General features: G+C 35.4%; 1 protein-coding gene and 2 pseudogenes across 1 annotated transcript; 1 reads left to right on the forward strand and 2 right to left on the reverse strand.

The window, feature by feature from the left end:
- The window catches only part of LOC139855081 (uncharacterized), a 4,461-nt pseudogene extending 3,958 nt beyond the window's left edge, over nt 1-503 (forward strand).
- A 90,869-nt stretch (nt 504-91,372) lies between these two features.
- Nucleotides 91,373-209,903, reverse strand: LOC139855082 (BOI-related E3 ubiquitin-protein ligase 1-like; annotated as a pseudogene).
- Nucleotides 209,904-283,915: 74,012 nt separating this feature from the next.
- On the reverse strand, nt 283,916-287,868 carry LOC139855362 (uncharacterized). Its single transcript, XM_071844585.1, has 5 exons — nt 287,478-287,868; nt 286,624-286,685; nt 286,423-286,513; nt 284,745-284,847; nt 283,916-284,654 (listed from the first exon to the last, which is right to left on the reverse strand). Exons 1-5 carry the CDS (start codon nt 287,687-287,689, stop codon nt 284,031-284,033), a joined length of 1,092 nt encoding a protein of 363 aa, XP_071700686.1. The 5' UTR covers nt 287,690-287,868; the 3' UTR covers nt 283,916-284,030.
- Between the last annotated feature and the right edge of the window lie 490 nt (nt 287,869-288,358).

A 288,358-nucleotide genomic window follows, 5' to 3' on the forward strand; every position in this document is an offset into this window, starting at 1 on the left:
CTGTTGAAATCGAGCATCGTGCAGAATGGGCTATTAAACAGGTGAACATGAGCATGGATGAGGCAGGAAAAGCAAGAAAGTTAGACCTATCGGTGCTGGATGAGTTGAGACGCGATGCTTATGAAAGTTCAAAAATTTACAAAGAGAAAACGAAAGCGTTTCATGATAAGCAAATTCTAAGGCAGATGTTTGAAGTGGGGCAAAGTGTGTGGTTGTTTAATTCAAGGCTAAAGTTATTTGCGGGTAAGTTGAGAAGTAAGTGGAACGGTCCCTATGTGGTTACTAAGGTTACTCCGTATGGGGCAATTGAAATAAAAGATCCGAAAGGTGGGGAGCCGTTCTTAGTTAATGGGCAACGATTGAAAATTGCTTCTGGTTTGTCGCTTGGTGATGCTAGGGTAGTTGAAACAATTCGGTTTGAACCCATGAAAGTTCATCAACTTAGAACAATTCGGGTGAACGAATCAAAGAATTATGTTAGTAAAGAGAACATTGATGCGTGACTTGATCAAAATGTTACTATTAGTCGGATGCCCAATTGTGACGTTTGGGATGATGATGGGCGATTTGATGATGCGCCAGAGGACGCGGTTTCTGAGGTTATTTCAGATGAATGTTTTGATGAGTTTGATGAAAAGTTGTCATTGGAAGAAGATGTTAAGGGAAGGCCGGAGTTCCGTCGTCAAGAAGAAGACCTAGGGGAAGTATTGTTCGAATTGAGTTTCGTTAGGGTCTTACCCCATTTTGCTAATGATCATCGTGAATTCAAGGTGATTGCCGATAAGGGGTCAACAATTAATATCATGTCATACATGACGTACAAGCGATTATTTCATGATAAATGTTCTCTATGTTCGTTGACTAAATCCGATGCGGTCATCACACTTGGAAACAATACTAAGTCTCAGGCACTTGATGTACTTTGTGATGTAATGGTTAGTGTGAAAGGTGTCTTCCTTGAAGTACCATTCACCATTTTTGATATGCCTACGGATGAAGATGTTCCATTGTTAGTCGGGCGTGGATTCATTGTAACCGCGGATTGTAAAATCGACCCAGGTGCAGGTTCTATCACTTTTGAAGGAGGAAACGGAACTTTTAGATTTTGTAATTCGGAAAATATGCGTTTTCCTTCGGCATATATAGTGGAGAGAGAATTTGATGAGGGATATTGTATGATGCTTGGGATACAAGATGTTAACACAAATAAAGTAGTTAGTGAAGAAATGGTAGCGGATACCATAGACATGGATGAAATCTATCAAAGTGTTGAGTGTAGGGGTATTAGCCTCAATCAACGCTTAGGTTCTAAGTCAAGCAACGATGAAACCATTTGTGTTAACACGGTTACAGAAACACCCGAAGTAGAACAAGAACTGGATGTGGATGTAGAGGAGATTCGTGAGACACTTGAAAGTATGTGGGGAAAAGAAAACATGGAAAGATTCATGAACAACACCAAAACATCGTTTGTTGATGATGAGGGGTGGACAATTGAAGTTGAATACGTTGAGTCCAAACCAAAAAGTGAGTCCAAACCAAAATGCGAATTTAAACCTCGCATTAAGTATAGAGATCCGGGCGATTTTTGAGTTATGTGTCAATTCAAAAAGAAGAAGATTTACCGGGCGTTGCTAGATTCGGGTGCGAGTGTTAACATGATGCCAACAAAAATTGCAAAATCAATAGGCATCCGAGAATTGGTTCGAACTAATACGAGTATTCGATTTGAAAACCAAACCGTCGATGACCCAATCGGGATTGCAGAAGATGTTCTTTTCATTATTCACGGTATTGGTTATAAGGAAGATTTCTTCATTATGGATTGTGAACCGGATGCGAATACTCCAATTGTATTGGGACGAGGATTTTTAGCTACCGCCAGGATGTCACTAGATTTTGATACGGGGACTTTGACAATTAAAGATGAAGATAACATGATCACGCTCCGTATGGAAGATGTATTCGGCTCTCAAAAAAACGGGGCCGTTGATCCGGACGAATGCTAATCCGAAAGAGGAGTCGAGTGCACGACTCCATCAAAAATTCGCACACATTTGTAAAGTTTTAAAGTTTTTATTTGTTTTGTACATACGGGTGGGGAAAGTACCATTTTTCAAGTTTAAAATGGGATCGGTTTGAATGACTATCTCTAACTTTTTGCATTGAGGACAATGCAATGCTTAAAGTGTGGGAGGGGGTCAAGGTTTTTAGTCCCAAAAATGTTTTGTGCAAAGAGAATGAGAAAAATGGAAGTTTTGTGCGAAATTAAGGCGAAAAATGAAAAATTAAAAATTTTTCTGTACCTGAGTGTTGGCGTAATTTACGCCAATATTGGCGTATTTTACGCCTATGTAAAGTGAAAATTCAGAAAAATTTTGCATGTTAGGCGTAATTTTACGCCAAGTTTTTATGCCCAAAAATGTATTGGCGTATTTTACGCCAAAACTGGCGTAATTTACGCCTTTTTTATTTTTCAGGTGCCGGTTTTTGGGGTTTAAAATGGGTAAAAAAAATTATTTATTTATTTATAACACATAAGCAGCCATAACCCACAAACACCATCACTCTAAACCGTAATTTTTCATCATCTAAACACCAAATCGAAACTCAAAATATTATCAATTCGTCATAACACTTCACAAGAACACCTAAATTCTTACAAAATCATACAAATTGGGTGTTAATTCGTGTTCTTGGCTAGAACTTAAGTTTGGGGGTATTGATTTGTGGGTTTAATTCTTCAAGTATTCTTTCAATTCGAGTGTTTTAACATCAAGGTAATCATCATTCTTGTGTTTTTCATTGTTCTTGATTTTCAATTTAGGGGTTTTGTTATTTTCATGTTCTTGTGCTAGGGTTAGTGCGAATTAATTATGTTTAAGCATTGCTTTTGTTCTAACTATTGTTAATTGTGTTTAGATATGTCAATGGAGTATGTGTATTGCTTCTAAGTAGTTGACTAGGGTTGACTTTGACTGGAAAATTGATAATGTTTGTGTCTTGAATGTGTGTTTCCAGTGTTTAATGTTTAAATTGATGTTTGTTAAGTGACAATGCAATAATGTTAGGTAGTAAAGTTTATAGTTTGTGTGAAATAATGATTACAATGTTTATGTGATGTTCACTTGAGAAAAGGGTTGTCTAGTAGTGATGATAATGTGTAACATGTCAACTTAAGTGTCTTGTGGTTAAATGAGGTATGCAAGATTGGTGTGTTGATTTGGTGCATAAGGTTAGGATTTGCATGTATTGCTAAAAGGTTATAATGAAATATATTGAGCAATGACATGTAAGGTGTGTTGTTAAGTACTAACGAGCTTGTTGAGTTGTGTGATTACAGAAAATGTTGAGCAGGGCAAAAAGGAGTCGTGGCAATCCAGGAGGAGCTCCAAATTGGCAGGATAAAAAGTGGTTGAGTGAGTTACCATATGAATGGCAAGTCCGACTGTATACCGAGAAGAAAGACCAACTTTTGAGAAACGCTTTTTGTGAAAGGTATATAACTCCAAATGTGTGGAGAAAGTATGGGGTGTTTCAGGTGTTTGTAGACTGGGGTTGGGAAGCTGTCCTTCAGCCAGTTCAAATGGGATTTGAAAGTACACAGTTGGGTTGTTCTTGAGAGATGACGTATCCCACGCAGGTGTTTAATTGGATGTCAACTTTGAAATGGATTCCAGGAGATAATTTCCCACGAACGTTAATTCTGGAGGGAAAAGTGGGGAATTCAGTGATTCCAATGCGGATGGAGACTTTTAATCAATTAACCCATCCCGACCTTCCATATGATTCGGGGATAAGAATTGCGGGAAAGGATGGGTATGATTATTCGTCTGCCAAAGAGTTGTTTGAGGTTCCAGCTGATAGATATATTCATGTGGTGAGAACGTTGTTTCATGTCGACCGACCTGATATTAAGAATTTTGATCTAGAGAGGAGTAAGCTGAAAATCATTCCGAGGATATTGTCAATAGTGATGAATTACAACATCTATCAAAGAAAGAGTGATCTTACGCTAGTTCAGACGTACGAGTTACCTCTGTTGTATGCCATGGTAACTAATTCAATGGTGCCTTCGTTGCGTTTGGTTATGATGACATGGATTTGGGAGTGCCGGGAGCAATTAAAGCAAAGGGCGGTGATCCCTTATATGCGGTTCTTGTCGTTCTTTTTGTGGAGGAATGGAGGGATTTTGAATAATCCCAAAGGAAAAAGAGAAGAAATTAAGAAAGTGAAAGAAAAGGTTCCCGGGTTAGAGTTTATGCGACAAGGGGATGGTTTTGTAATTGAGAACCCAACTTATTTGGAGCGGTATACTTTTGGGGTAGAGGATGATAATCTTCCTGAGGAGGAAGAAGATTATAATTCTGCGGATTCATTTGAGCAAGTTGCATGAGGATTGGATGATATCTATGATAGGGCTGATCCAGATTTTAACCCTCAAGGTGAGGGATCGAGTAGAGGTAGGCGGTATATTCCGGTAGATGAACAAAGGTGGGCTCGGATGGAGGAGCAACAGAGTACCCTTCTTGATGCAGCTAGGGCTCGGATTTACTTGACTGAGCGATATCAACAAGATGTGTTTGAGAGGGATAACCGAAGACGTCAGTATGAGGATATGTTGCAGAATCGGCCAGTTACACCGTATTATGAGCTGATTGACTATACGACTTATGCTTCGGGGTTTGCACCAGGGGTGGAATATGTGAATCCACCCGCACCATCTGTCGCACCACCGTTGTTTTATCAGCAACCCACACCACTACCACCGAATATGGCAGAAAGTCGGTATTCGACATGGCACCGTTATCGAGAAGCTTATTTGATAGTATTTTTGGTCCTGATCCCCGAATGGGATGAGCCTCTCTGATTTTAATCAGGTCCTGTGCTCCGTCTGTAATAACATATACACTTTTCTTTTCTTTTCTTTTTCTTTTATTTTATTTTTCTTATTTTATTTTAAGTAGTTAAATGAACTTTGTGGGTATGTTCACTGCAAGCCCTCACGAGACAAAACTCGTCCACCCGAGGGAATCGGGTGGTTTAAAGCGGGATCCCTCCGAAAATGGGCTAGTTAGTTTTTATGTTTTCTTTTGTTTTTGTTTTGTAAGAATAAAGTTGGATGGAAGGAACATGTGTGTGATGAAATGGGAGTTGGTGTACGTGTCACAATGATATTGGGAAGTTGCTTTTAATCCCGGGTAATATTGTTCTTTTTCTTCTTTCTCTTTGTTTAATTTCCTCACTTTGGTCTAACATAACTTTTAAACATGCATACGAGGACGTAGCATGACTTAAGTGTGGGGGGGGGGGGGGGAGGAAGGAAATTTGCACATTTGGCTTAGCTTGAAAATGCTTGTTGTTTAAAGGTTTTATGACATAAATGGTTTTAATGGCCTAGGTGGTAAAAATTTGAAAGAACTTTAAATTTGACAGAATTTTAATTTCAATATCAAGATGTTGACCCATGAGAGTAACTATAGTCACTAATAATTAACTTGGAAGTTTTTGACTTGGCCGGTGAGGAATGATAGTGTTAGGCATTTGACTTTGTTAACCTTGGCTAGTTAATTTTAACGAAATATACTCTTGTGGAGAAAAGAAAGGTTGAGAAAAAAGGGGATCCCATGGTTGTATGTTAGGTAACATGAATGATAAAGAAACACTTTAGGATTTTCTTTTAAACCAATTTTTTTTATTTTCGCAGCCAGTCTACCCAGGTCGCTAGTACCCAATTGTGTACTAGAATCAATTAGTAACCATTAGCAGCCTAAACCTTTAGAAGAAAAAAAAGAAAACCAACTTCCCATTCCTACCCTTTTGTGTGGTTATTGATGTCGAATTTAATGTCACTTTATCTTGTTTAGATTTAGTAACGCTAGGTGACAATGCAACTCATTTTTGCTAAGACATAATTGGTTTAAATTAGAATTTCAATTATAACTGGCTATCATGTTATAGTGTTTGTGGCTTTTTAATTAGTTTGACTCAGAGTGATTTCCGAGTTTTCACAATGGATTCCACGATTTACTCACTAGTATGAAAGTGCATAATAATGATGATAGTCACCAATGTAACACTTGTGGAGTTTACTCTTCCCTAGGCAAAGGTCGAAAGGGGATGCTTTATATCACAAGCTATGACAATGATATTCACCACACCCAACACCCATTATCTACATTCCATACATATATCTATATATCATTGTCACCATCACCACATATTCACCGTTACATCCTAAATGTTCTTATTATGATAAATACTGTGTGCTATCATGAAAAAAGGGGGGAGGAAGTGAAAGAGACGAATTTGAAAATTATATATGCCAAAAAATTGTGAAACGATTGCTTTAAAAAGCATGGACCACTGAGGCATAGAAAGAATTGAATAATGAAAAAAGAGAGTAGAAGAAGAGTATGCCAAAAATTGTGAAACGATTGCTTTAAAAAGCATGAATCACTGAGGCATAAAATTCGTTCTCGTTGAAATGTTAAGGCAAGAATGCAAAACTCCTTATAACCTTACAAAGTACCTACATCTTTCATGCAATGCCTCGTATAAATGGGCAATGTAACCAAAATCCACTTCACCGAGCTTGTGGTATGGGGTATTTCTAATTAGACTTAGGGGTTCATTGGTGTCGGGACTTAAAAGATATGCACTTAGTACTAGTGTAGACAAGAGCATGAGTTTGGCTAATTGAAAAGTTAAGAAGGACAAAAACACAAACATATGCACGATTCTAGTTATAGTTGACATTCCGATTTAAGTTAATTTATCTTTGTGCGAATGAGGGTCACGTTAAAATCTCTAAACCTTATAAGGTTTGATTGGTTCGACATTCGTAACCGTTTTATACCATTTTAATTGAGTCATGACTAACCCTTATGCAATTGTCCCGGATAAACCCGTTTTGTGTTTCTTTTGACATGTTACTTAGATGCATTTATATTGTTGATTAAAAAGTAAGTGTGGATCATAAAAGCTATGAAATATAATTGTTCAACTTAGTCTAAGTATTGATCCATTTGATGATTCGGGAAAATGCATGAGGTTTATGATTAGCGGAGGAATTGTTGAATTAAGGAAATGTTTTGTAAAGAGGAGTTTATGATTGAAGGTATTAGAGGATAAAAGTTGTTTGAGGTTTTGAGTGATTGGCCCATGACGTCCTTACATCTTGATTAATAGTTAATTTTGCTTGCGAAAAATTATTTGAGTTAATACCACCTAGGTATTGTTGTCTTGTAGTGAAAAACAGATTTGCTTGAGGACAAGCAAAAGCCAAGTGTGGGGGGGGGGGGGGGGGGGTTGATCGTTCCTTAATTGTCACGATTATTTACGATTAAATACGCAAAATTAACTATGTGTGAGTGAAAAAGGAGATACTTTGATGAGGTTTTATGTTTTACAGGTAAGAAAGATGTTGGTGCAAAATGTGGTACAAAATGGCGAGTTAAAGTGGAGTTTTGACAAGATTTGGGAGCCTGAAAAATGATCAGAAAATTTACAAAGGCGTAAATTACGCCATACCTGGCGTAAATTACGCCAGGTCTCAGATACGTCCAGTACAGAAGTCAATTTCAGGCGTAAAAATACGCCAGGAGATTTTACAAAGGCGTAAATTACGCCATATCTGGCGTAAATTACGCCAGGCCAAATTTCAGCATTCTGGGAAATACGAAAATTAGCTTTTGGATGAAGTTTCCTAACCCCTATTTAAGGAGAGCTTTAGGGTTACGAAAATATACTTTTTCTCCATCAGTTTTGCAGCAGGAAACCTTCCCAATCACATAAAAACACCATCTAATCACCATTCTTCGAGGATTCAAGTCAAGATCAAGGTGCCATTCATCATGCAATCATCAAGAAATTCAATGATTATCATCACCACCATGCTTGGCTAGTTTTCTAATCTTTATTCCTTCCATGAACAATTGATACATGTATTCTTTCATTCAAGTTTATGTGGTTTGTAGTGTTATGAAACTTATGTCTTTTGAATTGTGATGTTATAAACCTATTGCTTATTGATCAATGCAAGTATTATTGATTGTGATTATTGCAAGTTGAGTCATAGTGATTTAACATTGTGTTCTTAATCCACTTAGTGTTAATTAGATTAAGGATAAAGACAAAGTGTCTAGGTTACATGACTCAATCCCAAGATAGTTAGAATTAATAGACCTAAGAAATCTTGTCTATGAGGTTTGATCAATATTTGATAAGCATAATGCTTGTTTGAAGGAGTGCATGTTAGATTGGGATTGTGAAGGGATAAAGGCTCTTAATCAACTGATTACAACCTTTTCATTTAGCTCACTATTTATGCTTTTAAATATTCAAAACTACATTTGCTTGATAGTTGTTACTCTAGTATTTACTTTAGTTAATCTTAGTTAATCACAAACAACTCAATCCTGAAATTGCTTGCTAGTTAACCATAACTTCCCGTGGAACGAATCCTGCTTACTCTAGCTAAGTTAGAGTAATTAGGCTATTTTTGATTGACCCTTCGACATCGATCAGTTAACTAAAACGTTTAAGATAAACAAGTAAAACACTAATTTACTACAGTATTTTCGAATTGCTACAGTACCCGAAAAGCTACAGTGTTTTCGAAAATCACTATTTGCTACAGTAAAAATCATTTTGCTACAGTGTTTTCGAAAATCACTATTTGCTACAGTGAAAACAACTTTGCTACAGTAAAACACTATTTGCTACAGTGAAAACGACTTGCTACAGTAAATACTATTTGCTACAGTGAAAAAATATGTCGACGAACAAGAAAACAAAACGAAGTGGGTGCGTACCAGCTGGCCATGCGATCGCATGGAAAATGGGCATGGAACCCATGCGATCGCATGGGGTTCAGTTCCAGGCCACATCTATAAAGCTCACAGTTTTTGCTCCGAATTCATTCACTTCTCTTCTCATTTCTTCTTCTGCTCTATAATATATATATATATATATATAATAATAATAATAATTATTATTATTATTATTATTAAGATTAATAATATTATTAATCTTATTATTATTATCAGTAGTATTAATATTATTTTAATTAGTATTATACATAAAATACTACGACGAGGTCATGTTCAAACGATTTCAAAAATGGTTTTCGAGTGAGTCAAAGTCATGGAAATTATAGGTTATAGCTAAGGAGGTGATGGGTATGGTTCGGGGGTATTGCTCATGAGATCAAACTAATGTTTAGCATCTACGTTGCGTCTACGTACTTTCCTACAACATTGAATCACAATATTGATACGTGAGCATTCATATCTTATCTTTTATATATTAATAGTGTATCCATGTCTAGTGCTCGAGTATATATGTTTATACATGCTTGTATGCTTTAACTTTGTCGTTAGATAGTTCATGATGAATCACGAATTTGATACATATGCTACTGATATAAAGTATATGATATGCATGTTTTTGGAAAGCTGGCGAAAAATTATTAACTTTTCATTTAGAAATCGCGTGATTTCGATAAACGGATTAAAAGATATGGTCAACTGAATTATGGTTAATGTTAATTGAAATTGTGTTTAAAACTGTAAATTAATATTTAAACAACTTGTCTATGAGATTGATAAATTGGATTTTCAAATATTACTAATCGAGTAAATGAATTTCTATATAAGGCACGTCTCGTCTTGTTGAGCAATTGTCAAAGTTGACTGTCTTATCATGTTTTAAAGCTTTATAAACACTATAATCTGATTTTACAAGTATTGAAAAACTATGTGAAATAATAAAATATTTTCGATTGTCATGATAATTCAAATATAATATAGCTCCTGAAATAAATAATATTTTAAGTTTGATAAACTAGAAATTCGTTCAATTATCAAGACTTATACTACGATAATAAACATGTATAGATTTAAAGATCATATTGGGTCAGGTTGACTTTTGAGATGACTTTTGTTAACTTTTGCATGTCGGTCTCGAGCATTAGGATTGTGATACACTATGACCCGACCTAGCCTGTTAGACATATATTGACCAACATATGTTCTCTAGGTTGAAATCTATGATTGCTTTGCATTTCGAGTTTCGGTCACATTTCGATGAATGACCTTATGTGCTGCTAAGGTGAGTTTCATTTGCTCCCTTTTTAATTGCTTTTGCAATCTATATTTTTGGGCTGAGAATACATGCACTTTATTTTAAACGTAATGGATACAAGTACATACTAAATTCTACATCGAGTTTGAACCGAAAATCACTTAGCTTTGGTAACTAGTAACTGCCAGTTATAAGAACTGGTGGGCGCGAGTAGTTGTATATAGATCCACAGGGCTTGACATCCCCGTCTGTTCCAGGTATAGAAACCCTAGCCTGAACTATAAAGCGGACGTATGCTATTTGAGTTAATACACGTTGAATTGCGTGTATTGTACATGTTGGTTGCATGTATGTTAAAACAGGGGTACTTGTTATAAAGTTAAAGTTTAGTTACCAGGGTGCTCAATTTCGTAGAATATTTTGATAAACGTTTCGGATGAAACAACTGAAATCTTGTGATCCACCTTTATATACAGAATATGTGCAACATTAAAACTATGAACTCACCAACCTTTGTGTTGACACTTTTAAGCATGTTTATTCTCAAGTTCCTAGAAGTCTTCCGCTGTTTGCTTATACGTTATACAAGATATGTGCATGGAGTCATACATGCTTTATTCGAGAAAACTTTGCATTCACAAAATCATCACCATGTATCTTATTTTGACTACATTGTCAACGGATGTATTATGGTAAACTATTATATACAGTGATTGTCTATACGTAGAAATCATCAGACGTCGAAAACCTTGGATTTATATATTCATTTATGGTGTGCCTTTTTAAAAGAATGCAATGTTTACAAAACGTATCATATAGAGGTCAAAACATCACTATGAAATCAATGAATGATGATTCGTCCAAGTGGATTTGGACGGGTCATCACAGTTGGTATCAGAGTTTGAGGTCATATGGAACCAAAATTTGCATTAGTGTGTTTAACTGGTAATTGTTAGGATGCATTAGTGAGTCTGGACTATGACCGTATCTGTTTTTATCGAGTTTTGCTTACCATTTATTGTCGAAAATTACTTGCTTATCATTCCTAAGTCTAGACATGTCTTACTGCATTTACTGCATAGATAGTGTATCGACAAAATTCATATCTTAGCGTATCTGTTACTTTAAACTTTTCCTGACATCTTCGGAAAATTTCTCCGTAATTTATGGGATTTTGGTATTATATATACATATGTAAATTATGTATTGAAGAATACCAAATCTAAGTCCTATAATCTATTTCACATCAAAAATCATTTCCCTGATTACACAAAATGGATCCTGTATCTAGTTCAAATTCCTTAAACTCCGACAGCTATTTCGATATGGATATTCACCTGAACTCCGAAGACAGTGTAACCGGAATTGATCAACCAATTATCCATCACCTATTATGGATGAATTGGGGATGGGTTCGTAGCCTACTTAGTCATTGGAGACAAGAAGAAGGTGATCCCTTCCATCCACCACATTCCCCTCTTGGCGAAGAACCTGAAGCACTTACCGGCGAACCTGTTCGTAATACCATTTTCTCTCTCATCTCCAGAGTATCTCATCATGATTATATACTATCTCAAATTCAGGATCTTATTCATCCGCTCGTCCGAACCGCCAATCATCCCGGTATAGTAGAAGAAGTCAACGAGCTTCGCGCTCGGGTAGTGACTTTGGAGAATACGGTGCAAAGATTACAAGCACCAGTAGCATCACCGGCATCAACAGTACCATCATCATCAACACCAACAGTATCATTACCACTACCAACAACAACATCCGCATCCCACACCTCAACATCACAATCTGTACCTCGAACATCAACGTCATACGCACCATATATACCAAGGAATATCAACAACAACAAACGATGAAGTATTGATTCATAACTTCATCGAAGAAATATTCTGCAGAGAATATGTAGTTTCTAAAAGTTTTAGAGATTACTTATTCTAGTTCTAATTGTAAACCAAATAAGTGAGCGAATAGAAATGATGAAATAAAACCCTGATCGGAATGGTGCACGATTTACAAGCTAAATCTGTTTTATCACCAGCACCGTCAGTACCGTCAGCATCGTCAGCATCAGCAGCATCTACAACATCACAAGCTCAGCCAGATCCATAACCACCGCAAACATCATCACTAATCAACAATGCGTATATCATATCAACGAGTTATGAAGTATTAACTCATTCCCTCTAAAGAAATTATATGTATATTTTATATATATATGAATTTTGAGATCAAAATAAATCTTTTCGTACTAAGCTATTACGTGTGAATCTTAACTACTCGGTTAGTTCATGTTATTAATATGCTATGATGTACATCCTTCTTTAATAACTTAACAATCGTTAACTATAATCTCTGCTTCGACTTAATAGATTCCATTTAGTGTATTATTCAAATACATGTTTGATTTTACACTTTCATTTTCGATATACTTGAAACTTTTCAGAAAACATCATTCGTACCTTGCAAAGTTAGCAAGAGTTCCATAAGCACCAACATGATTCACTGAGGAAATATCAATAAAACTGAATAACGAAGTATTGATTACATTAGTGAAATACTCCGCGAAGATTATGAAATCTTTAATGTTTTAGAGATTATTCATTTCTAATCCAGCCGAAAATCAAATGAGCTTAATATGATATTAACTCATTAAATCTGTATTACATCTGAAGAAAATATACATACATATATTTTCATAAAGACTGTGATAAAATTCTCTGGTATAAAATATTACTTGTGAAACTTTTAACGGGTAGGTAATACCCGCGAGATATATATAAATTCACAATTAATATGTTACATTCTTCGATTCTGATTCAGCAAATCATCAACTATACTCACCACTTTCACAACGATATACATTCTTTCATAGAAATCAAAACATCCATTCGCATCCAAATTTGATTACATATTCTATTTTGAAAAATCAGAATCCAAGCCAAGATTTAACAGAATACATCACTCTTAGATTCTTACATCTTTCAAATGCCATACTTTGAATTCAAAACTGTACTAGAACATCATATGTATACATATAACATTCATCTCCTAGAATTATGAGCTTTCATTTTGAAATTCTGAAAAGCAACCAGTCTACAATTCAATACTCTGAATGTTGAAAAAGCTGATGAAGCAGCAAAAACTGTAAACGACTTTAATTGTGGAAAGTTTGATGATAAAGAACAGTGTGTTGGCAAAGCTCAGAAAAGTTGGAACTGGAAAACGGATTGAACAAACCATGAAGGAGGCTGTGGACAAATCACAAAGACTAAACCTGCTGATGTGTGCGAGGTGAAGTACGAAATAGATTATATTTTACTACGAAATACTATTAAATACGATACAATTTTACACAAGTTATTTATTTATTTATAGAATGGATATATATATATATATATATATATATATATATATATATATATATATATATATATATATATATATATATATATATATATATATATATATATATATATATATATATATAGATAAGTAATATTATTATTATTATAAAAGGGGGTTTTTACCGTTTAGTGACCGGTTTGTCGATTTTATGTCTTAAGTCACAATTAAAACCTAATGTAAAAATACTAAATATAAATATAACTTAATTTAAAGAGTAAAGTAAATGACGATAAATAAAAATGCGATAATTAAAAGTACGATAATTAAAAGTGCAATAAATAAAATGACAGTAAATGAAAGTGCGATGAGATATAAATTAAAGGAATAATGCTTATTTAAACTTCCGTAATCATGATGTTCGACGTGTTGATTTTAAATTATTACCATGGGTTAATTGTCCTTTGTCCTGGATTATTTGATATGTCCATCTGGTTTTTGTCCATAACAGTCCATCAGTCATAAATATAAAGTGCGAGTGTCCTCGTCAAATTATCCTTATACCTGAAGTCAAATATTCCAACTAATTGGGGACTTAAACTGTAATAAGGTTTTAATACATTGTTAATGATTACACCAGGTTATCGACTGTGTGCAATCCAATGTTTTAATACTTTATTAACAATTACACCAAGTGTCCTTGTATGTAATCCACCCCTGTTTTAATGAGTCCATTGATTATTAATCCATCCCCGTGTACGGTTAAATGAACGATTATTAGTATTTATAAATATCCCGCCCATCGTGTCCGATCGAGTGTATGTGGTTATTTATAATTACCTCAAATTGTAAATCTCTATATTAAATTAACGAACTATCATTCAGTTAAACAAATATAAAGCCCATTAATAGCCCATAGTCCAATTTCCACAAGTGTCGGTCTTTTGTCCAAACCCCAATTATGGTCCAAAACCCAATAACCCCGTCTTTAATATTTAGTCCAACATCACGATTACTTCAGCTTAAATAAGCATAATAATAATTTAGCTACGAGACATTAATTTAAAAAGGTTGAACATAACTTACAATGAGTATTAATCGCGTAGTGTTACACGGACAGAATTTCGACTTACAAACTTAAAACATTCGCCACTATAACCTTATTATTATTAACTTAATATTAAAATTGAACCACTTTTTAGCGTTTTGGTCATTTGCGTCTTCAAATCGTCGAATATGTCTTTTGTCTTCACCTTTTATTATTTAAACGAATATCACTTGTAAATAGAACAATTGCAACTAAAAGCTTGTCTTTCTTGAAGGATAATGCTATGAAATATATGTTCGTTTTTAGCATTATCAAATATTCCCACACTTGAGCGTTGCTTGTCCTCAAGCAATATAGAACTTGAATATAACTTTACTAGAATCACTTCTTTATTCTTCACACTTTGTACATCAGTGATTTTAATATGGCGGTATGAACAATGATAGTAACGATGTGGTTTATAGTCCCACATGACTATAAAAATTTAGATCCTTTAAGAAATTGGATCTTTATAAAAACATTTGATCTTTTGAAAATACATGCTAGATTTTAACCTAGACAAGTTTTTCGGAATAACCCTTCACCGGTATTTGCAAATTGTTTTTGTGGGTTTCGTGGGTTTCAGATTTGAAAATTTTAGCTCAAAACTTATGGTTTTGTGTCACCCACTTGCTAACCTTGTATTAGGAAAGCAACACGTCCAGTATACTTGCTCCGTATATTACCTTTCGGTAAACTACCGTCCGGTTGTAAAGGAAAGCGTTGAACAAGCAACTGTTAAGGCAATGTGTAATGACATGCTTTTGATTATGGTCTATATCTTGTTGGATGCAATTACTATCCTTTGTAGGAGCAATAGTAAAGATCACCCTATAGGTTTTTGGTCTGGCACAAGGTCCTGTCTTCGACCACGCTATGCAACCACCGTTCTTACGGTTGACACCCGATTTGGTTCAGGTGACCTAATGAATTCCGGTGAATTCTCAGGATTTTACGTTCAATGGTAATGAACGCATTGAAAATGGGTTTTCAGAAAACAAATCGGTTTGTAATTTTGATCAAAATATTTTCTCGTTCAAGCTCGAGTTTAGATATCATCGAATTCCATGAGTTTGTAATTCTCAATCTTCAAGGTCAATCTCAAGGATTGAGTAATATCAGGCTTAAATGCTGATTTTTGATCTTTAAGGAGATTATCCTTTCTGGGGATCTGATTCATTAGTCTTATAAGTTAATTTGCACGGTGCCCCCATTGTACGAGACAGATCCTCTCATGGTTAGGATAAGTCTGACCACATGGCGACCCTATTTGATGCTGAGGTCCGTGGATGATATCGGCTAAAAAGTCACGTTTTCACCCCGGTGTTAAGGCCCAAAAACAAGAAAGATTCGAACTTTATCAGCAAAATACCTGCTTCGTCAGTTAGAATTGAAGAACAAGTAATTACGAAGGCGGTGCAAAAAGAATCAAGAGAATCAGAGCTAAAACGAAGATTCTAGACCGAAAACGGTGAAAGACAAGAAATCAAGTTACGATCCAGGGAATTAAGGCTGACCAGCACACCATACGGCTTGCCATACGGCCTGCCATACAGCCTGCCTCTATGGATACGGCCTGCCAGATACGCCCCACCAAGTGCCTTCACCATACGGCCAGCCAGCCATACGGCCTGCCAAATATGCCTCACCATACGGCCTGCCATGCGGCCTTCCAGGCGTATTTTGGCATTTTCCTAGTCTATTTAATGGGTCTTTGTCATTCATTCCAACACACACTTCAATTCACTTCTTTCTCTCTCTTGTAAAATATTAGTCATACTCTCAAGGCCTTTGACTCCGTGCGGGAAACCTAGTACCCGGAGAAGAACGCTGAAGATTGTATTAGGAGCGGTCTGGAGTCTTGAAGTTGTCACTTTTGTATTCGGAACTCATTTAATCTACTAGTACCACTATCCTTTATCTTATATAATGTTTTATTATATTGTTGCCATGATTTTCGAGTAGTTATCTTTAGTGTATGCTATGATGTAAGCAGTTATAATGCCGAAATAATATTATGGTTTATGTATGCTGTCGAAATGCTTTCCGATTATGCTTTAAACTCAATCGCTTTTCCAACTAATAGAATGTAGTTATAGAATCTGTTATTGGGAAGTCGCGAACCCTGATTCAGAGTACACTATCTGTGTCACCCCTTGGTAAGAGAAGTCTATCGGATACAACGTAAGATCGAGTGAGGCACACCGGTTGTAGTAAGTCTATCAAGCTTTGGACTCCGACTGAGGACTCTTTCGTAGTGAAACATCTGACTAGACCCTTAGTACATTGTCGGTCCCAGAACATGCTAGTGTAGTCACCAAGCATATAAACTTCGTACGTGCACGCTGAAGTACAGCGGTTGTTGTAAGCTGTACCTCTGCTAAGTAAGGCCATGGAACACGATTAGTGTTGACCAGTACACTGCACCATAACGTGGTCTCAAGCATTGCACCCCGCTTGAGGGATTCTTAGTTAATTAAGGAACTCTTTGTTTAGACACATAAAGGATTGGACCGTTAGGATAACCGAACGTGTTCATGGAAGTCATCTTGACTTGGCCATGGTGTTCTTTATGGTTGAACTCTTTTTAAGGGCCTAACTATCTTTTACCAATCATTAACGAAAGCATTGAAGCACATCACGTCTCTCGGATATGGTAAACCATGTATTCTATTATGCTTAAGAAAGTTTAGACCATTTTGGAATGTTAATACGTCACCCAACTGAGTCGCTCAATTGGATTAGCCGTCTGAACGTGTATGCCTGTAGTCAGACTGCACGGGCGTCGGGGGTAAGGGAAGTTGCTGTCTATTCAGAATCTTCAAGCCTAACGCAGTACCCAGTGACATGTCTTATGACAGGGGCGTTTAGGACCAGTGTAATGAGTACAAGGCCTCTGCCTATTCATGAGCCAGCATTCCATAATCTCGGCAGAATAACTGATGAAATCATAGTATGCGCTTACTTTAACCTTATCTGAATTGCAAATTTTATCACATTTACTTTATCTATCTTATAAATTAGAAAATCCCAAAATAAATATTCACTACTCCCTAACTATCTTAGGCTAAAATATAGGTTCGATGTTACTGATATCTCAAAAATACGACTCTAGGTCATACTTCCCTTACTCATAAGGAGTAGTAAGATTTAGGCCCCGCTAAATATAAATTTAAAACTGTACCCTCTCCCACGAGTGGCTGATCCTGGCGAGCCGCGGCCTAACGACACCGCGCAAATAAAAATCGTCCATTTCGGCCATATCAGGAGAGAACCTAGTTTTTGGTGTCGCTGCCAGGGAACTGGTATCAGGCAATACTGCTCTCTATCAAACTTATTTACAAGCATTTAGTGGTGTCTAAGAAAGACAATTATACACGGACTTGGTTATTGGATTTTCCGAACAGTCGCCAATTATATTGGGACCAAAAGGATCCTGCCTCTCCGTAGTCAGCCTGGCCACTTAGTTTGTTGAATAGTTTATGCGAAGCTCTGTTACCGAAATACCAGGGAATTAGTAGCCAGAACCAAAAATATATTCCACCATAGGATAGTTAGTTAATTAGCTAGAGAACTTTAGATTACCTTAGACTACCTTAGATTAGATTACCTTAGACTACCTTAGATTAGATTACCTTAGATTAGATTAGATTACCTTAGAATTAGATTAACTAAGTTTAGTTTAGCTTATTATAATTTAGCTTATTTGCGAAAATTAAAAACAAAAAGGCATACCTAGTGTATGACCCAAACCCGATCTAGACCAGGGCCGTTGTTATTCGTACCTGATCCAGATGCAATAATCTCTAAAGCACGCAAGGAAGCAAGAATCAGAAACCAAATGGCGTTACGCGTTACTTTAGCAGAAAATACCAAACCCTCGATTGAAGGTCGAGGAGGACCAATCAGATTTCCAGAGATTCAAGGACACTCGTTCGAGTTAAAACCTCACATCATCCAGCTCATTCAGAATAGCTGTCAATTTCACGGATTACTGAATGACGATCCTAATTCTCACCTTGATAAATTCATATCTCTTTCGAACTCCTACAAATAGCCAGGGATAGGACAAGATATTGTCCGGCTATACTTGTTCCCCTATTCTCTCACTCATCATGCTCAAACTTGGTTTGAAGGATTGGAAAATGATTCCATCGCGTCATGGACAGAGATGGCTACTAAATTCCTAACCAAATAATTCCCTCCTTCTAAACAAACAAACTGAAGAATGACATCATTAACTTCAAGCAAAGTTATGATGAATCTCTTTACACCGCATGGGAGCGTTTCAAAACCCTGCTGAAGAAATGCCCTAACCACCAGCTAGAACGGTCAGCCCAAATCTGCACCTTCTACAATTGTCTTATGGTAAATCATAGGACGACGATCGATGCAGCAGCTCAAGGGAATCTGATGAACCAAACCGCAGACGAAGCATGGGAATTGCTCGGAGACATGACGATGCATCATCATGACTGGAACAGTGGTGAAACAACTTCATCATCTGCACTACTCTTCGCACTTAATAATCAAACGGAGGCCATCAAATCCCTCACAGATAAGATGGAATCTCTTGCCAAACAACTCAGAGAATTGAAGATGCAGCCGCAGTAGGTTAACCAAGCTCAGGCTTGTGTTCATTGTACCAACCCGCAGCCTACTAAAGATTATCAAGTTGAGTACGAAAACCCTGACGGTTTAATCTGTTACGTCCAATACGCAGCTCGTCCACCAAATCCCGGATTCAATCAACCACCTAGGGTTAATCAATTTCAGCGAAGCAATCAACCTTTTCGCTATCGCTATCCACCTTACCCAACCCAACAATCCCAATTGACCTACGATCAACCACTTCCACTCACTGGTCCCCCAGTTGAGGAAAATTCCCCTACCACCCAGATTACAAAAGCAACTAACCCCACTCTCGGAGCTGATGATCAGTTAACTCAGTTCATCCAAGGACAACAACAGCTAAATCAGAGAACTGTAACCAGACAAGATCAAACAGAGATACTAATGTGAAATCAATTGGCTCTGCTCAAAAGTTTGGAAACGCAGCTCGGACAGTTATCACAACGGCTTGAAACCCGACCGCAAGGAAGATTGCTAAGTAATACTATCCAAAATCCCTACATAGAAGAAGCAAAGCAAATGGATTCCGTAATCCCAGAGGAAGAACCAAGGAGAAGGTCAACTAGGCTCTAGAACAAATCGACATATACTCAGAAGCTGACTCCTGAAACTCCAGTTCGCGTGCCTTATCTTGGAAGGCTACAAGAAGAACCATCCAAGCTTGATTCCTTCAAACTTGATGGAAGATTCTTGGACACCATGTCCAAAGTTCCCAACCAGAAGAGATACATCCGAAGGCTTCTTTCTACAAAGGAGAGGATACTAGACTCTAACAAAATTCCACTAAATGAAGAATGCTCTGCATTACTCAGAAACTCTCTACCACCAAAGCTAGGAGATACGGGCCAATTCGTTTTCCGGTGTTCAATCTACCAATCTGGAACCATTCATGCACTAGCAGATTTAGGAGCAAGTATCAACCTAATCCCCTACTCTCTCTACAAGAGATTAGAGTTAGGAGACTTGTCACCAACGAAAATGACAATCCAACTTGCCAATCATACAATTCGATATCCTAAGGGCATAGTTGAGAACGTCTTGGTGAAAGTTGACAAATTCTTGTATTCTACGGATTTCGTAGTGATGGATATCAAGGAAGACCTACACACCCAAGTAGTGTTAGGAAGACCTTTCATGAATACGGCTAGGACTGTCATTGATGTGCACAATCAAACCATGATCTTACGATCACATGGGGAGAGCGTTACCTTCAAAATTGACTGACCAACCGATCTTTCTGGGCGGGCAGAGATGTTTGCTATTTCCACTAGACGGATCACTTCCGATGACAAGTCACCACCAGCCGATGATATCGAAATGGGTGTCGAATCACAGTCTGTAAATGACCCAGAAATGGAAGAAGAGGATCCCAGCGAAGAAATAGAGGAAGAGGAAGAATCTGAGGAGGAAGAGGAAATGGAAGACGTAAAAGAAACTGCGACAACACCCGTTCCAAGCACTAAGCGTCATGAAGAAATAATGAGGCTTGAGACGGCAGATCACAGTTTAATTATTCGCTTCAAGAAGAAGACCGACAAGGCTGAGGTTAAGGATATAGAAATTGATCCTGTAAGTATCAAAGTGGAGAATTAGAATACTGAAGAAACCCGTTCATCAGATGCATCCTCAGAGAAGCAAGATACCGATGATGATGAGGAAGAGCATCATGAAGACATTCTGACTAACTCACACTCTCTAACCGAACTAGATCAAGGGGAGCCGGACTCTTCTTCAGATCGAATTCCTGTTATATCCACACATGCAGACATGATCACCTTCATCAATGATACCGATGAATTTGAAGACATTCTCGAAGCCATCCGGAAGTCAACCATTGACTTTTCGCTACGCTTAACAGAACGAATTATGGCTATCAGAGAAGAGCACCACCTCTATCTCTGAAGAGAAGACAATGATGTTGAAATCCTAGAAGAACGCATTCAAGACTTTATCAATTCTCTTCACGATCATATCTATCACGAAGAAAGGCAACGAGAGCATAACTCAGTAGTTTACACTATTCTCGAAATAAGATTCTGTCGAGATCAGAAGATCATTTACTCTAGGGTTTATAACGCCTTAGCCGGATCTGCACTTCCGTTCTCGCGAAACCAACAAGCACTACTGACTCTCATCCGGAAGCATATGGATCTTTCCACCGGCCGCCCGACTTATCACTCTGATTTGCAAATGATCGAGGATATTCACAGTCTTTTCGCTCTTCTGGATAGAGATAATTTTGAAAGCACACCAGACAGACTAGTGATTTACGTAACAATTGATCACCACGCTGATCTGATTATCAAAGAGTTACAAGACGCTGTTATGGAGGAAGCAAGGCGAAACAATCCATTCTCTCATCTTGAACCAGATCGAGTCAATATTGCCACCTATGTTACGAAGCAACTATCACGTATCTTCTACGAGTCCACGGATCCTAGTTTCACATTTAAAGCTGGATGTCGGGAGATATACTCAAAGACGGTGAAACTAATACTCGGATCAGGATTGCTGTTCACTTCTTTCCAGCTTCGTCTCTTAACTAATCTGTGCAAAGCTACAGACTCCTACTATGGAGATCACCGTTCCGAAGACTTCAAAATTCTAAAAATACAGTTTCTTACATTGTTTGAAGACCTCCGAAATGAGCATCCCGTCAGAGAAATCATCAACACCAGCACTGCTTCTATGATTGACATTCATGGGTCAACCAGCAGAGCTGTGGATCATATTCTCATCGGACTTCAAGACTTATCAAGAGCCGAAACTGCACACTACTTATCTTTCAGAAGATCTTCAAGAGAAGTACCGGATCTATTACCACTGTTGGTCCGACACTTTCTCAGGACTTATCCACCAAGACTCACATTCCCTCAAGAAGACCAAGATCACAACCATCAGTGAGGAATGTTCGCTTTTTGAAGCATCACTACGGTCGAGCCAACGACCTTAAAGAAAAGCGCTTCTCGAGAGGCAACCCGTGCAATAAAGTAGAGTAGAAGAATAAAGGATGATAAATGAACTGATAAAGAAGCAAGGAAACCAGCCGCATCTGCTAGGGGTATTTCTTTCTTTTCGCTACTAGCTCAAGATTCAAAATATACCACATCTTAGCTTTTCACTAAGTGTGGGATAACACCCAATAAAAACACTAGACAAATACTCCCAAATCTTCAACTTCAACTCCTAAGTGTGGTACACTAGGAACATTGAGGACAATGTTCGTCTAAGTGTGGGATGTTGGTATCTTTTTATGCTGTATTATAATAAACCATTACAAAGATTCCAAGTCCTTAAGCCAAATTTCAAAATTTTTGCAAAAGAAACCCTTTTCGAAAGAGTATTTTTGAAAACCTAAAACGTTTGTCAATAAAAATAAGGCTTAAGTAAGATGGAATTCTTGTTAGATTGAAATCTCTAATAGAGCATTGCATGACTAAGGCATTATTGACCTAAATATATTATGGTGAGGCACCCCAAATAAGACCAGCATTCATCTTTAATGTTTCACTATTTTCCGTTGAGAGTGCCGATGTCTGTGCTCAGAATCAGAACTTGCTTTAGATCTACATCTCCAAGCAGTGAAACGAGATTCGGTTGTACTCAAATAGCTACCCATTTATCAAACATAAACCTTCCGCACCTCCACTGCTTCTACTCCACCACCACATCCATATCACCTTTACTATTTACTCGAAAAACCCAGAAAATGAGATTCCTTCCGAAAACCCGATGTTATAAACCTCTCAAGTATCATGGCAAAGGTCTTGAAAAAGTTTACCGGCAAAAATTTTCTCGAGATGAAGTCTCCAAAAAAAAAATGATGATATTTGCAAGTTCTGAAAAGAGGAGCAGAACTAAATTAGAGAAATGCCGAAGAGAACTCGGCCAAAAATGAATATCAAATGAAGAAAAAGTTCAAAAGTGCATCTCAAAATACTTCAGCACTCCTATCTATCTGAATAAAAGTCTGTATAAAGACTACATTACCCGTTATCTCAAAACAACTTCACTACCACTCCAAAATTCCTTTCCCATCATTGACAAATGACCTATAAAGCTGAGATTACTACCGTTCTCGCATTAGCAGCAAGGATTTGAGTCTTTATCAAGCCTATGACGATGGGTGCAGCATGACTGGCTATGAGCGTACTTCATTTCTTAGATCCATAGGGAACTCTAAACACTTGAGTGATTTGAATGACCTGTGAAAGCTAGCCTATGTCATGTAACCTCCTCGTATGCTTGCAGAGATAATTTCAAAATCCTAACATAGATGACTCACCTTATCTTTTTGCGCTTATAATAAAAGCAAACCACTTAGGCTATTAGAATAGAAACCCCAAAAAGATTCTTAAACAATGAGAGTTTGCTTGAGGACAAGCAAAGTCTAAGTGTGGGATATTTGATATCGGCTAAAAAGTCACGTTTTCACCCCGGTATTAAGGCCCAAAAACAAGAAAGATTCGAACTTTATTGGCAAAATACCCGCTCATCAGTTAGAATTGAAGAACAAGTAATTACGAAGGTGGTGCAAAAAGAATCAAGAGAATCGGAGCTAAAACGAAGATTCTAGAGCGAAAACGGTGAAAGACAAGAAATCAAGTTACGATCCAGGGAATCAAGACTGACCAGCACACCATACGGCTTGCCATACGGCCTGCCATACGGCCTACCATACGGCCTGCCTCTATGGAAACGGCCTGCCAGATACGCCCCACCAAGTGCCTTCACCATACGGCCTGCCAGCCATACGGCCTGCTAAATACGCCCCACCATACGGCCTACCAATCGGCCTGCCAGGCGTATTTTGGCATTTTCCTAGTTTATTTAATGGGTCTTTGTCATTCATTCCAACACACACTTCAATTCACTTCTTTCTCTCTCTTGTACAATATTAGTCATACTCTCAAGGCCTTCGACTCCGTGCGGGAAACCTAGTACCCGGAGAAGAACGCTGAAGATTGTATTAGGAGCGGTCTGGAGTCTTGAAGTTGTCACTTTTGTATTCGGAACTCATTTAATCTACTGGTACCTCTATCCTTTATCTTATATAATGTTTTATTATATTGTTGCCATGATTAGCGAGTAGTTATCTTTAGTGTATGCTATGATGTAAGCAGTTATAATGCCGAAATAATATTATGGTTTGTGTATGCTGTCGAAATGCTTTTCGATTATGCTTTAAACTCAATCGCTTTTCCAACTAATAGAACGTAGTTATAGGCTCTGTTATTGGGAAGTCGCGAACCCCGATTCAGAGTACACTATCTGTGTCACCCTTTGGTAAGAGAAGTCTATCGGATACAACGTAAGATCGACTGAGGCACACCGATTGTAGTAAGTCTATCAAGCTTTGGACTTCGACTGAGGAATCTTTCGTAGTGAAACATCTGACTAGACCCTTAGTACATTGTCGGTCCCAGACCATGCTAGTTTAGTCACCAAGCATATAAACTTCGTACGTGCACGCTGAAGCACAGCGGTTGTTGTAAGTTATACTCTACTAAGTAAGGCCATGGAACACGGTTAGTGTTGACCAGTACACTGCACCATAACGCGGTCTCAAGTATTGCACCCCGCTTGAGGGATTCTTAGTTAATTTAGGAACTGTTTGTTTAGATACATAAAGGATTGGACCGTTAGGATAACCGAACGTGTTCATGGAAGTCATCTTGACTTAGCCATGGTGTTCTTTATGGTTGAACTCTTTTTAAGGGCCTAACTATCTTTTACCAATCATTAACGAAAGCATTGAAGCACATCACATCTCTCAGATATGGTAAACCATGTATTCTATTATGCTTAAGAAAGTTTAGACCATTTTGGAATGTTAATACGTCACCCAACCGAGTCGCTCAATTGGATGAGCCGTCTGAACGTGTATGCCTGTAGTCAGACTGCACGAGTGTCGGGTTTAAGGGACGTTGCTGTCTATTCAGAATCTTCAAGCCTAACGTAGTACCCAGTGACATGTCTTATGACAGGGGCATTTAGGACCAGTGTAATGAATACAAGGCCTCTGCCTATTCATGAGCTAGCATTCTATAATCTCGGCAGAATAACTGATGAAATCATAGTATACGCTTACTTTAACCTTATCTGAATTGCAAATTTTATCGCATTTACTTTATCTATCTTATAAATTAGAAAATCCCAAAAATAAATATTCACTACTCCCTAAGTATCTTAGGCTAAAATATAGGTTCGATGTTACTGATATCTCAAAAATACGACTCTAGGTCATACTTCCCTTACTCATAAGGAGTAGTAAGATTTAGGCCCCGCTAAATATAAATTTAAAACTGTACCCTCTCCCACGAGTGGCTGATCCTGGCGAGCCGCGGCCTAACGACACCGCGCAAATAAAAACCGTCCGTTTCGGCCATATCAGGAGAGAACCTAGTTTTTGGCGCCGCTGCCGGGGAACTGGTATCAGGCAATACTGCTCTCTATAAAACTTATTTACAAGCATTTAGTGGTGTCTAAGAAAGACAATTATACACGGACTTGGTTATTGGATTTTCCGAACAGTCGCCAATTATATTGGGACCAAAAGGATCCTGCCTCTCCGTAGTCGGCCTGGCCAATTGGTTTGCTGAATAGTTTGTGCGAAGCTCTGTTATCGAAATACCAGGGAATCAGTAGCCAGAACCAAAAACATATTCCACCATAGGATAGTTAGTTAATTAGCTAGAGAAATTTAGATTTCCTTAGACTACCTTAGATTAGATTACCTTAGACTACCTTAGATTAGATTATCTTAGATTACCTTAGATTAGATTAGATTACCTTAGAATTAGATTAACTTAGTTTAGTTTAGCTTATTATAATTTAGCTTATTTGCGAAAATTAAAAACAAAAAGGCATACCTAGTGTATGACCCAAACCCGATCTAGACCAGGGCCGTTGTTATTCTTACATGATCCAGACGCAATAATCTCTAAAGCACGCAAGAAAGCAAGAATCAGAAACCAAATGGCGTTACGCGTTACTTTAGCAGAAAATACCAAACCCTCGATTGAAGGACGAGGAGGACCAATCAGATTTCCAGATATTCAAGGACACTCGTTCGAGTTAAAACCTCACATCATCCAGCTCATTCAGAATAGCTGTCAGTTTCACGGATTACCGAATGACGATCCTAATTCTCACCTTGATAAATTCATATCTCTTTCGAACTCCTACAAACATCCAGGGATAGGACAAGATATAGTCCAACTATACTTGTTCCCCTATTCTCTCACTCATCATGCTCAAACTTGGTTTGAAGGATTGGAAAAGGATTCCATCGCGTCATGGACGGAGATAGCTACTAAATTCCTAACCAAATAATTCCCTCCTTCTAAACAAACCAAACTGAAGAATGACATCATTAACTTCATGCGAAGTTATGATGAATCTCTTTACACCGCATGGGAGCGTTTCAAAACCCTGCTGAAGAAATGCCCTAACCACCAGCTAGAACGGTCAGCCAAAATCTGCACCTTCTACAATGGTCTTACGGTAAATCATAGGATGACGATCGATGCAGCAGCTCAAGGGAATCTAATGAACCAAACCGCAGACGAAGCATGGGAATTGCTCGAGAACATGACGATGCATCATCATGACTGGAACAGTGGTGAAACAACTTCATCATCTGCACCACTCTCCGCACTTAATAATCAAACGGAGGCCATCAAATCCCTCACAGATAAGATGAAATCTCTTGCCAAACAACTCGAAGAATTGAAGACGCAGCCGCAGCAGGTTAACCAAGCTCAGGTTAACCAACTCGGAGAATTAAATGAACTCAAGAATTTTGGGTTGTTTCTCAATTTATGTCCTTTCTGAGGTAACAATAATTTCGGTGTTAACACCTAGTTTTATCGTTCATAAATATGTATAAACATGATTTTGAGTTCATTTAGTTAAAATTTTTTAAAAATTTTACTAGAAGTGGGTAGTCAGTATATAAGACTAGGGTTGTTCTTTATTATCAGAGAGCACTAGATTCTAATACAACTACTGCGTTACTAGTAAAGTTTAACGGTGGCTATTAAGCCAAGTGTATAAGTAAAAAAATTTTAAAACCGAAATAATTTAATCCCTTTCCACACTTAAGATCTTGAAATGCCCTCATTTGCAAGAAGTCAGTAACAATTTAAATTATTGAGGGTGATTAGCGTAGAAAAATGATTAAATTTTACCAAAGTTTCCAAACATATTGTTGTTTGTGTGAATGATAAATGGTGCACATCATTTTTTCATTCCTGCAGTTGTTATATCACATTTATTTTGCATCTTGTCTTCAAAATTAGTTGCTTTTGCTGAACTTAATGCCAGTCTTTGAAAATGCGTTGTTTTACCCTGTTGTGTACATGAGATAAAGTACATCAATACAAATATAAACATGCATGGTAATTTGAAATGGGACTTAATATCCCACTTTCAAATTACAAAAATGAAATATTAGTACACAATAATAAAAATGTTAAACATTACATAAAAGTATCAAAATGTTTCATGTTTAGCATAAATAGATAAAAATAATAAAAGATAAGAAATCACCAATGGAACACTATTGATTTGGATAGGGATTCCAGTTCATATCATCGCTCGGGTTCCATGGTTGGTGATCGGTGTTCTGGTAGGCTTGGTTGGGGTCGTACAGGTCAAAGGGTGGTCGCATGTCGGGCTGATGTGGTGGATAGAAAGCAGGCCGAGTCGGGATGTAGTTATGTGGTACCTAATATGATAGCTGGCTCATGATTTGGTGCTGATGAACTTTCCAACTATCGTGTTGGCATCTCCTGGAAGTCTCATACTCATTCGCAGTTTGCCACTGCTCATACTGAAGATGCCTATCCTCATTACTCATTTCCACCTCATCTATACGCTGGAAAACGTCAGTAAAACTATCCCTAATGACATCCCTGATGTCATTTGCTTCCTCCATCTCCTCATCCGAACCCCTCTCTACCTGTGGATGGGTGCCCTGATATGGTATTGGCATATTATGCCTCCGTTTTAGTACCTTTGCACCCTGATAAACTTGTAAACCTATAGTATCAGTTTGTTCCTCAACTACCATCATTGGACCCCCTTGTTCCCTATCTACACCTAAGTACTCTCCAAAGAGAGTAATAAAAATACCTCCTCCTATTATTCCCCCGTCCTGTATACCTTCCACAACTTTGGACAAATAATACCCAACACAGTAGGGAATATTAACAAAGCCTCTAGTGTCTCGAATGCACTTAAGGTAAAATAAATCGTTTAGAGTCATTTTCTCCTTGTTTTTACCTCTTTGTGTAATCGACTTAGCTAAAAATCTATGTATTATACGAAGCTCTGCTTTGTTAATATCTAAATAGGAGTGTCTTCCTGCCCGTGTAAACACATTAAAATTTGACATACGCCTCCATACGGCGTTAGCGTCAAAATCTCTATCTACCCTCTCACTGTGATAAATTAAAGATGTACAATCAGGTGATAATAATTCAGTGGGGGTGTAAATCTGTAAAGCTCTAGCCATGTCTATCATAGACATCCTGTACATCCTACCTCCAAGTAAAAACCTAAGAAAACTCGTATCGTCTAACCTATCTACATCCTTATTTAAGGCTATAGTACTCATTAGCTCAACACACCACTCCTTATATACCGGCCTACAAGTGGTAAATAAACGTTCCCAATCGGGAAAAGAAGAGCTGCCATACCTTTGGATTAGATGCTGCCTAGCTGAGTTAGCTAGGTTGACCCTTTCCAAAGGCTCCCAATCTATTACCCTTGGTACTTCCACATTTTTGGTCCAAAGCTTAAATTTGTTACTTTGGTACGTCGGGTAATCTCTCCAACTTCTATCAAACCTTAGATTGGGGTGTAACTCCTCTTCATGAATTCTCGAGTGTTCTATTACATGGTGAACGAGAAATACTACGTAGGCAATAAAAATTTGTGGTTCTGGTTCATAGTATGGCACGTGTTGATCATAATGTTGTTGTTGTTGTTCCTGTTGTTGCTCCGGTTCATGATATTGCATCTCTGGCTGTGGTTCCGGATCCGGTTGCCTAGACGATGATGATGCACCATCAGTATCGGTATTTCTCTACAAAAACACATTAAACACAAAATTTGTGCATCCAAATATGCATTAGTGTTAGCAAATAACAAATTAAAACAATTACAATAACATGTTTAATCCATATTAAACTTATACTCATTTTCATATTTTTATCAATTCTACAATTTTTCAAATAAGCATATATGAAAATGTGTACAAAGTTCATAAGCATTCAACTCAAATAACATGTCAAAATAATCAATACTAGCAATTAAACAAGTTTCAAATGGCATTTATATCAAACTAATCAAGTTCATGATTTTTAGACTTAAAAGTCCACTTTGATGCTCAGAAATCATGTTTAGGATCAAAGTTTGGATCATTTAGCTACCTAAACATGTTACACTACTTAATTTAGCAATAATCCATAACAAAAATTAGCCATAACCTGTTTATATCAAAAAGCCCCAAATTGCGAACACAAACCCTAGATTTTTAAAAAATTTGAAGTTTAAGGCTTCAAATCATGACAAATAGCATCAATCTAGGCTATACAAGCATAATATATTAACAATTTAACTCTAATTACACTAGAAATTATCAAAATCAAATTAGGTAAAAATTTGCTCATGAACACTATAATTATCACTAAAATTAGGAATTTTAAGAGTTTTAGGGGTGAAATTGTTACCTTTTTTCTTCTAAATCCAAGAAAAGGCATGATTGTAACGGATTGTAGTAAGAGATTTCGTGAATTTTAGTAGAAAATTGGTGATTTTTGGGTTTTTTATGGGTGTTTGCTCGTGGATATGTGTGTGTGGAGTGAGGAGCAGAGAGCAGCTCGATGGCCTTTTGTTCCTGACCAGATATTCAGCTCCATGCGATCGCATGGTTGTGAAGTGTAAATCCCATGCGATCGCATGCGGTCCAGTTTTTTTTTTTTTTTTTTATAAAAACTTTTTACTTATAAAACAAAAAACTGATTAAATTTTAAAAATTTATTTCTTTTTATATTGAGGGCGTTTCGGTACGTTGATCTAGTTCGTCCCTCGAAAAAATTTTAAAAATTTGTCTTTTTAAAGCGTTGTTTTAAAAGCTAAGATTTTTAAATTTTTTTAATGTTTTTGGCATACTTTAGATCAATAAAATTAAAAATAATGATAATAAAATTTCTCGTCCCGCCCTTGGGTAAAGCAATTTCGGTTCAACGACCTAGTTTTCAACTTACGACGAATTTTAAATATCAACTTTTTTAACTTAATGAAATAAAGTAAATTTTTGTTTTTTTTTAAATTCACACCAAACTTAAATTTAAAATGCATAAAATAAAATTTCATTAAAATACTAATATTTTTACAATCTTAGATTTGAAAAAAAAATAGTTATATATTAATTTTTTTTAAACAAGAAAAAAATAAAAATAAAAATCTTTTTGGTCTTTTATCCCACTTTAATCAATCAAATATTAACAAAAATATACGTCCCTCTTTTTGGGTAAAGTAATTTCGACTATATTACCTAGTTTTACTCCTGACGAATTTCTGAAATATTTTGAATTGATTGATTAAAGATATTTATACCTTATGAATAAACGGTAAATTTCGCAGTGATATAATAAATTTTTGTATGATATCAATAATTTCGATTTCGCATACCTAATTTTACTGAATATCAATTTAATACTTTATAGCGAATGATTCAGCGTTTATTATCAAAAGATTAAAAGCAATAAAATAAAATAAAAAAAATAAAAACTGTACATACCTACCTGTGAGATAGAATTCTCAGATACCTGCTTTAGTCGACTCATAGGAGAGTCGTGTGATTTGGTTTTCCATAGCTACATAAGCGTAACCTCGATTTTTCAATAACTTTTCTTCTAAACATATGAACGGTCCTTCTCTGCATAGACTAACAAATTTGGTATTTGAATATGTTTGATTGTTCGAACATTTATCTTCGTGTGACCATTTTCCGCATTTATGACATCTTTCAAGGTGCCGTGCTCTTCTTTTTGTTGCGGATTTTGATTTTCCTTTGCCAAAATGTGTCTTATGATGATTTTTCTTGAGTTCTTTCCTCACTTCGTCTATTTTGCCTCTTATGAATGATACCAGTTCACTCGGGAAGATGTTATTATTACGTTTAGTAATCATAGCGTGTAGTAGTAGACCATGGTTCAGATCAAAGGAATTCTTCATCTCGTAAAACCTAAAAGAAATAAAAATTCAGAATGGAGGGAGAAGAATAGTTCTTTAGGGTCTGCTAGGGAAAGACCATTCGGATTCCATTTTCGAAAACTACACGAAAACAGAACATCTAACTCTAACAGAAATTCATATTACCCTTAAAAGATTCGAATCTTCCCACACTTAGTTAGCTGTGGTGTCAAAATTGTGATTAACTTCATCTTCAACTTCCATTGGATTATCTATGTAATGTTTAACTCTGTGACCATTAACCTTAAATTCAATCCCATTTGCATTTATTGACTCTACTGTTCCGTATGGGAAAACTATTTTGACTATGAATGGTCCAGACCATCTTGATTTCAATTTTTCAGGAAATAGCTTGAATCGTGAATTGAAAAGAACAACTATGTCTCCTTCCTTAAATTCTTTTGAACTTCGAATTCTTTTATCATGCCATTTCTTCGTTCTTTCCTTATATATTAACGAATTTTCATATGCCTCATGTCTTAATTCTTCTAATTCGTTTAGTTGACTTAACCGTAGACGTCCAGCTTCATGCAAATCAAGATTACATGTCTTCAAAGCCCAAAATGCTTTGTGCTCAATTTCTACTGAAAGGTGACATGCTTTTTCGTAAATGAGTTTAAAAGGTGTGGTGCCAATTGGAGTTTTGTAGGCTGTTCTAAAAGCCCAGAGTGCATCTTCCAATTTCATGGACCATTCCTTTGGATTCGATCCTACGGTTTTCTCTAGAATACATTTTAATGCTCAGTTGGTATTTTCAACTTGTCCACTTGTTTGTGGATGATAAGCGGTTGAGATTTTATAAGTTACTCCATATCTTTTGAGAACTTTCTCAAGTTGATTATTACAAAAATGAGTACCCCGATCACTTATTAAAGCTTTCGGTGTTCCGAAGCTTGCAAAAAGACGTTTTAAGAAGTTGACTACAACTCGTGCATCGTTAGTTGGGAGAGCTTGTTCTTCCGCCCATTTAGATACATAATCAATGACTACGAGAATATAGAGATTATTATGAGATTTTGGAAATGGATCCATAAAGTCAATACCCCAAACGTCAAATACTTCACATACTTGAATAACATTTTGTGACATTTCATCACGTTGACTTATTTTTCCGGCCCTTTGACATGCATCACAAGATTTATAAAGAAGGTGTGCGTCTTTGAAAATTGTAGGCCAATAGAATCCAGCATCGTAGACTTTTCTTGCTGTGAGTTGAGGCCCATAATGCCCTCATGTTGGTCCTGTGTGACAATGGTTTAAGATTTGACTAGCTTCATCTCCGAATACGCATCGGCGTATTATTCCATCGGGACAACTTTGAAACAAATGTGGATCTTCCCAAAAATATTATTTTATATCACTAAAGAATTTCTTTCGTTTTTGGTACGACAACCCTTTTTCAAGGAATCCACATACTAAGTAGTTTGCATAGTTTACTAACCATGGAATTTCATTATAATCGATCTTCAATAGATATTCATCAGGAAAGTTATCTTGTATGGCTGATTCATTTAGAACCTCTAATTCAGGATTTTCAAGACGAGAAAGATGATCAGCGGCGAGATTTTCTGCTCCCTTTTTGTCTCGGATTTCAAAATCGAATTCTTGTAAGAGTAAGATCCAACGGATTAATCTTGGTTTGGCATCTTGTTTTAAAAATAGATATCTAAGAGCAGAATGGTCGGTATAGACCACCGTTTTAGCTAGAACGAGATATGAACTAAATTTGTCAAAAGCAAAGACGATAGCAAGGAGTTCTTTTTCAGTAGTTGTATAATTTGTTTTTGCTCCTTGTAACATCTTACTAGCGTAATAGATAGGTTGAAATCGTTTTTCAATCCTTTGTCCTAAAACGGCTCCCATTGCAAAATCACTTGCATCGCACATGAGTTCAAATGGTAGATTCCAATTTGGAGTTATCATGATTGGCGCATTAGTGAGTTTTTCTTTAAGAATATGAAAAGATTTTATGCATTCATCCAAAAAGATGAATGGAGCATCTTTTTCTAGGAGTTTATTCATAGGAGTGGCAATTTTAGAAAAGTCTTTTATGAAACGTCGGTAAAAACCAGCATGCCCTAGAAAACTCCTAACTCCTCTAAAATTGGTGGGATGTAGAAGTTTAGCAATTACATCTACTTTAGCTCTATCCACTTCAATTCCTTCCTTTGAAATTTTATGACCAAGAACGATGCCTTCTCTAACCATGATATGGCATTTCTCCCAATTAAGAACTAGATTTGATTGCTCGCATCTAATAAGCATTCGTTCAAGATTAACTAGACATATTTCAAAAGTATCACCGAAGACTGAAAAGTCATCCATGAAAACTTCCATTCATTCTTCTATCATGTCGTGAAAAATCGCCATCATGCACCTTTGAAAGGTTGCAGGGGCATTGCAAAGTCCAAATGGCATGCGTTTGTAAGCAAAAGTACAATAAGGGCACGTGAAGGTGGTTTTCTCTTGATCCTCGGGTGCTATTGGAATTTGAAAGTATCCGGAAAAACCGTCAAGAAAACATTAGTAACTATTTCCAGCTAATCTTTCCAACATTTGATCAATGAAAGGTAAGGGAAAGTGATCTTTTCTGGTGGCATCATTTAATTTTCTATAATCAATACAGACACGCCATCCTGTTACAGTCCTAGTAGGAATAAGTTCATCTTTTTCATTTGTAATGACAGTCATGCCACCCTTCTTAGGTACGCATTGAACTGGGCTTACCCATGGACTATCAGAGATTGGATAAATTAAACCTGCATTGAGCAGTTTAATAATTTCTTTCTTAACAACATCTTGCATATTTGGATTTAGTCTTCGTTGGCGTTACACATATGTTTTATGACCTTCTTCTATAAGGATTTTATGTGTGCAATACGAAGGACTTATGCCTTTAATGTCATGAATCTTCCATGCAATAGCTGGTTTATGAGCTTTTAGCATAGAAATGAGTTGAGATTTTTCATTTTCCGTAAGAGAAGACGATATTATTACAGGTAATGCAGATTCACCATGTAAATAAGCGTATTCCGAATGGGCTGGAAGTGACTTTAACTCTAATATCGGTGGTTCTTCTATCGATGATTTGTATCGATATCTGTCTTCCTCTTTTAGCATTTGAAGTTCTTCTGTTGTTGGTTCGTATTCATTAGCCATGAGTGCGGCTAACATTTCAGCTTCATCAATTGGTTCAGTTCCTTCTCCTAAATAACATTCTCCTGTTCCTTGTAATTCTGGAAATTCTTCTAACAATTCAGCATGTGAATCTATAGTTTGAATATAATAACATGTATCATCTGCAGATTGCGGTTGTTGCATGGCTCTATCAACAGAAAAGGTAACACTCTCGTCCTCTATACTTAGGGTCAGTTTCTTACCAAACACGTCTATTATTGCTTTAGGCGTGTTTAGGAATGGTCTTCCTAATATAAGAGGAACTCGAGAATCTTCTTCCATGTCTAGAATAACAAAGTCTACTGGAAATACTAAGGTACCAACTTTAACTAGCATGTTCTCCATTATCCCTCTAGGATATTTTACTGATCGATCGGCTAGTTGTATGCTTATTCATGTTAGTTTTAATTCTCCAAGGTCTAGTTTAGCTTATAGTGAATACGGCATTAAATTTATACTAGCACCTAAGTCTGCCAATTCTTCTATTGAACTAAGACTACCCAGAAAACATGGAATTGTGAAACTTCCTGGATCAGAGAGTTTTTCTGGTAGTTTATTGAACAGTACTGCAGAACAATTAACATTCATAGTAACAGCCGAGAGTTCTTCCATTTTCTTTCTATTTGTGATTAGATCTTTCAGGAATTTGGCATATCTTGGCATTCTTGAAATCACATCAATGAAAGGAAGATTGACATTTATTTGTTTAAACATATCCAAGAATTTAGATTGCTCGGCTTCAAGTCTTTCTTTTCTTATTTTACTCGGGTAAGGAAGTGGTGGTTGGTATGGTTTAACATAAGGTTTAGCCTTAACTGTGTTATCTTCATTAACCTTTTCAACTACCGGTTCTGTTTCCTTCTCTTGCTCAGGCTGTGGTGCCTGTGTAGTAGGAATAGAGTCATCAAAAATTACAGGTATTTCAGGTGGTTTAAGTGTAATACCACTTCTTGTGGTAATGGCTTTAGCTGTTTCATTCCGGGGGTTAGCATTTGTATCGCTAGGTAGACTCCCCGGTTTTCTTTCACCTATCAACCTTGCTAGGTTGCTCACTTCTTGTTCCAGATTTTGGATAGAAGCTTGTTGATTTCTAAATGCTTGAGCATTTTGTTCATTAGTTTGTTTCTGAGATGTGAAAAATTGAGTTTGAGATTCAACTAGCTTCGACATTAATATCTTCTAAATTTGGCTTTTTATCATCGGTTTGTGGTGGTTTATTTGGAAAAATAGGTCTTTGCTGATTGTAAGTATTATTAGATACTTGTTGATTGCTAGGACCATGTTGGTTGTTGTATGGAACATTTCAGTTATAATTCTGATTTTGATTGTAGTTTGGTCTTGGCAGTTGATAATTATTCTGATAATTATTTTCAGGCCTTTGGTTCATGTATAAAACATTCTCTCTTTATTCCATTGTTTGTTCAATACTGAGACAATCTTTTGTCAAATGTGGTCCTCCACACTGCTCACAACTAATTCGTATTGCGTGAATATCTTTAGTCATCTTTTCCATTCGTCTCTCAAAAGCATCTAACTTTGCGGAAATGGAATCAAAGTCATAGCTAGAATCGGCTCTAGCCGCTTTAGATGATCTAACGATGTCTTTTTCTTGATGCCATTCATGTGAGTGGGAGGCTGTATTATCAATAATTTTATAGGCTTCAGTTGCGGTTTTCTTTATAATGGAACCACCAGCTGCTATATCGATGTCTTTTCGTGTAGTAATATCGCATCCTTGGTAGAATATTTGTACTATTTGATAAGTGTCTAAACCATGTTGAGGACATTCTCTCAACAACTTTCCAAATCTTGTCCACGCCTCATATAGAGTTTCATTTGGCTTTTGCGTGAACGTAACAATTTCTCCTTAAAGTCTCATATCTTTAGATGCCGGAAAGAATTGTTTAAGAAATTTTTCAATTAAGACATCCCATGTATCAATCGCTCCTTCAGGTAACGATTCTAACCAATCTTTGGCTTCTCCCTTTAAAGTCCACGAAAATAACATGAGATAGATCTGTTCATCCTCAACTTCTCTTATTTTGAATAGAGTACAGATCCTATTAAAGGTTCGAAGATGTTCGTTTGGATCTTCCTTCAGCGTACCACTAAATTGGCATTGATTAGTTACCATGTGTAGGATTTGTCCTTTGATTTCATAATCTGGCGCATTAATGTCTAGTTGAGTAATTGCATGACCTTGGCCAGTGCGTTTAGCTCTCATTCGGTCTTCCATACTTAGAGGTTCCGGATTTTCCATGATTGAATTTTTTGAATCTGAATCACTAGGGGATTCTGATTTAATGGTTTCTTCCTCGACAATCTCTGGTTGAATGATTAGTGGTTCAGGAGGAATGATTAGTGGTTCAGGATCTTTGAATTGTCCCTGAATATCCTCCTGATTCTCAATTGTGAGGTCGGGTTCAAAAAATGGATTATCGAAAATTTGAATTGGAGTACTTGGTTGACTAGATGACGATTCTAAAGAAAAATCAACGGCGACAATATTGGCTAGATGTCTTGATCGAGTTACAGGATGTGAACGTATGAAAGGTGGTGAACGTTTTGCTCGGTGCATTCACTGAATATCCTATTAGTTATAAAGATAAAAATTATATAAGTTATCTAATTAATAGACTTTTCTTCTTTTGCCCACGTTTCGAATGGCCAAAAGATGCAGCAGGGAGCCAGGATCCTTTAAGTCGAAAAATCCACAACTCAGCCACTAACAAATCCAACTATTACTACGAAGCAGAAAATTTTGGATGTCTATCAATTTAACCGGTTAAAATAATTTTTCATCGAAGTTTAAAGAAAATAAAGAAAATTCTATGTCCTAAAAACTAGAGCGTCGAGAAATAAGAGAAAGAAAAAGAGTGCGTCGAAAAACATCGAAAAATAAAAGGTCAAAAAATAAAAATAAGAAAGTAAAGCGTCGAAACTTAAAAGTCTAAAAACTAAATATTAAAAATTTACGTCTAAAGGTATTAAAGCTTAAAGGAATTCTATATCTAAAACGGCAATAACTTAATAGGCACTAAAATCTATTAAATATTAAAGCAATAAGCGACGTCGTAAAATTCTAAAGCACCTAAATCTTAGTCTAAAGAAAAAGTACTTAAGGGATTTTACGGCAAAGCCTAAAAATCTAGAAATATAAAATACTACGACAAAAACTAAGTTTAAACTAATTACGAACAATAAATATACAAATTACGAATTAAATGATTAAAATATACAATTTATAAAAAGATACAAAAAATGATAAAATTACTTATTTTTATAAAAATATTATTTTTTATAAAAGTATTAATTTTAAATAATTAATAAAAACTGAATATTACAAGTTATAAATTAAAACTTAAAATTAAAAACTAATTAAATAACTAAAACCTAATTAGGGTTAATAATAATAATAATAAATTTAAAAGCTAATCGTCATTAATGTTGTACAAGGTCTGGCGTGACAGAGTTTACCATGCGGTCGCATGGGATTAAAGGGCTGCATCCATGCGATCGCATGGATTGCAGGTTCAGAAATGATGCAGGCCAAAATTCGACAGGTTCAGTTTGTTTTTTTTTTTTTACTTTGATTTTTTTACTTTATAATCTTTACCAAATTAATATAAGTAATATTTTTAATCTTATATTTTTAAGAACTAAAAAAATACTTTTATTCTTTATAAAAAAATTATATTTTCTTTTTATTTAAACACTTAAATAGATATATATATATATATATATATAGATATATAGATATATATATATATATATATATATATATATATATATATACTTACTTTTTTATATTTTTGTATTTTAATGTTTAAAACTTCTTATATTTTTACAAAAATAGATTAAAAACTAAATATTTTTTTATAGCGTTTCGCTTTCGGCGTTGTTGAGTTCCCCGGCAGCGCCGCCAAAAATACTTGATGTGTGCGAGGTGTAGTACGAAATAGATTATATTTTACTACGAAATACTATTAAATACGATACAATTTTACACAAGTTATTTATTTATTTATATAATGGATATACCTAAACCTTGTTACAACACTTATAGGCAGTGTACCTAATCGTAGAGTAGTGTAGTTTTTAGTAAGTCCGGTTCGTTCCACAGGGAGCTAGCTGAGTCTAACGCTATATTTATTTTAAACTATATTTGTGTATATATATAAGTAATATTATTATTATTATAAAAGAGGTTTTTTCCGTTTAGTGACCGGTTTGTCGATTTTATGTCTTAAGTCACAATTAAAACCTAATGTAAAAACACTAAATATAAATATAACTTAATTTAAAGCGTAAAGTAAATGACGATAAATAAAAATGCGATAATTAAAAGTACGATTATTAAAAGTTCAATAAATAAAATGACAATAAATAAAAGTGCGATGAGATATAAATTAAAGGAATTATGCTTATTTAAACTTCCATAATCATGATGTTCGACGTGTTGATTTTAAATTATTACCATGGGTTAATTGTCCTTTATCCTGGATTATTCGATATGTCCATCTGGTTTTTGTCCATAACAGTCCATCAGTCATAAATATAAAGTGCGAGTGTCCTCGTCAAATTATCCTTATACCCGAAGTCAAATATTCTAACTAATTGGGGACTTAAACTGTAATAAGGTGTTAATACATTGTTAATGATTACACCAGGTTATCGACTGTGTTCAATCTAAGGTTTTAATACTTTATTAACAATTACACCAAGTGTCCTTGTATGTAATCCACCCCTGTTTTAATGAGTCCATTGACTATTAATCCATCCCCGTGTTCGGTTAAATGAACGATTATTAGTATTTATAAATATCCAGCCCATCGTGTCCGATCGAGTGTATGTGGTTATTTATAATTACCTCAAATTGTAAATCTCTATATTAAATTAACGAACTATCATTCAGTTAAACAAATATAAAGCCCATTAATAGCCCATAGTCCAATTTCCACAAGTATCGGTCTTTTGTCCAAACTCCAATTATGGTCCAAAACCCAATAACCCCGTCTTTAATATTTAGTCCAACATCACGATTACTTTAGCTTAAATAATCATAATAATAATTTAACTACGAGACATTAATTTAAAAAGGTTGAACATAACTTACAATGAGTATTAATCGCGTAGTGTTACACGGACAGAATTTCAACTTACAAACTTAAAACATTCGCCACTATAACCTTATTATTATTAACTTAATATTAAAATTATAAATATAAAATAATTATAAATATATATTGAGAGATAGAGAGTAATTGAGAAATATGGTGTACCCAAACTCGCAGAAAACGTTTCAATTTATAGGACTTGGGCAGCTACAGTGTTCCATGCAGAAATATGAATATTTTGAAGTAGTGTTGGGAATTGAAGCATGAGTTAGTATAATATAATGACACTTGATCAATGTGATTATATTACATTAAGTCATGCTGAGTTTCTAATGGAACGTGATAAAGGTTCACAGATAATATCCTCATCATAAACCATGTTACATAACTCTTTCATTCTATTTAACCTCTAAACATATCAAGAAAATATTTTTCTTGATGATTCGGTCTTTTTCGGATATTCTGGTAATTTGACAAATCAAATCGTGCTATTATATTTCCTTTCTGCTTTGTATATTATGATCATTCGAAACTCCATACCTACGAATTCTGGACCATTATTCGCCTGACTTGAAGTCAGGAAGAAGAAAACAAAAGCATGAAGCTCCGAAATAGAAATGGGAGTATAAATCGCAGCAAATAGGAGAGAGCATTAACTGTGGATGTCGATGATTATAGAAAGACAGAAGCAGGGACTCTGAAAAATAAGGAAAGATATAAAGCCCGACGACAACACATAAATTACAAACCGTGTATATCAATAAGTATTGTAACGTAAAGACACAGGAGAACTAAAAACACTATAAAGCCAAGAGTATAGTAAAAGTGAATAGATTCCTCCGGCGGCAGATGAAAAAGAAGAATGATAGATATGAAAGTTAGGAGTATATCAAGAACCAGAACTGGATGGAGCATATTGACGAATACTTTAAAGTATGAGTTTAGGGAGGAAGAATAGAAGGTGAGCTATGGAAATAAAGAAACGAAGGGAGTGGATTTATAGCGGAAAATCTGATAAAGCAATCGTGACAGGTTATCGCATTTAATCAAAGAAGATCCTAATTTTCTTAATTATCGAAGAATCAAATCTTATTACGAAGATTTTCTCTAAATCCCTTGAACTCCAGAAATCAATCCTATCTACGTCAAAAGATATGACGAATCTACATTAATTCATTTCACTCTTTTGTGATAACTACACTCGTACTCTTCACAAAATCGAATTGTTTTATCTATATTACTCAATGATGATAAAACTCTAATTTTCAGCTCGTATGCGTCATGAAAACATATTTATTGTCAGCCATGACCATCCCAATCAAATTTCGGGACGAAATTTCTTTAACGGGTAGGTACTGTGACAACCCGGAAATTTTCGACCAAATTTAAACTTAATCTTTATATGTTTCCGACACGATAAGCAAAGTCTATAATATTGATTCTCAAACTTTTTGAACTAATGTTATATATTCAGTTAACCTTTGACTATTGACCGACGATTCACGAACATCTATTTGTATATATATATATATATATATATATATATATATATATATATATACAATAAGTTGGAATATTAATTATTCATAAATAATTTGCAATGTGTATTTAAAAAATTATTTATGTATATTAAATAAAGATATATACATATATATAATTTTAAGTTATTTAGTAAACGATAGTAACATTCGTTTATTGATTCGATTGACATTTAAATAGGTTAACTAAAACGTTTAAGATGAACAAGTAAAACACTAATTTACTACAGTATTTTTGAATTGCTACAGTACCCGAAAAGCTACATTGTTTTCGAAAATCACTATTTGCTACAGTAAAAATCATTTTGCTACAGTGTTTTCGAAAATCACTATTTGCTACAGTAAAATGACTTTGCTACAGTGAATACTATTTGCTACAGTAACACTATTTGTTACAGTAAACACTATTTGCTACAGTAAAACACTATTTGCTACAGTGAAAATATGTCGGCAAAACAAGAAAACAAAACGAAGTGGGTGTGTACCAGCTGGCCATGCGATCACATGGAAAATGTAGCGACCCGACCAAAACCGTTATTGACGGCGCCGACTACTTAGGTCCCGTTACGTGGTCGTAGTCCCTATATGAGACTCGTTTGACCAAAATTATGTCGCATTCATTTGAAAAGTACAAGACTTACAAGTTTAGTTTACAAAACCGTTCGACAACAAGTCTAAGTTTACAAAAGTCATAAAGTATAAATGAAATAACTTGCGACATAATTAGTTTAAAAACACAGTTGCTATAAATAGCGTAAGTATGTAAACAAAAGTTTGAATCCAAAGGTGCTATCACTAGCGTATGTATGTATGTATCTTGACTCCAAGCAAATAATCAGAGTGTATGCATGTATGCTTGACCCCAAGCAAGTATGAGTGTACGCGGAAGCATGTATCAAATAGCCAAGTATGAACCTGAGAAACATATAGAAAACTGTCAACGAAAAACGTTGGTGAAATCATAGGTGTATTTGTAAACGTTATATTTTGAACCACAATAGTTTGTATAGATGATTATCCAAATCGTATTTATTCCGAAGAATGTAGTTTGTATTGCGAGCACCCAATTACCAAAGCTTAACTGAATCTTCCCTCTGAATTTTGAATATAGTGTTAGAACATACGCTATGCACGTTGAAATTATATTTCATCCACTAACGGTAGCGAACCGTCTGAATGAGGGTTCGTTAAACCCGTATGGCCACACAACATAATCACTCGCTTACACTTACACCCTGCAAGTGGAACTAATGATAATTGGATTGAGGACTTTTGTTCTAACTCGCCTGTATCTTTGTATTCGTATTTGTGTTCAAAGTATAAAAGTATGAAAAGTATATATACATGTGAAATGTATATAAGTATGTAATGTATATGTTTCTCAGCCCACGATTTAAAAGAATAAAAATATTTGCAAAGGTGGGACTATGATCTCACCTCGAGTGCACGAGTATAAATGTACTTCACAAAGTAAACGTGTGCATGAAAGTTGCTTAGCCTTGACCTAAACAAGTAAGTTGTATCAATTAACCAGTTACGACACAAGGTCGGGTGAAATGTGTTCAATTAGTCCTATGGCTCGTTACGACTCGATTAAGTATAGCATGTGAATCACGTTGTCAAGTTTCATACAAGAAACAAGTATAAAAACATGTTAGAATGATTGTATAAAAGTTTGAGTTGATATTTAAAAACCTTACCATTAGAAAGGAAATCTTATTACGTTTCCAACGATATTTGATTCATTTAAAACGGAGTTACGGTCAAAAAGTTATGGCCAAAACAAGTTTGCTGAAGTTCGGATGAAACAGGCAATTGTCACGGCGCGACAAATTGCTCCGCGGCGCGACAAATGCCTATGTTGAAGGTCAGAAAGCCTGAAAAACATGTTCTAAAATCACCCTTTGGGCCACGGCGCGACAAATTGCTCCGCGGCGCGACAAATGCCGTGGCCTGGTACCAGGTCAGTTTCAAATGTTCAAGTCTTGGTCAAAACTTCAAACAACCATAAAACGCAAACCGTAAACAACTAGAAGACGTATCTTATACCGTTGGAAAGCTCTTTTGACAAGGAACACAACTAAGCACTTATCATCAAACAAAAACAACATTTTCCATAACCGATTTCTCGTCAAGTGATCGTTTAAAAGTCCATTTTCAAAGTTTCAAGTTCATCAATTGCATTTTAAGTTTCGGGAATCCAATTCACACATATGATATGCCGTTTTGAAGGTAATGAAGCATACATTACTACTAAACACTAACAATTAACATTCCATGGCATTTAAACATCCAAATGTTCATGTCAAGAACTATCAAACCCTAGTCAAACATCACAAAATCATTAATCGGGTTTTTGAAGTTTTCTTAATAAACCTACACATCCAAACGAAGCTAGTGATACTAGTAACACAATTAAAACATGCACTTTAACAATCTAACAACATTAACTCATCCAAAATCAAGGATTAAGCAAACCCATTTCAAGTTCATGCTAGTTACTCCAAAAACAACAAATCGAGCAAACCAAACATATATTCATGTTAGACTTGAGCCATAGACACTAACTAACACCATTTCAAATCAAAAACACGAATTTAGAGAAATCTAGAGTTTTAGAAATGTTACCCAAACGAGATGAAGTTGGTATCAAATTGTAGAGGATGAAGAGAGGATTCCAAATATGTAATTTGTTTTGAAGTTTGCTTCCCGATCCGAATTTAGATGATGATTTATGTTTGTGTTCTTGAGAGAAAAAAAAGAAGAAAGAAAGAAGAAGAAATGGATGAATGAGGGGTGGAGGTGGTGAGTGGTTGACTAGTCAACTACTAGCCACCTCTTTGGTCAAGTGGCGGAACTAGTCCCTCAAGTTTCAGAGCGGGTGCGGGAATTAACCAAACGAATATTTTTAAAACGCAAGTTAACGAGAGATGTTATAATTAAATGACGGAATTATTATGAACGTTAGTCAACGGAAACTACGAATTTAAATACGAAAGATTATTATTAAAAAAAAAAAGACGGTGTTAAAAATAAATTTAACGGAAAAACGCGGGATGTTACATTATCCACACCTCAAAAGAAATTTCGTCCCGAAATTTAGTTGGAAGTAGTAGTTGTTGAATCTTCCTCGAGATCTTGCGTTGCCAATTCTACGAGTGAGGGAGAAGTACGTCCTAGGGTATTTCAACGAATTTTGACGGTCGGGATCATATGTTGTTTTAAGGTTTGGCTTCACGATTTATGGTTTCAACCGGTCCTCCTAGGAAGTGAGGGTTATCGTCGATAGTGAGTTCATCAAAGGAGATAACAAGTTCTCGTTTCGCAAAACACGTCTTTGAGTTGATACATCGAATGTAGGATAAACGGAGACTCAAAATGAGTCGGAAAATCTAAACGGCTAGCGACGGGTCCAAAACACCCCAAGAATTTAAAGGATCAAAATATCGCGGATTTAGCTTCCTACGTTTTCCCGAAACGGATTGCACCTTTCCAAGGTGCGACTCTTAACGTGACGTGGTTTCCCACGTGAAATTTGAAATGTTTACGTCTAACATCGGCGTAGCTCTTGGTGATTACGAGTCGCGTAGGGTTTTACCTGAATATGAATAAATTTTCTCGGTTGCTCATGAATAACCTCGGCCCCGGTGAATTGATCATCGTTTACTTGGTTCGACAAAGGAGAATGACGTTTCCGGTCACATGTGGTTTCAAAAGGAGTGACGTTAAAACTTGAATGAAAATCATTGTAGTACGAGGATTCGGTTAAAGGAAAATACTTTTCTCAAGTAAATTTGAAGTTGGTAATACAAATTCGTATTATGGTTTCCAAGGTTTAAATCGCATGTTTGTTCGGTCCGTCGGGTTGTGGATGGTACGCGGTACTCATGTCTAAACGCGGTCCCGAGGCTTTTTGTAAGGCACTCCAAAATCTAGAAGTGAAACGAGGATCTCGATCCGAAACGGGGTACATTTCCCTAAGGCATATTGAACACGTTTGCTAGGAATTGAAAACGTTAGCTAGGACAAGTTTCTCAAGAAAATTCGCGTCGCGGAAGATTTATCGGTTTTCAAATACGTTCGTCGAGACTATTCACCCTCGAGGCGAATACTAGTATAACGTGGAGAGTCCCTCCCTCCATTGGGAGTTTAGAATAAAGATTTCCTGAACCGGAAGTACGAGTGTGGTGAGAGAGAAGTTTCCGCCTCAGTGCGAGCATAACGAGTAAATTGTAATTAGTCAATAAGACTGTGCGAGGACGAGCTAGTATACACGTGTAACATACGGTTGAAGCCGAGAGGAATCGGTAATTCATTCGGAAGCATAAATATAATTTGACAATAATTGAAGGTGTGTCCCCGGTATGGTTGTTATAAATATTCTCGGAGTTTTCGGATGTCCAAACCTGAAAAGATGAAGTCATGTACATGGCACATGGTGGTGTTTAGGTTGATCGAGTCTAACCACCATCACGCGTCACTAGAACTTTGGTATGTCTTACTGTAATATAACCACGTTGATCGAGTGTCGTTATATTACGCTAACTCATACCTCCATTCCCACATCACTCTATAGATTCAAGTTCGTATAATCGTGAAGTTTAAAATAAACAAAGTGTAACGACGTCTCTAACGTGACTCGTATTGAATCGAAAGAATTAGTGCAACTATAAAGAAGCGTTCCCTGAGGGAAGTGTATAAATGATTGTTCACGTCAATGTGGTTCGAGTCAGACAATAAGGTATTCAGGTATGAAAAGAGTAACGAGTCATGATAACGAGTAGCACGCAACCGTAGTGATAAATGTTGATGACGATACTCACCTAGAGTAGTGATGGTAGTAACACCAAAAAGTAGATAGTAAGAAACACCAGTGGGAAACCGATAGTAAGTTGAAACGGTGGCAAATAACAATCCGGGAGACAGAGTTCCCGAACAAGTGTGACTAATGAAGTCGTCGTCATCCATACGTGTATGAATCATGAATTTACGTGTGTTACCAAAAAGTGGCGGAATACGAGTTCGTATGATGAAGGTTGGGTACCATTAAAAAGTTTGCCTAAGAATGATTCAAGTATAATGCACAAGTAGTCAAGTAAGTGCTATCTATAGCAAATGTATGTCAGAATGCAAATGCTAACTATCCGGTTGTAGTCTAGACTCACTAATGCGTCCTAACGACTCTGTTAGACACACTAATGCACGTCCTAGTTCCCTACAACCAACGCTCTGATACCATCTGTAGCGACCCGACCAAAACCGTTATTGACGGCGCCGACTACTTAGGTCCCGTTACGTGGTCGTAGTCCCTATATGAGACTCGTTTGACCAAAATTATGTCGCATTCATTTGAAAAGTACAAGAGTTACAAGTTTAGTTTACAAAACCGTTCGACAACAAGTCTAAGTTTACAAAAGTCATAAAGTATAAATGAAATAACTTGCGACATAATTAGTTTAAAAACACAGTTGCTATAAATAGCGTAAGTATGTAAACAAAAGTTTGAATCCAAAGGTGCTATCACTAGCGTATGTATGTATGTATCTTGACTCCAAGCAAATAATCAGAGTGTATGCATGTATGCTTGACCCCAAGCAAGTATGAGTGTACGCGGAAGCATGTATCAAATAGCCAAGTATGAACCTGAGAAACATATAGAAAACTGTCAACGAAAAACGTTGGTGAAATCATAGGTGTATTTGTAAACGTTATATTTTGAACCACAATAGTTTGTATAGATGATTATCCAAATCGTATTTATTCCGAAGAATGTAGTTTGTATTGCGAGCACCCAATTACCAAAGCTTAACTGAATCTTCCCTCTGAATTTTGAATATAGTGTTAGAACATACGCTATGCACGTTGAAATTATATTTCATCCACTAACGGTAGCGAACCGTCTGAATGAGGGTTCGTTAAACCCGTATGGCCACACAACATAATCACTCGCTTACACTTACACCCTGCAAGTGGAACTAATGATAATTGGATTGAGGACTTTTGTTCTAACTCGCCTGTATCTTTGTATTCGTATTTGTGTTCAAAGTATAAAAGTATGAAAAGTATATATACATGTGAAATGTATATAAGTATGTAATGTATATGTTTCTCAGCCCACGATTTAAAAGAATAAAAATATTTGCAAAGGTGGGACTATGATCTCACCTCGAGTGCACGAGTATAAATGTACTTCACAAAGTAAACGTGTGCATGAAAGTTGCTTAGCCTTGACCTAAACAAGTAAGTTGTATCAATTAACCGGTTACGACACAAGGTCGGGTGAAATGTGTTCAATTAGTCCTATGGCTCGTTACGACTCGATTAAGTATAGCATGTGAATCACGTTGTCAAGTTTCATACAAGAAACAAGTATAAAAACATGTTAGAATGATTTTATAAAAGTTTGAGTTGATATTTAAAAACCTTACCATTAGAAAGGAAATCTTATTACGTTTCCAACGATATTTGATTCATCGAAAACGGAGTTACGGTCAAAAAGTTATGGCCAAAACAAGTTTGCTGAAGTTCGGATGAAACAGGCAATTGTCACGGCGCGACAAATTGCTCCGCGGCGCGACAAATGCCTATGTTGAAGGTCAGAAAGCCTGAAAAACATGTTCTAAAATCACCCTTTGGGCCACGGCGCGACAAATTGCTCCGCGGCGCGACAAATGCCGTGGCCTGGTACCAGGTCAGTTTCAAATGTTCAAGTCTTGGTCAAAACTTCAAACAACCATAAAACGCAAACCGTAAACAACTAGAAGACGTATCTTATACCGTTGGAAAGCTCTTTTGACAAGGAACACAACTAAGCACTTATCATCAAACAAAAACAACATTTTCCATAACCGATTTCTCGTCAAGTGATCGTTTAAAAGTCCATTTTCAAAGTTTCAAGTTCATCAATTGCATTTTAAGTTTCGGGAATCCAATTCACACATATGATATGCCGTTTTGAAGGTAATGAAGCATACATTACTACTAAACACTAACAATTAACATTCCATGGCATTTAAACATCCAAATGTTCATGTCAAGAACTATCAAACCCTAGTCAAACATCACAAAATCATTAATCGGGTTTTTGAAGTTTTCTTAATAAACCTACACATCCAAACGAAGCTAGTGATACTAGTAACACAATTAAAACATGCACTTTAACAATCTAACAACATTAACTCATCCAAAATCAAGGATTAAGCAAACCCATTTCAAGTTCATGCTAGTTACTCCAAAAACAACAAATCGAGCAAACCAAACATATATTCATGTTAGACTTGAGCCATAGACACTAACTAACACCATTTCAAATCAAAAACACGAATTTAGAGAAATCTAGAGTTTTAGAAATGTTACCCAAACGAGATGAAGTTGGTATCAAATTGTAGAGGATGAAGAGAGGATTCCAAATATGTAATTTGTTTTGAAGTTTGCTTCCCGATCCGAATTTAGATGATGATTTATGTTTGTGTTCTTGAGAGAAAAAAAAGAAGAAAGAAAGAAGAAGAAATGGATGAATGAGGGGTGGAGGTGGTGAGTGGTTGACTAGTCAACTACTAGCCACCTCTTTGGTCAAGTGGCGGAACTAGTCCCTCAAGTTTCAGAGCGGGTGCGGGAATTAACCAAACGAATATTTTTAAAACGCAAGTTAACGAGAGATGTTATAATTAAATGACGGAATTATTATGAACGTTAGTCAACGGAAACTACGAATTTAAATACGAAAGATTATTATTAAAAAAAAAAGACGGTGTTAAAAATAAATTTAACGGAAAAACGCGGGATGTTACAGAAAATGGGCATGGAACCCATGCGATCGCATGGGGTTCAGTTCCAGGCCACATCTATAAAGCTTACAGTTTTTACTCCGAATTCATTCACTTCTCTTCTCATTTCTTCGTCTGCTCTATAATATATATATATATATATATATATATATATATATATATATATATATATATATATATATATATATATATATATATATATATATATATATATATATATATATATATATATATATATATATATATATATATATATATATATATATATATAAATAAATATATAATTATTATTATTATTAAGATTAATAATATTATTAATCTTATTATTATTATTATCAGTAGTATTAATATTATTTTAATTAGTATTATACATAAAATACTACGACGAGGTCATGTTCAAACGATTTCAAAAATGGTTTTCGAGTGAGTCAAAGCTAAGGAAATTATGGGTTATAGCTAAGGAGGTGATGGGTATGGTTCGGGGGTATTGCTTGTGAGATCAAACTAATGTTTATCATCTTCGTTGCGTCTACGTACTTTCCTACAATATTGAATCACAATATTGATACGCGAGCATTCATATCTTATCTTTTATATATTAATAGTGTATCCATGTCTAGTGTTCGAGTATATATGTTTATGCATGGTTGTATGCTTTAATTTTGTCGTTATATAGTTTATGATGAATCACGAATTTGATACATATGCTACTGATATAAAGTGAAAGGACCCGTTCATATACATTATAAACGATTCACAATAGTTGATTACATCGCGAGGTATTTGACCTCTATATGATACATTTTACAAACATTGCATTCGTTTTTAAAAGACAAACTTTCTTTACAACGAAAGTTGACGGCATGCACACCATTTCATAATACATCCAACTATAATTGGCTTAATAATAATCTTGATGAACTCAATGACTTGAATGCAACGTCTTTCAAAATATGCCATGAATGACTCCAAGTAATATCCTTAAAATGAGCTAATGCACAGCGGAAGATTTCTTTAATACCTGAGAATAAACATGCTTTAAAGTGTCAACCAAAAGGTTGGTGAGTTCATAGGTTTATCATAACAATCATTTCAATATATTAATAGACCACAAGATTTCCGTTTATAAATATATGTACACTCGCAAGTGTATAAAAGTATTCTATAAGTTGTAGGCACTCGGTAACAAGCCTTAACGTTCATGTTTTACCCTCTGAAGTACACCAGATCAGGTGTGTTTAAAATAACCTCGAAGTACTAAAGCATCCCATAGTCAGGATGGGGTTTGTCAGGCCCAATAGATCTATCTTTAGGATTTCTCGCCTACCGTACATAGACAAGTAGTTTAATGTTACCAAGCTAAGGGTATATTTCTGGTTTAAACCCACATAGAATTAGTTTTAGTACTTGTGCCTATTTCGTAAAACATTTATAAAACAGCGCATGTATTCTCAGCCCAAAAATATATATTACAAAAGCAATTAAAAAGGGAGCAAATGAAACTCACAATACTGTATTTTATAGTAAAAATACATATGACGTCATTGAACAAGTGCAATGTTGGCCTTGGATTCACGAACGTATCAATATTGAGATTCAATATTGCAGAAAAAGTACATAGACACAACAGAGATGATAAACACTAGTTTGACTCACGAGCAATACTCCCGAACCATACCCATAACCTCCATAGCTTTAACCCATAATTTCCTTAGCTCTATCCCGCTCGAAAAAAACAATTTCGAAATCACTCGGACAGCACTCCTGAAATGTCCCGTTCTTATTGATTAAAAACGTTCCATATTAATTGATTTCGTTGCGAGGTTTTGACCTCTATATGAGACGTTTTTCAAAGACTGCATTCATTTTTAAAACAAACCATAACCTTTATTTCATAAATAAAGTTTTAAAAAGCTTTACGTAGATTATCAAATAATGATAATCTAAAATATCCTGTTTACACACGACCATTACATAATGGTTTACATCGAAATCAGTTTCTTGAATGCAGTTTTTACACAATATCATACAAACATGGACTCCAAATCTTGTCCTTATTTTAGTATGCAACAGCGGAAGCTCTTAGTATTCACCTGAGAATAAACATGCTTTAAATGTCAACAAAAATGTTGGTGAGTTATAGGTTTAACCTATATATATCAAATCATAACAATAGACCACAAGATTTCATATTTCAATACACATCCCATACATAGAGATAAAAATCATTCATATGGTGAACACCTGGTAACTGACATTAACAAGATGCATATATATAAGAATATCCCCATCATTCCGGGACACCCTTCGGATATGATATAAATTTCGAAGTACTAAAGCATCCGGTACTTTGGATGGGGTTTGTTAGGCCCAATAGATCTATCTTTAGGATTCGTGTCAATTAGGGTGTCTGTTCCCTAATTCTTAGATTACCAGACTTAATAAAAAGGGGCATATTCGATTTCGATAATTCAACCATAGAATGTAGTTTAACGTACTTGTGTCTATTTTGTAAATCATTTATAAAACCTGCATGTATTCTCATCCCAAAAATATTAGATTTTAAAAGTGGGACTATAACTCACTTTCACAGATTTTTACTTCGCCGAGAAGTAAGACTTGGCCACTGGTTGATTCACGAACCTATAACAATATATACATATATATCAAAGTATGTTTAAAATATATTTACAACACTTTTAATATATTTTGATGTTTTAAGTTTATTAAGTCAGCTGTCCTCGTTAGTAACCTACAACTAGTTGTCCACAGTTAGATGTACAGAAATAAATCGATAAATATTATCTTGAATCAATCCACGACCCAGTGTATACGTATCTCAGTATTGATCATAACTCAAACTATATATATTTTGGAATCAACCTCAACCCTGTATAGCTAACTCCAACATTCACATATAGAGTGTCTATGGTTGTTCCAAAATATATATAGATGTGTCGACATGATAGGTCGAAACATTGCATACGTGTCTATGGTATCTCAAGATTACATAATATACAATACAAGTTGATTAAGTTATGGTTGGAATAGATTTGTTACCAATTTTCACGTAGCTAAAATGAAAAAAATTATCCAATCTTGTTTTACCCATAACTTCTTCATTTTAAATCCGTTTTGAGTGAATCAAATTGCTATGGTTTCATATTGAACTCTATTTTATGAATCTAAACAGAAAAGTAAAGGTTTATAGTCAGAAAAATAAGTTACAAGTCGTTTTTGTAAAGGTAGTCATTTCAGTCGAAAGAACGACGTCTAGATGACTATTTTAGAAAACATACTTCCACTTTGAGTTTAACCATAATTTTTGGATATAGTTTCATGTTCATAATAAAAATCATTTTCTCAGAATAACAACTTTTAAATCAAAGTTTATCATAGTTTTTAATTAACTAACCCAAAACAGCCCGCGGTGTTACTACGACGGCGTAAATCCGGTTTTACGGTGTTTTTCGTGTTTCCAGGTTTTAAATCATTAAGTTAGCATATCATATAGATATAGAACATGTGTGTAGTTAATTTTAAAAGTCAAGTTAGAAGTATTAAGTTTTGTTTGCGAACAAGTTTAGAATTAACTAAACTATGTTCTAGTGATTACGAGTTTAAACCTTCGAATAAGATAGTTTTATATATATGAATCGAATGATGTTATGAACATCATTACTACCTCAAGTTTAGTAGGTAAACTTACTGGAAGTGACAAGAAATGATCTAGCTTCAAAGGATCTTGGATGGCTTGAAAGTTCTTGAAGTAGGATCATGACACAAAAACAAGTTCAAGTAAGATTTTTACTCGAATTAAGATAGTTTATAGTTATAGAAATTGAATCAAAGTTTGAATATGAATATTACCTTGAATAAGAAAGATAACCTACTGTATATAACAAAGGTTTCTTGATCTTAGATGATTACTTGGAATGGATTAGAAAGCTTGGAAGTAAATTAGTAAACTTGAAGGGATTTTTGAAGTGTTCTTCCTATGATGATTATAGCTTGATTCTTGAAGTGATTTTTGATGAAGATGATGATTAACTACTGGAAAAATACGTTCATAATAGTGTGTGTGTGTGTGTTGAGAGAGAATTAGAAAGAGAATTGGAAGTGAAATGGAGTGAATGATGAGTGATAATTGGTGAGTGGTGAGTGGGGTTAAAAGGAGTTCTAGTTAGTTGACTAGCTCATGGTAGAAGTTAAAATTGATTAGTCATACATGACATAATCAAGAGTGGAATCCCATGCTAGTTCCTATTGGTATATACTCATAGTAAGTACGTTTTGAAGCTGTGTATAATACGGGTAAGAATACGACTAGAATTCTTGATGAAAGAAAAGAATGGAAAAGTAACTGTAACCATTTTCGTTAAGTATGAGTGTTTTGATATATGTCTTGAAGTCTTCCAAAAGTATTTTAATACATCTAAATACACTACTTGTATATACATTTTAACTGAGTCGTTAAGTCATCGTTAGTCGTTACATGTAAGTGTTGTTTTGAAACCTTTAAGTTAACGATCTCAATTAATGTTATTAACCCATTGTTTATTATATCTAATGAGATGTTAAATTATTATATTATCATGATATTATGATATATTAATATATCTTAATATGATATATATACATTTAAATGTCGTTACAACGATAATCGTTACATATATGTCTCGTTTCGAAATCCTTAAGTTAGTAGTCTTGTTTATATGTATATAACTCATTGTTAATATACTTATGGAGATACTTACTTATCATAATCTCATGTTAACCATATGTATATCCATATATATATCGTCATGTCATTTTTACAAGTTTTAACGTTCGTGAATCGCCGGTCAACTTGGGTGGTCAATTGTCTATATGAAACATATTTCAATTAATCAAGTCTTAACAAGTTTGATTGCTTAACATGTTGGACACATTTAATCATGTAAATATCAATCTCAATTAATATATATAAACATGGAAAAGTTCGGGTCACTACAGTACCTACCCGTTAAATAAATTTCGTCCCGAAATTTTAAGCTGTTGAAGGTGTTGACGAATCTTCTGGAAATAGATGCGGGTATTTCTTCTTCATCTGATCTTCACGCTCCCAGGTGAACTCAGGTCCTCTACGAGCATTCCATCGAACCTTAACAATTGGTATCTTGTTTTGCTTAAGTCTTTTAACCTCACGATCCATTATTTCGACGAGTTCTTCGATGAATTGGAGTTTTTCGTTGATTTGGATTTCATATAACGGAATAGTGAGATCTTCTTTAGCAAAACATTTCTTCAAATTTGAGACGTGGAAAGTGTTATGTACAGCCGCGAGTTGTTGAGGTAACTCAAGTCGGTAAGCTACTGGTCCGACACGATCAATAATCTTGAATGGTCCAATATACCTTGGATTTAATTTCCCTCGTTTACCAAATCGAACAACGCCTTTCCAAGGTGCAACTTTAAGCATGACCATCTCTCCAATTTCAAATTCTATATCTTTTCTTTTAATGTCAGCGTAGCTCTTTTGTCGACTTTGGGCGGTTTTCAACCGTTGTTGAATTTGGATGATCTTCTCGGTAGTTTCTTGTATAATCTCCGGACCCGTAATCTGTCTATCCCCCACTTCACTCCAACAAATCGGAGACCTGCACTTTCTACCATAAAGTGCTTCAAACGGCGCCATCTCAATGCTTGAATGGTAGCTGTTGTTGTAGGAAAATTCTGCTAATGGTAGATGTCGATCTCAACTGTTTCCGAAATCAATAACACATGCTCGTAGCATGTCTTCAAGCGTTTGTATCGTCCTTTCGCTCTGCCAATCAGTTTGTGGATGATAGGCAGTACTCATGTCTAGACGAGTTCCTAATGCTTGCTGTAATGTCTGCCAGAATCTTGAAATAAATCTGCCATCCCTATCAGAGATAATAGAGATTGGTATTCCATGTCTGGAGACGACTTCCTTCAAATACAGTCGTGCTAACTTATCCATCTTGTCATCTTCTCTTATTGGCAGGAAATGTGCTGATTTGGTGAGACGATCAACTATTACCCAAATAGTATCAAAACCACTTGCAGTCCTTGGCAATTTAGTGATGAAATCCATGGTAATGTTTTCCCATTTCCATTCCGGGATTTCGGGTTGTTGAAGTAGACCTGATGGTTTCTGATGCTCAGCTTTGACCTTAGAACACGTCAAACATTCTCCTACGTATTTAGCAACATCGGCTTTCATACCCGGCCACCAAAAATATTTCCTGAGATCCTTGTACATCTTCCCGTTCCAGGATGTATTGAGTATCTGGTTTTATGAGCTTCTCTAAGTACCATTTCTCTCATATCTCCAAATTTTGGTACCCAAATCCTTTCAGCCCTATATCGGGTTCCGTCTTCTCGAATATTAAGATGTTTCTCCGATCCTTTGGGTATTTCATCCTTTAAATTTCCCTCTTTTAAAACTCCTTGTTGCGCCTCCTTTATTTGAGTAGTAAGGTTATTATGAATCATTATATTCATAGATTTTACTCGAATGGGTTCTCTGTCCTTCCTGCTCAAGGCATCGGCTACCACATTTGCCTTCCCCGGGTGGTAACGAATCTCAAAGTCGTAATCATTCAATAATTCAATCCACCTACGCTGCCTCATATTCAGTTGTTTCTGATTAAATATGTGTTGAAGACTTTTGTGGTCGGTATATATAATACTTTTGACCCCATATAAGTAGTGCCTCCAAGTCTTTAATGCAAAAACAACCGCGCCTAATTCCAAATCATGCGTCGTATAATTTTGTTCGTTAATCTTCAATTGTCTAGACGCATAAGCAATCACCTTCGTTCGTTGCATTAATACACAACCGAGACCTTGCTTTGATGCGTCACAATAAATCACAAAATCATCATTCCCTTCAAGCAATGACAATATAGGTGCCGTAGTTAGCTTTTTCTTCAATAACTGAAACGCTTTCTCTTGTTCATCATTCCATTCAAATTTCTTCCCTTTATGCGTTAATGCAGTCAAGGGTTTTGCTATTCTGGAAAAGTCTTGGATGAACCTTCTGTAGTAACCAGCTAGTCCTAAAAACTGGCGTATGTGTTTCGGAGTTTTCGGGGTTTCCCACTTTTCAACAGTTTCTATCTTTGCCGGATCCACCTTAATACCTTCTTTGTTCACTATGTGACCGAGGAATTGAACTTCTTCCAACCAAAATGCACACTTTGAAAACTTAGCGTACAATTCTTCCTTCCTCAATACTTCTAACACCTTTCTCAAATGTTCACCGTGTTCTTGGTCATTCTTTGAGTAAATAAGTATGTCATCAATGAAAACAATGACAAACTTGTCAAGGTATGGTCCACACACTCGGTTCATAAGGTCCATGAACACAGCTGGTGCATTAGTTAAACCAAACGGCATGACCATAAACTCGTAATGATCGTAACGTGTTCTGAAAGCAGTCTTTGGAATATCAGCTTCTTTCACCCGCATTTGATGATACCCGGAACGTAAGTCAATCTTTGAATAAACAGACGAGCCTTGTAGTTGATCAAATAAGTCGTTGATTCTCGGTAGTGGGTAGCGGTTCTTGATGGTAAGTTTGTTCAACTCTCGGTAGTCGATACACAACCTGAATGTACCATCTTTCTTCTTGACAAACAAAACAGGAGCTCCCCACGGTGATGTGCTTGGTCGAATGAAACCACGCTCTAAAAGTTCTTGTAATTGGCTTTGCAGTTCTTTCATCTCGCTGGGTGCGAGTCTGTAAGGAGCACGAGCTATTGGTGCAGCTCCTGGTACAAGATATATTTGAAATTCAACGGATCGCTGTGGGAGTAATCCCGGTAATTCTTTCAGAAATACATCGGGAAATTCTTTTGCCATGGGAACATCATTGATGCTGTTTTCTTCAGTTTGTACTTTCTCGACGTGTGCTAGAACAGCATAGCAACCTTTTCTTATTAGTTTTTGTGCCTTCAAATTACTAATAAGATGTAGCTTCGTGTTGCCCTTTTCTCCGTACACCATTAAAGGTTTTCCTTTTTCTCGTATAATGCAAATTGCATTTTTGTAACAAACGATCTCTGCTTTCACTTCTTTCAACCAGTCCATACCGATTATCACATCAAAACTCCCTAACTCTACTGGTATCAAATCAATCTTAAATGTTTCGCTAACCAGTTTAATTTCTCGATTCCGACATATATTATCTGCTGAAATTAATTTACCATTTGCTAATTCGAGTAAAAATTTACTATCCAAAGGCGTCAATGGACAACTTAATTTAGCACAAAAATCTCTACTCATATAGCTTCTATCCGCACCCGAATCAAATAAAACGTAAGAAGATTTATTGTCAATAAGAAACATACCCGTAACAAGCTCCGGGTCTTCCTGTGCCTCTGCCGCATTAATATTGAAAACTCTTCCGCGGCCTTGTCCATTCGTGTTCTCCTGGTTCGGGCAATTTCTAATAATGTGGCACGGTTTTCCACATTTATAACAAACTACATTGGCATAACTTGCTCCGACACTACTTGCTCCGCCATTACTCGTTTCGACACCATTTGTTCCTTTCGTTCTATTAACCCCTGGTCCGTAGACCTCACACTTCGCCGCGCTATGACCATTTCTTTTACACTTGTTGCAAAATTTGGTGCAGAACCCCGAGTGATACTTTTCACACCTTTGGCATAGCTGCTTCTGATTGTTGTTGTTGATGCGGTTATTATTGTTGTTGGGATGATTGTTGTAGTTGCTGTTGTTGTTATTGTTGTTGTTGTTGTTGGGCCGTTTGTTGTAGTTGCGATTGATGTTGCGATTGTTGGGATAATTGTTGCGATTATTGTTGTAATTGCTGTTGTTATTGTATTGGTGATTCTTATCACCGTTTTCCTCCCACTTTCTTTTAACTTGCTTCACATTGGCCTCTTCAGCAGTCTGTTCTTTAATTCTTTCTTCAATCTGGTTCACTAGTTTGTGAGCCATTCTACATGCCTGTTGTATGGAGGCGGGCTCGTGTGAACTTATATCTTCTTGGATTCTTTCCGGTAATCCTTTCACAAACGCGTCGATCTTCTCTTCCTCATCTTCGAATGCTCCCGGACACAATAGGCACAATTCTGTGAATCGTCTTTCGTACGTGGTAATATCAAATCCTTGGGTTCGTAACGCTCTAAGTTCTGTCTTGAGCTTATTGACCTCGGTTCTGGGACGGTACTTCTCGTTCATCAAGTGCTTGAATGCTGACCACGGTAGTGCGTACGCATCGTCTTGTCCCACTTACTCTAGATAGGTATTCCACCATGTTAACGCAGAACCTGTGAAGGTATGTGTAGCGTACTTCACTTTGTCCTCTTCAGTACACTTACTTATGGCAAACACCAATTCGACCTTCTCGGTCCACCGTTTCAATCCGATCGGTCCTTCGGTTCCATCAAATTCCAAAGGTTTACAGGCAGTGAATTCTTTGTAGGTGCATCCTACACGATTTCCTGTACTGCCAGATCCAAGGTTATTGTTGGTATGTAGCGCAGCCTGTACTGCGGCTATGTTTGAAGGTAGAAAAGTACGGAATTCCTCTTCATTCATATTCACGGTGTGTCGAGTAGTCGGTGCCATTTCCTTCAAAATAGTCAAATGGAACAAGTTAATCATACAGAATATTAAGAGTAGTTAATAGTATTTCGTAGCATAATATGAACTCATTTATAAAAGCTTTTTCTTCATATTAGCGTTTTATAAGTTTAAATTCGGGTTGTACCTACCCGTTAAGTTCATACTTAGTAGCTAATATACAATTCAACTACTACAATTCTATATGAAAAACTGACTGTAATAATATTTCGCGTTCAAACTTTTATACAATATTTTACAAACTTACAATACCGCTTATTTTACATAAAGCATGAAATATAGCACACAATAACTTTGATACAAGATAGTTGTGAAGATAATTCTAGCTAGTACACAAGTCGTTTAGCAAAGGCAATAAAGACACGTAATTCATACGTCTAGAAACAAGTCATGCATTCTGGTTTTACTAGGACTACTTCCCATCCTTGGTATTGTGGAACATAACCGTTATGGCCGTTGATAAGACAGCGTGTTGTAACGTCGTCAAAGGGACGAGGGTTACGTAATGACCAACAGTCTCGTAATAACCTAAAAACCTCATTTCTTACCCCAATTACCGACTCCGTCACTTGTGGGAACGTTTTGTTTAATAGTTGTAGCCCGATGTTCTTGTTCTCACTTTGGTGAGAAGCGAACATTACTAACCCGTAAGCATAACATGCTTCTTTATGTTGCATGTTAGCCGCTTTTTCTAAATCACGAAGTCCTATATTCGGATATACTGAGTCAAAATAATTTCTTAACCCGTTGTGTAAAATAGCATTTGGGTTCCCCGCAATATATGCGTCAAAGTAAACACATCGTAACTTATGGATTTCCCAATGTGATATCCCCCATCTTTCGAACGAAAGCCTTTTATAAACCAAGGCATTCTTGGAACGTTCTTCGAATGTCTTACAAACTGATCTCGCCTTAAATAGTTGTGCCGAGGAATTCTGACCGACTCTAGACAAGATTTCATCAATCATGTCTCTGGGTAGGTCTCTTAAAATATTGGATTGTCTATCCATTTTGTGTTTTTATACTGTAAAATAGACAAGAGTTAGATTCATAAAAAAATACTTATTAATACAAGCAATTTTTACATATATCATAAAACATAAGCACACTATATTACATATATTACACCACACGAATACAACTATCTTATTCCGACTCGCTCGTTTCTTCTTGTTCGGTTTTGGTTCGTTTTGCCAAGTTTCTAGGGATATATGATGTTCCCCTAATACGAGCCATCGTTGTCCACATTGGTTTAGAAAAACCTGGTGGTTTAGAGGTTCGCGGGTCATTGTTACAACTTAAGGACTTCGGGGGTTGACGATACATATAAAGTTCATCGGGGTTGGAATTAGATTTCTCTATTTTATGCCCTTTCCCTTATTATTTTCTTTTGCCTTTTTAAATTCAGTTGGGGTAATTTCTATATCATCATCGGAATTCTCGTCGGAATCCGATTCATCGGAGAATTGGTAATCCTCCCAATATTTTGCTTCCTTGGCGGAAACACCATTGACCATAATTAACCTTGGTCGGTTGGTTGAGGATTCTCTTTTACTTAACCGTTTTATTATTTCCCCCACCGGTTCTATTTCTTCTTCCGGTTCCGATTTTTCTTCCGGTTCCGATTCTTCTTCCGGTTCCGACTCTTCTTCCGGTTCCTCTTCGGGAACTTGTGAATCAGTCCACGAATCATTCCAATTTACATTTGATTCTTCATTATTATTAGGTGAGTTAATGGGACTTGTTCTAGAGGTAGACATCTATCACATAATATCAAAAACGTTAAGAGATTAATATATCACATAATATTCATATGTTAAAAATATATAGTTTCCAACAAAAATGTTAAGCAATCATTTTTAAAGAAAACACGGTCGAAGTCCAGACTCACTAATGCATCCTAACAAACTCGATAAGACACACTAATGCAAATTTTCTGGTTCTCTAAGACCAACGCTCTGATACCAACTGAAATGTCCCGTTCTTATTGATTAAAAACGTTCCATATTAATTGATTTCGTTGCGAGGTTTTGACCTCTATATGAGACGTTTTTCAAAGACTGCATTCATTTTTAAAACAAACCATAACCTTTATTTCATAAATAAAGGTTTAAAAAGCTTTACGTAGATTATCAAATAATGATAATCTAAAATATCCTATTTACACACGACCATTACATAATGGTTTACATCGAAATCAGTTTCTTGAATGCAGTTTTTACACAATATCATACAAACATGGACTCCAAATCTTGTCCTTATTTTAGTATGCAACAGCGGAAGCTCTTAGTATTCACCTGAGAATAAACATGCTTTAAATGTCAACAAAAATGTTGGTGAGTTATAGGTTTAACCTATATATATCAAATCGTAACAATAGACCACAAGATTTCATATTTCAATACACATCCCATACATAGAGATAAAAATCATTCATATGGTGAACACCTGGTAACCGACATTAACAAGATGCATATATATAAGAATATCCCCATCATTCCGGGACACCCTTCGGATATGATATAAATTTCGAAGTACTAAAGCATCTGGTACTTTGGATGGGGTTTGTTAGGCCCAATAGGTCTATCTTTAGGATTCGCGTCAATTAGGGTGTCTGTTCCCTAATTCTTAGATTACCAGACTTAATAAAAAGGGGCATATTCGATTTTGACAATTCAACCATAGAATGTAGTTTCACGTACTTGTGTCTATTTTGTAAATCATTTATAAAACCTACATGTATTCTCATCCCAAAAATATTAGATTTTAAAAGTGGGACTATAACTCACTTTCACAGATTTTTACTTCGTCGGGAAGTAAGACTTGGCCACTGGTTGATTCACGAACCTATAATAATATATACATATATATCAAAGTATGTTTAAAATATATTTACAACACTTTTAATATATTTTGATGTTTTAAGTTTATTAAGTCAGCTGTCCTCGTTAGTAACCTACAACTAGTTGTCCACAGTTAGATGTACAGAAATAAATCGATAAATATTATCTTGAATCAATCCACGACCCAGTGTATACGTATCTCAGTATTGATCACAACTCAAACTATATATATTTTGGAATCAACCTCAACCCTGTATAGCTAACTCCAACATTCACATATAGAGTGTCTATGGTTGTTCCGAAATATATATAGATGTGTCGACATGATAGGTCGAAACATTGTATACGTGTCTATGGTATCTCAAGATTACATAATATACAATACAAGTTGATTAAGTTATGGTTGGAATAGATTTGTTACCAATTTTCACGTAGCTAAAATGAAAAAAATTATCCAATCTTGTTTTACCCATAACTTCTTCATTTTAAATCCGTTTTGAGTGAATCAAATTGCTATGGTTTCATATTGAACTCTATTTTATGAATCTAAACAGAAAAGTATAGGTTTATAGTCGGAAAAATAAGTTACAAGTCATTTTTGTAAAGGTAGTCATTTCAGTCGAAAGAACGACGTCTAGATGACTATTTTAGAAAACATACTTCCACTTTGAGTTTAACCATAATTTTTGGATATAGTTTCATGTTCATAATAAAAATCATTTTCTCAGAATAACAACTTTTAAATCAAAGTTTATCATAGTTTTTAATTAACTAACCCAAAACAGCCCGCGGTGTTACTACGACGGCGTAAATCCGGTTTTACGGTGTTTTTCTTGTTTCCAGGTTTTAAATCATTAAGTTAGCATATCATATAGATATAGAACATGTGTTTAGTTGATTTTAAAAGTCAAGTTAGAAGGATTAACTTTTGTTTGCGAACAAGTTTAGAATTAACTAAACTATGTTCTAGTGAGATGTTAACCCATTGTTTATTATATCTAATGAGATGTTAAATTATTATATTATCATGATATTATGATATATTAATATATCTTAATATGATATATATACATTTAAATGTCGTTACAAAGATAATCGTTACATATATGTCTCGTTTCGAAATCCTTAAGTTAGTAGTCTTGTTTATATGTATATAACTCATTGTTAATATACTTATGGAGATAATTACTTATCATAATCTCATGTTAACCATATGTATATCCATATATATATCGTCATGTCGTTTTTACAAGTTTTAACGTTCGTGAATCACCGGTCAACTTGGGTGGTCAATTGTCTATATGAAACACATTTCAATTAATCAAGTCTTAACAAGTTTGATTGCTTAACATGTTGGAAACATTTAATCATGTAAATATCAATCTCAATTAATATATATAAACATGGAAAAGTTCGGGTCACTAGAACTCCGTCGTAATATTTTATGTATACTGATAATATCTTGAAATAATACGAAGTAAATATATATATGTAAATCGATTGAGAGAGTTTAGAGAAAATATTTTCATGTTACTATCAAATAATGAAACCTATTGAATTCTATTTATAATAGATTTTTGAATTATTAAAGTGAATTATTAAAGTATGAATTATTAAATTGAATTATTAAAGTATGAATTATTAAAGTGAATTATTAAAGTATGAATTATTAAAGTGAATTATTAAAGTATAAATTATTAAAGTATGAATTATTAATGTGAATTATTAAAGTATGAATTGTTAAAGTGAATTATTAAAGTATGAATTATTAAAGTTAAAGTAAAGTAAAAGTAAAGTTAAAGAATAGTAAAATTATATAAAACTATATACGTATAATACGCGTATAAATATATATAATATTAATTTAAATTGTTATATATATTTAATAAAATAAAATATAAATATCGTTATATTTATTTTACTGGTTAAGTAATGAGTTGTCAAAAGTGATTCTAGATATTTATAAAAGTTATATACGTTTTAATAATAAAGTTCTTTTTAAACTGAAAACGTCTTTGTACGTTTGAAAATAGATTAATAGAATATTATGGAAACCAATTCTCCACTAACTTTTGTCTAACTTTCGTAAATGACACTTTTTGTTTTTATTTATAAATAGCTTTACAAATTATTCTGAATATCGTTAAGAGGAATAGATTTTCTCAAATCATAGTGGACCTCTCAACAGAGACTTGTAATCATAATTCAATGTTTCTGATAATTCAATCATTTAATATATATTTTTTTAATTTCGTCAAAAATCATATTGAAACAAATACGTTCGTGTAAAGTATTATACGTTTAATACTTTATTAATATTCTCAAGTTATAATATATATATACATATACATATCTATTTATATAACGGTTCGTGAATCGTCGGAATTTGGTCGAGGTTATAATGAATGTATGAACACAGTTTAAAATTCTTGAGATTTAACTTAACAAACTTTGCTTATCGTGTCGGAATAATATAAAGATTAAAGTTTAAATTTGGTCGAAAATTTCCGGATCCTCACAGTACCTACCCGTTAAAGAAATTTCGTCCCCAAAATTTGATAGAGGTCGTCATGACTAACAATGAGAATGTTATTATAACGATTATAGCGTTTTATCATGTTCAAGAAGAATGGATAAAATAATTCGATTACTCGAAGCTTGTGAGTGAAGTTATCATAAATGAATGAAATAAGATAATAGTGATTCGTCGTATCTTTTGACGTCATCACGATTGATCTCCGAAATGAAAATCTTTGTAATCTATATTGGATTTGATTATTCGGCGATTAAGGAAATTATGATCCTCTTCGAATTAATGCGATAATCCATTTTGATTTCTCTGTCGGATATTTCACTATAAATCCACCTCATTTGTTTTCTTACAACTCACACCTTCTCAACTCATATTTTAAAGTATTTGTCAATATGCTTCATCCAGTGCTGATTCTTGATATACTCCTCACTTTCATATCTGTCGCTCTTCTTTTTCATCTGCCTCCGGAAGAATCTATTTACTTCTACTATACTCTTGGTTTTATAGTGTTTTTAGTTCTCCTGTGTCTTTATATTGCTATATGCATTGATATATACGGTTTGTGATTTCTGGGTTGTTGTTGGGTTTTATATCTTCCCTTATATTTCAAAGTCCTTGCTTCTTCTATAATCATTGTCATCCACAGTTAATGCTCTCTTCTATTTGCTATGATTTATACTCCCATTTCTAGTTCGGAGCTTTGTCCTTTCGTTTCTTCTTCTTGCGATTAAGCACCGCTTGTAATGGTCCAGAATTCGCAGATATAAATTTCGGAATGAACATTGTTAATGTTCTAGGAAGGAAATTGTAATGGCACGATCTTGACTTGTCAAATTACCAGAATACCTCGGAAAAGGCCGAATCATCAAGAAATATTTTTTTGATATTTAGAGATCAAAGAGAATACAAGAGTCGTGTAACATAGCACATGATGACGTTATGATCTGTGAATCATCATGTTCCATTTAGAAACTCAGCATGAATTACTGTAATATAATCACGTTGATCAAGTGTCATTATATTATACTAACTCATGCTTCAGCTCCTAACACTTCTTCAAGAGTATTCCTATTTTAAACTCGAATGTTTCAGAATTTAGAAACTAAAATAGTTTCTTTTATGATATAATACAGATAGCGCGATGAGGTAAATGATTTCAGATAAGAATAATTATGGAAATATCTTCAGAAATATGGAGGATATTTATAATGAAAGATACGATGATATCTTAAAGTTTCTAATATTAGAGGAAGATGAAGAATATTGTCCGTAAGGGTTTAGAGTCAGGAGCAAGGTATTCGATAATGACTTCAGCAGACACGGAATCATTTGGATTCTTTGAAGGTAGATTTCGTCCTTGTGAGCTATCCACAGCCTTCTTCATGGTTTGCTCAATCCGTATTTTTCAGTACCAAATCTTCTCTTTTTCTGAGCTTTGCCAACACACTACTCTTTATCATCAAACTTTTTACTATTAAGGTCGTTTATAGTTTGTGCTGCTTCATCAATATTTCGAGAACTAGTTCGCAGTTTAGGGTGTTTTTCAGAAACTTCACATTCAAAGTATATAAGTCCAGAAGATAGACACATATAATTGTTGGCGTAGACATGCTGCGAGATTTCAAAATACTGATTGCTAATTTCAGATGATTCGTATGGCAATTCTCGTTACAAGATGCAGATGAGTAAATGATGGGGTTTTGATAAATATAAAGACTTTTCGGAAAGTCAAAGATCAATGAAGTTGTTAATAAGTTTACTGCTAATGTGGCGAGATATGAAAGGTTCCCCGGTAATAATGATGAAGGGGTAATCATTATATTAAGGCTTATTCAAATGAACAATTGAAGTTATTTTGCTGGAGCTGTGACAAAACCGTCTATTTTTAGAAGGGATTGAAAAGTTATTTTAGCTAGTAAATGCCAAAAGGTCTGACATGGATACATGTTAAATTATGACTTTGGTTTTAAGAGTTTTTCAGGTACGTAACTGTGGATAACATGTGGTTGGATCATCATCTCGATTGTTCATTATTTGAAGTGTCTTCAGGTATTTCGAAGGGCTTGAACACAGATTATAATCGTTAATATACATACGATGTTCTAACACAGTTTTGAAGTTAAAGTATAGCTTTGAAAGATATAGGAATCTAAGAGTGATGATACTGGTAATATTTCGAATTGAATTATGTGATTTCAAAATCAGAATATGTAATTGAATTTGAATGAGTATGATTGTTTTGATTTATATGAAAGAATGGATATTGTTGTGAAAGTAGGGAGTATAGTTGATGATTGCTGAATCAGTTTCGAAAAATGTAATATATTAATTGTGAATTTATATATCTCTCGGGTATTACCTACCCGTTAAAATTTTTTTCACAATTAATATTTTGTACAAAAGAAGTTTATTACAGTCTTTATGAAAATATATGTGTATATTTTCTTTAGATGTAATATAGATTTAATGAGTTAATATTAAATTAAACTCATTTGTTTTATGGTTGGAACTAGAATTGAGTAATCCCTAAAACTTTATAAATTGCATAAGTATTTCTTCAATAATATTGAAATTATGAATCATTACTTTGTTATTTGATAGTTTTCGTGAAATTCTTGTGAACTTCGCAAGGTACGAATGATGTTATTTGAAAAGTTTCGAGTACATCGATGATGAAAGTGTAAAATCAAACATATATTCGAATAATACACTTGATTTATTATGAATTGGATTTTTATTGAATTGAGACAGAGATTGTAATTAACGATGGTTAAGTTACGGACGAAGGACGTACATCATTGTATATTTGTAATATGAATTAACTGAGTAGTTAAGATTCACACATAATAGCTTAGTACGGGAAGATTTATTATGGTTTAAAAATTTATACATATAAAATATACATATAAATCTTTCGATTGGAAATGAGTTAATAATTCATAACTCGTTGATACAATATATTTGTTGTTGATTCGTAATGATGTCCACAATGATTCTTGAACTGACAGAGTTTGTGATGTTACAGGTGCTATTGATTCTGACAATATTGACGGCACTGACTGTGTTGATGATGCTACGGTCATGTTGATGCTGTTGGTAAAACAATTCTAGCTTGTAAATCGTACACCATTTTCGATCAAAGTTTCTACTCTACCATCTCCGTTCACTCATCCGATTTACGGTCAGAATTAAATAATCTCTAAGATTTTGGAGATTACATAACTGCCGCAGAGATATCTCTTCAATGAAGTTTATGAATTAATACTTCATCGTTTGTTGTTGTTGATATTCCTGGATATTTACAGGGCGTATGACGTTGATGTTTGAGATACAGATTGTGATGTTGCGGTGTGGGATGTGGATGTTGTTGTTGTTGGTGGTGATGGTACTGTTGGTGTTGCTGATGGTGGTACTGTTTATGCTGCTGGTGCTGCTGCTGGTGTTTGTAACCTTTGCACCATATTCTCCAAAGCCACTACCCGAGCGCGAAGCTCGTTGACTTCTTCTATTACACCGGGGTGATTGTCGGTTCGGACGAGCGGATAAATAAAATCTAGAATTTGGTGTAGTATGTAATCGTGACGAGATACTCTAGAAATAAGAGAGAAAATGGTGTTTCGGATAGGTTCGCCGGTAAGTGCTTCAGGTTCTTTGCCAAGAGGGCAATGTGGTGGATGAAAAGGATCACCTTCTTCTTGTCTCCAATGATTAAGGAGGCTACGAACCCATCCTCAATTCATCCAGAATAGATGATGACTAATTGGTTGATCCATTCCGGTCACACTGCTTTCGGAACTTGAGTGGGATTCCATTTCAGAATCCGAGGAACTTGAACTGATGACGAATTCCATTTCGTACGATTTGATAAAGGATTTTTCGATACGAAATGATTTTCCGACTATCGGGTGGTATTCTAACTACATAGAATATATATATATAAATCAAAAGATTTCATAGATTACAGAGGAATTTACGGAATATGTCAGACAAAGTTTACGGTAATAGATACGATAAGATATGATTTAGCAGATACGCTAAGATATAAATTTTGTCTATACACTATTCATGCAATCAATGCAGCAAGACGTGTCTACACTAAGAATGATAAGCAAGTAATTTCCTAAGGATGGTAAGTAGATGATTTCCGACTAAAAATGATAAACAAAACTTTTGACATGCAGACACGGTCGAAGTCCAGACTCACTAATGCATCTTAACAACTATCAGTTAGACACACTAATGCAAGACCTGGTTCGCTAAGACCACCGCCCTGATACCAACTGAAAGTTGGGGACGCATCCCACTCAGTGCCTTCTCAGCTAACCGCCTGTGACCACTGAGCGTACCTCAGACACTGATTTTACGGCCCGCCTCTCGACAGTACAGCCAACCCTAATAGGGACCGCGAGGAGTAAGAGCCAATGCTTCGTCACAGGTAACACTATGAGAACACCCTCTACGATTAACCCGCTAATAAATGGCATTAAACCAGCTCTGATACCAACTGAAAGGACCCGTTCATATACATTATAAACGATTCACAATAGTTAATTACATCGCGAGGTATTTGACCTCTATATGATACATTTTACAAACATTGCATTCGTTTTTAAAAGACAAACTTTCTTTACAACGAAAGTTGACGGCATGCACACCATTTCATAATACATCCAACTATAATTGGCTTAATAATAATCTTGATGAACTCAATGACTCGAATGCAACGTCTTTCAAAATATGCCATGAATGACTCCAAGTAATATCCTTAAAATGAGCTAATGCACAGCGGAAGATTTCTTTAATACCTGAGAATAAACATGCTTTAAAGTGTCAACCAAAAGGTTGGTGAGTTCATAGGTTTATCATAACAATCATTTCAATATATTAATAGACCACAAGATTTCCGTTTATAAATATATGTACACTCGCAAGTGTATAAAAGTATTCTATAAGTTGTAGGCACTCGGTAACAAGCCTTAACGTTCATGTTTTACCCTCTGAAGTACACCAGATCAGGTGTGCTTAAAATAACCTCGAAGCACTAAAGCATCCCATAGTCAGGATGGGGTTTGTCAGGCCCAATAGATCTATCTTTAGGATTCGCGCCTACCGTACATAGACAAGTAGTTTAATGTTACCAAGCTAAGGGTATATTTCTGGTTTAAACCCACATAGAATTAGTTTTTGTACTTGTGCCTATTTCGTAAAACATTTATAAAACAGCGCATGTATTCTCAGCCCAAAAATATATATTGCAAAAGCAATTAAAAAGAGAGCAAATGAAACTCACAATACTGTATTTTATAGTAAAAATACATATGATGTCATTGAACAAGTGCAATGTTGGCCTTGGATTCACGAACGTATCAATATTGAGATTCAATATTGCAGGAAAAGTACGTAGACATAACAGAGATGATAAACACTAGTTTGACTCACGAGCAATACTCCCAAACCATACCCATAACCTCCATAGCTTTAACTCATAATTTCCTTAGCTCTATCCCACTCTAAAAAAACAATTTCGAAATCACTCGGACAACACTCCGTCGTAATATTTTATGTATACTGATAATATCTTGAAATAATATGAAGTAAATATATATATCTAAATCGATTGAGAGAGTTTAGAGAAAATATTTTCAAGTTTCTATCAAATAATGAAACCTATTGAATTCTATTTATAATAGATTTTTGAATTATTAAAGTGAATTATTAAATTAAATTATTAAAGTATGAATTATTAAAGTGAATTATTAAAGTATAAATTATTAAAGTGAATTATTAAAGTATGAATTACTAAAGTGAATTATTAAAGTATGAATTATTAAAGTGAATTATTAAAGTATGAATTATTAAAGTTAAAGTAAAGTAAAAGTAAAGTTAAAGTATAGTAAAATTATATAAAATTATATACGTATAATACGCGTATAAATATATATAATATTAATTTAAATCGTTATATATATTTAATAAAATAAAATATAAATATCGTTATATTTATTATACTGGTTAATTAATGAGTTGTCAAAAGTGATTCTAGATATTTATAAAACTTATATACGTTTTAATAATAAAGTTCTTTTTAAACTGAAAACGTCTTTGTACGTTTGAAAATAGATTAATATAATATTATGGAAATCAATTCTTCACTAACTTTTGTCTAACTTTCGTAAATGACACTTTTTGTTTTTATTTATAAATAGCTTTACAAATTATTCTGAATATCGTTAAGAGGAATAGATTTTCTCAAATCATAGTGGACCTCTCAACAGAGACTTGTAATCATAATTCAATGTTTCTGATAATTCAATCATTTAATATATATTTTTTTAATTTCGTCGAAAATCATATTGAAACAAATACGTTCGTGTAAAGTATTATACGTTTAATACTTTATTAATATTCTCAAGTTATAATATATATATACATATACATATCTATTTATATAACGGTTCGTGAATCGTCAGAATTTGGTCGAGGTTATAATGAATGTATGAACACAGTTTAAAATTCTTGAGATTTAACTTAACAAACTTTGCTTATCGTGTCGGAATAATATAAAGATTAAAGTTTAAATTTGGTCGGAAATTTCCGGATCGTCACATAAAGTATATGATATGCATGTTTTTGGAAAGCTGGCGAAAAATTATTAACTTTTCATTTAAAAATCGCGTGATTTCGATGAACGGATTAAAAGATATGGTCAACTGAATTATGGTTAATGTTAATTGAAATTGTGTTTGAAACTGTAAATTAATATTTAAACAACTTGTCTATGAGATTGATAAATTAGATTTTCAAATATTACTAATCGAGTAAATGAATTTCTATATAAGGCACGTCTCGTCTTGTTGAACAATTGTCAAAGTTGACTATCTTATCATGTTTTAAAGCTTTATAAACACTATAATCTGATTTTACAAGTATTGGAAAACTATGTGAAATAATAAAATATTTTCGATTGCCATGATAATTCAAATATAATATAGCTCCTGAAATAAATAATATTTTAAGTTTGATAAACTATAAATTCGTTCAATTATCAAGACTTATACTATGATAATAAACATGTATAGATTTAAAGATCATATTGGGTCAGGTTGACTTTTGAGATGACTTTTGTTAACTTTTGCATGTCGGTCTCGAGCATTAGGATTGTGATACACTATGACCCGACCTAGCCTGTTAGACATTTATTGACCAACATATGTTCTCTAGGTTGAAATCTATGATTACTTGGCATTCCGAGTTTTGGTCACATTTCGATGAATGACCTTATGTGCTGCTAAGGTGAGCTTCATTTGCTCCATTTTTAATTGCTTTTGTAATCTATATTTTGGGCTGATAATACATGCACTTTATTTTAAACGTAATGGATACAAGTACATACTAAATTCTACACCGAGTTTAAACCGAAAATCCCTTAGCTTTGGTAACTAGTAACTGCCAGTTATAAGAACTGGTGGGCGCGAGTAGTTGTATATGGATCCATAGGGCTTGATATCCCCGTCTGTTCCAGGTATAGAAACCCCAGCCTGAACTATAAAGCAGACGTATGCTATTTGAGTTAATACACGTTGAATTGCGTGTATTGTACATGTTGGTTGCATGTATGTTAAAACAGGGGTACTTATTATAACGTTAAAGTTTAGTTACCAGGGTGCTCAATTTTGTAGAATATTTTGATAAACGTTTCGGATGAAACAGAAATGTCCCGTTCTTATTGATTAAAAACGTTCCATATTAATTGATTTCGTTGCGAGGTTTTGACCTCTATATGAGACGTTTTTCAAATGTATTGTACATGTTGGTTGCATGTATGTTAAAACAGGGGTACTTATTATAACGTTAAAGTTTAGTTACCAGGGTGCTCAATTTTGTAGAATATTTTGATAAACGTTTCGGATGAAACAGAAATGTCCCGTTCTTATTGATTAAAAACGTTCCATATTAATTGATTTCGTTGCGAGGTTTTGACCTCTATATGAGACGTTTTTCAAAGACTACATTCATTTTAAAACAAACCATAACCTTTATTTCATCAATAAAGGTTTAAAAAGCTTTACGTAGATTATCAAATAATGATAATCTAAAATATCTTGTTTACACACAACCATTACATAATGGTTTACAATACAAATATGTTACAACAAAATAAGTTTCTTGAATGCAGTTTTTACACAATATCATACAAGCATGGACTCCAAATCTCGTCCTTATTTAAGTATGCGACAGCGGAAGCTCTTAATAATCACCTGAGAATAAACATGCTTAAAACGTCAACAAAAATGTTGGTGAGTTATAGGTTTAACCTATATATATCAAATCATAATAATAGACCACAAGATTTCATATTTCAATACACATCCCATACATAGAGATAAAAATCATTCATATGGTGAACACCTGGTAACCGACATTAACAAGATGCATATATAAGAATATCCCCATCATTCCGGGACACCCTTCGGATATGATATAAATTTCGAAGTACTAAAGCATCCGGTACTTTGGATGGGGTTTGTTAGGCCCAATAGATCTATCTTTAGGATTCGCGTCAATTAGGGTGTCTGTTCACTAATTCTTAGATTACCAGACTTAATAAAAAGGGGCATATTCGATTTCAATAATTCAACCATAGAATGTAGTTTCACGTACTTGTGTCTATTTTGTAAATCATTTATAAAACCTGCATGTATTCTCATCCCAAAAATATTAGATTTTAAAAGTGGGACTATAACTCACTTTCACAGATTTTTACTTCGTCGAGAAGTAAGACTTGGCCACTTGTTGATTCACGAACCTATAACAATATATACATATATATCAAAGTATGTTCAAAATATATTTACAACACTTTTAATATATTTTGATGTTTTAAGTTTATTAAGTCAGCTGTCCTCGTTAGTAACCTACAACTAGTTGTCCACAGTTAGATGTACAGAAATAAATCGATAAATATTATCTTGAATCAATTCACGACCCAGTGTATACGTATCTCAGTATTGATCACAACTCAAACTATATATATTTTGGAATCAACCTCAACCCTGTATAGCTAACTCCAACATTCACATATAGAGTGTCTATGGTTGTTCCGAAATATATATAGATGTGTCGACATGATAGGTCGAAACATTGTATACGTGTCTATGGTATCTCAAGATTACATAATATACAATACAAGTTGATTAAGTCATGGTTGGAATAGATTTGTTACCAATTTTCACGTAGCTAAAATGAGAAAAATTATCCAATCTTGTTTTACCCATAACTTCTTCATTTTAAATCCGTTTTGAGTGAATCAAATTGCTATGGTTTCATATTGAACTCTATTTTATGAATCTAAACATAAAAAGTATAGGTTTATAGTCGGAAAAATAAGTTACAAGTCGTTTTTGTAAAGGTAGTCATTTCAGTCGAAAGAACGACGTCTAGATGACCATTTTAGAAAACATACTTCCACTTTGAGTTTAACCATAATTTTTGGATATAGTTTCATGTTCATAATAAAAATAATTTTCTCAGAATAACAACTTTTAAATCAAAGTTTATCATAGTTTTTAATTAACTAACCCAAAACAGCCCGCGGTGTTACTACGACGGCGTAAATCCGGTTTTACGGTGTTTTTCGTGTTTCCAAGTTTTAAATCATTAAGTTAGCATATCATATAGATATAGAACATGTGTTTAGTTGATTTTAAAAGTCAAGTTAGAAGGATTAACTTTTATTTGCGAACAAGTTTAGAATTAACTAAACTATGTTCTAGTGATTACAAGTTTAAACCTTCGAATAAGATAGCTTTATATGTATGAATCGAATGATGTTATGAACATCATTACTACCTTAAGTTCCTTGGATAAACCTACTGGAAAAGAGAAAAATGGATCTAGCTTCAACGGATCCTTGGATGGCTCGAAGTTCTTGAAGCAGAATCATGACACGAAAACAAGTTCAAGTAAGATCATCACTTGAAATAAGATTGTTATAGTTGTTGAAATTGAACCAAAGTTTGAATATGATTATTACCTTGTATTAGAATGATAACCTACTGTAAGAAACAAAGATTTCTTGAGGTTGGATGATCACCTTACAAGATTGGAAGTGAGCTAGCAAACTTGAAAGTATTCTTGATTTTATGTAACTAGAACTTGTAGAATTTATGAAGAACACTTAGAACTTGAAGATAGAACTTGAGAGAGATCAATTAGATGAAGAAAATTGAAGAATGAAAGTGTTTGTAGGTGTTTTTGGTCGTTGGTGTATGGATTAGATATAAAGGATATGTAATTTTGTTTTCATGTAAATAAGTCATGAATGATTAGTCATATTTTTGTAATTTTATGAGATATTTCATGCTAGTTGCCAAATGATGGTTCCCTCATGTGTTAGGTGACTCACATGGGCTGCTAAGAACTGATCATTGGAGTGTATATACCAATAGTACATACATCTAAAAGCTGTGTATTGTACGAGTACGAATACGGGTGCATACGAGTAGAATTGTTGATGAAACTGAACGAGGATGTAATTGTAAGCATTTTTGTTAAGTAGAAGTATTTTGATAAGTGTATTGAAGTCTTTCAAAAGTGTATAAATACATATTAAAACACTACATGTATATACATTTTAACTGAGTCGTTAAGTCATCGTTAGTCGTTACATGTAAGTGTTGTTTTGAAACCTTTAGGTTAACGATCTTGTTAAATGTTGTTAACCCAATGTTTATAATATCAAATGAGATTTTAAATTATTATATTATCATGATATTATCATGTATGAATATCTCTTAATATGATATATATACATTAAATTTCTTTACAACGATAATCGTTACATATATGTCTCGTTTAAAAATCATTAAGTTAGTAGTCTTGTTTTTACATATGTAGTTCATTGTTAATATACTTAATGATATGTTTACTTATCATAGTATCATGTTAACTATATATATATATCCATATATATGTCATCATATAGTTTTTACAAGTTTTAACGTTCGTGAATCACCGGTCAACTTGGGTGGTCAATTGTCTATATGAAACATATTTCAATTAATCAAGTCTTAACAAGTTTGATTGCTTTACATGTTGGAAACATTTAATCATGTAAATATCAATCTCAATTAATATATATAAACATGGAAAAGTTCGGGTCACTACAGTACCTACCCGTTAAATAAATTTCGTCCCGAAATTTTAAGCTGTTGAAGGTGTTGACGAATCTTCTGGAAATAGATGCGGGTATTTCTTCTTCATCTGATCTTCATGCTCCCAAGTGAACTCGGGTCCTCTACGAGCATTCCATCGAACCTTAACAATTGGTATCTTGTTTTGCTTAAGTCTTTTAACCTCACGATCCATTATTTCGACGGGTTCTTCAATGAATTGAAGTTTTTCATTGATTTAGATTTCGTCCAACGGAATAGTGAGATCTTCTTTAGCAAAACATTTCTTCAAATTTGAGACGTGGAAAGTGTTATGTACAGCCGCGAGTTGTTGAGGTAGCTCCAGTTGGTAAGCTACTGGTCCGACACGATCTATAATCTTGAATGGTTCAATGTACCTTGGATTTAGTTTCCCCCGTTTACCAAATCGAACAACGCCTTTCCAAGGTGAAACCTTAAGCATGACCATTTCTCCAATTTCAAACTCTATATCTTTTCTTTTACTGTCCGCGTAGCTCTTTTGTCGACTCTGGGCGGTTTTCAATCTTTGTTGAATTTGGATGATTTTCTCGGTAGTTTCTTGTATTATCTCCGGACCTGTAATCTGTCTATCCCCCACTTCACTCCAACAAATTGGAGACCTGCACTTTCTACCATAAAGTGCTTCAAATGGTGCCATCTCAATGCTTGAATGGTAGCTGTTGTTGTAGAAAAATTCTGCTAACGGTAGATGTCGATCCCAACTGTTTCCGAAATCAATAACACATGCTCGTAGCATGTCTTCAAGCGTTTGTATCGTCCTTTCGCTCTGTCCATCAGTTTGTGGATGATAGGCAGTATTCATGTCTAGACGAGTTCCTAATGCTTGCTGTAATGTCTGCCAGAATCTTGAAATAAATCTGCCATCCCTATCAGAGATAATAGAGATCGGTATTCCATGTCTGGAGACGACTTTCTTCAAATACAGTCGTGCTAACTTCTCCATCTTGTCATCTTCTCTTAATGGCAGGAAGTGTGCTAATTTGGTGAGACGATCAACTATTACCCAAATAGTATCAAAACCACTTGCAGTCCTTGGCAATTTAGTGATGAAATCCATGGTAATGTTTTCCCATTTCCATTCCGGGATTTCGGGTTGTTGAAATAGACCTGATGGTTTCTGATGCTCAGCTTTGACCTTAGAACACGTCAAACATTCTCCTACGTATTTAGCAACATCGACTTTCATACCCGGCCACCAAAAATGTTTCTTGAGATCCTTGTACATCTTCCCCGTTCCAGGATGTATTGAGTATCTGGTTTTATGAGCTTCTCTAAGTACCATTTCTCTCATATCTCCAAATTTTGGTACCCAAATCCTTTCAGCCCTATACCGGGTTCCGTCTTCCCGAATATTAAGATGCTTCTCCGATCCTTTGGGTATTTCATCCTTTAAATTTCCCTCTTTTAAAACTCCTTGTTGCGCCTCCTTTATTTGAGTAGTAAGGTTATTATGAATCATTATATTCATAGATTTTACTCGAATGGGTTCCCTGTCCTTCCTGCTCAAGGCATCGGCTACCACATTTGCCTTCCCTGGGTGGTAACGAATCTCAAAGTTGTAATCATTCAATAATTCAATCCACCTACGCTGCCTCATATTCAGTTGTTTCTGATTAAATATGTGTTGAAGACTTTTGTGGTCGGTATATATAATACTTTTGACCCCATATAAGTAGTGCCTCCAAGTCTTTAATGCAAAAACAACCGCGCCTAATTCCAAATCATGCGTCGTATAATTTTGTTCATGAATCTTCAATTGTCTAGACGCATAAGCAATCACCTTCGTTCGTTGCATTAATACACAACCGAGACCTTGCTTTGATGCGTCACAATAAATCACAAAATCATCATTCCCTTCAGGCAATGACAATATAGGTGCCGTAGTTAGCTTTTTCTTCAATAACTGAAACGCTTTCTCTTGTTCATCATTCCATTCAAATTTCTTCCCTTTATGCGTTTATGCAGTCAAGGGTTTTGCTATTCTGGAAAAGTCTTGGATGAACCTTCTGTAGTAACCAGCTAGTCCTAAAAACTGGCATATGTGTTTCGGAGTTTTCAGGGTTTCCCACTTTTCAACAGTTTCTATCTTTGCCGGATCCACCTTAATACCTTCTTTGTTCACTATGTGATCGAGGAATTGAACTTTTTCCAACCAAAATGCACACTTTGAAAACATAGCGTACAATTCTTCCTTCCTCAATACTTCTAACACCTTTCTCAAATGTTCACCGTGTTCTTGGTCATTCTTTGAGTAAATAAGTATGTCATCAATGAAAACAATGACAAACTTGTCAAGGTATGGTCCACACACTCAGTTCATAAGGTCCATGAACACAGCTGGTGCATTAGTTAAACCAAACGGCATGACCATAAACTCGTAATGACCGTAACGTGTTCTGAAAGCAGTCTTTAGAATATCATCTTCTTTCAACCGCATTTGATGATACCCGGAACGTAAGTCAATCTTTGAATAAACAGACGAGCCTTGTGGTTGATCAAATAAGTCGTCGATTCTCGGTAGTGGGTAGCGGTTCTTGATGGTAAGTTTGTTCAACTCTCGGTAGTCGATACACAACCTGAATGTACCATCTTTCTTCTTGATAAACAAAACAGGAGCTCCCCACGGTGATGTGCTTGGTCGAATGAAACCACGCTCTAAAAGTTCTTGTAATTGGCTTTGCAGTTCTTTCATCTCGCTGGGTGCGAGTCTGTAAGGAGCACGAGCTATTGGTGCAGCTCCTGGTACAAGATCTATTTGAAATTCAACGGATCGATGTGGGGGTAATCCCGGTAATTCTTTCGGAAATACATCGGGAAATTCTTTTGCAATGGGAACGTCATTGATGCTCTTTTCTTTAGTTTATACTTTCTCGACGTGTGCTAGAACAGCATAGCAACCTTTTCTTATTTGTTTTTGTGCCTTCAAATTACTAATAAGATGTAGCTTCGTGTTGCCCTTTTCTCCGTACACCATTAAGGGTTTTCCTTTTTCTCGTATAATGCGAATTGCATTTTTGTAACAAACGATCTCTGCTTTCACTTCTTTCAACCAGTCCATACCGATTATCACATCAAAACTCCCTAACTCTACTGGTATCAAATCAATCTTAAATGTTTCGCTAACCAGTTTAATTTCTCAATTCTGACATATATTATCTGCTGAAATTAATTTACCATTTGCTAATTCGAGTAAAAATTTACTATCCAAAGGCGTCAAAGGATAACTTAATTTAGCACAAAAATCTCTACTCATATAGCTTCTATCCGCACCCGAATCAAATAAAACGTAAGCAGATTTATTGTCAATAAGAAACGTACCCGTAACAAGCTCCGGGTCTTCCTGTGCCTCTGCCGCATTAATATTGAAAACTCTTCCGCGGCCTTGTCCATTCGTGTTCTCCTGGTTCGGGCAATTTCTAATAATGTGGCCCGGTTTTCCACATTTATAATAAACTACATTGGCATAACTTGCTCCGACACTACTTGCTCCGCCATTACTCGTTCCGACACCATTTGTTCCTTTCGTTCTATTAACCCCTGGTCCGTAGACCTCACACTTCGCCGCTCTATGACCATTTCTTTTACACTTGTTGCAAAATTTGGTGCAGAACCCCGAGTGATACTTTTCACACCTTTGGCATAGCTGCTTCTGATTGTTGTTGTTGTTGCAGTTATTATTGTTGTTGGGATGATTGTTGTAGTTGCTGTTGTTGTTGTTGTTTTTGTTGTTGTTGGGCCATTTGTTGTAGTTGCGATTGATGTTGCGATTGTTGGGATAATTGTTGCGATTATTATTGTAATTGCTGTTGTTGTTGTATTGGTGATTCTTATCACCGTTTTCCTCCCACTTTCTTTTGACTTGCTTCACATTGACCTCTTCAGCCGTCTGTTCTTTAATTCTTTCCTCAATCTGGTTCACTAGTTTGTGAGCCATTCTACATGCCTGTTGTATGGAGGCGGGCTCGTGTGAACTTATATCTTCTTGGATTCTTTCCGGTAATCCTTTCACAAACGCGTCGATCTTCTCTTCCTCCCGGACACAATAGGCACAATTCTGTGAATCGTCTTTCGTACGTGGTAATATCAAATCCTTGGGTTCGTAACTCTCTAAGTTCTGTCTTGAGCTTATTGACCTCGGTTCTGGGACGGTACTTCTCGTTCATCAAGTGCTTGAATGCTGACCACGGTAGTGCATAAGCATCATCTTGTCCCACTTGCTCTAGATAGGTATTCCACCATGTTAACGCAGAACCTGTGAAGGTATGCGTAGCGTACTTCACTTTGTCCTCTTCAGTACACTTACTTATGGCAAACACCGATTCGACCTTCTCGGTCCACCGTTTCAATCCGATCGGTCCTTCGGTTCCATCAAATTCTAAAGGTTTGCAGGCAGTGAATTCTTTGTAGGTGCATCCTACACGATTTCCTGTACTGCTAGATCCAAGGTTATTGTTGGTATGTAGCGCAGCCTGTACTGCGGCTATGTTTGAAGCTAGAAAAGTACAGAATTCCTCTTCATTCATATTCACGTTGTGTCGAGTAGTCGGTGCCATTTCCTTCAAAATAGTCAAATGGAACAAGTTAATCATACAGAATATTAAGAGTAGTTAATAGTATTTCGTAGCATAATATGAACTCATTTATAAAAGCTTTTTCTTCATATTAGCGTTTTATAAGTTTAAATTCGGGTAGTACCTACCCGTTAAGTTCATACTTAGTAGCTAATATACAATTCAACTACTACAATTCTATATGAAAAACTGATTATAATAATATTTCTCGTTCAAACTTTTACACAATATTTTACAAACTTACAATACCGCTTATTTTACATATAGCATGAAATATAGCACACAATAAATTTGATACAAGATGGTTGTGAAGATAATTCTAGCTAGTACACAAGTCGTTCAGCAAAGGCAATAAAGACACGTAATTCATACGTCCAGAAACAAGTCATGCATTCTGGTTTTACTAGGACTACTTCCCATCCTTGGTTTTGTGGAACATAACCGTTATGGCCGTTGATAAGACAGCGTGTTGTAACGTCGTCAAAGGGACGAGGGTTACGTAATGTCCAACAGTCCCGTAACAATCTAAAAACCCCATTTCTTACCCCAATTACCGACTCCTTCACTTGTGGGAACGTTTTGTTTAATAGTTGTAGCCCGATGTTCTTGTTCTCACTTTGGTGAGAAGCGAACATTACTAATCCGTAAGCATAACATGCTTCTTTATGTTGCATGTTAGCCGCTTTTTCTAAATCACGAAGTCCAATATTCGGATATATTGAGTCAAAATAATTTCTTAACCCATTGCGTAAAATAGCATTTGGGTTCCCCGCAATATATGCGTCAAAGTAAACACATCGTAACTTATGGATTTCCCAATGTGATATCCCCCATCTTTCGAACGAAAGCCTTTTATAAACCAAGGCATTCTTGGAACGTTCTTCGAATGTCTTACAAACTGATCTCGCCTTAAATAGTTGTGCCGAAGAATTCTGACCGACTCTAGACAAGATTTCATCAATCATGTCTCCGGGTAGGTCTCTTAAAATATTGGGTTGTCTATCCATTTTGTGTTTTTATACTGTTAAATAGACAAGAGTTAGATTTATAAAAAAATACTTATTAATACAAGCAATTTTTACATATATCATAAAGCATAAGCACACTATATTACATATATTACACCACACGAATACAACTATCTTATTCCGACTCGCTTGTTTCTTCTTCTTCGGTTTTGGTTCGTTTTGCCAAGTTTCTAGGGATATATGATGTTCCCCTAATACGAGCCGTCGTTTTCCACATTGGTTTAGAAAAACCTGGTGGTTTCGAGGTTCCCGGGTCATTGTTACAACTTAAGGGCTTCGGGGGTTGACGATACATATAAAGTTCATAGGGGTTGGAATTAGATTTCTCTATTTTTGTGCCCTTTCCCTTATTATTTTTTTTTTGCCTTTTTAAATTCAGTTGGGGTAATTTCTATAACATCATCGGAATTCTCGTCGGAATCCGATTCATCGGAGAATTGGTATTCCTCCCAATATTTTGCTTCCTTGGTCGGTTGGTTGAGGATTTTCTTTTACTTAACCGTTTTATTATTTCCCCCACCGGTTCTATTTCCTCCTCCGGTTCCTCCTCTTCCGGTTCTGATTCTTCTTCCGGTTCCGACTCTTCTTCCGGTTCCTCTTCGGGAACTTGTGAATCAGTCCACGAATCATTCCAATTTACATTTGACTCTTCATTATTATTAGGTTAGTCAATGGGACTTGTTCTAGAGGTAGACATCTATCACATAATATCGAACGCGTTAAGAGATTAATATATCACATAATATTCACATGTTAAAAATATATAGTTTCCAACAAAATTTGTTAAGCAATCATTTTTCAAGTAAACACGGTCGAAGTCCAGACTCACTAATGCATCCTAACAAACTCGATAAGACACACTAATGTAAAATTCTGGTTCTCTAAGACCAACGCTCTGATACAAACTGAAATGTCCCGTTCTTATTGATTAAAAACGTTCCATATTAATTGATTTTGTTGCGAGGTTTTGACCTCTATATGAGACGTTTTTCAAAGACTGCATTCATTTTAAAACAAACCATAACCTTTATTTCATCAATAAAGGTTTAAAAAGCTTTACGTAGATTATCAAATAATGATAATCTAAAATATCTTGTTTACACACAACCATTACATAATGGTTTACAATACAAATATGTTACAACAAAATAAGTTTCTTGAATGCAGTTTTTACACAATATCATACAAGCATGGACTCCAAATCTCGTCCTTATTTAAGTATGCGACAGCGGAAGCTCTTAATAATCACCTGAGAATAAACATGCTTAAAACGTCAACAAAAATGTTGGTGAGTTATAGGTTTAACCTATATATATCAAATCATAATAATAGACCACAAGATTTCATATTTCAATACACATCCCATACATAGAGATAAAAATCATTCATATGGTGAACACCTGGTAACCGACATTAACAAGATGCATATATAAGAATATCCCCATCATTCCGGAACACCCTTCGGATATGATATAAATTTCGAAGTACTAAAGCATCCGGTACTTTGGATGGGGTTTGTTAGGCCCAATAGATCTATCTTTAGGATTCGCGTCAATTAGGGTGTATGTTCCCTAATTCATAGATTACCAGACTTAATAAAAAGGGGCATATTCGATTTCAATAATTCAACCATAGAATGTAGTTTCACGTACTTGTGTCTATTTTGTAAATCATTTATAAAACCTGCATGTATTCTCATCCCAAAAATATTAGATTTTAAAAGTGGGACTATAACTCACTTTCACAAATTTTTACTTCGTCGAGAAGTAAGACTTGGCCACTGGTTGATTCACGAACCTATAACAATATATACATATATATCAAAGTATGTTCAAAATATATTTACAACACTTTTAATATATTTTGATGTTTTAAGTTTATTAAGTCAGCTGTCCTCGTTAGTAACCTACAACTAGTTGTCCACAGTTAGATGTACAGAAATAAATCGATAAATATTATCTTGAATCAATCCACGACCCAGTGTATACGTATCTCAGTATTGATCACAACTCAAACTATATATATTTTGGAATCAACCTCAACCCTGTATAGCTAACTCCAACATTCACATATAGAGTGTCTATGGTTGTTCCGAAATATATATAGATGTGTCGACATGATAGGTCGAAACATTGTATACGTGTCTATGGTATCTCAAGATTACATAATATACAATACAAGTTGATTAAGTCATGGTTGGAATAGATTTGTTACCAATTTTCACGTAGCTAAAATGGGAAAAATTATCCAATCTTGTTTTACCCATAACTTCTTCATTTTAAATCCGTTTTGAGTGAATCAAATTGCTATGATTTCATATTGAACTCTATTTTATGAATCTAAACAGAAAAAGTATAGGTTTATAGTCAGAAAAATAAGTTACAAGTCTTTTTTGTAAAGGTAGTCATTTCAGTCGAAAGAACGACGTCTAGATGACCATTTTAGAAAACATACTTCCACTTTGAGTTTAACCATAATTTTTGGATATAGTTTCATGTTCATAATAAAAATCATTTTCTCAGAATAACAACTTTTAAATCAAAGTTTATCATAGTTTTTAATTAACTAACCCAAAACAGCCCGCGGTGTTACTACGACGGCGTAAATCCGGTTTTACGGTGTTTTTCTTGTTTCCAGGTTTTAAATCATTAAGTTAGCATATCATATAGATATAGAACATGTGTTTAGTTGATTTTAAAAGTCAAGTTAGAAGGATTAACTTTTGTTTGCGAACAAGTTTAGAATTAACTAAACTATGTTCTAGTGATTACAAGTTTAAACCTTCGAATAAGATAGCTTTATATGTATTAATCGAATGATGTTATGAACATCATTACTACCTTAAGTTCCTTGGATAAACCTACTGGCAAAGAGAAAAATGGATCTAGCTTCAACGGATCCTTGGATGGCTCGAAGTTCTTGAAGCAGAATCATGACACGAAAACAAGTTCAAGTAAGATCATCACTTGAAATAAGATTGTTATAGTTGTTGAAATTGAACCAAAGTTTGAATATGATTATTACCTTGTATTAGAATGATAACCTACTGTAAGAAACAAAGATTTCTTTAGGTTGGATGATCACCTTACAAGATTGGAAGTGAGCTAGCAAACTTGAAAGTATTCTTGATTTTATGTAACTAGAACTTGTAGAATTTATGAAGAACACTTAGAACTTGAAGATAGAACTTGAGAGAGATTAATTAGATGAAGAAAATTGAAGAATGAAAGTGTTTGTAGGTGTTTTTGGTCGTTGGTGTATGGATTAGATATAAAGGATATGAAATTTTGTTTTCATGTAAATAAGTCATGAATGATTACTCATATTTTTGTAATTTTATGAGATATTTCATGCTAGTTGCCAAATGATGGTTCTCACATGTGTTAGGTGACTCACATGGGCTGCTAAGAGCTGATCATTGGAGTGTATATACCAATAGTACATACGTCTAAAAGCTGTGTATTGTACGAGTACGAATACGGGTGCATACGAGTAGAATTGTTGATGAAACTGAACGAGGATGTAATTGTAAGCATTTTTGTTAAGTAGAAGTATTTTGATAAGTGTATTGAAGTCTTTCAAAAGTGTATAAATACATATTAAAACACTACATGTATATACATTTTAACTGAGTCGTTAAGTCATCGTTAGTCGTTACATGTAAGTGTTGTTTTGAAACCTTTAGGTTAACGATCTTGTTAAATGTTGTTAACCCAATGTTTATAATATCAAATGAGATTTTAAATTATTATATTATCATGATATTATCATGTATGAATATCTCTTAATATGATATATATACATTAAATTTCTTTACAACGATAATCGTTACATATATGTCTCGTTTAAAAATCATTAAGTTAGTAGTCATGTTTTTACATATGTAGTTCATTGTTAATATACTTAATGATATGTTTACTTATCATAGTATCATGTTAACTATATATATATATATCCATATATATGTCATCATATAGTTTTTACAAGTTTTAACGTTCGTGAATCACCGGTCAACTTGGGTGGTCAATTGTCTATATGAAACATATTTCAATTAATCAAGTCTTAACAAGTTTGATTGCTTAACATGTTGGAAACATTTAATCATGTAAATATCAATCTCAATTAATATATATAAACATGGAAAAGTTCGGGTCACTACAGTACCTACCCGTTAAATAAATTTCGTCCCGAAATTTTAAGCTGTTGAAGGTGTTGACGAATCTTCTGGAAATAGATGCGGGTATTTCTTCTTCATCTGATCTTCATGCTCCCAGGTGAACTCGGGTCCTCTACGAGCATTCCATCGAACCTTAACAATTGGTATCTTGTTTTGCTTAAGTCTTTTAACCTCACGATCCATTATTTCGACGGGTTCTTCAATGAATTGAAGTTTTTCATTGATTTGGATTTCGTCCACCGGAATAGTGAGATCTTCTTTAGCAAAACATTTCTTCAAATTTGAGACGTGGAAAGTGTTATGTACAGCCGCGAGTTGTTGAGGTAGCTCCAGTTGGTAAGCTACTGGTCCGACACGATCTATAATCTTGAATGGTTCAATGTACCTTGGATTTAGTTTCCCCCGTTTACCAAATCGAACAACGCTTTTCCAAGGTGAAACCTTAAGCATGACCATTTCTCCAATTTCAAACTCTATATCTTTTCTTTTACTGTCCGCGTAGCTCTTTTGTCGACTCTGGGCGGTTTTCAATCTTTGTTGAATTTGGATGATTTTCTCGGTAGTTTCTTGTATTATCTCCGGACCTGTAATCTGTCTATCCCCCACTTCACTCCAACAAATTGGAGACCTGCACTTTCTACCATAAAGTGCTTCAAATGGCGCCATCTCAATGCTTGAATGGTAGCTGTTGTTGTAGGAAAATTCTGCTAACGGTAGATGTCGATCCCAACTGTTTCCGAAATCAATAACACAACTGTTTCCGAAATCAATAACGATAGATTTATTATGGTAAACTATTATATACGGTGATTGTCTATACGTAGAAATCATCAGACGTCGAAAACCTTGGATTTATATATTCATTTATGGTGTGCCTTTTCAAAAGAATGCAATGTTTACAAAACGTATCATATTGAGGTCAAAACCTCACTATGAGATCAATGAATGATGTATTCGTCCAAGTGGATTTGGACGGGTCATCACAACCACCCCGTAAAACTTCCATCTCTCTTTCTTCATAATCTAGTTTTCTAGAATTTATCTTTGTTCTACGTGATCCGAATCTATATATCATATGTAGTCGGAAAAACACTATCAAAAAGGTACGGTTTTTTAGTTCTTGATTTTTAAGAAAACCATGAAACACTATCAACTGCAAATCAAGACTTTCACTCTCTTTGAAGAAAATTCTTCACGGTCCTAAATCTCTTTTGAGATCCGAAGATAAGAAAACAACAACCACTTTCTATGTTTTTTTATTCAATCACTTGTCAAACAATAATCGAAGTGGGGCTGAGTAGCCTAGCTTGACTATGTTCCAAACCTAGGGATTGCATTGGGTCGGGTTTCGTCCGGGTTTAGGTAATCCCATACCCGAACCCGATTAGGAAACTTTGTCCAAAACCCTGTCCCATACCCATCGGGTCCTCATTTACTTACCAACCATTCGGTTATCGGAGACATTATCTTTTTGGAAATCACTTTGTGATTTTGACTGATCATAAGAGCCTTCAGCGGCAAGAATTAATGAAGGATTACGATTGTGAGATTTGTTATCATCCAGGTAAAGCAAACATGGTTGCTGATGCTTTGAGTATAAAGGAATCCACAGACAGTTTGAGATTCATGCGAATTGAGATTGTATCAGAATTCGTTGATCGCTTGAAAATAACTCAAATGAAAGACCTAAACTTCCAAATATTAATGAAACGGAAAGAAAAATTAATCAACGATTCACATGGATTAAAGACTTTTAATAATAGAATTTGGGTTTCGTTACTTGGAGGTTTGAACGAATTAATCTTGATTGAAACGCACAAATCGAGATCATCTATCCATCCTGGAAGCAGAAATACATATCATGGCTTGAAACAGCTGTATTGGTGGCCAACCATGAAGAAAGACAATGCACATTTCGTGGAAAAGTGTCATATATGCGCTCAGGTAAAAGCAAAACACCAAAAATCCTACTGATCGTTACTTCAACTCGAGATTCATGGATGGAATTGGGAGTACAAAACGATGGATTTTGTAAGAAAATTACCACGAACTCAGAAGGAACACGACATGATCTGGGTGACAGTTGATAGATTGACCAAAAGCGTGCATTTTCTAGTCTGCAAATGAGACATCTTCACTTAGTAAACTAGCGCAATTGTATGTGAATGAGATTGTAGTTCAACATCAGATACCATTATCTATAGTATCAGACGGAGACTCGAGGTTTGTGTCCTACTTTTGGCAGAGTCTACAACAGAATTTGGATGCTCGTGTTAATCTTAGCACAACATATCATCCTCAGACAGACGGTCAAACTGAGCGTACTATTCAGACTTTAAAAGATATGCTAAGAGCCTCTGTGTTAGAATATGGTGGATCGTGGAATTTTCATTTACCTCTAATTGAGTTCGCCTACAATAACTCATACCACTACAGTATAGGCATACCACCGTATGAAATGTTGTAAGGTCGCCGATGTACAACTTTGACTTGTTGGTTAGAGTTCGAGGAGAAAAAATTTGCGGGTCCTGAAATAGTACAACAGACTGCAGAAAAAGTAGCAATAGCACGTGAGAAATTGAAAGCTGCAAGAGATAGGCAGAACATGTACGCAGATCCATGCAGACGACCGATTACCTTCGCGGTAGGTGAACACGTATACTTGAAAGTGTCGCCTTGGAAAGGTTTTATTCGTTTCGGTAAAATAGGAAAATTAGCATGAAGGTACATTTGACCTTTTAATATTCAACAAGTGTTGAATGATTAAACACTAGTTTTAGATCTTCATGTAGAGTTGGCTGGTAATCACAATACATTCAACGTATGTTACTTCCATAAGTGCAAAGTGGACGATGAAAATTAAATTTTACCACTACAAGATTTTAAAGTTAATATGAGTAAAAAGTTAGTGGAAGGACATGTTAACATTGTAGACAGGAAGATTACAAAGTTATGTCATAAACATATACCAATGGTATTAATCGAGTGGAAACACAGTTTAGGTGTCAACCTAACTTGGGAAACAAAATTAATTGATGAGAACTCGATACCCTTACTTGTTTCACCATGACCAGATTTCGAGGACGAAATCTCATTAAAGGGGTAGAGTTGTACCAACCTCACATTGGGCCTAACAGTAAATGATCATTTTACCCTTGTTTTTATAATAATTTATTAATATCAGCAATTTTATAATTATATGCTTATAATTATTTGAATGGTCAGTTAAGTGTGGTTTGTGACAAGAGTCACACAACATATTTGTCTATTGGAATTGAACCTCGTTGGGGTGTTTAGATTTTAGATAACTGGTAAATACTCGTGTGTGCACGCAATAGGTTTCCTTTACCTAAAGAAACCCATGTAGCCTTTTATTATTCTGCTTCCTTCATTTTCCATTTTTGGAAAGTTTAGTCACACACACATACGCTCTTAAATTTCTTGAAACCCTAATTCTCAAATCTTTTATTTTGATCTTGTTTCAAAACTGAAATTCGTAGCATGTGATTTTAGAGATTCCATAAGGTATTTTAGAGCTGATTTTATGTCCATATCTGATTAAAATATGAGATTATGTCCATATCTGATTAAAATATGAGATTATGATAGGTTTTGTACAAAAATGGGTTTTGAATCAAAACTAGCACTTGAAGGTGTTGTAAACACCAATTTATCTTAGGAAACGTTTATATATAGTATTATGTGTTTTCTGTACAAGTTTTAGTGTCAAAATGGTGCAAAAAAGAGATTTAGAGTGATTTAGCTCGAAAACTTGTTGCTGCTGCAGATGGACTGCATCCGTACGTATGAAGATTGTATCCGTACGGACGAGTCTTGAAACCGTACGGATAAGTGTGGAACTGTACATATGGAATTTAAGGGAACGGTATGGACGAGGTCCAATCCATACGGATGGGACTTGGATCCGTACAGATGGGCATCACCAGAGTGCATTATTTTGTTGTTTTTAAGCCGTTATGCTGTCCGTGTTCTAATTTATATTTAGAACACTAAAATCACTGTTTGTGTCCTCGGGTGATAAGGACAGAGAGAAGGCTCAGTAACATTAGACTTCTGAGTTCGTGCTGTTTATCAGGTGAGTGGGACTATCTTAACTATTATATGTATGTAGTAGCGGGTTATGCTACTGTTGTCTTGACATGTTTGACCTGATTTGATAGTATATGATGTACTATGTTGTTTGTGGTGATTATGTGCACGTGAGTATTGTTGACTATGATTTGTGTAGCTCGACAACGACTATGATTTGTGTAGTTGGGCAAGAGGTCAACTATGATTTGTGTGGTTGGGTTTAGATGTTACCATTCGTGTAGTATATAGTTTGAATGGCGCATCCCTTGCGTCCGGATTACTATAGGAAGGAGACGGTAACAGGAACTATCGGTAAACTCTAGCCCGATCAGCTAGTAGTTGTAGGCCCGTATAAGTCATCGGTCCTTTTATTACCGTATTGGTTGTTTAATTGATGTGTTATGAAATTGTACTTAGCTTAATGCAATATGCGTATAATTGTTAGGATGTTTCCATTCATTTAGCCTTGTGCTAACCCCACACCTCCTCCCTTGCAGGTTAAGCTATGTAATGCTGGGATTTTGGGAGAAGCTGGTTTGATGAAAATGTTTGACATAGCTAACTCTAACGGCTGTATTTTGATACTATCTTACATACTAAGATTTTTGTGTAATAACGTAACACGTGTACTATTGTAATAATTGTGCTTTAAGTTTATGACTTAATTATGGTTTGTTAATATAATATATATTTTCGCTGTGATTAAAAAAAATGACTGGTGTTACGCACGATATCTTGGTTGAATGAGTAACCTCGATGCTATTAAGTTAATGACCCTTTGGTAGAGGTATCACCAATATACGAATAAACTTATTCAAGATGAGTAGCACATGTCTACTCGAACACTCTTGATGTAGACAGGGGCGAAAATATTTGAGGGCAGAGAGGGCGCCCGCCCCCAGTGAGTTTGTAACTTTTAGTGCAAAAATTTTGAGTTTTACGATTTTGCCCTCAGTGGACATTTTTTTTTTTTAATTTTTTGCTAAAAGTTTCTATATTTTGCCCCAAAAACCTCCGTATTTTGCTTAAAAGCCTTCATATTTTGCTCACAAATTTCCATATTTTGCCCAAAAAAATTGCTACAATTTTAAAAATACTTTTGCCCCCGGTGAAAAAGATTTCTGCTTCCGTCACAGGATATAGACATATCAAGACGTTGACCGTTATTGAAAATTGATCCAGTTTACTATGGCTGACGTAAGCTCATTAGAGTGTTTAATGCAATTTGTACTTATAATATGGTTGAAGGAATTGTATATCCTTCCCGAGCTCACTCATGACGCAAATGCGGCAAACAATATGAGTCATGAACACATGACGGCAAAACGAAACTGTAGCTCAGAATAAGCTCGCAATCATGAGAGTTGTCGTTGAGTAAAAGTGAGCTACGAGGTTGTCATTGTGTCGTAGAGAGGTAACCAAGATGGGCTATGAGTACTGAGTGATGCGAAAATGTCTTCTCCAAATGAACTCACAATGATGAGAGGTATTGGTTGACAATAGTGAGTTCCGAACTCGTGATGTAAGTTGCCTGATGGAAACAACTTGATGTTATGCACATAATTAGATAATATGGCAACATACGTGATAAGGTAAGTGCCTATTATCTTCAAAACATTTGTTTTTAGTAACACACGTATTTATCAATAATAGACAAAATTTGTCTTATTTGTTATGAATAGTACTATTCAGTTTTTCACTTTTCACAAACCTAATCCCCTAACTTCCATTAAAATACAAATCGAACCCCCCACTTTATACCTATATTCTAAATTATTATTTATCCCATCATTAACACTAAAAATACTGAATAATAACACCCACCACGCTTTACCGACTTGTACAATGCGCTCAAACAGTAGGACCCACATAGGCCACTACTGTGCTACATTTTTTTTCTTCCTCCAACGATAAAAGAAACAACTTTCTTAAAAGGAACAACCCTTCAATGCTACCAAAAGATGTCGAAAAACATTCTTTTTTACAAATTAGATCAACTAACTTTAACGCTAAAAGAAGCAACTTTCACAAAAGGAACAACCATTCAATGTTAGATGTCGAATTTTTTTTTTTTTACAAATTAGAGCAAGACTTTTTTTTTTTAACTCGCATTCAAAAGCCCCCGGCGCGAAGCGAGGGCTCCACAACTAGTTACTAACATTTAACATTAACATATATAAAAAGAGTTTGCAAAAATTCAGTTTTACTCTATTGTTACATTAGGCTTGTCAAAAACTCATTTGTCCACGTCATGACATGTAAACTTCGATACTAGAGCTTCTCAAAGAAACACACAACGGACAAGTCAAAACGACATCGTCGCACTCACTACAAACACAAAGATGTCTACACGGTAACAACACAACCGATGCAACTCGGTTCCCACACGATTTACATCCGGGTCCACTCGCTACCACAACTCTCTACGGGTCAATATATGCCGACCTGGCATCCTCCGTACCACCATTGGCGCATGTTAGCCCACCCACATCCCCTTCTGTTATCATACGTTTCCTACCTCCGCTCATAGTAGTCTGTTGCAACTGAGCCTGTAGCGACGCGGTCTCAACCTCCTGCGCCGCCACTCTCTCCCGCCATATCTCAGCCTCCATGCTTATTTGCGCCATCCGTGCCTCCAGCTCAGCTTTCCGCCACGTGGTTTTCACCAACTCTGAATCTTTTTCCTTTAACCACCGTAACACCGTCACCTGATGTAGGATCGTGTAAACAGGATTAAACGATCTTAGATTCAATAACGAGTGCGGAAAATCTCGTTATTGGGTTTTATACTCAAAATCCAATGTAAACCTTTGATCTTAATGATAAAATCGACTTAAATATGTTAAAGATCGACTAATATGAATGCTAAAACACCAGGGTATAGAATTGTACGTGTAGGATAGGTTAGGATTCGTAACCTAACAATGAACCCATAATACCCAATATATACTCGCATCACGTGCAATCATGCGGTTGCATCTTGAAACCGTGCGGTTGCCTGTCTAACAGTACGGTTGCATTCTTGCAACCGTGCGGTTGCAAACCAACAGAGAAAGTTTAAACGATAAAACATTTTAACATGACCATAATGAACTCGGGGACTAAATATGCACCAACAAACTCCCCCTAGGACCCCAGTTCATTATCTTAGAACACAAAATGTACTTTCCCTGCAAAACAACTAATCACACAATCAAACATGTTCAATAACATGAGAATTAAGACGTTTTAGAGCAAGTTATTACAATCAAATCGAAATAAACCAGAAAATAAAACGTTCAAGTTCAAGTTCACAGTTCATGAAAACAAAACATAAGATAGACATTAAGCATGAATATCATAAGCATGACAAGTACGAACAGCACGATTAAACTGAATTGCCTGATCAGTATTCGGCAACTCATGAAAAATTGGGTGTTTCCTTAACACCTTGATATCATTCTTGCACAAATTTCGAATCCACCTTGGATCAATAATCTTGATCTGATCCAAACTACCATTAGCATTATCCAACACAATCACCGCTTCTTCTGTTCTTCCATCATAATACCACCATCGAAAACGATCAAAATTGTGTGGCATTTTAGGAACCGGTTCAAACCTCGTAGTCTTTGCACGTTTATACCTAACTACTCTAACTATGTTCCCAGTTGATTGATCAGTACGATAAGAAACTTTTGGGAACTGCGGCTCTAACACAGACCAGCCGTACTTGAATTCTTTTCTTATCTTAAACTGCATCCACTGCCCCCATCCATCGGATTCATGATAAAGCAGTGTCAATCTCGCAAGTTCCATCATCTCTAAATATGGAAGTGTTTTTATATCAACAGCATGCTTGAAATAATCCACCCCATTCTCTCTACGTACTGCAAAGCAATTCAAATCTTTCAAATACGCCCAACTGAGAATCTTTCCTCCTGTAACCTTTTGTGACGACCCGAAAATTTCTGACCAAATTTAAACTTAATCTGTGAATGAATTCGACACGATAAGCAAAGCTTGTAAAGTTGAGATTCAAAAAAAAATTCTTGAATGTTTATATGGATTTAGTTAACCATTGACTACCTCGACGATTCACGAACTATTGTCTGTAAATAACAATAAATAAAAGAATATATTAATATTTTAAATTAATAAAATACACATTAATTAGTTCGAAATTTAAAATGTAAAATGATAAATAAAATAATTAAACTACTATTAAAATGAATATATATATATATATATATATATATATATATATATATATATATATATATATATATATATATATATATATATATATATATAAAACTATATTTATGATTTATATTACTAACTATTTGTAATATATATATATATATATATATATATATATATATATATATATATATATATTACAAATAGTTAGTAATATAAATCATAAATATAGTTTTATATATATATATATATATATATATATATATATATATATATATATATATATATAGTGGTAGGATCAAGAGATAAGTAACCATTCGAGGAGAAGTGGGGGGAAGCAAAAACTTTTTTTTTCATTTTTTGAAAAAAACTTTGTTCACGAACATTATAGATGAGATGAAAATATGAACATTTAGTAGAGACACTTTGTGATAAATGTTTTTATTTTGGCGGAAAAATGCCGAAGAAGTAATATATAACAATTATCGTGTTTTTCGAGCGTATTTTGAGGTTTTAGCTATTGGGGTTTAGATATTAGGGTTTAGATATTAGGGTTTATAGGGTATAGATATTAGGGTTTAGAAATTTAGGGTTTAGGGTTTAGATTTAGGGTTTAGATTTAGGATTTAGATTGAGTTTTTAACACGAACGGTTTAGGGTTTAGGGTTTGGTGTTTTGGGTTTATGGAATAAACCCAAAACACCAAACCCTAAACCCTAAACTCTAAATCGGGCTAAATTTTACTTCACAAAACATGAAAGAAAAAAAAAACGTTCATATTCTTCACGAACGATATTATCTTGAATGTTATTTTTGTCGATCGTTTTCCCGCCTAAATAATAACATTCATCACCAAGTGTCTCTTCTAAATGTTCATATTTTCAAGTGATCTTGATGCCGGAAAAAAAAAATTTCAAAAAAAGCGAAAAAAAAATTTTGCTTCCCCCCCTCTTCCCCCCGATTGGTTACTTCTCCATTGATCCTGCCCCTATATATATATATATATATATATATATATATATATATATATATATATATATATATATATATATATATATATATATATATATATATATATATATATATATATATATATATATATATATATATATATATATGTATATATATATATAATATAAACTTTAAATAAATGTTATCGTATTATATAATTGTAATATTAATATATTAAATGTATTTACATGTTTAATTATAGTTGTTATATTAATATTATTACTACTTTCATTATTATTATAAACATTAATATTAATATTAACGTCAATATTATTAGTATTACTATATATAATCTATGGATATGAGATTTGATACAATTAAGTTGTTATAATTACTAATATGATTGTTATCAATATCATTATTATTGTACTTAGTAGTAAAAATTATGAATATTATTATTATGAATATTATTATTATTATTATTATTATTATTATTATTATTATTATTATTATTATTATTATTATTATTATTATTATTATTATTATTATTATTATTATTATTATTATTATTATTATTATTATTTTTATAACTACTAATACCATATTCATTAAAAATCAATATTATTGTGATACCGTAAAAAATATATAAAAATAAAAAAAATAAAAACAATTTAAATTTTATTATCAGTAATAATATTATTAATATTTTTTATTGTTATTTACTATTATTAATAGTATTATTACATATATATATTTATTTAAATCCTATTAATATTAGAAACGTGGGATTCAAAACAGTTAAACATCCCTATCGAATTTTTTTGTCGATCTGGTCACAAGCAGAATCAAATCACAATAAAAACCAAAATCTGTTAGCAATCAACATCCAGCTTTATTTTTTTTTTTTATTTCTGTAAGTAACTAGAGGGGGGGTGAATAGTTACTTAATACGTTTTTAACATTTTTTTTTCCGATTGATCTCCAAATTCGATTTTACTTTGATCAACCAACTCAACTCAAACTTGATGTGTCTAGTGTATATGTTCAAAATGATAAATGAAGTAATGTAAAGAACATAGACACAAGGATTTATAGTGGTTCGGGTAGATGTTAAATAATCCACCTTAATCCACTCCCCGATCACACTAATCGAGATTTGTTACTTCACTAAGCACTTTTCTCCAAACCCGATGGAGATCCGATTTACAAGTCTTCAATCTTCTTTAGTAGACAACAAACCTAATCTTTCTATCCCTTTGAAAGATCAACTCTAACCTAGATCAATTGAATAATGTCTCTATAAGATAATCATGAAGTGTGTAGAGACATTAAGGTTAAGTTATTCTTGATCAAGCAATCATACTTAGTTACTTAGACTAGACCAAATAGACAATTGACTATAGTTTCATTGTGAACCATTTTACACTTAATCTATTGGAGTAGGTTAGTTACTTGAATCCTAACTAATGAGCACATGGCAAACATATTAATTAAGTTAACAAGTTTATGAGTATTAAGCATATTAGCAAGTAGTAAGTAATACTCACATAGCAAGAGATAGTTATTCTAAGATCAATCATGTAGATACTTGTACAACTTATAATTCAAGTACTTAAAAAGTATAATGTGCAATATAACACATTACATGATTAATGTGTAAGCACACATTAATGTCCAACACATGCACAAGGGAAGAGCAATCTCTAGTTGGGACTTGGTGACCATCCTAAATGTATCTAAGTGTGTTTTAGGATTACAAGTCATTTCTAGTTTAACCTTGAGATCATTGTTCTTCATTTAGCCTTAATTAATCACTAAGTCATTTCTAATAGCGATCATTGTTCTAGTGACATTGGCTTAAGTGTGTTGGCACTTGATGATCGTACTAAATATATCTAGATAAGAATTAAGATCACAAGTTGTTGATTAACACTTATGTGTTATGCCTAATCTTGATTAATTTGTCATTAAGATGTCATTAGGCGTAATTAATCATAATTAGTGTTTTTATGACCAAAACTCAATTGAGTATGGAGAGGGCATCTATTCTAAGCATGTTTAGAAAGTTTTCATGAATTATAGATTTCGGGAACTAGTCAAACTTTATTTGGTCAAAATTGGAGACAAAAGAAACTGTGGTCGCACTGCGGTTGACCGTGGTGGCAACCGTGCAACTTGTTTTTAGAAAACTACGTTGCAATTCAGTTTGGGGTTTCACGGTTGACTATGCGGTCGACCGTACCTTGACCTTGTGTTTACCTGAACTTTTAATTTCATTCTTAATCCTATGTTTGACTTGGTCGTTTGCAAGATAAAGTATGGATTAGTGACCTTGCGTGTTTTATGTTAAGATGTCAGTCATCACTTATGCGTATGTGTGTGTGTCATCATCAAAACATATTCTTTGGTTAATCATACTTAAGTTTATCGTTTAGTGTATTAACCCACATTCAACCAACATTCTCCCCCTTTTTGATGATGACAAACATACAAGTGATGAGGGACATTTTGCTATAAACACGCAAGTGTTAACAATTACTTGTATCCATCTTTCTCCCCCTTTTGTCGAAGCAAAAAGGTTAGCTCCCCCTAGAACTAAGCTCGCCCTTAGAACAAAACTCCCCCTTAAATTGTGCACGTTGGAAGAACATATATTAAAACATAATAACCACACATTTTATTCAAAGCAATCATTAAACATAGTAATGCATATATGAAAATATGCATGAAGGGTACAACAATTGAAAGCAGCTCTATTAAGCATGGGTGATGATGCATTTGGTTCCTGAGGGAAATGTGAGGTTCAGTACGTTGAGATGCTTAAACAGAATCGTCAAGCGACGGCCATAAGGATAGGATTGTGAAGGATCTTGTTTAAGATCTTGCATCCTGGAAGCCATTATGTAGGCAAGATTTACTTGTATGGACTTGGTTAAGCACCACATGAGTCCAAGTTCAGTCATGGAAACTTTATCATCATCTTCTTTTCTGAAGAAGATGTTGTGACTTATGATCATTTTGCATGTTCCATACTCTGGTCGAATGTCATTGTCAAAAACTCCTTCTTGACAGAGAGTACTTAGTTTTAGTTCTGGATCAAGGAAGAGTGAGGTTAGTGCTCTTCTTGGAATGAACTTTGGAAGGAGTTGTATATGATTTTTCGTATCATAGAACTCAGCACCTTTTGTGGGCACTCTAAGGATGTAGCCAAATCGCTTAAGTGTCATCACATGGTCTTGATCAAGCAGAGTGAATTTTACCCTTCGGTCAGAGGTAAATTCAAACTTTGAATAGAATTGCTTGACAAGTGAAGGAAATGTGTAGGTTTTGAGTGAAAGAAATGATCCCCATCCAATTTTACCAAACTCACTTTGATGATTAGGATAGTCATAGAACACTTCATGTTCTTCTTGGATGTGTCTTGAATCATCTTGATAGTTCTTCTTTTCATCACATGGAAGTTTGTTGTAAACTTTTATCATTTTGAGATTTGAGTGATGTTTGGAGTTTGAGAAGATAAAGGGTTTTGGAGAGCTCATTGTTTTGAGGTGCAAGAAGTTCTTTGATAATTCTCAATTTAAAGAATCTTGAGAAGAGGATTTTCATCCATTTTGAGTAATTGTTTTTTCAAGAATTTTAAAGAAGAAGTTAAGTTTGATTGCTTTTGGATATTGTTTGTAAGTTAGTGGTGTTGATTTGCTATTGTTGTGTATTTAATGAACCTTGAATGTATTGCAGTCAATCTGTGGTCACTGTCATGATCAATCGTGTCTGCGACCGCATGTTATCTGAAATACATTTTAGCTTTTTAATCTTTCATATTTTTGAATACGATTAAGGCATTACAATATTCAAATGAGTTATGTCTACATTCAACCATAGCATAATTGTTTCACACATTCCTTACCACAAGAAATTCTTAGAGTTATTCACTTGAAATCTCATTCTCGGTGTTGCTTGCCTTGCAGGTCAACTTCTTTATTACCCCTTTCATCATCTTCACAATTTTTGACTCCTTTTTGAGATTCTTAATTTGCTCCTTTTTGTCTTCACTGTCAGGTATCACAGTATTTTCTCTACTGGTCCCTGCTTCACCTTCGGGTGGTTACTTCTGAGGTTTTTGGTCTTTTGAATATGGCAAGTGTAGGTTGATGAAAGTTATCACTTGTGACACCCAAATAATCAAACACTTTATTGAGGTGTAGTCCATAGGGTAATGCACGAGTGGTTTCCATAACAGTTCCGTTCATCCTTGATGCCATGAGATATGCCATGTTTACTTCGATCTCATTTTCTAGGCACCACATCAGAGCAAATTGAGTGGCATGGATATTTGCGAGATTACCAGATTTGTAATAGATGTTATGGATGATGACTTTGTTCCAAGTGTCATATTTATGGCGAAGGTGTTTCCCTTGTACACCAAACTTCTCGATTTCAGCCCTTGGAGCATCATTTTTGCATAGTGTATCGATTAGAGGAGTTTTATCTGAAATGAAGTCAGGAAGATTCGAAAGATCATGTTGCCTGTTGTAGAACTTTTCTCCCTCAGTGGGAACATCCAACATGATCCCGAAATCCTTGAGTGAATAACGATAATTAACACCCAAAAGATTGAAGAATACTTCATCATTCACAAAATTGAAATTAGCGTAAAACTCTCGAATGAGTGAGGGATAGATTGGACCTTTTAGAGTGAGAAAGGATTTCCATTTGAGTTTTTCAAACTGCCTTACAAGCTCATGCATTTCAGTGTGAGCAACTTTTTCTTCCTTCGGCAATTTTTCTGCCTGTCAGAAATTCAATGTTGTAGGCAATTCTCTCTTTAAGATCAGATGGTGGATCATATAAGTCTTTTCTTTTTGCTACAACAGTCTTGCCTTTTCCTCTTGCCATTTTCTGCGCATTGACACTTTTAATTAATTCAAAGTGCATAATTCAATTGTAGGCAACATGTTTTGCAAACTTTAATTATCATCAACACTTAGATGTTTTGATGTTAATGTTCTTCACATTTTCACTCTTCATTAGTGTTAATGAGTTTGCAACTAGATTAAGATTTTCAAAAAGTTCATATGTGTTCTAGACTTTTGAAATCATCATCAACACATATTTTGACATTCAACATTATTACACTCAATTAGCAACAATGTCATTCATATCATATGAACAATGCTTCTATGAAAATCTAACCTAGATGTATAATGAACCCTAGAATCATTCAATGTTAAATCAATGCATAGATATACAATAATCATTACTACAATTATTTCTAAATTGTTCTTTAAGAACAATTTCAATTGTTTGCATCAATTTGGGTTTTGATTCATTCTAGTTAGGGTTTCTTCTTAACCCTAATTCATCATACAAACACAATTGAATGTTAGGAAAGCAAGGATTAATCATACCGAAAGTAGGAATTGAATTTGAAGGAATGCGCGTTTTTCTTCGTGCGGTCGATCTCTTCAGCCGTGTGTAGGTGTGTGTGTTTTGAAGTGGGTTGAAAAGAAATAAGAGTGAGGGTTTAGTTCAATTTAAAACTAAATCTGACCACGCACGGTCGAAGCACGGTCGACCGTGGTGTTAGCCATGAAGAAATTTTTCCACGAACAGGACAGGTGTCTGCGGTCGAGTACACGGTCAGCCGTGGTGCTACCGTGGATCCTTCTGATCACTCGTTTCTTCACTTTTTCTTTCTTCGAACGCATTTTGACGATTCTTAGGTTCTATAGAATACTTGAGGACAAGTTTTCTTTTCCTAACATTGAATGATTACATCCTCCCAATGTTTTAATCATCAATGACACGTAATATACTATATATATATATATATATATATATATATATATATATATATATATATATATATATATATATATATATATATATAGATATATATATATATATATACAACAACAACAACAACAATACCCAATCCCGCGCCTGCGAGGTATGGGGGAGATAAGATGTAGACAATCCTTCATAATTAGGTATATGGGAGGTAAGATATATATACATAGTATACACAAAACGCATCAACCTAGTATTTAGCATGCAATACATGTTTTCACATAAACACACAATCCTAAGGCAAGTAAGCTTCCTACACTTAATCTTTTAAAATCATTTTTCAAAAACAATTTGTATTTGTAAGAAAAACCTTTCTTTTATACAAAGTCTTTTGAGAAGGTTATTCTCATTAGCATTTTGATCATTGATTTTGATTGATTTTAAGATTATCCAATCCTTGACTTATCCCTACCATGGAATTGCTAGCTTGGTCCATTTTTTTTTTCATGTTTTCAATTTTCCTAATAATAGATAATGGACTTTGATTACAAGATTTGTGTTTGCTAGAGTTGTGACATACATTCATTTCATGTTTACCTCTTGAAGAATCACAAATAGTTATCCTTTCAAGTTTTCTTTTCAAAGTGTTATTTTCATCAATTAGAACTTTGTTAAGTTGTGTAACTTTGTGTAATTCTTTCTCCAAAAGTTTTACTTTGTCACGACTACTATCATACATAAATTTAATAGTCTTGTAATCATCTAACAATTCTTCATAATTAGAAGGATAGAGTACATGTACCTCATTGCAATCCATGCTTGAGACATCATCTTCTTTGAATAGAGATTCAACCTCTTCTTCATTTTGACCATCTTTATCCATGTCATTCCAAGAGCTCATGAGGCAAAAGTCTTTATTTTCATTCAACCCTTTTGCTCGAAAAAACACCAACCCTTTTTGAACCCTTCTTTATTCATTTACCCTTTAAACTCTTTAGAGTTTAAATCTTCTTGAGAACATAGTGAGTCCCAACAATCTTTTGCACTTTCACATGAGATTATCCATAATCTTTCTTCACTAGGAAGAATTCCATGAAGTAGTGAAATTGCATCAAATTGTTTCAAAACATCATTGTTTTGAAATGTTGACTTCACTAGTCTTGAACTAGCTTGTGGTACAAAGTCTCCTACTTTGATTATTCTCCACAAGTAGTATTCCTTAGATTTGAGATAAGACTCAAATCTTAATTTTCACACATCAATATTCATCTTATCAAAGATTGGTGCTTCTTTCACCAATTCTTCCAAATATCCCATCGTTTGAGTTGATCCGAGAATCGTTGACTCAAGTTTTTGCACAAAACGAATTTTGACGCTTTCGCGATCGTTTGTAGCGGGGGGTGAATAGTTACTTAATACGTTTTTAACATTTTTTTTTCGATTGATCACCAAATTCGATTTTACTTTGATCAACCAACTCAACTCAAACTTGATGTGTGTAGTGTATATGTTCAAAATGATAAATGAAGTAATGTAAAGAACATAGACACAAGGATTTATAGTGGTTCGGGTGGATATTAACTAATCCACCTTAATCCACTCCCCGATCACACTAATCGAGATTTGTTGCTTCACAAAGCACTTTTCTCCAAACACGGTGGAGATCCGATTTACAAGTCTTCAATCTTCTTTAGTAGACAACAAACCTAATCTTTCTATCCCTTTGAAAGATCAACTCTAACCTAGATCAACTTGTCTTCACCTTGGACAAGTACTAATCTCCAAATGAGATTATTCAACTTCCTAAGTCCCTTTAAGGAAGTAGATCACTAAGCTAGCCTATGCTTCCACTAATTGAAGTTACAAGACTCATACACTCTGCAATGATGACCCTAGGACATACATTACATTAAGTAAACTCACAAGATAAATGATTTTCATTAGTAAGTTTACAATAACCCAATTCTATATCTATAAGATCATAGAATCTTCTCTTGCTTGATCACATTTGAGTAGTAATTGATGCACTTGTGATCACTGGAGATAAGCCTTTTAAATGTGCAAGAGGGTCAGCTTCAAATGCTCTTAAATGTTTTCCTTTTATAGTGGGATTCAAAAAATAGCCGTTGACACACGGTTGTCTGCACGGTCGACCGTGGTGCGACTGTGCGTGCTCCAGTCCAAAATTGGTATCCGTTGTATAGCCGTTTGACTCAGATTTGAACACCACATTTTGGCACCTTTACTCCTTCTAGCACCTGCAAAACAAACCAAACATCCTATACAAGTACTATATGCATTAAGTGTGTGAGATTTGGTCTTATTGCATGAAAGTGAAATCATTCCAAAAGTGGCAAACCCAACATTCTTGGAGAAGTGTCTTGATTGATATTTAGGGAAATTTCAGATTGGTCAAGACTTAGTTAGTCACTTTAATGCTCTTGGTTCAATTCTAAAGGCTAGTCACTATATCATTAACTCCCTAGTTCCAATTAATCACAAGTCATGTTTCATTTGAGTTTAGTTAGAGATTAATTGAATAATGTCTCTATAAGATAATCATGAAGTGTGTAGAGACATTAAGGTTAAGTTATTCTTGATCAAGCAATCATACTTAGTTACTTAGACTAGACCAAATAGACAATTGACTATAGTTTCATTGTGAACCATTTTACACTTAATCTATTAGAGTAGGTTAGTTACTTGAATCCTAACTAATGAGCACATGGCAAACATATTAATTAAGTTGACAAGTTTATGAGTATTAAGCATATTAGCAAGTAGCAAGTAATACTCACATAGCAAGAGATAGTTATTCTAAGATCAATCATGTAGATACTTGTACAACTTATAATTCAAGTACTTAAAAAGTATAATGTGCAATATAACACATTACATGATTAATGTGTAAGCACACATTAATGTCCAACACATGCACAAGGGAAGAGCAATATCTAGTTGGGACTTGGTGACCATCCTAAATATATCTAAGTGTGTTTTAGGATTACAAGTCATTTCTAGTTTAACCTTGAGATCATTGTTCTTCATTTAGCCTTAATTAATCACTAAGTCATTTCTAATAGCAATCATTGTTCTAGTGACATTGGCTTAAGTGTGTTGGCACTTGATGATCGTACTAAATATATCTAGATAAGAATTAAGATCACAAGTTGTTGATTAACACTTATGTGTTATGCCTAATCTTGGTTAATTTGTCATTAAGATGTCATTAGGCTTAATTAATCATAATTAGTGTTTTTATGACCAAAACTCAATTGAGTATGGAGAGGGCATCTATTCTAAGCATGTTTAGAAAGGTTTCATGAATTATAGATGTCGGGAACTAGTCAAACTTTATTTGGTCAAAATTTGAGACAGAAGAAACTGCGGTCGCACTGCGGTTGACCGTGGTGGCGACCGTGCAACTTGTTTTTAGAAAACTACGTTGCAATTCAGTTTGGGGTTTCACAGTTGACTATGCAGTCGACCGTACCTCGAACGTGTGTTTACCTGAACTTTTAATTTCATTCTTAATCCTATGTTTGACTTGGTCGTTTGCAAGATAAAGTATTGTTTAGTGACCTTGCGTGTTTTATGTTAAGATGTCAGTCATCACTTATGCGTATGTGTGTGTGTCATCATCAAAACATATTCTTTGGTTAATCATACTTAAGTTTATCGTTTAGTGTATTAACCCACATTTAACCAACATTCTCCCCCTTTTTGATGATGACAAACATACAAGTGATGAGGGACATTTTGCTATAAACACGCAAGTGTTAACAATCACTTGTATCCATCTTTCTCCCCCTTTTGTCGAAGCAAAAAGTTTAGCTCCCCTAGAACTAAGCTCGCCCTTAGAACAAAACTCCCCCTTAAATTGTGCACGTTGGAAGAACATATATTAAAACATAATAAGCACACATTTTATTCAAACCAATCATGAAACATAGTAATGCATATATGAAAATATGCATGGAGGGTACAACAATTGAAAGCAGCTCTATTAAGCATGGGTGATGATGCATTTGGTTCCTGAGGGAAATGTGAGGTTCAGTGCGTTGAGATGCTTGAACAAAAACGTCAAGCGACGACCATAAGGATAGGATTGTGAAGGATCTTGTTTAAGATCTTGCATCCTGGAAGCCATTATGTAGGCAAGATTTACTTGTATGGACTTGGTTAAGCACCACATGAGTCCAAGTTCAGTCATGAAAACTTTATCATCATCTTCTTTTCTGAAGAAGATGTTGTGACTTATGATCATTTTGCATGTTCCATACTCTGGTCGAATTTCATTGTCAAAAACTCTTTCTTGACAGAGAGTACTTAGTTTTAGTTCTGGATCAATGAAGAGTGAGGTTAGTGATCTTCTTGAAATGAACTTTGGAAGGAGTTGTATATGATTCTTCGTATCATAGAACTCAGCTCCTTTTGTGGGCACTCTAAGGATGTAGCCAAATCGCTTAAGTGTCATCACATGGTCTTGATCAAGCAGAGTGAATTTTACCCTTCAGTCAGAGGTAAATTCAAACTTTGAATAGAATTGCTTGACAAGTGAAGGAAATGTGTAGGTTTTGAGTGAAAGAAATGATCCCCATCCAATTTTATCAAACTCATTTTGAAGAGTAGGATAGTCATAGAACACTTCATGTTCTTCTTGGATGTGTCTTGAATCATCTTGAGAGTTCTTCTTTTCATCACATGGAAGTTTGTTGTGAACTTTTATCATTTTGAGATTTGAGTGATGTTTGGAGTTTGAGAAGATAAAGGGTTTTAGAGAGCTCATTGTTTTGAGGTGCAAGAAGTTCTTTGAGAATTCTCAATTTAAAGAATCTTGAGAAGAGGATTTTCATCCATTTTGAGTAATTGTTTTGTTCAAGAATTTTAAAGAAGAAGTTAAGTTTGATTGCTTTTGGATATTGTTTGTAAGTTAGTGGTATTGATTTGCTATTGGTGTGTATTTAATGAACCTTGAATGTATTGCAGTCAATCTGCGGTCACTGTCACGATCAGCTGTGTCTGCGACCGCATGTTATCTGAAATACATTTTAGCTTTTTAATCTTTCATATTTTTGAGTACGATTAAGGCATTACAATATTCAAAATGCGTTATGTCTAAATTCAACCATAGCATAATTGTTTCACACATTCCTTACCACAAGGAATTCTTAGAGTTATTCACTTGAAATCTCATTCTCGGTGTCGCTTGCCTTGCAGGTCAACTTCTTTATTACCCCTTTCATCATCTTCACAATTTTTGACTCCTTTTTGAGATTCTTAATTTGCTCCTTGTAGATTTTGTCCAAATTTCCCATTATCTTATATTCTTGACCTTGTTCATCAGCTTCTTCGTCTTCACTGTCAGGTATCACAGTATTTTCTCTACTGGTCCCTGCTTCACCAGACGTCCTTTTTCGTTTTCGGGTGATTACTTCTGAGGTTTTTGGTCCTTTGAATATGGAAAGTGTAGGTTGATGAAAGTTATCACTTGTGACACCCAAATAATCAAACACTTTATTGAGGTGTAGTCCATAGGGTAATGCACGAGTGGTTTCCGTAACAGTTCAGTTCATCCTTGATGCCATGAGATATGCTATGTTTATTCAATCTCATTTTCTAGGCACCACCAGAGCAAATTGAGTGGCATGGATATTTGCGTGATTACCAGATTTGCAAAAGATGTTATGGATGATGACTTTGTTCCAAGTGTCATATTCATGGCGAAGGTGTTTCCCTTGTACACCAGACTTCTCGATTTCAGCTCTTGGAGCATCATTTTTGCATAGTGTATCGATTAGAGGAGTTTTGTCTGAAATGAAGTCAGGAAGATTCGAAAGATCATGTTGCCTGTTGTAGAACTTTTCTCCCTCATTGGGAACATCCAACATGATCCCGAAATCCTTGAGTGAATAACGATAATTAACACCCAAAAGATTGAAGAATACATCATCATTCACAAAGTTGAAATTAGCGTAAAACTCTCAAATGAGTGAGGGATAGATTGGACCTTTTAGAGTGAGAAAGGATTTCCATTTGAGTTTTTCAAACTGCCTTACAAGCTCAGGCATTTCAGTGTGAGCAACTTTTTCTTCCTTCGGCAATTTTTCTGCCTATCAGAAATTCAATGTTGTAGGTAATTCTCTCTTTAAGATCAGATGGTGGATCATATGAGTCTTTTCTTTTTGCTACAACAGTCTTGCCTTTTCCTCTCGCCATTTTCTGCGCATTGACACTTTTAATTAATTCAAAGTGCATAATTCAATTGTAGGCAACATGTTTTGCAAACTTTAATTATCATCAACACTTAGATGTTTTGATGTTAATCGAAATGTCCCGTTCTTATTGATTAAAAACGTTCCATATTAATTGATTTCGTTACGAGGTTTTGACCTCTATATGAGACGTTTTTCAAAGACTGCATTCATTTTTAAAACAAACCATAACCATTATTTCATAAATAAAGGTTTAAAAAGCTTTACGTAGATTATCAAATAATGATAATCTAAAATATCCTATTTACACACGACCATTACATAATGGTTTACAATACAAATATGTTACATCGAAATCAGTTTCTTGAATGCAGTTTTTACACAATATCATACAAACATGGACTCCAAATCTTGTCCTTATTTTAGTATGCAACAGCGGAAGCTCTTAGTATTCACCTGAGAATAATCATGCTTTAAACGTCAACAAAAATGTTGGTGAGTTATAGGTTTAACCTATATATATCAAATCGTAACAATAGACCACAAGATTTCATATTTCAATACACATCCCATACATAGAGATAAAAATCATTCATATGGTGAACACCTGGTAACCGACATTAACAAGATGCATATATATATAAGAATATCCCCATCATTCCGGGACACCCTTCGGATATGATATAAATTTCGAAGTACTAAAGCATCCGGTACTTTGGATGGGGTTTGTTAGGCCCAATAGATCTATCTTTAGGATTCGCGTCAATTAGGGTGTCTGTTCCCTAATTCTTAGATTACCAGACTTAATAAAAAGGGGCATATTCGATTTCGATAATTCAACCATAGAATTTAGTTTCACGTACTTGTGTCTATTTTGTAAATCATTTATAAAACCTGCATGTATTCTCATCCCAAAAATATTAGATTTTAAAAGTGGGACTATAACTCACTTTCACAGATTTTTACTTCGTTGGGAAGTAAGACTTGGCCACTGGTTGATTCACGAACCTATAACAATACATACATATATATCAAAGTATGTTTAAAATATATTTACAACACTTTTAATATATTTTGATGTTTTAAGTTTATTAAGTCAGCTGTCCTCGTTAGTAACCTACAACTAGTTGTCCACAGTTAGATGTACAGAAATAAATCGATAAATATTATCTTGAATCAATCCACGACCCAGTGTATACGTATCTCAGTATTGATCACAACTCAAACTATATATATTTTGGAATCAACCTCAACCCTGTATAGCTAACTCCAACATTCACATATAGAGTGTCTATGGTTGTTCCGAAATATATATAGATGTGTCGACATGATAGGTCGAAACATTGTATACGTGTCTATGGTATCTCAAGATTACATAATATACAATACAAGTTGATTAAGTTATGGTCGGAATAGATTTGTTACCAATTTTCACATAGCTAAAATGAGAAAAATTATCCAATCTTGTTTTACCCATAACTTCTTCATTTTAAATCCGTTTTGAGTGAATCAAATTGCTATGGTTTCATATTGAACTCTATTTTATGAATCTAAACATAAAAAGTATAGGTTTATAGTCGGAAAAATAAGTTACAAGTCGTTTTTGTAAAGGTAGTCATTTCAGTCGAAAGAACGACGTCTAGATGACCATTTTAGAAAACATACTTCCACTTTGAGTTTAACCATAATTTTTGGATATAGTTTCATGTTCATAATAAAAATCATTTTCTCAGAATAACAACTTTTAAATCAAAGTTTATCATAGTTTTTAATTAACTAACCCAAAACAGCCCGCGGTGTTACTACGACGGCGTAAATCCGGTTTTACGGTGTTTTTCGTGTTTCCAGGTTTTAAATCATTAAGTTAGCATATCATATAGATATAGAACATGTGTGTAGTTAATTTTAAAAGTCAAGTTAGAAGGATTAACTTTTGTTTGCGAACAAGTTTAGAATTAACTAAACTATGTTCTAATGATTACGAGTTTAAACCTTCGAATAAGATAGTTTTATATATATGAATCGAATGATGTTATGAACATAATTACTACCTCAAGTTTAGTAGGTAAAACTACTGAAAGTGACAAGAAATGATCTACCTTCAAAGGATCTTGGATGGCTTGAAAGTTCTTGAAGTAGGATCATGACACAAAAACAAGTTCAAGTAAGATTTTTACTCGAATTAAGATAGTTTATAGTTATAGAAGTTGAATCAAAGTTTGAATATGAATATTACCTTGAATAAGAAAGATAACCTACTGTATATAACAAAGGTTTCTTGATCTTAGATGATTACTTGGAATGGATTAGAAAGCTTGGAAGTAAATTAGTAAACTTGAAGGGATTTTTGAAGTGTTCTTGAAGTGTTCTTCCTATGATGATTATATCTTGATTCTTGAAGTGATTTTTGATGAAGATGATGATTAACTACTTGAAAAATACGTTCATAATAGTGTGTGTGTGTGTGTGTTGAGAGAGAATTAGAAAGAGAATTGGAAGTGAAATGGAGTGAATGATGAGTGGTAATTGGTTAGTGGTGAGTGGGGTTAAAAGGAGTTCTAGTTAGTTGACTAGCTCATGGTAGAAGTTAAAATTGATTAGTCATACATGACATAATCAAGAGTGGAATCCCATGCTAGTTCCTATTGGTATATACTCATAGTAAGTACGTTTTGAAGCTCTGTATAATACGGGTAAGAATACGACTAGAATTCTTGATGAAAGAAAAGAATGGAAAAGTAACTGTAACCATTTTCGTTAATTATGAGTGTTTTGATATATGTCTTGAAGTCTTCCAAAAGTATTTTAATACATCTAAATACACTACATGTATATACATTTTAACTGAGTCGTTAAGTCATCGTTAGTCGTTACATGTAAGTGTTGTTTTGAAACCTTTAAGTTAACGATCTCAATTAATGTTGTTAACCCATTGTTTATTATATCTAATGAGATGTTAAATTATTATATTATCATGATATTATGATATATTAATATATCTTAATATGATATATATACATTTAAATGTCGTTACAACGATAATCGTTACATATATGTCTCGTTTCGAAATCCTTAAGTTAGTAGTCTTGTTTATATGTATATAACTCATTGTTAATATACTTATGGAGATACTTACTTATCATAATCTCATGTTAACCATATGTATATCCATATATATATCGTCATGTCATTTTTACAAGTTTTAACGTTCGTGAATCGCTGGTCAACTTGGGTGGTCAATTGTCTATATGAAACATATTTCAATTAATCAAGTCTTAACAAATTTTATTGCTTAACATGTTGAAAACATTTAATCATGTAAATATCAATCTCAATTAATATATATAAACATGGAAAAGTTCGGGTCACTACAGTACCTACCCGTTAAATAAATTTCGTCCCGAAATTTTAAGCTGTTGAAGGTGTTGACGAATCTTCTGGAAATAGATGCGGGTATTTCTTCTTCATCTGATCTTCACGCTCCCAGGTGAACTCGGGTCCTCTACGAGCATTCCATTGAACTTTAACAATTGTTATCTTGTTTTGTTTAAGTCTTTTAACCTCACGATCCATTATTTCGACGGGTTCTTCGATGAATTGGAGTTTTTCGTTGATTTGGATTTCATCTAACGGAATAGTGAGATCTTCTTTAGGAAAACATTTCTTCAAATTCGAGACGTGGAAAGTGTTATGTACAGCCGCGAGTTGTTGAGGTAACTCAAGTCGGTAAGCTACTGGTCCGACATGATCAATAATCTTGAATGGTCCAATATACCTTGGATTTAATTTCCCTCGTTTACCAAATCGAACAACGCCTTTCCAAGGTGCAACTTTAAGCATGACCATCTCTCCAATTTCAAATTCTATATCTTTTCTTTTAATGTCAGCGTAGCTCTTTTGTCGACTTTGGGCGGTTTTCAACCGTTGTTGAATTTGGATGATCTTCTCGGTAGTTTCATGTATAATCTCCGAACCCGTAATCTGTCTATCCCCCACTTCACTCCAACAAATCGGAGACCTGCACTTTCTACCATAAAGTGCTTCAAACGGCGCCATCTCAATGCTTGAATGGTAGCTGTTGTTGTAGGAAAATTCTGCTAATGGTAGATGTCGATCCCAATTGTTTCCGAAATCAATAACACATACTCGTAGCATGTCTTCAAGCATTTGTATCGTCCTTTCGCTCTGCCCATCAGTTTGTGGATGATAGGCAGTACTCATGTCTAGACGAGTTCCTAATGCTTGCTGTAATGTCTGCCAGAATCTTGAAATAAATCTGCCATCCCTATCAGAGATAATAGAGATTGGTATTCCGTGTCTGGAGACAACTTCCTTCAAATACAGTCGTGCTAACTTCTCCATCTTGTCATCTTCTCTTATTGGCAGGAAATGTGGTGATTTGGTGAGACGATCAACTATTACCCAAATAGTATCAAAACCACTTGCAGTCCTTGGCAATTTAGTGATGAAATCCATGGTAATGTTTTCCCATTTCCATTCCGGCATTTCGGGTTATTGAAGTAGACCTGATGGTTTCTGATGCTCAGCTTTAACCTTAGAACACGTCAAACATTCTCCTACGTATTTAGCAACATCGGCTTTCATACCCAGCCACCAAAAATATTTCCTGAGATCCTTGTACATCTTCCCCGTTCCAGGATGTATTGAGTATCTGGTTTTATGAGCTTCTCTAAGTACCATTTCTCTCATATCTCCAAATTTTGGTACCCAAATCCTTTCAGCCCTATACCAGGTTCCGTCTTCCCGAATATTAAGATGTTTCTCCGATCCGTTGGGTATTTCATCCTTTAAATTTCCCTCTTTTAAAACTCCTTGTTGCGCCTCCTTTATTTGAGTAGTAAGGTTATTATGAATCATTATATTCATAGATTTTACTTGAATGGGTTCTCTGTCCTTCCTGCTCAAGGCATCGGCTACCACATTTGCCTTCCCCGGGTGGTAACGAATCTCAAAGTCTTAATCATTCAATAATTCAATCCACCTACGCTGCCTCATATTCAGTTGTTTCTGATTAAATATGTGTTGAAGACTTTTGTGGTCGGTATATATAATACTTTTGACCCCATATAAGTAGTGCCTCCAAGTCTTTAATGCAAAAACAACCGCGCCTAATTCCAAATCATGCGTCGTATAATTTTGTTCGTGAATCTTCAATTGTCTAGACGCATAAGCAATCACCTTCGTTCGTTGCATTAATACACAACCGAGACCTTGCTTTGATGCGTCACAATAAATCACAAAATCATCATTCCCTTCAGGCAATGACAATATAGGTGCCGTAGTTAGCTTTTTCTTCAATAACTGAAACGCTTTCTCTTGTTCATCATTCCATTCAAATTTCTTCCCTTTATGCGTTAATGCAGTCAAGGGTTTTGCTATTATGGAAAAGTATTGGATGAACCTTCTGTAGTAACCAGCTAGTCCTAAAAACTGGCGTATGTGTTTCGGAGTTTTCGGGGTTTCTCACTTTTCAACAGTTTCTATCTTTGCCGGATCCACCTTAATACCTTCTTTGTTCACTATGTGACCGAGGAATTGAACTTCTTCCAACCAAAATGCACACTTTGAAAACTTAGCGTACAATTCTTCCTTCCTCAATATTTCTAACACCTTTCTCAAATGTTCACGGTGTTCTTGGTCATTCTTTGAGTAAATAAGTATGTCATCAATGAAAACAATGACAAATTTGTCAAGGTATAGTCCACACACTCGGTTCATAAGGTCCATGAACACAGCTGGTGCATTAGTTAAACCAAACGGCATGACCATAAACTCGTAATGACCGTAACGTGTTCTGAAAGCAGTCTTTGGAATATCATCTTCTTTCACCCGCATTTGATGATACCCGGAACGTAAGTCAATCTTTGAATAAACAGACGAGCCTTGTAGTTGATCAAATAAGTCGTCGATTCTCGGTAGTGGGTAGCGGTTCTTGATGGTAAGTTTGTTCAACTCTCGGTAGTCGATACACAACCTGAATGTACCATCTTTCTTCTTGACAAACAAAACAGGAGCTCCCCACGGTGATGTGCTTGGTCGAATGAAACCACGCTCTAAAAGTTCTTGTAATTGGCTTTGCAGTTCTTTCATCTCGCTGGGTGCGAGTATGTAAGGAGCATGAGCTATTGGTGCAGCTCCTGGTACAAGATCTATTTGAAATTCAACGGATCGCTGTGGGGGTAATCCCGGTAATTCTTTCGGAAATACATCGGGAAATTCTTTTGCAATGAGAACATCATTGATGCTCTTTTCTTCAGTTTGTACTTTCTCGACGTGTGCTAGAACAGGATAGCAACCTTTTCTTATTAGTTTTTGTGCCATCAAATTACTAATAATATGTAGCTTCGTGTTGCCCTTTTCTCCGTACACCATTAAGGGTTTTCCTTTTTCTCGTATAATGCGAATTGCATTTTTGTAACAAACGATCTCTGCTTTCACTTCTTTCAACCAGTCCATACCGATTATCACATCAAAACTCCCTAACTCTACTGGTATCAAATCAAGCTTAAATGTTTCGCTAACCAGTTTAATTTCTCGATTCCGACATATATTATCTGCTGAAATTAATTTACCATTTGCTAATTCGAGTAAAAATTTACTATCCAAAGGCGTCAATGGACAACTTAATTTAGCACAAAAATCTCTACTCATATAGCTTCTATCCGCACCCGAATCAAATAAAACGTAAGCAGATTTATTGTCAATAAGAAACGTACCCGTAACAAGCTCCGGGTCTTCCTGTGCCTCTGCCGCATTAATACTGAAAACTCTTCCGCGGCCTTTTCCATTCGTGTTCTCCTGGTTCGGGAAATTTCTAATAATGTGGCCCAGTTTTCCACATTTATAACAAACTACGTTGGCATAACTTGCTTCGACACTACTTGCTCCGCCATTACTCGTTCTGACACCATTTGTTCCTTTCGTTCTATAAACCCCTGGTCTGTAGACCTCACACTTCACCGCGCTATGACCATTTCTTTTACACTTGTTGCAAAATTTGGTGCAGAACCCCGAGTGATACTTTTCACACCTTTGGCATAGCTGCTTCTGATTGTTGTTGTTATTGTGGTTGTTATTGTTGTTGGGATGATTGTTGTAGTTGCTGTTGTTGTTGTTGTTGTTGTTGTTGTTGGGCCGTTTGTTGTAGTTGCGATTGATGTTGCGATTGTTGGGATAATTGTTGCGATTATTGTTGTAATTGTTGTTGTTGTTGTATTGGTGATTCTTATCACCGTTTTCCTCCCACTTTCTTTTGACTTGCTTCAGATTGGCCTCTTCAGCAGTCTGTTCTTTAATTCTTTCTTCAATCTGGTTCACTAGTTTGTGAGCCATTCTACATGCCTGTTGTATGGAGGCGGGCTCGTGTGAACTTATATCTTCTTGGATTCTTTCCGGTAATCCTTTCACAAATGCGTCGATCTTCTCTTCCTCATCTTTGAATGCTCCCAGACACAATAGGCACAATTCTGTGAATCGTCTTTCGTACGTGGTAATATCAAATCCTTGGGTTCGTAACCCACTAAGTTCTGTCTTGAGCTTATTGACCTCGGTTCTGGGACGGTACTTCTCGTTCATCAAGTGCTTGAATGCTGACCACGGTAGTGCGTACGCATCATCTTGTCCCACTTGCTCTAGATAGGTATTCCACCATGTTAACGCAGAACCTGTGAAGGTATGCGTAGCGTACTTCACTTTGTCCTCTTCAGTACACTTACTTATGGCAAACACCGATTCGACCTTCTCGGTCCACCGTTTCAATCCGATCGGTCCTTCGGTTCCATCAAATTCCAAAGGTTTGCAGGCAGTGAATTCTTTGTAGGTGCATCCTACACGATTTTCTGTACTGCCAGATCCAAGGTTATTGTTGGTATGTAGCGCAGCCTGTACTGCGGCTATGTTTGAAGCTAGAAAAGTACGGAATTCCTCTTCATTCATATTCACGGTGTGTCGAGTAGTCGGTGCCATTTCCTTCAAAATAGTCAAATGGAACAAGTTAATCATACAGAATATTAAGAGTAGTTAATAGTATTTCGTAGCATAATATGAACTCATTTATAAAAGCTTTTTCTTCATATTAGCGTTTTATAAGTTTAAATTCGGGTAGTACCTACCCGTTAAGTTCATACTTAGTAGCTAATATACAATTCAACTACTACAATTCTATATGAAAAACTGATTGTAATAATATTTCGCGTTCAAACTTTTATACAATATTTTACAAACTTACAATACCGCTTATTTTACATAAAGCATGAAATATAGCACACAATAACTTTGATACAAGATAGTTGTGAAGATAATTCTAGCTAGTACACAAGTCGTTCAGCAAAGGCAATAAAGACACGTAATTCATACGTCCAGAAACAAGTCATGCATTCTGGTTTTACTAGGACTACTTCCCATCCTTGGTCTTGTGGAACATAACCGTTATGGCAGTTGATAAGACAGCGTGTTGTAACGTCGTCAAAGGGACGAGGGTTACGTAATGACCAACAGTCTCGTAATAACCTAAAAACCTCATTTCTTACCCCAATTACCGACTCCGTCACTTGTGGGAACGTTTTGTTTAATAGTTGTAGCCCGATGTTCTTGTTCTCACTTTGGTGAGAAGCGAACATTACTAACCCGTAAGCATAACATGCTTCTTTATGTTGCATGTTAGCCGCTTTTTCTAAATCACGAAGTCCTATATTCGGATATACTGAGTCAAAATAATTTCTTAACCCGTTGCGTAAAATAGCATTTGGGTTCCCCGCAATATATGCGTCAAAGTAAACACATCGTAACTTATGGATTTACCAATGTGATATCCCCCATCTTTCGAACGAAAGCCTTTTATAAACCAAGGCATTCTTGGAACGTTCTTCGAATGTCTTACAAACTGATCTCGCCTTAAATAGTTGTGCCGAGGAATTCTGACCGACTCTAGACAAGATTTCATCAATCATGTCTCCGGGTAGGTCTCTTGAAATATTGGGTTGTCTATCCATTTTGTGTTTTTATACTGTAAAATAGACAAGAGTTAGATTCATAAAAAAAATACTTATTAATACAAGCAATTTTTACATATATCATAAAGCATAAGCACACTATATTACATATATTACACCACACAAATACAACTATCTTATTCCGACTCGCTCGTTTCTTCTTGTTCGGTTTTGGTTCGTTTTGCCAAGTTTCTAGGGATATATGATGTTCCCCTAATACGAGCCGTCGTTGTCCACATTGGTTTAGAAAAACCTGGTGGTTTAGAGGTTCCCGGGTCATTGTTACAACTTAAGGACTTCGGGGGTTGACGATACATATAAAGTTCATCGGGGTTGGAATTAGATTTCTTTATTTTTATGCCCTTTCCCTTATTATTTTCTTTTGCCTTTTTAAATTCAGTTGGGGTAATTTCTATAACATCATCGGAATTCTCGTCGGAATCCGATTCATCGGAGAATTGGTAATCCTCCCAATATTTTGCTTCCTTGGCGGAAACACCATTGACCATAATTAACCTTGGTCGGTTGGTTGAGGATTCTCTTTTACTTAACCATTTTATTATTTCCCCCACCGGTTCTATTTCTTCTTCCGGTTCCGATTCTTCTTCCGGTTCCGACTCTTCTTCCGGTTCCTCTTCGGGAACTTGTGAATCAGTCCACGAATCATTCCAATTTACATTTGACTCTTCATTATTATTAGGTGAGTCAATGGGACTTGTTCTAGAGGTAGACATCTATCACATAATATCAAACACGTTAAGAGATTAATATATCACATAATATTCATATGTTAAAAATATATAGTTTCCAACAAAAATGTTAAGCAATCATTTTTAAAGAAAACACGGTCGAAGTCCAGACTCACTAATGCATCCTAACAAACTTGATAAGTCACACTAATGCAAATTTTCTGGTTCTCTAAGACCAACGCTCGGATACCAACTGAAATGTCCCGTTCTTATTGATTAAAAACGTTCCATATTAATTGATTTCGTTGCAAGGTTTTGACCTCTATATGAGACGTTTTTCAAAGACTGCATTCATTTTTAAAACAAACCATAACCTTTATTTCATAAATAAAGGTTTAAAAAGCTTTACGTAGATTATCAAATAATGATAATCTAAAATATCCTGTTTACACACGACCATTACATAATGGTTTACAATACAAATATGTTACATCGAAATCAGTTTCTTGAATGCAGTTTTTACAGAATATCATACAAACATGGACTCCAAATCTTGTCCTTATTTTAGTATGCAACAGCGGAAGCTCTTAGTATTCACCTGAGAATAATCATGCTTTAAACGTCAACAAAAATGTTGGTGAGTTATAGGTTTAACCTATATATATCAAATCGTAACAATAGACCACAAGATTTCATATTTCAATACACATCCCATACATAGAGATAAAAATCATTCATATGGTGAACACCTGGTAACCGACATTAACAAGATGCATATATATATAAGAATATCCCCATCATTTCGGGACACCCTTCGGATATGATATAAATTTCAAAGTACTAAAGCATTCGGTACTTTGGATGGGGTTTGTTAGGCCCAATAGATCTATCTTTAGGATTCGAGTCAATTAGGGTGTCTGTTCCCTAATTCTTAGATTACCAGACTTAATAAAAAGGGGCATATTCGATTTCGATAATTCAACCATAGAATGTAGTTTCACGTACTTGTGTCTATTTTGTAAATCATTTATAAAACCTGCATGTATTCTCATCCCAAAAATATTAGATTTTAAAAGTGGGACTATAACTCACTTTCACAGATTTTTACTTCGTCGGGAAGTAAGACTTGGCCACTGGTTGATTCACGAACCTATAACAATATATACATATATATCAAAGTATGTTTAAAATATATTTACAACACTTTTAAATCGATAAAGACTTGGCCACTGTCCTCGTTAGTAACCTACAACTAGTTGTCCACAGTTAGATGTACAGAAATAAATCGATAAATATTATCTTGAATCAATCCACGACCCAGTGTATACGTATCTCAGTATTGATCACAACTCAAACTATATATATTTTGGAATCAACCTCAACCCTGTATAGCTAACTCCAACATTCACATATAGAGTGTCTATGGTTGTTCCGAAATATATATAGATGTGTCAACATGATAGGTCGAAACATTGTATACGTGTCTATGGTATCTCAAGATTACATAATATACAATACAAGTTGATTAAGTTATGGTTGGAATAGATTTGTTAACAATTTTCACGTAGCTAAAATGAGAAAAATTATCCAATCTTGTTTTGCCCATAACTTCTTCATTTTAAATCCGTTTTGAGTGAATCAAATTGCTATGGTTTCATATTGAACTCTATTTTATGAATCTAAATAGAAAAAGTATAGGTTTATAGTCGGAAAAATAAGTTACAAGTCGTTTTTGTAAAGGTAGTCATTTCAGTCGAAAGAACGACGTCTAGATGACCATTTTAGAAAACATACTTCCACTTTGAGTTTAACCATAATTTTTGGATATAGTTTCATGTTCATAATAAAAATAATTTTCTCAGAATAACAACTTTTAAATCAAAGTTTATCATAGTTTTTAATTAACTAACCCAAAACAGCCCGCGGTGTTACTACGACGGCGTAAATCCGGTTTTACGGTGTTTTTCGTGTTTCCAGGTTTTAAATCATTAAGTTAGCATATCATATAGATATAGAACATGTGTGTAGTTAATTTTAAAAGTCAAGTTAGAAGGATTAACTTTTGTTTGCGAACAAGTTTAGAATTAACTAAACTATGTTCTAATGATTACGAGTTTAAACCTTCGAATAAGATAGTTTTATATATATGAATCGAATGATGTTATGAACATCATTACTACCTCAAGTTTAGTAGGTAAACCTACTGGAAGTGACAAGAAATGATCTAGCTTCAAAGGATCTTGGATGGCTTGAAAGTTCTTGAAGTAGGATCATGACACAAAAACAAGTTCAAGTAAGATTTTTACTCGAATTAAGATAGTTTATAGTTATAGAAATTGAATCAAAGTTTGAATATGAATATTACCTTGAATAAGAAACATAACCTACTGTATATAACAAAGGTTTCTTGATCTTAGATGATTACTTGGAATGGATTAGAAAGCTTGGAAGTAAATTAGTAAAGTTGAAGGGATTTTTGAAGTGTTCTTGAAGTGTTCTTCCTATGATGATTATAGCTTGATTCTTGAAGTAATTTTTGATGAAGATGATGATTAACTACTGGAAAAATACGTTCATAATAGTGTGTGTGTGTTGAGAGAGAATTAGAAAGAGAATTGGAAGTGAAATGGAGTGAATGATGAGTGGTAATTGGTGAGTGGTGAGTGGGGTTAAAAGGAGTTCTAGTTATTTGACTAGCTCATGGTAGAAGTTAAAATTGATTAGTCATACATGACATAATCAAGAGTGGAATCCCATGCTAGTTCCTATTGGTATATACTCATAGTAAGTACGTTTTGAAGCTGTGTATAATACGGGTAAGAATACGACTAGAATTCTTGATGAAAGAAAAGAATGGAAAAGTAACTGTAACCATTTTCGTTAATTATGAGTGTTTTGATATATGTCTTGAAGTCTTCCAAAAGTATTTTAATACATCTAAATACACTACATGTATATACATTTTAACTGAGTCGTTAAGTCATCGTTAGTCGTTACATGTAAGTGTTGTTTTGAAACCTTTAAGTTAACGATCTCAATTAATGTTGTTAACCCATTGTTTATTATATCTAATGAGATGTTAAATTATTATATTATCGTGATATTATGATATATTAATATATCTTAATATGATATATATACATTTAAATGTCGTTACAACGATAATCGTTACATATATGTCTCGTTTCGAAATCCTTAAGTTAGTAGTCTTGTTTATATGTATATAACTCATTGTTAATATACTTATGGAGATACTTACTTATCATAATCTCATGTTAACCATATGTATATCCATATATATATCGTCATGTCGTTTTTACAAGTTTTAACGTTCGTGAATCGCCGGTCAAATTGGGTGGTCAATTGTCTATATGAAACATATTTCAATTAATCAAGTCTTAACAAGTTTGATTGCTTAACATGTTGTAAACATTTAATCATGTAAATATCAATCTCAATTAATATATATAAACATAGAAAAATTCGGGTCACTACATTAATGTTCTTCACATTTTCACTCTTCATTAGTGTTAATGAGTTTGCAACTAGATTAAGATTTTCACAAAGTTCATATGTGTTCTAGACTTTTGAAATCATCATCAACACATATTTTGACATTCAACATTATTACACTCAATTAGCAACAATGTCATTCATATCATATGAACAATGCTTCTATGAAAATCTAACCTAGTGTGAATCTGATTAAGAGGAAGGAGGAATTAAACAAAAGAATACGGGCTAAATATAAATGAGGTAGGAGTTTAATCAGAAAAACGTAATGGCTCAGCTGGTTTGGGGGTTGTCGGGTGAGCGAGAGGTCGCGGGTTCGAGCCCAGTTTGGGGCATTTCTTTTTAGAAAAGCTTTGGAAGGTAGTTTTCTTTACTAAAAATTATTATTATTATTATTATTATTATTATTATTATTATTATTATTATTATTATTATTATTATTATTATTATTATTATTATTATTATTATTATTATTATTATTATTATTATTATTATCATTATTATTATTATTATTATTATTATTATTATTATTATTATTATTATTATTGTTATTATTATGATTATTATTATTAATGTTATTATTATGATTATAATTATTAATGTTGTTAATATGATTATTGTTATTATTATTGATATTATTAGAATCAATATTATTATTATTTTTATATAAGTATTATTATCATTATTATTATTATTGTTATTATTATTATTATCATATCATTATTACTATCAAGATAAATATTATTATTACCAATATCATTATTATCATTATCAATAAAATTATTATAATTAAGTTGTGATTGAAGTCATGTAATTTAAGCTTAATTAAAAGTCATGATTTAAAAAGTATTGTAGCAAATGTTGTTTGAAACTTCGAATATGAAAATAATATTAAGTATATATAAAAATTTATAGATTTAAAAGCTATAGATAAAATTATGATTTAAGTGAGCTATTAATTATTAATATCATTATTATCAATTCAATATTATTATTAAAACAACCCTTAATAATAATTATTATTATCATTTTTATTATTGTTACTAAGTATCATTATTACCATTAAAATAACTATTAGATATATATAACCATATTTAAAACGGATAACCTAACTCTACTATTATATTTTTTTAGTATTAATTAATTATTCAAGATATATAAAATAAATATATTTAAGTTATTTATTAAACATGACATATGAATTATTAGATATAACAAGTAGATTAATATTATTAATATATGAACTTGTTATATGTCTTAATATATATTAATGAAACTATGTGATTTCCATTATATGTTTTAATAGATATACAAATGATATAGGTTCGTGAATCCGAGGCCAACCCTGCATTGTTCAGTTGTTCAATGTCGTCATATGTATTTTTACTACAAAATACATTATGGTGAGTTTCATTACTCCCTTTTTATATATATTTTTGAGACTGAGAATACATGCGCCGAGTTTATTAATGTTTTACGAAATAGACATAAGTGATCAAAAACTACATTCTATGGCTGGATTATGAATATTTAATATCACCCCTTTTAGCTTGGTAACCTAATGATTAGGAAACGGGTATGGCCCCTAATTGACGTGAACCCTAAAGATAGATCTATGGACCTCGACAAGTCCCATCCGGGGTACGGATTCTTTAGTACTTTGAGATTATTATTATTATATAGACGAGAGGTTTTGTTTGGGGATATTTTATGCATTAAAGTTAAGTCGGTTATCAAGCGTTCACCATATGAATGATTTTTAATTCGCGGGTTACGCGTGTTATTATGTACTAGGGTTACGTGTACAATTGAATATCTGAAATCTTGTGGTCTATTAAAATGATGGAAATGAATGTTTTTGATAAACTAATGAACTCACCAACCTTTTGGTTGACACTTGAAAGCATGTTTATTCTCAGGTACGAAAGAAATCTTCCGCTGTGCATTTGCTCATTTTAAAGATATTACTTGAAGTCATTCATGACATATTTCAAAAGATGTTGCATTCGAGTCATTGAGTTCATCAAGATTATTATTAAGTCAATTATAGTTGGATATATTATGAAATGGTATGCATGCCGTCAACTTTCGATGAAATGAAAGTTTGTCTTTTAAAAACGAATGCAATGTTTGTAAAATGTATCATATAGAGGTCAAGTACCTCACAATGTAATCAAATGTAATGTATTCATCCTGATGGATTAGGAAGGGTCGTTAAACCTTTCCCGTTCGATCATAATATAACTTGTATTTTGGTTCCAACGATACTTTCTTAAACCATGTTTTGGTGCAGGATCTCTGATACTCCCTCCATTCCTTGTTTTTCTGTTTGTTTATAGTATCAAGATTCTCACCCTCCTTGTTCACACCGGATGACTCACCTTCCTCAGCCATTCGCTTTTCATTCACTTTGTTATTCAGAACATCATCACTTTGTTGATTAAAAAGATCAGCAAACTCTGGCAAGTCAACTTCATTAGCACTATCAGCAACATTCTCATCATCCGAAGCATCCTCAACAATAACTTTCTCAGCACTGTCATCACTTGAATGCCTCTTTTCACGTGTACCAGCAGTATTGGAAGCTTTTTCAGCAGCAATCAACTTATCTACCTCTATACCAAACATTCTAGCTATCTCTTCATCTGTCATTGTATGTACAATTTCCCCCTCCTCCACATCATAGTCTAGCGAGCTAATCACTGTACCTTGATGGTCCAAAAAATATGTTAACTTATGAATATCAACATACAAAGGTTTAGGAAAATGTACCTCCTATATCTGACTTACGTTCTCAGTCCCCTCAGATGAAGAGTCTGAAGAGAATTCGCTTTCTGTAGACAAGAGATCATCATCTTTGTGCTCTATCTTCAAACGAATTGACCCATCTTGAGGATCAGCCTCTAACTTATCCTTGAACCTCCTATCACGACAATCCAATCGTCTTATTCTCTTTGCCTATTTTTCTGTCAACTGTTTCAGGTCAGCAGCTTCCTTCTGTGATTTCTCAAGTTCAGAGGTCAATGAGTCCACTTCAGCTTGCAACTCATTCACCTTCTTCTTTCTATCTTTATCCTTCTTAATCACATCATCAACCTTATTAACCAGATTGAGCACTGTAGCTTGAAGTGTAACAAATGCCGGATTAGCATTTTCAAGAGCCAAAGGGCTATCCTCCTGAGTAGAACCAGCTTGAGGTGTTGTGACTTGTTGAGTAGGTTGAACAGGTGGAACCGGAGGTGCCTGAACACGCTGAGTAGACGGTGCCTCAGCTCTTTGAGTAGCAGAAGCCCCACCTGAAGGATTTACAGCCCTTCTCACATGACCTCTCTTTCTTTTCGTTCTTCTCAGAGATTCATCCACCTGAATGTCTTTCCTTTTTAATGACATCAATAACTCACCACCTTCGGTCACCTCATCTTCCAAACTGAAGTTCTCCAGATCATCAGCTATTCTACCTGATTGAGAACCAACCTCGACAACCTCATCTTCATCCTCCGTTTCAGCAAAATCAGGAACAATATCCTCTTTGTCGGAATCACTATCTTCATTTCTCCACATTCTAGGGTTCCTAGCCACGTAATCAGCCTTTTTCAAATGCCCAAACAAAGGACGGTTTGGTGGTGCCACTTTACCCTTGTAGTAAATCATACGCCTTACCAAATCATTTGTCATAACGTTTAGCTTAATGAGGTCCTTATCCTCCCTGATAAGCTCAGTATGTTGAGAATTAATAACAAGCTGGAGAAATCGAGGATATATCAGATAAGGATCAGACTTAAACTTGCTGTTCTCGATCAAGTAATCAAAAATAACCCCAGAGAAGTTAAACGGAAGATTCAGAATTAAAGCTACCATCATAGATTGCATCACGAAATTTAAATCATCATGACCTTCCCTTCTCGAGCTCGGACAATGAACGATAACATGAGCCAAGTATTTAAAAGTTGGACATAAACCTGACTTCAACACTTTCGAATTTGTCAAATCTCCAGAATACTTGCATCTCTGGAAACAGCCTTTGACAAATCCCAAATTCAGCCTAGTTTTCATATCCGCTGCATCATGAAAGTTTAATAGCCTCCTGATATGCCCTTCAGTAGCAACAATCAGATTACCCTGAACCATACTATTTAGCACATCAACCCTCCGTTCACCATCCATAGTCTTAGACAAAGTAACATTCTTCCAAAATTCACGTTGATGAGAAACATAAGCTTGCACATTAATTGTGATAGCCGTGTAGATCCGAGAACGCTCAAGAAATTCCATAATCCCATGATAATCAGCCAAAGTATCAATCTTATTCAAGTTTGCAAGCATGTTGTTGTTGGGTCCAACCTGCAACTCATTGTTATGCTCAGCAGCCTTCTTAGATCGAGACTTTGTCACCCTTCTTGGTTTAGACTTCTTTTCAGCACGTGGCTGACCAGAACCTGAAGCGGTAGCCCTGGCAGTTGGAACATTTGAAATGGGAGTTCCAGACATATCTGAAATACACATCCACAATATCACAAACACAAAAATTATTAGCTAAAATCAAAATTAGTGTTTCTGACATGTACCCGTACGGTTGTATTGAAAACAGATACGGTTGTAAGTGTAACCGTACGGGTATGTTAAATATTATACGGATGCACCAATGCCTGTTTAAATTTTGAATCTGTTGTGCAACCGTGTGAATGCACAGAATAGTACTCGGTTGCAAGCACAACCGTGCGGTTGTATTCATCCGAACAGTTAGGGTTTTCAAAACCCAAATCCACCAAACCTAGAGTTGATCATCAAATAAATCATTGTAATAGCATCTAATACCTCCGATTAGCATGTTTATAACAACAATTTTAGTTAAAACACATCAACACTCACTGTATTGATCTTAAGTTCACAAAAAAAAAAAAAAAACTAATTAAAACAAGAGATTTAATGGATGAAAAGGAACCTGTTATAGATGAAATTGATTAGAAACTCGAGTAGAATCACTTTGCAATTTATGAAGAATTTTACACTTAACCAATTTTGAGCACAAACAACTCACGGTTCTGAGTTTGAGTATTTATACCCATCCTGCAACTGTGAGGTTACAGGGTTGTATCCGGCCCAAAAATTATGCAACCATGCGGGTGCAAAGTGTATCCGTACGGTTGTACCTGAAGTCCAAGAACTCTTTAATTGCACGTATTCGGGCGGTTACATGGTGTAACCGTGCGGTTGCATTGAGTAATCGTCCGGTAGCACTTTAATCATTAAAATTTAATTTTCAATTCACGTCTTTTCTAGCTTTAATTTTCAACCAATTCATCACACCTTTTTAATCTAGTCCATAAAATCTCAACTTTTTCCCATCATTACCAGATCCAAAAGTATTTTAACCTAAGTCAAATAAATTAATACCCAACTTAATGAACTTTTCATTGTACGGATCTCTTTCACTAACTCTTTCACACTTGCTTACTCCCCCTGGTCTACTCATACAGAGTTTATAAAGTAACCACCAAAATGCAGATGCAAAATATACAGTATGAAACATGCACAAATATTAAAAACACACTAAATCTTTTTGTCTTTTTCATTTTATAATCCAAACTATGGAAAAGTAAAATAATGCAAGCATATACATTATGATGAATTAAATCAATAAACTAACCGAATAGTGAATATCACAAGCATGAAAATAGATTAAACTATCAAAAACAAACTATATTGCTAACACAGCATAACGTCATATTTTTGTGAGAAGATGAATTAATCAACAATTTTCATGGGATCAGAACTGAACTATATTATGCACCTTTAACATCGTTAAATTCATTCATTTAGAACTTTTTGTTCTTTTCTAGATTTTCAAGCACTTACACTTTCAGTCTTTTGAAAATCAATAAACTTATCAGACTTTCCTCCCAGACTTTTTGAAAATCATTTGAGCACATGGGTAAATAATCTTATACTTAGTCCTCACTTGAGATCACACAAATTTATTAGGTAGTCAATTGAGGACAATGTATTGAAGCTGTCCGCTATCACCTTGATGTACTTTCGATTTGATTGAGCAGGAACATCTCACGATGTTTCTAGCAACCATGTCAGCCATGAGCTTCTACCATAAACTTATACCTTTCGATTGAGAAGGCTTTGTTTATCTCAATTTTATTGCATACTCCGTAAGAACACAGTTACCAGTCGCTATAAACCCCATGCTTGAGCGGAAAGCTAATAATGATGGAATGATATGATGATTTTGGGGGTGATGGAATTCTAAGTCAGAATACCCTCCAGAAGATATCCCCGGCTATCTAGATCAATCGGCACAACCCATATCACAGACAACAGATGTAACGTCCCTTTAAATGATAAGCAAAAATCAGGATTTCCAGGACAGACACAATGATTTGAGTTTTCTAGATCTGAAACTCTGTCACTTCTCCCTCTCGGATATAGATAACTTAAATTGTTCTGATCAGCATAGCGTTTGATCATCTTTCACATGTATACTTTAAATTTCTGATAGACACGAAGTCTGTACTTTTATAGCACGAACTCTTGGTATTCGATGTGGTGCACCATCTTTATTTCTTCTTAAACATATATACATGAATAAATAACCAATAACATACAATTTTTTTTTTAAATTTTCTGATATTACGCTTTTAACGTTTGTAAACACAAATAGGGACAAACTTGAAATAAAATAATAAATACAACTTTGATGAGGATGCACTACACTTAGAGATGAACCACACTGCAACTTTAATCTTTGGCGTTGAAGCAATATCCTTCAATAACTTTCCCACACCGATGAAATGTCTGTGATACAGAATTGAACTTTTTAACCTGTTCATAGTGAGAACACCCTCTTTGGATACCTGACTAACCTAAAGTGTTTCGGCCCAAGCAATAAAGATAAATAGAAACTGGTATAGGTTCGAACATAGTAAACTCACATTGTGGACTTACTTAGGAATCCTTCACTAGAGTATAAATCTTAGTAGGGGAGACCTTAACCGTCTGTTAAGTTCCTGAACAATCTTTTCTCAATACATTCTCAGTGATAGGTAGGTGACTACCGTCAACCGCTGTAAACCTTTCCGTGATTTCCTTGCCAAGATTATTTACCTTATGCACAAGTGATCCTCTCATTCCAAAATTCAATCCTCAAAATTTATCAACATTCATTAACTAATCATGTACTACTATCTTTGTACGCAGAACGTTTAATATGTAAGTCCAGTAATACAATCATTTTCGATTTTCACATAGCAACTTCTCATTTTCTGATTTTTCTGATTTTTATGGCTCTTTCATTTTTCAATGTTTTTGTATTTTCTGATGAAGTAATTTTCACAACTATTCTACTAAACAGGAAGCAAATAAACACAATCTTTTTGGTTTTTCAGTTTTAAAATGCATAGCAGAAAATAAAATGAACATGCAAAATAGAAAAATAAACTAAGTAACATGCAAAAATGATGCAAAATGCAAATGCAAATATAAATATACAAATGATACAAAATTGGATGGTTACTTTAATAACTCCCTGTCAGACACAACCTCTGCCCTATCTTTCACTCCTAACACATTTAACAGGAATAGGAAACGAGGTCGGTCAAAAGCTTTCGTAAACAAGTCAGCCCTTTGGGTTGTAGTACCTATTTGTAGGACATCAATTAATTTCTTCTCATAACAGTCCCTAATGAAATGGTACTTGATCCCTATGTGTTTGGTCTTAGAATGATTAACAGGGTTTTTAGTAACAGCAATGGCAGTAGTATTATCAACATATATAGGAGTGTTAGAAATTTGCAAACCGTAGTCCCGAAGTTGTTGTTGAATCCAGACAACTTGAGAAGTACAACTTGCCACTGCAATATATTCAGCCTCACACGTAGATTGTGTGACTGTCGTTTGTTTCTTACACTACCAGTTTACCAACCTGCTACCTAGAAACTGACAACCACCCGAGGTTGATTTGAAGTCTCTCTTACAACCCCCATAATCAGAATCACTAAATGCCGTTAGATCAAACTCATCCTTCCTTGGATACGATAAGCCCAAACTTGGAGTTCCCTTCAGATAACGCATGGTCTTCTTTGCTGCTAACATGTGATTCACATTCGGTTGTGCCTGATAACGAGCGCACAAATAAGTTGTGAACATGATATGTGGGCGAGACGCCGTAAGATACATTAAAGAACCAATAATAGCCCTGTATAGGGTTGGATTAACTTTCGGCCCTGTATTTTATGGTGTATTCCCGTGATTCATCAACAGAGGATTCTTGGCAATTCGTTCATCTTCCATCTTGAACTGGCTCAAGATGTCAGCTACATACTTCGATTGATGTAGAAAAATGCCTTTTTCTGTTCGATCAACCTGCAATCCTAAGAAGAAATTAATGGCCCCCAGTGAACTCATCTTGAATCATTTTTGCATTACGTCCTGAAACTCATCAACAATTTTCTGATCGGTTGACCCAAAGATGATATCGTCCACATATACCTGTACCAACATAATGTCGTCACCCCTTTCCTTAATAAATAGAGTTTGATCGATGACTCCTCTTCTAAAACTATTCTCTGTCATATAGTTTGACAGAGTAGCATACCAAGCTCTCGGGGCTTGGTGAAGACCATAAAGCGCCTTTTCTAAAAGATACACCTTCTCTGGATGATGTGGATCAACAAAACCCGGTGGCTGAGTCACAAACACAGTCTCTTGAAGAGTACCATATAAGAAAGCACTCTTTACGTCCATCTAATAAACTTTAAAACCTTTCCACGAAGCAAACGCCAAAAACATCTGTATTGCCTCAAGTCTGGCAACAGGAGCATATACCTCGTCATAATCAACTTTTGGAATTTTTTGATAACCTCGAACAACCAATCTTGCTTTGTTCTGGATCACGATACCTTAATCATCTTTCTTATTCTTCAATACCCACTTCAGGCCATATGGCTTATAGCCTGTCGGTGGTATTACCAATCTCCAAACACCCAAATGATTAAACTGTTGAAGCTCCTCCTGCATAGCTGAAACCCATTCATCATACTGCAAAGCATCATTGATGTCTTAAGGTTCGATTTGAGATACAAAAGCACAGTACGCATTCCTGAAGATTCTTCCAGTTTGATTCAATACAGTATAAAAAACAGTAACAACATTTGCAGAGAGTGTTACACGCTCGTCCGAAATAGAAGATTCACCTGTATTAGCACCTGAAACACCTGCAGGGTTAATTACATAATCATCAAAACATTTAGGAAGAGATACCGATCGGCCAGACCATCATAGTCCGCCTGTTTCAGTGTGTCATCTGTATTAGTTTGCAACGGATCCACTGTAACTGTTTGTATAGGATCCTCATGTTGAATAGGTTCCTCTAACACAGTTCTATTGGGTTCCTCAACTTCCAAGTCCTCATATACTTCATCCAGATACACTTCCTCCCCTTCAGACTGTAAAGTCGACTCCTCTAATGCCGGAACTGAATCACTAGAATCTGAGTCATCATCATTAGTCCCTGTCACTGGTGCTATATTATCAGTTGCTTTAGGCACTTGAGATTGCACACGCACATCAGACATACGTTCAGCAGAGATACGCATGTTATACATCATTTGTGCAGCTATCTCTTCATTATCAGTGTCATCCTCTGGAAGATTGAATGAATCAAACAACTTATCATAATCAAACTTCCACGTGTACCCTTTATCGGATGGAATTGTTGCATGTCTTTGAACATCAATTTCGGTACATTCTTCAACACACCATGATTCCAAATTATAAACTCCTTTGCACGCATTCCCATAACCCAAGAACCTACCTGTAACAGCTTTCGGATTGAATTTCCCACCTGTATCTCTAACCATTATAGTACAAAGAGAACCAAACGGTTCGAGATGTTTAATGTGAGGTTTTCTTTTTAGTAGCAGCTCATAACATGTCTTTTCATGACGTTTCATAACAAGCACTCTATTCATCGTATAGCACGCATTCAAAGACGGTGGAACTTTCAAGGTGAACGGTCATCGACTCAAGTTATACTTTGACGGAATCAACACTACGGAAAGAGACGAAATCACCTTCTACCCTAAGGACAAGTAAATTTAGGGTAACTTTAAGGTTTTCAACTCCATTCTCGATCTTTAGTTTTATCTTTAAGAGTGGGGTTTGTTAGGTCTTTCCCTAGTAAACACTAAAGAACTAGTCTTCTCCCTCCATTCTACCTTTTTATTTTTTTTATTTTCTTTTCATTTTTATTTATTGTTAATTTTCAAGATGCGAAATCAATATGCCTACAACCACTTCCTTTTAATGTGCGATAATATTTTACCGAGAGATGTGGTATTAGATATAAAGAGTAGATGCGATCAGGCGAGTAAAGAAATAAGGCAAGAACTTAATGAGAAAAATTATGCCAAAGGCAAATCAAAATCAGCTAAGAAGCGTCGAGCGCGTCATTTGGGCAAGTGTGTAAAATGTGGAAAACCGACTCATTACGGAAATTGCCCAAAGAACCAGACAGACTCTAATTACGAGTACGTAACCTTGTGCCGAGAAGGGCCTTTTAAATGTTCAAAGGAAAACCTCTTAAACCAACGAGGTTACGCCTACGAAGCCATGGGGGGCGAAATGGTACGACTCTACTATTAGGCGAGTCAACGCGGTTTCACCATCTAAATCTTTTTCTCGCCAATTGTGTGTTTGTGCATTTTTATGTGTTTTGTGAATTTTTGTGTGTTTATGTTTTGATGTGTTTTAGTTTGTATTTGTTTGATGGTGTTTTATTAAAAAAGGGGTCTACCATTTAAAATTGATGAACCTTGAGTTCAACCTATTTTCATTGAAATCGATAATGTTAAGTGTAACAACTGAATTGTCGTTCTTCAAATTGTACGAAATTTATTGTTGGATTCATAATATATCTTTTAAATAGTAAACCACAAAAACAAAAGAAAAAGTATTTCTACTAAAAATATACTTTTTTTATCAATAACCGTAAAAATATATAACTTATAAACTTTGTCGTGGGTAATGATAGGTGTAACAACCGAGATTATCTCTACCTAGTTGATAGGAAACAAAGTTTTAAGTTTGAAAATTAGTTGGTTTGAAAGTATATATATATATATATACATATAAAAAATAGAGTGTATTTTAAATTCATTTAATTTTTATTTTTCATATACTTGTTTTAAAATTTTAAAATATTAATTTTCTTTTAATTTTAAATATTTAAAAAGAAAAATATAAAGTGTTTTTTTTATTTCTAAGTTGTTTTCGAAAAATATTAAAACTTTAACTTTTAAAGAATTAAATTTTATAAATTGAATTTGAAAATTTATAAACGGATAAAGACTAGGTATAACAACCGAAATTTCCGTTACAACAAATATAAATTTAAAAATGATATTTTGAAATTTAAGTACTTATAAAGTTGAAAAAAATAAAAAAATATATATATAACAAATAGAACTTACGCGAAACGTGTGGTAACCCACGCGAAACGCATACAATCAGAATCTACGCGAAACGCGTAGCCCTACGCGAAACGTGTAAAGTGTAAAACCAGAAAGGATAACTGGTCGACCAGCAACTTGTTCTTCACACTTCATTCTTATTTTTGTTGCTGTGGACGAAGAGAGCGAAAAAAAAAAAAAAACCCACAAAAATCACACCCAAAAATCTAATTAACACTATCAATCTCTTCCAATTCTTTCATCTTTCAACATGCCGAGATTGGTAAGGGTCCTAAACCCATTTTAACACTTGTTCTTCGTGTTTTTCATTATTTATTTTTATAGCTTTAATCCAAATTGATGCATGTTATTGTTGAATTTTGCTTGATTATTGCTATATCTAAGTTGTTAGTATGATATTAAACCCGATTAGCATGAGAATTTGATATTTAATTGATTATTTCAAAGTTAGGGTTTATACATATTGGGAAAAATTGATGAATTGCTATTGAAGTGTGTTATTTTGATTATAATTAGCTATTTTTAACTGTTGTGATAGTAGTTAGAACCTTTGAACATGAGTTTGATTGTTTGATTTTGTGATTTTAATTTTTTACCTAAATTTGATAATTTTTGTTATTTACATGAATCAAGTATAAATTGTAATGGTGCTAAGGATTATTTGGAAGCTAGAATGCACGCAATGTGATTGAATTGAATTATATATGCTTAGTTCATTGAATGTTTCCACTTGTAAATTAAACTTTGTTTATGAAACTTGATTGATTATATTGAATTTTCTTTGGTTTATTTTTGTTTGTTTTAATTTTTAGAAGTAATACTTTAACTGTTGTTGATATATTAGTTCCGGTGGTGTTGAAAACAAGCTTGTATGCTGAATATGGATTATTTGCTAATATTAACATACCCAATTGGGACGATTTTCTTGTTTTAAAATATTATGCAGGGATTATTTAGAATGAGGGCTGTAAACCAACAGCAAGAAGAGGAACAAGTAACACCACAAATGGAACAGCAACTCCAAACCTTACACCCGAACCTGAGATTCCCTAATGATTTACCTCAGCGGGTGCAAAAGGTTAAGGACTTACTTTCCCTGATCAATAGAAACACCTCTCCAGTATATGTTGTGGACTGGGCTCCCTTAGGATACCCAGTCAACTTAGATACACAAATAAGGGAAATTTTAAACCAAAGTTTCACAAACGAATTTGGGATGAATTTGGTTTTTAATGATTTTGAGAGGTTGTTTAGTTTAAATAGTCCTGTATATAGAGAATGGTGCTTAGAATTCTATTCTACTGTTAGAATGAGCATACACCCAGAAACTATCGATGACACTAATTTTCTGCAATTTAGACTGGGTAGGGTAGATAGAAGAATGTCCCTAAACAACGTGACTAACGCGTTGGGGATTTACACCGTCGAGGAGATGTTGACTCCCGGTTTTAGGGAGTATATTTTTACTGGGGCTAGGTATACAGGTAATTATGATTCTGGGAGAGTTTGGCAATCTTTTACTAATAGAAATAGATATGAGGCCGGCCAAGAATCATACCTAAAGATCACAGATGTTTGGTTTAGAATAATTCATAAATTTATAGCGAACACAATAAACCAAAGGCCATTTGGTAATACAGATAAAATTAATTATATTGACCTTTGGTATTTAGATGTGATTAGAGATAGGGATACTGTTGAGTCCCCAAAATAATTAAGGATTTAATTATGACAAAACTGTAGTTTATTTACACTAAAATGTTATGTGCAGCCAGCACAAGTTTGTTTATGTACTGTCAGCTAATATAGCTGTGTCGAGTGTGTAGTATGCTGGCTGATCTACCAGCACAAGGTAGAGTGTATTCTTCGAATCAGCACAGGATGAGTACTCAGCTAATTAACAATATCAAGTGTCTCATCATATGAAGAACCAGTAAATCTGGATAGCAGCATACAACACAAGACAGCCATGCTCCATTACAAGCATGGTAGTTTCCCAAAGTGGTCTACATTAACGCACTATTCAACAAAAGTCGAAGACAAAGTTGAACAGAAAAGGACAGGAGTCGGCGGCTGACAAGTGACCTTACAAGACCACGTGGGAATGCAGAAGTGGAATGCATGTGCAGACATGTGTTATACTTTATTCATACCTAGGAAATACAACATTCCATTTATTTAAAACAAATGGTAGTGCCAAACCGAATTGGTGTGTTCCTGCAAACAGCTACCTAAGAGGAAAGAAGGAGAGCACGCCTTCTGACACAATTGTCCCCACAAGTACAAGGCATCCTATGTACTAGTGGACAATAGATTAATTACACGGACAATAGGACTACTATATAATTGTTGTATTCACTGTTGTATCAACTAGTGGTGTGAGTTTTATTATTTAGAGTCCTAAACGTGTAATAGCTTTTAGTTTACCTCTTAGCTATAATCTAGGTAATCTGTATCAACCAACTATCATTCCGCCAAGGATAGTTGTAATTCTTTGTGATTCAATCAATAAAGAATAACCGTTGAAAATTACCCGTGACTCTATCTAATTTGCATGCTTGAATACATAATCGAGTTTAACTGTTTAGTTAATTGAAAAGAAATTGTATTCACCCCCCCCCCCTCTACAATACTCCTGTTGTTATTAAGGGACCAACAACTGGTATCAGAGCTTCAGTCTTGATAATTAATATCTTGGATCTGAATTCTCTCATGGCTGCATATTCCAATACAGCTTACCTTGAAAATGGCTCACGCAATAGACCACCCAAATTTGATGAAGAAGAGTATGAAACTTGGAAGGCAAGATTCATGCTTCACCTTGAGTCTATTGACCCACTCATGCCTGATATTTCCACAAATGGTCCATGTGTTCCTACTGTGACTATTGGCAGTGTACCAGTGACTGCTGACACTCCTGCTTTTCCTGGCAGAGAGGTTATTCTCACTCCTTCTAGATGGGATGCTGAGGATAAACGTCGTGTTGGACTTGACCCTAAGATCATAACCCTGTTAGCTATAACTTTACCTAACACATTGTTCAAACTGATTAAGGGAAAAGAAAATGCTAAGCTTATGTTGGACTATTTAGACGTTACCTATGAGGGTATGGGTGAGGTAAGACAGAACAGAATGATAGCTTTGAAAAGAGAATATGAAATGTTCTTTGCCTACAAGAATGAAACTCTTAAGCAAACCTTCATTAGGTTTAACTCCCTAATTGCTGACCTGAATACCTTGAATGTCACGTATACAGAATTTGAACAAGTAAACAAATTCATTGACTCACTGCCTGCTAAATGGAAACCTGTAACTGACCCATTAAGAACCACTCAGACCTTAAAAAACTTTAACCTGTCTTCTCTCTATAGCTCCTTATGGAACCATGAGAAGGCAGAAGCTAAATTTGAACTTAACTTGAAAGAAAACTTTAGGTCTGCCCCCACCACTTCAAAATCATCTAAAACTGATGATATTGCTCTTATTGCTACTGCTAAAAAGAAAGCTCAAAAGGCTTTACTGGTTCAAAAGCTGCTGGCAGAAGAAGAGACAGCTGAGAGTGATGCGGATAGTGGTACTGGGTCTGAAGAATGCAGTGATGATGAAAGTGATGTAGAAGGGTTTGCTGAAGGTATGGCCTTGCTGGCTAGGCAGTTCAAAAGGTTCAATCGTAATAGAACCAGCAAGTCATACAAAGGGAGTAAGAAACCAAGTGCTAGGTTTAGCAGCAAATCAGTCAAAGGTCCTAAATCTGAGTGTTATAATTGTGGGAAGGTTGGACACATTGCAGCTGAGTGCATGTCCAGGAAACCTCCAACTTCACATGCTAACTCTTTCTCTAAAGCTGATAGTACAAGAACAAGTACAAAGCTATGAAAGCTCAGATGAAGGAAAGTGCTAAGACTGATAAGAAGGGTAAAAAGCCAGAAAAGGTTCTAGTTGCTGAGCATCATGATTGGGATGAAACCAGCTCATCGTCTTCCTCTGATAGTGATACTGATGATGATGGTGCTGGTTATGCTCAAGAAAAGAAGCTGTGTTTAATGGCCAAGGAGGTCAATGAGTCTGATGAGGATGATAGTGGTAACAAGTTTTTGGCTGATATGAGGGAAGCTGATCAGAAAAGAGATTCTCCTCAATGGAAAACTGAATTGATGTATAAGGTTGATAATTTTCGAACTTATACTGATGATGAAAAGGCCGAAATGTTTGACTACCTAAGAGTTGACTTATGTAGAGGTAGCAAACGTGAAGAAGTTTTGATATCAGACAACAAATCTTTAAATGAGAAACTTAAATGCAAAAATGATGAAATTAAAATCTTGAAAGATGATATTTCAAAACTCGAAAAACAAAATTTTTCTTTAAAGTCTCTTCACGTTGAGGCAGCAGAAGTCAAGAACCAGCTGGATAATCTTAAAAAGGTTGTCGCTTCATGGTGTACATCTGCTCAAAGCACAGCAAAGTGTGTTAACGAGCAGGTGCCTGCCCAAGTTGAAGCTTTCTTTGCTGGTGACTATGCTGCTGCTGCTGCTATTGCAGAGGTTACTTTCATGGACCCAATTCTTGAAATAGATCCTGAAGCTGTCTTGCCAAATACTTTTGCCAAGATAGTTAAAGGTAAAAAGGTCTTGTCGAATAAATTTGTTAGACCTGCTACTGTGTCCCCACCACCTGCCATGAAAGAGATTTTGGAGGATGAGGTTAGAGCAAGAGAAGCCAGTACCTCAATTGATGAGACTACTGACCCCTCAAGCATCTACTACATGACTCCAAAAGAAAGACGTATAAAAAGGGAAATCACTGAAAATAATCTTAGAAAAGTTAAATCTACTGATTCCCCTTCGTGTTCGAGTTCCAATTGTGCTGTGCCAGCTGATGATAAACTTACTGGTCAACCAGTAGCTACAGACAAGCCAGTCAAACGTAATACTGGCAAGTCCAAGGCAGCAGGAAAAACATCTTCTAGTTCATCAGCTTCAGTTGACAAGCCAGTAACTTCCCACACTGGCTCGTCAAATGATAAAGGCAAAGCAATACGTCATGACTATGGTACTGGTTCCAAGAAGAAAGCTGCCCTTAAGGGAAAAGCAAAAGTGGACTTGAATGAAGAGCTATCTATCACTGAGATTATGACAGTCAAGCTTGACCAGCTTATTGAGGCAGTTACCAAACATCGCCCCGATCCCCTTTACAATGTGTATGACCCATCACCGATACCAAATGTGAGAAAATGCTACAAATGTGGCAGCAAGTTTCACTTAGCCAACAGGTGTCCTTTTACCCCAACCCCGTCTGCTGATGCTTCTTCAAGCAAACCAGCAGACAGGAAGAGATCATCAAAAATGACCCTTCCAGAACCCATCCTTGGATGGGTTCCCAAAAAGAACTAATCTCTTAGCTACTGTGCAGGGCATTCAAAACAAGCAAATCTGGTATCTCGATAGTGGATGTTCGAGATATATGACCGGATGTAAGTCCCTGCTAATGGACTATCAAGAAAAGGATGGTCCAGTTGTTTCGTATGGAGATAATTCGTTGGGTTACACAAAGGGTTTTGGTACTTTGACTAATGGGAATGTCACATTCTCAAATGTTGCATATGTAGTTGGGCTTAAACATAATTTACTCAGCATAAGCCAACTGACAAGCAAGAACAAGATAGTCCAATTCAGAAAGAAAATTGGCACTATTTTTGATAAGACAGGGAAGCCACTGCTGACTGCAAAACGTCATGAAAACATGTATCAAATTGACATGAACACAGCTGTCACAACAACTGATACTTGTTTCTATTCAAAGGCAGCAGACAACCTGAAATGGTTATGGCACAAGAGACTCTCACATCTCAACTTCAAAGATATTCACAAATTATCCAGTAGAAGTTTGGTGTCTGGGCTACCCACCATGTCTTATGTAAAGGACAGACTGTGTCCTGGTTGTGAAAAAGGAAAACATCACCATGCCTCATTCAAATCAAAGCAAATCTCATCTGTTGAGAAACCATTTCATTTACTTCATATGGATCTTTTTGGTCCTGTTAATGTGGCCAGCTGTAGTGGGAAGAAGTATACACTGGTTATTGTTGATGAATATTCCAGATACACCTGGGTATTCTTTTTGAAGCAAAAGAGTGAAGCTGCTGATGAAATTATCAATTTTATCAAACGAATGGAGCTTTTGAATGGGCAGCTGGTGAAACAGCTAAGAAGTGATCATGGTACAGAATTCAGAAATGCAACTTTAGAAGAATTTTGTGCTGACAAAGGTATTTCAGAAAACTTTTCTGCTGTGAGAACACCTCAGCAAAATGGTGTTGCAGAAAGAAGAAACAGAACTCTCATTGAAGCAGCAAGATCTACGTTAGCTGAGTCTGGGTTGAAAAATTCATATTGGGCAGAAGCTGTGAATACTGCGTGTTTTACCCAGAATAGATCTCTTATAGTGAAAAGACATCAGAAAACTGCTTATGAAGTTCTCAAAGGTAGAAGACCCTCAATTTCATTTCTTCATGTATTTGGTAGTCCCTGTTACATTCTCAATAATAGGGATCAGCTGGGCAAATTTGATGCCAAGGCTGATGAAGGTATATTCTTAGGATATTCCAACATGTCAAAGGCATATAGGGTTTTCAACAAGAGAAGGGGTTGTTTTGAAGAATCCATTAATGTTACATTTGATGAAACTGCTCCTTCTTCATCTTCTGATTATGAAGATGAAGAGCTACTGTTTGAAGAGCCTACTCAGCCAGCTCTAGATGATGAAGAACCAGCAGCACAACCCTCGCCTATTCATGCTGCTAGGTTCTCTGATGATGAGATGGAACACTCTGTTCCAACTATGTCTAAACCAGGTGGACCTACTGGCTCTACTGAAGTCTTACAACTTGAGCATAGGTCTACTGGTTCTGAAGGATCACAAGCTGATACTGGTTACACCAATAATGAACAGCTGTCTCCAACTGCTGTTCATACTTCCGAACTAGCTGATGATCAAGATGCTGTGTGTTCCACGACAAGCTCACCTGTTCATAACACTAGATGGACAAAAGAGCATCCTATGGAGCAAGTTATTGGTAATCTGGCTAGTGGTGTTAAAACCAGAAGACATGCAACCAGCAATTTTTGTATGCATGTAAACGTTGTGTCTACCATTGAACCTAAATGTCCTGATGAAGCAATCAAAGATCCAAGCTGGGCATGAGCTATGCAAGAAGAGATCTCCCAGTTTGATAGGAATAAAGTTTGGACATTGGTACCTAAAAGTGAGGATGAATCTAAGAAAATCATTGGTACCAAGTGGGTTTTCAAGAACAAGATGGATGAAGATGGGATTGTGATCAGAAACAAAGCTAGATTGGTAGCTCAAGGTTTCAAACAAGAAGAAGGATTAGATTATGGAGAGACTTATGCTCCAGCGGCTAGGATGGAAGCTATCAGACTGTTCTTGGCGTATGCTGCTAAGATGAACTTTAGGGTATTCCAGATGGATGTTAAATCTGCATTTCTAAATGGGAAGCTGCAAGAAGAAGTTTATGTCAAACAGCCTCCTGGTTTTGTAAGCAGTAAATATCCAGACCATGTCTACAAGCTAGACAAAGCTCTTTATGGCCTCAAACAGGCTCCAAGAGCATGGTATGAGACACTTCATGTGTATCTCACTGGTATAGGCTTTAAAGTTAGAACAATTGACACCACTCTGTTCTCAAAAGAGACAGATGGTGATCTCTTGCTGGTACAGATATATGTGGATGATATTATTTATGGATCTAAAAATGAGAAACATTGTCAAAATTTTTCAAAACTTACGTCAAAGACATATGAAATGAGCTTACAAAGAGACTTGCAATACTTTTTGGGATTGCAAATTAAACAACTTGATGATGGAATTTTTATAAGTCAGGATAAATATATCAAAGATATGCTAAAGAAATTTGGTCTGACCTGTTTAAAAGATATAGGGACTCCAATGGCAGCAACTATTAAAATAGATGCTGATCCCAATGGTGAACCAGTCAATATCACTGAATATAGAGGTATGATTGGATCCCTACTTTATCTCACAGCCAGCAGACCAGATATTATGTTTGCCACATGTATGTGTGCTAGATATCAAGCTGATCCTAAAGAGTCACACTTGCTAGCAGTAAAAAGGATATTTAGGTATCTGAAAGCTACTACTAAACGTGGTCTTTGGTATCCCAAAGACCAAGATTTTGAGCTAATTGGGTATTCAAATGCTGATTTTGCAGGGTGTAAAATAGACAGGAAAAGTACTACTGGTGGTTGCCAGTTACTGGGTGGTAGGCTAGTCAGCTGGATGAGCAAAAAGCAAAATACTGTGTCCACATCTACTGCTGAGGCAGAATACATTTCTGCTGGTAGTTGTACTGCTCAAGTACTATAGATGCAAAGTCAGCTGAAAGACTATGGTGTTCATTTTACAAAGACTCCAATCTATTGTGACAACACAAGTGCAATAGCTATCACCAACAATCCTGTGATGCATTCAAGAACAAAGCACATTGACATTCGATATCACTTCATTAGGGATCATGTTCAAAAAGGAGACGTGGAGCTACATTTTATTTCAACAGACCAGCAGTTAGCATATCTATTCACAAAGCCCTTAGATGAGAAACGTTTTAACTATCTCATCTCTAAGCTGGATATGCTTGAACTTTAAATAAAAGACATTTTTTGTTGGTGTGCTGGCTCTACAACATGTAGGGCAAATCAGTAAGCAATTTTTGTTACCTTACTGCCTACATGTAAAACACTCAGCACAACAAGGTCTTTTATATTTTGGTTACTCAATTTTTTTTGAAATAATAAATAGCTCACAAAATTAAATAATTCCTTAAAACTGAAACTCATTTACTTCCAATGATTTAAATTAAATTCATGACATATTAAATGTAACAAAGTATCTTGTATTTAATACAACACTTATTTTGTGGTTTTCAATTTTTTTAAAAAATTAAAACCTGCTGAATTTAATGTTGAATGGGAGGTATGAGTATTCAAGCCGTATATACGTCAAATCATCAGTCTGTGTCCCCTCGAGTGTGCCAGTCTGTCACATCTACCCACGCGCCTGCTAATAGCAGTTGTCACTTTCTCTCTCCTGCCTTTTTCACCCAATCACAACGGTTAAAAGTGTGTTTTATCTTCCATAATAACCTTTGGTTACTCAGTTTTCAAATTCACACTCCTCTCTCTAAAAATCCCCAAATCTTCATATCTTCACTTTCTACAATCATCAATGGCAGAACAACAACATCAATCACCACCTGCTGAGACCCAGCAACCGGAACAACAATCGCAGCAACCACAAGCACCGGTGGAACCACAACCGGAACAGCAACCACCGCCGGCTATAGAGGAACAAATTGAACAAGGGCCACTATTCAACCTGCACCCCAATCTTGTTAGGGCTGAAAACGCACCTGAACACTCCATGATTCGCCTTTCAAGAGGCAATGCTGCTCATGCCCTTTCTGTTCCCAAATCGAAAGTCAATACCGGCTATGAAGAGCTGATTTCTTATATCCGTCAATCCCCTCTGGCAAGAGCCATTACCGGTGTACCTTCACGATTATATCCAGCCTGTTTGGCCAGATTCTAGTATACTGCCACCATGGCCACCACCGAACAGAACGTTCCATGTATTCATGGCATGGTGACTGACAACTTACCCTGTTCCATTACTGTTGACGCCATCCGACGAGCTCTTCAATTACCCAATGGTCCATTTGTAGATTCACCTACAAGTGATGAGTTTCGAAGGGAGGTACTAGAAATCATTGGCTACTCTCAACCAGTATCTCATACACCACTCAGGAAACACATGCCACCACTATGGTATTATTTCTTTGGGTTGCTGACTCAGTGTATCAGTTACAAATCTGGCAGTTTTGATCAATGCTCAGATTATGAGTTGAAGATGGGTCACGGGCTGCTGTTCAACTGCAACATAGATTATGCCAGTGAAATCTACTTAAGGTTAAGGGAAATGGTGCTTACACCCAAACGAACACATCTAATCCCCTTTCCAAGGTTTTTGAGCCTTGTTTTTGAAAATGAGTTGGGTGAAGCTTACCAGCAGATTGCTGACAAATCATACGACCTGCCTCTAAAACAAGGGGGGATGCCAAAGGATAAGTCTACTGCTCCATATTCTGCGTTGACACCAGCAATGCTTGAGTATCTAGCTGCTCAGGGTGGAGCTGCCCCATCAACTGCCTCTGGTGTTACACCAGCTGAGGGGGAGGGTCTTCAGCGAAAGCCAGCTGTCAAGAGGAAGAAGCCAGCTACCTCAACTAGTACAGCCACCATCTCACATACTGGTAACGCAGTAGTTGTATTAGAATCTAGTGCTCTCTGATCATAAAGAATAGCCCTAGTCTTATATACTGACTACCCACTTCTAGTATTGGAATCCGTGCTTAACTATTTCTTGGTAACAGGCAAATCCAAACGTGCAAGAGCTGGCTCCAAGCAAACCACAGGGGGAATTGCACCAGTCTCAACTGCTGCTCCTGCAAAGGATGTGGCTATGGAACCTGGTGCGTTTCTAGACCATACAGCAGAAAATTCTAACATAATTAAAAATCTTTTATCTGCTGACTTGAAAAATGAATGTGGAGTTCAAGGTATAACCCTAGCTCCCAAGCTGACTGGTTTTAAAACTAGTGTTAAGAAGAGTAGCAACCCATACTCTTCTAGCCAGACACTTCCACATTTTTCAAATTTGAACTTAATGTTATATCCTCTGCTGCCAGTACAATCAACAGAGCACATACCTGACCCCCAAAGCAAACTTGAGCTGGCTCCTCATCGTGTTGAACCAGCTCAGGATACTGCACAGCCATTATGTTACTCGGATCATGCTAAGAGTCTCACTCCTACATCATTACCAGCCAGAACTCTTACACTATCTGGGTCAACATGTGTCGCCAATGAGTCAGCAGAGTCACGGCTGTACTTACAGACACCTTATTCTGTTTCATTCGAAGGGCTGACCAAATCACCAGTCTGTCCCCAGAGACCAACAATAGATGCAATTGTTGAGTCAAATTTATTTGGTTCTACAGTTGTTAACATAAAATGTTCTATTGTTTTAGTTCTTAGCAGGGTAGATGAACAGGCAGATGGGGAGCAAGTTAAAGATGATATTATTCCTACTGAGCAGATTGCTGCCTCTGCTACTGGTATTGGTGCTACTGTTTTTCCTACTAGTGGTGCTGATGCTAGTACTGTTGCTTCTACAGCTGCTGGTAATACTACTCCCAGTATTGTTGCTTCCACTACTACACCTGAAGTGGAAGATGAAATCATAGTGGATCCTCCTGTTCTTAAAAAGTTAATTGACAATATTGTCAAGGATGTTCTACTTGATGAACCTGTCACTGAACCAAAGGGTGACATTACGTCTGCTGTTGTTACCGATGCACAAAATGTTATCATGGAAGCTGGTACAAGTGCTACATTTCCATCTGATGTTATCATGGAAGCTGGTACAAGTGCTACTTCTGCATCAGATTCTGGTTCACAGGGTGATACTGTTCTGGAGGGTCTTGATTTTGTTAATGCTGGCTATGTTGGCTATATTCCCACAGAGCCAACGGTGGATACTGATGCTACTACTGGAGATGCTGCTTCTTCACCTACTGTACAGTTACTTACCGCTACTACTGGTTCTACGGAACCCGCTATGGATGCTGGTACCTCTGCTATTGCCACTACTGACTCTTCTCAGGCTACTGTTTCTGCTGAGAAGAAACCCTATGTGTGCCAGGTGCCAGATCCTGATGAAGTTGTCCCTAACTTCATCTATCGGGGAGCATCTATCACTCTCAGAGTTGCTCTGCTGGTGGATCAGCTAACTTTTGATCCTCAAACTGCCATAGTCTCAGCCAGCAAATTGCCTCGTGAGGAGCTGATTGAACTATTGTCTCAGCTTGATCGACCAGCTAGAGAAGAAGTTTATGAGAGGCTGGCTACTTTAGAACAGATAAACGAGCAGCCATTTTATCATTATTTTGGCATGGCTCCAGTTGCTTCCCCATGGCCTGGTACATGGAGGCCTCTCAAATTCATCAGAGATCCCTCTACTGGTAAATACGTTATGCAGAATATTCCTGATTCACCAGTACCTTCTGATTCATCAGCTTCTTCCTCATCATCTTCTTCTTCTGATGGTGATGCTGATAAAGGTACTGGTAAGGATGAACCAGCCATTCCTGATAATATGACTGGTTCCAAAGATAAACCAGTGGATCTCACAGATGATGCTGATCTTCATGCTGACAAGGATACTAGTGGTTCTAAACCTTCGGGTGAAGGTAAAAATGATGGTGATCATGGTGACGAGTCAGATCCTGACCTTCCACCTCCACCACCCCACGGAAGTACTCCCGTGTCAGCTGCTTCTGACCAGCCCTCAACCAGCTATCTTAAATTTAATGCTGATGAGGTGGCTGATATTTCCACCTTCGATGTGCTTAGGATACTCAGAGAAGTTACACCAGATCTACAAAATACCATTCGCACTGCTATTGATGATAGTGTAACCCAAGCCATCCGGAACGCTGGGCAAGTCACCTCTTCGAATATTGAGGCCCAGCTAGGACAAATACGTGCTTTTGCTGATCTGGCTGTATCAGCCATTGTCAAGCAAATGGAGGGGGAGGAGGAATTAAAGCAGCGAATCCTTTCTCACAATGAGTACATGGAGGACATTGCTAGCCTTAAAGCTGATTTGGAGGCTGCCAATCGCAGAATCCTATTTCTTAATGAAGAAAATGCTGTTCTACATGAGAGATTGGAATCGCAGGAACAACAAATGGCTAACATGATTCATGTCTCTGCCTATGTTCAAATGGTGGAGAATATTCAACGCCTGGCTACTCTACAGGGTGATGTTAGGGCTATGGTTGAACAGATGGCCATGGGTGTTGCAAGGTATGAAGTTAGATCCTCCAACTTTCTCCTTAGACAATTTGGTGTGGATCCTAGTGCCCATCTTACTCCTGAAGTTACTGATTGGAACAATTTTGCTTTCTCTGTTCCCAACTCAGATAGTGACCTTGATGCACAGGTCTCCCCTGTTCCCTCTCCTGCCCCTGCTGATGACAAAAAGGGGGAGAAGAAGAAATCTAAAAGGAAATCTAAAAAGAGAAAACAATCAGAGGGGGAGCATGAGCATGAAAAGGCTCCTAAACAACCAAGGAGGGATGGTGATGGTGATGGTCAAGACTTTGGCGCTAAGCCCAGCAACGCTCATAATGAAACTGGTGTACAGGCAGCTGGTGGATCTCAACCCAATGAGTCTGTCACATCAGTGGATGATATTGGTTCTGGCAGTAAGCCCAGTGATGTTTCTGATATGGCTGTTGCTAAAGCTCTTCTTGTCTCTCAGTCTATTGAAAGGAAAATAAAAAGAAAACTTGAGAGATATTAGAAGAGACAGCAAGACTTAAATGATGCCTTCAATGTCAAATGGGATGCCTATGTTGCTCTTAAACGCTACAGAATTGATCATAGGAGATGGCTGACTCAACAAAAGAAGGACATTGATGATGACCTGACTGGCATTGATATATACAAAAAGGAAGCACGAAAAAGAAATGCCAAGTTCATGATCAAATACGATAAAAAGAGGGCAAAGTTGTATGCTGAGCGTGCAGACAGAATTAAACGAATGACTCCAGAAGAAATGAAAGATTATCTTGCATCTACTGGGTCAGGGGGAGGAGTTAGAGCTGATATTTTTATGAAATGGTTAGATGCTGTGTTAGAAACCAGCTCATCTCCTCGACCAATATCCACTGCTCAGCCAGCTACACAGCAACAACCAGCAGAAACAATCAATCTTGACGTTGATGATACTCAGGGGGAGCATCTTGCTATTGTTCCCTATCTGTCTCCATAAGAACCGGTATCAACACAAGAACCATCAGCTGAACCCAAGCCTATTGACAAACAAAGGGTGAAATCCACTCCAAGGGATAACCAGCCCCTCAGGAAAGGACCCCTATTTGAGGCAGCTGATGAAGATACTGTGACAGACGTGCCAGCTGATACTAATCAATCAGCTGGTACTGAAGACTCAGCAAGGAGTACTGAGAAAGAAGACCCAGCCGGAAGTGTGCTGCTGGGTGACACAAGCATTGAAGACCCAGCCAAGGTGGTTGAGCTGGGTGCTAAACCAGATGATGATACGGTTGATTCTGCTGACTTTACTGTCTGGGGTAGAGAAGATCACTTATTTGTTCAATCTCCTATCTCTCCTCGGACCCTCACTTATTTTAATAGAACAAAGGATAACCGTGTCAATCAATTCTCAGTAAGTTCATCTGGCATAGATGAATCAAACATGTATCCTCCATCTTCCCCAAAATGTCATGGTAAACACAGAACCTGGGAAGATGATGCAGTTGCCCATAGTGAGCCGAATCTTTTCAGAATGAATCCAGATGAAAGAGAAGCTTACAGGCTGGAGATCACTGTTCCAGAATTGCTTGAGCAAAGACAAGCAGAGCTTAATCAAAGAATACGCCAAGTCAGATTGCTGCATCATCCTCTTGATCAGCCACTCTACATCGCTGCCTTGAATTTTGGCGTTGATATTGGTGTATATTTGAATAACAGTGGTCGAAAGCTCTCCACTGATAAGGAGAAAGCACAATTTCATGAAGCTCATCAGCTGGGTATGGATCTGAAAGAGTATCAGGTTGCTCTAAGAACTGAAGATTGAAGAAAAATGATTGAAGCACTCAGATCTCTAAAAATTAGCCACACTGATTATCTGCTAGGCTTAGTGGCAGAACAGCAAAGAAGAGAGGCTGTTGATGCTGAACTTACTGAGAGATTAAGGCTTCAGGAAATAGAAGACAAGTTGGCTGCCGATAAAAAGGAAGAGGCTGAGTCCCTCAAACTAATTCAAGCCATTGTCAAAGAACAGGATAAGGTACTTGATGAGAAGGAAGCTGCTAAGAAAGCACCTGCTACTGCTCCTATAAAACCTGTCAGTACTATTGAAGTTCCTGATCATTATTACAGGAGCAGATATGGTGATGTAATGAATAGAAGATCAAATCCCAGCAGGATCATCAAAGTGAACAGAGGGTCAAAAAGAGCCTTCAACGTTTTAAGGGAGAATAATGTTCAAGAAAGGATTAACTATGATGAGTTAAGATACCTTGGATTAAGTGAATGGATGGAGATACTGGAGTATTTTATTAGCAAAGGTGATAGTGCCATCAAAAAGACAATTAAATCTGAACTCCAACAGCTCTTCAACAAAGCCACGAAGTTTGGGAATGCACCAGCAGTAGATGTAGAAGAGGTTCTTTCTCAAAAATTTAAAAGACATCAATCTACTGGTGAAGGACCAACCGGAAAAGGCCCCATCATTCTACCTCCTTCTATCCCTATTTTTGACCCTGCTGAGATACCTATTCTGTTATATGAATCATGGAGAATCAAACAAGAAGAGCTATCTGAAGAAGAACGGGACAAAGATAAAGATAGATAGTCTCCTATATGCTTAAATTGTATCTTTTGTCTAACTCACTTTTCATTCTATTATCACTGTATTTAATGTATATATCCTGTTGTAATGAAAGTGAAATGAGTTTATCTTCAAAATCATATCGAATTATAAGATGTAGATAACTCAGCAAAAGATCCCAAAACAAACTTAAAAGGGACAATCTCATTGCATATTCTTATTTGTTCCCTTGTTGCTGGCTTTAGTGTTTTCTCTATATGTCATAGGTTTTGTCATCATCAAATAGGGGGAGATTGTTGAGTTGCCAAAATAATTATGGATTTAATTATGATAAAACTGTAGTTTATTTACACTAAAATATTATGTGCAGCCAGCACAAGTTTGTTTATGTACTGTCAGCTAATATAGCTGTGTCGAGTGTGTAGTATGTTGGCTGATCTACCAGCACAAGGTAGAGTGTATTCTTCGAATCAGCACAGGATGAGTACTCAGCTAATTAACAATATCAAGTGTCTCAGCATATGAAGAACCAGTAAATCTGGATAGCAGCATACAACACAAGACAGCCATGCTCCATTACAAGCATGGTAGTTTCCCAGAGTGGTCTACATCAACGCACTATTCAACAGAAGTCGAAGACAAAGTTGAATAGAAAAGGATAGGAGTCGGCGGCTGACAAGTGACCTTACAAGACCACGTGGGAATGCAGAAGTGGAACGCATGTGCAGACATGTGTTATACTTTATTCATACCTAGGGAACACAACATTCCATTTGTTTAAAACAAATGGTAGTGCCAAACCGAATTGGTGTGTTCCTGCAAATAGCTACCTAAGAGGAAAGAAGGAGAGCACGCCTTCTGACACAATTGTCCCCACAAGTACAAGGCATCCTATGTACTAGTGGACAATAGATTAATTACACGGACAATAGGACTACTATATAATTGTTGTATTTACTGTTGTATCAACTAGTGGTGTGGGTTTTATTATTTAGAGTCCTAAACGTGTAATAGCTTTTAGTTTACCTCTTAGCTATAATCTAGGTAATTTGTATCAACCAACTATCATTCCGCCAAGGATAGTTGTAATTCTTTGTGATTCAATCAATAAAGAATAACCGTTGAAAATTACCTGCGACTCTATCTAATTTGCATGCTTGAATACATAATCGAGTTTAACTGTTTAGTTAATTGAAAATAAATTGTATTCACCCCCCCCCCCCCTCTACAATACTCCTGTTGTTATTAAGGGACCAACAGATACTTTCGTTAGTATACCCTATGGAGTTGCCTACTTCTTGGCTCATGTAGGTAAGGGTGCTAGAGGATCAAGTGACATGTCGGGGGGTCACTATATCACTTGTTTAGGAAACTGGTTCGGACTCAACCCGAGTGAATCAGAACCTCCAATCATACCGGTAGATCAAGCCGTTAAAACTTTAGGATTGAATGTATATAAAACTAAAAAAGCTATACAAGTGAGGGGTGGGGTAATTAGTTTAAGACGACAAGAAGTTGTTGCTCCCGCTCCTATGGAGGAAGATGATGAACCTGAGCGAGATACTAGGAGAAGACGGAGATAGCCAGATCAGGCTAGTTCGTCTAATGTAGGTACTTCTGATTTCGATATGTTACAAAATTCATTTAATTCATTGAGTTTAGATGTACGGAACTCATATGAAACTTGGGGACAGAGATCAGAAAATTAGTACACTAGTTTGTCTCGGCAATTAGGGGACATTAGGAATACCCAACTAGCTCAGGGTAATATGTTAGAAAACATCCGATATGATCAAAGGGGCCAGGGAGCACAACTTGAGTGGGTACATCATCAGGCATATCTATACGCAGCTAACCCACAGCATTACGCACCCTCAACCTTTCCTTCATACACCCCTTGGCAAGTACCAGGTGATCCTCTACCTCCACCTTATGATCCCAATGCCGCTCTAGCTGCAAGTCAGGATGCTTATCGGTGTTTTCACGAGGAACACCAAAATGAACAGTGGTAGCAACAACAACAGGAACAGGAAGATCAAGGAGGTCCTGTATGACCATTTTTCTAGTTTTTAGTTTTTATTTTTTTTATAATGTTTGTAAAAAATGATTTTTATGATGTGTTTTAAGTATTTACTTTTACTTTTATATATTTTATATATACAAAAACTTTTAGTGTGGGGTAAAATTTTTGTACTACTAAAGTACAACCCCATCTCATGTGTGAATAACATATTTGTTGACATGTACTTACGATGATGAGATTCGACATAACGAAACACGAAAGAATTATTGTGATATGAGGATTGGATATGTTCATACAATAAGCATTTTACAATGTCCAATTACTTAACAAAGGAAGTTCCATATACTTTACACTTTTTGTCCTCTCAAATTTATACATTTAATCTGATTTTATGTAATGAGGGCATTACATAATCTTAAGTGTGGGGTGGGAATATATAAATTCTCGAGAACTTATAACTTGGTGGTTTTTATGAAAAATTTTGAAGTTTTTAAACAAATATATCTAGTCAATTTTTAAGGTAATTACGAGCAATTAAAGATTAGGTGTCAAAAACCGAAATTATTGTCTCCGTACATTAAAAATACATATGATTATTTGATTAAAACCTATAAAAGAAAACCAAGTATAACAGAATTTATAAACCCATATTTTAGGAACCATTTATCACATGTTTCTATGAAGTTTATTGCAGATATCATTGCTTTGGAATGTATAAACCTGAATATCCCATTAAGGAAGTAAAGTCTTCCAAAATGACACACTTGCTAACTTATGTTAGAAGATGTAGTCCAGAACAGCTGTAGGTTGACCAAAAATCTTGAAAAGTCATCTCTATCATCGGCTGGAAATCCACCTCACCTCAGCATCAAACAGGGTTTTTGGTGGTCAGACCTATCCTAACCATGAGATGGATCTGTCTCGTACAATGGGGGGCACATTGCAAATTAGCTTTTAAGACTAATGAATCTAATCCCCAGATGGATGATCTTCGTAAAGATTAACCGTATCTATGTTTGACCGCGATCAACATACATATGCCATAACAAATTGAGGTGTGCAAACTCATGGTTCACCGATGATATTTGGACACAATATAATTTTCTTCTAAAACTTATGCTATTGTATGAATTATATTGTGTAAAACCATTTTTAGGACATTCGGTTTCAAGTTCCATGATACTTCAATCATGGGGGCGGATAGCTTGCTAATCGCCGACTGAGACTACGATTTTCAGTTACCCTCGACCGGAATTTGAGGTTAAAACCGAAAAACGTGTCTAGTGTAAAAACTAGCATGCCATTTTATAAAATCATAAAACGTTTTCACAAGGTCCAATTTTCCCTAAGGATCCAAATTTTTAAACCTTAATCACGAGTTTAAACTTTGTTTCTGTTGTCAGAATTTCATTTCGTGTGGTGTGCGTGTGATCCAATAAATATTGTGTAGTGTTTCCAACTTGTTCCATATAGCGTGTGTTTTCATTTTGTGTGGAGTGTGTTGTGTGATTTAATGTTCGACATGGAAAAATATGTAATGTTTCGATTCTATTTAGAAGACGTAATTGCTTGAGGACAAGAAACGTTCAAGTGTGGGGTATTTTGATATTGCTTTAAACATACATATATTTCGACGCAATATCATTTATATTTCATCGGCTTTTACCGAAACGAAGACATTCAAATGCATAATTCACGAGAAAAACGGCAAAGGTAAACGCGAGCTTGAAGTTTGAAGAAATAATAATAAACGACGGGTTTTAACCAAATATATATTTAGATAACGTTTATCCGAATGAAAGTCCAAGATGATCGAAGAAAAAGATTTTAAATGAAAGTTCCAAGTCAATATACGTCAACACGGGGCAAACAAAGAACAAACATAAAATTAAAAATAAGAAAATTTCGGTTTCAACTTACGCGAAACGCATATATGTCCACGCAAAACGCGTAAGTTATGTTATAAATGCAGATTCAAAGTTACTCTTACGCGGAACGTGTACATCTCCACGCAGAACGCGTAATGTTATTACCCTTACGCGGACCGTGTGCTTCCTTACGCGAAACGCATAATGTTGAGACCAGATTCAGATCCAAAATGCAAACGGGATGGTGACTTTATGTTTAATAATAATACTTTACAGACTTTTACAGCAAAGATATCATTACACATACTACTCTTCTACTATAATACGGAGTATATTGTGAAGAACAAGGAGATGATCAAGTACACATACAGAGAAATACACATAGAGAGATAGAGGGCAGTGAGTTACAAAAATATATTATTTTTACTAGTATCCTTGTTTATTTGTACTCCATATAATTTAGTACAGTTCCATATTAATTCTCAAGTGTCAAGAATTAGGATAGTTTCAATATTAAGGGTGTATTGTTCGTGATTAAGGGTATTATTGTACGAGTGAAAGGGTGTTGTTATTGTAATTTTCTACCATTTGAAGTTAATGAAAGTGAAGATTTTCGTAAGTTTATCCCATTAAAATTATCGTTATCAATTTTTATCTTTATTATTATGTTTGTATATTTATATCTTTATGTTTACCCTAGTATAATGAGTAGCTAAATTTCCCTAGTGTTTGCTTAGATGTAGAGCCTCTAGTGAAATGGATTGTTATCATTTGTAAAAAATTAAAATGAACTTAAGTATTTTTAACATTGTGCCGAATTAAAAGAACCATTATTATGTACTTAGATATTTAACCCTTGTCACTTAATTTATTAGATTCAAATAAAGAAAGTTATTTTTATTTAAATAAATTAAGCTTCAACATTAAAAATGATTTAGACGAACTTATGAATAATTTATTAACACTAAATTAGAAATAAAGTTCGGTGGTTTGGGTAATATCACTAGCTATAAAAAAAGTGAAATTGTAAAAAGGGAAACCGTTATGATTTGGGTTTTGGCGAAATTCAAAACTGGGTTAGGTCTCAATTTAAATTCTTGGGGAATAGTAACTATCCAAATAAGATCAAATGAAAATTAGACTTAATTTAGCTAGTTGAAACTTTATTTATTCGAAAGAAAAATATAAGGTTTTATACTAAACATTTTAATAGAGCTTAAACTTAAAACAATCCATGGATCTAGAGGTGACATATTTAAGTAAACACTCTCATTTATATATTGCAATTTATTATTATTATTATTATTTATTTACGTATTATTATACAGATTAAATAAAAATATTAACTCAAATATACTTCATTTTAAACGTACTGTTTTGTCACATTGAATATAACCTACGCGTACCATGTACACTTTCACACGAACCTCATAACTTTAAAAATATACGCGGAACGCGTATATATGTACGCGAAACGCGTACGTGTAACACCAGTACTGTTATGAATTTATTTAAATTTCAAGGTTTTAATTAAAATCTTTATTATTAATTTTAAGTGTTTAATTATAATTAGTAAAATTATTATAATTCCCTTTAGACCATCTTTAATTTAATTAAAACTTATTATTTATTTAATTTAAGTAAATTTGTATTTTATTTTATTGGTTAAAACAGATTTCAAATCAATTAGTTTTATTACAAGTTATTGTTTTATTAATTACCATTTAGAAATAAAAATTGTTTTAATCAAAAATAGTATAGTTTCAATTAAGTTCACTTTTAAGTTAATAATTATAAATCATGTAATCGTGTAATTTTTAAAGTAGTTTAATTAATTTAAGATTTAGTTATATTTTAGTATTATTTTGCTAAATATAAATTCCTAATCTAAAACCCCCTTTAAATCAGTTTAACTTCAAAGACTATTAAAAACCATTAAAACACTCCATCTCCCTGTGGAACGAATCGGATTTACCTATAAAACTAAACTACGCGGATAGGACTAGTTACCTATATATGTGTGAAATCAACCTGAATTCATTAAAACATCACATATACAATAAAACAATTCATGTAACAAAATAACTCAAATCCGTTCATAAATAAAGGTACTGTTTCACCGCATCAACTTTTTGGCGCCGCTGCCAGGGAGTTGGCAGTTAAATAAATAGATAATTTTTTTGATTCGTAGTAGCAGTTGGATTTGTATGTAGACTGGGTTATTGGAGCCAAACAGTACTCAATTATATTGGGACCAAACGAATCCTGCCCCTCTGCTACATCTTTTGGCTATTCGAAACATGAGCAAAATCAGAAGGAAAATCTGTTTGTTTAAAGGTTTTTATCATTGTTTTTATGTTATTCGATCCTTTTGAAGGAATTCAATTCTTAGAAAAGCTTTTGGTGTTGTGATTTCATAATAGAAATTAATGCATGAATTTACGTTCTTCCAACACTGAATTAACTCCCTCATATCCTAAACCCAAAAGAGAATTTCACGAACGCTTAAGAGCTCAAGAAGTAGAATCTCTTACTGAGGATTTAGAATCACTTTCATTGGATTCTAACTCTGAACCAGTTATTCAACCAATCATAGAGCCAGTTATTAAAGAAGAAGAAGAAGAAGAAGAAGAAAAAGAAGAAGAAGAAGAAGAAGAAGAAGAAGAAGAGATGACTGCTACAAATCAAACGATGGAAGCATTAATGAAAGCGACAAGAACAGGTCAAGGCCACGCAATTATTCAACCTACGATGACTAACAGCTTTGAAATAAAGGGTCAATTTCTTCACATGGTGACTAATACATGCCAATTCGGTGGAGCTCCAAATGAGGATGCTAACGAGCATCTTCGTAAGTTTGTAAGCATTTGCAAGCTATTCAAAATCAAAGATGTATCCGATGAAGTCACCTGTTTAAAAATCTTTCCATGGTCACTAAAGAATGATGCAAGAGATTGGCTAGACGCATTACCGGAAGGTTATATTGAAGATTGGAATGACATGATGGACAAGTTTTTGTCAGAATTCTTCCCTGCTTCAAAAGCAGCAAAATTGCAAAGTGATATAAATCACTTCAAGCAAAAGTCTAACAAGACTCTTTATGAAGCATGGACCCGATTCAATAAAATGCTTAGGGTATGTCCTCAACACGGGTTGAATACATTCCAAAAAGTCTAAATATTCTATAAAGGAGTTAATGTGGCTACTCGAAAGGATATAGATGTCACAGCAGGAGGATTAATCATGAAGAAAACACCGGAAGACGCTCACACAATCATTGCCGATATAGCAGCACATTCTCATAATTGGCTTCAAGAGATAGAATTCTCTAGATCATCAACCGTTGCTAATATCGAAAGCAATGATGAAATTGCTTCTTTAAAAGTTCAAATGGCAAATCAAGCAAGGCAAATTGAGAAAGTAACTAAGGAAATGCATGCTATCAGGGTAGGATGTGAACTGTGCCAAGGTCCCCATCTTACTAGAGATTGTGATAAAACAACGATGGAAGAGCAAGCGAATTTCTTAGGTTACTTGCGAAAAGGTGAAATGAATTTCAACGATTTTCCAGCGATAGAAGCAAATAACCGGAAATATCCTCCTATCAACAGCTACCAAATAGGAGGACCTTCAGGTTTAAACAATAATTACCAAGGAGGAAATCCGGTTTGCCAAAATAACCGGAATTTCCCAAATCAAAATCAAAGAAATGCACCACCAGGTTACAATAACCTAAACAACCGAATTCAACCTCAACAAAATTACCAAAATAATTTCCAACACAATCAACCACAACCACAAGCACCTATACAACCACAACCCGAGAAGAAATCTGGTTTAGAAGATCTCTTGAGAGATTTTATGGTTAAGCAAGAGCAAACTACGAAACTTCAAACTCAGCAAATTCGAAATCAACAAGCTACGATACAGAATTTAGAAAGAGATGTTGGAAGGATCTCACAGTTACTATCAGAGAGACCACCAGGCGCTCTCCCCTCAAATACTCAAGTGAATCCCAACAACAATCAAACAAGGAATGAGCATGTAAATGCTATAACTACTAGAAGTGGTTTAACTATTAACCCGGAAACTAGTAAGTCCTCAGAAGTTCCTTTGTCTCCTTCTATTTTACAAGTACCCATTGATATAGATGAACATGTTGAGAAAGAACAAGAGAAAGATGATCCACCGGAGATCATATCGAAGAAAAGTGAAGAACCACCAGTGAAGGTGCACAAGGCACCTATTTCATACCCGAAGGCATTAAAGAAAGACAAACTCGCGAGCCAATATCAGAAATTTGCAGATATGATCAAGCAAATTAGCATTAACATGTCACTCTCGGAAGTTCTTAGGGGTATGCCAAATTATGGAAGGTTTATCAAGGATCTCATAGCCGATAAAGGTAAATATGAAGAAGTTTCAACCACATTCCTCAATGAGGAATGCTCAGCAATTTTGCAAAAGCAAAAGATGCCACCGAAACTCGGAGATCCTGGTAGTTTCATTATTCCGTGTCTGATGGGAGATTCAGTAATGTACGATGCATTAGCTGACTTAGGCGTAAGTATCAATCTTATGCCACACTCCTTGTACTTAAAACTAAACCTAGGTGATCTAAAACCAACTAGGATGTGTATACGCCTGGCCGATAGAACTTTTAACTATCCTATTGGTATTGCCTAAAACCTACCAGTTAAAGTTAATCATTTAATCTTTCCTGCCGATTTCGTTGTCCTTGAAATGGAAGAAGATAGTAAGGTTCCCCTAATTCTAGGGTGACCTTTTCTAAATACCACCGACGCGATTGTGCGTGTTAAAGATAAAAAAAACTTAGTCTAGGTGTAGGGGAAGATAGAGTTACCTTAAACATAGATAAAGCTATGAAACAACCTATCTTCTCCGATGACGAATGTTTTAAAGTAGACATCGTTGATTGTTGTGTCAAAAAAGAATTGCAAGAATTACTAAATGTAGACACCTCGAACTTCACCCCAATGAGTGAAAATAATGAATTTGATGTAGAACTTGAACTTGATGAATTGTTGAAAGTAGTCATCGATGAAGATTGCTGTGAGGAAGAAATTCCCAAGGAAGATGAACCCTTTGAAGAAATTACCGATGGTAACAGGTTCCAGATAAAATCTTCCTTGGAAGAACTACCAACCTTGGAACTTAAAGAACTCCTGGAACATTTGGAGTATGCTTATTGATGTCAAAGCTAAGGGGTATAAAATACTATTAAATTTTACAAGGAAATACTATTAAATACGATACAATTTTACTCCAGATATTTATTTATTTATTGAATGGATATACTTAAACCTTGCTACAACACTTATAGGCAGTGTGCCTAATCGTACAATAGTGTAGTTTTTAGTAAGTCTGGTTCGTTCCACAGGGAAAATCTTTTAATCAATGTTTAACGCTATATTAGTTTTATTTTATAAAAATGCAAATATATATATAAGTAATATTATTATTATAAAGGGGGGTTTTTACCGTTTAATGACCGGTTTGTCAATTTTAAAAACTTTAGTCGCAGTTAAAACAAAATGTAAAATATTGAATAAATAAAAGACTTAATTTAAAGCGTAAAGTAAATAATGATAATGAAATTGCGATAAATAAAAGTGCGATAAAATAAACTTGCGATAATTAAAAAGTACGATAATTAAAAGTGCAATTAAATACAATAACAAAAAATAAAAGTGCGATAATTAGAAGTGCAATTAAATATAAAATAAAGGAAATTAAATATGAAATAAAAGAATTATGCTTATTTAAACTTCCGTAATCATGATGTTTGACGTGTTGATTTTAATTTTATGCCCATGGGTTAATTGTCCTTTGTCCTGGATTATTTAATATGTCCGTCTGGTTTTTGTCCATAACAGTGCATCAGTCATAAATATAAAGTGCGATTGTCCTCGTCAAATTATCCTTATACCCGAAGTTAAATATTCCAACTAATTGGGGACTTAAACTGTAACAAGATTTTAATACTTTGTTTAATAATTACACCAGGATGTCGACTGAGTGTAACCCAAGGTTTTAATACTTTGTTATCAATTATGCCAAGTGTCCTTGTACATAATTTCACCCCTGTTTTAATAATTCTAGTGGCTATTAATCCATTCCCGTGTCCGGTTAAATGAACGATTATTCGTAAATATAAATATCCCGCCCATCGTGTCCGATTGAGTGTATATGGTTATTTATAGGGACGTCCAATTGTAAATCTTTATATTAAAATTAACAAACTATCATTTAGTTAAACGAATATAAAGCCCATTAATAGCCCATAGTCTAATTTCCACAAGTGTCGTTCTTTTGTCCAAATCCCAATTATGGTACAAAGCCCAATTACCCAATTTTAATAATTAGCCCAACATCATGATTACTTCGGATTAAATAAGCATAATAATAACTTAGCTACGAGATATTAAATTAAAAAGGTTGAACATAACTTACAATGATTAAAAATAGCGTAGCGTTACACGAACAGAATTTTGACTTACACCCTTACAACATTCGCTAACATACCCTTATTATTAGAATTAAAATTAAAATATAAATATAAATATATACTACGTATGAATGAGGAGAAGAAAAAGATGTGTTTTTGTGGTGCACCAAAGCTCGATTTTTATAGGCATGTGGGCTGAAAAAGATGCTCGTGCGATTGCATGGATTTATGCCTTCCAGGCCATGCGATCGCATGGCCAGCTGGGGAGAGCCACATTTGGTTGTTTTCTTCTGCCGACGTTTATTTAAATATAATATAATATATATATTAATTTTAAGAATTAATTATATATTATATTATATTCATATGCATAGTTGACTTGTAATTTTTAGTCCGTTGCGTCGAGCGTTGAGAGTTGACTCTGGTCCCGGTTCCGGATTTTCGAACGTCCTTGCGAATAATTTAATATCTTGTACTTTGCGTTTTGAATCTTGTACTCTTGTAATTTTGAGACGTTTCTTATCAATAATTGGAACCTCATTGATTGTATTTTGTACTTTTGAGCTTTTTGGTCGTTTGCGTCTTCAATTCGTCGAATCTGTCTTTTGTCTTCACCTTTTATTATTTAAACGAATATCACATGTAAATAGAACAGTTGCAACTAAAAGCTTGTCTTTCTTGAGGGATAATGCTATGAAATATATGTTCGTTTTTAGCATTATCAAATATTCCCACACTTGAGCGTTGCTTTTCCTCAAGTAATATAGTCTTGAAATACTAGAATCACTTCTTTATTCTTCACACTTTGTACATCAGTGATTTCTTTACGGCGGTATAAACAATGGTAGTAACGTTGTGGTTTACAGTCCCACATGACTATAAAAATTTAGATCCTTTAAGAAATTGGATCTTTATGAAAACATTTGATCTTTTTGAAAATTCAATCTAGCTTTTACCCTAGATAAGTTTTCCGGAATAACCCTTCACCGGTATTTGCAAAATATTTTTATGGGTTTGGTGGGTTTAAGATTTGAAAATTTTAGCTCAAAACTTGTGGTTTTGTGTCACCCACTTGCTATCCTTGTATTAGGAAAGCAACACGTCCAGTATACTTGCTCCGTATATTACCTTTCGGTAAACTACCGTCCGGTTGTAAAGGAAAGCGTTTGAACAAGCAACTGTTAAGGCAATGTCCCCTGACATGCTTTTAATTATGGTCTATAACGTGTCGAACGCAATTACTATCCTTGGTAGGAGCAATAGTAAAGCTCACCCTTATGATTTTTTGGTCTGACACAAGGTCCTGTCTTTGACCATGCTATGCAACCACCATTCTTACGGTTGATACCCGATTTGGTTCAGGTGACCTAATGAATTCCAGGTGAATTTCTAGGATTTTACGTTCAATGGTAATGAACGCATTGAAAATAGGTTTTCAGAAAACAAATCGGTTTGTAATTTTGATCCAAATATTTTCTCGTTCAAGCTCGAGTTTAGATATCATTGAATTCTATGAGTTTGTAATTCTCAATCTTTAAGGTCAATCTCTAGGATTGAGTAATATCAGTCTTAAAAGCTGATTTTTGATCTTTAAAGGAGATTATCCTTTCTGGGGATCTGATTTATTAGTCTTATCAAGCTAATTTGCACGGTGCCCCCCATTGTACGAGATAAATTCTTCTCATGGTTAGGATAAATCTGACCACTTGGCGACCCTGTTTGATGCTGAGGTCCGTGGATTTCCTGCTAATTTTAGAGATGACTTTTCTAGGTTTTTCGTCAACCTACAGCTGGTCTGGACGACAACTTCATGACCTAAATCAAGAAGCGCGTGTCTTTTTCGGAAGACTTTACTTCCTTTTAATGATGGAATTGATTCATCGTGTAGATCCATCTTTTCTTTTCTTTCATCGGGTAAAACAGTTTAGTTTAGTCCAAATCAAAAGTATCTTCAATTATTTGTTACAGAAATATGTGACATATGTTTAAGATAACTTGGTAATTTTTCCCACACTTGGCTTTTATTTTCCTTTTTATTGTTCTCTATTCCATTTTAAATGAATTTTAACATTTTGGTTTGTTTCTCAATTTATGTCCTTTCTGAGGTAACAATAATTTCGGTGTTAACACCTAGTTTTATCGTTCATAAATATGTATAAACATGATTTTGAGTTCATTTAATTGAAAATTTTGAAAAATTTTACTAGAATTGGGTAGTCAGTATATAAGACTAGGGATGTTCTTTATTATCAGAGAGCACTAGATTCTAATACAACTACTACTTTACTAGTATTTCTAATGGTAACCAAGTGTTTAAAGTAAAAAATTTTAAAAATCCGAAAGAATTTAACCCCTTCCCACACTTAAGATCTTGCAATGCCCTCATTTGCAAGAAATCAGTAACAATTTAAATTATTGAGGGTGATTAGTGTGAAAATGATTAAATTTTACCAAAGTTTCCAAGCATATTGGCGTTTGTTTGCTGAATGATAAATGGTGCATATCATTTGTTCATTCCGTCTGTTGTTACATCACATTTATTTGTCATCTTGTCGTCAAAATTAGTAGCTTTTGCTGAACTTAATGCCAGTCTTTGAAAATGCGCTGTTTTACCCTGTTTTGTACAATTTACAATATACATACATACAAATATAAACATGCATGGCAATTTGAAATGGGACTTAATATCCCACTTAATATAAACATACAAATATAAACAAATATTAGTACACAATAATAATAAAAATGATAAAGATTACATAAGTATATTCAATAACATAAGTTTAAACATGAATAAGTAAAAAGATAAAAACATAAAAATCATATAAATAACCAAATGGAACCAAATCAGTCTGGATAGGGGTTCCAGTTCATCTCATCAGGTGGGTTCCATTATTGGTTATAGGTGTTCTGATAGGCTTGGTTATAGTCATACCGGTTAAAGGGTGGTCGGATATCGGGGCTGTGTGGCGGAATATGAGCAGGTCGAGTAGGTACATAGTTATTTGGTACCTGATATGATAGCTGGCTCATGATTTGGTGCTGATGAACTACCCAGCTATCGTGTTGGCGTCGCCTATAATCCTCGTATACTCGCTCGGAGTTCCACTGCTCATACATACTATGTCTGGCAGCGTTCGTCATTGCTTCCTCATCTATACGAACGTGGACGTCAAGAATAGCATCTCGAAAGACATCCCTAATGTCTTCCGCCTCTTCCATTTCCTTGTCTGAGCCTCTCTCTACCTGAGAATGAGATCCCTCATAGGGTACTGCCTAGTTACGTCTACTTTTCAATACCTTAGCACCCACATAAACTTTCAATCCTAAGGGCTCAACATGTTCTCTACAAAGCTGTAATGGACCCCCTTGGTTCCTATCAACACCTAAATACTCTCCAATGAGAGTAACAAAAATACCTCCTCCTATTATACTCCCGTCCTGCATTCCCTCTACCATTTTAGATAAATAAAAAGCAACACAGTAAGGGATATTGACAAAGATTCTAGGATCCCAGATACACTTTAGGTAGAATAAATCATGTAAGGTAATTTTTTCTTTATTGTGACCTCTCTGTGTAATTGAGTTAGCTAAAAATCTATGAATAATACGAAGCTCGGCTCTGTCAATATGTGTATAGGAGTGTCCTCCTGCTCGTGTAAAAACATCAAAATGTGACATACGCCTCCAAATGGTGTCAGCGTCAAAGTTACTATCTACCCTTTCACCATAATGAATCAAATTTGTACAATCGGGTAATAGCAACTCACCAGGAGTATATATCTGTAAGGCCCTGGCCATGTCCAACATGGACATTCTGTACATCCTACCACCAAGGATAAACCTAAGAAATCTTCTATCATCTATTCTAACTATATTTGTATCAAGTGATACAGTACTCATCAACTCAACACACCATTCCTTATATACAGGTCTACGAATGGTGAAAAGACATTCCCAATTTGTAAAAGAAGAACTGCCATACCTTTGTACCAAAAGCTGTCTAACACGGTCAGCTAGATGGACCGTTTCCAAAGGGGCCCAATCGATTACCCTTGGCACCTCTACATTTTTTGTTACCAATTTGAATTTGTTCCTTTGATATGTCTCGTAATCTCTCCATCTCCTATCAAATCTTAGATTAGGATGCAGAGTGTGCTCAGGAATCGTTGGGAATTCTACTGGCGGCCTCATTGGGAATACTATGAATTCATCAACAAACTGTACCGGATCATAATAAGGTACGTGCTGATCAGGCTGTTGTTGTTGTTCTTGTTATGGTTCTTGTTCGTGTTGCATTTCTGGTTCTGGTTCTGGTGCTGGTGCTGGTCGTCTAGATGATGATGCTCCTGAACCTCCCGTATCGGCTTTCTGCAAAACACATTAAACACAAAATTTGTGCATCCAAATATGCATTAGTGTTAGCAAAATAACAACTTAAAACAATCACTATAACATGTTAAATCAAACTTAAACTTATACATATTTTCACAATTTTTCACAATTCTACACTTTTCAAATAAGAACATATGAAAATGTATACAAAGTTCATAAGCTTTTAACTCAAATAACATGTTAAAATAGTCATTACTAATAATTAAACAAGTCTCAAATGGCAATTACATCAAATTAATCAAGTTCATGAATTTTGGACTTAAAAAGTCCACTTTAATCTCCAAAAATCATGTTTAGGATCAATGTTTGGATCATTTAACTACTTAAACATGTTACACTACTCAATTTAGCAATAATTCATGACGAAAATCGGCCATAACCTGTTTATATCAAAAAGCCCCAAATTGCTCAAGAACACAAACCCTATATTTCTAAAATTTTTGAAGTTTTTGGCTTCAAATCATGTTAAATAGCATCAATCTAGGTTATACATGCATAAAATACTAACAATTTAACACTAATTACACTAGAAATTAACAAAATTGCATTAGGTAAAAAATTGGTAATTATCACAAAAACTAGGAATTTATAGAGTTTAGGGGTGTAATTTTTACCAGAAAAATGATGAATTACGTTGGAAAATTGCGAATTTTAGAGGTGATTTTGGGGTTGGTTCGTATATGTGTGTGTGTTTTTTGTGCAGAACAGCGAGCTATTCTTTTTATCAAACTGGCTTGGAATCCAGCCTCATGCGATCGCATGAGGTTGAAGAGTAAACCCCATGCGATCGCATGGGGTTCCGGGTACAGTACTTTCAGGTTTTTTTTTTATTATATAAAACCTTATTCTTAATAAAACATAAAATTAATAAAATTTTAAAAATTTGTTTCTTTTTAGGATGGGGGCGTTTCGGATCGATGTCCTAGTATGTCCCTAGACAAATTTTTTAAAATTTGTCAAATCAAAGCGCGGTTTTAAAAGTAAAGATTTTTGGATTTTTTAATGTTTTTGGCATACTTTAATTCAATAAGATTAAAAATAATGATAATAAAAGTTCTCGTCCCTCCCTCGGATAAAGCAATTTCGGTTCAACGACCTAGTCTTCAACTCACGACGAATTTTAAAAATCATATTTTTAACTTAGCAAAATAAAGTAAATTTTTATTTTTAAATTCACACCAAACTTAAATTTAAAATGCATAAAATTAAAAATTCATATTAAACTTAATTAAAAATTCATATTATAAATTTACACTAAACTTATATTATATTTTTGTTTTTATACATACAAACTTATATTAAAAAGATTAATTTATCAAATATTTACAAACTTAAATATATTGATTTTACAAAGTTCAAAATATTAATTTAATATTTATATATTAATTTTAAAAACATGGTAAAAAATAAAATTAAAAATCTTTTTGGCTTTTATCCCACTTTAATCAATCAAATATTATCAAAAATATGCGCCCCTCTTTTCGGTAAAGTAATTTCGGTTCCATGACCTAATTTAACTCATGACGAATTTTTGAAATATTTTGGGTTGATTGATTAAAGATATTTATACCTTAAGAATAAACGTTAAATTTCGCAGTGATGTAATAAATTTTTGAATGATATCAATAATTTCGGTCGCCAAACCTAATTTTATTCAATACCAATTTAATACTTTATAGCGAACAAATTAGCGTTTATTATCAAAAGGTTAAAAATAAAAATAAAAAATAAAAACTGTACAGACTTACCTGTGAGATAGTATTCTTAGTTATATGATCTATCCCATTCATAACATAGTCGGTTTAATTGGTTTTCCATAGCTACATAGGCGTAACCTCGAGCATTCAGTGTTTTTACTTCTAAACATATGAACGGTCCGTCTCTGCATAAAGTAACAAATTCGGTGTTTGAATAGGTTTGATTATTTGAACATTTACCTCCATGTGACCATTTTCCGCATTTGTGACATCTTTCAAGGTGTCGTACTCTTCTTTTCGCTGCGAATTTTGATTTTCCTTTACCAAATTGTAACTTATTATCTTCGCATCTGGATTCTTTTCTTACTCCGTCCAATCTTTCTCTGATTACTGATACTAGTTCACTCGGAAGTGTGTCATTATTACGTTTAGTGATCAAAGCGTGTAGCATTAGACCATGGTTCAGTTCACAGGCAGTCTTCATTTCGTAAAAACCTAAAAAAATTAAAAAATTCAGAATAGGGGGAGAAGACTAGTTCTTTAGGGTCTGCTAGAGAAAGACCATTCGGGTTCCATTTTCGAGAACTACACGAAAACAGACAATCTAACTCTAATAGAAATACATATTATCCTTTAAAGACTTGATTCTCCCCACACTTAGTTAGCTGTGGTATCGAAATTGTGATTAACTTCGTTGTCGACTTCCATCGGACTATCTATGTAATGTTTAACTCTATGACCATTAACCTTAAATTCAATCCCATTTGAATTTATTAATTCTATCGTTCCGTATGGAAAAACTCTTTTGACTATGAATGGTCCAGACCATCTTGATTTCAATTTTCCAGGAAATAGCTTGAATCGTGAATTGAAAAGAAGAACTATGTCTCCTTCTTTGAATTCTTTTGAACTTCTGATTCTTTTATCATGCCATTTCTTCGTTCTTTCTTTATAGATTAATGAATTTTTGTATGCTTAATGTCTTAACTTTTCTAATTCGTTTAGTTGACTTAATCGTAGACGTCCAGCTTCATGTATATCAAGATTACATGTCTTCAAAGCCCAAAATGCTTTGTGTTCAATTTCTACTGGAAGATGACATGCTTTTTCATAAACAAGTCTAAAAGGTGTGGTTCCAATTGGAGTTTTGTAGGCTGTTCTAAAAGTCCAGAGTGCATCCTCCAATTTAATGGACCATTCCTTCGGATTTGATCCTACGGTTTTCTCTAGAATACGTTTTAAAGCTCGGTTGGTATTTTCAACTTGTCCACTTGTTTGTGGATGATATGCGGTGGAGATTTTATGAGTTACTCCATATCTTTTGAGAACTTTCTCAAGTTGATTATTACAGAAATGAGTACCCCGATCACTTATTAAAGCTTTCGGTGTTCCAAACCTTGCAAAAAGACGTTTTAAAAAGTTGACTACAACTCGTGCATCGTTAGTTGGAAGAGCTTGTACTTCCGCCCATTTAGATACATAATCAATGGCTACGAGAATATAGAGATTATTATGAGATTTTGGAAATGGACCCATAAAATCAATACCCCAAATGTCAAATACTTCACATACTTGAATGACATTTTGTGGCATTTCATCACGTTGACTTATTTTTCCGGCTCTTTGACATGCATCACAGGATTTGCAAAGAAGGTGTGCGTCTTTGTAAATTGTAGGCCAATAGAATCCAGCATCATAAACTTTTCTTGCTGTTAGTTGAGGCCCATAGTGCCCTCCTGTTGGTCCTGTGTGACAATGGTTTAAAATTTTACTAGCTTCATCTTCGAATACACATCGGCATATTATTCCATCTGGACAACTTTTAAACAAATGTGGATCTTCCCAGAAATAGTGTTTTTTATCACTGAAGAATTTCTTTCGTTTTTGGTACGATAATCCTTTTTCAAGGAATCCACATACTAAGTAGTTTGCATAGTCTGCAAACCATGGAATTTCATTATAATCTATCTTCAATAGATATTCATCAGGAAAGTTGTCTTGTATGGCCGATTCATTTAGAACTTCTAATTCGGGATTTTCAAGACGAGAAAGATGATCAGCGGCGAGATTTTCTGCTCCTTTTTTATCTCGGATTTCAATATCGAACTCTTGTAAGAGTAAGATCCAACGGATTAATCTTGGTTTGGCATCTTGTTTCGAAAATAGGTATCTAAGAGCAGAATGGTCGGTATAGACCACCGTTTTTGCTAGAACGAGATATGAACGAAATTTGTCAAAAGCAAAGACAATAGCAAGGAGTTCTTTTTCAGTAGTTGTATAGTTCGTTTGTGCTCCTTGTAACGTCTTACTAGCATAATATATAGGTTGAAATCGTTTTTCAATTCTTTGTCCTAAAACGGCTCCCATTGCAAAATCACTTGCATCGCACATTAGTTCAAACGGTAAATTCCAATTCGGTGTTATCATGATCGGCGCATTAGTGAGTTTCTCTTTAAGAATATTAAAAGATTTAATACATTCATCTGAAAAGATGAATGGAGCATCCTTTTCTAGGAGTTTATTCATAGGAGTGGCAATTTTAGAAAAATCTTTTATGAAACGTCGGTAAAAACCGGCATGCCCTAGAAAACTCCTAACTCCTCTAACATTGGAGGGATGTGGAAGTTTAGCAATTACATCTACTTTAGCTCTATCCACTTCAATTCCTTCTTTTGAAATTTTATGTCCAAGAACGATGCCTTCTTTAACCATGAAATGGCATTTCTCCCAATTAAGAACTAGATTTGATTGTTCGCATCTAATAAGCATTCGTTCAAGATTAGCTAGACATGATTCAAAAGTATCACCGAAGACTGAAAAGTCATCCATGAAAACTTCCATGCATTCTTCTATCATGTCGTGAAAAATCGCCATCATGCACCTTTGAAAGGTTGCAGGGGTGTTGCAAAGTCCAAATGGCATGCGTTTGTAAGCAAAAGTACCATAAGGGCACGTGAATGTGGTTTTCTCTTGATCTTTGGGTGCTATTGGAATTTGAAAATATCCGGAAAATCCATCAAGAAAACAATAGTAACTGTTTCCGGCTAATCTTTCCAACATTTGATCAATAAAAGGTAAGGGAAAGTGATCTTTTCTGGTGGCGTCATTTAATTTTCTATAATCAATACATACACGCCATCCTGTTACAGTCCTAGTAGGAATAAGCTAATTTTTTTCATTTGTAATGACAGTCATGCCACCCTTCTTAGGCACGCATTGAACTGGGCTTACCCATGGACTATCAGAGATTGGATAAATTAAACCTGCATCTAGCAGTTTAATAATTTCTTTTTTAACTACATCTTGCATATTAGGATTTAGTCTTCGTTGGCGTTGCACATACGTTTTATGACCTTCTTCCATAAGGATTTTATGTGTTCAATACGAAGGACTTATTCCTTTAATATCATGAATCTTCCATGCAATGGCTGGTTTATGAGCTTTCAACACAGAAATGAGTTGAGATTTTTCATTTTCAGTAAGAGAAGACGATATTATTACAGGTAATTCAGATTCACCACGTAAATAAGCGTATTCCAAATGGTTTGGAAGTGGCTTTAACTCTAATGTCGGTGGTTCTTCTATCGATGATTTATATCGATATCTGTCTTCTTCTTTTAGCATTTGAATTTCTTCTGTTGTTGGTTCATATCCATTAGCTATTAGTGTAGCTAACATTTCAGCTTCATCAATTGGTTCAGTTCCTTCTCCTAAAGAACATTCTCCTGTTCCTTGTAATTCTGGAAATTCTTCTAACAATTCTGCATGTGAATCTATAGTTTGAATATAATAACATGTATCATCTGCAGATTGCGGTTGTTGCATTGCTCTATCAACTGAAAAGGTAACACTCTCGTCCTCTATACTTAGGGTCAATTTCTTACCGAACACGTTTATTATTGCTTTAGCCGTGTTTAAGAATGGTCTTCCTAATATGAGAGGAACTCGAGAATCTTCTTCCATGTCCAGAATAACAAAATCGACTGGAAATACTAAAGTACCAACTTTAACTAGCATGTTTTCCATTATCCCTCTAGGATATTTTACTGATCGGTCGGCTAGTTGTATGCTTATTCGTGTTGGTTTTAATTCTCCAAGGTCTAGTTTAGCGTATAGTGAATACGGCATTAAATTTATACTAGCACCTAAGTCTGCCAATGCTTCTATTGAACTAAGACTACCCAGAAAACATGGAATTGTGAAACTTCCTGGATCAGATAATTTTTCTGGTATCTTATTCAACAGCACTGCTGAACAATTAGCATTCATAGTAATGGCCGAGAGTTCTTCCATTTTTTTCTATTTGAGATTAGATCTTTCAGAAATTTAGCATATCTAGGCATTCCTGAAATCACATCAATGAAAGGAAGATTTACATTTATCTGTTTAAACATATCCAAGAATTTGGATTGCTCGACTTCAAGTTTCTCTTTTTTCATTTGACTCGGGTAAGGAAGTGGTGGTTGGTATGGTTTAACATAAGGTTTATCCTTAGCTGTGTTATCTTCATTAACCTTTTCAACTACCGGTTCTTTTTCCTTATCTTGATCAGGTTGTGGTTCTTGTGGAGTAGGAATAGCTTCATCAGAAGTTACAGGTATTTCAGGTGGTTTAAGTGTTGTACCACTTCTTGTGGTAATGGCTTTAGCTATTTCATTACGGGGGTTTGCATTTGTATCACTAGGTAAACTTCCCAGTTTTCTTTAACCTATTAACCTTGCTAGGTTACTTACTTCTTGTTTCAAGTTTTGAATAGAAGCTTGTTGATTTCTAAATGCTTGAGCATTTTGTTCATTAGTTTATTTTTAAGATGTGAAAAACTGCATTTGAGTTTCAACTAGCTTCGTCATCATATCTTCTAAATTCGGATTTTTATCATCGGTTTGTGGTGGTTTGTTTTGAAAATTAGGTCTTTTCTGATTGTAAGTATTATTGGATACTTGTTGATTGCTAGGACCTTGTTGGTTGTTGTATGGAATATTTCGGTTATAATTCTGATTTTGATTGTAAATCGTTCTTGGCGGTTGATAATTATTCTGATAATTATTTCCAGGCCTTTGGTTTATGTATGAAATATTCTCTATTTGTTCCATTGTTAATTCAATACTGAGACAATCTTTTGTCAAATGTGGTCCTCCACACTGCTCACAACTAATTCGTATTGAGTGGATATCTTTATGTAAGACCCGAATATTTATTTTGTATACTTGTTTATAAAAGACATACGAGAACGGGCTTCGTTTAATATTTATATTTAGTTAAAAAGCAAAAGAACCTGAAACTGACTACTTGCGCTCCGCGCGGGTCTGGTGCGCGCCGCGCCGAATCGCGCTGACAGAATCCTTTATTTTTAATTATTTTAAATGAAGGGTAATTTGGTAAATTCACTTGGGGCCGGATTTGTGAGCCATATCAGTTGGTTTAGATCTAACTTTGGATCATTTCACATCCATTCATCATCTTCATCCATTCTTAGAGAGAGAGAGAGAGGTCTAGAGAGAGATTTGAGGTTTTGGTGAAGAAGAAGCTCGAATCGTTCAAAGTCTCGGGTTTTAAAGTCGTTCCTTTCGTTCCTAGCTACTATGTGGTGGTATTGGTAAGCTCAAACTCTGAATTTCATTTATTTGATTTGATATTCAAGTTGGGGTTTTGAGTTAAATTGTTGTGTAACCCTTTTAGGCGATGAAATAGATTTATGGTGACTAGTTATTCTTGTCACTTGGCGGGTTTTGGGTTGGATGACGATTTGGTCTTGATTAGGCTTTGGTTTGGAGTTTAATCACTAGGTATAGTGATTATTGAAGTATTGGAACCCATTTAGGGTATTATGGTTGACTAATTGTGACTTTGGGTCAAATTAGGGTTCGGTGGTAATTACGACCCAATTGGCGATTTAATGATGTTTATAAACTTAAAATGGATTAAGTTGAAGTATAGAACCGAGTTAAATGTGTTTAGGTGTCAAAACTTGTAAAGGATGAGATTTTGACCTTTATGGGTCAAAATTAGGGTTTAAGTGTCAAAATGGGTATGACACGTGTTTAACACTTGAGTTCGAGTTTAATTGACATATTGGGACCATTCTCACTTGTGTTAGTGATTATGGGTTAGTTTGGGCACGATTTGTGCTTGGAAGTGCATTTGGGTCGAAATTGCACTAATGGTTGAATTGGGTTGAATTGTGAATCCACTCTAAGTGTAATGTTGTAATTGTGATAATGGATTAGGTATTTTCCATTGGCGAGTTGCGGTTTACTTGGAAGCTTTCTTCAAGACTTCAAGGTGAGTGATAATATCCTATGTGCATATGTATGTGTAGGATGGGTGCGGGTCGGGTGAAGTGGTTCTCGGTTATAGAGCTCACTTCACATATAGGTGGATTTAATAGACTTGCGTTTAGATCCAATTGGCACGGTTGTGCGTTTTGGTTGACCATATTTGGCGAGGTACACGTTTTGTGTGTACACTATCACACGTGGTTGTGATGTGGATGATATAACCCCAATGGCGAAGGGTTTTGAGTTGGAGAAGTGAATCGCGTGTAGTTCGGATTCACGATGACACGTGTAGTTCGGTCATCTTATCAAAATGAATCTCGTGTAGTTCGGATTCATGGTGACTCGTGTAGTTCGGTCATCTTATCAAAATGAATCTCGTGTAGTTCGGATTCATGGTGACTCGTGTAGTTCGGTCATCTTATTGAGGTAGTAATCTCGTGTGGTTTCGGATTACTAAGGCTCGTGTAGTTCGGCCAACCTCGATGTTGTGAAGATAGTAATCTCGTGTGGTTTCGGATTACTAAGGCTCGTGTAGTTCGGCCAATCTTCATTGTGGTATTTGGTTCTCGGTATTGGGTTAAGGTGTTAACCTTGTTCGTTTATATTGTTATATATTAATGTATTGTTGTGTTGTAGCTAACCCTCCGGGTGTAGCTATTTGGCGTTGTTCACATCGTCGTTGGTGAACTTATATTGTTATTGTATCTTTAGCTCGTTGCTTAGAGATCGTACGGTATGCTTAGTGTAGTGCCTTATATGGATGCCTCGGTATGCGGTATTTGTTATTTTGTGGCGTGTCCATTTTATACATATATATGTATGTAGTATATTATCATTCACTAAGCGTTAGCTTACCCTCTCGTTGTTGACTCTTTTTATAGATTGCATGCGGATGGTGGCTCGGGTAAGCGCGAGGATTAGAGGACTTGCATTGTTTGCGTAGAAGGCTTGCTTTTGGATTTATTAGGATTGGGTAGCGTATCCCCAATCGCCATGCTCGGCTTTGTTTTGTATTAAAAGTCTTATGGTCGAAAATTGTATTTTGGTACTTAAGGGGTAATTTGGGTCAATGTGGGCCCCGCTTCGTAAACATAATTTTATTAATAGAACGTGCTAGTTTTTATATATGGAACATGGGGTTAAAAGCGTTACGCCTAAATATGTCGGGAACTAGTCAAACATTTTCGCATTTAAAGACTTTTCGGACAGTCAGGTTTGGCGCGCCGCGCGGCCTATATGGCGCGCCGCGCCAGGTGGCAGTTCAGCAATTTTTTTATTTTGTAAATTTAACGCGGTTTAATGCGGGTTGGTTTGGGTTGTTACACTTTAGTCATCTTTTCCATTCGTCTCTCGACAGCATCTATCTTTGCAGAAATGGAATCTAAGTTATGGCTAGAATCGGCTCTAGCTGCTTTAGATGATCTAACGATATCTTTTTCTTGGTGCCACTCATGTGAGTGGGAAGCGGTGTTATCAATAATTTTGTAAGCATCAGTTTCAGTTTTCTTCATAATAGAACCACCAGCTGCTATATCGATGTCTTTCCTTGTAGTGATGTCGCATCCTTGGTAGAATATTTGTACTAATTGACAGGTGTCTAAACCATGTTGCGGACATCCTCTTAATAACTTTCCAAATCTTGTCCACGCCTCATATAGAGTTTCATTCGGCTTCTGTGTGAACGTAACAATTTCTCCTTGAAGTCTTACGGCTTTAGATGCCGGAAAGAATTGTTTAAGAAATTTTTCAACTAAAACGTCCCATGTATCAATCGCCCCTTCAGGTAACGATTCCAACCAATCTTTGGCTTCTCCCTTTAAAGTCCAGGGAAATAACATGAGATATATCTGTTCATCCTCCACTTCTCGGATTTTAAATAGAGTGCAGATCCTATTAAAAGGTACGAAGATGTTCATTTGGATCTTCCTTCGGCGCACCACTAAATTGGCATTGATTAGTCACCATGTATAGAATTTGTCCTTTGATTTCATAATCTGGCGCATTAATGTCTGGATGAGTAATTGCATGACCTTGGCCAGTGCGTTTAGCTCTCATTCGGTCTTCCATACTTAAAGGTTCCAGATTCTCCATAATTGAATTTGTTGAATCAGAATCACTAGAGGATTCTGATTTAATGGTTCGTTCCTCAACAATCTCTGTTTGAATGATTGGTGGTTCCGGAGGAAAAATTAATGGTTCAGGATCTACGAATCGTCCCTGAATATTCCCCGGATTCTCAATTGTGAGGTCGTGTTCAAAAAATGGATTATCGAAAATTTGAATTGGAGTACTTGGTTGACTGGATGACGATTCTAAAGAAAAATCAACGGCGGTAATATTTGCTAGATGTCTTGATCTAGTTACAGGTGGTGAACATACAAAAGGTGGTGAACGTCTTGCTCGGTGCATTCACTGAATATCCTATTAGTTTTTAAAAGGAAAGAAAAATTATATAAGTTATCCAATTAATAGACTTTTCTGATTTTGCCCACGTTTCGAATAGCCAAAAGATGCATCAGAGGGGCAGGATTCGTTTGGTCTCAATATAATTGAGGACTGTTTGGCTCCAATAACCCGGTCCACGTACAAATCCAACAATTACTACGAACCAGAAAATTTTGATGTCTATCAATTTAACCACTTAAAATAAATTTTCGTAATTTTAAGAAGTATAGATAAGAAGTAGAAAAAAAACCTATGTCCTAAAACTAGAATAGCGAGAAATAAGAAAGAAAAAGAGTGCGTCGAAAAAGGTCGAAAAATAAAAGGCGTCGAAAAATAAGAAAGAAAAAGAGTGACTTATAAAACTTAAAAATACTTGACTAACCCAACCTTATTACTATCACTAACTTAAAATTATAATCGCAAATTGAGATTACTAATTGGAATGATAATTGATACATAGGTAAAAGGCGTCTAAAAATATTAAAGCTTACAAGTAAAACTATATCCCAAATGGAAATAACTTAAAAAGGTACTAAAACTTAAAAAGGCGTCGCAAAATTCTAAAGCACCTAAATCTTAGTCTAATAAAAAAAAGCACTTAAGGGATTTTACGGCAAAGCCTAAAAATCTAGAAATAAAAATAACTATGGCAAAAACTATGAATTAAAACTAAATACGAGCGAAAAATACAAATATTACGCTAAAACAATTAAAAAAAATAAAATATAAATATACTAAAAGTTGTAAAAAGTACAATTTTTATAAAAATATTATTTTTATATTATTTATTTTATAAAACTATTAATTTTAAAATTTAATTAAACTAATTAAACTAAATATATAAATTAAATCTAAAAACTAATAACTAATTAAATAATAAAACCTAATTAGGGTTTATTAAATAATAATAATAATACACCGTAATTATTGCAGTTAGGGTTTCCTGTTGGCGTGTTAGACACTCTCATGCGATCGCATGAGTTTATACCTTCGGGCTCATGCGATCGCATGAGCCAGGATTTTGGACCAGGTTATGGGCTGCTACAGTAGCAGGCCCGAGAGTTTATTTATTTTTTTTTATTTTGCTGTGTTTATTTTTTCTGTTTTAAATATTTATATAATATTGATGTTAAAGCTAAGGGGTATAAAATACTATTAAATTTTACAAGGAAATACTATTAAATACGATACAATTTTACACAAGATATTTATTTATTTATTGAATGGATATACTTAAACCTTGCTACAACACTTATAGGCAGTGTACCTAATCGTACAGTAGTGTAGTTTTTAGTAAGTCCGGTTCGTTCCACAGGGAATCTTTTTCACAAAGCTTAACGCTATATTAGTTTAAATTTATAAAAATACAAATATATATAAGTAATATTATTATTATAAAGGGGGGTTTTTACCGTTTAATGACCGGTTTGTCGATTTTAAAAACTTTAGTTGCAGTTAAAACAAAATGTAAAATATTAAATAAATAAAAGACTTAATTTAAAGCGTAAAGTAAATAACGATAATGAAATTGCGAATAATAAAAGTGCGATAAAATAAACTTGCGATAATTAAAAAGTACGATAATTAAAAGTGCAATTAAATACAATAACAATAAATAAAAATGCGATAATTAGAAGTGCAATTAAATATAAAATAAAGGAAATTAAATATGAAATAAAAGAATTATGTTTATTTAAACTTCCGTAATCATGATGTTTGACGTGTTGATTTTAGTTTTATGCCCATGGGTTAATTGTCCTTTGTCCTGGATTATTTAATATGTCCGTCTGGTTTTTATCCATAACAGTCCATCAGTCATAAATATAAAGTGCGAGTGTCCTCGTCAAATTATCCTTATACCCGAAGTCAAATATTCCAACTAATTGGGGACTTAACTGTAACAAGGTTTTATTACTTTGTTTAATAATTACACCAGGATGTCGACTGAGTGTAACCCAAGATTTTAATACTTTGTTAACAATTATGCCAAGTGTCCTTGTACATAATTTCACCCCTATTTTAATAATTCTAGTGGCTATTAATCCATTCCCGTGTCCGGTTAAATGAACGATTATTCGTACATATAAATATCCCGCCCATCGTGTCCGATTGAGTGTATATGGTTATCTATAGGGACGTCCAATTGTAAATCTTTATATTAACATTAACAAACTATCATTTAGTTAAACAAATATAAAGCCCATTAATAGCCCATAGTCTAATTTCCACAAGTGTCGTTCTTTTGTCCAAACCCCAATTATGGTACAAAGCCCAATTACCCAATTTTAATATTTTTAGCCCAACATCATGATTACTTCGGATTAAATAAGCATAATAATAACTTAGCTACGAGACATTAATGTAAAAAGGTTGAACATAACTTACAATGATTAAAAATAGCGTAGCGTTACACGGACAGAATTTTGACTTACACCCTTACAACATTCGCTAACACACCCTTATTATTAGAAATTAAAATTAAAATTAAAATTAAAATATATATATATATATATATATATATATATATATATATATATATATATATATATATATATATATATATATATATATACTTTACGTATGATGAAGAGAAGAAAGGATGGATAAATGGTGCACCAAAGCTCGATTTTTATAGGCATGTAGGCTGGAACTGGGGCTCATGCGATCGCATGGATTTATGCCTTCCAGGCCATGCGATCGCATGGCCAGCTGGGGAGGCTCACATTTGGTTGTTTTCTTCTGCCGACGGTTTTATAATATAATATATATATTAATTTTAAGAATTAATTATATATTATATTATATTTATGTGCATAGTTGACTTGTAATTTTTAGTCCGTTGCATCGAGCGTTGAGAGTTGACTCTGGTCCCGATTCCGGATTTTCGAACGTCCTTGCGTACAATTTAATATCTTGTACTTTGCGTTTTGAATCTTGTACTCTTGTAATTTTAAGACGTTTCTTATCAATAATTGGAACCACATTGATTGTATTTTGTACTTTTGAGCTTTTTGGTCGTTTGCGTCTTCAATTCGTCGAATCTGTCTTTTGTCTTCACCTTTTATCATTTAAACGAATATCACTTGTAAATAGGACAATTGCAACTAAAAGCTTGTCTTTCTTGAGGAATAATGCTATGAAATATATGTTCGTTTTTAGCATTATCAAATATTCCCACACTTGAGCGTTGCTTGTCCTCAAGCAATATAGTCTTGAAATACAAGAATCACTTCTTTATTCTTCACACTTTGTACATCAGTGATTTCTTTACGGCGGTATAAACAATGGTAGTAACGATGTGGTTTACAGTCCCACATGACTATAAAATTTAGATCCATTAAGGAAATTGGATCTTTATGAAAACATTTGATCTTTTAAAAATTAAATCTAGTTTTTACCCTAGATAAGTTTTCCAGAATAACCCTTCACCGGTGTTTGCAAAATATTTTTGTGGGCTTGGTGGGTTTCAGATTTGAAAATTTTAGCTCAAAACTTGCGGTTTTGTGTCACCCACTTGCTAACCTTGTATTAGGAAAGCAACACGTCCAGTTTACTTGTCCCGTATATTACCTTTCGGTAAACTACCGTCCGGTTGTAAAGGAAAGCGTTGAACAAGCAACTGTTAAGGCAATGTCCCCTGACATGCTTTTAATTATGGTCTATAACATGTCGGACGCAATTACTATCCTTTGTAGGAGCAATAGTAAAGCTCACCCTTATAATTTGTCGGTCTGGCATAAGGTCCTGTCTTTAACCATGCTATGCAACCACCGTTCTTACGGTTGACACCCGATTTGGTTCAGATGACCTAATGAATTCCAGGTGAATTCCTAGGATTTTACGTTCAATGGTAATGAACGCATTGAAAATGGGTTTTCAGAAAACAAATCGGTTTATAATTTGATCAAAATATTTTCTCGTTCAAGCTCAAGTTTAGATATCATTGAATTCCATGAGTTTGAATTCTCAATCTTTAAGGTCAATCTCTAGGATTGAGTAATATCATGCTTAAAAGCTGATTTTTGATCTTTTAAGGAGATTATCCTTTCTGGGGATCTGATTTATTAGTCTTATCCAGCTAATTTGCACGGTGCCCCCCCATTTTACGAGATAAATCCTTCTCATGGTTTGGATAAATCTGACCACTTGGCGACCCTGTTTAATGCTGAGGTCCGTGGATTTCCTGCTAATTTTAGTGATGACTTTTCTAGGTTTTTCGTCAACCTACAGCTGGTCTGGACGACAACTTCATGACCTAAATCAAGAAGCGCGTTTTTTTTTCGGAAGACTTTACTTTCTTTTAATGATGGGATTGATTCATCGTGTAGATCCATCTCTTCTTTTCTTTCATCGGGTAAAATAGTTTAGTTTAGTCCAAAGCAAAAGTATTTTCAGTTATTTGTTACAGAAATATGTGACATATGTTTAAGATAACTTGGTAATTTTTCCCACTCTTGGCTTTTATTTTCCTTTTTATTGTCCTCTATTCCATTTTAAATGAATTTTAACATTTTGGTTTGTTTCTCAATTTATGTCCTTTCTGAGGTAACAATAATTTCGGTGTTAAAACCTAGTTTTATCATTCATAAATATGTATAAACAAGATTTTGAGTTCATTTAATTGAAAATTTTGAAAAATTTTACTATAATTGGGTAGTCAGTATATAAGACTAGGGCTGTTCTTTATCATCAGAGAGCACTAGATTCTAATACAACTACTACGTTACTAGTATTTTTAACGGTAACCAAGTGTTTAAGATAAAAATTTTAAAAATCCGAAAGAATTTAACCCCTTCCCACACTTAAGATCTTGCAATGCCCTCATTTGCAAGAAATCAGTAACAATTTAAATTATTGAGGGTGATTAGCGTAAAAATGATTAAATTTTACCAAAGTTTCCAAACATATTGGCGTTTGGTTGCTGAATGATAAATGGTGCATATCATTTGTTCATTTCGTCTGTTGTTACATCACATTTATTTGTCATCTTGTCGTCAAAATTAGTAGCTTTTGCTGAACTTAATGCCAGTCTTTGAAAATGCGCAGTTTTACCCTGTTTTGTACAATTTACAATATACATACATACAAATATAAACATGCATGGCAATTTGAAATGGGACTTAATATCCCACTTTCAAATCCTAAATGTGAAATATTAGTACACAATAATAATAAAAATGATAAAGATTACATAAGTATATTCAATAACATAAGTTTAAACACGAATAAGTAAAAAGATAAAAACATAAAAATCATATAAATAACCAAATGGAACTAAATCAGTCTGGATATGGGTTCCAGTTCATCTCGTCAGGTGGGTTCCATTGTTGGTTATAGGTGTTTTGATAGGCTTGGTTATAGTCATACCGGTTAAAGGGTGGTCGGATATCGGGGCTATGTGGCGAAAAATGAGCAGGTCGAATAGGTACGTAATTATTTGGTACCTGATATGATAGCTGGCTCATGATTTGGTGCTGATGAACTAACCAGCTATCGTGTTGGCGTCGCCTATAATCCTCGTATACTCGCTCGGAGTTCCACTGCTCATACATACTATGTCTGGCCGCGTTCGTCATTGCTTCCTCATCTATACGAACGTGGACGTCAAGAATAGCATCTCGAAAGACATCCCTAATGTCTTCCGCCTCCTCCATTTCCTCGTCTGAGCCTCTCTCTACCTGAGGATGAGATCCCTCATAGGGTACTGCCTGGTTACGTCTACTTTTCATTACCTTAGCACCCACATAAACTTTCAATCCTAAGGGCTCAACCTGTTCTCTACAAAGCTGTAATAGACCCCCTTGGTTCCTATCAACACCTAAATACTCTCCAATGAGAGTAACAAAAATACCTCCTCCTATTATACTCCCGTCCTGCATTCCCTCTACCATTTTAGATAAAAAAAAAAGCAACACAGTAAGGGATATTGACAAAGCTTCTAGGATCCCGAATACACTTTAGGTAGAATAAATCATGTAAGGTAATTTTTTCTTTATTATGACCTCTCTGTGTAATCGAGTTAGCCAAAAATCTATGAATAATACGAAGCTCGGCTCTGTCAATATGTGTATAGGAGTGTCCTCCTGCTCGTGTAAAAACATCAAAATGTGACATACGCCTCCAAATGGTGTCAGCGTCAAAGTTACTATCTACCCTTTCACCATAATGAATCAAATTTGTACAATCGGGTAATAGCAACTCACCAGGAGTATATATCTGTAAGGCCCTGGCCATGTCCAGCATGGACATTCTGTACATCCTGCCGCCAAGGATAAACCTAAGAAATCTTCTATCATCTATTCTAACTATATTTGTATCAAGTGATACAGTACTCATCAACTCAACACACCATTCCTTATATACAGGTCTACGAATGGTGAAAAGACGTTCCCAATCTGTAAAAGAAGAACTGCCATACCTTTGAACTAAAAGCTGTCTAACACAGTCAGCTAGATGGACCGTTTCCAAAGGGGCCCAATCGATTACCCTTGGCACCTCTACATTTTTTGTTACCAATTTGAATTTGTTCCTTTGATATGTCTCGTAATCTCTCCATCTCCTATCAAATCTCAGATTAGGATGCAGAGTGTGCTCAGGAATCGTTGGGAATTCTACTGGCGGCCTCATTGGGAATACTATGAACTCATCAACAAACTGTACCGGATCATAATAAGGTATGTGCTGATCAGGCTGTTGTTGTGGTTCTTGTTAGTGTTGCATTTCTGGTTCTGGTTCTGGTTCTGGTGCTGGTGTTGGTCGTCTAGATGATGATGCTCCTGAACCTCCAGTATCGGCTTTCTGCAAAACACATTAAACACAAAATTTGTGCATCTAAATATGCATTAGTGTTAGCAAAATAACAACTTAAAACAATCACTATAACATGTTAAATCAAAATTAAACTTATACACATTTTCACAATTTTTCACAATTCTACACTTTTCAAATAAGCACATATGAAAATGTATACAAAGTTCATAGGCATTTAACTCAAATATCATGTTGAAATAGTCATTACTAATAATTAAACAAGTCTCAAATGGCAAATATATCAAATTAATCAAGTTCATGAATTTTGGACTTAAAAAGTCCACTTTAATCTCCAAAAATCATGTTTAGGATCAATGTTTGGATCATTTAACTATCTAAACATGTTACACTACTCAATTTAGCAATAATTCATGACAAAAATCGGCCATAACCTGTTTATATCAAAAAGCCCCAAATTGCTCAAGAACACAAACCCTAGATTTCTAAAAATTTTGAAGTTTTTGGCTTCAAATCATGTTAAATAGCATCAATCTAGGTTATACATGCATAAAATACTAACAATTTAACACTAATTACACTAGAAATTAACAAAATTGCATTAGGTAAAAAATTGGTAATTTTCACAAAAACTAGGAATTTATAGAGTTTAGGGGTGTAATTTTTACCATTTTGCTGAAGAATGAGAATCTAGGCATGATTAGAGCAAGAAAAATGACGAATTACGGTGGAAAAATGATGAAATTTGGTGAAGATTTGAGGTATTTTTCGTGTATGTGTGTGTGAAGTGGTAAAGAACACAGCTCGCTGGCTGTTTTGAGTCTGGCCTGCATTTGGTCCCCATGCGATCGCATGGGTTCCAAGTGCAAACCCCATGCGATCGCATGGGGTGCCGGCTACAGTACTTTCAGCTTTTTTTTTTATATCTTATACTAATTAAAACAATTAAGTAATTAATTTTAAAATTTTGTTTCCCTTGTTATTTAGGACGAGGTCGTTTCGGATCGATGTCCTAGTCCGTCCTTTGACAAAATTTTAAAATTTATCTTTTTGTAGCGATTGTTTTAAAAGCTAAGATTTTTAGGTTTTTTTTTTAATGTTTTTGGCATACTTTAATTCAATAAGATTAAAAATAATGATAATAAAAGTTCTCGTCCCTCCCTCGGGTAAAGCAATTTCGGTTCAATGACCTAGTCTTCAACTTACGACGAATTTTAAAAATCATATTTTTAACTTAATGAGATAAAGTAAATTTTTATTTTTAAATTCACACCAAACTTAAAATAAAAATACATAAAATTCAAAATTAATATTAAAAATTCACACCAAACTTAAAATTTGAAATGCATAAAATTAAAAATTCTTATTTAAAAATTAAAAATTCTTATTTAAAAATTAAAAATTCACACCAAACTTAATTTAAAAATTCATATTATAAAATCACACCAAACTTATATTATATTTTTCAAATATTTACAATTTTAAATATATAGTTTTTACAAAGTTTACAATATTAATTTAAGATTTATATATTAATTTTAAAAACATGGTAAAAATAAAATTAAAAATCTTTTTGGCTTTTTATCCCACTTTAATCAATCAAATATTATCAAAAATATGCACCCCTCTTTCCGGTAAAGTAATTTCGGTTCCAAGACCTAATTTAACTCATGACGAATTTTTAAAATATTTTGGGTTGATTGATTAAAGATATATATACTTTAAGAATAAACGTTAAATTTCGCAGTGATGTAATAAAGTTTTGAATGATATCAATAATTTCGGTCGCCAAACCTAATTTTATTCAATACCAATTTAATACTTTATAGCGAACAAATTAGCGTTTATTATCAAAAGGTTAAAAAATAAAAATAAAAACAAAAAACTGTACAGACTTACCTGTGAGATAGTATTCTTTAGTTATATGATCTATCCCATTCATAAGATAGTCGGTTTAATTAGTTTTCCATGGCTACATAGGCGTAACCTCGAGCATTCAGTGTTTTTTCTTCTAAACATATGAACGGTCCGTCTCTGCATAAAGTAACAAATTCGGTATTTGAATAGGTTTGATTATTTGAACATTTACCTCCATGTGACCATTTTCCGCATTTGTGACATCTTTGTAGGTGTCGTGCTCTTCTTTTCACTGCGGATTTTGATTTTCCTTTACCAAATTGTAACTTATTATCTTCGCATCTGGATTCTTTTCTTACTCCGTCCAATCTTTCTCTGATCACTGATACTATTTCACTCGGAAGTGTGTCATTTTTACGTTTAGTGATCAAAGCGTGTAGCATTAGACCATGGTTTAGTTCACAGGCAGTCTTCATTTTGTAAAAACCTAAATAAATAAAAAAAAATCAGAATGGGGGGAGAAGACTAGTTCTTTAGGGTCTGCTAGAGAAAGACCATTCGGGTTCCATTTTCGAGAACTACACGAAAACAGACAATCTAACTCTAACAGAAATACATATTATCCTTTAAAGACTTGATTCTCTCCACACTTAGTTAGCTGTGGTATCGAAATTGTGATTAACTTCATTGTCGAATTCCATCGGACTATCTATGTAGTGTTTAACTCTGTGACCATTAACTTTAAATTCAATTCCATTTGAATTTATTAATTCTATCATTCTGTATGGGAAAACTCTTTTGACTATAAATGGTCCAGACCATCTTGATTTCAATTTTCCAGGAAATAGCTTGAATCGTGAATTGAAAAGAAGAACTCTGTCTCCTTCTTTAAATTCTTTTAAACTTCTGATTCTTTTATCATGCCATTTCTTCGTTCTTTCTTTATAGATTAATGAATTTTTGTATGCTTAATGTCTTAACTTTTCTAATTCGTTTAGTTGACTTAATCGTAGACGTCCAGCTTCATGTATATCAAGATTACATGTCTTCAAAGCCCAAAATGCTTTGTGTTCAATTTCTACTGGAAGATGACATGCTTTTCCATAAACAAGTCTAAAAGGTGTGGTTCCAATTGGAGTTTTGTAGGCTGTTCTAAAAGTCCAGAGTGCATCCTCCAATTTAATGGACCATTCCTTCGGATTTGATCCTACGGTTTTCTCTAGAATACGTTTTAAAGCTCGGTTGGTATTTTCAACTTGTCCACTTGTTTGTGGATGATATGCGGTGGAGATTTTATGAGTTACTCCATATCTTTTAAGAACTTTCTCAAGTTGATTATTACAAAAATGAGTACCCCGATCACTTATTAAAGCTTTCGATGTTCCAAACCTTGCAAAAAGACGTTTTAAAAAGTTGACTACAACTCGTGCATTGTTAGTTGGGAGAGCTTGTGCTTCCGCCCATTTAAATACATAATCAATGGCAACGAGAATATAGAGATTATTATGAGATTTTGGAAATGGTCCCATAAAGTCAATACCCCAAATGTCAAATACTTCACATACTTGTATGACATTTTGTGGCATTTCATCACGTTGACTTATTTTTCCGGCCCTTTGACATGCATCACAGGATTTGCAAAGAAGGTGTGCGTCTTTGTAAATTGTGGGCCAATAGAATCCAGCTTCATAAACTTTTCTTGCTGCTAGTTGAGGCCCATAATGCCCTCCTGTTGGTCCTGTGTGACAATGGTTTAAAATTTTACTAGCTTCATCTCCGAATACACATCGGCGTATTATTCCATCTGGACAACTTTTAAACAGATGTGGATCTTCCTAAAAATAGTGTTTTATATCACTGAAGAATTTCTTTCGTTTTTGGTACGATAATCCTTTTTCAAGGAATCCACATACTAAATAATTTGCATAGTCTACAAACCATGGAATTTCATTATAATTTATCTTCAATAGATATTCATCAGGAAAGTTGTCTTGTATGGCGGATTCATTTAGAACTTCTAATTCGGGATTTTCAAGATGAGAAAGATGATCAGCGGCGAGATTTTCTGCTCCTCTTTTATCTCGGATTTCAATATCAAACTCTTGTAAGAGTAAGATCCAACGGATTAATCTTGGTTTGGCATCTTGTTTCGAAAATAGGTATCTAAGAGCAGAATGGTCGGTATAGACCACCGTTTTTGCTAGAACGAGATATGAACGAAATTTGTCAAAAGCAAAGACAATAGCAAGGAGTTCTTTTTCAGTAGTTGTGTAATTTGTTTGTGCTCCTTGTAACGTCTTACTAGCATAATATATAGGTTGAAATTGTTTTTCAATCCTTTGTCCTAAAACGGCTCCCATTGCAAAATCACTTTCATCGCACATTAGTTCAAATGGTAGATTCCAATTTGGTGTTATCATGATCGGCGCATTAGTGAGTTTCTCTTTAAGAATATTAAAAGATTTGATACATTCATCTAAAAAGATGAATGGAGCATCCTTTTCTAGAAGTTTATTCATAGGAGTGGCAATTTTAGAAAAATCTTTTATGAAACGTCGGTAAAAACCGGCATGCCCTAGAAAACTCCTAACTCCTCTAACATTGGTGGGATGTGGAAGTTTAGCAATTACATCTACTTTAGCTCTATCCACTTCAATTCCTTCTTTTGAAATTTTATGACCAAGAACGATGCCTTCTTTAACCATGAAATGGCATTTCTCCCAATTAAGTACTAGATTTGATTGTTCACATCTAATAAGCATTCATTCCAGATTAACTAGACATGATTCAAATGTATCACCGAAGACTGAAAAGTCATCCATGAAAACTTCCATGCATTCTTCTATCATGTCGTGAAAAATCGCCATCATGCACCTTTGAAAGTTTGCAGGGGTGTTGCAAAGTCCAAATGGCATGCGTTTGTAAGCAAAAGTACCATAAGGGCACGTGAATGTGGTTTTCTCTTGATCTTCGGGTGCTATTGGAATTTAAAAATATCTAAAAAAACCATCAAGAAAACAATAGTAACTATTTCCGGCTAATCTTTCCAACATTTGATCAATAAAAGGTAAGGGAAAGTGATCTTTTCTGGTGGCGTCATTTAATTTTCTATAATCAATACACACACGTCATCCTGTTACAGTCCTAGTAGGAATAAGCTCATTTTTTTCATTTGTAATGACAGTCATGCCACCCTTCTTAGGTACGCATTGAACTGGGCTTACCCATGGACTATCAGAAATTGGATAAATTAGACCTGCGTCTAGCAGTTTAATAATCTCTTTCTTAACTACATCTTGCATATTAGGATTTAGTCTTCGTTGGCGTTGCACATACGTTTTATGACCTTCTTCCATAAGGATTTTATGTGTGCAATACGAAGGACTTATTCCTTTAATATCATGAATCTTCCATGCAATGGCTGGTTTATGAGCTTTCAACATAGAAATGAGTTATGATTTCTCATTTTCAGTAAGAGAAGACGATATTATTACAGGTAATTCAGATTCACCATGTAAATAAGCGTATTCCAAATGGTTTGGAAGTGGCTTTAACTCTAATTTCGGAGGTTCTTCTATCTATGATTTGTATCGATATCTGTCTTCTTCTTTTAGCATTTGAATTTCTTCTGTTGTTGGTTCATATCCATTAGCTATAAGTGTAGCTAATATTTCAGCTTCATTAATTGGTTCATTACCTTCTCCTAAAGAACATTCTCCTGTTCCTTGTAATTCTGGAAATTCTTCTAACAATTCTGCATGTGAATCTATAGTTTAAATATAATAACATGTATCATCTGCAGATTGAGGTTGTTGCATTGCTTTATCAACTGAAAAGGTAACACTCTCGTCCTCTATACTTAGGGTCAATTTCTTACCGAACACGTCTATCATTACTTTAGCCTTGTTTAAGAATGGTCTTCCTAATATGAGAGGAACTTGAGAATCTTCTTCCATGTCCAGAACAACAAAATCTACTGGAAATACTAAAGTACCAACTTTAACTAGCATGTTCTCCATTATCCCTCTAGGATATTTTATTGATCGATCGGCTAGTTGTATGCTTATTCTTGTTGGTTTCAATTCTCCAAGGTCTAGTTTAGCGTATAGTGAATACGGCATTAAATTTATACTAGCACCTAAGTCTGCCAATGCTTCTATTGAACTAAGACTACCCAGAAAACATGGAATTGTGAAACTTCCTGGATCAGATAGTTTTTCTGGTATCTTATTCAACAGCACTGCTGAACAATTAGCGTTCTTAGTAACAGCCGAGAGTTCTTCCATTTTCTTTCTATTCGTGATCAGATCTTTCAAGAATTTAGCATATCTAGGCATTCCTGAAATCACATCAATGAAAGGAAGATTTACATTTATCTGTTTAAACATATCCAAGAATTTGGATTGCTCGGCTTCAAGTTTCTCTTTCTTCATTTTACTCGGGTAAGGAAGTGGTGGTTGGTATGGTTTAACATAAGGTTTAGCCTTAACTGTGTTATCTTCATTAACCTTTTTAACTACCGGTTCTTTTTCCTTATCTTGTTCAGGTTGTGGTTCTTGTGGAGTAGGAATAGCTTCATCAGAAGTTACAGGTATTTCAGGTGGTTTAAGTGTTGTACCACTTCTTGTGGTAATGGCTTTAGCTGTTTCATTCCGGGGGTTTGCATTTGTATCACTAGGTAGACTTCCCGGTTTTCTTTCACCTATTAACCTTGCTAGGTTACTTACTTCTTGTTCCAAGTTTTGAATAGAAGCTTGTTGATTTCTAAATGCTTGAGCATTTTGTTCATTGGTTTGTTTTTGAGATGTGAAAAACTGCGTTTGAGTTTCAACTAGCTTCGTCATCATATCTTCTAAATTCGGCTTTTTATCATCGGTTTGTGGTGGTTTGTTTTGAAAATTAGGTCTTTGCTGGTTGTAAGTATTGTTAGATACTTGTTGATTGCTAGGACCTTGTTGGTTGTTGTATGGAATATTTCGGTTATAGTTCTGGTTTTGATTGTAAATAGGTCTTGGCGGTTGATAATTATTCTGATAATTATTTCCAGGTCTTTGGTTTAGATATGAAACATTCTCTCTTTGTTCCATTGTTAGTTCAATACTGAGACAATCTTTTGTCAAATGTGGTCCTCCACACTGCTCACAACTAATTCGTATTGAGTGAATATCCTTAGTCATCTTTTCCATTCGTCTCTCGGCAGCATCTATCTTTGCGTAAATGGAATCTAAGTCATGGCTAGAATCGGCTCTAGCTGCTTTAGATGATCTAACGATATCTTTTTCTTGGTGCCACTCATGTGAGTGGGAAGCAGTGTTATCAATAATTTTATAAGCATCAGTTTTGGTTTTCTTCATAATGGAACCACCAGCTGCTATATCTATGTCTTTCCTTGTAGTGATGTCGCATCCTTGGTAGAATATTTGTACTATTTGACAGGTATCTAAACCATGTTGCGGACATCCTCTTAATAACTTTCCAAATCTTGTCCACGCCTCATATAGAGTTTCATTCGGTTTCTGTGTGAACGTAACAATTTCTCCTTGAAGTCTTACGGCTTTAGATGCCGGAAAGAATTGTTTAAGAAAATTTTCAACTAAAACGTCCCATGTATCAATCGCCCCTTCAGGTAACGATTCCAACCAATCTTTGGCTTCTCCCTTTAAAATCCAGGGAAATAACATGAGATATATCTGTTCATCCTCCACTTTTCGGATTTTAAATAGTGTGCAGGTCCTATTAAAGGTACGAAGATGTTCATTTGGATCTTCCTTCGGTGCACCACTAAATTGACATTGATTAGTCACCATGTGTAGAATTTGTCCTTTGATTTCATAATCTGGCGCATTAATGTCTGGATGAGTAATTGCGTGACCTTGGCCAGTGCGTTTAGCTCTCATTCGGTCTTCCATACTTAAAGGTTCCAGATTCTCCATAATTGAATTTGTTGAATCCGAATCACTAGAGGATTCTGATTTAATGGTTCGTTCCTCAACAATCTCTGTTTGAATGATTGGTGGTTCCGGAGGAAAATTTAATGGTTCAGGATCTATGAATCGTCCCTGAATATTCTCCGGATTCTCAATTGTGAGGTCGGGTTCAAAAAATGGATTATCGGAAATTTGAATTGGAGTACTTGATCGACTGGATGACGATTCTAAAGAAAAATCAACGGCGGTAATATTTGCTAAATGTCTTGATCTAGTTACAGGTGGTGAACGTACAAAAGGTGGTGAACGTCTTGCTCGGTGCATTCACTGAATATCCTATTAGTTTTTAAAAAGGAAAGAAAAATTATATAAGTTATCCAATCAATAGACTTTTCTGATTTTGCCCACGTTTCGAATAGCCAAAAGATGCAGCAGAGGGGCAGGATTCGTTTGGTCTCAATATAATTGAGGACTGTTTGGCTCCAATAACCCGGTCCACGTACAAATCCAACTATTACTACGAACCAGAAAATTTTGATGTCTATCAATTTAACCACTTAAAATAAATTTTCGTAATTTTAAGAAATTTAGATAAGAAGTAGAATAAAAATCTATGTCCTAAAAACTAGAATAGCGAGAAATAAGAAAGAAAAAGAGTGCGTCGGAAAAAATCGAAAAATAAAAATAAGAAAGAAAAAGAGTGACTTATAGAACTTAAAAACACTCGACTAACCCAACCTTATTACTATCACTAACTTAAAATTATAATCGCAAATTGAGATTACTAATTGGAATGATAATTGATACATAGTAAAAGGTGTATAAAAATATTAAAGCTTACAAGAAAAACTATATCCCAAATGGCAATAACTTAAAAAGAAACTAAAACTTAAAAAGGCGTCGCAAAATTCTAAAGCACCTAAATCTTAGTCTAAAGAAAAAGCACTTAAGGGATTTTACGGCAAAGCCTAAAAATCTAGAAGTAAAAAATAATTATGGCAAAAACTAAGTTTAAAACTAAAAATTAACGAAAAATACAAATATTACGCTAAAACAATTAAAAAGGGAGAAAATATAAAAATATACAAAAAGTTGTAAAAAGTGCAATTTTTATAAAAATATTATTTTTATATTATTTATTTTATAAAACTATTAATTTTATAAATTATTAAAACTAATTTAGACTTAAAATACAAATTATAAATAAACTAAACTAAATAATAAAATAATTATAACCTAATTAGGATTATTAATTAATAATAATTATTATTATAAACTCTAATTTCGTACAGCTTATGTTTCAGACGAGTCAAATCACTCCATGCGATCGCATGGAGTGTATGCTATATATTCATGCGATCGCATGAAGTAGAAAATCGGGCCAGATGAGTTGGGCTGCTACAGTGTAGCCCGTAAACTTTTATATATATATTTTTTTTTTCTGTTTTGCTGTTTTGATGTTTTATAAAAAAAACACAATATTTAAATAAAATTTATATTTTTAAATACTAAAAATAAAAATAAAGAAACTTTATAAAACTTATATATTTAACAAACTCTTAAAAATATATAAATTTTTGTTTTTCTTTTTATATTTTTGGATTTTTAAAACGTATTTTTACAAAAACGTATTTTTATAAAAGTAAACTAAAAATAACAATCTTTTTTTATATATATAGCGTTGCGCTTCCGGCTTTTAAGCTAAATTTTTAAGTTCCCCGGCAGCGGCGCCAAAAATACTTGATGTTAAAGCTAAGGGGTATAAAATACTATTAAATTTTACAAGGAAATACTATTAAATACGATACAATTTTACACAAGATATTTATTTATTTATTGAATGGATATACTTAAACCTTGCTACAACACTTATAGGCAGTGTACCTAATCGTACAGTAGTGTAGTTTTTAGTAAATCCGGTTCGTTCCACAGGGAATCTTTTTCACAAAGCTTAACGCTATATTAGTTTAAATTTATAAAAATACAAATATATATATAAGTAATATTATTATTATAAAGGGGGTTTTTACCGTTTAATGATCGGTTTTTCGATTTTAAAAACTTTAGTTGCAGTTAAAATAAAATGTAAAATATTAAATAAATAAAAGACTTAATTTAAAGCGTAAAGTAAATAACGATAATGAAATTGCGAATAATAAAAGTGCGATAAAATAAACTTGCGATAATTAAAAAGTACGATAATTAAAAGTGCAATTAAATACAATAACAATAAATAAAAATGCGATAATTAGAAGTGCAATTAAATATAAAATAAAGGAAATTAAATATGAAATAAAAGAATTATGCTTATTTAAACTTCCGTAATCATGATGTTTGACGTGTTGATTTTAGTTTTATGCCCATGGGTTAATTGTCCTTTGTCCTGGATTATTTAATATGTCCGTCTGGTTTTTGTCCATAACAGTCCATCAGTCATAAATATAAAGTGCAAGTGTCCTCGTCAAATTATCCTTATACCCGAAGTCAAATATTCCAACTAATTGGGGACTTAACTGTAACAAGGTTTTATTACTTTGTTTAATAATTACACCAGGATGTCGACTAAGTGTAACTCAAGATTTTAATACTTTGTTAACAATTATGCCAAGTGTCCTTGTACATAATTTCACCCTTGTTTTAATAATTCTAGTGGCTATTAATCCATTCTCGTGTCCGGTTAAATGAACGATTATTCGTACATATAAATATCCCGCCCATCGTGTCCGATTGAGTGTATATGGTTATCTATAGGGACGTTCAATTGTAAATCTTTATATTAACATTAACAAACTATCATTTAGTTAAACAAATATAAAGCCCATTAATAGCCCATAGTCTAATTTCCACAAGTGTCGTTCTTTTGTCCAAACCTCAATTATGGTACAAAGCCCAATTACCCAATTTTAATATTTTTAGCCCAACATCATGATTACTTCGGATTAAATAAGCATAATAATAACTTAGCTACGAGACATTAATGTAAAAAGGTTGAACATAACTTACAATGATTAAAAATAGCGTAGCGTTACACGGACAGAATTTCGACTTACACCCTTACAACATTCGCTAACACACCCTTATTATTAGAAATTAAAATTAAAATTAAAATATATATATATATATATATATATATATATATATATATATATATATATATACTTTTCGTATGATGAAGAGAAGAAAGGATGGATAAATGGTGCACCAAAGCTCGATTTTTATAGGCATGTGGGCTGGAACTGGGGCTCATGCGATCGCATGGATTTATGCCTTCCAGGCCATGCGATCGCATGGCCAGCTGGGGAGGCTCACATTTGGTTGTTTTCTTCTACCGACGGTTTTATAATATAATATAATATATATATTAATTTTAAGAATTAATTATATATTATATTATATTTATGTGCATAGTTGACTTGTAATTTTTAGTCCGTTGCGTCGAGCGTTGAGAGTTGACTCTGGTCCCGGTTCCGGATTTTCGAACGTCCTTGCGTACAATTTAATATCTTGTACTTTACGTTTTGAATCTTGTACTCTTGTAATTTTGAGACGTTTCTTATCAATAATTGGAACCTCATTGATTGTATTTTGTACTTTTGAGCTTTTTGGTCGTTTGCGTCTTCAATTCGTCGAATCTGTCTTTTGTCTTCACCTTTTATTATTTAAACGAATATCACTTGTAAATAGGACAATTGCAACTAAAAGCTTGTCTTTCTTGAGGAATAATGCTATGAAATATATGTTCATTTTTAGCATTATCAAATATATTTTTATAAATTAAATAAAACTTATATTTTTATAAAATAAATATAAAGAAACTTTTATAGAACTTAAATAATTAACAAACTCTTAAAAATATTTATATTTTTGTTTTTCTTTTTATATTTTCGAATATATTAAAACGTATTTTTACAAAAGCGTATTTTAATAAAAGTAAACTAAAAATAAAAATCTTTTTTTTTTAGCGTTGCGCTTCCGGCTTTTAAGCAAGAGAAATCCCAGGCAGCGGCGCCAAAAATACTTGATTTTTAAAGCTAAGGGGTATAAAATACTATTAAATTTTACAAGGAAATACTATTAAATACGATACAATTTTACTCAAGATATTTATTTATTTATTGAATGGATATACTTAAACCTTGCTACAACACTTATAGGCAGTGTACCTAATCGTACAGTAGTGTAGTTTTTAGTAAGTCCGGTTCGTTCCACAGGGAAAATCTTTTAATCAAAGCTTAACGCTATATTAGTTTTATTTTATAAAAATACAAATATATATATAAGTAATATTATTATTATAAAGGGGGTTTTACCGTTTAATGACCGGTTTGTCGATTTTAAAAACTTTAGTCGCAGTTAAAACAAAATGTAAAATATTGAATAAATAAAAGACTTAATTTAAAGCGTAAAGTAAATAATGATAATGAAATTGCGATAAATACAAGTGTGATAAAATAAACTTGCGATAATTAAAAAGTACTATAATTAAAAGGCAATTAAATACAATAACAAAAAATAAAAGTGCGATAATTAGAAGTGCAATTAAATATAAAATAAAGGAAATTAAATATGAAATAAAAGAATTATGCTTATTTAAACTTCCGTAATCATGATGTTTGACGTGTTGATTTTAATTTTATGCCCATGGGTTAATTGTCCTTTGTCCTGGATTATTTAATATGTCCGTCTGGTTTTTGTCCATAACAGTCCATCAGTCATAAATATAAAGTGTGAGTGTCCTCGTCAAATTATCCTTATACCTGAAGTTAAATATTCCAACTAATTGGGGACTTAAACTGTAACAAGATTTTAATACTTTGTTTAATAATTACACCAGGATGTCGACTGATGTAACCCAAGGTTTTAATACTTTGTTATCAATTATGCCAAGTGTCCTTGTACATAATTTCACCCTTGTTTTAATAATTCTAGTGGCTATTAATCCATTCCCGTGTCCGGTTAAATGAACGATTATTTGTAAATATAAATATCCCGCCCATCGTGTCCGATTGAGTGTATATGGTTATTTATAGGGACTTCCAATTGTAAATCTTTATATTAAAATTAACAAACTATCATTTAGTTAAACGAATATAAAGCCCATTAATAGCCCATAGTCTAATTTCCACAAGTGTCGTTCTTTTGTCCAAACCCCAATTATGGTACAAAGCCCAATTACCCAATTTTAATAATTAGCCCAACATCATGATTACTTCGGATTAAATAAACATAATAATAACTTAGCTACGAGACATTAAATTAAAAAGGTTGAACATAACTTACAATGATTAAAAATAGTGTAGCGTTACACGGACAGAATTTCGACTTACACCCTTACAACATTCGCTAACATACCCTTATTATTAGAATTAAAATTAAAATTAAAATTAAAATATAAATATAAATATATACTACGTATGAATGAGGAGAAGAAAAGATGTGTTTTTGTGGTGTACCAAAGCTCGATTTTTATAGGCATGTGGGCTGGAAAAGATGCTCATGCGATCGCATGGATTTATGCCTTCCAGGCCATGCGATCGCATGGCCAGCTGGGGAGAGCCACATTTGGTTGTTTTCGTCTGCCGACATTTATTTAAATATAATATAATATATATATTAATTTTAAGAATTAATTATATATTATATTATATTCATATGCATAGTTGACTTGTAATTTTTAGTCCGTTGCGTCGAGCGTTGAGAGTTGACTCTGGTCCCGGTTCCGGATTTTCGAACGTCCTTGCGAATAATTTAATATCTTGTACTTTGCGTTTTGAATCTTGTACTCTTGTAATTTTGAGACGTTTCTTATCAATAATTGGAACCTCATTGATTGTATTTTGTACTTTTGAGCTTTTTGGTCGTTTACGTCTTCAATTCGTCGAATCTGTCTTTTGTCTTCACCTTTTATTATTTAAACGAATATCACTTGTAATTGAACAGTTGCAACTAAAAGCTTGTCTTTCTTGAGGGATAATGCTATGAAATATATGTTCGTTTTTAGCATTATCAATTATCTCCAAGGTACGTCACAATTACCTGTTATAATCTCATCAAAACTCTCCGATAACGAAAAGAGTAGGTTTATGTCCGTTCTAAAAAATCACAAGAAAGCAATTGCTTAGAAAACAACCGATATTCCAGGGATTAACCCCGCTTATTTTACTCATAAGATTCTAATGGAAGAAGATTTTAAACCCGTGGTACAAAGACAATGAAGGTTAAACCCTAACATGAAAGAAGTTGTCAAAAAGGAGGTTATCAAGTTACTTGATGCCGGGTTAATATACCCTATATCCGATAGCCCATGGGTTAATCCTGTTCAAGTAGTACCCAAGAAAGGGGGTACAACTGTCGTCCTTAATGATAAGAATGAACTCGTTCCTACAAGAACAGTCAGTGGCTGGAGAGTCTGTATAGACTACCGTCGTTTAAACGATGCCACAAGGAAATATCATTTCCCACTTCCTTATATTGACCAAATGCTAGAACGTTTAGCGGGAAAAGAGTACTATTGTTTCCTTGATGGATTCTCCGGTTATTTTCAAATTCCCATTGATCCAAAAGACCAAGACAAGACAACTTTTACTTGTCCATTTGGTACATTCGCATACCGACGAATGCCGTTCGGATTATGCAACGCGCCGGGCACCTTTCAAAGGTGTATGATGGCAATCTTTCACTACATAATAGAAGGAAGTATGGAAGTCTTTATGGATGATTTCTCTATTTTTGGAGACTCCTTCGATTCATGCCTTTCAAACCTCGAGCGAATGTTAATTCGTTGTGAGGAATCAAATCTTGTTTTAAATTGGGAAAAATGCCACTTCATGGTGAAGGAAGGTATTGTTTTAGGAAACAAGATTTCTCGAGATGGAATGTAAGTAGACAAAGCTAAGATCGATGTAATCTCAAAGCTTCCTCCTCCAACTAACGTTAAGGGAATTCGTAGTTTCTTAGGTCATGCGGGATTCTATCGACGATTCATAAAAGACTTTTCAAAAATCGCTCGACCCATGACTAAACTTCTTGAGAAAGACAGTACATTCGACTTCAGTGACGAATGCTTACAAGCTTTCTCCATTATAAAAGATAAACTTACGAATGCACCTATCATAGTATCTCCTGATTGGTCCAAACCATTTGAACTGATGTGTGATGCTAGTGATTTCGCACTAGGAGCAGTTTTAGGACAACGCCAAGATAACAAATTTCAACCAATATATTATGCAAGTAAAACACTAACAGGAGCACAATTCAACTATACAACTACCGAAAAAGAACTCCTTGCAATTGTATTTGCTTTTGATAAATTTAGATCATATCTTGTGTTACCCAAAACAATTTTTTTACCGATCATTCAGCCCTAAAGTACTTGTTCAAGAAACAAGATGCAAAACCTAGATTGATACGTTGGATTCTTCTCTTACAAGAATTTGATATAGAAATTAAGGATAAAAAGGGTGCTGAAAATCTCGCTGCTGATCACTTGTCTCGTCTTGAGAATCCCGACCTAGAAAAACTAGATGAGTCAGTTATTCATGACACTTTTCTCGATGAGATTCTAATGAGAATAGAAACCGAATTTGAAGTTCCATGGTTTACAGATTTTGCAAACTATCTCGCTGCAGGAGTATTAATTAAAAACCAAACGTACCAGCAAAAGAAGAAATTCTTTGCTGACTTAAAGTTTTACTTCTGGGAAAACCCTAATCTTTTTTGAATAGGAGCGGATCAAGTTATCCGCCAATGCGTATATGGTAAAGAAGCTCAACAAATATTGGAGCACTGTCATCAAGGCCCAGCTGGTGGTCATTTCGGACCTAGCTATACAGCTAAGAAGGTATTTGACTCAGGTTTTTATTGGACAACCATTTTCAAAGATGCACACCACATGGTTAAATGCAAATACATTCTTGTAGCAGTTGACTACGTTTCTAAATGGGCCGAAGTAAAAGCTTTACCCACAAATGATGCCCGTGTTGTTGTCAGCTTTCTTAAAAATCTATTTTCACGTTTTGGGATTCCAAAAGCATTAATCAGTGATCGTGGAACTCATTTTACAAATCAATTACTCGAGAAAGTACTTAAAAAGTACGGAGTTAATCATCGTTTCTCAACTTCTTACCACCCTCAAACGAGTGGCCAAGTTGAAAACACAAATCGAGGTCTTAAACGAATTTTGGAAAGAACGGTTAAAAATAATCCTAAAATCTGGTATCGAAAGTTAGATGATGTGCTTTGGGCAATTAGAACTGCATTCAAAACGCCCATTAGTACTACACCTTTCTGATTAATTTATGGTAAGGCGTGTCATCTACCTGTCGAAGTTGAACACAAGGCATATTGGGCTATAAGAGAATGTAACACCGACCTTGTGGAAGCCGGAGAAAACCGATTCTTACAACTTAATGAATTAGACGAATTAAGACTACAAGCTTATAAAACTCTAAAACATACAAAGAGAAAACTAAGAGATGGCACGATGCACGATTAAAAGAAAGAAAAGAATTCGAACAAGGGGATAAAGTATTAGTTTTCCAATCACGTTTTAAGTTTTCACCTGGGAAACTTAGATCCCGGTGAACTGGGCCATATATAATAAAACAGGTTTTTCCATCTGGATATGCAGAGTTATATAGCAAAGATGGTGGAACTTTCAAGGTGAACGGTCATCGACTCAAGTTATACTTTGACGGAATCAACACTACGGAAAGAGACGAAATCACTTTCTACCCTAAGGATAAGTAAATTTAGGGTAACTTTAAGGTTTTCAACTCCATTCTCGATCTTTAGTTTTATCTTTAAGAGTGGGGTTTGTTCGGTCTTTCCCTAGCAGACACTAAAGAACTAGTCTTCTCCCTCCATTCTACCTTTTTATTTTTTTTTTATTTTCTTTTCATTTTTATTTATTGTTTATATTCAAGATGCGAAATCAATATGCCTACAACCACTTCCTTTTAATGTGCGATAATATTTTACCAAGAGATGTGGTATTAGATATAAAGAGTAGATGCGATCAGGCGAGTAAAGAAATAAGGCAAGAACTTAATGAGAAAAATTATGCCAAAGGCAAATCAAAATCAGCTAAGAAGCGTCGAGCGCATCATTTGGGCAAGTGTGAAAAATGTGGAAAATCGACTCATTACGGAAATTGCCCAAAGAACCAGACAGACTCTAATTATGAGTACGTAACCTTGTGCCGAGAAGGGCCTTTTAAATGTTCAAAGGAAAACCTCTTAAACCAACGAAGTTACGCCTACGAAGCCATGGGGGGCGAAATGGTACGACTCTACTATGAGGCGAGTCAACGCAGTTTCACCATCTAAATCGTTTTCTCGCCAATTGTGTGTTTGTGCGTTTTTATGTGTTTTGTGAATTTTTTTGTGTTTATGTTTTGATGTGTTTTAGTTTGTATTTGTTTGATGTGTGTTTTATTAAAAAATGGGTCTACCATTTAAAATTGATGAACCTTGAGTTCAACCTGTTTTCATTGAAATCGATAATGTTAAGTGTAACAACTAAATTGTCGCTCTTCAAATTGCACGAAATTTATTATTGGATTCATAATATATCTTTTAAATAGTAAACCACAAAAACAAAAGAAAAATTATTTCTACTAAAAATATACTTTTTTATCAATAACCGTAAAAATATATAACTTAAAAACTTTGTCGTGGGTAATGATAGGTGTAACAACCGAGATTATCTCTACCTAGTTGATAGGAAACAAAGTTTTAAGTTTGAAAATTAGTTGGTTTGAAAGTATATATATATATATATATATATATATATATATATATATATATATATATATATATATATATATATATATATATATATATATAAAATAGAGTGTATTTTAAATTCATTTAATTTTTATTTTTCATATACTTGTTTTAAAATTTTAAAATATTAATTTTCTTTTAATTTTAAATATTTAAAAAGAAAAATATAAAGTGTTTTGTTTTATTTCTAAGTTGTTTTCGAAAAATATTAAAACTTTAACTTTTAAAGAATTAAATTTTATAAATTGAATTTGAAAATTTATAAACGGATAAAGACTAGGTATAACAACCGAAATTTTCGTTACAACAAATATAAATTTAAAAATGATATTTTGAAATTTAAGTACTTATAAAGTTGAAAAAAAAAATATAACAAATATAACTTACGCGAAACGTGTGGTAAACCACGCGAAACGCGTACAATCAGAATCTACGCGAAACGCGTAGCCCTACGCGAAATGCATAAAGTGTAAAACCAGAAAGGATAACTGGTCGACCAACAACTTGTTCTTCACACTTCATTCTTATTTTTGTTGCTGTGGACGAAGAGAGCACAAAAAAAAAAAAAAAAAAAAAAAAAAAACACACACAAAAATCACACCCAAAAATCTAATTAACACTAATAATCTCTTCCAATTCTTTCATCTTTCAATATGCCGAGATTGGTAAGGGTCCTAAACCCATTTTAACACTTGTTCTTTTTGTTTTTCATTATTTATTTTTATAGCTTTAATCCGAATTGATGCATGTTATTGTTGAATTTTGCTTGATTATTGCTATATCTATGTTGTTACTATGATATTAAACCCGATTAGCATGAGAATTTGATGTTTAATTGATTATTTCAAAGTTAGGGTTTATACATATTGGGGAAAATTGATGAGTTGCTATTGAAGTGTGTTATTTTGATTATAATTAGCTATTTTTAACTGTTGTGATAGTAGTTAGAACCTTTGAACATGAGTTTGATTGTTTGATTTTGTGATTTTAATTTTTTGCCTAAATTTGATAATTTTTGTTATTTACATGAATCAAGTATAAATTATAATGGTGCTAAGGATTATTTGAAAGCTGGAATGCACGCATTGTGATTGAATTGAATTATATATGCTTAGTTCATTGAATGTTTCCACTTGTAAATTAAACTTTGTTTATGAAACTTGATTGATTATATTGAATTGGGACGATTTTCTTGTTTTAAAATATTATGCAGGGATTATTTAGAATGAGGGCTGTAAACCAACAGCAAAAAGAGGAACAAGTAACACCACAAATGGAACAGCAACTCCATACCTTACACCCGAACCTGAGATTCCCTAATGATTTACCTCAACGGGTGCAAAAGGTTAAGGACTTACTTTCTCTGATCAATAGCAAACACAATAAACCAAAGGTCATTTGGTAATACAGATAAAATTAATTATATTGACCTTTGGTATTTAGATGTGATCAGAGATAGGGATACTTTCGTTAGTATACCCTATGGAGTTGCCTACTTCTTGGCTCATGTAGGTAAGGGTGCTAGAGGATCAAGTGACATGTCGGGGGGTCACTATATCACTTGTTTAGGAAACTGGTTCGGACTCGACCCGAGTGAATCAAAACCTCCAATCATACCGGTAGATCAGGCCGTTAAAACTTTAGGATTGGATGTATATAAAACTGCAAAAGCTATACAAGTGAGGGGTGGGGTAATTAGTTTAAGACGACAAGAAGTTATTGCTCCCGCTCCTATGGAGGAAGATGATGAACCTGAGCGAGATACTAGGAGAAGACGGAGACAGCCAGATCAGGCTAGTTCATCTAATGTAGGTACTTCTGATTTCGATATGTTACAAAATTCGTTTAATTCATTGAGTTTAGATGTAAGGAACTCATATGAAACTTGGGGACAGAGATCATAAAATCAGTACACTAGTTTGTCTCGGTAATTAGGGGACATTAGGAATACCCAACCACCTCAGGGTAATATGTTAGAAAACATCCGATATGATCAAAGGGGCCAGGGAGCACAACTTGAGTGGGTACATCATCAGGCATATCTATACGCAGCTAACCCACAGCATTACGCACCGTCAGCCTTTCCTTCATACACCCCTTGGCAAGCACCCGGTGATCCTCTACCTCCACCTTATGATCCCAACGCCGCTCTAACTGCAAGTCAGGATGCTTATCGGCGTTTTTACGAGGAACAACGCCAAATTGAACAGCGGCAGCAACAACAACAGGAACAGGAAGATCAAGGAGGTCCTGTATGGCCATTTTTTTAGTTTTTAATTTTTATTTTTTTTATATTGTTTGTAAAAAATGATTTTTATGATGTGTTTTAAGTATTTACTTTTACTTTTATTTATTTTATATATGCAAAAACTTTTAGTGTGGGGTAAAATTTTTGTACTACTAAAGTACAACCCCATCTTATGTGTGAATAACATATTTGTTGACAGATACTTACGATGATGAGATTCGACATAACGAAACATGAAAGCATTATTATGATATGAGGATTGGATATGTTCATACAATAAGCATTTTACAATGTCCAATTACTTAACAAAGGAAGTTCCATATACTTTACACTTTTTGTCCTCTCAAATTTATACATTTAATCTGATTTTATGTAATGAGGGCATTTCATAATCTTAAGTGTGGGGTGGGAATATATAAATTCTCGAGAACTTATAACTTGGTGGTTTTTATGAAAAATTTTGAAAGTTTTTAAACAAATATATCAGGTCAATTTTTAAGGTAATTACGAGCAATTAAAGATTAGGTGTCAAAAACCGAAATTATTGTCTCCATACATTAAAAATACATAAGATTATTTGATTAAAACCTATAAAAGAAAACCAAGTATAACAGAATTTATAAACCCATATTTTAGGAACCATTTATCACATGTTTCTATGAAGTTTATTGCAGATATCATTGCTTTAAAATGTATAAACCTGAATATCCCATTAAGGAAGTAAATTCTTCCAAAATGACACACTTGCTAACTTATGTTAGAAGATGTAGTCCAGAACAGCTGTAGGTTGACGAAAAGTCTTGAAAAGTCATCTCTATCATCGGCTGGAAATCCACCTCACCTCAGCATCAAACAGGGTTTTTGGTGGTCAGACTTATCCTAACCATGATATGGATCTGTCTCTTACAATGGGGGCACATTGCAAATTAGCTTTTAAGACTAATGAATCTAATCCCCAGATGGATGATCTCCTTAAAGATTAACCGCATCTATGTTTGACCGCGGTCAACATACATATGCCATAACAAATTGAGATGTGCAAACTCATGGTTCACCGATGATATTTGGACACGATATAATTTTATTCTAAAACTTATGCTATTTTATGAATTATATTGTGTAAAACCATTTTTAGGACATTCGGTTTCAAGTTCCATGATACTTCAATCATGGGGGGCGGATAGCTTGCTAATCGCCGACTGAGACTACGATTTTCAGTTACCCTCGACCGGAATTTGAGGTTAAAACCGGAAAACGTGTCTAGTGTAAAAACTAGCATGCCATTTTATAAAATCATAAAACGTTTTCACAAGGTCCAATTTTCCCTAAGGATCCAAATTTTTAAACCTTAATCACGAGTTTAAACTTTGTTTCTGTTGTCAGAATTTCATTTCGTGTGGTGTGCGTGTGATCCAATAAATATTGTGTAGTGTTTCCAACTTGTTCCATATAGCGTGTGTTTTCATTTCGTGTGGAGTGTGTTGTGTGATTTAATGTTCGACATGGAAAAATATGTAATGTTCCGATTCTATTTAGAAGATGTAATTGCTTGAGGACAAGCAACGTTCAAGTGTGGGGTATTTTGATATTGCTTTAAACATACATATATTTCGACGCAATATCATTTATATTTCATCGGCTTTTACCGAAACGAAGACATTCAAATGCATAATTCACGAGAAAAACGGCAAAAGTAAACGCGAGCTTGAAGTTTGAGGAAATAATAATAAACGACGGGTTTTAACCAAATATATATCTAGATAACGTTTATCTGAATGAAAGTCCAAGATGATCGAAGAAAAAGATTTCAAATGAAAGTTCCAAGTCAATATACGTCAACACGGGGCAAACAAAGAACAAACATAAAATTAAAAATAAGAAAATTTCGGTTTCAACTTATGCGAAACGCGTATATGTCCACGCAAAACGCGTAAGTTATGTTATAAATGCAGATTCAAAGTTACTCTTACGTGGAACGTGTACATCTCCACGCAGAACGCGTAATGTTATTACCCTTACGCGGACCGTGTGCTTCCTTATGCAAAACGCATAATGTTGAGACCAGATTCAGATCCAAAATGCAAATGGGACGGTGACTTTATGTTTAATAATAATACTTTACAGACTTTTACAGCAAAGATATCATTACACCTACTACTCTTCTACTATAATACGGAGTATATTGTGAAGAACAAGGAGATGATCAAGTACACATACAGAGAAATACACATAGAGAGATAGAGGGCAGTGAGTTACAAAAATATATTATTTTTACTAGTATCCTTGTTTATTTGTACTCCGTATAATTTAGTACAGTTCCATATTAATTCTCAAGGGTCAAGAATTAGGATAGTTTCAATATTAAGGGTGTATTGTTCGTGATTAAGGGTATTATTGTATAAGTGAAAGGGTGTTGTTATTGTCATTTTCTACCATTTGAAGTTAATGAAAGTGAAGATTTTCGTAAGTTTATCCCATTAAAATTATCGTTATCAATTTTTATCTTTATTATTATGTTTGTATATTTATATTTTTATGTTTACCCTAGTATAATGAGTAGCTAAATTTCCCTAGTGTTTGCTTAGATGTAGAGCCTCTAGTGAAATGGATTGTTATCATTTGTAAAAAATTAAAATGAACTTAAGTATTTTTAACATTGTGCCGAATTAAAAGAACCATTATTATGTACTTAGATATTTAACCCTTGTCACTTAATTTATTAGATTCAAATAACGAAAGTTATTTTTATTTATATAAATTAAGCTTCAACATTAAAAATGATTTAGACGAACTTATGAATAATTTATTAACACTAAATTAGAAATAAAGTTCGGTGGTTTGGGTAATATCACTAGCTATAAAAAAGTGAAATTGTAAAAAGGGAAACCGTTATGATTTGAGTTTTGGCGAAAGTCAAAACTGGGATAGATCTCAATTTAAATACTTGGGGAATAGTAACTATCCAAATAAGATTAAATGAAAATTAGACTTAATTTAGCTAGTTGAAACTTTATTTATTCGAAAGAAAAATATAAGGTTTTATACTAAACATTTTAATAGAGCTTAAACTTAAAACAATCCATGGATCTAGAGGTGACATATTTAAGTAAACACTCCCATTTATATATTGCAATTTATTATTATTATTATTATTTATTTACGTATTATTATACAGATTAAATAAAAATATTAACTCAAATATACTTCAGTTTAAACGTACTGTTTTGTCACATTGAATACAACCTACGCGTACCGTGTACACTTTCACACGAACCTCGTAACTTCAAAAATATACACGGAACGCGTATATACGTACGCGAAACGCGTACGTGTAACACCAGTACTGTTACGAATTTATTTAATTTTCAAGGTTTTAATTAAAATCTTTATTATTAATTTTAAGTGTTTAATTATAATTAGTAAAATTATTATAATTCCCTTTAGACCATCTTCAATTTAATTAAAACTTATTATTTATTTAATTTAAGTAAATTTGTATTTTATTTTATTGGTTAAAACAGATTTCAAATCAATTAGTTTTATTACAAGTTATTGTTTTATTAATTACCATTTAGAAATAAAAAAAATTTTAATCAAAAATAGTATAGTTTCAATTAAGTTCACTTTTAAGTTAATAATTATAAATCATGTAATCGTGTAATTTTTAAAGTAGTTTAATTAATTTAAGATTTAGTTATATTTTAGTATTATTTTGCTAAATATAAATTCCTAATCTAAAACTCCCTTTAAATCAGTTTAACTTCAAAGACTATTAAAAACCATTAAAACACTCCATCTCCCTGTGGAACGAATCGGATTTACCTATAAAACTAAACTACGCGGATAGGACTAGTTGCCTATATATGTGTGAAATCAACCTGAATTCATTAAAACACCACATATACAATAAAACAATTCGTGTAACAAAATAACTCAAATCCGTTCATAAATAAAGGTACTGTTTCACCGCATCAGTAATTCTGAGTCAGCCAGCATGGTCCTAGCAGTCTCAATTAAAGTACGATTCTTTCTTTCAGCAACACCATTCATCTGCGGAGTGTAAGGTGAACTGAATTGTTGTTGAATTCCTCTTTCATTACAATACTCTTCCAATCTCTTATTTTTAAACTATGTCCCATTATCTGTTCGAATCCTTCAAACCCTCAATTTATACAACGTTCCAAGCCTAGTGATCAACAACTTGATTTGTTCAAAGGTATCAGCTTTATTTTTCAGCATCACAACCCACGTAAACTGTGAGTATTCATCAGTAACTACTAAGTAATAGAAGTGTCCAGTGATACTCTTCTTGTTAACTGGACCGAATAGATCCATATGAAGCATCTCAAGAGGAGTATCAATGGAATGATGTTTCTTAGCTTTGTGCGGCTTCTTTGCCTGCTTTCTTTTCTTACACGGCACACAACCATCAGGATCCTGAAACCCTTTAACATTTACCCCTTCCGCAAAATGATTGTGAACTAAATGGTTCATTTTCCTGAAACTCAAATGACCCATCCTTTTATGCCATAACATAGACTCTTGTTCAGAAGCTTTGGACACAAAAGCCTGATGCCCTGTAGCTGCGTTCACATAAGCCTTCGACATATCCAGAATGTACAAGTCTTGACATCTTGGTGCCGTCATAAGAATCATATCATCTGGAACTTGATAATCTTTCCGCATGATGTAACACTGATGTTCGTCAAATAAAACTTTGTGCCTCTTGTCACACACTTGAGAGACAGACAGTAGGTTATTGGACATTTCCTTAACATAGCTCACTTTATCAAAACTGACTGAAGAATTTGAAATCATTCCTTGAGCAGTTATGAAACCTCCTTGATCACCAGCAAAAGAAACAAGTCCACCCTTAATTGATTTAACATCATTCAGCAAAGACATGTTTCCTGTCATGTGCCTGGACGCCCCACTATCAACAATCCAAGTGTTTCTGTTTGGACTGTAGGCGACCTGCACAAGCAAAAATAAAAATGATTAGTTTGAGGGGGATACCGATGCCTTTTCGGCAATGGGTTTCCCATTTACATTAACAACCATTTCATTTTCCCTGAAGGTTGTACCCAAACCACAAGTCCCATTAGAACCCTCCTTTGTCACCCACATTTGACTTTTATGTAGGGGTTTTTTAAAATAAACATTATCTTGCTTAACCCTTTTACTCTTTTCAATCTTGGACAAATTCTTATAAATCACATGTTGACTTGACCCTTGTGAGTTAGGTCTAAACGACATCTGATTCGTAGGAGGAGAAGCTGATCGAAATTTTTGAAAACTTTTAGAGGGACTCAGCTCAATCCTCCTTCTAGGTACTACAAATCGTTTAGTACAGTGAACCGCCAGATGACCACCTAACCCACAATGCAAACATGTGCGCACAGTTTCTACATTATCATTCCTAAAATAGGAATTGAAACTAGATCTACGAGCAGGTGGAGATCTATTTCTAAAATATCTGGGGTGGAGACCTCCTGTTCACAGGGGATCTCTCAGGAGTTCTCTCAGGAGACCGTTTCGGTGGAGGAACATACTTCGATTGTGAATTACAAGCTGGTTTCAAGAAGTCCTCCTCCTCAAAATTAGGACCTTTAACAAATTTAATTGGCGATCGGTTCCTAATCTTTATCGGTCTCTGATTTGCAGGATTTTTCAAAATTTTAACGGTTTTAGGGTTAGGTTTCTCTACATTTTCCGTCTTATCAACTCCTACACTAGGAGCCTCATATGTACCTATCCCTTTACCCTTATCTTGTTTGGTCGGTTGAATGGGAACATAATCTTCACCGAACTGTTTCTCAGGAGGTGAGAAACTATAGTCATGCTCAAATGGAGGAGGACACTGTTTATAATCACCACTAGTTTCTTTTCCTCCTACATTTTAACAATATTCTAGCACAAAAGCAGACCTCTTATAGATATAAGCCTTATCTCTTTCAGTCTCATAACTAATCCTAAAGGATTCTTTATCTCGCTTAAGCTCATCTATCTCAGTGATCTGTCTCATAATGGTCTGAGTATTTAACAGCACATTCGACTTCAAATCGGTCACCTGATCGTCTAATGTTTTGATTATTTCCCTAAACTCATTTTCCCTAGACTTAAGGTACATATTATCCTCATACTGCTTCTTAAGAAGTTGATTTCCCTTTTGAAGCACATCAATTTCCTGTTCTAAGGCCGTACAGTTATTACAGTTTAGGCAAATGTCAGATAATCTTTTAACCTGATCCTCTAAAGTCGCACATCTACTAGACGTCTTTACAGACTCCCTAAGTTCATGCAGCTGCAAATCAAAGCTAACACATTTATTACAAACAGTATTAATTTCAAGCGTTACCTTAGAGTTGTTTGAAGAGTATGCCATAAATGCATAGAGATGTGGAGTCTTCTCTTTAACTTCACCAGACTCTGATTCGGATTCTGATTCCGACTCTGAACTCGAGCTATCCGAACCAAGATCCAAGTTGACCAACCTTTCCTCATTCAATGTCTTCGTCCTAACAGTTGCTGAGTTGCATACAGAAGACTGACCAACATACACACAAGATTTCTTAGAGTCGTCGTCTGAAGAGGATGACTCACTGTCTGTCCAAATGTCCCCGTTACCGTGAATGGCCCACTTAAACTTCTCTTGCACCCTCTTGTTTACATACCCTCGACGCAAGTAATTCGCCCAGTACCATGCTCTGTCAATCCTATCTTCCATTCTGCATCCTAGGCATTTGCATTGTTTATCTCTTCCAACACAACCCATCTTTTCCCTTTCCGCCTTTTCTTTTGTTGCCTCTTCCTCGGACCTTTGAATCCTCACAACATTTTCATGATGATCGAAAGCATCATCTACATCGATAGACCAGTCATAGGACTCATCATCATAGGTAACTACTAAAGCCTTTGATGACTCATCCATAATAGGAACATTGACAGTATTTTTCGATTCACGCTTCTGATTATGAAATGGGTTATGGAATCCTTGCTGCTTTGGTTTAGTGCAGTTTCGCTTGAAATGACCCAACTCGTGACAATTGTGACATCTTACTTTGTTCATGTCAAAGCCAAACTTGGTATTCTTGCTCACACCCAAGTTTTTCTCACCAGTCTTCTCAATGTATCTCTTTGCCCTGCGAATTACACTTCCCATAGCCTAGAGAATATCCATTTTCTCCATCTCGTTCTCATCTATATGATCATAGTCTTTCTGTTCCAGATGACTGTTACCGATTCGTCCATGTAATAGATCATTGTAAGAATTTACCACCATAGAGATCAACGCCATATCCTCCTCCACTCCCTTAATTGTACGCAAGCGAATATTCTCTGTTCTCAAAACCTCAGTACTTGCCTCCTTGTTTGAAGTTGTCTGATAAAGAACACTTTGAGGTGCTGGAGTGACATAACTTGACGTTATTTTCTCTGTATTTGAAGTAAAAGCTGTTTGTGGTTGGGCCTGTTTCTTCTCAGCTGAACCAATTTCTGGTGCTTTATACTTCACAGGATTCTGAACAGTCTCTAACCTCTTCAATCTCTCTTGAAACTCGAGCTCATTTGCCTGTAGCTTAGTAACAAACGCACTCAAAGAATTATCCATGATAGCAAAGGACTTCTCAATTTCAACAATCATTGGATTCCACTTAATCGGTAGTCCCTCACGAAAGCACTGTACTAGCTTCTTGGTAGGAAAAACAATATCAACACGTTTAAGTCCGGTCAACAGGTGACAATATCTAGCAACAGCATCTTTTAAAGATTCATCGGGCTGAACAGCAAAATTCTTCCACTCTTTCTTCAGAACCTTACCTTTTATTTTTCTATACTCAGTTGTCCCCTCGTTTTCACTTTCTAGAGCATTCCACAAAGCATAGGTTGTTAAATGCATTTCAAACTAATGGAATATCTCCTTAGACAATGCTTGATTAAGATGGTTGTATGCTTTGCACTCAAGATTATAATCTTCACGTTTACCTGCAGACAGTTCCATGGGTGTCTTTGTTTCCCCATGATCCTTAGTCGGAAAAACATATTCAACCTTCAAGAAGTTATACAACTTAGAGTCTATTCCGTTTAACGAAATCAAAAACCTAGGTTTCCATTCTACAAAATCATCCAAAGATTCAAGCCTAGGCACTCGATAAGATCTACCAATCTCATTTTATGTCTTCAATAAGTGATGAAGACCTGACGACGAAGCACCGACAAGAGCTGATTGCATTTCAGAAGATTCAAACACGTCTGACATTGTAACCGTACGGTTGCACTATACGGTTGCAGAAGCTTATACGGTTGTACTACACGGATGCAAGATTTGACACGGATGTAAGTTACACGGTTGCAAAGTGTAACCGGATAAAGTAATACGGGTGTAAGGTATAACCGGACAGATGCAGAGTATATCCGTACGGTTGTAAAGTGATACGGTTGTGGTATAAAAGGATGAAGATTACACGGATGCAATGAGTATCCGTGCGGTTGTGGTATGCGGATGATGTATCCGTGCGGTTACAGAGTGTAATCGTGCGGTTGTATGCTTGGTCGAATCTGGGCAGAAAACTGCACAGAAACTAGGGTTTATGGTTTGGGTTGATCTAGCACTCGATCTGGAGCAAAATCACTGATTGTTTTACGTTCAAAATAATGTTTTTGACAAGATTAACAACTTTACTTAGCAAAAACACGAATCAACACGTAAAAATTATGATTTAAAGTTGGTTTTCGAAAAAAACACTAAAAACACAATTTCTAAAACGATTTTGACAAAAACCAATCGTTCAATCAATCACACAAGCTCTGATACCACTTGTAGGATCGTGTAAACAGGATTAAACGATCTTAGATTCAATAACGAGTGCGAAAAATCTCGTTATTGGGTTTTATACTCAAAATCCAATGTAAACCTTTGATCTTAATGATAAAATCGACTTAGATATGTTAAAGATCGACTAATATGAATGCTAGAACACCAGGGTATCGAATTGTACGTGTAGGATAGGTTAGGATTCGTAACCTAACAATGAACCCATAATACCCAATATATACTCACAGCATGTGCAACCGTGCGGTTGCCTGTCTAACCGTACGGTTGCATTCCTGCAACCGTGCGGTTGCAAACCAACATAGAAAGTTTAGACGATAAAATATTTTAACATGACCATAATGAATTCGGGGACTAAATATGCACCAACACCTGAGAGGCTGCAAGAAGAGCACGATAGTGTTTATGACACTTCTCTGCTAAGGTGCGCTGCATTTCATCCACCTACAAAACCTCAATATATTAAACCGCCGTTGTGCAAAAAATGGTCGATTTCTTCACGTTGTTGTTCTATTTGAGATGAAAACTCTTTTGATAGTAACATAGAGTGTTGCTGGTAATCGGAAAATGCTAACCGGAGACCGGTGTTTACTCCGGCGGTATCATATCATAACTCCCAACTGTCAATAAAAAAACACATTTATGTTAAATGCATACATTAATAATCAACAATGCTATTACCACTACCCAATTTTGCACTCGTATTACGTTTGCAAACTAATTATCTAATTATTGGATTTTTATATTATATAAAAAATCAGTTTTAAGTATTCAAACGAAACTGATTATCTAACTTTATAATCGATCAGTTTTGTATAGCCAGTTACAAAAGAATTAAAACTGATTATTTAAAAATATAAAATATTGATTCCTAGTACCTGAAATATATTAGTAAAAAACATGTCTGTTGGATATTGATGATAAAAAATTGTTGAACCTTGTTGTAATGAACATTCGTTTCTGTCTTCTTGTAAACTTCTGCATGAAAAAATGATAAATACGAACTGTTATTGTGAAAAACACTTGTAGGGTATTGAGATTGATAGGCAATTGATTAAAATTTTTAATTAGATGGGAAAAAAGAGATGCAGAAGGTGTGGGTTGATAAAACTTAAAAACCAACACAAAATATAAAAAGACATGGAAGATATGAAAAGGATGCTTGATTATAAAAATCTTCAATCTTGTTTAAATTTCAATAAATGCGTTTGTATCAAGTTTTTTATGATAAAATTTACGGCGTATTTGGTAGAGGAATAGTAAAATTTTCAGAAATTAGAAATTTAATTTTATAAAAATTAAATCATGCTTGCATTAAATTTGGTCAAATATATTATAGAAAAAATTACGCCGTTGGTATCTGTGGTTTGTTGACTTTTTTATCACAACACCTAAACTATTTTTTTTGCGCAGTTGGTACCTATCTTTTTCTTTAATTACGTAGTTGATACCCAACATTAACATCCGTCTATTTTTGATAGTTAACCCTCACATGTGCCACGCATGTGAGGGTATTATCGTCCGATTAAATAGGTTAATCCATAGAGAATATTTGATCGAATATGATGAATATACATACAAAAAGACATCCGATACCTTCATATAAAAGTTGAGCACATCTATTGTGTTTTAGCTGATTCATCGACCTTCATTCCAATTTCAAATATGCTAATTATGCTGATCGAAAATTCAATATTTATTTACGGAGTATTTAATAGATACAAAAATAACCATACCCAGTTCATAATATAATAAAGCAAAAACGTGGTCGTATGGTAAAAACATTAGGTTCCGAAGAATTAGTGTTTCTTCTGTACGCATTCTCTATGAGCAAAATGATCATCATTCAAAACAATAATCAATCAATTAATAAGTACTACAGTAATATTTATTCAAATTCAATCCGTATATCGTATTAACGGAAAAATAAATTGTAAACAAAGAACATAAAATCCGTAAGCATAATCGATGATCGATTAAATTCGATGAAAAAAATAATTGTATCGAATCAATTGAACGTGTAAATATCGTAATCTCGAAAAATAGTTGAAAATTAAACAGCGAACGTACTTTAATGGTACGGGAACACGAACACGGCGATTCTAAGGAATTAAACATTCAAATTCTGCTTTGTGACAAATTCTGCAACACTATAAAATTTTCATCGTCATGAATATTCAATCAGCCTTTTGTCATGTTATTTGTTGATTTATTACACGATTTTTTTTTTTATTATATGTATTCTCAGTTCGCTCGCTCAATTGCTGTGGGAGAGGATTATACGGACTAAAATATTTTATCGGACCATAATACCCTCACATGTGTGGCACATGTGAGGGGTTAACCATCAAGAATAGATGGATGTTAATGTTGGGTATCAACCATGTAATTAAAGCAAATGTTAGGTACCAACTGTGCAAAATAAATAGTTTAGGTGTTGTGATGAAAAAGTTAACAAACCACATGTACCAACGGTGTAATTTTTTTCTATATTATATTTATTATTAAAGTGTTCTCAACACCACATTAATATTTCCTCACTACTCATAAGACCACTTGCATTGGTGAGTGGTGTTACTTGTCGTGTCACTTGCGTTTTTGCACTTTTTGATGATTAGAACGTGTTTCTTTTAAGAGTGGAGTAGTGGTGGTGTTTCTTTTTTATGTTAGTTAGGAGTATTGTGATGATGTGTTATAATATAATTGAGTTAAGTATTAAAAGGGGGTAAAAATATTATTTTAAAATAATAAAAAATAAGAAACGGGTGTTTTTTCGCCCGTTGGAATCAAACGGAGGGAAAAGAAACGCCTCAAGTGACACCAAGTGACACACGGATACAAGCCATTTAGGCGTTTCTTGAGTCCTCGTAGGCAAGTCACAGGCGTCACTTTGGACTGATACAAATGGTCTAACTAAACACTACCAATCATGACATAATTCCTCAAATTTTAAAACCTAATTACATTTTCATTGAATTTAATTTAAAAGTACAATAAAATATGTAAAGTACATTTTTAAATTAAAAATAGACTAAAAATAAATTTACATTAAATTTAAAATTATAAAAAAAAATTCTCCGTCTTCGTATGAATCTTGATCTTCTTTATCTTCGTCATCGGAAATGTGTGAAGGTCCCGCTTCATCTTGATTGTTTGAAGGTATCAATGTCGGATTATGTCAAACACGATAATTAGGTGGAAGAATTCATACGTGTTCCCCAAACATATCTCGTAGTAGTCTATGAATGCTCGCATCTCGTATTTTCGCGTCCACCTGAAGTTCCGCGTCAACCCTTTCTTGGATTATTTCTCATGTACACCGAATCTGACAATGATTCTCCTCGAGTACACAAAATGCACGGCCATTGTCCACGGTTACCATATTATGTAAGATCACACATGTTAACATAATTCTTCTAATTTTGCGGATATAATATGGTCTTGTGGGTGGTTGAATAATTTTTCATCGACATTATGGTATTCCAAATGTGCGTTCAATATCTTTTCTTGCCGATTCTTGATATTTTTTGAATTTTTAGGTTTTCAGTTCGATCGGATGTTTGAACGAATTCACTAATGTTGACTATTATGTGTAAATTTCATCCGCGAAATAATAATCCTTATTAAACATACACCCATAAACCGTAAAAGTACATGGTGGAGCTTCACCTCTTAATAATTCGGTAAACAAATCAGATTGATTAAGTACGTTGATATCGTTATTCGATCTCGCGGTTTCAAAAAAATGTGCCAAATCCACCTATAATACGAGGCTACCGCTTCAAGCATGATTGTCGGGACACCATGGTCACCTCATGTATAATGACTCTTCCAACATATCGGACAATTTCGCCATCCCAAATGCATACAACCGACACTTCCTAGCATTCTCGGAAAATCATATATTTCATTATGTTTAGCGGTCAAACGTTGCACATCTTGTGCATTTGGTTTCTGCATATATTCGATTACGTACAAGTGATAGATACACTTACAAAATTGTTTAAACAATCATATGAGGTTTGTTCATCCATATGCAAATACTCATAAAAAAGATTGGCGGGACAACCATATGTTATTTGTCGTATCACAGATGTTACTTTTTAAACGACATTAAAACCAAGTAATCCGGTAGCATTACGTCTTTCGTAAAAATAACTAAAATACGGAGGAATCGGTGTTTGAGAAAAATTCATTATACCTTGACATATACGGTGAAATAAATGATTGCTCATTCAATAACGTCTTCGGAAGTAATCAGGGTGAAACATAAAAATAGTCATCCCATAAAGCTTTTGTGATTCTTTCTCCATCTCTATGAATGAATCTTCTAGGTGCTTTTGGTATTGTTTCGACTTCATCGTTGCTTAACACATCCAAATCATCAAATAAATCGAGTGCTTGATTATAATTCAAACTATTCTTGATCGTGAAAAGCACAATTGCGTCGGGATCCAAATTTCACCTATTGCTAATCATAGTGTTTTTTCAGATAATATAAGTTTGATTGTTGTGTTTGAAAGATAGAAAGCCGTGAAATAATGTTTCAATTGTATTTATAAAAATGTGTGGGATATGTATATTTAGTGTAAATTAAATAAATTAGGGGAAAAAATGTGTTCGACAATAGTCGTTAGCGCATTTTCTTTTCTTTTCTTTACTTTTTTATTTCTCAACGGTTCAAAAACTAGTCGTTAGCCCGTCCTGGTTTGTGTGTGAGAAGGAAAGAAAGCAGGACATGGTAGTCAGGGCGGAAGCATGACGAGGTGGTGTCATCGGCGCCTTACAAGGCGGCGAGGAGGCCTTGGTCATTACTCAACCGATGGGAGCACTCTTAGCACTAAAATATTGAGAATGCTAAATGTAGTCTTTAAGTGTTTAAACATCCCATATTTTAAGTTTATATATTTTGTTTAATTCATTACAATGTATAACTATTCTTTTCTAATATCAATTTTCTTTGTATAATTTTGATTTTAATATTTATTCATAGTAAGTTTGAATTATAAATATGAAATTATATTTTATATGATATGAGATTATTAAATATAGTCCTAAGAGTTAAGTTTATCATTTTATTGTGATTTTTGTTACAAAATAAAATTTGCATAATAAACTATAATCATAAAAAATATTCGGGGAATTATTATATTAACGAATGTGTACCATATCATCTTTTAAAATAAATAAAGACTGATTTGAATGGGATGTTTTGGTCGGATACATACCTTACAATGCCATAGCCATGGACGGAGCTTTGTGAGGGCATGAGGGGGCCATGTCCACCCCAACAGATAGAAAATTTGTAGCTCTTTGAGTCACGAGTGTCCGAGTTCTTAAATCAACTAAATCGGAGTCTGTATGAAGAAGTTATGATAAAAACGGTGACAACTCGCAAATTCAACAAGCCTTTACCATTTTGGTCATATCTTTTTTATGCGGACTCCGATTTAGTTAAATCAGAAGTCAAAACGTTCGTAACTCAGAGAGCTTTTATCATATTCATATTTTTTTCTAAAAGAAATAATTAAATATAATATTGTGTGACCCCTTGTGACGCCCCGTACAAAATCATCGTGTACGGATCATCAACAACAGGATCATTACAAAGTCAAACACTATATGCTTTTTAAAAACCAGTTTTGCATTCATGAAAAGATAACGTCAAAAGTTTTACAAAAGATAACGTGCTTCTACGAATAGAAAACATAAACATAAGTACGTGACTCAAAGGTCATTACAAAGCCATTATTCAAAAATAACATAAGTTGTGAATGCAAGATAAAAGTTCCATGATTGAGACATCTCTAAACAATGCAGCGAAAGTCTAACACAGTAGTCTATTACTGCGGAAGCAATAAGCATCTTAGTTACCTGAGAATAAAACATGCTAAAAAGTCAACACGAATGTTGGTGAGCTATAGTTTTGTAAACAACAATATAATGTAGACTACGAGATTTCATTTTCAAAATAGTATGAAAAGTATATGCTTATCCATGGGCACCCGGTAACTAACTTAACGTAAAAATAATATATTACCCCCTAAAAGTACACTTAGCGAGTGCGTATGTTCTCGAAGTATGAAACACCCGTTGAATGATAGCACGACTAGCCCGAGTGGGGATGTCAAACCCTATGGATCCATATCAAAGATAAGCGTCTACCGGTTCAAAAACCAATAGTTAAACGTTACCGTGCTAAGGGGAAGTTTATGTCGTTATATAACTCACACATATATAAAGTTTAAGTGCTCGTGTCAAGTAAGTAAAACATAAAAAGCGCATGTATTCTCAGTCCCAGAAATAGTAAAGTAGAAAGGGAGCTATAACTCACAGCGATAAATGCGGTAAAAGTCGATATGAAAAGTATGCAAGTAGTAAGTCGGTTCGAAAGGTCCTCAACCTAAGTCAAAGGTTAATAAGTCAGTATATTGTACCAAAAGGTTTTAAAGTAAATAAATTAAGTTTTAAGTATCATAATCATCATCATCATTCGTAAAAGATAAAGTAAGTTTTCAACAAGAATAGGGATCGAAAAAAAAGGCTGACTTCGTACAGCTGTTACGACCTCTACACAAATTGAAAAGACGTGTGGTCAGTGGCCAAGGCTCCGTATGTGAGTCCTTGTACTGCTATCCAATTTTAAGATCTTAACTCGATGTCGTTTGACCGTGGCGATGGTTCAAGCGCGAGTAGGTCAGAATTTTCAGCACGTCGTTACAAAGGCGTAATGAAGATTCAAAGCTAGAAAGCTTGAATCTTTTATGTTCTTGAAGATCTTTAAAGCAAAATGCTAGATCTTCAAGTTTCATAAAGATCATAAACATAAGTTTTGATCTTTTAAACAAAATAAAGAGATCATAAGCTAGAAAACTTAGATCCAACAAATTAATGAAGATTCAAAGCTAGAAAGCTTGTATCTTTCATGTTCTTGAAGGATTCAAATCAAAGTTTGAATCTACAAGATATAACAAGATCAAAAAGCTAAAAAGCTTGATCTTATGATGATGATGATGATGATGATGATGATGTCGTGTAGAAGAAGAAGAATAAGAAGAAGAAAATTTAAAACTTACAATTTTTAGTGTGAGAAAAACTAGAGAGAGAATTAGAGAGCAAGTGTGTGTAAAATGTGAATGAGATCAAGTGTGAAATGGGTGAAATAAGCTTGATATATATAGTGGTGGAGGGTGGTGGTGGCCATGGGTTTGGGGGGGACAAAAGGGGGACAACTTTTGCTTTTTGCTTAGTGGTGGTCTAAAGGTGGTGCTTATTGTTGGGATCCCATGCAACATGTGTGGTAATGATTAACAAAAATTCTAGTATGTTGGCTCATATTAATGGGTTTTGTCCAACATCTTAATGGGTCATAAATTTATTAAAATTGGGCTAACTTAAGAGTCCGTTAACTAGAGTAGGGTGGGCTTAAGTCTAATAAGGTAGAAAGTCCACTAAGACTAACTAGTGAGCATAAGTAAATTACTAAGCGTAATTAAGCAACCAATAAGCCAAGTAATTGTCATTAGAAAATAACAATTAGTATTACGTAGTCATAGTATTCCAATTATGACAACAGTTAAACGTGTACCAAAATACATGGCTCGTTCTAAACGTCAAGTGACACTAACGGTCATAAAAGCATTCGAGGATCAAGTTAAGTAACTACGTACTTAATAACATGTTCTAAAATATAAACGAAAGTAATTAACATGAAATAAAATCCCAGAATATAATCTAACACAGTACGCACAAATACGCAGTTTCGTAAAAATATAAAGCACAAATATAAGTCGAAAAAGTCGGGTCGTTACACCCCTCAATGAACAAGTCCAACCTCCTCTAATTGTATGATATGGTGATCCCGGTCCCCCAATGAACTAGTTCAAGCTCCGTCACTGGCCATAGCATTCTTATTTGGAGCATTCTTGGTAAAGTTTGGGTGATTGAGCAACATTTTAATATATCAAGAAATAGATGTGATACTCACAAACCAGTTTTTGATTCATACACACTTTTTACCATAAAACTTACAATTATATCGTTAAATTTATCTAGGGAGTCGAACCACTATTATTGTAAGAAATGACATATTTATAAATTAGGTGTGTATGGATTAAAAACTGGTGTGCGAGTATCACCTTCCATTTCATAAAGACAGGAGAGTTGAATATTACTTTTTTATTTTTTTCATTTTTCTTCCATTATATACATTTAGAGCACAGGGTGTCGTGAAGCGTCAGTTCAGTGTTAGTTCAGTGTCTTGGTGATGACTGGACGCTGACTGGACTGACATTGTAAACTGACATTGCTGAAAAAACAGGGGAATTGGGAAGATGGTCAGTTCAGTGTCATGGAAAGAGAAAATATTTTTTGTTTTATTAGTTAATTCTTTTTTAAAATAATTAAATTATTTTAAAAACAATATTATCACAAAATAAATAAAATAAAATTCATAGGGACTGAAGTAACAAACTTGAGGATTGTAACTTAACTACACTATAATGACTAGGGGTAATTAATGAAACACTTGAAATGTGTTTTATCTTCTACATTGAACAACCTGCTACTCCGTATTACAATTTCTCCCTAAAACACAAAACCTAGTTCCTCAATTATCTCTGGTAAATTCATTAAACTAAAATTCGCTATACAACCTTATTTTATATATCCAAAAAATCATATTTGCACTCAAAAATTACATTACTAACGAATATAAATTTGAAATTGGGTCCCACCTAAATGGCTATCAGCGGCGTCTTGCGCCCGACTTTGGCCTTCAGAATGTCGGACCGACGCCGAAAGGGTGTGGGGAGACGGTTGGCTGGTGCAAAATGGGATGTCGACGTTGAACTGATATTAACCACACCTGGAGCTCTTATACATATATGCATATCGGTGAAACCTACCTTCACAACATTGTCATGAGTTTCTTTCATAACCTTCTCTACCACGTCTTTTTATCTCATAATTCTATCACGACACTATTAATTACTAAAAATATGAGAACTTTCACACATTATAGTCATCACTACAAGGCATATCATCAATAAGAGAATTAAGTGTTTAATCTACTTTTTTTCTCTTCCAATACAGGGACCTTTCTCCAAAAACTTCCCCCCACTTCCAATTTCAAAATGTTCTTTACCCCCCATTTCCCCTACTTTTTCCAGCGCCAGCAAACCTCATTATTCTGGTCAACCATCATCCTCCGCCCCAAATTCAGGTTCAAACCCCTTGAACTTCACGGATATTCTTAGATCCGTTAATGCTCGTTCTTTTAATCTCCCCGGATCTGGTTTGATGGTGATGCTCCGACGTAAAATGTGGCTCCTGCTACGACGAATGTTTCTGGGTCACAATCCGTTTAAGATAGTTTCACTGTCTTTATTGGTAGGTTGATTAAGTCCTGTACTCGACATATGGTGGAGTCCGTATTTGGTAAGGTGGGAATGATTTCTGAGATTAAATTTTGGCCCGGTATGTGGTATGTGTTTATTTCTTACGAGGTTTCTGGTGATGCTTCCATGGCCGTCTCTACTTTGAATGGCTCTAAAGTGTTTGGTAGCCCAATTTTTGTGGGTTGGCCTTCTCGCCATTCTTCCAGTTCTTTTTCTGGCTGCAATCGTTCTTTTTCGGCTTCCAAACTTCGGTGTAAACTTGCTCTTAATCGAGTGATTTCTGATCACCTAGATCTTAGTCTCGTATTAGTGGACTCTTTGCCGCTGTCTGAGGAAAAGGTCATGAATTATCTGGTAGATCTCAAAGTACGGGTTAATCATATTAGCAAGCTTGGTTCGTTCAGTTGCGTGGTAGTGTGTGCTGACGAAATTGGGTTTACTAAATTGTCGAACTCTGTTTCAAACCATTTTGTCGTGGTATCTCCGTTCTCATCTATGGCCGAAAAATATTTCCGGTTCGTTTGGCTTGAGTTGAAGGGTGTCCAGGTGTGACACAGCCAATTTTTTTTTAAAAAACGTGGCGGAAGCATTTGTGACGCCCCTTACAAAATCAATGTGTACGGATCATCAACAACAGGTCCATTACAAGGTTACAACACTATATGCTGTTTTAAAACAAGTTTGCATTCATGAAAAGATAGCGTTTTACAAAAGATAGCATGCTTCTACGAATAGAAAGCATTAATATAAGTACGTGACACAAAGGTCATTACAAAGCCATTGTTCAAATGTAACATAAGTTATGAATGCAATATAAAAGTTCCATGATTGAGACATCACTAAACAATGCAGCGGAAGTCTAACACAGCAGTCTAACATCGAGTCTAATGCAGCGGAAGTGACAAACGTCTAAGCACCTGAGAAATAACATGCTTTAAAATGCCAACACGAATGTTGGTTGTAGCGACCCGAACTTTTCCATGTTTATATATATATTAAATGAAATTGTTATTTACATGATTAAGTGTTTCCAACATGTTAAGCAATCAAACTTGTTAAGACTTGATTAATTGAAATAGGTTTCATATAGACAATTAACCACCCATGTTGACCGGTGATTCACGAACGTTAAAACTTGTAAAAACTATACGATGACATATATATGGTTATATATATAGTTAACATGATTTTATTATAAGTATGTATCTCATTAGGTATTTTAACAATGAGTTATATACATAAAAATGAGACTATTAATTTAAGAAACTCGAAAACGATATATATAACGATTATCGTTATAACAACGTCTTACTAGGTACATATGAATCATATTAAGATATTGATATACTTGGTTAATTATGTTAAATGATAAGTAAATATATTATTAAGTGTATTAACAATGAAATACATATGTAAAAATAAGACTACTAACTTAATGATTTCGAAACGAGACATATATGTAACGATTATCGTTGTAACGACATTTAACTGTATATATATCATACTAAGATATATTATATATCATAATATCATGATAATATAACAATTTAACATCTCATTTGTTATAATAAACAATGGGTTAACAACATTCAACAAGATCGTTAACCTAAAGGTTTCAAAACAACATTTACATGTAACGACTAACGATGACTTAACGACTCAGTTAAAATGTATATACATGTAGTGTTTTAATATATATTCATACGCTTTTGAAAGACTTCAAGACACTTATCAAAATACTTCTACTTAACAAAAATGCTTACAATTACATCCTCGTTCAGTTTCATCAACAATTCTACTCGTATGCACCCGTATTCGTACTCGTACAATACACAGCTTTTAGATGTATGTACTATTGGTATATACACTCCAATGATCAGCTCTTAGCAGCCCATGTGAGTCACTTAACACATGTGGGAACCATCATTTGGCAACTAGCATGAAATATCTCATAAAATTACAAAAATATGAGTAATCATTCATGACTTATTTACATGAAAACAAAATTACATATCCTTTATATCTAATCCATACACCAACGACCAAAAACACCTACAAACACTTTCATTCTTCAATTTTCTTCATCTAATTGATCTCTCTCAAGTTCTATCTTCAAGTTCTAAGTGTTCTTCATAAATTCCAAAAGTTCTAGTTTCATAAAATCAAGAATACTTCCAAGATTGCAAGTTTACTTCCAAGTTTTCTAAATCCATTCCAAGTAATCATCCAAGATCAAGAAACCTTTGTTACTTAAAGTCGGTTATCTTTCTAATACAAGGTAATAATCATATTCAAACTTTAATTCAATTTCTATAACTATAACAATCTTATTTCGAGTGGAAATCTTACTTGAAATTGTTTTCGTGTCATGATTCTGCTTCAAGAACTTTCAAGCCATCCAAGGATCCTTTTGTAGTGACCCGAACTTTTCCATGTTTATATACATTAATTGAGATTGATATTTACATGATTAAATGTTTCCAACATGTTAAGCAATCAAACTTGTTAAGACTTGATTAATTGAAATATGTTTCATATAGACAATTGACCACCCAAGTTGACCGGTGATTCACGAACGTTAAAACTTGTAAAAACTATATGATGACATATATATGGATATATATATAGTTAACATGATACTATGATAAGTAAATATATCATTAAGTATATTAACAATGAACTACATATGTAAAAACAAGACTACTAACTTAATGATTTTTAAACGAGACATATATGTAACGATTATCGTTGTAAAGACATTTAATGTATATATATCATATTAAGAGATATTCATACATGATAATATCATGATAATATAATAATTTAAAATCTAATTTGATATTATAAACATTGGGTTAACAACATTTAACAAGATCGTTAACCTAAAGGTTTCAAAACAACACTTACATGTAACGACTAACGATGACTTAACGACTCAGTTAAAATGTATATACATGTAGTGTTTTAATATGTATTTATACACTTTTGAAAGACTTCAATACACTTATCAAAATACTTCTACTTAACAAAAATGCTTACAATTACATCCTCGTTCAATTTCATCAACAATTCTACTCGTATGCACCCGTATTCGTACTCGTACAATACATAGCTTTTAGATGTATGTACTATTGGTATATACACTCCAATGATCAGCTCTTAGCAGCCCATGTGAGTCACCTAACACATGTGGGAACCATCATTTGGCAACTAGCATGAAATATCTCATAAAATTACAAAAATATGAGTAATCATTCATGACTTATTTACATGAAAACAAAATTACATATCCTTTATATCTAATCCATACACCAACGACCAAAAACACCTACAAACACTTTCATTCTTCAATTTTCTTCATCTAATTGATCTCTCTCAAGTTCTATCTTCAAGTTCTAAGTGTTCTTCATAAATTCCAAAAGTTCTAGTTTCATAAAATCAAGAATACTTTCAAGTTTGCTAGCTCACTTCCAATCTTGTAAGGTGATCATCCAACCTCAAGAAATCTTTGTTTCTTACAGTAGGTTATCATTCTAATACAAGGTAATAATCATATTCAAACTTTGGTTCAATTTCTATAACTATAACAATCTTATTTCAAGTGATGATCTTACTTGAACTTGTTTTCGTGTCATGATTCTGCTTCAAGAACTTCGAGCCATCCAAGGATCCATTGAAGCTAGATCCATTTTTCTATTTTCTAGTAGGTTTATCCAAGGAACTTAAGATAGTAATGATGTTCATAACATCATTCGATTCATACATATAAAGCTATCTTATTCGAAGGTTTAAACTTGTAATCACTAGAACATAGTTTAGTTAATTCTAAACTTGTTCGCAAACAAAAGTTAATCCTTCTAACTTGACTTTTAAAATCAACTAAACACATGTTCTATATCTATATGATATGCTAACTTAATGATTTAAAACCTGGAAACACGAAAAACACCGTAAAACCGGATTTACGCCGTCGTAGTAACACCGCGGGCTGTTTTGGGTTAGTTAATTAAAAACTATGATAAACTTTGATTTAAAATTTGTTATTCTGAGAAAATGATTTTTATTATGAACATGAAACTATATCCAAAAATTATGGTTAAACTCAAAGTGGAAGTATGTTTTCTAAAATGGTCATCTAGACGTCGTTCTTTCGACTGAAATGACTACCTTTACAAAAACGACTTGTAACTTATTTTTCCGACTATAAACCTATACTTTTTATGTTTAGATTCATAAAATAGAGTTCAATATGAAACCATAGCAATTTGATTCACTCAAAACGGATTTAAAATGAAGAAGTTATGGGTAAAACAAGATTGGATAATTTTTCTCATTTTAGCTACGTGAAAATTGGTAACAAATCTATTCCAACCATAACTTAATCAACTTGTATTGTATATTATGTAATCTTGAGATACCATAGACACGTATACAATGTTTCGACCTATCATGTCGACACATCTATATATATTTCGGAACAACCATAGACACTCTATATGTGAATGTTGGAGTTAGCTATACAGGGTTGAGGTTGATTCTAAAATATATATAGTTTGAGTTGTGATCAATACTGAGATACGTATACACTGGGTCGTGGATTGATTCAAGATAATATTTATCGATTTATTTCTATACATCTAACTGTGGACAACTAGTTGTAGGTTATTAACGAGGACAGCTGACTTAATAAACTTAAAACATCAAAATATATTAAAAGTGTTGTAAATATATTTTGAACATACTTTGATATATATGTATATATTGTTATAGGTTCGTGAATCAACCAGTGGCCAAGTCTTACTTCCCGACGAAGTAAAAAATCTGTGAAAGTGAGTTATAGTCCCACTTTTAAAATCTAATATTTTTGGGATGAGAATACATGCAGGTTTTATAAATGATTTACAAAATAGACACAAGTACGTGAAACTACATTCTATGGTTGAATTATCAAAATTGAATATGTCCCTTTTTATTAAGTCTGGTAATCTAAGAATTAGGGAACAGACACCCTAATTGACGCGAATCCTAAAGATAGATCTATTGGGCCTAACAAACCCCATCCAAAGTACCGGATGCTTTAGTACTTCGAAATTTATATCATATCCGAAGGGTGTCCCGGAATGATGGGGATATTCTTATATATGCATCTTGTTAATGTCGGTTACCAGGTGTTCACCATATGAATGATTTTTATCTCTATGTATGGGATGTGTATTGAAATATGAAATCTTGTGGTCTATTATTATGATTTGATATATATAGGTTAAACCTATAATTCACCAACATTTTTGTTGACGTTTTAAGCATGTTTATTCTCAGGTGATTATTAAGAGCTTCCGCTGTCGCATACTTAAATAAGGACGAGATTTGGAGTCCATGCTTGTATGATATTGTGTAAAAACTGCATTCTAGAAACTTATTTTGTTGTAACATATTTGTATTGTAAACCATTATGTAATGGTCGTGTGTAAACAGGATATTTTAGATTATCATTATTTGATAATCTACGTAAAGCTTTTTAAACCTTTATTGATGAAATAAAGGTTATGGTTTGTTTTAAAATGAATGCAGTCTTTGAAAAACGTCTCATATAGAGGTCAAAACCTCGCAACGAAATCAATTAATATGGAACGTTTTTAATTAATAAGAACGGGACATTTCAGTTGGTATCAGAGCGTTGGTCTTACAGAACCAGAATTTTGCATTAGTGTGTCTTATTGAGTTTGTTAGGATGCATTAGTGAGTCTGGACTTCGACCGTGTTTACTTGAAAAATGATTGCTTAACAAATTTTGTTGGAAACTATATATTTTTAACATGTGAATATTATGTGATATATTAATCTCTTAAGGCGTTTGATATTATGTGATAGATGTCTACCTCTAGAACAAGTCCCATTGACTCACCTAATAATAATGAAGAGTCAAATGTAAATTGGAATGATTCGTGGACTGATTCACAAGTTCCCGAAGAGGAACCGGAAGAAGAGTCGGAACCGGAAGAAGAATCGGAACCGGAAGAAGAATCGGAACCGGATGAAGAAATAGAACCGGTGGGGGAAATAATAAAACGGTTAAGTAAAAGAAAATCCTCAACCAACCGACCAAGGTTAATTATGGTCAATGGTGTTTCCGCCAAGGAAGCAAAATATTGGGAGGATTACCAATTCTCTGATGAATCGGATTCCGACGAGAATTCCGATGATGTTATAGAAATTACCCCAACTGAATTTAAAAAGGCAAAAGAAAATAATAAGGGAAAGGGCATAAAAATAGAGAAATCTAATTCCAACCCCGATGAACTTTATATGTATCGTCAACCCCCGAAGTCCTTAAGTTGTAACAATGACCCGGGAACCTCTAAACCACCAGGTTTTTCTAAACCAATGTGGATCACGACGGCTCGTATTAGGGGAACATCATATATCCCTAGAAACTTGGCAAAACGAACCAAAACCGAAGAAGAAGAAGAAACAAGCGAGTCGGAATAAGATAGTTGTATTCGTGTGGTGTAATATATGTAATATAGTGTGCTTATGCTTTATGATATATGTAAAAATTGCTTGTATTAATAAGTATTTTTTTTATGAATCTAACTCTTGTCTATTTTACAGTATAAAAACACAAAATGGATAGACAACCCAATATTTTAAGAGACCTACCCGGAGACATGATTGATGAAATCTTGTCTAGAGTCGGTCAGAATTCTTCGGCACAACTATTTAAGGCGAGATCAGTTTGTAAGACATTCGAAGAACATTCCAAGAATGCCTTGGTTTATAAAAGGCTTTCGTTCGAAAGATGGGGGATATCACATTGGGAAATCCATAAGTTACGATGTGTTTACTTTGACGCATATATTGCGGGGAACCCAAATGCTATTTTACGCAATGGGTTAAGAAATTATTTTGACTCAATATATCCGAATATTGGACTTCGTGATTTAGAAAAAGCGGCTAACATGCAACATAAAGAAGCATGTTATGCTTACGGATTAGTAATGTTCGCTTCTCACCAAAGTGAGAACAAGAACATCGGGCTACAACTATTAAACAAAACGTTCCCACAAGTGACGGAGTCGGTAATTGGGGTAAGAAATGAGGTTTTTAGATTGTTACGGGACTGTTGGACATTACGTAACCCTCGTCCCTTTGATGACGTTACAACACGCTGTCTTATCAACGGCCATAACGGTTATGTTCCACAAGACCAAGGATGGGAAGTAATCCTAGTAAAACCAGAATGCATGACTTGTTTCTGGACGTATGAATTACGTGTCTTTATTGCCTTTGCTGAACGACTTGTGTACTAGCTAAAATTATCTTCACAACTATCTTGTATCAAATTTATTGTGTGCTATATTTCATGCTATATGTAAAATAAGCGGTATTGTAAGTTTGTAAAATATTGTGTAAAAGTTTGAACGTGAAATATTATTATAATCAGTTTTTCATATAGAATTGTAGTAGTTGAATTGTATATTAGCTACTAAGTATGAACTTAACGGGTAGGTACTACCCGAATTTAAACTTATAAAACGCTAATATGAAGAAAAAGCTTTTATAAATGAGTTCATATTATGCTACGAAATACTATTAACTACTCTTAATATTCTGTATGATTAACTTGTTCCATTTAACTATTTTGAAGGAAATGGCACCGACTACTCGACACACCGTGAATATGAATGAAGAGGAATTCCGTACTTTTCTAGCTTCAAACATAGCCGCAGTACAGGCTGCGCTACATACCAACAATAACCTTGGATCTAGCAGTACAGGAAATCGTGTAGGATGCACCTACAAAGAATTCACTGCCTGCAAACCTTTGGAATTTGATGGAACCGAAGGACCGATCGGATTGAAACGGTGGACCGAGAAGGTTGAATCGGTGTTTGCCATAAGTAAGTGTACTGAAGAGGACAAAGTGAAGTATGCTACGCATACCTTCACAGGTTCTGCGTTAACATGGTGGAATACCTATCTAGAGCAAGTGGGACAAGATGATGCGTACGCACTACCGTGGTCAGCATTCAAGCACTTGATGAACGAGAAGTACCGTCCCAGAACCGAGGTCAATAAGCTCAAGACAGAACTTAGAGGGTTACGAACCCAAGGATTTGATATTACCACGTACAAAAGACAATTCACAGAATTGTGCCTATTGTGTCCGGGAGCATTCGAAGATGAGGAAGAGAAGATCGACGCGTTTGTGAAAGGATTACCGGAAAGAATCCAAGAAGATATAAGTTCACACGAGCCCGCCTCCATACAATAGGCATGTAGAATGGCTCACAAACTAGTGAACCAGATTGAAGAAAGAATTAAAGAACAGACTGCTGAAGAGGCCAATGTGAAGCAAGTCAAAAGAAAGTGGGAGGAAAACGGTGATAAAAATCACCAATACAACAACAACAGCAATTATAACAATAATCGCAACAACTATCCTAACAATCGCAACATCAATCGCAACTACAACAAACGGCCCAACAACAACAACAACAACAACAACAACAACAACAACAACAACAACAGCAACCACAACAATCATCTTAACAACAATAATAACCGCAACAACAACAACAATCAGAAGCAGCTATGCCAAAGGTGTGAAAAGTATCACTCGGGGTTCTGCACCAAATTTTGCAACAAGTGTAAAAGAAATGGTCATAGCGCGGCGAAGTGTGATGTCTACGGACCAGGGGTTAACAGAACGAAAGGAACAAATGGTGTCAGAACGAGTAATGGCGGAGCAAGTAGTGTCAGAGCAAGTTATGCCAATGTAGTTTGTTATAAATGTGGAAAACCGGGCCACATTATTAGAAATTGCCCGAACCAGGAGAACACAAATGGACAAGGCCGCGAAAGAGTTTTCAATATTAATGCGGCAGAGGCACAGGAAGACCCAGAGCTTGTTACGGGTACGTTTCTTATTGACAATAAATCTGCTTACGTTTTATTTGATTCGGGTGCGGATAGAAGCTATATGAGTAGAGATTTTTGTGCTAAATTAAGTTGTCCATTGACGCCTTTGGATAGTAAATTTTTACTCGAATTAGCAAATGGTAAATTAATTTTAGCAGATAATATATGTCGGAATCGAGAAATTAAACTGGTTAACGAAACATTTAAGATTGATTTGATACCAGTAGAGTTAGGGAGTTTTGATGTGATAATCGGTATGGACTGGTTGAAAGAAGTGAAAGCAGAGATCGTTTGTTACAAAAATGCAATTCGCATTATACGAGAAAAAGGAAAACCCTTAATGGTGTACGGAGAAAAGGGCAACACGAAGCTACATCTTATTAGTAATTTGAAGGCACAAAAACTAATAAGAAAAGGTTGCTATGATGTTCTAGCACACGTCGAGAAAGTACAAACTGAAGAAAAGAGCATCAATGATGTTCCCATTGCAAAAGAATTTCCCGATGTATTTCCGAAAGAATTACCGGGATTACCCCCACATCGATCCGTTGAATTTCAAATAGATCTTGTACCAGGAGCTGCACCAATAGCTCGTGCTCCTTACAGACTCGCACCCAGCGAGATGAAAGAACTACAAAGCCAATTACAAGAACTTTTAGAGCGTGGTTTCATTCGACCAAGCACATCACCGTGGGGAGCTCCTGTTTTGTTTGTCAAGAAGAAAGATGGTACATTCAGGTTGTGTATCGACTACCGAGAGTTGAACAAACTTACCATCAAGAACCGCTACCCACTACCGAGAATCGATGACTTATTTGATCAACTACAAGGCTTGTCTGTTTATTCAAAGATTGACTTACGTTCCGGGTATCATCAAATGCGGGTGAAGGAAGATGATATTCCAAAGACTGCTTTCAGAACACGTTACGGTCATTACGAGTTTATGATCATGCCGTTTGGTTTAACTAATGCACCAGCTGTGTTCATGGACCTTATGAACTGAGTGTGTGGACCATACCTTGACAAGTTTGTCATTGTTTTCATTGATGTCATACTTATTTACTCAAAGAATGACCAAGAACACGGTGAACATTTGAGAAAGGTGTTAGAAGTATTGAGGAAAGAAGAATTGTACGCTAAGTTTTCAAAGTGTGCATTTTGGTTGGAAGAAGTTCTATTCCTCGGTCACATAGTGAACAAAGAAGGTATTAAGGTGGATCCGGCAAAGATAGAAACTGTTGAAAAGTGGAAAACCCCGAAAACTTCGAAACACATACGCCAGTTTTTAGGACTAGCTGGTTACTACAGAAGGTTCATCCAAGACTTTTCCAGAATAGCAAAACCCTTGACTGCATTAACACATAAAGGAAAGAAATTTGAATGGAATGATGAACAAGAGAAAGCGTTTCAGTTATCGAAGAAAAAGCTAACTACGGCACCTATATTGTCATTGCCTGAAGGGAATGATGATTTTGTGATTTATTGTGATGCATCAAAGTAAGGTCTCGGTTGTGTATTAATGCAACGAACGAAGGTGATTGCTTATGCGTCTAGACAATTGAAGATTCACGAACAAAATTATACGACGCATGATTTGGAATTAGGCGCGGTTGTTTTTGCATTAAAGACTTGGAGGCACTACTTATATGGGGTCAAAATTATTATATATACCGACCACAAAAGTCTTCAACACATATTTAATCAGAAACAACTGAATATGAGGCAGCGTAGGTGGATTGAATTATTGAATGATTACGACTTTGAGATTCGTTACCACTCGGGGAAGGCAAATGTGGTAGCCGATGCCTTGAGCAGGAAGGACAGAGAACCCATTCGAGTAAAATCTATGAATATAATGATTCATAATAACATTACTACTCAAATAAAGGAGGCGCAACAAGGAGTTTTAAAAGAGGGAAATTTAAAGGATGAAATACCCAAAGGATCGGAGAAGCATCTTAATATTCGGGAAGACGGAACCCGGTATAGGGCTGAAAGGATTTGGGTACCAAAATTTGGAGATATGAGAGAAATGGTACTTAGAGAAGCTCATAAAACCAGATACTCAATACATCCTGGAACGGGGAAGATGTACAAGGATCTCAAGAAACATTTTTGGTGGCCGGGTATGAAAGCCAATGTTGCTAAATACGTAGGAGAATGTTTGACGTGTTCTAAGGTCAAAGCTGAGCATCAGAAACCATCAGGTCTACTTCAACAACCCGAAATCCCGGAATGGAAATGGGAAAACATTACCATGGATTTCATCACTAAATTGCCAAGGACTGCAAGTGGTTTTGATACTATTTGGGTAATAGTTGATCGTCTCACCAAATCAGCACACTTCCTACCAATAAGAGAAGATGACAAGATGGAGAAGTTAGCACGACTGTATTTGAAGGAAGTCGTCTCCAGACATGGAATACCAATCTCTATTATCTCTGATAGGGATGGCAGATTTATTTCAAGATTCTGGCAGACATTACAGCAAGCATTAGGAACTCGTCTAGACATGAGTACTGCCTATCATCCACAAACTGATGGGCAGAGCGAAAGGACGATACAAACGCTTGAAGACATGCTACGAGCATGTGTTATTGATTTCGGAAACAGTTGGGATCGACATCTACCGTTAGCAGAATTTTCCTACAACAACAGCTACCATTCAAGCATTGAGATGGCGCCGTTTGAAGCACTTTATAGTAGAAAGTGCAGGTCTCCGATTTGTTGGAGTGAAGTGGGGGATAGACAGATTACGGGTTCGGAGATTATACAAGAAACTACCGAGAAGATCATCCAAATTCAACAACGGTTGAAAACCGCCCAAAGTCGACAAAAGAGCTACGCTGACATTAAAAGAAAAGATATAGAATTTGAAATTGGAGAGATGGTCATGCTTAAATTTGCATCTTGGAAAGGCGTTGTTCGATTTGGTAAACGAGGGAAATTAAATCCAAGGTATATTGGACCATTCAAGATTATTGATCGTGTCGGACCAGTAGCTTACCGACTAGAGTTACCTCAACAACTCGCGGCTGTACATAACACTTTCCACGTCTCGAATTTGAAGAAATGTTTTGCTAAAGAAGATCTCACTATTCCGTTAGATGAAATCCAAATCAACGAAAAACTTCAATTCATCAATGAACCCGTCGAAATAATGGATCGTGAGGTTAAAAGACTTAAGCAAAACAAGATACCAATTGTTAAGGTTCGATGGAATGCTCATAGAGGACCCGAGTTCACCTGGGAGCGTGAAGATCAGATGAAGAAGAAATACCCGCATCTATTTCCAGAAGATTCGTCAACACCTTCAACAGCTTAAAATTTCGGGACGAAATTTATTTAACGGGTAGGTACTGTAGTGACCCGAACTTTTCCATGTTTATATATATTAATTGAGATTAATATTTACATGATTAAATGTTTCCAACATGTTAAGCAATCAAACTTGTTAAGACTTGATTAATTGAAATATGTTTCATATAGACAATTGACCACCCAAGTTGACCGGTGATTCACGAACGTTAAAACTTGTAAAAACTATATGATGACATATATATGGATATATATATAGTTAACATGATACTATGATAAGTAAATATATCATTAAGTATATTAACAATGAACTACATATGTAAAAACAAGACTACTAACTTAATGATTTTTAAACGAGACATATATGTAACGATTATCGTTGTAAAGACATTTAATGTATATATATCATATTAAGAGATATTCATACATGATAATATCATGATAATATAATAATTTAAAATCTCATTTGATATTATAAACATTGGGTTAACAACATTTAACAAGATCGTTAACCTAAAGGTTTCAAAACAACACTTACATGTAACGACTAACGATGACTTAACGACTCAGTTAAAATGTATATACATGTAGTGTTTTAATATGTATTTATACACTTTTGAAAGACTTCAATACACTTATCAAAATACTTCTACTTAACAAAAATGCTTACAATTACATCCTCGTTCAGTTTCATCAACAATTCTACTCGTATGCACCCATATTCGTACTCGTACAATACACAGCTTTTAGATGTATGTACTATTGGTATATACACTCCAATGATCAGCTCTTAGCAGCCCATGTGAGTTACCTAACACATGTGGGAACCATCATTTGGCAACTAGCATGAAATATCTCATAAAATTACAAAAATATGAGTAATCATTCATGACTTATTTACATGAAAACAAAATTACATATCCTTTATATCTAATCCATACACCAACGACCAAAAACACCTACAAACACTTTCATTCTTCAATTTTCTTCATCTAATTGATCTCTCTCAAGTTCTATCTTCAAGTTCTAAGTGTTCTTCATAAATTCCAAAAGTTCTAGTTTCATAAAATCAAGAATACTTTCAAGTTTGCTAGCTCACTTCCAATCTTGTAAGGTGATCATCCAACCTCAAGAAATCTTTGTTTCTTACAGTAGGTTATCATTCTAATACAAGGTAATAATCGTATTCAAACTTTGGTTCAATTTCTATAACTATAACAATCTTATTTCAAGTGATGATCTTACTTGAACTTGTTTTCGTGTCATGATTCTGCTTCAAGAACTTCGAGCCATCCAAGGATCCATTGAAGCTAGATCCATTTTTCTCTTTTCCAGTAGGTTTATCCAAGGAACTTAAGGTAGTAATGATGTTCATAACATCATTCTATTCATACATATAAAGCTATCTTATTCGAAGGTTTAAACTTGTAATCACTAGAACATAGTTTAGTTAATTCTAAACTTGTTCGCAAACAAAAGTTAATCCTTCTAACTTGACTTTTAAAATCAACTAAACACATGTTCTATATCTATATGATATGCTAACTTAATGATTTAAAACCTGGAAACACGAAAAACACCGTAAAACCGGATTTACGCCGTCGTAGTAACACCGCGGGCTGTTTTGGGTTAGTTAATTAAAAACTATGATAAACTTTGATTTAAAATTTGTTATTCTGAGAAAATGATTTTTATTATGAACATGAAACTATATCCAAAAATTATGGTTAAACTCAAAGTGGAAGTATGTTTTCTAAAATGGTCATCTAGACGTCATTCTTTCGACTGAAATGACTACCTTTACAAAAACGACTTGTAACTTATTTTTCCGACTATAAACCTATACTTTTTCTGTTTAGATTCATAAAATAGAGTTCAATATGAAACCATAGCAATTTGATTCACTCAAAACGGATTTAAAATGAAGAAGTTATGGGTAAAACAAGATTGGATAATTTTTCTCATTTTAGCTACGTGAAAATTGGTAACAAATCTATTCCAACCATAACTTAATCAACTTGTATTGTATATTATGTAATCTTGAGATACCATAGACACGTATACAATGTTTCGACCTATCATGTCGACACATCTATATATATTTCGGAACAACCATAGACACTCTATATGTGAATGTTGGAGTTAGCTATACAGGGTTGAGGTTGATTCCAAAATATATATAGTTTGAGTTGTGATCAATACTGAGATACGTATACACTGGGTCGTGGATTGATTCAAGATAATATTTATCGATTTATTTCTGTACATCTAACTGTGGACAACTAGTTGTAGGTTATTAACGAGGACAGCTGACTTAATAAACTTAAAACATCAAAATATATTAAAAGTGTTGTAAATATATTTTGAACATACTTTGATATATATGTATATATTGTTATAGGTTCGTGAATCAACCAGTGACCAAGTCTTACTTCCCGACGAAGTAAAAAATCTGTGAAAGTGAGTTATAGTCCCACTTTTAAAATCTAATATTTTTGGGATGAGAATACATGCAGGTTTTATAAATGATTTACAAAATAGACACAAGTACGTGAAACTACATTCTATGGTTGAATTATCAAAATCGAATATGCCCCTTTTTATTAAGTCTGGTAATCTAAGAATTAGGGAACAGACACCCTAATTGACGCGAATCCTAAAGATAGATCTATTGGGCCTAACAAACCCCATCCAAAGTACCGGATGCTTTAGTACTTCGAAATTTATATCATATCCGAAGGGTGTCCCGGAATGATGGGGATATTCTTATATATGCATCTTGTTAATGTCGGTTACCAGGTGTTCACCATATGAATGATTTTTATCTCTATGTATGGGATGTGTATTGAAATATGAAATCTTGTGGTCTATTATTATGATTTGATATATATAGGTTAAACCTATAACTCCCCAACATTTTTGTTGACGTTTTAAGCATGTTTATTCTCAGGTGATTATTAAGAGCTTCCGCTGTCGCATACTTAAATAAGGACGAGATTTGGAGTCCATGCTTGTATGATATTGTGTAAAAACTGCATTCTAGAAACTTATTTTGTTGTAACATATTTGTATTGTAAACCATTATGTAATGGTCGTGTGTAAACAGGATATTTTAGATTATCATTATTTGATAATCTACGTAAAGCTTTTTAAACCTTTATTGATGAAATAAAGGTTATGGTTTGTTTTAAAATGAATGCAGTCTTTGAAAAACGTCTCATATAGAGGTCAAAACCTCGCAACGAAATCAATTAATATGGAACGTTTTTAATTAATAAGAACGGGACATTTCACCTTTGAAGCTAGATCTATTTTTCTCATTTCCACTAGGTTTATCCAAGGAACTTGAGGTAGTAATGATGTTCATAACATCATTTGATTCATACATATAAAGCTATCTTATTCGAAGGTTTAAACTTGTAATCACTAGAACATAGTTTAGTTAATTCTAAACTTGTTCGCAAATAAAAGTTAATCCTTATAACTTGACTTTTAAAATCAAATAAACACATGTTCTATATCTATATGATATGCTAACTTAATGATTTAAAACTTGGAAACACGAAAAACACCGTAAAACCGGATTTACGCCGTCGTAGTAACACCGCGGGCTGTTTTGGGTTAGTTAATTAAAAACTATGATAAACTTTGATTTCAAAGTTTTTATTCTGGGAAAATGATTTTTATTATGAACATGAAACTATATCCAAAAATTATGGTTAAACTCAAAGTGAAAGTATGATTTCTAAAATGGTCATCTAGACGTCGTTCTTTCGACTGAAATGACTACCTTTACAAAAATTACTTGTAACTTATTTTTCTGATTATAAACCTATACTTTTTCTGTTTAGATTCATAAAATAGAGTTCAATATGAAACCATAGCAATTTGATTCACTCAAAACGGATTTAAAATGAAGAAGTTATGGGTAAAACAAGATTGGATAATTTTTCTCATTTTAGCTACGTGAAAATTGGTAACAAATCTATTCCAACCATAACTTAATCAACTTGTATTGTATATTATGTAATCTTGAGATACCATAGACACGTATACAATATTTCGACCTATCATGTCGACACATCTATATATATTTCGGAACAACCATAGACACTCTATATGTGAATGTTGGAGTTAGCTATACAGGGTTGAGGTTGATTCCAAAATATATATAGTTTGAGTTGTGATCAATACTGAGATACGTATACACTGGGTCGTGGATTGATTCAAGATAATATTTATCGATTTATTTCTGTACATCTAACTGTGGACAACTAGTTATAGGTTACTAACGAGGACAGCTGACTTAATAAACTTAAAACATCAAAATATATTAAAAGTGTTGTAAATATATTTTGAACATACTTTGATATATATGTATATATTGTTATAGGTTCGTGAATCAACCAGTGGCCAAGTCTTACTTCCCGACGAAGTAAAAATCTGTGAAAGTGAGTTATAGTCCCACTTTTAAAATCTAATATTTTGGGATGAGAATACATGCAGGTTTTATAAATGATTTACAAAATAGACACAAGTACGTGAAACTTCATTCTATGGTTGAATTATCGAAATCGAATATGCCCCTTTTTATTAAGTCTGGTAATCTAAGAATTAGGGAACAAACACCCTAATTGACGCGAATCCTAAAGATAGATCTATTGGGCCTAACAAACCCCATCCAAAGTACCGGATGCTTTAGTACTTCAAAATTTATATCATATCCGAAGGGTGTCCCGGAATGATGGGGATATTCTTATATATATATGCATCTTGTTAATGTCGGTTACCAGGTGTTCACCATATGAATGATTTTTATCTCTATGTATGGGATGTGTATTGAAATATGAAATCTTGTGGTCTATTGTTACGATTTGATATATATAGGTTAAACCTATAACTCACCAACAATTTTGTTGACGTTTAAAGCATGTTTATTCTCAGGTGAATACTAAGAGCTTCCGCTGTTGCATACTAAAATAAGGACAAGATTTGGAGTCGATGTTTGTATGATATTGTGTAAAAACTGCATTCAAGAAACTGATTTCGATGTAACATATTTGTATTGTAAACCATTATGTAATGGTCGTGTGTAAACAGGATATTTTAGATTATCATTATTTGATAATCTACGTAAAGCTTTTTAAACCTTTATTTATGAAATAAAGGTTATGGTTTGTTTTAAAAATGAATGCAGTCTTTGAAAAACGTCTCATATAGAGGTCAAAACCTCGCAACGAAATCAATTAATATGGAACGTTTTTAATCAATAAGAACGGGACATTTCAGTTGGTATCCGAGCGTTGGTCTTAGAGAACCAGAAAATTTGCATTAGTGTGTCTTATCGAGTTTGTTAGGATGCATTAGTGAGTCTGGACTTCGACCGTGTTTTCTTTAAAAATGATTGCTTAACATTTTTGTTGGAAACTATATATTATTAACATGTATATATTATGTGATATATTAATCTCTTAACATGTTTGATATTGTGTGATAGATTTCTACCTCTAGCACAAATCCCATTGACTCACCTAATAATAACGAAGAGTCGAATATATATTGGACTGATTAACAAGTTCCCGAAGAAGAAGCGGAAGAAGAATCAGAACCGGAAGAGGAGGAACCGGAGGAGGAAATAGAACCGGTGGGGGAAATAATAAAACGGTTAAGTAAAAGAAAATCCTCAACCAACCGACCAAGGTTAATTATGGTCAATGGTGTTTCCGCCAAGGAAGCAAAATATTGGGAGGATTACCAATTCTTCGATGAATCGGATTCCGACGAGAATTCCGATGATGTTATAGAAATTACCCCAACTGAATTTAAAAAGGCAAAAGAAAATAATAAGGGAAAGGGCATAAAAATAGAGAAATCTAATTCCAACCCCGATGAACTTTATATGTATCGTCAACCCCCGAAGCCCTTAAGTTGTAACAATGACCCGGGAACCTCTAAACCACCAGGTTTTTCTAAACCATTGTGGAAAACGACAGTTCGTATTAGGGGAACATCATATATCCCTAGAAACTTGGCAAAACGAACCAAAACCGAAGAAGAAGAAGCGAGCGAGTCGGAATAAGATAGTTATATTCGTGTGGTGTAATATATGTAATATAGTGTGCTTATGCTTTATGATATATGTAAAAATTGCTTGTATTAATAAGTATTTTTTTTATGAATCTAACTCTTGTCTATTTTACAGTATAAAAACACAAAATGGATAGACAGCCCAATATTTTAAGAGACCTACCCGGAGACATGATTGATGAAATCTTGTCTAGAGTCGGTCAGAATTCTTCGGCACAACTATTTACGGTGAAATCAGTTTGTAAGACATTCGAAGAACGTTCCAAGAATGTCTTGGTTTATAAGAGACTTTCGTTTGAAAGATGGGGGATATCACATTGGGAAACCCATAAGTTACGATGTGTTTACTTTGACGCATATATTGCGGAGAACCCAAATGCTATTTTACGCAACGGGTTAAGAAATTATTTTGACTCAATGTATCCGAATATAGGACTTCATGATTTAGAAAAAGCGGCTAACATGCAACATAAAGAAGCATGCTATGCTTACGGGTTAGTAATGTTCGCTTCTCACCAAAGTGAGATAAAGAACATCGGGCTACAACTATTAAACAAAACATTTCCACAAGTGACGGAGTCGGTAATTGGGGTAAGAAATGAGGTTTTTAGGTTATTACGAGACTGTTGGTCATTACGTAACCCTCGTCCCTTTGACGACGTTACAACGCGCTGTCTTATCAACGGCCATAACGGTTATGTTCCACAAGACTAAGGATGGGAAGTAGTCCTAGTAAAACCAGAATGCATGACTTGTTTCTGGACGTATGAATTACGTGTCTTTATTGCCTTTGCTGAACGACTTGTGTACTAGCTAGAATTATCTTCACAAATATCTTGTATCAAAGTTATTATGTGCTATATTTCATGCTTTATGTAAAATAAGTGGTATTGTAAGTTTGTAAAATATTGTATAAAAGTTTGAACGCGAAATATTATTATAATCAGTTTTTCATATAGAATTGTAGTAGTTGAATTGTATATTTGCTACTAAGTATGAACTTAACGGGTAGGTACTACCCGAATTTAAACTTATAAAACGCTAATATGAAGAAAAAGCTTTTATAAATGAGTTCATATTATGCTACGAAATACTATTAACTACTCTTAATATTCTGTATGATTAACTTGTTCCATTTGACTATTTTGAAGGAAATGGCACTGACTACTCGACACACCGTGAATATGAATGAAGAGGAATTCCGTACTTTTCTAGCTTCAAACATAGCCGCAGTACAGGCTGCGCTACATACCAACAATAACCTTGGATCTAGCAGTACAGGAAATCGTGTAGGATGCACTTACAAAGAATTCACTGCCTGCATACCTTTGGAATTTGATGGAACCGAAGGACCGATCGGATTGAAACGGTGGACCGAGAAGGTCGAATTGGTGTTTGCCATAAGTAAGTGTACTGAAGAGGACAAAGTAAAGTACGCTACGCATACCTTCACAGGTTCTGCATTAACATGGTGGAATACCTATCTAGAGCAAGTGGGACAAGATGATGCGTACGCACTACCGTGGTCAGCATTCAAGCACTTGATGAACGAGAAGTACCGTCCCAGAACCGAGGTCAATAAGCTCAAGACAGAACTTAGAGGGTTACGAACCCAAGGATTTGATATTACCACGTACGAAAGACGATTCGCAGAATTGTGCCTATTGTGTCCGGGAGCGTTCGAAGATGAGGAAGAGAAGATCGACGTGTTTGTGAAAGGATTACCGGAAAGAATCCAAGAAGATATAAATTCACACGAGCCCGCTTCCATGCAACAGGCATGTAGAATGGCTCATAAACTAGTGAACCAGATTGAGGAAAGAATTAAAGAACAGACGGCTGAAGAGGCTAATGTGAAGCAAGTCAAAAGAAAGTGGGAGGAAAACGGTGATAAGAATCACCAATACAACAACAACAGCAATTACAATAATAATCGCAACAATTATCCCAACAATCGCAACTACAATAAATGGTCCAACAACAACAACAACAACAACAACAACAACAATAACAACAACAACAACAACAACAACAACAGCAACTACAACAATCATCCCAACAACAATAACAACCGCAACAACAATAACAATCAGAAGCAGCTATGCCAAAGGTGTGAAAAGTATCACTCGGGGTTCTGCACCAAATTTTGCAACAAGTGTAAAAGAAATGGTCATAGCGCGGCGAAGTGTGAGGTCTACGGACCAGGGGTTAACAGAACGAAAGGAACAAATGGTGTCGGAACGAGTAATGGCGGAGCAAGTAGTGTCGGAGCAAGTTATGCCAATGTAGTTTGTTATAAATGTGGAAAACCGGGCCACATTATTAGAAATTGCCCAAACCAGGAGAACACGAATGGACAAGGCCGCGGAAGAGTTTTCAATATTAATGCAGCAGAGGCACAGGAAGACCTGGAGCTTGTTACGGGTACGTTTCTTATTGACAATAAATCTGCTTACGTTTTATTTGCTTCGGGTGCGGATAGAAGCTATATGAGTAGAGATTTTTGTGCTAAATTAAGTTGTCCATTGATGCTGTTGGATAGTAAATTTTTACTCGAATTAGCAAACGGTAAATTAATTTCAGCAGGTAATATATGCCGGAATTGAGAAATTAAACTGGGTAGCGAAATATTTAAGATTGATTTGATACCAGTAGAGTTAGGGAGTTTTGATGTAATAGTTGGCATGGACTGGCTGAAGAAGGTGAAAGCAGAGATCGTATGTTATAAAAATGCAATTCGCATTGTACGAGAAGAAGGAGAACCCTTAATGGTGTACGGAGAAAAGGGCAACATGAAGCTACATCTTATTAGTAATTTGAAGGCACAAAAACTAATAAGAAAAGGTTGCTATGCTGTTCTAACACACGTCGAGAAAGTACAAACTGAAGAAAAGAGCATCAATGATGTTTCCGTCGCAAAAGAATTTCCCGATGTATTTTCGAAAGAATTATCGGGACTACCTCCACATCGATCTGTTGAATTTCAAATAGATCTTGTACCAGGAGCTGCACCAATAGCTCGTGCTCCTTATAGACTCGCACCCAGCGAGATGAAAGAACTGCAAAGCCAACTGCAAGAACTATTAGAACGTGGTTTTATTCGACCAAGCACATCACCATGGGGAGCTCCTGTTTTGTTTGTCAAGAAGAAAGATGGTACATTCAGGTTGTGTATCGACTACCGAGAGTTGAACAAACTTACCATCAAGAACCGCTACCCACTACCGAGAATCGACGACTTATTTGATCAACTACAAGGCTCGTCTGTTTATTCAAAGATTGACTTACGTTCCGGGTATCATCAAATGCGGGTGAAAGAAGATGATATTCCAAAGACTGCTTTCAGAACACGTTACGATCATTACGAGTTTATGGTCATGCCACTTGGTTTAACTAATTCACCAGCTGTGTTCATGGACCTTATGAACCGAGTGTGTGGACCATACCTTGACAAGTTTGTCATTGTTTTCATTGATGACATACTTATTTACTCAAAGAATGACCAAGAACACGGTGAACATTTGAGAAAGGTGTTAGAAGTATTGAGGAAGGAAGAATTGTACGCTAAATTTTCAAAGTGTGCATTTTGGTTGGAAGAAGTTCAATTCCTCGGTCACATAGTGAACAAAAAAGGTATTAACGTGGATCCGGCAAAGATAGAAACTGTTGAAAAGTGGGAAACCCCGAAAACTCCGAAACACATACGCCAGTTTTTAGGACTAGCTGGTTACTACAGAAGGTTCATCCAAGACTTTTCCAGAATAGCAAAACCCTTGACTGCATTAACGTATAAAGGACAGAAATTTGAATGGAAGGATGAACAAGAGAAAGCGTTTCAGTTATTGAAGAAAAAGCTAACTACGGCACCTATATTGTCATTGCCTAAAGGGAATGATGATTTTGTGATTTATTGTGACGCATCAAAGCAAGGTCTCGGTTGTATATTAATGCAACGAACGAAGGTGATTGCTTATGCATCTAGACAATTGAAGATTCATGAGCAAAATTATACGACACATGATTTGGAATTAGGCGCGGTTGTTTTTGCATTAAAGACTTGGAGGCACTACTTATATGGGGTCAAAAGTATTATATATACCGACCACAAAAGTCTTCAACACATATTTAATCAGAAACAACTGAATATGAGGCAGCGTAGGTGGATTGAATTGTTGAATGATTACGACTTTGAGATTCGTTACCACCCGGGGAAGGCAAATGTGGTAGCCGACGCCTTGAGCAGGAAGGACAGAGAACCCATTCGAGTAAAATCTATGAATATAATGATTCACAATAACCTTACTACTCAAATAAAGGAGGCGCAACAAGGAGTTTTAAAAGAGGGAAATTTAAAGGATGAAATACCCAAAGGATCGGAGAAGCATCTTAATATTCGGGAAGACGGAACCCGGTATAGGGCTGAAAGAATTTGGGTACCAAAATTTGGAGATATGAGAGAAATGGTACTTAGAGAAGCTCATAAAACCAGATACTCAATACATCCTGGAATGGGGAAGATGTACAAGGATCTTAAGAAACATTTTTGGTGGCCAGGTATGAAAGCCGATATTGCTAAATATGTAGGAGAATGTTTGACGTGTTCTAAGGTCAAAGCTAAACATCAGAAACCATCAGGTCTACTACAACAACCTGAAATCCTGGAATAGAAATAGGAAAACATTACCATGGATTTCATTACTAAATTGCCAAGGACTGCAAGTGGTTATGATACTATTTGGGTAATAGTTGATCGTCTCATCAAGTCAGCACACTTCCTGCCAATAAGAGAAGATGACAAGATGGAGAAGTTAGCACGACTGTATTTGAAGGAAGTAGTCTCCAGACATGGAATACCAATCTCTATTATCTCTGATAGGGATGGCAGATTTATTTCAAGATTCTGGCAGACATTACAGCAAGCATTAGGAACTCGTCTAGACATGAGTACTGCCTATCATCCACAAACTGATGGGCAGAGCAAAAGGAAGATACAAACGCTTGAAGACATGCTACGAGCATGTGTTATTGATTTTGGAAACAGTTGGGATCGACATCTACCGTTAGCAGAATTTTTCTACAACAACAGCTACCATTCAAGCATTGAGATGGCGCCGTTTGAAGCACTTTATGGTAGAAAGTGCAGGTCTCCGATTTGTTGGAGTGAAGTGGGGGATAGACAGATTACGGGTCCGGAGATAATACAAGAAACTACCGAGAAAATCATCTAAATTCAACAAAGATTGAAAACCGCCCAGAGTCGACAAAAGAGCTACGCGGACAGTAAAAGAAAAGATATAGAGTTTGAAATTGGAGAAACGGTCATGCTTAAGGTTTCACCTTGGAAAGGCGTTGTTCGATTTGGTAAACGGAGGAAACTAAATCCAAGGTACATTGGACCATTCAAGATTATAGATCGTGTCGGACCAGTAGCTTACCAACTGGAGCTACCTCAATAACTCGCGGCTGTACATAACACTTTCCACGTCTCAAATTTGAAGAAATGTTTTGCTAAAGAAGATCTCACTATTCCGTTGGACTAAATCCAAATCAATGAAAAACTTCAATTCATTGAAGATCCCGTCGAAATAATGGATTGTGAGGTTAAGAGACTTAAACAAAACAAGATACTGATTGTTAAGGTTCGATGGAATGCTCGTAGAGGACCTAAGTTCACCTAGGAGCGTGAAGATCAGATGAAGAAGAAATACCCGCATTTATTTCCAGAAGATACGTCAACACCTCTAACTGCTTAAAATTTCGGGACGAAATTTATTTAACGGGTAGGTACTATAGTGACCCGAACTTTTCCATGTTTATATATATATTAAATGAAATTGTTATTTACATGATTAAGTGTTTCCAATATGTTAAGCAATAAAACTTGTTAAGACTTGATTAATTGAAATAGGTTTCATATAGACAATTGACCACCCATGTTGACCGGTGATTCACGAACGTTAAAACTTGTAAAAACTATACGATGACATATATATGGTTATATATATAGTTAACATGATTTTATTATAAGTATGTATCTCATTAGGTATTTTAACAATGAGTTATATACATAAAAATGAGACTATTAATTTAAGAAACTCGAAAACGATATATATAACGATTATCGTTATAACAACGTCTTACTAGGTACATATGATTCATATCAAGATATTGATACACTTGGTTAATTATGTTAAATGATTAGTAAATATATTATTAAGTGTATTAACAATGAAATACATATGTAAAAATAAGACTACTAACTTAATGATTTCGAAACGAGACATATATGTAACGATTATCGTTGTAACGACATTTAACTGTATATATATCATACTAAGATATATTATATATCATAATATCATGATAATATAACAATTTAACATCTCATTTGTTATAATAAACAATGGGTTAACAACATTCAACAAGATCGTTAACCTAAAGGTTTCAAAACAACATTTACATGTAACGACTAACGATGACTTAATGACTCAGTTAAAATGTATATACATGTAGTGTTTTAATATGTATTCATACACTTTTGAAAGACTTCAAGACACTTATAAAAATACTTCTACTTAACAAAAATGCTTACAATTACATCCTCGTTCAGTTTCATCAACAATTCTACTCGTATGCACCCGTATTCGTACTCGTACAATACACAACTTTTAGATGTATGTACTATTGGTATATACACTCCAATGATCAGCTCTTAGCAGCCCATGTGAGTCACCTAACACATGTGGGAACCATCATTTGACAACTAGCATGAAATATCTCATAAAATTACAAAAATATGAGTAATCATTCATGACTTATTTACATGAAAACAAAATTACATATCCTTTATATCTAATCCATACACCAACGACAAAAAACACCTACAAACACTTTCATTCTTCAATTTTCTTCATCTAATTGATCTCTCTCAAGTTCTATCTTCAAGTTCTAAGTGTTCTTCATAAATTCCAAAAGTTCTAGTTTCATAAAATCAAGAATACTTCCAAGATTGCAAGTTTACTTCCAAGTTTTCTAAATCCATTCCAAGTAATCATCCAAGATCAAGAAATCTTTGTTACTTACAGTAGGTTATCTTTCTAATACAAGGCAATAATCATATTCAAACTTTAATTCAATTTCTATAACTATAACAATCTTATTTCGAGTGGAAATCTTACTTGAAATTGTTTTCGTGTCATGATTCTGCTTCAAGAACTTTCAAGCCATCCAAGGATCCTTTGAAGCTAGATCTATTTTTCTCATTTACAGTAGGTTTATCCAAGGAACTTGAGGTAGTAATGATGTTCATAACATCATTCGATTCATACATATAAAGCTATTTTATTCGAAGGTTTAAACTTGTAATCACTAGAACATAGTTTAGTTAATTCTAAACTTGTTCGCAAATAAAATTTAATCCTTCTAACTTTACTTTTAAAATCAACTAAACACATGTTCTATATCTATATGATATGCTAACTTAATGATTTAAAACTTGGAAACACGAAAAACACCGTAAAATCGGATTTACGCCGTCGTAGTAACACCGCGGGCTGTTTTGGGTTAGTTAATTAAAAACTATGATAAACTTTGATTTAAAAGTTGTTATTCTGGGAAAATGATTTTTATTATGAACATGAAACTATATCCAAAAATTATGGTTAAACTCAAAGTGGAAGTATGTTTTCTAAAATGGTCATCTAGACGTCGTTCTTTCGACTGAAATGACTACCTTTACAAAAATTACTTGTAACTTATTTTTCTGATTATAAACCTATACTTTTTCTATTTAGATTCATAAAATAGAGTTCAATATGAAACCATAGCAATTTGATTCACTCAAAACGGATTTAAAATGAAGAAGTTATGGGTAAAACAAGATTGGATAATTTTTCTCATTTTAGCTACGTGAAAATTGGTAACAAATCTATTCCAACCATAACTTAATCAACTTGTATTGTATATTATGTAATCTTGAGATACCATAGACATGTATACAATGTTTCGACCTATCATGTCGACACATCTATATATATTTCGGAACAACCATAGACACTCTATATGTGAATGTTGGAGTTAGCTATACAGGGTTGAGGTTGATTCCAAAATATATATAGTTTGAGTTGTGATCAATACTGAGATACGTATACACTGGGTCGTGGATTGATTCAAGATAATATTTATCGATTTATTTCTGTACATCTAACTGTAGACAACTAGTTGTAGGTTACTAACGAGGACAGCTGACTTAATAAACTTAAAACATCAAAATATATTAAAAGTGTTGTAAATATATTTTGAACATAGTTTGATATATATGTATACATTGTTATAGGTTCGTGAATCAACCAGTGGCCAAGTCTTACTTCTCGACGAAGTAAAAATCTGTGAAAGTGAGTTATAGTCCCACTTTTAAAATCTAATATTTTGGGATGAGAATACATGCAGGTTTTATAAATGATTTACAAAATAGACACAAGTACGTGAAACTACATTCTATGGTTGAATTATCGAAATCGAATATGCCCCTTTTTATTAAGTCTGGTAATCTAAGAATTAGGGAACAGACACCCTAATTGACGCGAATCGTAAAGATAGATCTATTGGGCCTAACAAACCCCATCCAAAGTACCGGATGCTTTAGTACTTCGAAATTTATATCATATCCGAAGGGTGTCCCGGAATGATGGGGATATTCTTATATATGCATCTTGTTAATGTCGGTTACCAGGTGTTCACCATATGAATGATTTTTATCTCTATGTATGGGATGTGTATTGAAATATGAAATCTTGTGGTCTATTGTTACGATTTGATATATATAGGTTAAATCTATAACTCACCAACATTTTTGTTGACGTTTAAAGCATGTTTATTCTCAGGTGAATACTAAGAGCTTCCGCGGTTGCATACTAAAATAAGGACAAGATTTGGAGTCCATGTTTGTATGATATTGTGTAAAAACTGCATTCAAGAAACTGATTTCGATGTAACATATTTGTATTGTAAACCATTATGTAATGGTCGTGTGTAAACAGGATATTTTAGATTATCATTATTTGATAATCTACGTAAAGCTTTTTAAACCTTTATTTATGAAATAAAGGTTATGGTTTGTTTTAAAAATGAATGCAGTCTTTGAAAGACGTCTCATATAGAGGTCAAAACCTCGCAATGAAATCAATTAATATGGAACGTTTTTAATCAATAAGAACGGGACATTTCATTGGTGAGCTATAGTTTGATTATAACAATAATGTAATGTAGGCCACGAGATTTCGTATCCAAAACAGTTATGAAAAGTATATGCTTAACCGTGGGCACTTGGTAACTAAATTAACGTAAATATCACCCCCTATAAGTACACTTGGCGAGTGCGTAAGTTTACAAAGTATTAAACACCCGTTAAATGCTAGCGCGACTAGCCCGAGTGGGGATGTCAAACCCTATGGATCCATATCTAAGATTCGCGTTCACCGGTTCATAAACCAATGACTAAACGTTACTGAGCTAAGGGGAAAATTTATGCCGTTATATCACCCACACATATATAAAGTTTAAGTACTCGTGCCTAGTAAGTAAAACATAAAAAGGGCATGTATTCTCAGTCCCAAAAATAGTAAGGTAAAAAGGGAACTATAACTCACAGTGATAAATGCGGTAAAAGTCGATGTACAAAGTATACAAGTAGTAAGTCGGTCCAAAAGGTCGTCGACCTAAGTCAAAGGTCACTAAGTCATTATGTTGTCCCCAAAGGTTTAAAAGTAATTAAATTAAGTCTTAGGTATCATCATCATCATCATCATCGTACGTAAAAAGTAAAGTAAGTTTCCAATCAAGAATAGAGATCGAAACAAAGGCTGACTCCGTTCAGCTGCTACCATTCTATCCTTTCGGCTCAGGGTGGTAACGAAGTTCACAATCATAATCGTTCAACGTCTCAATCCACCATCGATGTCTCATGTTCAGTTGCTTCTGATCGAATATGTGTTGGAGGCTTTTGTGGTCGGTGAAGATAGTGCTCTTGGTTCCATACAGATAGTGTCTCCATAGTTTGAGCGCAAAGATGACAGCTCCAAGTTCGAGATCGTGAGTCGTGTAGTTTCGCTCGTGAACCTTCAGTTGTCGGGAGGCGTAAGCAATAACTTTCTTCTGTTGCATTAATACACACCCAAAACCATGTTTCGAGGCGTCGCAATACACAACGAAGTCGTCACTGCCCTCGGGAAGGGATAAGATAGGTGCGGTGGTTAACTTCTGCTTCAGGGTTTGGAATGCCGACTCTTGTTCGGCGTCCCAAGAGAATTTCTTTCCTTTGTGGGTCAATGCGGTTAATGGTCGTGCAATCAATGAGAAACCTTCGATGAACCTACGATAGTAACCGGCGAGGCCTAAAAATTGGCGAATATGAGTAGGAGTAGTGGGAGTTTCTCACTTGCTAATTGCTTCGATTTTAGCGGGATCGACTTTGATTCCTTGGTCGCTTACAACATGGCCAAGAAATTGAACTTCCTTTAACCAAAATTCATACTTGGAGAATTTGTCATAGAGTTGCTCTTGTCTCAAGAGCTCAAGCACGAGTCGGAGATGTTGTTCGTGTTCTTCTTCGCTTTTGGAATAGATCAAGATATCATCTATGAAGACGATAACGAATTTGTCCAGGTATGGCTTGCATACGCGATTCATGAGATCCATAAACACGGCAGGTGCATTAGTTAAACCGAATGGCATCACAAGAAACCCATAATGACCATAGCGAGTTCGGAACGCAGTCTTGAGAACATCGCTCTTTTTTACTATCAATTGGTGATAACCTGATCGTAAATCGATCTTGGAGTAAACACTGGATCCTTGCAGCTGATCGAATAGATCGTCAATCCTGGGAAGGGGATACCAGTTCTTGATCGTCAACTTGTTTAATTCGCGATAGTCGATACACATGCAGAAAGATCCGTCCTTCTTCTTTACAAACAAAACAGGAGTGCCCCAAGGCGAAGAGCTTGGTTGGATAAACCCACGGTCAAGTAGTTCTTGTAGTTGACTCTGCAACTCTTGCATTTCGGAAGGTGCTAGTCGATAAGGTGCGCGAGCTACAGGTGCAGCTCTTGGTACTAGATCAATATGAAACTCCACTGATCTCGGCGGCGGTAATCTCGGCAATTCTTCTGGAAAGACGTCGTTAAATTCGTTCACAATTGGTACATCCTTCAAGCTTTTCTCCTCCGTTTCCAACTTTTTCACATGTGCCAAAATAGCAAAACGCCCTTTTCTCATGACTTTCTGTGCCTTCATGCAGCTAATAAGGTTCAACTTTGGGCTACATCTCTCCCCGTATACAATCAATGGCACACCGTCTTCTGCTTTTACTTTGGACAACCAGTCCATACCGACTATCACATCAAATCTCCCCAACTTAATGGGTATCAAATCAATCTCAAAATCCACACCAGTTAAGTTTATAATACCTCCTCATCCAATTTGGTCAACTTTCTCAAGTTTTCCATTGGCCACCTCGACTAGGATACTCTCGTTCAAAGGAACTAATGACCAGTCTATCTTAAAACAAAAATGTCTACATACATAACTTCTATTGGCACCGGTATCAAACAAGATAGAAGCTAATAGTTTATTGATAGTGAATGTACCTGTGACCAAGTCAGGATCTTCACGGGCATCTCTGGCGTTTATGTTGAAGACTCTTCCACGTGCTGGTCCGCCATCCTTCTTCTTGTTCAGACATTCATTCTTGAAGTGACCCTGTTGGCCGTATTCAAAGCACTTCTTTGGCCCATTCGGATTTGTTCTCACAGCTGAGGTGTTGATCTTACAATCTTTGTCGATGTGTCCCGTCCTCTTACACTTTTCACATACCACGTCCCAGTACCCAGTATGATGCTTATATCATCTCTTGCACTGCAGAAGGCTACCTTTGTAGTTAGGGTTCGAGCTAGGGTTCGGGTTAGGGTTCCTCCAGTCGTTGTTTCCCTTGAAATTCTCGTGCCTCTTAGCTGGGTTCTGATCAAAACCTTTGAAATGTCCCGTTCTTATTGATTAAAAACGTTCCATATTAATTGATTTCGTTGCGAGGTTTTGACCTCTATATGAGACGTTTTTCAAAGACTGCATTCATTTTTAAAACAAACCATAACCTTTATTTCATAAATAAAGGTTTAAAAAGCTTTACGTAGATTATCAAATAATGATAATCTAAAATATCCTGTTTACACACGACCATTACATAATGGTTTACAATACAAATATGTTACATCGAAATCAGTTTCTTGAATGCAGTTTTTACACAATATCATACAAACATGGACTCCAAATCTTGTCCTTATTTTAGTATGCAACAGCGGAAGCTCTTAGTATTCACCTGAGAATAAACATGCTTTAAACGTCAACAAAAATATTGGTGAGTTATAGGTTTAACCTATATATATCAAATCGTAACAATAGACCACAAGATTTCATATTTCAATACACATCCCATACATAGAGATAAAAATCATTCATATGGTGAACACCTGGTAACCGACATTAACAAGATGCATATATATATATAAGAATATCCCCATCATTCCGGGACACCCTTCGGATATGATATAAATTTCGAAGTACTAAAGCATCCGGTACTTTGGATGGGGTTTGTTAGGCCCAATAGATCAATCTTTAGGATTCGCGTCAATTAGGGTGTCTGTTCCCTAATTCTTAGATTACCAGACTTAATAAAAAGGGGCATATTCGATTTCGATAATTCAACCATAGAATGTAGTTTCACGTACTTGTGTCTATTTTGTAAATCATTTATAAAACCTGCATGTATTCTCATCCCAAAAATATTAGATTTTAAAAGTGGGACTATAACTCACTTTCACAGATTTTTACTTCGTCGGGAAGTAAGACTTGGCCACTGGTTGATTCACGAACCTATAACAATATATACATATATATCAAAGTATGTTTAAAATATATTTACAACACTTTTAATATATTTTGATGTTTTAAGTTTATTAAGTCAGCTGTCCTCGTTAGTAACCTACAACTAGTTGTCCACAGTTAGATGTACAGAAATAAATCGATAAATATTATCTTGAATCAATCCACGACCCAGTGTATACGTATCTCAGTATTGATCACAACTCAAACTATATATATTTTGGAATCAACCTCAACCCTGTATAGCTAACTCCAACATTCACATATAGAGTGTCTATGGTTGTTCCGAAATATATATAGATGTGTCGACATGATAGGTCGAAACATTGTATACGTGTCTATGGTATCTCAAGATTACATAATATACAATACAAGTTGATTAAGTTATGGTTGGAATAGATTTGTTACCAATTTTCACGTAGCTAAAATGAGAAAAATTATCCAATCTTGTTTTACCCATAACTTCTTCATTTTAAATCCGTTTTGAGTGAATCAAATTGCTATGGTTTCATATTGAACTCTATTTTATGAATCTAAATAGAAAAAGTATAGGTTTATAGTCGGAAAAATAAGTTACAAGTCGTTTTTATAAAGGTAGTCATTTCAGTCGAAAGAACGACGTCTAGATGACCATTTTAGAAAACATACTTCCACTTTGAGTTTAACCATAATTTTTGGATATAGTTTCATGTTCATAATAAAAATCATTTTCTCAGAATAATAACTTTTAAATCAAAGTTTATCATAGTTTTTAATTAACTAACCCAAAACAGCCCGCGGTGTTACTACGACGGCGTAAATCCGGTTTTACGGTGTTTTTCGTGTTTCCAGGTTTTAAATCATTAAGTTAGTATATCATATAGATATAGAACATGTGTGTAGTTAATTTTAAAAGTCAAGTTATAAGGATTAACTTTTGTTTGCGAACAAGTTTAGAATTAACTAAACTATGTTCTAATGATTACGAGTTTAAACCTTCGAATAAGATAGTTTTATATATATGAATCGAATGATGTTATGAACATCATTACTACCTCAAGTTTAGTAGGTAAACCTACTGGAAGTGACAAGAAATGATCTAGCTTCAAAGGATCTTGGATGGCTTGAAAGTTCTTGAAGTAGGATCATGACACAAAAACAAGTTCAAGTAAGATTTTTACTCGAATTAAGATAGTTTATAGTTATAGAAATTGAATCAAAGTTTGAATATGAATATTACCTTGAATAAGAAAGATAACCTACTGTATATAACAAAGGTTTCTTGATCTTAGATGATTACTTGGAATGGATTAGAAAGCTTGGAAGTAAATTAGTAAACTTGAAGGGATTTTTGAAGTGTTCTTGAAGTGTTCTTCCTATGATGATTATAGCTTGATTCTTGAAGTGATTTTTGATGAAGATGATGATTAACTACTGGAAAAAATACGTTCATAATAGTGTGTGTGTGTGTTGAGAGAGAATTAGAAAGAGAATTGGAAGTGAAATGGAGTGAATGATGAGCGGTAATTGGTGAGTGGTGAGTGGGGTTAAAAGGAGTTCTTGTAACAACCCAAACCGTAACCGACCAAACACGACGAAATTTCAAACAACAAAAAAAAAATTTCTGGTGCAGGCCATCTGCGCGGCGCGCCAGGTGGCCGCGCGGCGCGCCAAACCACCTGGACAGCCCGCTGTCCCCGGAAGTCAATTTAATGAAAATGTTTGACTAGTTCTCGACATTTTTAGCCAAAACGCTTTTAACCATACATTCATATATGTAAAACTAGCACATAACTAAGGTATGAACAAGTTTTACAAGGTGGGGCCCACACGTGCCCAAAACGCCACTAAGTTTAAAATACAATGTTTAATACAAATTAGAGTTTCGACCACGAAAAGTTTAATTGCCAAACGATACAACGAGCATGGTGTTTGGGGTTAAACTACCCAAATCTCGGTCAAACTCCAAAATCATCACATCCCAAAAGCGTCACTAAACAAGACGGGATCTCTAATCCAACCGGATGCCCTTACCCTTGTCCACACCGGAACCTATAAAAATAGTAAACAACGAGAGGGTAAGCAAAGCTTAGTGAGTAAAACATATATATACATGCATATACAACTTACCCACACGCATCCACGATATCAAATAACACATAACAAATCTCGATAAGCAAGCTAGTATCACCAAACGTATCACTAGCAATAATCATAGCATAAATACTCATAACAATAATCAAATGCTAGTATGAACAACAATAAATCATGGTTAACCAATCTCTTCGCTAGGGAACGACTTCGCGAAACAAGTCATCGATGTTCATAACATTCGTTAGCTTCCAAAAACGGCTATGGCATGCTAACCCCCCGAGGTGTTCCAAAAACGGCTATGGCATCACTTGCTCAATGTGAGTAGAACACGGCTATTACTCACGCTTTCGTACACCAACACGGCTATGTGTACGGGTAACTCAAATAACAACGTGGGAGTAAAACACGGCTATTACTCGCCACTAAATGCACAAACACGGCTATGTGCCTTAGTACAAAACATGGACTAATACGGCTAAGTCCCACAACCTTGGTCACAAAACGGCTATGTGACACCATCAACACGGTACATAAATCATATACATACATATATAGATATTCCACTCACCTCAAAATCTCTTGTCGAAAGATAACCGAGCTTGAACACTTCAATGTAACGCACCTATTACATTTATCACAATATCAAAATCATAACTCAAGTTGGTCAACACTCTAAAGCTCACTCCTAGAGCCAATTTGACCTATGGTGCAAATCCGACCCATTTGCACCCTTAACCCTAAAATCGGGTTAACTCATCACAAAACCCTATCATTAACCAAAGTAGGTTCCTTACACATTTTAACATTAGTTTTAGGCTTCAACTACACATATTAATTAGCTTAAGTTCAATTTGACCCATTTGGCACTTTCAAAGTCAACCTACCCATTTTTGGGTCAACCACTAACCCTTTTACACCCATTTACATAAATCATGGTGTTCTAACTCTCTTACTAGCTAATTAGGGTTCTCTAACATCAATTAACACTTCCAAAACCCTAGTTAACTCAATATTGAGTCTATATGACCCAAATTACCCAAGAATACCCAAAATTAACCAAAAGTGGGTTTTATGTTCACCTTTGACTCAAACCCTAGCCCTAAATCAAATTAAACAAAGGAATTAAGATTAGAGCATACCACAACTACCAAAACGAAGATAATGACGAGATGAACAACTTTAGGACTTGCGATAAAACCCGAAACGAACTCCTTCACCTTCACAATGAGCTTTCTCTCTCAAGGTTTTACCTCTCTCTCTAAAATTGATTTGGGGAAGATAAGGTTGGTAAAAGCGGAGTTATGGCTCTACCAAATCTGCTCTCCAAGCCTTTAATCCGGCCCCAAGGTGAATTTACCAAAATACCCACAAAATATCTAATTTAAAAGAAAGGGAGAATCTGCCACAGTCATATGGCGCGGCGCGCCACCAATCCGCGCGGCGCGCAATCCTCCCAGTCCAGCTTCTTTTGCCTTTTTAAAATATATACTACCAACCCCGATTCGAGTACCGCACATTACACTTATATACACATATGTACACTTCAATTATTCGGGTCTTACAACTCTCCCCCAGTTATTCGGATTGCGTCCTCGCAATCCAAGCTGCATGACACGAGGGAAGATAAACCAATACGAACTCTTCGGGCTCCCAAGTGAACTCGGAACCCTTGCTACGCCGCCATTGGACTTTAAAAGTCCTCACTTCTTTATGTCTCAACCTCTTAACTTTCTCATCGAGTATGGCGACTGGTTCTTCAACATATTCCAACTTGTTGTTTAGTTCGATCTCGTCTAAAGGCATCCATGAGGAATCATCCGCAAGACACTTACGGAGGTGGGAAACATGGAATGTATTATGGATCCCCACAAGCTCTTCGGGTAATTCCAATCGATAAGCAACTTCGCCAACACGAGCTAAAACCTTGAATGGCCCAATAAATCGAGGAGCTAACTTTCCCCGTTTTCGAAATCGAATAATACCCTTCCAAGGCGAAACCTTAAGCATCACCATATCGCCTTCCTGAAACTCGATCGTTCGTCTTCGCTTATCGGCATACGACTTTTGCCTATCTTGAGCCTTCTTCAAATGTTCTCGTATAGTATCAATCTTGTTATTCGTTTCAAGAACCAAATCGGTGCTCCCGATTTCCCTTTGACCCACTTCTCCCCAACAGACGGGAGTTCGACATCTTCGCCCATATAGCATCTCATAAGGTGGCATCCCGATACTAGTATGAAAGCTATTATTGTACGAGAATTCCACCAAGGGTAAATGCTCGTCCCAACTACCACCAAAATCAATAATGCACGCCCGTAACATATCTTCCAAAGTTTGGTTCGTACGTTCGGTTTGACCGTCCGTTTGGGGATGATACGCCGTGCTCAGCTTTAATTGTGTACCCATATCTTCATGAAACTTCTCCCAAAATCGAGATGTAAAACGGGTATCTCGATCCGAGATAATAGATATAGGAACCCCATGACGAGCGACCACTTCCTTGATAAACAACTTAGCCAAGGTCTCCGACGATATTGCTTCTTTAATGGGAAGAAACAAAGCGCTTTTCGTCAACCGATCCACTATAACCCAAATCGAATCATATTGAGTCCTCGCCGTCTTAGGTAACTTAGTGATGAAATCCATGGAAATGTGCTCCCACTTCCACTTCGGGATCTCTAGCGGTTGCAACTTACCATACGGCTTTTGGTGCTCGGCTTTAACTTGTAAGCAAGTAACACATCGCTCAACATATTTTACAACATCGCGTTTCATGCCCGGCCACCAATAATCTTTCTTCAAGTCATGATACATTTTCGTCGCGCCCGGATGAATGGAGTATTTCGACTTATGTGCTTCATCGAGTAGCACCCGTCGGTAATCACCCGTCTTAGGCACCCACACCCTTCCCTGAAACGACAATAAACCCCGCGGGCCCATAGTAATGAACTCCGATTGGCCAACAATTCGCTCCGCGTGCTTATCGTGAACATAAGCCTCTATTTGGTCTTCACCCATCTTTTCAAGAAAGTCGTTAGTGATAATCAAACGTAACGATGCTACACGGATCGCCGGATGTTGAGTCTTTCGACTTAACGCATCCGCGACCACATTCGCCTTACCCGGATGATAAAGTATCTCACAATCATAGTCTTTCACCACATCCATCCATCTACGTTGACGATAATTCAAATCCCTCTGAGTGAAAAGGTGTTTCAAACTCTTGTGATCCGAATAAATCGTACTCTTGACACCATACAAGTAATGGCGCCAAATTTTTAACGCATGCACTACCGCCGCCATCTCTAAATCGTGAGTCGGGTACCTCGTTTCATGTTCCTTTAGTTGTCGAGAGGCATAAGCAATGACTTTACCCCTTTGCATAAGAACACACCCGAGCCCATTTAAGGAGGCATCACAATAAACCACCATGTCTTCAACACCTTCCGGTAGCACTAACACCGGAGCTTGACATAACTTCTCTTTTAACAATTGAAAAGCAATTTCTTGTTCGTTCTCCCAAACAAACTTCGCATTCTTCCTCGTCAATTTCGTCAACGAAGAAGCGATCTTAGAAAAATCTTGGATAAACCGACGATAATAACCGGCCAATCCGAGAAAACTCCGGATTTCCGTAGGCGTAGTCGGTCGTCCCCAACTCTTCACCGTCTCAATCTTCCCCGGATCCACTTGGATACCGCCTTCGTTCACAATGTGGCCAAGAAATTGGACCTCTCTTAGCCAAAATTCACATTTAGAGAATTTTGCATACAACTTCTCCTTTCTTAACGTCTTCAAAACTTCGCGCAAGTGACGTTCATGTTCGTGCATACTTTTCGAGTAGACTAGTATGTCGTCAATGAACACAATAACCGACTTGTCCAACATAGGTTGGCACACCCGGTTCATAAGATCCATGAATGCCGCCGGTGCATTCGTAAGACCAAAAGGCATAACCACAAACTCATAATGCCCATAACGCGTTCGGAAAGCCGTTTTCTCAATGTCTTCCTCACGGACCCGCATTTGATGATAGCCGGACCGTAGATCGATCTTGGAGAAATACGTCGCGCCTTGAAGTTGATCAAACAAATCGTCAATCCTAGGTAACGGATAACGATTCTTGATCGTCACTTTATTTAGCTCACGGTAATCGATGCACATGCGCATACTACCGTCTTTCTTTTTCACGAATAAGACCGGAGCGCCCCACGGCGAAGCACTCGGTCGGATAAAACCCTTCTCTAGCAACTCTTGAATTTGATTCAATAGCTCTTGCATTTCCGTTGGTGCTAAACGATAAGGAGTTTTAGCAATGGGAGTAGCCCCCGGAACCAACTCAATGCGAAACTCGACTTGTCTTTCCGCCGGAACACCCGGTAACTCATCCGGAAAAACGTCTTCAAACTCATTAACTACCGGAATTTCACGAATAGGTGGTGGCTCATTACGAGTGTCAACAACATAAGCAAGGAAAGCCATGCCACCGGTAACAACGGAACGACGTGCCCGTGCAAAAGTGCATATCGGCACCGGTCTTCTTCTCTTATCGCCATGAATAATCATTTCTCCCCCACTTGGGGTCTTCACACGAATACACTTATCATGGCATGCAATATTGGCTCTATAACGATCGAGCCAATCCATACCAACAACGATATCAAAGTCGCCCAAGGTCATTGGAATAAGATCAATTTTAAAAGTTTCGGCACCAAAAACAACATCACAATTTTTACACACATCAACCACTAGCACCGTCTTGCCGTCCGCTATTTCGACTTCTACCGGACGACTTAACTTAGCTAGCGGACTATCAAGTTTAGGCACAAATTTAGGAGACACAAACGACAAATTTGCACCGCTATCAAAAAGAATCCTTGCCGGATTAGAATTAACCATGAAAGTACCTGAAACAACTTCGTTGGATTGTTTGGCTTCATCGTTCGTCATCAAGTAGTTTCGCCCTCTGGCCGACCCCGCCGCCTTCTCAATCTTCTTAACATGATCATTATTCAACTCGGGGCATTCCGGCCTCTTGTGCCCCACTTTACCGCAATTAAAACACGTAACCATCTTGGCCGTGCATTCACGGGCGTAATGACCCGACTTCCCACAATTAAAACAAGTGGGCGCAAAAGTACCCGTGCCACCTTTCTTCACACTATTAACGCTCTCGGTGCCTTTCCTAGACTTCTTGTTTGAAAAATTCGAATAGCTCGAACCTTCAAACTTCCTTTTCGAGAAAACAAAATCACTCTTCCTAGGCACCTCCGGCTCAAAACCCCGAGCCAACTCAAACAATTCATCGAAAGTCTTAGCCATACCCCGGCTAATCTTGCTCTTGTAGTCGGCATTCAAAGTACGATAAAAATCTTTCATAAGCTTATGATCATCACCCACATACTCCGGGCAAAAACGAGTCTTTGCCAAGAATGTAGACTTGAGGGTAACTAAATCCATGGAACCTTGTTGCAAATGATGCAACTCGTCCCGAATTCGATCAAGATCGGATGAAGTTCGGTATTCCTTGAAAAACTCTTTCTTGAACTCCTCCCACGTCAAGCCCATGCATTGCTCCTCGCCATACAAATTGATTTTATCATCCCACCACAACTTGCCTTCTTCACGTAACATGCTAGACCCAAACCTCGCCTTCTTCTCGGGAGGACACTCCGCGGTACGGAAGGCCCCCTCGATGTCCGAAATCCAACAAGTACTTTTCAACGGATCCCTCACCCCATTAAACGTCGGAGGTTGAGTATCCTTAAAATTTTTGTAGTGGAAGTCTCTCTTTCCATCACCCCCTTCACCTCGAGGATAAACGTTTCTAGCATCAAGGGCCTCTTCAATAGTGGCCTTCAATCGTTCATTTATCATTTCGGTCACTTGCCCATCGACCGACTCTTGGAAGACCCTTCGGACATCCGCAAGAAAATCCGATTTCAACTTCTTAAAGACGGCCTCGACCTTGGTCGAGAACTCGGCGTCTTCACTTGTACTCCCGTTTTCATGATCAGGACCGTTTCTCATCTTCATTCTATAAAACGAATTAGGTTAAACCATGAAACGAAAGGACAATTATACCCAATTACATACGTATACACCACACTACCCCATCTTGCTCAACAATCGTCGTACATTGCTTGTTTGACCCGATTTGCACCCGTAGTAATGGTAGCTAGTCATTACCACGCAAGCACGTCGCGCTAACTCGCTAGTACAACGTCCATCTCGCTTGATGATTGCTAAACACAACACAAACAAATAGCGCATGATTAGTTCACATAAACCTATGCACTAATCATACCGATCCGACCCAAAGTCCTACAAGTCCCGCATAAACACGCACACAAAGTCTAAGTCTAGGCGCCTATCTCAAGTCACCTAAATCCCTTAGACCATGCTCTGATACCACTTGTAACAACCCAAACCGTAACCGACCAAACACGACGAAATTTCAAACAACAAAAAAAAAATTTCTGGTGCAGGCCATCTGCGCGGCGCGCCAGGTGGCCGCGCGGCGCGCCAAACCACCTGGACAGCCCGCTGTCCCCGGAAGTCAATTTAATGAAAATGTTTGACTAGTTCTCGACATTTTTAGCCAAAACGCTTTTAACCATACATTCATATATGTAAAACTAGCACATAACTAAGGTATGAACAAGTTTTACAAGGTGGGGCCCACACGTGCCCAAAACGCCACTAAGTTTAAAATACAATGTTTAATACAAATTAGAGTTTCGACCACGAAAAGTTTAATTGCCAAACGATACAACGAGCATGGTGTTTGGGGTTAAACTACCCAAATCTCGGTCAAACTCCAAAATCATCACATCCCAAAAGCGTCACTAAACAAGACGGGATCTCTAATCCAACCGGATGCCCTTACCCTTGTCCACACCGGAACCTATAAAAATAGTAAACAACGAGAGGGTAAGCAAAGCTTAGTGAGTAAAACATATATATACATGCATATACAACTTACCCACACGCATCCACGATATCAAATAACACATAACAAATCTCGATAAGCAAGCTAGTATCACCAAACGTATCACTAGCAATAATCATAGCATAAATACTCATAACAATAATCAAATGCTAGTATGAACAACAATAAATCATGGTTAACCAATCTCTTCGCTAGGGAACGACTTCGCGAAACAAGTCATCGATGTTCATAACATTCGTTAGCTTCCAAAAACGGCTATGGCATGCTAACCCCCCGAGGTGTTCCAAAAACGGCTATGGCATCACTTGCTCAATGTGAGTAGAACACGGCTATTACTCACGCTTTCGTACACCAACACGGCTATGTGTACGGGTAACTCAAATAACAACGTGGGAGTAAAACACGGCTATTACTCGCCACTAAATGCACAAACACGGCTATGTGCCTTAGTACAAAACATGGACTAATACGGCTAAGTCCCACAACCTTGGTCACAAAACGGCTATGTGACACCATCAACACGGTACATAAATCATATACATACATATATAGATATTCCACTCACCTCAAAATCTCTTGTCGAAAGATAACCGAGCTTGAACACTTCAATGTAACGCACCTATTACATTTATCACAATATCAAAATCATAACTCAAGTTGGTCAACACTCTAAAGCTCACTCCTAGAGCCAATTTGACCTATGGTGCAAATCCGACCCATTTGCACCCTTAACCCTAAAATCGGGTTAACCCATCACAAAACCCTATCATTAACCAAAGTAGGTTCCTTACACATTTTAACATTAGTTTTAGGCTTCAACTACACATATTAATTAGCTTAAGTTCAATTTGACCCATTTGGCACTTTCAAAGTCAACCTACCCATTTTTGGGTCAACCACTAACCCTTTTACACCCATTTACATAAATCATGGTGTTCTAACTCTCTTACTAGCTAATTAGGGTTCTCTAACATCAATTAACACTTCCAAAACCCTAGTTAACTCAATATTGAGTCTATATGACCCAAATTACCCAAGAATACCCAAAATTAACCAAAAGTGGGTTTTATGTTCACCTTTGACTCAAACCCTAGCCCTAAATCAAATTAAACAAAGGAATTAAGATTAGAGCATACCACAACTACCAAAACGAAGATAATGACGAGATGAACAACTTTAGGACTTGCGATAAAACCCGAAACGAACTCCTTCACCTTCACAATGAGCTTTCTCTCTCAAGGTTTTACCTCTCTCTCTAAAATTGATTTGGGGAAGATAAGGTTGGTAAAAGTGGAGTTATGGCTCTACCAAATCTGCTCTCCAAGCCTTTAATCCGGCCCCAAGGTGAATTTACCAAAATACCCACAAAATATCTAATTTAAAAGAAAGGGAGAATCTGCCACAGTCATATGGCGCGGCGCGCCACCAATCCGCGCGGCGCGCAATCCTCCCAGTCCAGCTTCTTTTGCCTTTTTAAAATATATACTACCAACCCCGATTCGAGTACCGCACATTACACTTATATACACATATGTACACTTCAATTATTCGGGTCTTACAGTTCTAGTTAGTTGACTAGCTCATGGTAGAAGTTAAAATTGATTAGTCATACATGACATAATCAAGAGTGGAATCCCATGCTAGTTCCTATTGGTATATACTCATAGTAAGTACGTTTTGAAGCTGTGTATAATACGGGTAAGAATACGACTAGAATTCTTGATGAAAGAAAAGAATGGAAAAGTAACTGTAACCATTTTCGTTAATTATGAGTGTTTTGATATATGTCTTGAAGTCTTCCAAAAGTATTTTAATACATCTAAATACACTACGTGTATATACATTTTAACTGAGTCGTTAAGTCATCGTTAGTCGTTACATGTAAGTGTTGTTTTGAAACCTTTAAGTTAACGATCTCAATTAATGTTGTTAACCCATTGTTTATTATATCTAATGAGATGTTTATTATATTATCATGATATTATGATATATTAATATATCTTAATATGATATATATACATTTAAATGTCGTTACAACGATAATCGTTACATATATGTCTCGTTTCGAAATCCTTAAGTTAGTAGTCTTGTTTATATGTATATAACTCATTGTTAATATACTTATGGAGATACTTACTTATCATAATCTCATGTTAACCATATGTATATCCATATATATATATCGTCATGTCGTTTTTACAAGTTTTAACGTTCGTGAATCGCCGGTCAACTTGGGTGGTCAATTGTCTATATGAAACATATTTCAATTAATCAAGTCTTAACAAGTTTGATTGCTTAACATGTTGGAAACATTTAATCATGTAAATATCAATCTCAATTAATATATATAAACATGGAAAAGTTCGGGTCACTACAGTACCTACCCGTTAAATAAATTTCGTCCCGAAATTTTAAGCTGTTGAAGGTGTTGACGAATCTTCTGGAAATAGATGCGGGTATTTCTTCTTCATCTTATCTTCACGCTCCCAGGTGAACTCGGGTCCTCTACGAGCATTCCATCGAACCTTAACAATTGGTATCTTGTTTTGCTTAAGTCTTTTAACCTCACGATCCATTATTTCGACGGGTTCTTCGATGAATTGGAGTTTTTCGTTGATTTGGATTTCATCTAACGGAATAGTGAGATCTTCTTTAGAAAAACATTTCTTCAAATTTGAGACGTGGAAAGTGTTATGTACAGCCGCAAGTTGTTGAGGTAACTCAAGTCGGTAAGCTACTGGTCCGACACGATCAATAATCTTGAATGGTCCAATATACCTTGGATTTAATTTCCCTCGTTTACCAAATCGAACAACGCCTTTCCAAGGTGCAACTTTAAGCATGACCATCTCTCCAATTTCAAATTCTATATCTTTTCTTTTAATGTCAGCGTAGCTCTTTTGTCGACTTTGGGCGGTTTTCAACCGTTGTTGAATTTGGATGATCTTCTCGGTAGTTTCTTGTATAATCTCCGGACCCGTAATCTGTCTATCCCCCACTTTACTCCAACAAATCGGAGACCTGCACTTTCTACCATAAAGTGCTTCAAACGGCGCCATCTCAATGCTTGAATGGTAGCTGTTGTTGTAGGAAAATTATGCTAATGGTAGATGTCGATCCCAACTGTTTCCGAAATCAATAACACATGCTCGTAGCATGTCTTCAAGCATTTGTATCGTCCTTTCGCTCTGCCCATCAGTTTGAGGATGATAGGCAGTACTCATGTCTAGACGAGTTCCTAATGCTTGCTGTAATGTCTGCCAGAATCTTGAAATAAATATGCCATCCCTATCAGAGATAATAGAGATTGGTATTCCATGTCTGGAGACGACTTCCTTCAAATACAGTCGTGCTAACTTCTCCATCTTGTCATCTTCTCTTATTGGCAGGAAATGTGCTGATTTGGTGAGACGATCAACTATTACCCAAATAGTATCAAAACCACTTGCAGTCCTTGGCAATTTAGTGATGAAATCCATGGTAATGTTTTCCCATTTCCATTCCGGGATTTCGGGTTGTTGAAGTAGACCTGATGGTTTCTGATGCTCAGCTTTGACCTTAGAACACGTCAAACATTCTCCTACGTATTTAGCAACATCGGCTTTCATACCCGGCCACCAAAAATATTTCCTGAGATCCTTGTACATCTTCCCCGTTCCAGGATGTATTGAGTATCTGGTTTTATGAGCTTCTCTAAGTACCATTTCTCTCATATCTCCAAATTTTGGTACCCAAATCCTTTCAGCCCTATACCGGGTTCCGTCTTCCCGAATATTAAGATGTTTCTCCGATCCTTTGGGTATTTCATCATTTAAATTTCCCTCTTTTAAAACTCCTTGTTGCGCCTCCTTTATTTGAGTAGTAAGGTTATTATGAATCATTATATTCATAGATTTTACTCGAATGGGTTCTCTGTCCTTCCTGCTCAAGGCATCGGCTACCACATTTGCCTTCCCCGGGTGGTAACGAATCTCAAAGTCGTAATCATTCAATAATTCAATCCACCTACGCTGCCTCATATTCAGTTGTTTCTGATTAAATATGTGTTGAAGACTTTTGTGGTCGGTATATATAATACTTTTGACCCCATATAAGTAGTGCCTCCAAGTCTTTAATGCAAAAACAACCGCGCCTAATTCCAAATCATGCGTCGTATAATTTTGTTCGTGAATCTTCAATTGTCTAGACGCATAAGCAATCACCTTCGTTCGTTGCATTAATACACAACCGAGACCTTGCTTTGATGCGTCACAATAAATCACAAAATCATCATTCCCTTCAGGCAATGACAATATAGGTGCCGTAGTTAGCTTTTTCTTCAATAACTGAAACACTTTCTCTTGTTCATCATTCCATTCAAATTTCTTCCCTTTATGCGTTAATGCAGTCAAGGGTTTTGCTATTCTGGAAAAGTCTTGTATGAACCTTCTGTAGTAACCAGCTAGTCCTAAAAACTGGTGTATGTGTTTCGGAGTTTTTGGGGTTTCCCACTTTTCAACAGTTTCTATCTTTGCCGGATCCACCTTAATACCTTCTTTGTTCACTATGTGACCGAGGAATTGAACTTCTTCCAACCAAAATGCACACTTTGAAAACTTAGCGTACAATTCTTCCTTCCTCAATACTTCTAACACCTTTCTCAAATGTTCACCGTGTTCTTGGTCATTCTTTGAGTAAATAAGTATGTCATCAATGAAAACAATGACAAATTTGTCAAGGTATGGTCCACACACTCGGTTCATAAGGTCCATGAACACAGCTGGTGCATTAGTTAAACCAAACGGCATGACCATAAACTCGTAATGACCTTAACGTGTTCTGAAAGCAGTCTTTGGAATATCATCTTCTTTCACCCGCATTTGATGATACCCGGAACGTAAGTCAATCTTTGAATAAACAGACGAGCCTTTCGATTCTCGGTAGTGGGTAGCGGTTCTTGATGGTAAGTTTGTTCAACTCTCGGTAGTCGATACACAACCTGAATGTACCATCTTTCTTTTTGACAAACAAAACAGGAGCTCCCCACGGTGATGTGCTTGGTCGAATGGAACCACGCTCTAAAAGTTCTTGTAATTGGCTTTGCAGTTCTTTCATCTCGCTGAGTGCGAGTCTGTAAGGAGCACGAGCTATTGGTGCAGCTCCTGGTACAAGATCTATTTGATATTCAACGGATCGCTGTGGGGGTAATCCCGGTAATTCTTTCAGATATACATCGGGAAATTCTTTTGCAATGGGAACATCATTGATGCTCTTTTCTTCAGTTTGTACTTTCTCGACGTGTGCTAGAACAGCATAGCAACCTTTTCTTCTTAGTTTTTGTGCCTTCAAATTACTAATAATATGTAGCTTCGTGTTGCCCTTTTCTCCGTACACCATTAAGGGTTTTCCTTTTTCTCGTATAATGCGAATTGCATTTTTGTAACAAACAATCTCTGCTTTCACTTCTTTCAACCAGTCCATACCGATTATCACATCAAAACTCCCTAACTCTACTGGTATCAAATCAATCTTAAATGTTTCGTTAACCAGTTTAATTTCTCGATTCCGACATATATTATCTGCTGAAATTAATTTACCATTTGCTAATTCGAGTAAAAATTTACTATCCAAAGGCGTCAATGGACAACTTAATTTAGCACAAAAATCTCTACTCATATAGCTTCTATCCGCACCCGAATCAAATAAAACGTAAGCAGATTTATTGTCAATAAGAAACGTACCCGTAACAAGCTCTGGGTCTTTCTGTGCCTCTGCCGCATTAATATTGAAAACTCTTCCACGGCCTTGTCCATTCGTGTTCTCCTGGTTTGGGAAATTTCTAATAATGTGGCCCGGTTTTCCACATTTATAACAAACTACATTGGCATAACTTGCTCCGACACTACTTGCTCCGCCATTACTCGTTCTGACACCATTTGTTCCTTTCGTTCTATTAAACCCTGGTCCGTAGACCTCACACTTCGCCGCGCTATGACCATTTCTTTTACACTTGTTGCAAAATTTGGTGCAGAACCCCGAATGATACTTTTCACACCTTTGGCATAGCTGCTTCTGATTGTTGTTGTTGCTGCGGTTATTATTGTTGTTGGGATGATTGTTGTAGTTCCTGTTGTTGTTGTTGTTGTTGTTGGGTCGTTTGTTGTAGTTGCGATTGATGTTGCGATTGTTGGGATAATTGTTGCGATTATTGTTGTAATTGCTGTTGTTGTTGTATTGGTGATTCTTATCACCGTTTTCCTCCCACTTTCTTTTGACTTGCTTCACATTGGCCTCTTCAGCAGTCTGTTCTTTAATTCTTTCTTCAATCTGGTTCACTAGTTTGTGAGCCATTCTACATGCCTGTTGTATGGAGGCGGGCTCGTGTGAACTTATATCTTCTTGGATTCTTTCCGATAATCCTTTCACAAATGCGTCGATCTTCTCTTCCTCATCTTCGAACGCTCCCGGACACAATAGGCACAATTCTGTGAATCATCTTTCATACGTGGTAATATCAAATCCTTGGGTTCGTAACCCTCTAAGTTCTGTCTTGAGCTTATTGACCTCGGTTCTGGGACGGTACTTCTCGTTCATCAAGTGCTTGAATGCTGACCACGGTAGTGCGTATGCATCATCTTGTCCCACTTGCTCTAGATAGGTATTCCACCATGTTAACGCAGAACCTGTGAAGTTATGCGTAGTGTACTTCACTTTGTTCTCTTCAGTACACTTACTTATGGCAAACACTGATTTGACCTTCTCGGTCCACCGTTTCAATCCGATCGGTCCTTCGGTTCCATCAAATTCCAAAGGTTTGCAGGCAGTGAATTCTTTGTAGGTGCATCCTACACAATTTCCTGTACTGCCAGATCCAAGGTTATTGTTGGTATGTAGCGCAGCCTGTACTGCGGCTATGTTTGAAGCTAGAAAAGTACGGAATTCCTCTTCATTCATATTCACGGTGTGTCGAGTAGTCGGTGCCATTTCCTTCAAAATAGTCAAATGGAACAAGTTAATCATACAGAATATTAAGAGTAATTAATAGTATTTCGTAGCATAATATGAACTCATTTATAAAAGCTTTTTCTTCATATTAGCGTTTTATAAGTTTAAATTTTGGTAGTACCTACCCGTTAAGTTCATACTTAGTAGCTAATATACAATTCAACTACTACAATTCTATATGAAAAACTGATTGTAATAATATTTCGCGTTCAAACTTTTATACAATATTTTACAAACTTACAATACTGCTTATTTTACATAAAGCATGAAATATAGCACACAATAACTTTGATACAAGATAGTTGTGAAGATAATTCTAGCTAGTACATAAGTCGTTCAGCAAAGGCAATAAAGACACGTAATTCATACGTCCAGAAACAAGTCATGCATTCTGGTATTACTAGGACTACTTCCCATCCTTGGTCTTGTGGAACATAACCGTTATGGCCGTTGATAAGATAGCGTGTTGTAACGTCGTCAAAGGGACGGGGGTTACGTAATGACCAACAGTCTCGTAATAACCTAAAAACCTCATTTCTTACCCCAATTACCGACTCCGTCACTTGTGAGAACGTTTTGTTTAATAGTTGTAGCCCGATGTTCTTGTTCTCACTTTGGTGAGAAGCGAACATTACTAACCCGTAAGCATAACATGCTTCTTTATGTTGCATGTTAGCCGCTTTTTCTAAATCACGAAGTCCTATATTCGAATATACTGAGTCAAAATAATTTCTTAACCCGTTGCGTAAAATAGCATTTGGGTTCCCCGCAATATATGCGTCAAAGTAAACACATCGTAACTTATGGATTTCTCAATGTGATATCCCCCATCTTTCGAACGAAAGCCTTTTATAAACCAAGGCATTCTTGGAACGTTCTTCGAATGTCTTACAAACTGATCTCGCCTTAAATAGTTGTGCCGAGGAATTCTGACCGACTCTAGACAAGATTTCATCAATCATGTCTCCGGGTAGGTCTCTTGAAATATTAGGTTGTCTATCCATTTTGTGTTTTTATACTGTAAAATAGACAAGAGTTAGATTCATAAAAAAAAATACTTATTAATACAAGCAATTTTTACATATATCATAAAGCATAAGCACACTATATTACATATATTACACCACACAAATACAACTATCTTATTCCGACTCACTCGTTTCTTCTTGTTCGGTTTTGGTTCGTTTTGCCAAGTTTCTAGGGATATATGATGTTCCCCTAATACGAGCCGTCGTTGTCCACATTGGTTTAGAAAAACCTGGTGGTTTAGAGGTTCCCGGGTCATTGTTACAACTTAAGGACTTCGGGGGTTGACGATACATATAAAGTTCATCGGGGTTGGAATTAGATTTCTCTATTTTTATGCCCTTTCCCTTATTATTTTCTTTTGCCTTTTTAAATTCAGTTGGGGTAATTTCTATAACATCATCGGAATTCTCGTCGGAATCCGATTCATCGGAGAATTGGTAATCCTCCCAATATTTTGCTTCCTTGGCGGAAACACCATTGACCATAATTAACCTTGGTCGGTTGGTTAAGGATTCTCTTTTACTTAACCGTTTTATTATTTCCCCCACCAGTTCTATTTCTTCTTCCGGTTCCGCTTCTTCTTCAGGTTCCGACTCTTCTTCCGGTTCCTCTTCGGGAACTTGTGAATCAGTCCACGAATCATTCCAATTTATATTTGACTCTTCATTATTATTAGGTGAGTCAATGGGACTTGTTCTAGAGGTAGACATCTATCACATAATATCAAACACGTTAAGAGATTAATATATCACATAATATTCATATGTTAAAAATATATAGATTCCAACAAAAATGTTAAGCAATCATTTTTAAAGAAAACACGGTCGAAGTCCAAACTCACTAATGCATCCTAACAAACTTGATAAGACACACTAATGCAAATTTTCTGGTTCTCTAAGACCAACGCTCGGATACCAACTGAAATGTCCCATTCTTATTGATTAAAAACGTTCCATATTAATTGATTTCGTTGCGAGGTTTTGACCTCTATATGAGACGTTTTTCAAAGACTGCATTCATTTTTAAAACAAACCATAACCTTTATTTCATAAATAAAGGTTTAAAAAGCTTTACGTAGATTATCAAATAATTATAATCTAAAATATCCTGTTTACACACGACCATTACATAATGGTTTACAATACAAATATGTTACATCGAAATCAGTTTCTTGAATGCAGTTTTTACACAATATCATACAAACATGGACTCCAAATCTTGTCCTTATTTTAGTATGCAACAGCGGAAGCTCTTAGTATTCACCTGAGAATAAACATGCTTTAAACGTCAACAAAAATGTTGGTGAGTTATAGGTTTAACCTATATATATCAAATCGTAACAATAGACCACAAGATTTCATATTTCAATACACATCCCATACATAGAGATAAAAATCATTCATATGGTGAACACCTGGTAACCGACATTAACAAGATGCATATATATATAAGAATATCCCCATCATTCCGGGACACCCTTCGGATATGATATAAATTTCGAAGTACTAAAGCATCCGGTACTTTGGATGGGGTTTGTTAGGCCCAATAGATCTATCTTTAGGATTCGCGTCAATTAGGGTGTCTGTTCCCTAATTCTTAGATTACCAGACTTAATAAAAAGGGGCATATTCGATTTCTATAATTCAACCATAGAATGTAGTTTCACGTACTTGTGTCTATTTTGTAAATCATTTATAAAACCTGCATGTATTCTCATCCCAAAAATATTAGATTTTAAAAGTGGGACTATAACTCACTTTCACAGATTTTTACTTCGTCGGGAAGTAAGACTTGGCCACTGGTTGATTCACGAAACTATAACAATATATACATATATATCAAAGTATGTTTAAAATATATTTACAACACTTTTAATATATTTTGATGTTTTAAGTTTATTAAGTCAGCTGTCCTCGTTAGTAACCTACAACTAGTTGTCCACAGTTAGATGTACAGAAATAAATCGATAAATATTATCTTGAATCAATCCACGACCCAGTGTATAAGTATCTCAGTATTGATCACAACTCAAACTATATATATTTTGGAATCAACCTCAACCCTGTATAGCTAACTCCAACATTCACATATAGAGTGTCAATGGTTGTTCCGAAATATATATAGATGTGTCGACATGATAGGTCGAAACATTGTATACGTGTCTATGGTATCTCAAGATTACATAATATACAATACAAGTTGATTAAGTTATGGTTGGAATAGATTTGTTACCAATTTTCACGTAGCTAAAATGAGAAAAATTATCCAATCTTGTTTTACCCATAACTTCTTCATTTTAAATCCGTTTTGAGTGAATCAAATTGATATGGTTTCATATTGAACTCTATTTTATGAATCTAAACAGAAAAAGTATAGGTTTATAGTCGGAAAAATAAGTTACAAGTCATTTTTGTAAAGGTAGTCATTTCAGTCGAAAGAACGACGTCTAGATGACCATTTTAGAAAACATACTTCCACTTTGAGTTTAACCATAATTTTTGGATATAGTTTCATGTTCATAATAAAAATCATTTTCTCAGAATAACAACTTTTAAATCAAAGTTTATCATAGTTTTTAATTAACTAACCCAAAACAGCCCGCGGTGTTACTACGACGGCGTAAATCCGGTTTTACGGTGTTTTTCGTGTTTCCAGGTTTTAAATCATTAAGTTAGCATATCATATAGATATAGAACGTGTGTAGTTAATTTTAAAAGTCAATTTAGAAGGATTAACTTTTGTTTGCGAACAAGTTTAGAATTAACTAAACTATGTTCTAATGATTACGAGTTTAAACCTTCGAATAAGATAGTTTTATATATATATGAATCGAATGATGTTATGAACATCATTACTACCTCTAGTTTAGTAGGTAAACCTACTGGAAGTGACAAGAAATGATCTAGCTTCAAAGGATCTTGGATGGCTTGAAAGTTCTTGAAGTAGGATCATGACACAAAAACAAGTTCAAGTAAGATTTTTACTCGAATTAAGATAGTTTATAGTTATAGAAATTGAATCAAAGTTTGAATATGAATATTACCTTGAATAAGAAAGATAACCTTCTGTATATAACAAAGGTTTCTTGATCTTAGATGATTACTTGGAATGGATTAGAAAGCTTGGAAGTAAATTAGTAAACTTGAAGGGATTTTTGAAGTGTTCTTGAAGTGTTCTTCCTATGATGATTATAGCTTGATTCTTGAAGTGATTTTTGATGAAGATGATGATTAACTACTGGAAAAAAATACGTTCATAATAGTGTGTGTGTGTGTTGAGAGAGAATTAGAAAGAGAATTGGAAGTGAAATGGAGTGAATGATGAGCGGTAATTGGTGAGTGGTGAGTGGGGTTAAAAGGAGTTCTAGTTAGTTGACTAGCTCATGGTAGAAGTTAAAATTGATTAGTCATACATGACATAATCAAGAGTGGAATCCCATGCTAGTTCCTATTGGTATATACTCATAGTAAGTACGTTTTGAAGCTGTATATAATACGGGTAAGAATACGACTAGAATTCTTGATGAAAGAAAAGAATGGAAAAGTAACTGTAACCATTTTCGTTAATTATGAGTGTTTTGATATATGTCTTGAAGTCTTCCAAAAGTATTTTAATACATCTAAATACACTACGTGTATATACATTTTAACTGAGTCGTTAAGTCATCGTTAGTCGTTACATGTAAGTGTTGTTTTGAAACCTTTAAGTTAACGATCTCAATTAATGTTGTTAACCCATTGTTTATTATATCTAATGAGATGTTTATTATATTATCATGATATTATGATATATTAATATATCTTAATATGATATATATACATTTAAATGTCGTTACAACGATAATCGTTACATATATGTCTCGTTTCGAAATCCTTAAGTTAGTAGTCTTGTTTATATGTATATAACTCATTGTTAATATACTTATGGAGATACTTACTTATCATAATCTCATGTTAACCATATGTATATCCATATATATATCGTCATGTCGTTTTTACAAGTTTTAACGTTCGTGAATCGCCGGTCAACTTGGGTGGTCAATTGTCTATATGAAACATATTTCAATTAATCAAGTCTTAACAAGTTTGATTGCTTAACATGTTGGAAACATTTAATCATGTAAATATCAATCTCAATTAATATATATAAACATGGAAAAGTTCGGGTCACTACATTAAACATATCATTACGATGTTATGTTTTGATTAAAACAGAGTTGAAAATGTATTGTATTAATGGGACCTAACTAATAAAAAAAATGTACTCTGTTTTTGTTCGCTTCGGAGCAGTTACTTACACGGAACACAGATTCCAACTTTTCAAACCATCTAGTCAGCCCAACTGGCCCCTCCGTTCCACTGAAATTGTGGGGCTTGCAGCTCTGAAATTCCTTATAAGTGCACCCGTTCTGAATGTTCTGGTTAGCTGGTGGAGGTTAGGGGTTGACATCCGCCATAGCTGCGGCTACTCGAGCAGCTATCATCTCCTCAATATGTGCTGCTATGGGCGTTTCCCTTGGAACTCTTCCGTTTGCCATTGATCTTCTAAACAAAAATTTCGACTTAAGTCAAAATCCAGCATTCAATAATTCATGATATTATAGTATAAGGTAATCAATATGGAAACAACACAATACACGTTAACTAAGCATGGCAAACTAGTTGCAGATAGCACAAAAACCAGTATGCAATAATTTAAAGTAAACGCCGTACAATAATTCAAACAACAGTACTTCCATTCATAATAAGAAAATTTGCATACAGTTTCATAAGGTTCGTACAATACATAAATGAAAAACAGGAAACTACTAACGGGATGCATAAAGAAATCTAATACAACAGTCCTAGGGTGAGGGTGCGAAAATGATGTCCATCAGGTGGGTCATCTGGTCCTCGAGCTCAGTTACCCGAGCACGGAGGGTACGCACTTCCCTCGTCAGCTCCTCTATAGTGGGAGATGCCGGCGGGGCAGGTGGTGCAGATGGTGCAGGTGGTGCCGGTGGTGCATATGGTGCACCAGAAGTAGATGGCGCATAATGGGCGACCTTACGCACGAATGGATCAGCAGGATACGGCACAACCCGCTTACGGGCGGTGACCCTAACCAACAGTCCACGTGCGTTCATGAATGGCTTACCTCCATTAACCCCTGGAATAACAGTACCATCGAAGAGGTACCGCTTCTTCGGTGGGGTAGAAGGTGGCTGCACGGGCTCCTCCTCGGGGTCCTCCTCAGAATCCTCCCCGGGATCCTCCTCGCTAGTCTCATCCGATGACGAACTATATGAATCATCTGAAGGTGGTGCAGGTGCGTCATGTACGAGAGAATGTGTCTGGCCGGCGGTCATAAGTCGATATCTGCCATGTGTAATCGGTACGACACATCCGTCAGCGGTGCATCTAGCCCAGTGTCCATGCTTGTTACGAAAGGGACCGTCTCCGTCTCCCCCAGGGATCACAGTACCATCGGAATGGTGCTGTGGCCCCGGGAGTCTAGGGCTGGGTGGAGCTGGAATCTCCCCGGGATCCTCGTCTCCGTCTGACGTGTCCATTAGGTCAAACACGTGTCCACTATCTCCAGAAGACGAATCTCCAGAGTCGTCGGAGGGTAGCGGTGATGGGATTTGTGAGTCAGCAACAATAGTAGGCGAAGTAGCAGATGAATCTGAGTCACTCTCCAAATCAATGATAATAGGCGGTATGTCTGACATCTGAACAAGGAAAAATAACTTTTTCCATGTCAGTAAGACATATAGAAAGCAGGTAATCAGGCATAATAACTACAGCATCCTAGTAGTACATAGCATGGCAATCGTAATAGTATCATACAATTAAAAGCAGATAGTAGCATGCAGTAGCGGGAAAATAGCAATAGCATACAGCAAGTTTACATAGCAGTAAAGGTAAGCAGTAGCATGCAGTAGTAGTAACCAGTAACATGCAGTAATATAATACAGTAGCATGCAGTAATATGATACAGTAGCATGCAGCAGTTTTGCAGAAACAAGTAAACAAGAAAGTGTAGATTAGTCCTATTAGCAAATCCTACTCGGCTCGGTCAAGACTCACTAATGCAACCTAATTCCCTACAACCGATGCTCTGATACCAAATGTAACGCCCCTTACAAAATCAATGTGTACGGATCATCAACAACAGGTCCATTACAAGGTTACAACACTATATGTTGTTTTAAAACAAGTTTGCATTCATGAAAAGATAGCGTTTTACAAAAGATAGCATGCTTCTACGAATAGAAAGCATTAATATAAGTACATGACACAAAGGTCATTACAAAGCCATTGTTCAAATGTAACATAAGTTATGAATGCAACATAAAAGTTCCATGATTGAGACATCACTAAACAATGCAGCGGAAGTCTAACACAGCAGTCTAACAGCGAGTCTAATACAGCGGAAGCGAAAAACGTCTAAGCACCTAAGAAATAACATGCTTTAAAATGTCAACACGAATGTTGGTGAGCTATAGTTTGATTATAACAATGATGTAATGTAGGCCACGAGATTTCGTATCCAAAACAGTTATGAAAAGTATATGCTTAACCGTGGGCACTTGGTAACTAACTTAACGTAAATATCACCCCCTATAAGTACACTTGGAGAGTGCGTAAGTTTACGAAGTATTAAACACCCGTTAAATGCTAGCGCGACTAGCCTGAGTGGGGATGTCAAACCCTATGGATCCATATCTAAGATTCGTGTTCACCGGTTCATAAACCAATGACTAAACATTACCGAACTAAGGGGAAAATTTATGCCATTATATCACCCACACATATATAAAGTTTAAGTACTCGTGCCTAGTAAGTAAAACAAAAAAAAGCGCATGTATTCTCAGTCCCAAAAATAGTAAGGTAAAAAGGGAGCTATAACTCACAGTGATAGAAACGGTAAAAGTAGATGTACAAAGTATGCAAGTAGTAAGTCGGTCCGAAAGGTCATCAACTTAAGTCAAAGGTCACTAAGTCATTATATTTTCCCCAAAGGTTTAAAGGTAATTAAATTAAGTCTTAGGATCATCATCATCATCATCATCGTACGTAAAAAGTAAAGTAAGTTTTCAAACAAGAATAGAGATCGAAACAAAGGCTGGCTCAGTTCAGCTGCTACGACCTCTATACAAACTGAAATGACTCGTTTGACCATGGCGACGGTTCAAGAGCGAGTAGGTCAGACTTTTCAGCACGTTGTTACAAGGGCGTAGTGACTTTCGGGAGGCTATAATTCCTAAACCGCATATCGGATTTAGGCGAGTCTTAAACGAAAAGTCATCTACTCGAACCGAACTATCTGGAAATCAACTTTTCCAGAAGCCCAGGAGTCTAATCAGACTCTAAAAAACAGAAAACAAGTGCTCCGGTGGGTTTCTTGGTGTTTGATGCTCATCACGATTCTCATCCTTGATGCGTGTAAGCCTCAAGTGTACAACTCTTGATGTTTTAGCATCACTTTAACCAAGGTTTAACCATCAACACACAAAGTCAAGACTAAGAAATAAAATAAAACTCATCTAAGAGTTTGAGCAAGATGATGAACTAAAGTTAGATCAAATTCTTAGTTTGACACAAGTACAAGTTCTATTAAGCTATCAACTTTGAATCAAACTAAGTAAGCAAGACCTTAAGTTATAGATCTTAGATCTTAGCTAAATATTGAAGACCTTAGACTAAAAAGTCTAGATCTTATGTTCTTGATGAAACCCTAAGTTATAGACTTAGACTTTCAACTTTTACAATACCATAAGTTATGAAACTTAGATTTTGTAAAGTAAAGTGAACACAAGCTAATGAGCTTTTGTCTAAACAAAGTAGAAGACCATAAGTTACACAACTTAGATCAAACACAAAAATAAAACCCTAAGCTAGAGAGCTTGGATTCCTAACAACACTTATGAGATCTCAAGCTAGTAAGCTTGTATCTTTCGTTTAATGAAAACACAAGTCACAAATCTAAAGTACAACAAATTAAAGAAGATCATAAGTTAATAAACTTTGATCTTAACTAACTTTTTGTAGAAATCTCAAGCTAGTAAGCTTGTATTTCTAATTTTCTTGAAGATCCATAAAGTAAAAAGTTGGATCTATAAGTTACATGAGAATCATAAACATGAGTTTTGATCTTTTAACACAATTAAAGAGATCTTAAGTCAATAAACTTAGATCTAACAAGATAATAAAGATTCAAAGCTAAAAAGCTTGAATCCTTCATGTTCTTGAAGACTTTTCAAAACAAAGTTTGAATCTTACAAGAGTTATGAAGATTCAAGTTACAAAACTTGAATCTTTGATCATGATGATGATGATTTCAAGTTTAGAAGAAAAGAAAGAAAAGAAGTAAGTTTCAAACTTACAATTTGAGAGAGAATTCTAGAGTGAGAAGGTAGAGAGAAGTGTGTGTTTGAGAAAATGAATGAAGTGTGTGTATTTAACAAGAAAAGAAAAGAAAAAAAATATAAAGTTGTGATGGGGGAGGTGGTGGCTGATGGTTTTGGGGAGGGGATGGGGGGACCATTTGGCCTCATGTGGTGGTGGCATGGTGTGGTCCATGGTGGTGGTACAAGGTGATGTTGATATGTTGGGTAGCATGCAACAAAGTGTAAGCATTAGTACATAAGCATGCAAGTTACTTGTCTCATTATTTTCATGGGCTAATCATTATGTAATTGGGCTAATTAGTCCACTAAGTTGAGTAGGTTGGGCCATGGAAGTCCATTAAGGTAAAAGTCCATTAAGGTAACTAGTGAGCATTAGTAAACACTAAGCGTAATTAAATAACCACCAAGCCAATTAATTGTCATAAATAAATAACAATTATGTTTACGCAGTCATAATATTACAATTACGACAAAAGTTTAACGTGTACCAAGTACGTAGCTCGTTTTGAACAATAAGTGACACTAACGGTCGTAAATGCATTCAAGGATCATGTTAAGTGATTAAGCATTTAATAACACGTTGTAGATATTAATGAAAGTAATTAGCATGATTAATGATCCCAGAATATAATCTAACTCAGTACGCATAAATACGCAGTTTCGTGAAAGTAATAAATATAATTAAAAGTCGAAAAAGTCGGGTCGTTACAGCATTAATATTAATTAAACCATTATAATAACGTAAACATATAATAATTACATATCCAAATCATTGACGGCTAACATTAAACAATGATTCTAGTGTCATGTGATATTACAACCAAAATCAGTTTTAAAGGAAAAGACACATCAGAGTTTCTTCATAGTCAAACATAACAACACCATGCCCGTCTTCTCCCCAAAATGCATAATCTACAAAAGCTAACAACCTGCAGGGAGGAGATGGAGGGGAATTAGCACGAAGCTAAGTGAGTATGACTAACTACAGGCAATAGTATACAGGAACCGTTATACTAATTATGTCACAAAAGCTAACACACAAACATCACCCAAGTGCCATCTACAGAGACTCTAGCGGCTCGGCCAAACCATTAACCACCAACTGATCAGACTGGGGCTTACCAGAAGTTTTTTCCACCACCGTATGTATATATATAATCCACACGCAACGGACGCGTCATTCACATATATATACACCTCGATTGTCTAGGCTACCACATGAGGAACCCAACCTGCATGTTGATCTCTCCTACGAAGGCTACCACACAATAGGAACGCACCGGGCTCCAGCAGATAAGCATCAACTAACATTCAGTCATCACAACGTACTAACTAACCACAACAGTAAGTATATCTAACAAGCATGACAATCATAATATAACATGCTACTCTATACTATATACTCCAGTTAGTCCCGCTCACCAAATACCAGCAACCAGCTCAGATAATCTACTACTGAGCGGCTTCCTTATCCTTATCACCTGAACATAAGGCAAATCAAGTTAGTTACTGTCCATTAACACCAAATAACACGGTACAGAAATTTTTGTATCAAAAAGAGTTCGCTAAAAATTTTTGCTTAACACTTATGCACTTTCAAAATTTACATCCTGATCATCAAAATACAAACGGGCAGTATAACGGCTAAAAATCAACACTTAGTAAAATATTTCACTGCCAAAGACACTCGATCGACTGTCAGAGACACTCGGTCGACTGTCAGAGATAGTCGACCGACTGTCTACACTCACTCGGCCGAGTGTCTAGTCACTCGGTCGATGGTCTTTCATAGACACACTCGGCCGTGGGTCATACACACTCGGTCGATGGTCGAGTCGGTCGATCGAGTGTCAGAAGACACTCGGCCGACTGTGTTTATCTGCAGAAGCTGAAGAACAAAGTGACGGGTTTCACCCAAAATCGACCAATTCTTGCTCTAGAACTCGATTATGACCTCAAAACTGACCAAATCGAAGACACTAAACATGTAGAAATATAAACCCACAAGACTTGGACTCAAACAACATCAAATCTAACTATTTTGACCCAAATTACACACTTTGTAAACACTTACACAAAAACTCAAATTTCTCAAAGATTAGAGCATGAAATCTTTTGATTCTTACCTTGATAGACTCAGTAAACCACAAGGAACAATATAATAAGAAAGATTCGAGCTCAAGAACAAGGATTAAAGATTAGGGTTTTGGTTAGGTGAAAGAATAACTACGGGTGTTTTGAGAAGAAAAGTCTAGAAATGGGAAGAAGAACACAGACTAGTCATTTAATTGTGATTAATTTCCACACTGTGCAACACACGGGTATTTATCAGTTATCTGATATCTTTCGTACATCATTTGACAACCCAAATGAAGTCCAAATTAAATAAACAAATATATTCTGTGACCCTTGTCACAAACTTGTCCTAACCACATCATTATTTAATAATAAATATTAAATAAAAAAATAGAAGCATATAATAACACAATACTAACTTAAGGGCAATTTAGTAATCTTACAGCTAGGCCCGATTGAGGATGTTACACCCGGCCTCTTATGCTTCGGTCGAGAATGCTAAGTTGGTGGCGGGTCTATTCGGGGACATTTTATTGGTTGCTAAGTCGTCGAGGTATCTTGGCAACCTTGTCTCTCTGTTTGTTTTCATAAAATCGACTTGTGTAAAACACATACACGATTTGGTCGAAGTCGATTTGGATGATAAGGTGTACTCACCCACGCATGTTTGGGTTAATGAGGTGGGTGACATATCGGCTCTTGATCGGGTGTTATGTGACGAATTTTCTCCGGGTATTTTGACTCGCGTAAATCGGTTAATCAATTCGAGTTCGACTGTAGAAGAAGATGATGTTGATATTAATAATAATAACATATCAGCTGGTTCCGTTCTTGGAGGTGCGAAGGACAGTGGTGGTCCTGATTTCGGCAATGATGTTTGTCCAGTTAACACGACTTTATCATCTCTTGCTGATTCGAGAAACGAAGAGTTATGCGAGAAGAGTCTCACGCCCGAGTCAAATGTCGTTGTTGATGATGGTAATAAGATTCAGTTTGGTAGCCTAACTGATGTAAAGTTGGCTCATGTTGCGTCTAAGTCGCTAACGGTTTTGAATGGTGGTCCTGTTTCAAATTGTCATCATGGAGTGGGCAGGAGTAAATCTCAGGAGCTTAGTACTCCTCTAGGGTCATCAAAGACTGGTGGCTCAAATGTTGTCTTAGATGAGCTTGATCGAGAGAAGTTAGATACTTCTAACCTCTTGAACAAGCCCGTTTCTGTTGTTGAAGCTGTGATCGAGTCAACCCTGGTTAATAATTCTAATCGTCAACGAAAGAGTTTGGCAAGTGGTGCTTTGCCTTCGTTTGATAACAAGTATTGGGATTCGATTTGAGGTGCAATGTGCGTTAAAGAAGCCTTAGATGTGAATGTCAATGTTGAAGCAAGTTCACCGGTTAAAAATCTACTTTTTGGTTCGGGTGTGTTAAAAAAAGGTGGTGGTGAATCTTCCGTTTCTGGGTCTGGTGATGTTGGGCACAAAACGGGTGTGAAGAATATTGGAAAATCAATGGTGAGTTATGATAATGGGACCGACAACGGTTCTGGGTTAGTTGAAGTGGATCTGGGTATTAGGATTGACAATGCTTCGTCAAAGGTATCATCATATGCGATTGAAAATCGGGGAGACAAGAAATTTAATCGTTTGAAGGGTTGATGGTGTCGTCGTTAAACCGATCAAAGACTCGGAAAGACAAAGGTAAAGGTAAAGCGGTTATTGGGTAGTTTTTTAGCGGTTTTGGTTTGTTTCTATCTTTGTTGTTTTTAGTTAGGTTTGGATTTTGTATAGGTTGTGATTTTCTTGATTGTATTCCGTATGGGTTTTAGTGTTTCGGTAGATCATGGCTCGGGCTAAGTTAGGTTAAGCTATTTGTTTAGTTTTTGGAATGTTTTCTACTTCCGGGCCTTGGTTTTTGTTTGGATCGATCGTATCTTTGTTCGTCTTTTTCATCAATTGATGAAAAGACTTTGTTATATGTTATCGTTATTTTGACAATAAAAAATGTTGAATGAATTGTTATTTTAGGAATGAAAAAAGTGAACTAGCATTTATTTAATTTAAAAAATTAACAAAATACAAAGATGGCTATTATATTTTGCAATGCCTTAAACATAAACAAATACTTATAAACTTTACACCGATTGAACTTATCGGGTATGAATAGTTTTCTTGTGATTCTAAGTCATATGTTCATCTGGTTCGTTGTGATGTGATATTTTTACCTCAAACATTTTTGTTTCTTAAGATATGATGATGAAATTGATATATAATTGTTTGTTTTCTTTTGTTTTGTTTTGTTTTCCTTTTGTCTTTATTATTTTTGTGAACTTCTATTTTCGGTAGAACAATGAATGTGAATATTGTTTGTTCGGTGCTAACAACTTATATACTCTTATTCTGAATTTTTTTCATCAACGTATTGAAGATAAGCAACAAGAACAATACCCCAATCTCCCATAATAATGTTTATATTGAAGATAAGGTTATTATTTTATTCGATTTTAGGTTTTTAACTACATAGATTAGTACAAATATACTCGTAGTTTTATTTTAATATATATATATACATATATATATATATATATATATATATATATATATATATATATATATATATATATATATATATATATATATATATATATATATATATATATATATATATATATATATATTTTACAATTTAATTTGATTATTTGTAATGAAACATGATTTTCTATAATTTTGTGCTAACTAATTTCCTTAGTTAGGATCCTAGTTACCTTGTTTTAAACTGAAATAAAATCCAATTCTGAAAAAGTTTTTGGTTTCATTCTTCCTCATCAAGTTTGCTTTTGATTCCTTAAGTCGGAAGATAATAAAAAGGGTCTAAATTGGCGGATTTTTGGAATATCTAATAACTAGAAAAAAATTCGACCGCGCGTTGCTGCGGTTATATTCAACTCGCGGTCGAATTTGAATATACGTTGTTTGGTACCTAATATATCTAGTAGGTTGGGTTATTTGTTGGACGTGTATGTATATGTATGAAATATAGCCCGAAATATTTAGTGTTTTTTTAATGATGTCCGTTTCGCGTATAGTTAATCGTGTTGGGTTCGTAAAATTATTTCGAGTTGAACGGTGGTCTCGGAAAAATTTAACTCGCACCGAGCGAGAATATAAGGCCCGTTATTTAGTGTTTTTTTAACGATGTCGTTCCGCGTATAGTTAGTCGCGTTGTGTTCGTCAGATTTTTTCGAGTTGAACGGTGGTCTCGGAAAAATTTAACTCGCACCGAGCGAGAAGATAGGGCCTGTTAAAAATTTGGGTGGAATTAGTTTCTTTTATTTTAATAAAATTATATATTTACACTTTCTACCCCTGAAAAAGTGTAAATTTGAGAGGCCGTTGTGTAAATTGAGCCAAAGTTGAGGGACCGTTTGTAGTATGAACGCAAACTCAAAACGACAACTCGATAAAACTGAAACTACAAAATTTGGGGGGCTTTTAGTATATAGGAATAAATAAATAAATAAATAATAATAATAATAACTAGTTGTGGAGCCCTCGCTTCGCGCCGGGGGCTCCGTTTTGAATGCAAGTTAAAAAAAAAAGTCTTTATCTATTTTGTGAAAAAGAGTTTTTTTCGACATCTAACATTGAAGGGTTGTTCCTTTTGTGAAAGTTGCTTCTTTTAGCGTTCGTTTTTTTTTTTAAAGTTAGTTGATCTATTTTGTAAAAAAGAATGTTTTTCGACATCTTTTGGTAGCATTGAAGGGTTGTTCCTTTTATGAAAGTTGTCTCCTTTATCGTTGAGGAATAAAGGAAAAAAAAAAGGTTAGTTATTTTTTTGGTAAAAAAGAATTTTTTTCGACATCTTTTGGTAACATTGAAGGGTTGGTTCTTTTATGAGAGTTGCTTCTTTTATCGTTGAAGACCAAAAAAAAAAAAGTGAAATGACGAAAATACCCCTAGTTACTATTGATGAATAGTGCTACAGGATTTTGAGGTTGAGGATTTTGCTTCCGGTATTTCAATCTTCGTCTTCATCGCTGGTAACCAGATGGTGATGAATCGATTGTGATGAGACCAGATCTGAATCGGTGGTGAACAGATGGTGAAGTATCGAGGGTGATGAGACCATATCTGAATCGATGGTAACCAGATGGTGATGAATCGATGTTACCAGAAACCATGTCTGAACAGGTGGTGACCTGATGGTGATGAATCGATGGTAACCAGATGGGTGTGCACCAATTCAATTAAATTTGGGTCATCAATTTAATTTGAGTTAATTAATTAATAATAATAATAATAATAATAATAATAATAATAATAATTCAGCTTTAGACGATTAGAGAGGCAGTGGGTTAGACGATTATTAACTGCAAATTCACTTTCACTATAAGTTCGCCGGTTATTTTTTCTTGGTTGGTGGCTGTCGGTAGCGACGGTGTTCATCATCTTCCTTTAACAGTGAGTTTGGTAACGATTCATTCCCTTCAATTTGTTTGTTTGCTTATTTGCTTCATTTATTTGGTGAATGGACTGAGAGTTGTAGCAGCTACCAGGAAGATTTTGGGAGAAGATTGAGTTGTATCATTACTCAATTGAATTTGTGCCCACAAGGTGTTTGTTAAAAGTCCCCTATGAGTTTTTTCTTGGCTTCATGGTTATAATTTTATTGGTGTATGGGGATTTTGTCTCTGTCATTTTAGCTATGCACTACAACTAAAGGTTGTGTGCAGTTATGTCGCATGCCACAGTGAAGTTTCATTGTCCCTTTGTGGGTCTTAGTGGCTGTCAAAATGGGAGTGGAAATGGGCTTGTTAGAAGTTCTCTTATCAAGCATCTTAGTGATCGTCATTGTGGTATCGATGCGCGGGATATCACTTGACATTCTCTTACTTCTAATTTGGGTGTTTATACTGAGGCTGATGTTACTTTTAGGCGTATGGGGATTTGGTTATGTGGTGTTTGCTACAAAACACACACGGTACGTGCTAAGTGCCGTCATGGTAGGGGCCCGTATGTGCCGCCCCCCGATGAGGGAAATGGTGTTGTTCGTTTTGTGCTTCATAATTTTTCCAAGCCACTAGCTCCCTCTTCTCCTGCTCGACTTTGTATTGAGGATGGTTCGGTGCGTGATCATAACGATGGTTTTGACGTGGCTCTCCTGGATCAGTTGTTCTCTAAGGGGTTTCGCACGGTTAAGTCTATCCCTCCCAAGTGTCGTTTGGGGTTTTCTCGGGTTTTGAAAGGTGCTCTTGATAAGGTGATCTTTAAGCCTGATGACATTTCTAGTTGGGTCTCTTTGTTGGTGTTACCCCTTTGTACCCTTAAAACCTTTCGGCCACGGAGTAGTCGTGAGTCTAGGTCTTCGATAAAGCGTCGGCATCAGGAAGAGAATATTTCCCGTGCTATTTGCTCTTGGGGGACAGCGGGTGGGAGTTTACAGCTTGTGAGGGAGTATTTGGCAGAGGATTCTCCTATGTTGTCAGTGGTTGATGATGAGGTCCTTGATTTGGAAGAGCGTAATATTAAGCAGTGTCGTAGGAAGATTTGTGATGGCCATTACACCGCTGCAGCTCGTGTTCTTTCTTCATCAGGCGTTGCTCCTTATAATGACGCCACACTGGCGGACTTGCTGTCTAAGCACCCTTCTTCTATCGCTCCATCCTTGCCTGATATGACGGTTGATCACCTTCACCTCGTTACGACTTCTGCTGTTGTTTTGGGCCAGATTAAAAGTTTTCCTCGGGGCACTTCATGTGGTAGGGATGGTTTACGTGCACAACACCTTATGGATTGATTGAGTGGTGCTGTTGTGGCAGTCTCGGATGAGTTGGTTGGCTCTATTACCGGAGTCGTTAATCTCTTTCTAGCTGGAAGGTGCCCTATGGAATTAGGAGAGTATATTGCTAGTGCTCCCCTCACACCGCTTGTCAAGCCCGGCGGTGGTCTTCGTCCTATAGCTGTGGGTACTGTTTGGCGACGTCTTGTTTCGAAGGTTGGCGCTGCTATGGTTGGCCAGTCTTTGGGAAGTTACTTCGATGGTCTTCAGTTTGGGGTTGGTGTTTCTTCAGGTGGTGAGGCTATTCTTCATGCTGTGAATCGGCTGATTGAGGATCGTGGCTCTGATGTTGGCCTCTCTATGTTATTAGTTGATTTTCAAAATGCCTTCAATCTAGTTGATCGTACGGTCATGTTACGTGAAGTTCGCCGCCTTTGTCCGAGCCTTTCTCGGTGGGTTGAATTTTGCTACTCTAATCCAGCCAGATTGTATTATGGGAACCACACATTATGGTCTTCTCAGGGGGTGCAACAGGGTGATCCCCTTGGTCCGCTGCTTTTTGCTTTGGTCCTACAACCCTTGGTTTCTAAAATCAGAGATAATTTTGAGGTTTGTCTTCAGGCGTGGTATTTGGATGATGGTACTAGTATTGGGGACACTTTGGTGGTGGGGAAGGTTTTGCATTTGATTATGGAGGATGGGCCTCGTTTTGGGCTGCATCTCAACGTTGAAAAAACAGAAATTTTCTGGCCTACGGAGGACCCTCGCAGCAGGCAAGTAGGTGTCTTTCCTCCTAATATTGCTCGGCCTTTAAATGGTGTTAAGTTGCTTGAGGCCCCCGCAAGTTCCGATCCTGGTTTTAGTAGTGAACTGGTGATGCAAAGGGTGACCAAGTCCATTGCGCTTATGGATAAGGTTGCTAAGCTTGATGATCCTCAGTGTGAGTTGTTGTTGCTTAGGGCATGTACGGGAGTTTCTAAACTCTACTTTTCCTTGCGTACTTGTCCTCCTAGTATATTTGAGGCGGCTCAACGCGCTTTCGATGGAGCCCTTCGATCTTCCTTGGAGCGTATTGTTACTGCTTCAGGGCCTGAGTTTGGTGATTGGCAGTGGCGGCTTGCCACATTGCCATTTGCATTTGGAGGGCTTGGTGTTTATTCTGCGGGAGATGTTCGTCATTATGCTTTTATGACTTCTCGATTACAGTCTGCTGGATTGCAGACCAAGCTACTTCGTCATGCGAGTATTGTTGGTCTTGGTCGTGCTTTTGAAGATGCATTGGGTCTGTTTAATAAAACAGTTGGGTTTGATATTTTAGGTAATCCGAGTGAGGTCGCTGCCCCAATACTCATGAAGAAATTGGCAGATGTTTATTTCACAAAGGTTACCGCTTCTGCAGAATCCACTTTTTCGTTATCTCCCCGACAATCGGCCTTATGGAAATCGCAGCAGGGTGATCACACCTCTGCTTGGCTAAGGGCAGTCCCTATTTTGGGGTTGGGTCAGACGATGAACGCAAAGACTTACCGATGTGTGTTGTGCTACCGGTTGGGTGTTCCATTGTTCTCTATCTCGACGGCATGCTCTGCCTGTTCAAGGGTTTTTACTTGGGATATTTTCGGGGATCACGCGGTGTCTTGTGCTGGTATGGTGGGTATTAAGCATCGACATAATGTTGTTCGGGATTCCCTTGTTGATGTTTGTTATCGATCTGGGATTTCAGCGAGAAAGGAGGTTGACATTGGGTTGTCTGGAGGGAACGACAGGGCCCTCAGACCTGCAGATGTGTTACTTTATTCCTGGGATTGTGGTCGCGATGTTTGTGTTGACTTGACAGGGTCTTCTCCTTTGACACAGTCTGGGCTTTCTGACTTTTTCCCTGGACGTGCTGTGGTTGATGCGGCTCGTCGGAAGCGGGTCAAGTACGAATCTAGCTGTCAGACGATTGGTTATGGTTTCATTCCTTTCTCATTTTCTTCCCTTGGGGAATTAGAAAAGGATGCTGTTTCTTTGCTAAAGCGGGTTCAGAAGAGTTCGATGGCGCAAGATATTGGTGCCGGTGCTGCTGCTCATATTTTTACTAGGATAGGTTTTGCTATTGCTAGAGGTGTGGGGGCCCAGATTGTCTCTAGGCTCCCCACTAATTTTTTGTAAGTTTTAATACTTTTAAGTTTATTATTATTATAATAATAATAATAATAATAATAATAATAATAATAATAATAATAGTGCTACAGGATTTTGTCTAATAATGATGATGATGATGATGATGATGATGATTCTACAACCTCATCTTAGTTTTACCAACAATTATAATACTCCGTAGATTATAGATATAGATAGATTTATGCCAAAAATAATAATTCAACTAATTAATAATAATGAAGATACAATTCTACAACCTCATCTTAGTTTTACCAACAATTATAATAGATTATAGATATAGATAGATTTATGCCAAAAATAATAACTCAACTAATTAAATAGTTCAATTTTCTAGTCTAGGTGTATTTCCGGGTTCAATTTCATTTTAAATAAACAATGAACCCTAAAAAATGAAACATGCCTCGAGATTTATAGCCGACTCATATCGTAATTTAGGTAATGAGAATAGCTCTAGATCTCTAATTGTACATGATTTAAATGACTTGAGCTAATACTAACATACGATATTACAAACATTCATGTTTATCGCATAAACAGATCTCCGAGAAATGGCCAAATGGCCAACTTCGAACTGCCCACTAGTCGTTCTGTGATTAGTCTGTTCACAAAGTGAATCAGGTATCCAGGTATACCACAACAAAATTCAAATGACTTGAATCCTACAATCATTACTTGTATAAACATACACAACCATTAATTACCAAACAAGTCACAAATGTTCGATCTACTACAGAGTAATAAAGACTGTCAATCTAATCAATGCAAGTCTAAATAATATTAGGCGGTACTATCGAGTGTAATCCAAATCTTTACTCTAAACCCTGCATCATTAAACTAAAATAGAGTAGTGTTTATGATTAGCTAAATCTTAGAGACATTCAATCTTCTCAAGGGAACAAAATTGTGCATCAATATCACGAAGAGCTTCTTGATCAATTGTACTTTTGCTAAACCATTTCGAGGTGGAACCTTGCGCTTTTTCTGCAACCTTGGCATCCTCAATGTTTTCACCTTCTTCACTTGAATTTTGTTCGGGTTGATTAAAAATCTGAGCTTTCAGTAGGCGGCAAGATTTCAGATCTTCAATTGTTCGAGCATTACTTAGTTTTTTGTTGAGTTCAACTAGAGTTGAATACCTTGCTTTCTTAGGTGTGTTAACAGGTTCGTGTTCTTCATTGCCAGTTGGCGTCTCACTTTTAAGCTTTCTTAAACCATTGTGAACTATGAACCTTATTCTATCTCTGAAGTTTTCAATTCTAGTCGGGTCTGCTACAAGCTTCAATTTCAACTTTGATACGATCATTTCAGTTTTTCGTTCTACTTCATCTTCAGTTGACACGGGTTCTTCCGACTTGTTAGTTACAGCAAAAACTTCCTCTAACAGAGTGACATTTTGCAAGTATCTATCGAAAGCTTCGTTTTCGATTTCGATGTTCCTATCGTTGTATTCCTTTAACTTCGAAAACCTCCAATCATTTAGCTGGTATGCCTCCTGTACGTTGCAAATTCATTATGTTGAGGTACTTCATAAAACATACTGATAACAGTATAAAATTTATTATAAAAGAATTATTGTGTGCACCCTTCTTGTCATTGGCTTTCTTGAACGAGTTGGAGTTTGCAAATTGTTGAATTGAGCAAAATTGTTGGAGAGCTGCCGGAGTGATGTCACTCTATGTGCATTCCTGAAAAAATAGTAGCAATATTAAGGATATAATAGAGGTGGCAATTTAGTCAATTAGACCCATTAACTTATAAGTAGGTCGATTTTGGTTCTCACTTTCCCAGCGTTTACTTTTGAAAGCAAATATAAAAAAAAACTGCCTACATAAATCTATTAAAAACTTACAGTATTATTGAAATAACATATAATCTATAATCGTATGAAACTGAGAATATTTTTGCCAAAAAGTGTTCGGGTCAACTCAACTCGTTTCAACTGGAAATGCCCATTTAGACACAATATGATCTATAACCATATGAAACTGAAAAAAGATTTTGCCAAAAGCATTCATGTCTACTCAACACGTTTCAACCGGAAATGCCCATTTAGACACAATATGATATGACATATAATCATATGAAACTGAAAATAGATTTTGCCAATAGTGTTCGTAGGGATAGCGAAAGGACCCGTACCCGATGGGGAAACCCGAAACCCGACATTTTTGGGCCGGGTTTGCGGGTCCGCGGGCTGGGTATGGGAGTGATTTTAAAATTTTATCCGGGTTCGGGTTTGGGGACGGTTTTAAACACAAACAAGGTTAGCCGGCCCGTATACCCGATTAAAATACCCGAATTCGTATACCCGACTAGTTAAGATTTTAATAATTATATATTATACTTCGTATACTATAAAATAAAAATTTACAAAAACAAATTTTGTTACTACAATTTATCATTTTTTTCTTAACAAAAACAATTTTGTAACTATAATTGTAACTACTAAGTTGTAACGTGTTGGTCAGTGGTTATAGAAGTGTTGTATGAAGTCCTTATATTAATATGTAACTATAACTGTAACTACTTGTGTGGCAATTTTCTTTTAGATATATAACTTTGCTTCTGGACAAGCAGTTTAGTAATGCAAATGGATTCAATACTTCAAATATATCCACATTTATTATAAATGTAGTCTCGAATACCCGTGAGAGCACTCATTTACCCGATAGTTAGTAAGTAAATGGGGACCCGAATAACCGTGGAAAAACCCGAAACCCGATGGTTACTAAATAGATGGGGACCCGCCGGGCATGGGACCGGGTTTGGGACTAGGTATATTAATCGGGTTTGGGAGTGGGATTACCTAAACCCGGCCTAAACCCGGCCCAAACCTAGCCCGATGCCATCCCTTGTTCGGGTCAACTCAACGCGTTTCAAATGGAAATGCCCATTTAAACACAATAGGCAAATTATATTATTCAGCCCACTCGATTCACCATTTCACCACCTCTAGTTTAGAAACCAGTATTAATATAGAAAGGGATTGGAAAGTAAATAAATAACCAATTACAAACCTCCCTAGCAATAATTCAGTTAATGGCTGCCATGCACTATATGTCCTTAATGGCAAACCAATATGTCTACTATACTGGTACTAAAACCATAGTTATCAGATTCGCTAGGTTTGCCACAAATTTCGAATTCGGTTCAGCTGTATTGAACCAAGTACACTCAGAAATGCAAATCCATAAGGTTTGATTCCAAACCAATAATGAGCATATAACAAAAATATCGGATAGCTGATGCATAAAACTTACGTAGACACAGGAGTCTCATTTGAGTGCTGATCTGTCAAAATAGATTTTGAAGACGGTGTCTTATCCGGTAATGATGAAGCGGCCTTCAACACTGCAAGTCAACATAAAATTAAATAATAACTTACATGTGCATGTGGTTAAATCTTAAAATGGAAAATGCCATGCATCGATATGTAACATTACACCTATTAGCTGTTATACCATGTATATGGCATGGATTTTGAGCTTTTGCACAGCAACTTTTGCATGCCTGAAACGGACACCTGAAAAGTTGTTTTACAACTAATATAATGTTAAAAAGTACACCTGGATGGTAAAAATAGAACTCCTTATTGAATAACAGAAAAACTATAGAATGGACATGACCCATGGAGATGCATATTTGAGAAATCTATAGATAGACACATGGCAGCGGAATAAATATAAATATTCACTATCGAATGACCTATTTATATACAGTATTACTTTAAGCTTTGCTAAATCCGACTGACTCCTATACGGCTATACCTCCAATTGTACGTCTCCACCTTGCGCATCAACATCAGGGATCACTTCATAATCCAATATAACCAATAAAATCAATCAATCAATTTTCAAATCCTTAACTTAAATGTTTTAGTAAACACATTCCTGTACTCACTATAGGTTGATTTCTAACATTTACAAAACTCACGTGCACTTTCGAGTGGTTAATAAACATCTTATCAACAGCATATAGCATTTGCCAAGGTATGCCACTTATCTATTTAATTATTTACATTAGTCTCATCTCAACGACAATTATAGTTGAGCTAGAAACATATATGCAATGATATACGTCGGTAAACGAATAAGCATTTCGATCAGTAGTGACAATTCAATTACACGAATAGTTGTCTATACACTCGAAACATATAGATAGTTTCAATTGCAAGATTAAAGGTCTATTTCATTTAACTTAAGGCTTCCAAATCTCAATTATACACAAACACAGATATAGAAGGAAAATATATAACATACACAATATACAAGCTGAAATTAAGATGTATCGTATGAAAAATGAGGATGAAATTAACCTAGAACGAGCGACGTTGCCGCACATGTGACATTTAGGTTTATTAAGACCACGAAGATTCTTCGAATTATTGATGCTCGTACTATTCATTGACATCGGAGAAGTGATGGTGGTTGCAGTGGTTCTTACGACGGCAGAGGTAGCGTTGCCGGAGCCGGTGATTGAGGTTGTATCAGCACTATTATTGCTTAACGCAGGTGAAGCTGTCGCCATCACGAAACCCTAATTGTAAAGTTTTTGAACGTTTTCTTTGAAAATTGAAATAACGACGATTATTACAGTTACAATTGCAATTACAATTACAAAGTACAAAATTAAAAAAGATCTACAAATTGTTTTTCGCTTTTTCTTGTTGGATGTATAAAGGGGAGAAGAAGAGTAATGCAAGACGACCAATTTTAATAGCGGTGACCGGAAATAACTCCAAAAGCGTATGCAATTATATGGGTCAAATTATTATTGGGCCAGGTTTTGTATAAAACAAAGCCAACGGGCTTGCATAATCCATTTTCTTAACCAAATGGATTGTGTACTTTTTCTAACATTAATGTAAATCAGACAGACGTATTAGCAAAATGCTAATGACAAACCTTAGACCACCATTAATCTTGACTTTGACGCATAGTCAGATGATGCTCTTTTGAATAAAAAAAAAATGGATTTTTGATTGTGACGTAACATTGTAATGGAGTGAAGTTAAATACTAATGATAAATGTTAAATTCGTATTAAAAAAGGTTTGCTTGAGTAAAAAAGTGAGGCTTAAAAAAATTCGGTAAAAAGTCACCTTTGTCGCCGCATTAAATGGCGTCAATCGTAAAATCTGAAAGTTCAAAATTCACCTTCAATAATAATAACATATCTTTTTCATCGTCTAAACTAC

Source organism: Rutidosis leptorrhynchoides, chromosome 6 (assembly GCF_046630445.1).
Source record: "Rutidosis leptorrhynchoides isolate AG116_Rl617_1_P2 chromosome 6, CSIRO_AGI_Rlap_v1, whole genome shotgun sequence".
In the NCBI taxonomy this organism is placed as follows: Eukaryota; Viridiplantae; Streptophyta; class Magnoliopsida; order Asterales; family Asteraceae; genus Rutidosis; species Rutidosis leptorrhynchoides.

Excerpts from the sequence above, each read along its gene's own strand:
- LOC139855362 (XM_071844585.1), bottom strand. The coding sequence starts at position 287,689 with ATGGCGACAGCTTCACCTGCGTTAAGCAATAATAGTGCTGATACAACC. Across the intron at positions 286,514-286,623 it reads AAATCCATGCCATATACATG|TGTTGAAGGCCGCTTCATCA; the intron begins GTATAACAGCTA and ends GTTGACTTGCAG. Across the intron at positions 284,655-284,744 it reads GAAAGCCAATGACAAGAAGG|GAGGCATACCAGCTAAATGA; the intron begins GTGCACACAATA and ends TGCAACGTACAG.